The sequence below is a fragment of the Megascapheus bottae genome, chromosome 29 (genome assembly GCF_031878675.1).
Source record: "Megascapheus bottae isolate mThoBot1 chromosome 29, mThoBot2.hap1, whole genome shotgun sequence".
NCBI lineage: Eukaryota > Metazoa > Chordata > Mammalia > Rodentia > Geomyidae > Megascapheus > Megascapheus bottae.
This window is the reverse complement of record NC_143537.1, coordinates 117,501-332,500: the sequence shown is the minus strand read 5'-3', so window position 1 is coordinate 332,500 and position 215,000 is coordinate 117,501. Positions and strand designations below refer to the sequence as shown.

The following is a 215,000-nucleotide window of genomic DNA, read 5'->3' as shown; positions in this document are numbered from 1 at the left end:
TGGCTGGGCAGTGAAACTCTGATGTTCAATTAACCATCTGAAAGTCAAACATGGCGCGGTGGCTCAAGTGGTAGAGCACTAGCCTTGAGCAAAAAAGCTCAGGGTTAGTACTCAGTACTTGAGTTCATGCTCCAGGACTGGCACAAAAATAATAAACAAATACAAAAAAACAACCAAAAACGAAACGAAAACATTCTGCGACCCAGAATTAATCCTTGCTTCCTTTTAGTTCCTTTCTCTCAATATTTGTCCCAGTGATAAAAACGATGAAAGGGTCTGTGGCTCAGCCTGAGCTTGTGACTTTAAGCCTAGGAGACTCTTACTTACCCATGTGTAAAATGCATGGACAGCAGTGGCCTCTGAGAAGACTGGAGGGAATCAAAATAATACCATATTCACAACTCCAGAGTTGATGATTATAGCCAACAGGCAGCAGAACATGACCTCTCCTGTGATGAGAGCTGTCCATTCTGCCCCAACCGTTCCTCAGCTGTCCCCCCTACATGAACACCCTCGCCCCTCGCCGGGTTCCAAAGATGGACAACTTTCTGTTTTTAGCTCTCTTCGAGGTCTTACAGGCTCTCAGACCATGATTCCTGAGCAGGCATATGCAATCCTCCTCCTAAACAATATTAAATACTATGAAACACATTTACAATCCCTGTTCTTACTTGGCAGGATTTGTGGGGGACCCCCGACAATTCCTGTGGATGGTTTTCTGTGGTCCCGGCAGGGAGCATGGGAGCCGCACCTACTACCGGCATCTGGTGGATGGAGGCAGGGCTGCAGGCCACACAACAAAGCACCATCCAAGGACATGCCAGCAAGCCAGAATTGACATGCCACCCGACCCAGATGAGCCTGTGTAAGTGAAAGCACACTGCGCTTCTCACTACTCGCAGTGCCGCCCTTGAGTCTGGTTCACAGAACATTTACACAAGCGTGGACCCATCCCTCCAGGTCCCAGGCCTCCTTCCTATCTTCACAGCAGCCACAACGCAGTGGAGGGGACCAATGAGCGAGCAAGCAACTGCTGTACAGACACATGCATCCAGCAATACAGACCACCTAAGAAGAAGGACCACATTGCTTTCCTATCTCAAGTAATATTCATCTTGTTCCTCACAATACTACAGAGAAAGAAGGAAAAAGACTCCATGGTCAACCAAGCATAGAAAACCCAAAGGTTTGATTTCCTTTGTGGTTGGGAACATGTATTGGCACTTCACCCTCTGTCAGCTGGCCAGTGAAGAGCAAGGGTGAGATCGGAACCCACATCGCCTGGCTCCACCTCACTCTTTGTGCCTATGGTCCTCTAAACATGCCTATCAGCACGACAACCCCAGCTAGTGAACACATGCAAGGCCCCAGGTTGCATCTTCAGAAAATCACGAAAAATAAAAATAAAAACCCCAACAACCTCCCCTCCCACCTACACACTTGTCTAAAAGCCACAGTGTAAGGACAGTGGTGCAGGCATAAGAGGAGTAGGGCTGGAGGGGAAGGCATGCCTGTGGCAGGCACTGGATGCTGGCTCTGCATGCCCAGCTTCCATCCCTCCCTGTTGGACTTCAGTGTGTCATCTTTGGGGATCTGCCTCTCTCCTACTCTCAGGCCTTGTGGTTTGTGTGCACTGGGCCCATTCCCTGATGCCAAGCCTGGCCACGCTGAGCCCAGAATTCTTTTGTGTCTATGAGGACTGGTTTTAGAGGTAGGCACAGGACCCAATCTGAGCCAGAGAACAAATCCCAAGACTGCACAGGCTTGTTGGGAGTATGTCCCCCCAGAGGCACTCAGGAGAATAGAAGGGTGCTGGTAAGCAGCTGGGTTCCATGCAGAGGAAGGGATCTACTTAAAAACGAGCCAGAGAGGCAAGGCAGGGAGGCAGAGAGTGAAATCCAGGTCTCAAGCGACAGCTGTGCCTGAGGCCCGCATATCTGTCCTTCTTGGTACTGGCCTTCTGCCTGGAGTCAGTAAGATGAATGGGAAGCACAAAAGCTGGCTACCAAGGCCACATCAGACATCTTTCTTTATCTGGGGCACAGAAGTCATTTGAGCCCAACTGACAGGAAGTGGAATCGTTAGAGCTTCCAGGACTCACACTCTAGTTTTGATGAGGAGAGTGGACTCCAGAGAGCTCTAGGGTGTCACCTACAAGGTGTGCAGCACTGCATGCCCCCTGGGAGCAGAGTACTAACATCAGGATGCAGAGAGAAAGAGGCTGGGCCAGAGCAGCTTGGGTGTGGGTTAGCTGGGTGCCTAGGTACTGGGTGGAGAGAAGAAGCCCTAGGAAGTCATCCAGCAAGGGGCTCCAGGCCAGCTTCAGTAGTGAAACCAGTACAGGATCAGCTCTGTGCCTGGCACTCCTGGTTATCAAAGGTGGATACACAAATCAGCCCTTTACAGTGGTGACCACACCCTAAATGGCCATGAACAAGGCAGGTGACCCCACCCCAGGAAGGTCACACACAGCAGAAGACACCTGCAGTCCCCTTCATTGTGAGGGGAGTTCCACAGCATTAGATAGAAAACACTCTGGGAGTGCCCACCCTTCTCTGCCCCACTCCACTTCCTGGCTGCTGCAGGTAGCTTGTCTATCAACCTTCCACCACCATCCTTCTGCCACGCCACAGCCTGGAGGCAGCAAGCTGCAGAGCAGGGGCAAAGCCCTCTAATACCAGTCTGTGCATGTGAAAACACGTAATACTCTCTCAGCCAGGCTTATGTCACTCAATGTGGCCTTCAGTTCCATCCATTTGCTTGCAAACAACATAATCTCATTCTGTGTGGCATGCCACATTTTCTTTATTCAGTCATCAGTCATTGGGCATCTGGGTAGAATCCATACCTTGGTTACCATGAACAGTGCTATAGTATACATGGCAAGAGAACACTTCCTGAGAACACCTACCAACCAAGGAGCGTTAATTGACATTCAGAATATGGGTCACAACTGAAACTCCAAACCACTCTGGAATGTTTTTCTCTTAAGCAGCATCATTCATCCTGTAGGAGGAACACGTGTCTGCTGGGAGTACTTTGGACTGCACTCTTGCTCTCAAGAAACTGAATTTCTAGCCAGGCACAGTGGCTCACACCTGTAAACCTAGCTACTCAGGAGGCTGAGATCTGAGGATCAAGGTTCAAAGCCAGCCCGGGCACAAAAGAACCTGAGACTCATCTCCAATTAACCTCTAGAAAATGGAAAGTTGGGCTTGGCTCAAGGGCAGGGTGGTAGCCTTGAGCTGAAGAGCTCAGGGACAGCACCCAGGCTGAGATCAAGCCTCCATGACCCACAAAAAAAAAAAAAAAAGAAACTGAATTTCTGGAGATAAGATTACTCTGCATTTTTACCTATTTTCCAGGAAACAAGTCTGAACGTTTGGCACCTTTTGGGCCATATGCAAGAAGCTACATGGTGAAATCTGTGGACCAATATTTTCATGTGTCTTTTCTCTACTCTGAAAACAATGTGTGTACTCTTACAAATGGTCTGAACATTTTGTGGAATTAAAGCTCTAACTGACATATATACAATGGAATCCTGCATGGCCACCAGACAAGATAAACTAATAGCATTCATTGGGAAGTGGATGGAACTAAAGCAAATCATGTAGAGTGAGAGAAGCCAAGACCAAAGGAACAAAAGGGGCGTGGTCTCCTTCATATGTGGGTATTAAAGCTAAACAATGCAAGAATGATAACTCAGTACTCAGGTACTCCACATCATAGACATGAAATGGAGATGTAAATGTATCTATATAGACATAGAGGTTTATGATAGGATATATAGTCTATAGATATATATTGATATATAGATCAATATGTATCTATGACATACAAAGACAGCTTAATTTTAATCATGTTCTTAAATTTATGTGCCAGTGATTGCATAGATTCTCGGATATTTGTTTATAGAACATGACATTTGAAATATGATGTAAAAACTCAGTGATAATAAAAGCTTTTAATTAAAAAATCTATAACTGAACTATTTTAATAAAAGTCTCAGAAACTACTGAGTGTGGACAGACTTTTCTCGTCATATTCCCTATACGACAGGAAGGCCAAACTTGGAACGTTTGCATGGCAGTAGGCATTAAGCATGATGTGGAGAACTTCAAGCACACAAGAGGGTTGTAGGGGCTCTGTGTAAAACCTGTACCATTTTAAGATGGGCCCTGGGCGCCTGCTGCTCCAGCGAGCCCCTGGAGGCTTTCCTGAAATGTCTCTTGCAGACAAGGAGAAACAGTAATGTGCTGTCACCTGCCCTCTTGTGTCAAAACGGGGGCAGGGATGTTAGCTTCTTTTGTTACTACCTAGCTCGATATGTGGCAAGTGGCAGATAGGCCTTCAATAAACGTCTTGAATAAACGCTGGTAAAGTTGTGACAAGTACTTCATATCAGAATGCATGATGCCACAGGGCAATGGACTGTTTCCACCACCTCCTCTAAGAACAGGGTATGTAGCTGATACCTGAATGGTGACCTGGGGTTAGGATCGGGAAGTAGCCATGCAAACATCTGGGGGAAATGTGTGATGCACATAAGCTGCAATGGAGATAGAGGAAGGGAAAGAAGCATGGCACAAAAACATCAGGGCTGGGAAAGAAACTGGCTAATTGGGTTCCAAGACAGTAGTAACTGCTGGAAACACAGGCAGGGCAATGACACAATCTGACTTATGTATGCAGATCACTTTACTGGCCGAGCACTGTTTCAGAGGAAATCCGTCTGTGTGGCACCAAGCATGCAGCTCACAGAAGGTGCTTGATAAGCAAACTATTTGCCACCAACCTGGAGGCCATATCCATAAGCTCCTGACCTTCTGCCCAGGCCCAGAACTGGCTCTTCATCTAAAGGCCAAGCACTGTCTATGAGCTGTGCAGATCTGGTGGAGCCAGCCAGCTGAGCTGGGGAAGATGGCTTCTCTTGTGCTCAGTACCTACCCTGAGGGATGAGGGAGGTGCTGGGGGCAGGAGACACGGAACCTTCTGCTCCTGGCGTGCTTTCCAAATACTCGCTCGCTTTAGCCCAGGCTCCTCTGTAAAAGACACACTTTCGGATGTGTTTTGAAAAATATTCCATATGCTAATGGAATGTCACCATCTGCCAAAGGAGGCAGAGCTGTTTTTAAAGGAAAAACTATTACAGAAGTGAGGTATTCACAGAGGGGCAGTAAAGGGCCTGAACGTTGCTGACCGGAGGCTGACCTGGGCCTCCTTGTGCTACCCACACAAGGGGGGCACAGAGTTTGAGGCCAATTAACTCCTCTCCCCTCCCCTTTCTCCCTCTTTTTCCTGTCCCCCTCGTGGAGACATGATGAAATTTCCTGAAACTAACCCTCACAGCCCATTCTATAAAGTGCTGTTTCTTTTTGCCTTTGGTGGAAAAGTCCCGATGGTCCCTTTTATCTCCTCATTCCTGAGGCGCAGACCTGGCCCCCATCTGTTTGTGCAGATGGGCTGTGGGGAACATTACCAAGGACCAGCAAGCAACGCAAGGGCTGAGCAAGGGAGAAGCTGTTCTGGGCGCTGCCTGTGATTGCTGCCAGAGCCCTGGGCAGAAGAGCTGTTAGGAGAGCTGGGGGGCTGTCTTGGAAGGAACGAGCAGTGGGATTAGGAGTCAAGCAGTAGTGGGATTAAATGACAGGCATTGTTCCCCAGGAAGCTCTGGCAGCAGGGAGGGAAGTGTTTGCACCACAGACTTTCCAGGTCCTGGGGGCATACAAGGCCCTGCAGACTGCCAGTTATCACACTTCTACCTTTCCAGCTCTCTGCGCCACAGGTCTGTCCTCCTGGGCCCTTTCACTTAAATGCAGCCATTCTTCTGGACTTCCTTCAGAAGCCATGGCCCCAGGCCCTTTTTCTAGGCAGCCCATGTCAGCTCTTGTCCAAATCTAAGTGCATCACCTGAATGCCCTCCGAAATCAAGCTTTTGGACCAAAAGGCTTTTGCATCTCTGTCCTCACCTGGAACAGCTTTTCACTGCTCACTGCTCACTGCTCATCACTGAAATCTTGGCCCGGGAGTTCCCCACCAGCCTCATCCCACTGCATGATGTTAACCCATGCGTTCCAGGGTACCAGGGCAGTCACTGGCTTTTCTTCCTAGCACAGGGTCCCGTGCTGCCCTTTCCATAACACCCCCACCTAGTGGCACTTGAGAGATCTGCACTATAGATTTGCAAGGTTGGCATTGCAGCTCTCTGCCGCCTCCTATTCCTAGGTCTTTAGCCTTCAAACCCACACGCCCCTGTGTCTGTGTTCTGCCTCTTTCCCAACATCCTGACACTAGCCCCAGGGTGGATCCCGTCCCCTCCAGATGGCCCTTGGCTCTGCACCCATCTGGATGGTCCTCTTGCACCTCATCACATTGCACAATGTCTAAGAGCACCGTGTTCAATCTGCCACCAAAGACACACCCATCAGAAGGACAGGAGATAGCACAAGGCAGCACCCAAGGCCTCCTGTGGTACCCAGATGGCAGAGCATGGAGAAGGAAATACCAGGGCCAAGGAGGGGGTCAGTTCTGTCACTAAGACTGACTCAAAGCCACGCCAGGTGTAGCTGAACACAGGCAAGTGCCTCGACCCTCAGTTTCTCCAAGTATAAAGTGGGTACGTGGTTAATAAATCCTGGGGCCAGAAGTTTGGCCTAGTGGTAGAGTGCTTGCCTAGCATGCATGAAGATTTGGGTTCAACTCCTTGATACCATATACATAGAAAAAAAGCCAGATGTGGCACTGTGGCTCAAGTGGTAGAGCTCTGGCCTTGAGAAAGCCCAAGGGCAGTGATCAGGCTCTGAGTTCAGTTTCCAGGACTGGCAAAATAATAATAATAATATAGTAAAGAAAAAAAAAACCTGGGATATGTGTAACCCTTTCCACTTGGCCTGGCCCCTTTTACTCTTGCTGCTTCTATGGCTGGTATTACCCACTCTCATCCCTATATGGTCTGCCACCTGTACACACACAGACAGATGGACGGGGACAGACACAGACAGACAGACAGAGACACACACACACACACACACACACGGGAGATGACCCCTAGGCTGCTTTGGAGGCAAGGCAGGGCTATGTTTGGGCCCCATTCTCTTCCCAGAGCCTGGGAAATGACAGGTTGCTTTTAAAACCAAATGGACCTTAATAAAAATTAACGTCGGCTGGAAATGTAGCCTAGTGGTAGTGTTAACCTAGCATGCACAAAACCCAGGGCTCAGTTCCTCTATACCACATACACCAAAAACCCTGGAAGTGGTGCTGTGGCTCAAGTGGTAGAGCTCTACCGCCTTCAGCAAAAAGTGTTCAAGGATAGTGCCCAGGCCCTGAGTTCAAGCCCCAGGTGTGGCGAAAGAAAAAGAAAGAAGAAGGAAGCAGGGAAAAAAAAGAGAAAGGAAGGAAAGAAAAACATGACCAACTGAATGAAAACTATCCTGTTCCCATCTGCTCCATCTCCCTTCACCTTCCATTCAACGTTCCAGACCCTGGCTCCAAACTGAGGTCTGCCCTAGGGACTGCTATTCTCTTTAAGTGTCACCTATGTATGGGGCACACTCAGTCTGCCATAGCCCTGATACATTCAATATCACAGTAATCTTAAAATAGTCTCTATTACCAAGTTTTCTAGTTAAGACTTAGGTTCAAAGTAATAAATGCCCTTGCCCAAGGAACCTGTTGCCAATTGGACAGCAGAGCTCCAGCCCCAGACAGGCAAGATTCCTAGGCCACAAAGCTTATGCTCTTTCTTCTCTGACAGATGCTAGACAAGCGTCCCTTGTGAAAAGACCTCCATCAAGATTGAAGACACAGCAGTGACTTACAACACTATGATATGGGCGGCAAACACTGTATAAAGGTCATCTACAGAAGTCCTCCCACAGATTCAAGCCAGCAGTATGAGACTTAGCTTTGTGCAAAGCCTGAAGAAACCAAGACACTCTAGATCTTCAGAAACAAGTTCTTGTCTGCTTCTGAAAGATGGTTAATCACAGGCCTAAATACTGCTTCACCTTAACATGAGTTCAGTCCAAGCACAAAAGCAGACACCTGGTTTGACTATAATAAGAATGGTTGCCAGCTCTAGGCTCCTTCAAAACACTTGTTTGGGATCATTCTTCAAAGATACCCATCCTGCTATAGATAGCAGTGACTGCTATAATTTGGTCACTGCTACAAGGTGTGGCTTAAATGATCCTTTTCCCCTGGGAAGTCCTAAGTGCTTCAAACTTTGATACAATAATGCTTGCATAGACATCTAATAAAAAATGCTTATAATCATACTCATTCAGAGATGCAAATACTGCAGAGATTTTATTAGTTGACAACTTTTCTAAGATGTGTTTATATAATCTACATTTGTAGCTTTTCTTAAAAACACAAAGCCAGGCCAGGAGTTTGGTGTAGTTGGTAGAGTGCTTGCTTAGCATGCATGAAGACCTGGGTTCAATTCCTGGGTACCACATACATAGAAAAAAGCTGGAAGTAGTGCTGAGGCTCAAGTGGTAGAGCTCTAGCCTTGAGAAAGTCCAAGGACAGTGCTCAGGCCCTGAGCACTAGGACTGGCAAAACAAACAAAAAACATAAAGCCAGTTACCACTGTGTCTCCACTCTTACAAGACTATCCAGATCTGGGCCTGTGCCTTCCAGAGCTTGAGCTACCCATCAAGGAAGCAAAGACTTAAAATTAAGGATCGCTAGGAAGCTAGATGGCTAGCCAGATGGTCGGAATTCCTATCTTCTTGTTAACTAGAGGTCAGCCCACAAAGCACTTTCTTGACTGATTAGAGTGCAGGAAGATCTTCACTGACTTCCCATCACCATGGGACACACATATATAGCTGCAGCTTTCTGGCAAGAACATCATAACCTTCAAGGAATAGGGCAGTGTTTACCAAGCACTAGCAACCAGAGGGGAGGAAGCTGGGTCAGAAAGGTTGGGTATAGCCCAGTACTAACTCTATTCTCCTACTCTGGAGGCTTGGTTCCATCTCTGCTATCTCTTAGAATTAGCAGGACCAGAGGCAGAAAGTACTGTGGAAAAGTCTACCACCAACAACTAGAAAAGTTTTTTTTTAAAGGGAGCATTACATGTACTCACGAAAATTGATCTTCTGAACAGCAGACACAAGTCCTGCACAGCATGTCCCCACTGCAGCTAAAAGAAGAGGTGCTCAGCACAGAGGAACGTGGTATGCACAAAGCCCTGGGTTCTACCCCAGCACTGTTAGAGAGAAGGTGTGTGTGCACACAATATACCTGTCAAAGGCCAGGCAAGAAACTGGTTAATACAATGGGAGACTGGGCACAGACGGAGAAGTAGTTTTTACTCTTTATGAGTTTGTAAAATGTTTTCTTAACATGATATACAGTACATACTCTAAAAACACATAAGCAATGTGGGTGGGGATGATTTCATCAAACTATCTAATTTCTTGCTGGGCTCTAGTGGCTTACATCTGTAATCCTAACTACTCCATAGGCTAAGAGCCTCAGGACTGCAGTTGAAAGGCAGACAGGCAGGAAAGTCTGTGAGACAGATCTTCAGTCACCAAAACCCAGGAAGGGAAGCTGTGCCTCAAGTGGTAAGAGGGCAGCCTTGAGCAAAAACAAAAAGCAGAAACAGTGCCCTGGCTGAGGTTAAGCCCCGGGACTTGGGAGTGGAGGTAGGGAAGGAAGGGGGGAAATCAAATTTCATTCAAAAAAGCCATTAGTGGGTTGTCTGACCCGTGGAAGGGCCAGCTCCCAGGATCCTCAGGACCTTAAGAACTCTGCAGAGGACTGGCTCTGCAGGCTCTAGTGCAGAGAGCCATGTGGGGCACTGAGTAACTCCACCTCTCATGCTCCTCCCTTTTCATCAACGAAGGAATACCTCACCTGGAAGCCACATGGGACATGAAAGAGGCCACTTTCTTACTTCTGCAGTGGCATGAAACAAGCAAGTATGTGCAAAGAGCAGATCTGCAGGGAGTTCTCAACAGTCCAGAGCCTGGAGTTCAAGCTACCTTTCAGCAAAAGCCCCTGACAAGGACTTTAATCATCTACTATCCCCTCACATGCACCATGCCTCCAACATACTTCAAAGAGAAGGGAGCTTTTTAAATTCCATAAACCGTAATGGTGTAATAACTGAATTCCTGATAGCACATAACCATTTTTCTGAAAAATTTCTTCACAGAACATCAGAGTATTGCAACATTTTATTAAGATTATTGGCTTTGAATTAGTAGCTGGAGTAACAATTGCATGAAGCCAGATTAGGTGTACTGCATAATACTCATTCTTGATTTATTGACATGACTTAGCAATTTATTGGACAAAGGTCAAACTTTTTGCTTTTTTATTAAGCACATTCCACAGTACAAAGCTGTCATGAATAATATCTGTACAACTTAACAGTTTCAATAGCTGTTCAGACACAAATTTTATTTCAAACAGATAATTGGCAAACATAATTAATTACAAGTTAGAATTAGACTATCCCAGTGCTTTAAAACATTAATATAGCAGTAATTTACAGTTGCTCAAGTAGGGTTAGCAAAATAAAGTCCAGAGTACGGCTGGAATTACTACCGTAATCCCAGAAAGTTGGAATTCCTTGGGTGCCCAAAGTCCCCTGCGATAATTTAGTAGGCACAATTCAAAGTTTGTGTGTATATTCAAAGGCCATGATTCCCCAAGGATCAAGAGGAATTTCTGTAATAAACATGCAAAAGCAACAAAAACCCCATTTGCTCAGTGCTTTCTTCCCCCTCCCCCTCCCTTCCTACTGGGCTCTCCTTGCCAGTCTGATAGCAGTGCTGTTCCTTGAAAAGAGGTCCCACTGTCACAAACACTGTCCAATTACTGCATCCATCTTATCAATGGAGACTTCTTTCTTCTACACTTTGAGACCCAACTTCTCAAAAACAAACTTAATTTAGTAACACATGAGAAGTATGTACTGAAAAAAAGAAAAAAGAAAAACTAAAAAGCAAAGCTGACCCAATAAACACATCATATACACACAGTCATTGATCCTCACACCATTCTCAAGGCTAGGACAGCCAGGGGCCTCCCTGCAGTGGCAGAGGAATCCTGGGGAAGGGGCCTTGTTCACAGGGTGGCCCATTGGTCCTTTAAAGTAACTTTGACATTCCTTGATCTTTGGAACCAAGAGAGGGGGTCAAATTAATACCTAATATTGGAAGTGACAGGCAAAGTGCCATTCTCACTTAGATTGCAGGGCACCTACTGATGCCACAACAGTGGCTGGCACCAGCCCTGACTAAGCGGGGACTTAGGCCTGAGACTTTGTGCCACTCACTCCAGGGTACCCAGCACCCTGCCCTCATCATGGGCACTGGACCAGCTGGCCTGCTCCACAGGTTCTAGGCCACCAGTAGCCCAAGAGCCAATGAGCCCGGTCAACGGGGCCTTCATGCTCTCTCCCTTTCTCTGGGGCACTCCTGCACAGAGGGAAGACTCTGACAGCAAAACCAAACCAACATGGTCAGAGGGAAATGGCCACCTTTACTCAACGGGAAAGAACAACAAAAACTGCTAAAGTTCCTCCTATTGCATATACTGCATGACAAATAAAACATTTTTGTGTTAAACTTCAGAAGTTACATCTTAAAATGAGATTTCCATTAAAAATACACACATCACACATACACAATGACAGTGACAAAATGAAAACACCACATGAATACTGCAGGAAGGGCCCTAGGTAATCCCCATCAACCCTGTGGTCAGGCTCCCAAAACCAGACTGTGTTTAAGTATGAGCACACGGCAATAGTGTCTGGGGCACAGGGCCGACTCCAGCCATCTTGAGGTGAAACTGCTATGTACATTGTATCTACATGAGGATACAGTATTTTAAATTAGGAGGCAAGCACAGGAAGAAAGATGTCACTCTACCAAATATCAGAAGATGGTTGGGGACAGAGAACAGTTAATAAAAGTTATATTATCTGTGGAGAGATAATATAACTAGCTTAGAGTTTTTTTAAATTAAAAGAAATTGGTACAGAAAGGAAGTATAATCAAAAGACATTACTAAAATAATCCAGAGAGATTTTTTTTCCCCATTGTCCAACAAATTCCTAATACAAGTCAGAATTTGTAATGACTTGGATGGTCAAAAGGAGAATGCTAACTTCTGAAAAGGAAAGCCCTCGACATTCTGGGTAGGTGTTTGGCACCCAAAATTCCACTGAAGAATGCTGTTTCTTAGTATCAGACCAAAGTGCAAAGCAATATAAATAGAAGCCAAGTCTTCTCTTGTTGGCCAGTTTACTTCTGCAAAACAGACCGGCAACTCCTTTCATGTGAACAATGTACATTTGAAGCGTTAAGTTTTTTTGTTTTTTTTTTCACTGACGGGTTAGGAAAGGACTTCTGTTCTACTTGAAGTCAGTGAGGCTAAGGAACCTTCAAGTAGAGCCAAGATCGGCGTTGATAAAGGTCGGTGCTTGAAGAGTGAGGCTGCTTTGCATCTACCCAGCGTCTAGAACCAATTCCAGCTTCATAACTCAGCTATGAACGAACTCACTTAGGCATCTGGTAGCCATGTAGCCAGTAGTTCAAGACTAGGAAACCCTGAAAGACAAAGGTGTCTGGATGTTTATTCTAGTTAGACAAAGGCATGCCCCTGCATATCCAAGCCCACCCACACCACAGAACACACTAGTACACATGACCTGATAACTGTATCTCCAATAATCAACCTAGAAAAGAAGCTGTGAGTCGTACCAGGCACCCTACTTACTTAAATTCACAATGACCCGAAGAGGTCAAAATGACTATGATAGCCACTTTGTAAGTAGAAAACTAAGGGGGAAAAATATGCTTACTCCAAAAGGGCACCCATTAAATGACAGGATTCAGAGAAGGCTGATTCTACAATCTATGATCTTTTACTGCTGCTACTAAAAAGTATACACTCAACCCAAATGCCTAATATTAATTAGGTTTTATATCCAGCACATTTTTCATGACACTTGGGGACTTGTAGGATATGTCGCATATCCTCAGGAGAGCCCTCATCTATCACTGTGAAGCTCAAGAGTGCAAAGTAAATAAAGTCAAACTGCTAGGCAGACCACTAATCATACAAAGAAACTCTTTAAAATAGATAATTTGTGGAAGGACAACACAGGGGGGTAGGGTACGAGGGGAGCTTCCAAATATTCCATATTTTCTTGATCATGGTCTTGAGACAGAAAATACATATGTACAAAATAGATGTACATCTTATGTACGTTTTATTATGTAGCTAGGTGTATGTACACATGGGGGAAGACAAAGTGTATCAATAGTATCTGTAATGAAAACTCTTATTTTCTGATCTAAATCACTGATGGTCACCATCTTTCCAAATATTTCACTAAGCCAGAGCACTGTCCAGAAGATCTACAGACACCTGAGATACAAAATTCTATGGCAAAAAAAAAGACCCATGTTTCAAAAGCATGCAAGCTTTTTTATGTGCAACTTTTACAAGAGGATGTCACCCTCATAAGGATTAAGACTCCTGAATGAATTCAAGAGATCAAATTTCTATCTGATCATTTCCCCTTAGTGATATGGTACTTCAGCAAACCCGCACTCTCTGAAACCACAGGGAGACCAGCAAGGGCTCGGCCAAATGCCACCGTCACTGACCTGACTCTAACAAGGCGTCATAATTCAGGTTGAACACTTTCAGAATTACATCCAGAGGGAATCAGATTTGGGCAAGAATCAAGAGAATGATCAGATCCCTATTTTCTTTAATAGCTGAAAGCTAGGGATATGGAAAGGAGCATAAATAGCTAACAATGGGATTGTCTCAACCATTGAGTATTATCAGGAAACTAGGAATGTAATTTAGACAACTGCTGACATTATTCACATGCAATAACTTCACAATAAGGAGGAAAAAACCAAAACAGTTAAATCATAATTAAAAATCATAGTTGAAAAAGTAACACTGATAAAATTATAGTCGTTTATATTCCTTTTTGAGCCTATCTACCTTCCTAATTTCCTAATACTCATCTTTTATTACTTTGTGGTAAGATAAAAAAAGGATAAACTAATCTTTACTATATGCACAACTCTTAGGAATTAATAACTTTAAAAACTGACTTAGGAAATAAATCTATTGCAACATTTTCAAACAGAGCTATACTTATGGATATTTTAGAAGTGAATTATTTTCCAAAGTTAAATCATCAGTAGGAGTGTGTGTGTGTGTGTGTGTGTGTGTGTAAAATCCTGTAGCATTACTTGGTAAGCCATTTTTCATTTTTTAATAAAAGATCTTGGATAAGGGCAATAAAATCTGTGATGGCAACTGCCAAGATTGTCAAAAGTAGCTACCTTTGAAGAGGTAAATACATTTGTGGTTTTTTTGCTTGTTGAGGGTTTAAGGAAACTACTACCTAATAAAATAGGCAAGATTTAAAGAGTTTGCAAGATGAACTTAAAACTGCAAAGCATACCAGAACCAATGGTTCTCAGGAGGACAGAAGTAACATCAATTTCCACTAAAGCCAAGTAGAAATGCACTAATAACCACTGCTTCATTTCTCAAGGCAGTTGTGAAAGCTCACTAGACTCTATACTTTGCCTATTAAATGTATCAGACTAGTATTTACTATATGTTCTTTGATAAACTATGTGCTACTTTATGCACATGCATCTATTTATTTTCTGAGGTGGAGACTCAGTGTTGCTATGCTGACCTTGGAAATGAATTATATAGTATGGGACTGGCAGAAGGACACTGACACAGATCGTGAAACAGAATATGGACTAAATAAACCCACCTTTTGGTGGTCTCATCAGTGCATGCTAGAGTTGAGCATTGGAGCTCACATCTGTACTACCTACTTGAGAGGTAGAGACTAGAAAAATCCACTAGACTCCATTCTAACCAACAACAGCTGGGTGCAAGGATACACTTGCCATTCCAGGTATTCAGGAATGTAAATAGGGTCACAGTCTTAGGGACCTAGACTTACATGGGAGGCCCTATCTGAAAAACACAAAAAACAAAAAGAAAAGGAAAGGAAGATGGTTCAAAGTGGTAGAGTGTCTGCCCAATATGCATAAATCCCAGAGTTCAAGCCCCAGACCACAAAAGAAAGAAAAATCCTCACTGTAATAGTGCTATAACTAATAACTATCCAAAAGTGAACCTTTCTTCCACCACACACACACAGAATACTAAATGGATCAAAGATCTGAATGCAAAACCTAACATATAAGTTTTAAAATTACAAAAATTCAAATACAGCAACTGTGGGTCATATTGACCAGTAAATATATACATTTCTAAGTACTAATCAGATACTACACTTTAATTACTTTTTATTGAAATAAAGAAAAGAGTATGGAACAAAGGGGCAGGGCAGATGGAGACAAATATATAAGTGCCTGTGTATGTAGAAATATAGCTAAGATTTAAATTTATTTCAACTTTACCTGGTTAATGTTTACAATCCTAACTACATGGGGGCTGAGATTAGGAAGGCTGTGCCTACAGGTCAGCCAGGGATGAAAAATCCATACAACCATCTTAATGGAGGGAGGTGAACTATGCACTTGTCATATCAGCAACTGTGAGAAGCCTAAAGCAGGTAGATCAGATAGATCACAGCTCAGGGTTGAGTCCTATTTAAAAAAATAAATAGTGAAAAATAACTTGGGGCACAGCCTCAGAAGAATGCCTACCTAGCAGAGAGGCCCTGAACACAAAATTGTTTTGTTTTTTCCCCTCACTATTTATAAATGGAAAAAGCAGCCACTATTGCTGGATGGCAGGCACCATATCTAGCTTTTTCCAATGAGATAAGAGTCTTTTGAGCCCCTTCTGATCGGGGGCTGCCTGAAACATCAATCCTCCTAATCTGTCACTACTACAAACCTGGGGTAACAGACATGCAACACTATGCCCAACTGTGAGAAGGAGGTTTCATGTCCAGGTTGCCCTGAGCCACAATCCTCCCACTTCAGCCACCCAAATAGCTAGAATGACAAATATGAACAACAGATGCTAAGCTGCCTTTTTTTTTTTTTCCCCTTTTTCTTTTGTGCCAGTCCTGGGGTTTGAACTTAGGGCCTGAGCATTGTCCTTGGGCTTTCTCAAAGTTAGAGCTCTACCACTTGAGCCACAGCACCACTTCTGTTTTTTTCTATGCATGTGATACCAAGGAATCCAGCCGGGGTCTTCATGCATGCTAGGCAAACATTCTACCACTAGGCCAAACTCCCAGCCCAGGGGCTAATTTGTTTTGTTTTTTCAGTAAGCTAATGGAAATGAGAAAGAAATAGGAGATTTGAGGGGAAGGGGCTAATACTGGGGTTTAATGCAGGGACCACATTTACTTGGTTGAACGACACTCTGTCAACTTGAGCCACATTCCCAATCTAGGAGATTCTTACATTAAAAAATAAAATCCAAGCCAGGCACGGTGGCTCATGCCTGTAATCCTAGCTACTCAGGAGGCAGAGATCTGAGGATCGAGGTTCAAAGCCAGCCTGGGCACTAAAGTCTGTGAAACTCTTATCTCCAGTTAAGTACCAGAAAACCTGAAGTGACACTGTGGCTCAAGGGGTAAGGCAGTAGCCTTGAGATGAGGAGCTCAGGGACAGCGTCCAGGACCTTAGCTCAAGTCCCATGATCAACTAACTAACTAACTAAATAAATAAATTAAAAAAAACTAAATAAATAAAAAATGAAATCCAAAGGAGTATATTGATAGTATTATCTGGAATTCATTTAGGAACATAAGCTTTTAAAAACAAGAACCACATCTGTGAATACAAAAACTCGTGATCCAAATTTCAGAACTGTCCCAGAGTCAGTATCAAAATAAGGAGGGTCTAGTCCAAGTTGGACTAGGAATTCTAATGTCAAGTCTTGTTTTATGCGACTATGAAAACCTAGTCTAACACCAGACCTCTGTGAACACTGATGCATCCAATAGATACCTTGATTCACATTAGCATAGAGCTGAAGTCTCACAACTTCCTCACAAGGAGGTGAACCAATGCACAATACAGCACTGGAGAGAGGTGAGGGGATACGTACCTGAAGTGGGTGAAAGTGCAGACTGTTATCTGGAGATGTAAGTGTATGTTCTGGAGGGAGAACGTGTCTCGTTCTGAGCACTGGGAGGCACATTTAAGAAATCCCAAATCAAAATAGTGTCATCGTGGGAGCTGCTGATGATCTGAAACTCATCAAACTGTAGCCGAAACACTCGTCCAGAATGTTCCTGTAAGAGGTAACAACTTAGTATAATAAAATCCAGGCTAAGGTGGCACATGCCTGAAACACTAGCTACTCAGGAGGCAGAAATCTGAGGATCAAGGTTTGAAGCTAGCCCAGGCAGGGAAGTGTGTGAGACTATAATCGCCAATTAACTACCAAAAGGCTGAAAGCAGAGCTGTCTCTCAAGTGGTAGAGCACTAGTCTTGATCAAAAAAGCTCAGGGACAAAACTGAAGTCCTAAGTTCAAGCCCCAGGATTGTCCCGTGTGTGCATATGCACACACACACACAGATCTAAGCAACCCTCACATAGCACAAGTGCTTAGCAGAAGCTCAAATCCATATGATCACCTGAGCTTCCTGAATAGCTTCCTAGATTTTTAAGTTTTACTCTAACAAAAGAACCAAGTCTTTCTTCTACATCTGTAAATCTAGTAAACTGTAGCCCAGATCCTAGCCCAGCTTGAACATAGAAAGAAGTCAGAAATGGTGTTGTGGTTCACGTGCTAGAGCTGTAGCCTTGAGAAAACCCAAGGTCAGTGTTCAGGCTTTGAGTTCAAGCCACAGGACTGGCATTTAAAAAAAAAAAAAAAAAGATTCTTTACAAAGCCAATCTATCTGGGCTGGTAGTTTGGCTTAGTGATATTCAGCCTTGAGAAAAAGCCCAAGGACAGTGTTCAGGCCCTGAGTTCAAGCCCCAGGACTGGCCAAAAAAAAAAGTTTATCTTTATAAAAATAGTGTACTTTTGGCATTTGTCCTGAAAATGTATCTGGTGATTCATGCCTGTGGCATCTGTTACTAAAGTATGAGGTCAGCTCAGTCATGAAGTTAAGATGTAGTGGCACATGCATGTCATTCCAGCTGTGCAGGAAGGAAGTCTACTGCCTGAGGCTGTCCTTGGGAAAAGAAAAAGAGGTCTGGGGGTATGACTCTAAAGGAGTTCAAACCCTAGGACCACAAAGAAAAGAAATCCTTAGATCTCAGCCTCCTTAGTAGCTAGGAGATGTGAGCCAGTGGTGGTAACTGAGGTTCCTTCTTCAGTTTTAAAGGAAAAAAAATCTCGACATTTGCATTGACCTAGAGGTTGCTATGTAAAATATATATATGAAAGGCTCAGAAAGACATACACTGTATAATCTTATATATGTACTTTATAAAAGTTAACCTCAGTTACCACCAGTGGCTCACATCTCCTAGCTACTAAGGCGGCTGAGATCTAAGGTTTGTGTTTTGAAGCCAGCCTGGACAAAGTCCAGGAGACTTTTTTTGGGGGGGGAGGAGAGGGGCAGTCCTGGGGCTTGAACTCAGGACCTGGGCACTGTGCTTGGACACTTTTTGTTCAAGGCTAGCACAGTGCCACTTCTGGCTTTTCCTGTGTATGTGGTTCTATAGAATCAACACAGGGCTTCATGCATGCTAGGTGAGTACTCTACCACTACGCTACCCTCCTAGCCCTCCATGAGACTCATCTCCAATTAACCACCAAAAAGCTGAAAGTAGAGGTGTGGTTCAAGTGGCAGACAGCTAGCCTTGAGCATAAAAACTCAGGGACAGCACCAAAGACAACAAAAAAAGTTAACCTCATAGAAATCTGGAAAGGATAGGAGAGAAAGGGATGAAGGAGGGCAGACATGGAAGAGGAAAGGAGAATTGGAAGGAGCAAGAGGTACAAAATTTTAGTTATCCTACAGGGATCCATTTTAATGATCTACCACACTAAACAGCAGCTATAATAAATGACAACCATGTATTTCAAAATCGGCAAAATTAAGCTGCTTTTTCTAGAAAATGATAAACTGGGAAGGTGAAAGACGCTAATTAGGTTGGACTTTTGTGCCTGAGCTGGCTTTGAACAGCAATCCTCAGATCTCAGCCTTCAGAGTAGCTAACATTACAGGTATGAGCTACTGGTGCTTGGCCTAGGCTCAACTTTTCTATATAATGTACATTTGATCAAAACATCACACTGTGTCCTACAAATATACATGTAATACACATCACTTGCAAATGAATTTTGAAATTAAAAATATAGTACCTCTTATGGAACTGTGACCTTTCGCTACAACTACTTAATAATAAATATTTCTACATGCCAAAGCAATAAACCATATAGTTATAGAATTGAGGGAAAATTTTGTTTTAATAGCCCATAGCTATGAAAATATATCACAATCACAGAGGAATTTCTTTGGGAGATTAAAGAAAAGAAAATTAGTCAAACCTATAAACACATCAGGATAACTACAAAGGAGGAAGCTTATATTCTTTTTTTTTTTTGGCCAGTCCTTGGCTTGAACTCAGGGCCTGAGCACTGTCCTTGGACTTTCTCAAGGCTAGAGCTCTACCACTTGAGCCTCAGCACCACTTCCGGCTTTTTTTCTATGTATGTGGTGCCAAGGAATTGAACCCGGGTCTTTATTCATGCTAGGCAAGCACTCTACCACTAGGCCAAACTCCCGGCCTGGAAGCTTATATTCTTATCTAAGAGCTTATGGTAATATTAATTGACTAATACTGAGCTGGCCACATGGGTGCAGACCTGTAATCCTGGCATGGGAGGTTGAAATAGGAGAATGGTAGGCTTTAAGTTATATACTGAGACCTTGTCTCAAAAACAAGAAGGAAAAAAAGCGCCCAATATTTTTTTATTTTGTCTACGCAAACTTAACAGTGTATTTCTCTGAAAGCATGCTGTGAGATATACAGCTTGCTTAATGCACCTAGGCATCTATCCGCAGATGGCTATCTACAAGCACAGACAAGCATGACATACCACCAGAGTGCGCAAACACAGGGTGCTCGCTGGGGCTCGAGGGTCAAGAGCAGCCTGCAAATCCCAAACTTTAATTTTCCTGCAAATGAAAATGAGACTGTGATTAATGGGACGTTTACCAAGTTCCATATTAAACATTTCCATGACCCACCCCCCCAAAAAAAAGAGGGCACCTGGAAGGCTAGTGAACAGGCTTGTGATTTTTACAAGTTTTTGAACCAATTATGCTTGGCTTAAAAGAAAAGTATGGATCTAAATATTCTCAGAATTGCTAATGTTTTGAAGAAATGTTATCTCGAAAGAGGTAAGAAAATCATTTTAGGTTATTTAAATTCAACTCCTCACTTGGTAACTTATGTCACCAAATTCATTCATTATTCAGGGAGATCCTCTGGGACCAAGTAGATACTGATAACAGAAGCTCAGACACCAGTGAAATCCTAAGACTATCAACCGACCTCAGAAACAGTAAGTGGTGAGAGGCAGGCTGTGAACATGGGCAGATCCAGGCCTTTCATCAAGTGCATATCAAGTCACCTTGAAAGGTTTAACAGTCACTCATTTCAAAAAAACCACAAGACATTTTAAAGAGGATTATTCAAGTATCAAAAGAAGAAATGTATTCGAAATCTCATTAGAAAACAGGGGAAGAAAAAAAAAGTTGGTTTTCTAGCAGGTAGCCAAACCTACTCTAATGAGATGACTGTCAAAAGCAACAGCTTAGAAAGTTCTGTGGCTTTTTGTTTGATGTAGTACAAGACCTAGTTCATCTTTCTGGGTCTGAGTGTCTTCACTTCATTGGTCAGAATCATAATAACACTACTTCCCATAGGAAGTACCCAGCATGGCAACACAGAGCTGCAAAACATCCAAGCCTTCTTTTTGTTCTTCATGTGGCTATGGCAGTACATACCCATCATAGGCACCACTGACAATCCTCTTGTTGTCAAACCGGATGCATCGGACCAACTCTTCATGTCCCTCCAGAACTCTTAAACAGGCACCACATTCGATATCCCATAGCCTTGAAAGAAAAACAGACATCTGTGAAACAAATTCCACACATGACTCAAGTTCTTTTGTGTTCATGCAAATAGGCTTTTCACGATCTCTGAGATCCTTACTGCTATTTCACTCCTCTCCTATACCATAAATATAAAGGTACAGACTCAGGAGAGAACTCATTGTAATTCATTAGAAAGGATTGTTACAGTCCAACAAAATCACACCAGAAAATGATCATTTGAAAGATGGTTGGGACCAAAGGGAGAGGGTTAAACAAATGAAGACAGGAGGAGATCGGGGGGAGAAAGGTAGTCATAAAAGCCAATGTACATCCTATAAAACTGAGAAAATTGAGAAGGGATGGAATTGGGAGGGACAGAAGAGAATGATGAAGTGACAATGGTCAAAATGCATTCTATTCATAAACTGCTTTGCTGAATGGCATCTCCTTTATACAACTGCTTGAAGATAATCTTAAAAGGTACAGAAGTACACTTAGACAATTTTTGTTTTCAGCACTCAGAAGGAATCATTTTATTTTTTATTTTTATTTTTGTTTAAGACGGAAACACTCAAACTTGCTATCTGATGCTTGCTTCTGCTTATGGCTGGCACTCTACTACTTGAGCCATACCTCCAACCCTGCGAAACTTTACAAACAAGAAACTTTGGTCTCCAAAGGACTTTTACTGCAGCAGCAAAGAAGAATCATTCATAAACAGGAAGGGGCTCCAGCTCAAAGACTTTATATAAAGGCCCACCAAGGCTGGAAAATGGCAGACCAGCATGGTAATGTTTCAAGCCTGGTAACACTTAGGGCTGCCAAACTTACAAAGTCTGAGTGGAAGACACTAGGCATACACAGTGTCTGGGGACATATAAACCCCCTGACTACTTAAGCCTCTTTCTCTGATTATGATTTATATGGTGCAAATTCACAAGTGCTCTAATTATAAAGAGAATTTTTTTCTCCCTCCTCTCTCTGACATTGTGGTGCTTACAGATTTCTTGTAAACCAGCATGTGTAAAAACAAAGTGACACAGTGATATGTATAAACAAGGTGAACACAGTAATAACATTTAGCTACAGAAGCCCTCAGCAAATCTGCTCTAAAAAGTAATGATGGTTTTTCTGATATAGTTATAAAGTATAAACTACAGAAAAATACTCACCCCAGGACTGTAATGAGGAAGTTAAAGACAATTTACTGATGAAATATAAAGCAATCCCACAAGGCATTAGAAACTCTAACTTTTACATTTCTTAAAGTGAGTCTTGTGCTGTTAGCTCACACCTATAACCCTAACAACTTGGGAGGCTAAGAGAAGACGTAGTGTAGCTCAATGTTAGTCAGGGCAGAAAAGTTCATGAGACCTTCTCCTCAAGCAATAGCTGGACAAGGTGGCATATGCCTATCATTTCTACTTTATAGGAAGCATAAACAAGGTCACTACACATACAGTGTACATATACAAGCAGGAAGTAAGATTTTATCTTAGAAATAACCAATGGAGGGCTGGGAGTTTGGCCTAGTGGTTAAAGTGCTTGCCTAGCATGCATGAAGACCCAGGTTTGAATCCTCGGTACCATATACCGAAAAAAGCTAGAAGTGGTGCTGAGGCTCAAGTGGTAGAGCTCTAGCCTTGAGAAAGTCCAAGGACAGTGCTCAGGCCCTGAGCTCAAGCCCAGGACTGGCAAAAAAAAAAAAAAAAAAAAAAAAAAAATACCCAATGGAAAAATAAAAGAGGGGCAGAGGTATGGCTCAGTGGTGGAGCATTTGCTCAGCAAGCTGCACTCTCCAAAACAAATAAATACCTGAAAATAAAGCTTAGAATTTTATATCACATTGTAACCTATAAATATGCATGACTATTCTGTTAATTAAAAACAAAATAAGACTTAGAGGATTAAAAAAGAAAACTTCGAACAGTTAACAGTTTTCTGTTTGCTTAAAAAAAACAAAAAACAAAAAAAACAACTTGCTGGGAACTGGTGGCTCATGCCTGTAACTCTAGCTACTCAGGAGGCTGAAACCTGCAGATTACAGTTTGAATTCAAAGCCAGCCCAGGCTCTGATCACCAATTAACCATTAAAAAGTTGGAAGTCGAGCTGTAGCTCAAATGGCAGAGTGCTAGCCTTAAGCAAAAAAGTCAGGGGACAGTGTCCTCAGTTCAAGCCCCAGGACTGGCACCCCACACTCACTAAAAAGTTCTAGAACTCAATCTTTATTTGGCCAAACATTAGACAAGTTGATTATAAACACCAAAGTTACAGTCGCTTTATAAAAATGCTAGCATGATTAAAATAATAAAGAATGACTGGTGATAATTAAATATTTAAGAGATGTTCTTACTAAGATGTAACATGTCTATGTCCAGTGTTGCTTTAAAAAGCAAGGATTGCTGAAAAGAGAGAAAAGAGGTAAAACAAACAGCCAGGAGGAGAATGATTATATAATGAAGAGAAATGAGGTGCCTGGCCATCTTTTGGGAAGGGAAGTGGGACTCCTGAACAAGGAAAAGCAGAATTCTGGTAGTAAGCAATTCTGAGTGCAGAGGTTCTAAAACTGTGTACTGGGAGAATCATAGAGGACCATCTAAAGTATGCAGTTTACCCACTTGAACTACAGTTCCAAATAACCTTATACAAGTTCCTAAAATGCTCTTACCTGAAGTGTCCCACTTACAGAGTCATTTGAGCCTTGGGGCTAGTAGATAAATTACAACAGAATGGCAAAAGTAAGCCTGCTCTGTCAGTATTTCTCCTCACCTGATGGTATTATCTGATGATCCACTAACAACTAGCCGATCACGGTACTGGAGGCAGGCAATACCTCGCTTATGCCCATTTAGAGTACGAACAAATTCACAGGTACTAGTGCTCCACACCTGTGGGAAAAATAGCATGCTTTTAAGAATAAACAGAGAAAAGTCCTTTCACAACACATACACACACAGAGAGAGAGAGAGAGAGAGAGAGAGAGAGAGAGAGAGAGAGAGAGAGAGAGAGAGAGGGTGAGCGCACACGCGCGCAATGGCGTGCGAGAATGAGTATACTATTCCGTGGTATACACTTGTGATTCCAGCACCATGGAAGTTGCAGAAGGAGATCCAGAGTTCTAGGACAGACTGGGCTGAATGAATTTTGAGTTCTAAGCTAGCCTGAATGACATAAAAAGTGTGGGGTAAAGAATTTCTATCATTGTTTCTAACAATGACCCATACATATGATTACAACACAGAATCACCCAACTGGAAAGTTGGAAGCTGGGGGAGAAACTGGACAGAATGAAACTGTCTTACCTGTTGAGTGATTAAACTAGAATAAAATACAGAGAGGGTTATGAAATCTCTTAACTTTGAGATCTTCACAAAGAGAGTATCTCCTGGATAATCTAGGCATTTATTTGCTAAAAAGGAAAGAGTCTGTGGCAGATTTTGTGTTCTTATACCAGCTGACATGTTCAACTGATAAATGTAACTGATAAAGAGCTCCAAATAGTTGGCTTCACCCTTAATAGGAAAAGAAAATCCCCTTTGTCTGGAAATAATCTTCAAGATTTAATCACACTTAACATATAATAAGCTAAGTAAAAAGATACATAGTGACTGTAGTAGTGCCATTAATTATACTAGCTGTATTTGTAGTTGAGATGAGCACTTATATAAAGGGAGAGGAGGGCTGACCCCTACCTCATATCATATATAATGACCTAATAATCAAAATGTCTTAATAGTCAAAGACCTAAGTGGAAGAATTGACATCATACAACTCTTAAAAGAAATCATGGAAGTATCAATGTTTGTGAAATAATGCACCTTCTATCTGGTGAATATAATGTAACCCTTCTATTAATTACAATAAAAAAAATCATGGAAGTAAATTTCTGTGGCCTGGGCTTAGGCAATGACTTTTAACAAAAGTACAACAAACAAAAAGAACAACACTGACATCCTATTAAAATTAAAATCAGAGCTGGGAGTGTGGCCTAGTGGTAGAGTGCTTGCCTAGCATGTCTGAAGCCCTGCGTTTGATCACTGGGTACCACATACACAAAAAAAGCCAAAAGTATACTGTGGCTCAAGTGGTAGAGTGTTAGTTTTGAGCAAAACCAGATCAGGGAAAAGTGCACAGGTCCTGAGGCTTTGGACTGACAAAAAAATAACAAATAAATAAGCTGGGCACTGGTGACTCATGCCTGCAATCCTAACTACTCAGGAGGTTGAAGTATGAGGATCAGGGTTCAAAGCCAGCCCAGGGAAGAAAAGTCTGTGAGACTCTCATCTCCAATTAACCACCAGAAAACTGTGAACAGAGGTGTGGTAGCGAACTAGCCTTGAGCAACAGAGCTCAGAGACAGTGCCTAGGCACTGAGCTCAGGCCCAACAAACAACTCCCTCCCCCCCCCCACTCACCCCCCACCCCGCACGCAAAAAAACATCTGTGCTTCAGGAACAAATGGATAATCATATATCTTACAAACAACTTGCATCCAGAGTATGTTGTTATTTTTGCCAGTCCTGGGGCTTGAACACAGGGCATGGCCACTGTTCTTGGACTTTCCAAAAGCTAAAGTTCTACCACTTGAGCCACAGCACCAAAAGTCCTTCCAGGTTTCTGGCTACCATGACCCACTTCTGCTTTCTCTCTGCTGTCCAAGGGACAGGAGCAAGCAGGTCATAACTGCAGGCACTTACTTTGATGGTCCTATCTCCAGAAGCAGAAACAATATACTTGTCATCAAAGTCTACTACATTGACAGCAGCACGGTGTCCAACCAGGACACGGCGTAAAGTGATATCAGTGGCAGAAGCCATGTCCCACACAGCAATGGAGCGGTCCTTGGAACAAGTCACCATCAGTCCATTGCTGAAGCGTAAGTGCAGTACAGCTTCATTGTGATGGATCAGTGTGTTCAGAACTTCGCCTGTGTTCACATCCCACACTCTAGAAGGGAACAGATACACAAGATGCTTAGTTACTGTGACAGCCAGGGAACGATTCTTGGTGTACATAAGTACATGCTTAAAAAATTCCTAAGTCAAAAAATACAATGGTGGTGTGATCAGCAGCAGCAGCTTTCTCATCTGCTGAGCGGGGTTGAGATGGTTTTAGAGAAAGAAGGCAGGCAACTGTGGCTCTGACCAAGTTTATTTGAAACACCTCTAAAGACAGTGGGTTTCCCTCAGGTATTTGACAACAAAAGGAATGCTTGGCAGCAAAAGAAGTACGGCATGAAGTTTTGCAGACTTTAGATTCAGGCCAATTTGTCATTTCAAACTATAAATCATGGAATCTCATTAATTCCCACAGCAATTTTCTTACCCAACTGTCAATGAACAAAGTCACAGTGTCCTGATGGCTTCAAATCAAAGATATGGGAGTGTTAGGTGCAATCTTCCAGAAATGTCAGAGCTTTTCTGCGGTCCAAATCTCCTAAGGAGGGGGCAGCAAGGTGCCTCTGACTTCGAAGACTAAGCCATGATCTGTGCACTGAGTAGCTACCTAGGTCCAAAAGGACCAGGAGCATGGCCAAAGCTTAGTATCCAAAACCAACGGCAAAAGAGAAAGGAACTGTGATACCTCATGCCAAACCCATGGTGTAACAGTAGACTTCAATCATGATCCCATCTAGCAGGCCTGCAATGAAACATCACCACTTCCATCTTTCTTTGCCCCTTGAACAGCAACTAAAAACTCAAGCCTTGGGCTGGGAATTTGGCCTAGCATGCACTAAGACCCAGGGTGATTCCTTGGTACCACATACATAGAAAAGCCTAAAGTGGTTCTGCAGCTCAAGTGGCAGGGCCCTAGCCTTGAAAAAGCCCAAGGAAAATGCTCAGGCCCTAAGTTCAAGCCCCAGGACTGGCCAAAAAGGAAAAAAACACCTCAAGCCTTCACTACTTTTGGAAAGGCTATCAACAGTCTTAAGTTAATACAAAATTTCTAGCATATTATCTGGCTTTCAGCTTTTACTTGTCATATTCCATCAAAAGGCTCTGCTAACTGCCTCTGATTCTCTCTGTACTGAAGGTGACACTGACTATACTTCCTCTGCTCTATTCTCTACCAGTGGTTCTCAAGAGGAGAAAGCAAGCCTAAATGCTAGGGAATGCACTTTATAGGAAAGCATGATACCATCTTTATAAAGCAGCGCAAGAGAACTAAAACACATTTAAAAAATAGCTTTCCCAAGCTCAGAGGGACAAAACAGCACATGTTTTCTCTCCTATGCAGAAGCTAGATCTAAAATACTGGGACATAATAAATTATACAGGTGTCTAGGCATTTACATACAATGAAACCAAAGGGGGATACTCTTAGGAGAGGAACAGAAAGGCACAATGCCTGTATAAACCTGATCACACTAGTTAGACAGACAGACAGACAGATAGATATAGATAGATTAAAAAATGAACACCAAAAAAATGAAAATGAGGGTTTTTTCTTTTTTGCTGCTTTGTTTTCTTCTTTCTTGTTCTGTTTATATTTGTCTTTGGGAGGGTAAGGGAAGGCACAGAAATGGACGGACAAAGAGTGAACAAATAAAGCAATGGTACTCAGTGGATGCTATGTTGAAAATGAACCGTACAACTTATGGGTGGGGATGGGAGGAAAAAAAATGGGAGAGAGCGAGGAAGGGATAACATTGTCCAGTACATTCTTTACCTAACTTATGTAACTGTAACATCACCTTTATAATAACAATTATTTTTTAAGAATTAGCTTTCTAGAAGTGGCACTGTGGCTCAGGGGGCTGAGATCTATGGATCGCGGCTCAAAGCCAGCCTAGGCACTTAAGTCCTCAAGATTCATCTCCAATTAACCACCAGAAAACTGGAAGTAGCACTGTGGCTCAAGGGGTAGGATGGTAGCCTTAAGCTGAAGAGCTCAGGGACTATTAATGCCCAGGCCCAGAGTTCAATTCCCATGACCGACAAAAAAATTAAAATTAAAAAAATTAAAAAGAATTAGCTTTCCTGCCTACACTGTTCAGATATATCTACATAAAAATGACCTTAAAATATAGCAGATAAAAATTTCTATGAAATGCTAATTGAAAGGACCTCCAGGATATTGAAACAAAAGCCATATAACGAATGATTGTTGTCCTTAATGTATTATGTTGTCTCTCATCTCCTTTGCTGTCCTTGGTTATCTCATATTGTTATAGTATCTCACTTTGTTATCTGATATATTGAATTTATTTGTATTTGGTTATTTGAAATTTGATAGGGAAGGGGGGAAAACCAAGATGGGTGGGGGATGTGAGGGGGAGGGTAATGGGTACCAAGACATGTGAAAGGGTATCAATGTATGTGAATTAATGCACCTTCTATCTGGCCAATATCATGTAACCCTTTTACTAATTACAATAAAAAAAATTCTATGAAATGTTGTCAATCTTATAAGCAGGTGTGACACTTGGTCTCTTTATGGAAGAATGACCAAGTAGAAGCAATCAAGTTTAGAACACTCACCTCACCGTAGAATCTGAAGAGCCAGTTACAATGACACGTTCATCATACTGGAGACAGAGGACAGAACCTGTGTGTCCTGTTAACACTTTCAAACATTCCAGACTGGTTTTATCCCAAATCTATTGAGAGAAGTTCAACCATAAATAGTGATTTAGTACAAACATTTTTGTCTATGTTACTGTCACACCTTGTGTTCTGGATCATAAAATAAAAAGGTTCTGTGTTACAGTAAGAGATACATATCAAACAAGTAGAAAATGACAAGATGGAATAAGGGAAACACTGATGAATTTCTGGAAGAGATGCAGCACTGTTTAATTTGAATCCTTAGCTATTATACAAAGTACACTTAACAGCCTTACAAAGAAGTTTCAATATAAAATCTGTGGTGTAGGCACATCCTCTGTGGCAACACCTATTAAGTCCTTCTGAAATGTACACACCGTATTTTTTCAAAAACAAAAATCAGGGGCCAGGAGTATGGTCTAGTGATAGAATGCTTGCCTGGTGTGCACAAAGCCAGGGGTTCAATTCCTCAGTACTACATACACAGAAAAAAGACTTGGTGCTATGGCTCAAGTGGTAAACACTAGCCTTGAGAGAGCCCAAGGACAGTGCCCAGGCCCTGAGTTCAAGCCCCAGGACTGGCAAAAAAGAAAAAAGAACAAAAAAGAAAGAAAAAGAAAAGAAAAACAAATGAGAATGAAATGTTTAACATTTTTGGAAAATCTCAGAACAAACTATGAATATTTCTCCTCCACTCACCCTCACCCCAGTGTATGTATACTCGTACTGGGGCTTGAACTCAGAGCTTTTCGGCTCAGGGCTGGTGTTCTACCACTTGAACTACATACAGTTCCACTTCTGGCTTTTCTGTGCTTAACTGGAGAAAGAAGTCCCATGACCTTTCCTGCTTGGGCTGGCTTTGAACAACAATCTTACGATCTTAGCCTCTGAGTGGCTAAGATTACAGGCATGAGCCACCAGGGCTCAGCTATGAAGAGTTTTTAATGAGAAAATATAATGCTTTATTATAGCTACACACTAAAATTCAAGATAGAAAATGTCCACATTGTAACATGACCATGTGTATAAATACATATGTGCATATGTATGTGTATCATATTTTAGGATAAAAGGAAATTAAATATAAGCACTGTTTGTTTGTACAAGTGCTCTCTCTTCCTGCCTGTCACTGTCTTCACAGTTTTTCTTTTCCTAAATGTCAGATAGTTGGAAGTCTTGGCGTCTTTAACTTAGTAATATGTATTTAAGATTCTTCTATATGTCCTTTTTTTTTTTTGGCCAGTCCTGGGCTTGAGCTCAGGGCCTGAGCACTGTCCTTGTACTTTCTCAAGGCTAGAGCTCTACCACTTGAGCCTCAGCACCACTTCTGGCTTTTTTCTACATGTGGTACCGAGGAACTGAACCTGGGTCTTCATGCATGCTAGGCAAGCACTTTAACCACTAGGCCAAACTCCTGGCCCCTCTTCTATATGTCTTTTTACATCTTGAAAAGTTTATTTCTTTTAGTGCTGAAAATTATTTCATCATATGAGCATATCAGTTTATTCATTCACCTACTGAAGGTCATTTTGCTTCTTTCCAAGTTTGAGTGAACGTGAATAAAGCTGTATAAACATATGCACAGGTTTGGGGTCGACATAAGGTCTCAAACTCCTCTGAGTTAGTGGCATGTTTTAGAACTGCCAAGCTGCTTTCCAACGTGGCTGTATAATTTTGCATTCTCACCAGCAATAAAAGAGAGTTATTGTTGCTCTACCTCTGGGCTACCATTTGTTCTAAGTGTTAACCATGCTAACAGATACATATATCTTACTGTTACATTAATTTGCATTTCCTGATGATATATGATGCATGTCTTCTCTAGTAAGGTGTCTACTAAGGTATTTTCAAATTTTTAAAATGTGTTTCCTTATTGTTAAATGTCAAAGTTTTAGAACATTTTGAGTAACAGTCTTTCATCAGGTATGTCTTCCCAATCCTCCCAGCCCCCAATCCTGGGGCTTGAACTCGGGGCCTAAGCACTGTCCTTGGACTTTCTCAAGTCTAGAACTCTACCACCTGAGTCACAGCACCACTTCCAACTTTTTCTATGTGTGTGGTACTGAGGAATCAAACCCAGGACTTCATGCATGCTAGGTAAGCACTCTATAACCTGGCTAAACTCCCTGCCCCTCAGGTATGTCTTTTACAAATAAATATTTTCTGCCATTATGCAGCAGGTTTTATTTTCTCACAGAGCAGATTTTTTTTAAAATTTAAATAAGGGCTGGTTTATTAATCCTTTCTTTCATAGATTATGTTTCTGGTGTTATATCTAAAATGTCATCATCAAACCAAAGATCTTACCTGATGAGCAGGTAAACTTATTCCAAGCTTTTATTCAAGTGAATTAAAATTCTGTATTATCATTAAGATCTAATATGCATGTACTTATAATGGCTTTATTCACAATTATGAGAAGTTGAAAATAGTACAATGTCCTTTAAGAACTAAGTGGATAATTATGGTACCCTGAAGAAAACATAATAGTATTCAACAATAAAAGGGAATTAACTATTGTTAGATACAATACAGGTCTCAAATGTATTGTGTTAACTATAACAAATCAGACTCAAAGACTACATTAGAAAAATCCATTGAACAGAAATGGAGGGATAAAAGGTAAACAAATGCAGCAGTGTACTCACTAGACACTATGTTGAAAGTGAACTATATAACTTGTGGGTGGAGATGGGAGAGAAAAACTGGGAGTGTGAGGGAAGGGGTAATGTTGTACAAAAAGAAATGGACTTATTACCTGACTTATGTAACTGTAACCTCTCTGTATATCACTTATATAATTAAAAAATTAAAGAAAATCCAATGATAGTATAAATCCTTTGATAGGATGTAAGATCAGGAAAAAAAAGATCCTTGGTTTCTAGTGCACAGGGGTTAAGTGGTAAAGATGTGATTAAAGGGGCAAGATGAGGGAATGAGGGACACAGAACTATTCTTTACCTTGCCTATTATTTTGATTACCAAAATAATGTCATCAGAAAGACTGATCTTTCTTGTGTATATGTGTCTTAAAAAAAAATCCTATTTTCTTATACATAAGGAGCGTATTGGCTACAAACAATGTAAAACAAACTATTACCTCATCTGTCAAACCAACTAAACAGAGAAGTAATGCAGTTTATTACTGAAGTGAATGGAAACAAGTTGCTCTATATGTTTTCTTTTTCTTTCATTTTATCATTGGAGCCTTTGTCAGAAAATATAAAAGCCAATACAATGACTCAGATATCCACGCAAACCAAGAGCATTTTCACCAACTAGCAAAGTAATGAAGGAAAATTGAGCATTTATTTACACTTAACCAGAAAACATTGTGGGCTTGCCTAGAGGAACGTAAGAAATGAGATGATCCAAGTCTTTATTCTCTCGCTCTAGTTCTCTTAAACCTCTCTGGGAGCTGCTAAGGCAGAGCAGAACAGATAAAAAACAATTTGCAGTAAATAGAAAGACTGTTATATTTCAATCACTATTAAAAAAATAATACATGTAAATGCAGACATTTACCTTAATAGAATTATCTCGCAGGCCACTGATAATTTTTTCATCATCATACTGTAAACAGTAGACTCCTTTACTATTTTCAGAACGGCACTGAATCCTCTGCAAGTTATGACGCCCACATCGCCAGTTAGATTCTATAGTCTGGAAAGAAGGGGGGCAATAGGTAAGTTTCTGTGAATCAACTGTTCTTTTTGGTTTTAGAAGAGCACACCACTGTTACTCCAGTTTTGGTTTACAGGTCTATCGGTGGACAGGAATCACAATGTTTTCCAAGTAATAAACGTTTTGTTTCTAAAAACTTTCTCTGGCTGTCTGGAAAACTAGCACATAACTTTCAGTGAGTTCTGCCTTAGGTTTGAAACGTCCTAGACAGACTTCAATATGTTTAGAAAATGTTGTTTAAGCCTAAATGGCATTTGTACCTAAAACATACAAATAAACAAAACCTCTCTGGGTCACTCCCTGATGTCAGCTACAGTATTTGGCAAAAGAGTGCTGCATATTAAGCATACATGACAATCTATGTAGTCAATCAAAGCAATGCCTTTATCATTGAGAGAAGATAATGTATAACTAGTCCATGCCAACCAATATCCCACTAAACTAAAATCACTTCACAGTTGAATGGCACATTGCAGTCCCATCTGTCATTCTTCCAACATTCTCTGGAATGTTAGCATATTCCAGGTACTATGAAAGCATTTAGGATAAGAAGATCAGGATACAACCAAGAAGCACTCAAACATCCCTTCAGTATGTAGGCATACAGCATTTGGAACTAGAGGTAGAGATGGTCCTTGGCTTACAATGGTTATACGTAAGGGTTTTTCTTGGCTTTATAATGCAAAAGCAATACATGTCCATTCAGTAGAAACTCAACTTTTAATTTTTATCTTTTCCCTGGAGATTTGCAATGCCAAAATGCAGTAATAAGATACTCAACCACAAAGGGAAACAAGCAAAATCCTACAGTGTACGGGGCTGCGAGTTTCAAATGTTCAGTAAGGTTAGATGGATTGAGTGCATTTAACATACAGTAAATTTATCATAAACTAAGAAAAATCTGTATTCTAAGTTTACTTGACTAAAGGGTCAGTGTAATAACCTTGTAAGGAAGCTTGCATTATTTCTCTTTTATAAACGAGGAAATAGAAGTTTAATCTGCCTAAGACAACAAAACTACTCACTGGACTAGATGGAAATCACAGCCAGTTCCTGCTGATTCATGCCTATGAAGAAGTATGCTCTCGAGGCAGTGAACAAAGACATAAAGCATAAGCACCACAGAGGGATGTTATCCAATTGTGTGCTCCAGAGCACTGCACCACACATAGCTGGGTCAGGACACAGGGCCCAGAATGCCCCGCCTCTGATCATAGGGACAAGTTTCTCCAGGTCCAAAAGTGGCAGCACCCCAACTAAGAGCAAGTAGTCTGAATTTTTATTCTTGAAATTAGGGAACAGTAACAAAATACCTGGTCACATTTAGTTTAAGATATTGTTTCAAAGATTATCTTTGAATAGCTGATAGCCGAACTAGTTTGGGGAGCAGATAAAATCTTAAATACTTAATTACTAGCCTATCTGTAGATAGGCTTAGGGCTGAAACATAACACAATTGCTTTCTGTATTTCAATGAACAGAAAAGGCACAATTATGATTATATGGGCTGTTTGAATTATTTTCCCCCCATTTAAGAGGAGATGGGGGAATTTCCTACATACTCCTCTACTGTTCTAAGCTGGCCCTTGAACTAGGTGACTTGGTCACAACTTTTATCAATATCCTCACTCCCCTGAAGACATACAGAGAGGAGCAAGGTCTCAGCCACACAGTCAGCCTAAGACACCTCCAATGTTACACTAGCCTATACTGTCTACCTCTACCCAGTATTTCTCAAACTGGAGCTAGAGGATAGACATCTTAAGTTTTATTAGACATCACACTTCTTTTCTTACTACAACAGAAGTCAGGAAAGAGCTTCTCTTCTCAATGCTTATAAAAGGCCTAACTTTCTACAAAGAAAGACAGTTCTGATTTTTTTTTTTTTAAGGAAAAGGTTGTGAATAATTTTTGGTGGGCCATTTTCAGAAGTCCCCAAGCTAGGGCTATTTAAAAATACAACGAGGCTCCTAAGTCCCAAGACAAGCTTAACTTGGTAAGACCAGAGAGTCCTAGACAACTGCCAAGCCACCCAAGGTACTCTCCTCAATTCCCAAGGCCACCCACATATGAAAGCAGCTGACTGTGCCTGCCCGAGAAACACTACTACCAACTGCGTTGTCTTCAATTCACCATTAGAAAAACTAAATCTTTAATGGTGGCAGGCAGCCCGCTTTACTAGAAAATACCTAGGTCAAACAGCAGCTTTGGCAAACAAATCAGACCATCTGAGGGACAATTTCCTCCTCTGTAAAAACAGAAATAGTAATATCTAATCCCTTAAAAATACTAGAAGGGATAAAGTAAAATTAGTCATATAAAGCACTCATCAAAATGTCTATGGAAAACAGTAGTCCATTTAAAAAAATCTTCTCATCAAAGCAACTAATGTCTTAGTCTAGGCTGAAAATTAACATTGCCACCCTGGGCACACTTAATGTTTCAGAAAGATGCTTGGCCATCAAATGGAACTTAGCTACTACCAACAGCTGGCATTGACATCCCACACAGGTGCACCTCTCTATGTGGATGCCTGCCATTTCATTTCGCTATTACATGGTACAGCTACTGGAGGGAACAGTTTGTGTTTTTTGAGAACTTGTAAAATCCCCTTACCCTGTGCAAATTTTAAAAATACTGGGAAAATAGCCATGATACACAGAGTATACAACGGCATTTAAATTTGCAATAGAGTGGAAACAGATGTTTTGACTATAGAGGAATAACATTATTTTTAGAAGCCTAAACATGACTGGGTGGGTGGGCAAGTCTCAACATTTACTGGTCAAGACAATGTTAATATCAAGTTTTGCAAACCACAAAAAAAGCTCTCCACTTTCCCTGAATATAATGTGGTTTATAAAAAAAAAAAAGTGTCATCCAACACACCATCATTTTCCCAAGGAGAGGCCCCAAAGCTGCCACTCTAGTGTAAAGATAAGAATTCACTGTGTTGCATGAAAGGGTTTGTCATTACTCTGAAATGTTTTCAAAAAGACAAATATTTAAGTTCTGGGAATCAGAGCTTTGTTGCAGTGTTTTTTGGTGTATGGACATTTGGTGGCTTAGTTTTAACAATTTGGAGATCAAATTATATCACTCTAGTAAAGTACTTAGCAATAAGCCACCATTAATAAATACAAGGATGATTGTGACTCTGAACAGCAAAGGAGAATATAGGTGCCTTTCTTAGGAGTGAGCTTTGGGCTTTCCAGGAGTCCTAGCTCAATTCAGAGGCTCTGCAACAATCCCTTCCTATGTAGTAAGAATACCCAGAAGAGATCAATCCTTGCAGAAAGTTAAGAATGAATGTTTACTTTTTCTAGGCTTCTTTTCTCAAAAGATCCTTGCATGAATAATGGAAGTTAACCACTAAGTCAGGTTATCTATTTTTTTCTTAAAATTTAGCCTGTTTTTTTTTTAATCGGGTCAATGTGGAAGTGCAAATCCATAAAAGAGTGGATTTTAGAAGCCAGCAAGAACAAAGCTGAAGGTTAAGATAGAGAAAGAGATATTGTGAACTGGCCACTTTGCCAACATAAGTGGGGGGAGGGGGGGGACTTTAAAGCTGTTTATGGATGCTAATTTATCTTTTGGCAATGTGCTTAAAACCCATTAAAAACTACCTTTCCCTTGATGGGACTAGAATAAGACTTAATCTTAACTTACAACCTTTTCACAACTTGCAGTCAAGGATGTAAGTAGCCATACTCTACGAAGAGATGGGAAGACCAAGCTCAAAGTCCACAGTCATATATAATACACCTCTTGCTCCCTTCTTGAATTTTCCATTTTGAAAATAAAGAACAACTGTAAACACAGAGCAAGACAGAATTTGGCCAAAAGACAATCTTTTCCACTTAGCTAGATAGTATCTCAATTTTTCCTTATTTATAGGCAAGGTCAATAATATGTACCTTGTAAAAATTAAACTTATAATCATACAACATAATTCATGGCATAGTAAAGGGGCTCAAAGAAGTTACTTATAATTATTACATTCTGCTGGTTAATGCCAGCCACAGGAGCAGAGCCATACTGGTTAAGTTCGCAGTTGTCTGAATCAGGACCACTGCAAGAACTTTCTCCATGTATGTCTGTCTTGGACAAAATAAACCATACTCCTGAAACAGAGGGGAGAATTTTATCTTGAGGGAACATTATGTAACCATCTACGTAACACAAAGCCTTTCTGAGGGCAGAAGCATTTTAAGGGATAACCCAGACTCTATCACTCTATGACTATGTGACCTGTAGCAACACATTTTTGAGCCCATGTCTCTTCAGTTTCTAAATAAGGACTTGAGGTTGTTTTTCAGGGTTTTCCCAATCTATTTAATGAGAAAACATATTACAAAATGCTAATAAAGTATTTGTACAAAATGCTCCATTAGTGGAATATTAGTTTTGTCGTATAACCATTAATGACGACACTGAAGTATAAATATCCCTTACAATCTGGAAGAGACTATCATGGCCAACCAGTGGGTTTTCCCAGACCATACTTGAAGAATCATTGGAAAGACCATCATGATGCAAAAGGTTTTGTGTCAAGTGTGGTTTTCTCTCATGGCTCTGTACTCTCCTTACATCTGCTAACTTTGCAACATTACTTCAGCCTGAGGAAATGGTATGTTAGATGATGTCATACCACAGAATACTGAGTACATACTGCTGATTGCAACTGCAGTCATGGAGATTAAATAGTCTATGTAACCAAATCTTCAACTTGATGAAGTTCTTTCATAGTTCCTGGTTATGAACAGTTCCCTTCTCAAAAATAAAAAGGTTGGCTTGATAAAAATTGCTCAAGGAAATGTGGAATACTTCATAAATAGCTGTCCCTCACATACCCAGTTAAAAAACAGAAAGTAATGAGGTTTCTGAGAGTGGACAAGCAATGTCTTAGTAGAAGAATCTAGAGATGGCCCCTCTCCCTGAAATACTCTCTCTCTCCCTCCCTCCTCTCTCTTTCTCTCTCTTTCTCTCTCTCTCTGACTATAGCTAACAATAATTCTCATCTATAACTTAGCAGAGGCGACCAATTCTAAGTTCTAAACTAACAGTGGAGCAACTAATTCCTAAGTGCTATGATTTGTCTGGCACAATTCTATCTAAAAGTTATTTTAAGAGAACATAAACATTTAGAGAACATAATACACAGGAGTTTGTCTCTTAAGTAATAATAATCCAGCAACATTTAGATTCACCATTAATGGAATGGATCCATTAGTTCACATCTGTCTGAAAAGAGGAGCAGAGGGGATAGTACTACAAAAATGCGTGTTTTTTCACTAATGCCTTTTGGCATGGTAAATCTTACATCCATCACCCAGGGGAAGAATATTGCCTTACATTTGGGAAGTTCAAGGTAACTTTATGAGAGATACAACACTGCCTAATGTAGGCTGAATTTTTCTGCCAAGGAGGGAAGACTGAAGTAGCTAAGAACAGCCAAGGACAAATGTGTAAAAAGTTCATGAGAAATGCCTGTGCACGTTGTTCCTGTTATAAGGAAAGGAGTTAGATAATAAAAGGAACTAACGGGGACACAAACAATATCAAACATTTCTAATGTATCTCGTTTATAGTTTTTCTAGTTTGAGGTAGTTAAATGGTCTACAGGAATAATTTGCTCCATAAAACCCACTTAATGGTTGCTTAAAATAATTTCCAGAGTGTTTTAGGAAAGTTATAGACAATTAACAAGGGAAACTGACTTCGGTACTTCTTCAGAGGTGGCTTAAAACTGTATGCTGACTTAAAAAAACAGGCCTTGGATTTTAGTAAACTTATCAAATTGGAATACAAAGTTGATTTTGTATTAGTTTTTTGTTGTTGTTTGTTTGCTTTTGTTTTTCTTTGCTCAGTCATGGGGCTTGAACTCTGGGCTTGGATGCTGTCTCTGAGCTCTTAAGCTCAAGGCTACCACTCTACCACTTGAGCCACAGTACCACTTCTGGTTTTCTGGTGGTTAACTGTAGATAAGAGTCTCAGGGACTTTTGTGCCCGGGCAGGCTTTAAACTGTGATCCTCAGATCTAAGCCTCCTGAGTTGCTAGGATTACAGGAGGGAGCCATCAGCACCCAGCTTTTATAGTAGTTTTGATTAACTGATAACTTTGTGAGAGTATTTCAGTTGGTTTGTGCTGGGGGGAGGGGGGGAAAGCAATGCATGCCCATGTGCTCACTAGTACTGGTGCTTAAACTCAGAATCTGGGTGCTGCCCCTTAGGTTTTTCCGCTCAAGGGTGGCATTCTACCATTGGAGCCACAGCTCCATATCTGGATATTTGTTGGTTAAGTAGAGTTAGGAGTTCAGGGACCTTCATCCTGCCTGATCTGGCTTCAAACCACAATCTTCAGATCCTGGTCTCCCCTAAAGAGCAAGTGTTAATTAAGCCAAAGGCACCCAGATCAGATTTTACTTTTAAAAAAAAATGTAAAAAACAGATGCAGGTTATACATGAAGACATTTATTCTAAAAGGTAGACTACTAAAAAATGGACTATGATTTAAGAACAAAAGAATACTCTAGGCAATATTAAGTTGGCAAGACCCAAACTGTACATAAAACAGATAAATCATAAAGTTACCTCTATATCCTGGATAATCTTTGGGTATAAGGATCTATAAAATGAATTGGGAGGGCCATCTGTAGGTCGGTTTTTAAACAGATACTGATCCCTGGCAAACAAAAACAAATGTTATATTTTTGTACACAAAATAGTGAATCTTATTTAAACATGGTACTTATAAAGAGAAGATTTCCTGTCTTTTATGTCTATCAGCTTACATTGCACTTTGACAGTTCTAAACCAGCATTTTTTTGTTTGTTTTTCCTGCAGTGCTATGGATGACTCTCCTTGTGCATGCTAGGTAAGTATTCTCAATCAAAAGCAGGGGTTCTGACATTTAAATTTCCATCTTGGAGAAGGTACAATTCAATTCATAACTCTGCCATTCTGCTTGCCTTTTGTTTTCTGAATACCAACACACAATAGTCTAGCCTATCATTTTAGAAAGCTTAATAAGTGCTAATAATAGTTTTGTGAGAAATCTAATCTGTGTCTTAGTCTATAGTTCGCTTTCTCTGTGCTGAGCCATTTAGCACATGTCAGAAAGGAAATTTCTAGCAGCTTTAAATTGTTCCCCCACCTCTTGACAATTCAGTCTCCTGAGCGATCAAATTTGCATCAAGTCAGCTATGTGACACAGATACTTTTTGTACAGGAATAAGCAGACACTTACCACCCTCTTCTCTCAGACAGCCCTTTCCACAGAGGATCAGTGCGTACCATTCTTTCAATCAACTTCTTCCAAAGCATTCCTTCTGAGATTACTCGCTGCCATTCTTTACACACCAGCTCAGCTGCACACAGAGACCGGGCATCCAGGTACGAAAGAATGTTTTCTGCTATGTGGTCTAAGCCTTGCTCTACAAAAAAGAAGGAACGGCAGGGAGATGATTTCCTTAAAGGCAAGAGAAATGGCAGAAATGGAGAATCCTGACTTCCGTGAAATAATATGAAAAGATATGTAAGTAAAAGAAATGCCCAAGTTCACAAACATACGCACATCACTTTGGTTATTTTTTTGTTATGACAACTGTTTCCTGTGTGTAAAAGCTGACCTTGGACAGTTCTTTATTTTTCAGATATTGTAATAAAAAAGCATTTTCTTATAAGAACCTTAAAGGGTTATGACTCCCCTAATTGTACAGATGAAGTACAAGAGAGGTGGTGAAACAGGACTGGAACTCAACATTTCTTACTACAAAATTTGTGTTGAGTGCCATCATACACTGTTTTTCACAACAAATCACAGTTCTTTTGAGTCCCTGAGAGTTAAGAAGGAAAACAGCCCAGATTTTTAAAAGTTTGAAATGTGCTAGGACAAATCAAGATTGTACTTAGATGTGTTTTTTGTCAATTGTTGTATCTCCCTTTAGTGGTTAACACTTTTTATTCCCTAACAGAGGGTAAAAAAAAAAAAGCCTTAAAAGCAACAGCAACATGTCTACAAATCACTTGAGAGCCTGTCATTTACAATGGAGAGGAGATAATGACAGGAATCACTGTGGCTACCTGCCAGCTCCTTCCTGGCCTCCAGGTATACTCTCTGTAATAAAGGAAGCAAGCGTTTTCCCAGGCCTGCCTATGTCTATATAGGTTTAAATAAGAACAAGGATGACAGGAAATTTTAAGTTCCTGTCTCAAACTCACCACTGACTAGCTCCAACTAGTTTTATAACATGAAACAAACACTGAAACATTCTGTTGCCTTTATTTTCTACAAAATGGTAACATACAGACTTATGAAAAGATTTTAAAGACAAAAGAGAATTCTACAAATGAATGAATGTTCTCTTTAACAAGCTTAATGTTAAAGACTGGGGAGTAAGTGAATCATTAAACTTTCAGTCTAGTTTGTTTATATTATTATTAATTGGAGGTACAGCCTCAGCCTTATTTAAAAAAAATATCAACATGAATGATACCCACTTGTAATACAAGCACTCAGAAGGCAAAAGGTTCTCAACTTTGAGGCTGGTCTTGTCAACTTAGCAAAATTGTATCTCAAAGAAACAAAAAGAAATAGAATAAAGCAAAGCAATAAAAAAGAAATGCTTCACAAACCAGAGATTTCTTCAAGCCTCAGAATGACACTGTTATTCTGTTGCTTAACATATACTAAATCTCTTACCCTGGATTAGGGCTAATACTCCAGCTATGAAGACTCCAGGGCATTCTTACTTAAACTTGGCTATCTTGCAGCTACACAATCAAAGATAGAATGCCTTTACCTAATGGTCCCTGTTAGGAATGTTAGGCCTGGGAAAATGGCCCTTTCCTTTGTGTTCTTTCTATGGGAGAGAACCCACAGGCCCCTCCTTCCCTTCATTCTCTCTCCTAGAAAACTGCATGTGGCCATTCCTAGAAGTTCCTGCCCACCACCTGCACTTGTTACTGCCAGGTAACTGGCTGCTATGTAACTGTGGGTCAGTGGAAGGTTCCCCAGGCTCTGACAGGGTCACTTCCTCATTTGCTGTGGTCACATCTTCTTACCCTTCCCTATATAATCTCACTTCACCATTTGTCACACTGCTGCATCCTGTTCTAGAGTGTAGCCGGGTGGTTTGGCTCTCCCAACAAACTCTTCTTGCCTGAAACACACTGGCTCCTCTGGGCAACCCTTGTAAATAATCTCACAGCAGCCTCCCCAAGTGGCAACAAGCTAAACTAAAAATCTAAGACCTCTCTCCCTATCAACCTCTATTAAAACAATTTGCCAGAAGTGGTGCTAAGGCTCCAGTGGTAGAGCGCTAGCCTTGAGTACAAAGAGGCTCAGGGACAGTGTCCAGGCCCTGATTTAAGTTCCAAAACCTGCAAAAACAAACAACAACAACAAAAGAATTTTCTCTAATTCTGGCTTTTAAGTCAGTTAGGAGCTGATTCTTGTAGCAGTATCTCCTTACTAGAAGGCACCTTCAAAACTATACCCCTGACCTATCCAGAAATCTTGATTTTTATAAACCAAAGAATGGACTTTTGATGTCAGATCAACATAATGGGTAAATGCCAGAAAGTCAGTATCAGTATCAAACTTAACAATTAATACCCTATAAATAGACCTCCTCCCACTGTGCTCAGCAATCACCTCTGGGTACTACTGCATAAGACTAAAACAAGCTGCACAAGGATACTTGCACGTGGAGCTCCACACTGGTTTTCTATTTTTTTTCCTCAATGCTCTGCAAATCTGACATTCATAGACTTTGTCACTCTCTAGGAAAACAAGGATTCTAGGCCTCCTTGTTCACAGTATTCTTAAAATATATTCAAATCTTCATCACAATTTTTCATTCATTCCTTAATAAGGGCCATTAGTGTTAGGAAGGAAAAAAATTACACAAGGGTGATTATACTGTTTCTTTTTTATTGCCACTACACCATTAAATCTAAGCACACTAGCACTTCAATTTTTATAATACTCCTCCAAGCAAGCAATATCCTCCAAATATTTTATTTCTCTCTTGGATTATTCTAAATATTTGGGGCAATATGACACTGGGAATTAGTCTTCTGGATGGAATTCTCAGAGACTCAGGTCATCTTTCTGTGAACTACGACCTTGTGATCCTTTCTTTCATCATCTATCTTTAAGCAATAGCCCACAGATAATCGCCTATGTCTCAGTCACCATGGCTAACAGATTCAGCACCACATCACATGTACAGTACACCTCAGCTATCATAAGCTGAAGCTGTATTTATCCTGATTATAACTGCATCATACCAAAATCCATACTTATTATTTTTAAAAAGAGCCTACCCATAGCATAACAAATCCAGCTCATCACTGAATTACCTCTGCTTGTTTCTACACATACTAGAATACAATCATTTATGTCCACATCACTCAGTCCTCCTAGTGATACACTAATCAATTCCATTCTTGAATCCTTTGCTTTGTAAGAGATGAACAACAAGGGAAGACTAGAAAGGGAGCCTGCCCTTTCTGGTCTCAATGGCTATAAGGTTCTATCACTTGTTTGCAAACTGGGAAAGCAGCATCCAAATCACTTGGTCAGTGTGAGTGAGACCAAGAGCTTAGGTTAAGCCTGTGTGGCTATATCTGAGTCATGTAGGATGACTGATATTCAAAAAGACATCAACCAAAACCAAAAACAAACAAACAAACAAACAAAAAACAGATTTCCCAGATCTCTTGACCTCCTGAACAAATCTCTGGTTGACGATGCCCAGAAATCCATACTTAAGAAATGTCACCAGCTATTTCTAACAACTTGGGAACTATTGGTCCATAGTAAAAAAAAAAAAAAAGTCCCTTTTAGTCCTCTTTGATCTTTCTTCTTCACAGAATGCTCACAACTAAAATACTACTAAACTACTGAGTAGCTTTTGAGTAAGTGAACACCTTAAGTAACATCTTACTAGAAGACATTTACTCTTCTTTTCAAATGTTACTAGTCTAAATAAACAACATCTCAGTGACACCTATGGAGGCTAGATTGATCTCCTTTGGTCCTGACTGTAAATTTACTTCATCCTTAGAGGAGATAGTAATTTTCAGTTGAACAATAACCTATTTGACTCTTGTTTTTGTCAACTGCTACCTACATGACCTTAAGCAAATCCATTTTCCTTTCTGGAATATTATGGGCCAGGAGTTTGGCCTAGTGGTTGAGTGCTTGCCTAGCATGCATGAAGACCTGGGTTTGATTCCTCATTACCACATACATAGAGAAAAGCCGAAGTGGTACTGAGGAGCCCAAGGACAGTGCTCAGGCCCTGAGCTCAAGCCCAGGACTAGCAAAAGAAAAAAAAAAATGAAATTAAATTTTAAAAATCCAAAGAAAAGAATATTATCAAATGCTTCAAATGGATTATTTTGTATCATCTAAAAATAACTCTTCAGGACAGAAACTCTCAATGTTTTCATATTACAAGGTAGGAATTCGACCAGCTTAGCTGGGAGGGCTAATAACTGACAAAAAGAGCCTGATACATAACAGGTGCTCAATAAATGCCAGGCTTCCTTTTGTTTTCTCATTCCTAAATCTCCTTAGCTGATATCAGTGGTCAAGGAGGCTAAGTAGACTTCTTCACCTATGTAACAACATGTAGTAACAGACAAATGTACATCTTATATCTCTTCCAGCAAAAAAAAAAAAAAGCCTCTCTTAGCGTTGATCTAAGATTCATATCCTCTAAAATGCTTCCAGAAGGGTAAGAATCACAGTTTCTATTTGGGGGACATTAGCATAGTCACCTCTCTTGGGCCATGCAGATCTTGGAACTTTCTGAATTTCGAGACTATGCAGGACAAAGAAGTTACTAAATGAAGTAGTCCATTTGCCTGAGCTTTAAAAAAAAAAAAAGTACTCTGCAATGTTAAAGCTGGGCACTTTTCCTAAGAACCTATGTCTGGGTCTCATTACCTCTATCATGTTGCAACTCCCCCAACTCCCACCACCACCTCTCCCGAGGCCACAGGACCCACTACAACCTCAGAAAAAGGAAGCCATATTACTACAGATACTACTCTGTGCTAATTACAGGCACCACATCAAAGTCTGGAAATTGCAAATAATAATAAACACAATTAAAAGGCACAAATTTCAAAGCTAAATATGCACATAAACCTAACAAAATGAAACTCAAATGTGTGATATTATTTCAATGTCCTTGACTAGAGCCGGTTTGAACACAACTGCTTAGGATCATGCAATTACAGAGACTTCCTTTATTTCAGAAAAGCATTTCAAAGAGCAGCTACAAGAAACTCTCTTTCCCACTCAGCTCTGCTATCCCTTCCCCCTTGGGAGTCCCAGATCAAATAAAAGCATAAATTAGAAAACTTTTAACAAAAAACAATGCAAAGTTTGTTCATGGATGCCTTTCACTTGTAATTGGCCAACAGGGGTTCAGGCAGAAATTAAGTGAAAAGAAGCTCCCAGTCTTTTTCTACAAAGTATCCAGGAAACCACACAATGAACTGGCAACATGCAACCCTATAGTATCAACTCAAAACAGTGGAATAATTAAAGGTCTAGCATCTCTAGGGTTTAGTTTGGTTTTGTTTCTGTCTTTAAACTGATATCCTCAGAGTACCCTAACTGTCTAATCTTGACAATATACTCTTTTTTTCTGCCCTACTGGGATCACTGCATCCAGCTTGAAGCCTTAAGCTATGCTCTAGTTCCATCTCTCAAGACCTATGGTCTAGTTTCTCACATTTATAGTCCAATAACAGCTTTCCAACCTTACTTGAGGGCAAGATAAATAATATATAACGGCCAGAGAGCAAAGTGTTTTGAAATTTTTAACTGCTTGAACACCAACTTGATCTTCAATGCTTATCATGTTTTTTGAAGTACAATATACCATACCTATATTTCAAATGGTATAAAATTACTCAACAACAGTTCTTACAAACCATAACCTAGCCGACAGAAACTGACATTACAGACTAAACATTTACCATGATTTTTAGAAAAGCATATCATAATTATCACTTTTTCCACTGAACCAAAAGGAGCCAGAAACCACAAACATTTTCCATTTCTCCTATACTGACAGGTACAATATTCATAGTAAACATTAAAAGTGCCAAAAGTATAGATGATTTTATACAACTAATATTTTCACAATCAAGTGTTTAAAATGATTGTCAATTAACAAAGTAAAAGTCAAACTTGCTGGGTGCCAATAGGTCAAACCATGAAATTCCAGCTACTCAAGAGGCTGAGATCTGAGGACTGTGGTCCAAAACCAGCCTGGGGCAAGAAGGTCTGTGAGACTCTTCTCTCCAGTTAACCACCACCACCACCACCAAAACCAAGTCAAATTCAAGACCTCCTACAGAAAGTTAAAACATCAAGATATATAATCAGAAAGTTGCTGCACATGCTACTACATCGAAGTGTGCACATATACATGAGCCTGTTTTCCCACCAACGCTCCTAAGGCAGGGTCTGTGTTAAAGAATCACAGCCAGGTTTAAGTCAAACTGACTAGACACTAACACAATCAACTTGGCCAGTTTGTCTCTAGCTATTGGATTCATGTGTATGAAATATACCGACATATGTATGTATATTCAGATCAAATTCTGTTAAAACAAATAGCATTTTAGCAAAAATATTTCCATGTCCCAGCCAACAGTCCATTCATTTCTTATAACATTCAATACCACAAAATTCCACATTAATAACAAGATATGGACAATACCTTAGAACATGCTGTAATGAAAACTGAATTGTATGCAATTATACTAACCATATTTATATACATAACACATGTTCGTCTGTTCTGCCTCTTCTCCAAGGGGTGTATACGCCCCAAAGAAAGGACTGCTTGAAATTAAATTCTGAAAATCAAACCAACCATCATAGTGCCACCTGGTGGATATTCTGTAAATATAAGGGTGTTCCCTGTTACTCAGCCATCTGGGAAAGTAATTAAAGGGAAGCAAATAAAATCATAACAGTAGAAAACAAATAATAATTAATTTGCTTGAAAAAATGGAGGCACGACTTCATTTAGTTAAAATTGCATTTACAAGCTGGGTGGCTCACATCTGTAATCCTACTCAAGATGCTGAGATTTGAGGATTACAGCTTGAAGCTTGAAGATGTGTGCAATACAAAAAGTCCAGGAGACTCTTATAAGCGATTTTAGCCTTTGCACTAATTTTTATTATTTATTTATTTATTTATTTAGCCAATACTGGGCTTGAGCTCAGGGTCTGAGCACTGTCCTTGGACTTTCTCAAGGCTAACGCTCTACCACTTGAGCTTCAGCCTCACTTCCGGCTCCCCCCCCAATATATGTATTAGTACAGAGGAATCAAACCTGGGACTTTATGCATTCTAGGCAAGCACTCTACCACTAGGCCAAACTCCCAGCCCTGCACTAATTTTTAAATCAATGCCTCCTGTTATCTAAACAATTACTAAAATGTATGACCCAACCATTGCATCCAGTTTCTCTAATTTTCATCTCCCTAATCTATACAAAGAAAAAGTGAACTGATGACTAAGATTCCTTTCGGAAATTGATTACTATAATTCTAGAAAGCAATGTCTCATATTTTGTTTTTCATTTTTCTTTTTTATGTCGGTCATGGGGCCTGAACTCTGTCCCTGAGCTTTTCAGCTCAAAGCTACTATTCTACCATGTTGAGCCACAGCACCGGTTTTCTGGTGGTTAGTTGGAGATAAAGACTCTCATGGACTTTCGTGCCTGGGCTGGCTTTGAACTGCTATCCTTAGAGCTCAGGATTCCTGAGCAGCTAGGATTACAGGAGTGAGGCAACAGTGCCCGGCCATATTTTGTTTTTCTAAAGATACAAATGAGAAACAGACATGCAACATTTTATCATGAAAAATAACAGAGGAGTCACACAACTTCTTAAGCTAGCTCTAAAATAATTTTTTGTTGGTTTGGTTTTTTTTTGTCTTTTCTTTTTTGGCACTGGGAATCGAACCCAGGACGTTGCACTTGCTAGGCAAGCGCTTTGCCACTGAGCTACATCACAGCCCTCTAAAATACATTTTTGACTCCCTTCCTAGGAATAAATAAAATCTTTGGAAGAAGGCTAAGAAATCAGGACTGGGATTGGTAGCTCAAACGGAGTTTGAAATCTAAGCTAGCCTGCTAATTTGCAACCCAGGTTTCAGGCCTGAGCCCTGACTCTGGGCCCTATGTGCTATGAAAGTACTGACAGTGTAGAATCACAGGCGACTAAGGGAGCACCTGTAGCCTAACAAGCAACAGGTTATAGAAATACAACAGTATTTTTCATCCCAGGCTTTTTCTGGACCTATCCTGACATGGCAGAAATAACTAGCACATTACACTGCCAGCACTGGAGTAAAGTGTAACTAGCACATCACATTGATGGCACTGGAGCAAATGTTATAGCCAGCAGTCTCTGAGTGAAATCTTCACATCTTACATGGTCAAATTTAAAGCACTAATGTTAAGATGTAGTATTTATACACAATGGAATTCTATGCTGCCATCAGAAAGAACGAGATCACCCCATCTGTAAGAAAATGGAAAGACTTGGAAAAATTCATATTAAGTGAAGTAAGCCAGACCCAAAGGAACAGAGGCTCAATGGTTTCCCTTATTTGTAATAATGAGTACAAACTTTGGACTCTCCTAACAGAAAAAGAGCTCAAAACCTAGATACATATAGGATGAGGCTAAATGAAAGGACCTTTAGGATAGGGAAAGAAGAGCTATATAACATGTGATTGTTGTTCTTAATGTACTATGCTATTTCTCATCTCTTTTGTTGTCCCTTGGTTATTCTCATATTGTTACAGTATCTTACCTTATAATCTGATATACTGTATATACATTTATTTGTTTACTTGATATAGGAAAGGGAAGGGGGAAACAAAATGAAGGGAGGGGGTGGGTGGAGGGAAATGAGGACAAAAACATGAGAATGGGTATCAATGTGTGTGAAGTAATTCTTCTATCTGGCAAATATAACTGTAACCCTCTATTAATTATAATAAAAAATATATGAAAACACTAATGCTAAAAGACAGAAAAGAACAAGTGGTCAGAAAGTCAAGAATTGTATAACTACTTTGCAGGATACTATCATAGTGGTTACATGTCACTCTATGTCTGTCTAAGCCCATAAAATTAGAGCACCTAGAATCCCTTATATGCTTGGACTTGTGGGGATGGTGATGTGTCAGAGTAGGTGAACAGCTCGGTGGCAGGCATTAACAATGGGGGAGGCTACATACACAAGGGACAGGGGAAGACAGTAAGAGGATACAAGGATTCTCAATAATTCTCATTTAAATTTGCTGTAAACCTAAAACTGCTCCTAAAAAAGAGTAAAATCTCCTTTTAGAAAAATCAAACTTAACCAGAAATGGGTGTGGTATGTCTGTATGTGTGTGTATAAGTATACATCTCCTGCCTATGTACATGTAGGGGAGGGTGTTCAGAAGAGAATGCAGAAATTAGTTTCCAAAAAAGTAACGAAGAGGCCGGAAGTTTCGCCTAGTGGTAAAGTGCTTGCCTAGCATGCACGAAGACCCGGGTTCAATTTCTCCGTACCACATACAAAGAAAAAAAGCCAGAAGTGGTGCTGAGGCTCAAGTGATAGAGTTCTAGACTTGAGAAAGCTCAAGCCCAGGACTTCCCCCCCCCAAAAAAAGTAATAAAGCCGTGCACGGGTGGCTCACACCTGTACTCCTAGCTAATCAGGAGGCTGAGATCTGAGGATCATGGCTTGAAACCAGCCCAGAAAAGAAAAGTCTGAGACACTTATTACCAATAAACTACTTTAAAAGGGGGGGGGGGGAAGCCCGGCGTGGTGGCTCACACCTGTAATCCTAGCTACTCAGGAGTCTAAGATCTGAGGATCACAGTTCAAAGCCAGCCCAGGCACAAAAGTACCTGAGACTCTTTATCTACAATTAACCACCAAAAAAGTGGAAGTGGTTTTCTGGCTCAAGAAGGAGGGTGGTAGGCTTGAGCTGAATAGCTCAGGGACAACGCCCAGGCCCAGAGTTCAAGCCCCACAACCGACCCCCTCCCCCCCCCAAAAAAGCCAGGGCTGGGAATGTGGCTCAGTGGTAGAGTGTTTGCCTACCAACACAGGAAGCATTGGGTTCAATTCCTCAGTACTACATACACAGAAAAACCCAGAAGTATTGCTGTGACATGGCTCAAGTGGTTAGAGCATTGCCCTTGAGCAAAAGAGTTCAGGGACAGCACCTAGGCCCTGAGTTCCAGCCCCAAGACCAGAATAAAAAATGAGCGCATATATATATATATATATATATATATATATATACACACACACACGCACATACATACACACACATATATACATATTATATATATTACATATGCTATATACACTATGTATCTATGTTATAGTTTATATATACTATAATGGCAAATTGAAGACTGAATATATGATATTAAATTTAAAATGGTCATTTCTTTAAAAAGGCAATTTAAAAAGCTAAATAAAGCAATAGCACTAAACAATAATCACTGGCATACAACAATTAAAATTTAATTTACAAATACAGTGGATGGTTCCAAGAAATAATGGCTCACGCAGCATGCATTTATTCCCTTCACAAACATGTATTCATCCCCACCTAGCCTCTGAAGCTAGGCATTCTTCCACTGTTCAGCTGCTGTCAAGTACAGTTACCTGGTAACGCTGTAATGAAGTCCCGCTGCAACATGGGCTTCAGGTAAGAGTTAATATGTCCATGCTGATAATGACACATTCGTGAAATAAGATGTTCCACAAACTCGACTTGATCTGATTCAGACCACTGGTCAAAATATTTAATACACAAGTCCTTTTCTTTCTGGTAGTTTCCTTCTGATGGCCTCTTTCTGGAGACGATCACAGATGATGTTCCATTGCTTATCTATTTTAGAAAATAATAAATGGATAGTTTGACAAAAGAAAGAGATCTAGTTGATATTTCATTCAAAATATTTTATACCCTTAAGTATTTCTTAAGATGCCAATTTTACTTATTACTTTATTTACTTTATTATTACTTTACTATTCAGTAAGCAATTAGAAATTCATTCTTTCACCACACTAAATGTAGAAAGTATAGCTAAATGTTTTGGAGAGGATCTAACTTCCCAATGGCAAAATGGCAAGTTGTGATTAATAGCTTGTTTTACTTCCTCAAAATTAAATGTAAATGCTAAATACAACAGCCTCCCCTTATATATGAAGTAGCTTTTCAAGTCCCTTGCAACAGTGGAGAGTGCAATAGTGGATACCAAATAGTACATACACTATGATTTTATAGATACATACCTACATAAACACATATTTACTTATAGTAAAGTTTAGCTTATAAATTAGCTTATGGTAAATAATAAACAAGTAATAATGCAACTATATAACAATATATTGAAATAAAAGTTATGTGAATATAATTATATATCTACCTCCTCCAATCTCAAATTTTCCATTGAATATTGTCAGCCTATTGACTGTCACAAGAGGCAAGAACATAGGTAACAAGGGCTAGGAGTTTAGCCTAGTGGTAGAGTGCTTGCCTAGCATGCATGAAGACCTGGGTTGGATTCCTCGGTACCACACACATAGAAAAAAGATGCAAGTGGTGTTACGGCTACGGCTCAAGTGGTAGAGCTCTAGCCTTAAGAAAGTTCAAGGACAGTGCTCAGGCCCTGAGTTCAAAGCCCAGAACTGGCAAAAAAAAAAAAAAAATGATTTCTCGGTATCACATACATAGGAAAAAGCCGCAAGTGATGTTGTGGCTCAAGTGGTAGAACTCTAGCCTTGAGAAAGTTCAAGGACAGTGCGCAGGCCCTGAGTTCAAAGCCCGGGATTGTCAAAAAAAAAAAAAAATTAAGTAACAAGCTAGATAACAGGTTCAGTCTGTCAGACTGGCAGGTACTTTATATGTAACCAATACGTTCTTCTATCATATGAATTATTCATCAAATCTACCTACATGTCCCTGTATAGCATCTGTGTGTGTATCTAATTTTAACCAAAACTATAGGACAAGGAATATAGCTCATTGAGAGAGTTTAATCCTTGGCATTGCCTCGAAGAAAAGAAAAAGAAATAACTATATGCAATGTGCTGAACAATAGCCTTGAAAAGTAATCTGAATCCCTAGATTCAAACCACAACTACTGCTAGTTTGATAAGACCAGTAACTTTTCTGTTTATAAACAAAATAAACTCTGCTCTCAAACACTTGCCAAACAAGTAATCTATCCATCATTCTTCTGATAGCCTCACCTAGAACGTTAATACAAGAAAATTGTGACAGCTGAACCCGTAAATTACAAATGTCTGTGTCACTGGGGGTCTTGTATTTAGAACCTTAAGCAGAAAGAACCAAGAGTTTTTGTTAATAATATGTCATCTGACTTTAATTAGAATTAACCTTTCCCAGAAAGAAGATATCCTTTGTAAATCTCCAGATCAGCTTTCAACCATTATTTAAAAAACAAAAAACAAACAAACCAACAAAAACTTTCTGAGCTTACTGTATATCCTTACATCTACATCTAGAGGCAGGATCAGAAGACATTTATCTTATTGCCATTGTTCTTATTCTGCCCCCCACTGCCAAGAACTTGTGTGAGCTCAGGGGCACCACGCACCAGGGGGTATCAATGATCAGAAACGCTTAAATTTTGCTTGTAGAAAGACATTCCTAACAGACTCCATCCAAATAAGAATTCAAAACAGACATGAAACAAAGGTATTTGCTGACAATATTAATAGGCATAAAAGAGGCTATCTTTAAACATAAAATAACCACCATGCTATAATTGAAAAAAATTAGAGCTACCCAATTATAGGCAACTGGCTAAATTATAACATGTCTTCATAGAAGAGCCAGAATATAGTCACTAAAATTAGATACATAAAGTAAAAACATAGTAAGAGTCCACATACATGGGGTAGTATTAATGAAAAAAGGTGCAGCATTATAATCACAATAAGGGAGCACACAACTATAAAAGATATATACAGAAATGCCAAACATATCTCACCTTGAGAACAAGTCACATTTCTTTCCTCCTTTATTTATATACTTTTGATATATTTTATAAAATAATTGCCTTCATTACAAGTAAATATAATGTTATTAACTTGTATTTGTGTACTGCTTTATAATTTACAAAGCACTTTCACAGCTGGGCACAGTGGAACACGCCTGTAATCTTAGCTACTCGGGAGGAGGGTGAGATCTGATGATCATGGTTCAATGCTAGCCCTAGCCTGGGTACTGAAGAATGTGAAACTCTTGTCTCCAATTAATCACTAGAGAACGGAAAGTGGGGCCGTTGCTCCAGAGGTAGGGCGGTAGCCTTGAAGAGCTCAGGGACAGGGCCCAGGCCAAGTTCAAGCCCCATGACCATCACCAACAACAATAAAAAGCCTTTCATATCCATTATTTCCTTAGCCAGGTTCCTAACCATCTAGTCCTTAGAGTATTTGTATACCATGAACAAACAAACTAGAAGGTAGAATCTTTTAAAATTGAAAGCTAAAGTGTTAAGACCATGGCAATCACTGGAAAATGAAGAAAGTCCTATTGTAAAATAATGTATAGGGGCCGGGAGTTTGGCCTAGCATGCATAAAGACCCAGGTTCGATTCTTCAGTACCACATACATAGAAAAAAAAGCCAGCAGTGGTGCTGAGGCTCAAGTGGTAGAACTCTAGCCTTGAGAAAGTCCAAGGACAGTGCTCAGGCCCTGAGCTCAAGCCCAGGACTGGCAAACATAAATAAATAATATATATATATGTATATATATATATATATAAAAGATACAAAATTCAGTTTGCACGTATTTAAAAACAATAACACCATCTCCATTATTAAATCGCATTTTTCATATTTGACTTCCATTTTCCCACTCAGCCCAGTAAAACCTTTCTCTCGTTGTTTTTGTTTCATCTTAAGCATATTAGCTATACATTATTCTTGTTAACTAATCTGTTTAGGTTTAGATGAAGTGAACTCATAGATTTATTTTAATATATTATTCTCTTCAGTTTTAGATTTGTTTTACCTTGCAGAATTATACCATGACGGCTGCTGGGAAACCAAACCATGCAACTTTACATGCTCCCACTCCCTACTATCCCTCCCCCAAATCTGGGAGATTGGAAGAAAATTGGCAACTTTGAAAGAGTTGAGAAGAGGAGACAAAAAGAAAATTGAAAATAAATAGGAAAAGAAAAAGTAGGGATTAGGAGCTAACTAGGAAAAAAAAACCATTACTGTATACATTTGGAGTGTGACATGGTACCACGATTACATCAAACGGTATTCAACTATGCCACAAACCAAATGCATTTGGCTATTGCCAGTTTAGAGAATCTCTGTGAAAACTCCAAAATTCTTTACTATTTGCAGTGCTGCTTTCCTAGGAAAAGATGATAAAGAAAAGTGGATTCTGAAACTAGTCAAACTGTACAAAAGAAAAAAGAAAAGGCTCAGCTCATGATTTCACTAAGGTCATGAACTTGGGAGTAACTCATCTACAGTATGTCAATTGCTATCTTATCATTCCTACCTGCCAAAGGGTATTTTTCTTTGGGGACTCATCTTCATTTTGATCTTCCATAACTGAAGTGTTCTAAGGGGGGAAAAACAGGTTATTTGAATTATGCTGAGTTTTGCAAACATAAGACATAATTTTGAGAACCCAAATTAGAGCTTATCAACGCAAATCCAAGAACTCTTTGGCTTGTGGAAAATATGTGGCATTTGAGTAAAGGGAGTTAGACTTGTCTTTCATAAATCAGTAGTTGCTAGACAAAAACAAGCATACAGTGTTTACTTATCAAGGCTAAAAAGTGGTAGTAGCACTGAAGCTCCGTCACTGTACTTACTCTTTTACTTGTGGGGGGAAAAAAAAACCTCAAAGATTTACGAAGTTTCAATGACTGCACAAATTCTTTACTAGAATGTCTGCTACTCAAAGACTGGCAATTAAAAATGACAAAACCTTGGAAATGTGCTCCCACCTTTCCTCTCTGATAGCCTAGTTTCAGGAATGGCTTTGTAATGGTCCTTAGCAGGCACCATGGGTGCCCTAAACTTTTCCCTGAAGGGAAGGATGCTATAAGCTACCAACAATCTGGCTTGCCTTGGAAATGCATTATCTTTTGATTTTTGTGTTTATTGCACAAAGAGGCATTGTGTAATTATTCTTTCTGGTGACCTAGACGTTCAATAGATGCCCATTAACTGGAGATTATACATGATTGGATTTTCTCTTTTGCTGTTCCTACTTAATGGAAACTTAATGAGAAGAAGGGGAGGGGGACTGTGCTCTGAAAGGAATAATAGCTCATTTATTGACAGCGGTCTAAGATTCCCTCCCAAATCTCAAATTCTAAGACTGAGCCACAAAACTTAAAACAGCAGTATTTGTCCCCTCGCCTTATTAAAAAAGGATGAAGGCAGTATGTCCCATTGTCCAAATCAGGGCTAGAGTGGAAGCAGCAATAAACAACATTAAATGGGAAAAAAAGAGTGTGATTTCCTTTTACTGCCATCTTAAAAAGACTCAGGGATAAAGCCAGCAGGTTTCCTTAGAAGAAAGAACAAAGTAAGAACAGTAATTCAGTGTACCACAACCCCAGAGTATGGCATCTAAGAAGCCATCTTGAATGTCATAGTTTCTAAGAGGAGCAAGGATAAGGACACCTGGTTGGAAACATGAGAGGGCAAAACATGTAGAGGACTACAGAATGATGCAGAATTAAGATAGGCTAAGTAAGGCTCCTCCCCCAAGTCTCCAAGCACGCTGGAGGAAATGCTTGTTCACCTGTCCTAATCTAGGTTACCTTAATACTCCCTTCACTCAAGGCAAAACTAAACATGTCAGATGACCCTACAGACTACCCAGAATCCACTATCTTTATGGTAAGAAAACCCAATTCTTTCCATTTCTTCCACAACAACAAGTAATGTTTACTTATACCAAATACCACCAGAACGTAATGCCTATGTCTGAGTGTCTTTTGCCAGTAATATTTATAAAGCCAATCAATTATACTAAAAATGTGGTCACTATAATGTACTATGTTATTTATCTTCTCTTTTGTTGCCCTTTGGTTAATCTCATATTGTTACAGTATCTGACTTTGTTACCTGGTGTATTGTATATATGTTTATTTGTTTATTTGAAATAAGAAAGGGAAGGGGGAAAACAAGATGAGTGGAGGGGGTGGGGGAAGGGAAATGGGGACAAAAACATGAGAAGGGGTATTAATGTGTGAGAAGTAATGCACCTTCTATCCGGTGAATGTAACTGTAACCCCTCTATACATTACAATTTTTTAGTATGTTATTATATAGGTTTTTTGTTTTGTTTTGTTTTTGACCAGTCCTTGGGCTTGAACTCAGGGCTTGGGCTCTGTCCTTGGAAACTTTTTGCTCAAGGCTAGCACTATGCACTTGAGCCACAGCGCCACTTCCAGCTTTTTCTTAGTATGTGGTACAGAAATCGAACCCAGGGCTTCGAGCATGCTAGGCAAGCATGTTACCACTAGGGCATACTCCCTGCCCTATATATCTTAACTATTTAATGTTTACCTCTGATAGCCAAGCATTGAAACTATAAAAAAATATATTATTATGTAGCTGTACAAAGAGATTCATAAGTCAAGTTATAAGTACAATGTTTCTTGATCAATGTCACCTTTTCCTTTATTCTCTATTTTCCCCTTCCTATACATACTCTCACATTACATAGTTCATTCTTATATGATGTACACTGAACTAATCACTACATTTGCTTCCTCCCTCCATTCCTGTGTCTCCTTTTGTCCCACCCCATAAACATTTCCACTTTCTATTATTCATTCTGATAAACAGTACTTTAGTTGTTCAGAGGTGTTACTCCTTTGGATTCCTCCTCTAAGTATACCCTCTTTACTCTGTTTGTTTGTGTAAATGCATTGAGCCATATATATATATATATATATATCATCATGAATAGTTGTATTTTAAATCTAGTTTCCACATGAGATAAAACATGTATTATTTGTCTCTCTGAGCATCTCCACATAACATGATTTGTTCTAGGTCTATCCACTCCACTGTAAAATTCCATTGCATATATGGAATTTTCTTGATCCACTCATCCACTACCGGGATTTGGGCTGTTTCAGTTTCACTATAATGAATAGTGCTGCCAGTGTCTTCATTATGTCCTGATTTGTAATGTTCTGTGCAAATGGATTGTATAATACTATGTTCAGTTTCTTGGGGATTTTTTTTGGCCAGTTCTACGACTTGAAGTCAGAGCCTGTGTCCTTGGGTTTTCCTCAAAGCTAGAGCTCTACCACTTGAGCCACAGTATCACTTCTGGCTTTTTTCTATATATGTGTTACCAAGGAATCAAACCTGGGTCTTCATGCATGCTAGGCAAGCACTCTACCACTGGGCCAAACTTCCGGCCCCCCATGTTTAATTTTTTGGAGGCTTCTCTAAACTGCCTTCTGGAGTACTGGTTTATATTCCCACTAACCGTACAACAGGATTCCTTTTTACTCACATCTCTGCCAGCATTTGTTATTGTTTGAATTGGACAATTTTACTGGGGTGAGAGAATTTCAGTATTGTTTCAACTTGCATTTCCTTTATTGGTCACTCTTACTTTTTCTGAGGAGCCTCTATTTAGCTCCTTTGCCTATGTATGGACTGCATTATTAGCTTGGGGGGTAGCTTCATGAGCTCCTTGTACATTTTAGTTACGAGGCCTTTGTCAGATATATAACTGGTAAAGATCTTCTCCCAGGCTTTTGGTTGTGTTTTAAGTGCTTTGAAGTGCAGAAAGCATCACCAAACATTTTTTTGAGACTTCAACATAATTTTGATGACTTCAGTATAAAAGTCCCAGTAGGCTTCGTCCTCTCCCCCTCCTCCTCAATACAACACATGAGCTATTAAGAAACTATTAAGAGATATGGAACCAACTCAATGCCCCTCAGTTGACAACTGCATCAACAAGATGTGGTATTTATATACAATGGAATTCTTTGCTGCCATCAGAAAGAGTGACATCGCCCCATTTGTAAGGAAATGGAAAGACTTGGAAAAAATCATCTTCAGTGAAGTAAGCCAAACTCAAAGGAACATAGGCTCAATGGTTTCCCTCATCTGTCATAACTAGTATAAACCTTGGAGTCTCCTAGCCAAGGTTTACAATAGGGCAAAACCTAGATACATAAGACCATATATATAGGACAAGGCTAAATGAAATGACCTCCAGGATATGGAAACAAGAGCCATATAATGTGTGATTGTTGTTCTTAATGTACTATGTTATTTCTCATCTCTTTTGCTGTCCCTTGGCTATCTCATATTGTTACAGTATCTTACCTTGTTATCTGATATATTGTATATGTTTATTTGTTTTATTTGAAATAGGATAGGGAAGGGGGAAAACAAGATGAGGGGGTGGGGTGGGGGAAGGAAATGAGGACAAAAACATGAGAAGGGGTAGCAATGTCTGTAAAGTAATATAATGTAACCCTTCTATTAATTATAATAAAAATATATATTAAAAGAAAAAAACCCTCAAGAATCAAGAATGTGATATCAAGTTCTCATCTCTAGCTACAATGACTAATAGAGCTATACAAACATAGATACAAATGGTCATCGGGAAAGAGTAACACACAAACATAACCTCATCACATAAGTGAACCTATGTTCCTTCAGTGAACACTAAGGTGACAACTTGGTCAAGTGTTAAAAGAATCTGGACTATCAAGTGGATTTTCTTTCCTTTTCTCCCTCCCACCCTTCTTTAAGTTTACATGGCTACATTTCCCGAAATTTGCAATGTATTCCAACTAATCCCACCTCTTCTCCCACCCCTTCTATCACTCTCCCTCACCCTTTCCCTTTGCCCCATTTGCAACAGGTTTCATTGTTCTAGTTCCAGATACAAACAATATAGACCATATTTATCCTCTTTGTTGGCCCAACAGCCCTGACTAGAACTTAATTCACATTCCTCAAATTTCTGTGACCTACCAAGTTGAATTACTTTTTCCTTGATACTTCCTTCATTTATTTTCCTGAACTTTACATTACACTAATTCTCCAAATTCAAAGAAACACTAAAGTTCTTCAGAGGGAAGAACTTTATTTTTAAAAATAAAGAGAATTTTAAAAAGTTTAAAAGTCAGAGTACAATGAGGAAGGAGAATGGTTGTATATGCATTTTTTGGATGAATCTAGTGAATCATGTTGAGTGAAACAAGTCACGACCAAAGGAACAAAAAGCGCCTGGTATCCTTAATATGTGGCTATTAGATCCAAGCAGTACAAGAGCGAGGACTCAATATTTGCATACCCAATGCTATAGACATGGTATTGAAAATATAAACATAACTACATAGACATAAAAATCTATGACTCTAGAGACACAATGTTTTATTACGTAGATTAATATGTATCTATGACATACAAACCCTCAGCCTAATTTTAATTATGTTCTAAAATCTAAGTGCCAGTAATTGTATATAGAGATTCCCTTCTTGAAGATTCCCACTTGCTTGTTAAATACGTCCTTTGAAATATGATGTAAAAATGTTAATCAATTCATTAATAAAAAAATTTTAAAAAACAAATGCAACTGTAACCCCTCTGTATATCACCCTTACATTAAAAGTTATATTAAGAAAAGAAAAAATAAAGAGAATAACAAAAATTTAAAAGTCAGAGTATAATGAGGAAGGAGGATGATTGTATATGCATTTTTGTTTTTTTACCTTCAAGATCTACGTCCACACATAATGTGCTTCTACAGAAGTAAAAGAAGATGTAAAAAAATCTTGAATCAATTAGACAATGCAGCAGCTTAGGGACATTTTTTTAGTGTTACAATATAAAGCATTGGATTTCTTAGTGCTATAAATTAAAGCATTAACTCAGCAGATACTATCTCAAATGTTTCACATGTACAAGGGAAATTTGAAAAAATACAAAAATAATATGTATCCAAATATTATCATAAATAGTATATTTTTCTGATCTACAGAATATAGGTTGGTTTTGAAGAAAAAATATACTTTTAAACAGCTGATTCAACTGTGCACATTGCGTCAGAATGTCAGAATCGTCTATATGTTCCTATTATGGAATAAAGCAGAACTTCAGCTCTAAATTTATGTAAAAAAAAAAAAACTTAGCACACATTAGTTTGAACTGAAAAGCACACAATGTTGACAGAAATTAAAGAAACAATAATGAAATTCCTCCTTGTCCATGGATTTTCAAGATACATTTTTTTTTTGGGGGGGGGTCAGTTGTAGGGCTTGAACTCTGGGCCTGGGCTCTTCAGCTCAAGGCCATCACTCTACTATTTGAGCACCCACAGCACCACTTCTGGTTTTCTGGTGGTTAATTAGAGATAAGTCTCACAGGTTTTTGTGCCATGATCCTCAGATCTCAGCCTCCTGAGTAGCTAGAATTACAGGCATGAGCCACCTATTCCCATCTGCAAGGTACCTTTTAAGATGTTACTTCAATGTAATTTCTGCCAATATCCTAATAGTGCTTTTTTGTTTCCTGCAGAAAGAAAAATGCATCCTAAGTTTATATGAATCTCAAGGGAACCTAGATAGCCAAAACAATCTTGGAAAAATAAAATAAAATAAAGTTGGCTCCCAAAGTGCTTTCAAGTCAAAGCTGATTTTAAAACTCAATTGCAAACTGGCTACAAGACAAATACACTCATGCCTGTAATCCTAGCAATTCAAGAGGCTAAGATGGAAGGACGACAGTTTGAAGCCAGCTAGTACAGCCTACAAGACCTACTAGCAAAGCAGTCAAGTTGGAGAGGAGTCCCACTTGGTAGAGCAAATCATGAGCGAGTAAGATGAGAAGAGAAGTCACTGAGTTCAAGCCTAAGAACTGAAGATGGGAGGGACACTGCTCATTACTAAACTACATTTTAATACAAAATATATGTGCAGCCAAAAGGATAATGGTTGATAGATGTACTTGGACATCTGGCAATATTCAAAACCCACTCATGATTAAATATGGTCAGACAACTTCCTCAGAAGCAAGAAAGCACTTGGACCGAACACAAATTCCACAAGTCATACTCAGTTTAATAAAGTAGGGAAATAAATAAAAAACTTAAATAACAGAAAGTGTACTGATAGTATGATGGTCCATAGAAAATTCTAATGAATCCAAAAAAAGAACAAAGTCAATATGCACAGTGCTATGCATACATAGAGACAAAGAATATGAAAATCCTCAGTGCTTTCTTGATTTGTTGTGAATTTATGAGTGTTCTACAAAATAAAGTCTTCAATTACAAAAAAGTAGGGGAAGGGAAGGGTGAAAGAAAACACCTAGCAGACCATATCTGAATAGAACTTCTGAAGTCCATATTATAGTTAAGACACTAAGTACAGAGAACAAGAAAAGATTACAGAAACCTACAAAAGAAAACAGGCAGGCCACTTATAATGGAAAATCCATCAGAATAACAATAATTTCTCAAAAGAACCCTTAAAAACACGAAAGCCTCCAGATGATGTATTTCAATTGGAGATAAAAGTCTCAGGTCCTTATGTGCCCAGCCTGGCTTTGAACCTTGATCTCGTATCTCAGCCTCCAGAGTAGCTAGGATTACAGGCATGAGCTACCATGCCTGGCTGAAATTAATCATTTCTGATAAAACATAAAATAAAACTAGATAATAATTCTCACAAAAGAAAAACTTTTCCTTCAAAATCAATGCTGAGGAACAGTTTCTGGCATTTCTGGCCTATTCTTTGAAAGCTTGGTAAAATTACCCTTTGAGGGGCCGGGAGTTCGGCCTAGTGGCCAGGAGTTTGCCTAGCACGAAGACCCAGGTTCAATTCCTCGGTACCACATATGTAGCAAAAAGCCAGAAGTGGTGCTGTGACTCAAGTGGTAGAGCCCTAGCCTTGAGAAAAAATCCAGGGACAGTGCTCAAGCCCTGAGCCCAAGCCCAGGACTGGCAAAAAAAAAAAAAAAAAAACAAACACCCTTTGAAACCAGCTGAACTGTTGTACTGTTGCTAATTAGTTCTCTAATATATTTCTCCATTTTTATTGGTAAGCTGTTGAAAAGACAACTCATTATTAAAAAGAACACATTTCTTCCTAACTTTAATTCTTCTCCAGTTCACATGGAGAAAACAAACTTGCAGGAATGCTCAGTTAAACAAACACAAAAAGGAAAAAAACTAGGATTAGACACTAAAGAATGTAACAGTCCTCTCTAGTCCTCTCTGCCTTTGTGACCACTTTATAGTATATGAATAGAAATTACTCCAGCATAGGGGTTGGCAAATTTTTCGGATTTCTGAAAGAGTCAAGGATATAAAGATAACCACTCTACTCTTCTGTTGAGTCTGGAGAGCATCAAGATGTACATGGCTGAAGGTGGATGTGTTCTAGTATAACTGAATTCACACAAACACTTGGGGTTTGGCTTGTATCATTGCTTGCCAAGTTTTACTTTAATGGAATACAAAGTACTGATGAAAATTTAGCTCATAACAGCGGCATCTCAAGTGACTAGGAAACTTTTTAAGAAGTAGTAACAGAACAACTGGTTAACAATTTAGAGAGATAAAATTAGGTCTGTATTTCACAGATGATACACGGACAGACTCCAAACGAATCCAAAACTCAAAAGGCTGAACTGCGAGTAATGGAAGAAAACTGGTGAAATCCTTTTAAGTATAATATAAATTATACAATTCCAGGTGCAAAAGAGAAGAGGAAAAGGAGGAGAGGAGAGGGGGAAAAAGGGAAGAGAGGAGAAAGAATAGAAAAAAAATGACTAGATAAAAAAATTTAAAACTTTTATATAGTATTCAAAAATCAAAACTGGAAAGAAATGGCAAACTGGGGGAAATAGTTTTAGCACATGTCACAAATAAAAGGACTAATATCTCTAAAAACCTCAAGTAGGGGCTTATAAAAATACAAACTCTTCAAAAGTAAAATGGACCAAATAATGAGATTTTCATATATACTATAATGTTCTCTGACTGAACATTTTTTTGTCAGTCCTGGGTTTGAACTCAGGGCCTGACCACTGTCCTTGGACTTTCTCAAGACTAGAGCTCTATCACTTGAACCTCAGTACCACTTTCGGCTTTTTTTTTTCTATGTATCTGGTAAGTACGTATGTATGGTCTATGTGGTACATACAGCCTTCATGTTTGTGTTTTTAAAAAATGTTCAGTCACAGGGCCAGGAGTTTGGCCTAGTGGTAGAGTGCTTGCCTAGCATGCACAAAGACCCGGGTTCGATTCCTCGGTACCACATACGTAGAAAAAAGCCAGAAATGGTGCTAAGGCTCAAGTGGTAGAGCTCTAGCCTTGAGAAAGTCCAAGGACAGTGCTCAGGCCCTGAGCTCAAGCCCAGGACTGGCAAAAATAAATAAATAAATAAATAAATAAATAAAAACACAAACATGGCCCTTAAACCCAGAAAGATGTTCAGATGCACTCAAAATCAAAGATGCGAATTGAAGCTCCATGCTCTACAGAGCTGGCCAACAAACACTCAGAAGCATGGCAACACGTTCTGCTGAAGCAGTGGGGAGGCTGGGAAGCTCTCTCATCTACTTCTGGTAAGAAGGCAAATGTGGACACCCTTCCTAGAGGGAAATCTGGCAATATTTAGCAAAAACAAACTACGTATGTACCTAGAACCCCAGTTCTTGGCACTGTCTGTGAAGATTCTGTGATTTAACAATAATAATATTTATAAAAAACATACATGGCATTCCCAAGAAGCCATTATTTATAATTTTTAAATGGGAATAGCTTATATGCTCTTACATAAGAGACTAGCTGTAAAAATCATTAGCATATGAACATAATGGAGTATTACATAGCAATAAAACGAGGAAGGCCTCTCTGAATTAGTAAGGTAATAATTTTCAGGTCATACTTTTACAAAGTGCGAAAGATTATACATCATACACTTTTGTACAAGAAATAAGGAAAATGTTTAAAATACACATACATTTAGCTAGCTGCTCATTAGTGCATAAATAAATGGCATTAAAGTAGATCAATTAACCACTGAAAAAAAGAACTTAAAAGATCAGACATACTACATTCTTAGGGGAGTGCATGTGTGCATGGACACCTGCATCTAATAAGATCTCACCATGGAGCACTTGTTGGCTTTGAAAAACAGTTCTCCAATCCCAAACTACAGGCATGCAGCACTGTGCCTATTTTTTTTTAATCTTAGAGTTATATTTTGTACATGCTCAAATAAATAATCAAATCAACAACAAATGAGAGAGAAAGAGACAGACTCTCAACAGAAACAAATGAACCTAATTATATTTCAAATTCCAACAGCAATACTCAATACTTAATGGTGAAATCTGAAATAATAGTTAGATAAATAGCCACAAAATTTTTTTCCTTGTATTTTGTAGAAAATGCAAACCAAGTTCCTCACTGTTTGGGAAGAGCTGCAAATACAAAAAGGGTTATTAATTCACAGACAGCTAGAATGAAATTTGTGAGACTACACTGGCTATATCAGTATAAGCTCACATGTGTGTTGGGTTTTTGGTTGTTTTTTTTGTCAGTAGTGGGACTTGAACTCTGGGCACTGTCCCTGAGTTCTTCAGTTCAAGGATACTGTCCTACTCCTGCAGCCACAGCGATACTTCCTCAGGTGGTTTTTTATTACATAGAAAAGGAGGTCTGGGGGCTGGGAGTTTGGCCTAGTGGTTAAAGTGCTTGCCTAGCATGCACGAAGCCCTGGGTTCGATTCCTTGGTACCACATAGATAGAAAAAAAGCCAGAAATGGTGCTGAGGCTCAAGTGGTAGAGCTCTAATCTTGAGAAAGTCCAAGGACAGTGTTCAGGCCCTGAGCTCAAGCCCACAACTGGCAAAAGAAAAAAGAAAAAAAGAAAAAGAAAAGGAGGTCTGAGGAAAGACAAACAAAATTAGTGTGTGTGTGTGTGTGTGTGTGTGTGTGTGTGTGCGCACGCGCGCGTGCGCGCGCATTTCCTAACACAGGTGGCTGAGATGGCCTACTGTTAAAGCACACTTGCATTCCAGATCAACAGCGTTCTTTACCAAGACATCAAGGATTCTTGGAGAAATGGCTGATCTTGAATATAGGAAATAAAAGATGAGCCTGGAACAAAACTGTTCCAACAAAGTATAAAGTATATTTAAACTATTATAAGGACAGATCAAAAGGACACAGAAATAGCCAACATTCTAGGCACAACCACTGGCCAAAGTCTGGCTAGATTATCAAAATAATAATAACTACACCCTACAAAATGGGAAAACCATTCATACTAATACAGTAAGGCAAAGACTGAAATACTAATTTTATATAAAAATTCTGAGAGATGGGGCCGGAGTTTGGCCTAGTGGTAGAGTGCTTGCCTAGCATGCACAAAGGCCAGGGTTCGATTCCTCGGTACCATATACATACAAAAAAGCCGGAGTGGTGCTGAGGCTCAAGTGGTAGAGCTCTAGCCTTGAGAAAGTCCAAGGACAGTGCTCAGGCCCTGAGCTCAAGCCCAGGACTAGCAAAAAAAAATAAATAAATCTGAGAGAGAGAGAGAGAGAGAAAGAGAGAGAGAGAGAGAGAGAGAGAGAGAGAGAGAGAGAGAGAGAGAAAGAGAGAGTTCCTAGATATTATCTTACCCAAGTAATCATTATTCACACTGAGACATATCAAAATCATGTGCTACCTCTGAGATGCAATGCATAGGAAACAGGAATAGTTTCTATTCCTACTTAAGCAAAGTCATAAGGAGGCAATACAAGTTGATAAATATACCCTACAAAATAATTGGTCTGTAATCTCTGAAAATGTACAAGTACAAAGTCTACAAAACTGAGAAGCTGTTCCAGATTGAAAGAGAGACAGCCACGGAACTGGATTGCTCGAAACTTAAATAGGAACTGAGGAATACAGATAGATGGCAATTAGGTTTCAAAATTATAGTTTACTGATAACTCTCATTGTGATTAGGTAAGAACACCCTGTTTTGTGGGAAATACGCACTAAAACACTATGTCAATTTTACCTCTGAATTTACACAGAAATAAATAGCCCTCTGCAATGTACCTGCAACTTTTCTGTATACTTATGGCTATCTCACACTAGATTATAAGTAATTTTTCAATGGTTTGTTCACATTAATATGTAGCACTTCAAAATATGGGACTATATCCCTAAGAATAAATGTGACGTGTTTTATACTTCTTTTTTAGTTTTAAGCCACCACTGTCAGATAAACTCAATAAACATTTCAAAGTAGTATTAAGAATTTTATAGATTCTGTGATGTCCCAACCATTCACTACTGGTCAATAAAAGGCAGTGTCCCCATTCATCCTTCTCCTATGATTTCTACAGGATCTCCCTGAGTCACTTTCCTTTTGGTGGTCTTTTTCTTTGAAATTACATGCAGTTTCTTCCTACTTATAATCACAAATTGTAGTATTTTAACTCTTTACTTTTCATTTTCTACTGCCTTAAAAATGAACAAACTATTTTTCCTACTGAGGATTGAATGTAGGGTTTTTTGCTTGCTAGGCAGGTACTCTGCCACTTGAGTAAGAACTCCAGGCCCTTTTGGGATTGGTACTTGCCAGTCCTGGCCAGCCTAGCCTGCAATTCTGCTTTTGCTTCGTTAGGTTGGCTCTGGCAAGTATCACTGCCACTGAATGAAACACAGTCTTATGAATATTTTTAATGTTTGGACTGGCCTCAAACCATGAATCCCCCAACTCCACATCTCAAGTAGCTAGGATTACAAGTTTGAGCCACTGTACTTAGGTAAGGATTTAACTTTTGCCTCTTATCCTAAATTAAACAACTAATGCTTATCCTACCAGTACAGAGATTTTACAAGTAACCACTGGTGTTCTACAAGTATCCATTATCCTTAAAGGAGAGTGTTTATGTGCAAAGTATCCATGAAAACTGGCACTTGGTTCTTTGCATTTCCATAGCACAGCATTGGAGCATGGGAGACAGGAGATCTTTAGTAAGTGCTGGCAAGGTGTCTAAGTGACTTTGTTTTTCTCAGTATTGTGTGAGTAGCTCATTCTAATTGGATGACCTCAATGCTAGAATTCTAAACTTGGCACCCAGGCTATTCAATGAGGGCATGGGTTAGTGGCGCTGGTGCTGGCACAGTTGTGCATTTGAAGATGTCTCTGGATTATAGTTATAAAAGCAATATTGTATTGTACAACCCTTACGTAGTTTGAAGATCCTTCTCATTCTAGTTCATTGTACCATTTTTGTTGTTGTTGTTGTTCTCTGATTAATTACTAAGCACTTACTACCTGCTGGGAGCTATTCTAGAAAAAAGTGTGTCTACCAAGAAGTGAACAGAAAAGCATGGCCTTTTTTACTTCTGGGACTTGCACTGGGAAGTGGAAGACAGTGACAACCGACAGGAATAAAATAAACAACTTAACTTCAAACTGTGCTAGGTGCTATGAATTTAAGATAAAGAGGAGTAAAAGAGCTGGGTGGGGGGTGGGGAGGGGGAGGCGTTTTGCGGCTCATGCCTGTAATCCTAGCTACTCAGGACACTAAGATCGTGGTTCAAAGCCAGTCCGGGCACTAAGGTCCATGAGACTCTTATCTCCAATTAACTGGAAATGGTGCTGTGGCTCTAAGGTTAGGGCAGTAGGGATGAGAGGAGGGATGACACTTCCCAAAAGGAAATGTACTCGTTACTTGACTTATATGACTATAACCCCTTTGTACATCACCTTTACAATAAAATTTTAAAAGTACATACATAAATAAAAGCTGAAGCCTAGGCCAGGGATGTGCTCAAATGACAGAGTACCTACCTAGCAAGCACCTGCTTAGGGGGTGTGGGACCCTGAGTTTGAACTGCCAGAATATCCAAAAAGAAAAAGTAGTAGCAGTAGTAGTAATCTAAATTCCCTAATCCATAGCACGGCCAATCAAGTTACGGAAAAGCTGAAAGACATTAATGCAAAGCATAATGTCATAAACCAGTAAAATACCAAAGTAATTAGACCTCATAAAAAGTAAACTTCCTTTCCAAACTTAAAACATGGCTAAAAAAAAAAAGCCTTATAAGCAAAACTGAAAGGCTAATGTCAAACTAGGGAATGTTAATCTGCAATTAATGAGTTATTGTACTTAATATAAAGAATTTCAACAAATTAGATACTTTAAAGTGCATCCATTAAAAAATGGAGAAAGAACATTAAGGGTTAATCGACAAAACTGTTTATATATGTATGCCATCTCATTAGCAATCAAATACATGTACATTTCAATAACAAGGTATTTTACTCATTTTCATCCATCAGAATGGTAAATAAAAAATTAATATATCCAATGTCGTTCCAGCTACAAGAAACAGGAATCTCCCAGACACTGCTTTTAGAAGTATAATTGACCCAGCTTCTTACAAATACAACAAACTAAAATTTCTTAATTTGCATACTCTTTTAACTAAGGAAATAATCTCTGAAGCTTACATTTAGTTATAATGAGGCCCTACTTAATAAAGCTTAAAATATCAAAAAAAACAGGAAACAATGTTAATACAAAACAATTTTTTTTTGTTAAATAGAATATTATGCACTGATTTAAGTTAAAAGCCCCAGGGCTGGGAAAGAGAAAGAAAGGGACAGAAAGAAAAGGGAGAGGAGGAAGGAAGAAAGGGACAGAAAGAAAGGGGGGGAGGGAGGGAGGAAGGGAGGGAAAATGATGATAGATATATCAATTCATTATGCTACTACTTGTCCTTTAATTTGCTGTTTAATTTTGAACAAGATGTGTCATTTAATTTTTTTTTTTTTTGTAGAACATGGGACTTGAACTGTGGGCCTGGGCACTGTCCCTGAGCTCTTCAGCTCAAGGTTATCACCCTAGCTCTAGAGCTACAGTGCCACTTCAGCTTTTCTGCTGGTTAATTGGAGATAGGAGTGTCACGGACTTTAGTGCCCGGGCTGGCTTTGAACTGCGATCCCCAGATCTCAGCCCCTGAGTAGATAGTATTACAGGTGTGAGCCACTGAGCTGGGTCACTTAAATATTTTTAAAGTAAACATTAAACTGGTACCATTCCATGAAAGCAGTTGAGCTATGGCTATCAACCCTCAAGACAAATGTATAACATATCTGCACTTTTCTAAAAGTACTCAGAAAAGGTGGGGAATGCCGGACGCCAATGGCTCACATCTTTAATCCTAGCTACTCAGGAGGCTGAGATCTGAGGATCAAGGTTCAAGGCCAGCCTGGGCACTAAAATCTATTAGTTGATTAGCTGATGTAACAACCAAGTGGTCAAATCTGGATATATAGGATGAATGAAAAGTCACATACACACATAGAAACACAAGGCTTTCATTTGTGTTGTGTGGCAGTTTGGATTTTCATTCACAGATATGTGCATAAAATGGGCTTCTTTAGAACAGAGGTCAAGTCTACACTGCTCATTTTTATATGCCTCCCAATGGTAGAGTCCCTGCAGTGCATATTCAGGGAATTACATTTGCATAAATTCCTTCACAAACATTCCTAAATTTAGGATTCAGGAATGCTCACTGTGGAATAGGGAATGCCATTTTTTTCTATAGAATTTAACAGGATTTTCCCCCCAAATAACTAATGACTGAACAAACCACATATGAGACAACAATAATAAAAGTTTCCATAAATAAGATTTACAAATCAGAAAAGAAGCAAGAAAAACAGTTTTGTAACCAGGCAAATATGAGAGACTCAAATATCTGTCCCCCAACTTTGCGGTCACAATGACTCCTACTTCTATTAGGCTGTCATCTACCTAACTCATGTGCATGGGCAACACCAAGTACAGCTGATAGGGAGTAGCTTTTACGTAAGTCTCGGGTAATTCTTTTCCATCCTCATAAAAGGCAAAACATTTGTGAAAAAGCAGGAATGAAGACTGTTATGCTACTATTAGTAGAGCCAATGTGACCATTTTAAGAAAGACTCCATCAAGGGCCTCTCTTCTGCAGGGAGCCTGTTCTTGCTCTTGGCCTATTTAAAATGACTTACTTAGTTGACATGTGTAATGTGAAGAACTGTGATAAATGATATTTATCACAATGTAGCATGCAGGCACAATAGGTTTTCTTTGAAAGTCCAAATCCAAATTAAAGCACTAAATTTTAGCACTGTACAGAGGGAAGATGGCTGTTGAAATATGTAAAACAAAAATAAATTAGGGCCAGAGTATGGCCTAGTGGTAGAGTGCCTGCCTAGCATGCAGAAAGTCCTGGATTTGATTCTTTGGTACCATAACACAGAAAAAGCTGGAAATGGTGCTTTGGCCCAAGCTAGCCTTGAAAAAACTCAAGGACAGTGCCTAGATTCTGAGTTCAAGCTGCAGGGCTGGCAAAAAAAATTTAAAGGTTAGGGATATAGGTCAGTGGTAAATTGATCCCTACCTAGCACCAAAAAAAAAAAAAAAATAGACTTTAAAAGAAAAAAACCTAAGAATTAAAAACCCATGTACAAACTTTAAATTTAAAACAGTAATAATACATACAACAAATGGATGAAAAAGTCTTCCATTAATATACAGTTGCTTTCCATTCAAAAGTAGAGCAAAATATAGTAAGGATTAGACCATTCCAATCAGCTAATGTTTAATAATTCATTTTACTGTACTGTATACACTCACCAGAGTAGTGAAAGTATTCTGTTAACAAAATTCTCTACATACTTCTAAAATTGCTCCATTCCCTGAAATAGGTCTTCTAAAGGTGAAGTTTCTACTGTTTTCTCTTAGATATAAAACTCTCACTAAAGAAATGAATCAATGAACTTTTAACACCTTTTTTCCCCATACTTCCCCACACTGGCCCCACTTCCTAAGAGTTAACCACACTATTATTAAAACAGATTGAATGGTACATTGTATTGGTCAATTGCTTTTAATTCAATGCAATACAAGAATCTTACACTTTAGGACCTCATTAAGAACTAAAATTCTCCTGCTTAAATTTCCAGCTCTAGAAACAAACAAACAAACAAACATCAGCCCATTAAAAATTAACTGTAACATTCAAGTAATCAGATACACACTATTAGTATAATATAAATACCCATTCTACAGCACCAAGAATTCATGCCATATTGTTTGCTTTTAAACACTTTTTCAGAAGGATGCTGCTTTTCTAAGATAAATATATATTACACTGGGGCCTCATGAACACTGAATTCCTGCATTCTAAAACATGTAGTATACTGAACTCACTCTCCAACTATACTACTGAAGTTCTAAAACAATACTTTCCAAGAAAGTAATTTAAATCAATAACCAATGCTATTGAGAATATCTGACAATAAATAAAATGCCAACACCAAAACAAATGAAATTTTCCTCCTTCCTAGCCTTCAGCTCCATTTAAAGACTGTAAACCTAAGTAAAAGGTCAGTAAGGTCACCCATACTATTCTAATCCCTCTCATTTTCTAATCTGTTTTCCTTAAACAGGGCAGTCTCAACAGGATGGTAAGAATGTAACATCACTTTTTAAAGAAAGATCATATGAAACAATTTGAACTATGTAATGATGAAAACTTAACATCCATCCATATTTAATTAAACACATGCTTTCTCTTAACACAGTTTCTCAAAAATAAAACCACAATGTTCTCAGCCTTGGCATGAAATCTATCTCAACAAGAGAGTTACCAACTGCACTAGTGCTGACAATCCTGAGCAACCCCACCTCCCACCTAACCCCAAAAGTATTACTTTTATCTGTGGAATTCTCTGCCGGTCTAGGCCTGGAAAACTGGGTGGGCCCTGAGGACAGGTATCAGATCTGGCCTTCGGGAGGAAGCTCAAACTGAGTTATTGGCAGCATAAAGCTATGATCTTTACAAACCTCGATTTGAGGCTTTGTTAACCATACTGATTCCTTCCTCCCACTCCTTTTTCGAAGGAGAAAGACAAAGCAAACAAAAAGAATGAGTTTCAAAATTGAGAAAAATCACCACTTTACTTATGAAACCTTCCAACTCAACAAAGAACTGTTAAAGGTAGCCAAATGGAAAATGTCAGGGAAGGGGTTTTGGGCACATGCACAACTATTAAATATAAGAGTCACAACTTCAAGGTAAGGAGTAAAGAATAAAGGGCAGGAGTAGAAAAAAGGGAGCAGGACAGGGTCCAGCTGAAAAACCACTAGCTCATAAGGGCCCCTCAGTACTGACTCCTCCATGTGGGGCATCCAGGCTGGAGAAAAGCAGAGGGTTACACAGAACATTTAGCAGACTTAACATTGGATTAAACACACTACTGCAAGTTTCAACAAATGTTTATGGCATACGTAAAAACACATTTACAACAAGAAAGAAGAGAGGCACCTGGAGACATCTGACACTGGGCATGCTCTGCAGGCAACTCAGTGCGCACATGCTCTCTACCAGGTTGGCGCAGCCTAGCCACAAAGACCTTGGCACAGAACACTGCAGGATGACAAAAAGGAAGGAAGAGAAGAAGCAGTTAGAGGCCGCAACAAATCACTCCTTCACACAGGCAACTTAATGTTAGTTGGGGCAGGGGGCACACAGTGGTGGTTTTTACATATCAGCAATGGTCCTAGGCAGCTTAGTGAACCCTTGGACAGGACTACTTCCCTGTCCTATGGACTAGGTTGTTTCTGCTGCCAACCACCAATTTCTCAGGATCTAGTGAACAAAATCAAGAGGGGGGAGAGACTATGTTTAAATGACACCTACTAATGGGAACTATGAGTTCGAGTATGAAACAAGATTAGTGGAGAAACCGTATGTATACTTTTACAAAATAACTTCTGGTCTATTTCACATTATTACAATTTTCAGAACTGTTCAAGAACTTATATGCCAGGCACTTAAAATGTGTTCCCCACACCAGTTATAAAGAAACTGAGGCTCAAAGGTTAAATGATTTGCACAAGGACACACAGCAAACAAGGGGAGAATCAAAATTTCAAACTTTAGCTTATCTTCTACCAAATCACACATTATTATATTGTTAAAACCCCAACCTTCATAATACAGTTGAATATAGTTTTGGACTTCCCTAAAGTAAAATCACAGAAGATCTACAAAATACAGCAAAAGAAACAAGGAAGATGACTGACAGACTGATAGATACAGGCCAATAAAAAAGTTGCTGTGACACACATTTGATTTTTCAGTGTCATCTACTTCTCTGCCTCTCAAAGGAAAAATAAAACTTTGGAATATCATAATTTTTATTTTGAACTTTGCATACAAAGTTCATCAGCACAACTAAAGATTTAAAATATTCAACTGTCCTTTTCCAACCTTTTGTTAAAAGTTTGCTGCTTTTTAAGACAAATTCAAAATTAGCATATATTTAAAGACTAATATTGAGTAACAGACTATTTTCTCAGATCTAATTAACCTAAAATTAACTTAGTAATGGAAAAATAATCATGCAAAAAGGACCAAAACATGTAAAGTTCATAAATTTGCGCATACTAGTTTCCTGACATACCCCTACGTTTCTAGCATAACTTTCACTCCCAAAGAGTTCATGTTTGTGGAAGAAATTTTAGGACCACTCCAACTTTAATATAAATGACAATACTGCTTGACATCAGAAAGATGTGGGTTTCTATCAGAGTGTAGTAATAACTAGTTTCAACATATCCATAAGGTACAGAATCTTAAGATTAGTTAGAGAAATTATTTAAAGGATACAAAATCAGACCTATCAAAGGAAACAGAACACTGAGCAGTTCTCTGGCAGCAATGGAAATATATATTCTCAATGTTCATCTGATTCAAAGCTTACTACAGCCAATATAGTAGCAGTGTGTTTGATTTATTTTCCAAGCACAAACACTTTGCTGCCCCAAAGTTTCATATAACAGAATGCTAACCACATGACATCACGTTTATTTTTGTACAGATACAAGTAGCTATTTTGTTATCTGCTAGATAAGCAGCCCCAGTAAACTCTCACAATAAACCCAGAAAGATAGACATTATTTCTTTCCACAGATGAAGAAACTAAGACTCAGGAAAAGGGAATTTGATTTGTTAAAACAGCAATCTAAGATGCACGGGAAAGAGGGCTCAATGAAGGTAGATTTAGGACTAGAAATTAATCTTGTCTGATTCCACTATGGCAAACTCTATATACTGCAATATTCTACTACATACTTATTAAAAGAATACTTACTTACATCAATATGTATCAGAAGTAAGCCGAGTATGGATGAGAACCAGACACATTACTTGCTTATATTATACAGATTTAATTTTTTTAAAACTTCCAGTCAGGCGCTGGTGGCTCACCCCTATAATCCTAGCTCCTCAGGTAGCTGAGATCTAGCCTATAGCACAAAAATTCAAGAACAGCACCCTGGCCCAGAGTTTAGGCCCCAAGACCAACACGCGCACACACACACACGTGCGCGCACACATATACACACACACACTCATACACGCACATACACACACACATCACACACTCTCACACACAAAATTTATACACATATTACATATGTGTCTGTATAAGGACAATCATAAATAATGTGGATATCAGCCAAATACTTACTGACCTAATTAGTAAGCTATCAGCCAAATATTATTGACCTAATTAGTAAGCTACCAACAAAATGATTTTATTTTCCTAAGACATCAGCCTGAAGCTCAAGAGAAATCCAGGTGGATCATCAAGGGGAGAAACAATCTCTAAAATATGTTATAATTTCACATTTGATTACTTACAAATAGTATTCTAATTGTATTAGAATTGTTCATAGAAAAAGGAAAATGATTCATACTGGATTCTGGTTTTAAGCAACAGATAGTCAAATAGATTGATTATATCTGCAGGCTCTGAAACACACACACACCAAAAAAACCCAAACCTGAAACATTAAGCCAAGGAATGTGATAGTACTTATTGATTTTGCCATATTCACCATATAATCAAAAATGAAAACTATGACCACCAGGCCAAGAAACACTTTAAGTCAAAAAAGACAGGAAGAATAAGAGCTTATGAAAATAACTGCTTTATCAAAAGCAGTATCTTTTATCTTCAATAAAAGATGGGAGAGAAATGTCCTGAAACTCATTTTATTGCCATAGGAACCACAAATCAAAAGGAAAGAAACATAGCTATAGGAACCTTGCCTTCTCAGCAGCTGACTTGCATAAGTACTCACAAAAGTTAACTTCAGTCTGTTTCTGGATGGGATTATTTTGATTCTCCTACCCTGATTCCTTTTCGAAGAGGCAAATTTTTGGGTTTTTTTTTGCCAGTCCTGGGCTTGAGCTCAGGGCCTGAGCACTATCCATTGACTTTTTCAAGGCTAGAGCTCTACCACTGGAGCCTCAGCACCACTTCTGCCTTTTTTCTATGTATGTGGTATTGAAGAATGAAACCCTGGTCTTTGAGCATACTAGGCAAGCACTCTACCACTAGGCCAAACTCCCGGCCTGAAGAGGCATTTTTTTTTTAAAGCTACCCAAAAGTATTTTGTGTTCATCAACTCTCTGTTACTGATTTAGAAATCTGCCTTATAAGTTTTCTATAATTCTTCCTCAAATCTTTTTTAAAACACTTCCCACAAAATGATTACCAGTTTCTAACTCCTCTCATGATGCTTGAGAAAACCAGAAACCTTGTCTTACTCCATATCATTCAACAACATAAACTTATCTATCTACACAGACACACACACACACACACACACACACACACACACCAAAATAAATAAATAAATAAATAAATAAAGCAAGCAAGCAAGCAAGCAAGCAAACAAAACGAAAGGAAAAAAAGCAATCCATTCTCTTCAGAATCTCAAAGATGTAGAGTATAATTACATATCTACCACCACCAATAGCTAACTCATCAATGCTTAAACTAAGTAATAAAGTGTAGGAGACAGGAAAAGAGAAAACAATTCCAATCAAAATAAACTGCACAAGACAAAGAACTAATAAATGGTACATCCTCTGCAAAAACATAGCATTAAAATATTAAGTATGTGATAAGAAAAGCTTAGAGAAACATTTTCTTCTATAGCATTCCATCTAACATGGAACATTACACAGAATGGGAGTAATAATCCTAGAACTTGGGAGGCTAAGACAAAAAAGATCTTGAGTTCAGGTCAGCCTATTCTACATAGCAAGACCCTGTCTCCTAAAAGGAAGAAGAAAGAGAAGACAAGCCGGGTGTGGTGGCTCATGCCTGTAATCCTAGTTACTCAGGAGGCTGAGACCTGAGGATCACAGTTCAAAGCCAGCCCAGGCATTGAAGTCCCTGAGACTCTTAACTCCAATTAACCACTAGAAAAACCACAAGTGGCACTATGGCTCAAGGGGTAGGGCAGTCACCTTGAGCTGAGGAGCTCAGGGACAACACCCAGGGCCAGAATTCAAGCACCACAACCGACAAAAAGAGAGGTGGAGGGGAAGGGAGGAACAGGAGAGAGGGGAGAGAAGGGAGAGGGACAGAGGGAAAGGGCTGTATGTAAGAATCTGTGTACTATATAGCCCACACAGTCAATCCACCCCAGGTGGCTACTCTTGTTTTATATCAACTTGTCCTAGATGGTTTTTTTTTGGGGGGGGGGTGGTGTCTAAGTATACATTACTGTCTCCACAATATCTGACAGAGAAAAAACACAAGTAGGCTATCAAACACAAGGGTGGGGGGCTATGAAGCTGGAGTTGGTGGAAGCAAAATTCATAGATTAAGAAGTAGAAAAGGCTGGGTGTGGTGGCTCACATTTGTAATCCTAGCTACTCAGGTGGCTGAGTTCTGAGCATAACAGTTCAAAGCCAGGCTGGGCACTAAAGTCCGTGAAATTATCTCTGATTAAGCATCAGAAAACCGGAAGTGGCGCAGTGGCTCAAGGGGTAGGGCGGTAGCCTTGAGCTGAAGAGCTCGATACCCAGGCCCAGAGTTCAAGTCCCACAACCAAAGACCAAAAAAAAAAAAAAGGAGGAGGAAAGGAAGCACACTATCAAGACAAAGCCAAGACAGTTCAAGCCAGCAAAGAAAAATCCCATATTTTCTAAAACCCTCAAGCAAGAAAATAAGCCTACTGAACAGTAACCCAATGGCAAAAGATGGAAACAGTACAAAAATAATGGATTTTTATAGACATTGCTAAGTTGTTAAAGACTAGGAAGAATGCTTTGAATCTTTTAATCCCTTCAAGTGAGATATCATCAATTTTAATTTTCAAGCCACTACTAGAGGTGATGATAAGTATACATGAATGAGCATTGATAGGTACAGCAAAGCATGATGTGAAAAATAGTTAAAAGATTATCTTAGAATACCTATACTCATTTCATATTTGGTATACAATGTAAATTTTTTTCAGCTGGTTATGAGTAGATAAGACATGTACACTCAAAGTCCTTTTCCCCTCCACTGTAAAAAAAAAAAAACTTTCAACATGCTCTCATTGCAAAATAGAAAATGAGGAGTGACATCATTAAATTGGGGCTACTAGACACAGATAAAATGGTAGCCATAACACATTATCTACTGGGAATCTCTCTACAGTGAGTAGTGAGGATTGGGTCCTAAAGAATCACCTTCAAAGAAGATGGGTGCAAAAGAAAAACACAATGCCAGCTGGATTTGAGATCTAGAGTAATCATTAAGTTTTTTTCCTCAAGATTTACCTCATCTCAAAGCCAAGAGACCAAAAATTAAAGTTAATCCAAATTAAGAGCTATCCTATTGTATCTTACTATTCTGTTGCATTTAAAGGACAGTATCTCAAATGAAGGTCACAGAACATTTAGACATCTTGTGAGATTCAAAACTCAGGCTTTCTGGTGTTAAACATTTCATGGTGACTTATAAAACAGAGCAAACTTCCACCAAAAATAACTTGATTTAAAACCAAAAATCAAGTATTCAAGCTATAGAATACAGCTAATTCACAACCCAATTACATTTTCCATAAGATGCTAAAGAAGTGATAGTGGGCTACACCTTCACATCTAACATACTTTATTTTGCATATAATGGCACTTTATTATAACAAAGTTTGACAATAAGTACGTGACATAAATTAAGACATCAGTTAATACTTTATTTGCCAGTCCTGGGGCTTGAACTCAGGTCCCGGGAACTATCCTTGGACTTTCTTAAGGCTAGCACTCTACCACTTGAGCCACAGCACCACTTCTGGCTTTTTCTATGTATGTGGTACCAAGGAATTGAACCCAGGGCTTTAAGCATGCCAGGTGAGCAGTCTACCAGTAGGCCACACTCCTGGCCCCATTTAATACATTTAATATTTTAATTCTTAGTAACTGTATAATTATGTAGCAATTACACTTTGAGTATTTTCAGCCTTGGACATGTGATAAGGAAAGAAAATGACAATGAGGTCCAGGAAGAAAAAAAAAAAGTGGGGGGGGGGGGAAGAAAAATGAGGAAAACAGAAAATGTTTGTCAAGTTTTAGAGGCTTAAACACAACCCACCAATCATAGAATCAGACCTCAAAACTAGACTCTAAACTATCCTTAAATACTTTAAAAAAAATTAATGTTTGTTGAAAGGTGGAGATTTAGCTCAGTAGAAGAGCACTTGACTGGCAAGTACAAGGGCCTGAGTTTAGTCTTTAGCTCTGCAGAAAAAAAGAAAAAGGTAATGCTGAAAAGTTAATGTTCAAATGCTAGGTGCCAGTGGTTCGTGTGTGTAACCCTAACTACTTAGGAGACTGAAATCTAAGGATCTCAGTTCAAAATCAGCCTGGGCAGAAATGTCCGTGAGACTTTTATCTCCAATCAGCCACCAAAATGCAGGATGTAGAGCTATGGCTCAAATGGTACAGTGCTAACCTTGAGCACAAAAAACTCAGGGATAAAACGGGCTCTGAGTTCAGCTCAGTAATGACTGACACACACAGTTACACACACACATAAATTAATGTTCAAATAATGACTTCAAAACTAACAAAACTGCAATGGTCTTCAGCCTTATCTTTGGTAAGATAAATGAACAATTTTCTTTTTATTTCCCCTCTTCCTTTTTTTGCTCATTCATTCTGTGACGCAGACGATGGAACCTATGGCCTTATATATGCTAGGGACACATTCTATCAAATTCTTTCCCAGGAATTAATTTTGAGCCCATGTCAAACTGTCATTAAAAATATCGAGAAATGCTAAATGTTATAAAATATTTTACCTAGAAATTTTACTCTTAGAAATGGAAGTGACCATCAAAATCATAGTGGCTCATTCCTGAGAAAATCGAGGAGGGGAGATTTATCCTTGCTTATTGCACAACTATCACTCATAACTCTAAAATACATCCAAGTTTTTCAGAAGGATTACATAAAATCCTAATCCAGCATGACAGAGAAAATGCCTATAACAGGACTCAGTTCAATAAATTAGAGATCACCCTTAAGACAGAATATTATGTCTCAGACAAATAGCATCAGTAACTGACTCAGTGGTGGTCACATATCCTAAAGAATGAAAAGTGGTGCCCATACAAGACCCTCAGAATCATTTGGTACATGATAGGACAGACACAAATGCCTCTTGGTAGCTGACTAGGCCACTTGCCTATACTGGTCATTTTAAAGGCCCACAAATGAGGTTATAAACACCCAAATGGCCCTTTCCAGGAAGTACCTCAACCTTACCAAAAGAGAACAGTCTTTCTCCCTAGGCTCAACAACAAGGATGAAAACTGGAGCTGCTGACGCTATCAATGGTGAGCCTGGCACTTGCACTAGAAGGCATCCTGCATCTGAAAATCTGAATCCACATCTATCTTTCATTTCAAATCACAAATTCCCTTTTCTGGCTTAAGCTAGTTTTGAGCTGAGTTTCCTACGACTTTTCAACTGGAAAATCATAACAAACTTTAAATAATTAGTTAAAACAAAATAGGAAAAAACACAAAAGAAGTATTGAACATGGCTAAGGGCATAAAGACATGATATGCGACAACTGAAATATTCCTAAAAATGTGTACTTTCTGGTGAAGTCATTTTATTTTGTCAAACAGAAGTTCAAAACAAAATGTTCCCAAAAAATCCCATTCATGCCAGAACCACAGGTACTGGGACAAGAAAAATAATAAGATAAAAATCAAAACTCTAACAACACTACAGAAAGTAAAACAAATCCTCTAGATTTTTCCAGAGAGCTGTGAAACTCTGCCCCGAGAAACCTGACCTACATCTCAGTAAGCAGCACTGTATTCCAACTCAGCAATGAGGGTAGCAGCCACAACTGCCAAGTTCAGTAACTGACCCTAGACAGCGAGGAATATGTTTACCATCTAAGTTTACAAGAGTTCTGCACACTACTGCAGATAAAGAGTACTACTATTACAAGTAGAGCCTAATCTGTGCACCTTCTCAAACAGCTAACCTTGACTTGGTCTGTGTACCCCTGACTTCAGCATATTTTCCTAATTAATTTTTTTGTTTTTACCTTTTCCTCTACTTTGTTTTTATCTTCTTTGGACTATGTCACTGAAATCATGAAAATCCTGGGAATAAGTTAAGGCTTAAGTATTAACAAAAGTAGCAAGTATCATTACATTTTGAACAAAGGGGTAAGGTGAAAATAAAACTACTGGTCTAAGTAGTATTGATTATCAGTGTCACAAAATGTGTCATTATGACTAAGGTGAAAACTTTTCTGTAATATTAAGTTAAAAAATAACATGAACTCATGGTTCTTTTTAAACGTATTTCTTAGCCTCGGCTTCAATAATGCAGCATTTCTAAATATCACTTCTTATGAAATGAGCCAGAGCTATTTGAAGAACTGGTTAGGGGAAGAGTATAAGATAAACCTAGCCAGGCACTGGTGCCCACACTTGTAATCCTAGCTACTCAAGAGGCTGAGACCTGAAGATCAGAGTTCAAAGCCAACATAGGCAGAAAAGTTCCCCTGAGACTCTTATCTCCAATTAACCACTCAAAAAACAGAAGTAGTTCTTAATAAAGACCCAGAAACACAACAAATCAAAGAAAGTCTGGATAAGTGGGACTGCATTAAACTGCAGAGCTTCTGTATGGCAAAGGACATAGCTAGCAAACTAACCAGAAAGCCTACAGAGTGGGAGAAGATCTTCACTAACCATACAACAGACAAAGTCCTCATATCTAAAATAGATCAACAGCTAAAAAAAATTGAATCACTCCAAAATTAACCTCCCAAGAAACAACCATCCCATTAAAAGATGGGCCAAAGATTTAAAGAAAGTCTTCTCTGTAGAAGAAATAAGAATGACCTATAGACACATGAAGAAATGCTCAACATCTCTGGCCATAAAAGAAATGCAAATCAAAACAAGTCTAAGATTCCACCTCACTCCAGTTAGAATGGGCATATCAAGAAATCTAATAACAACAGATGCTGGAGGGGATGTGGCCAGGAGGGATCACTGTTTGTGGGAGTGCAAACTCATTCAACCACTATGGAAAGCAGTATGGCAGTTCCTCAAAAGACTAAACATAGAGCTCCCCTATGACCCAGCAATTTCACTACTTGGCATCTACCCACTCATCCAGAAACAAGGACTTACTAAATCCACTAGCACAATGATGTTCACTGCAGCACTATTTACCATAGCAAAGATATGAAACCAACCCAGATGCCCCTCAGTTGATGAGTGGATCAACAAGATGTGTATTTATACACAATGGAATTCTATGCTGCTGTTAAGAAAGAACGACAGCCCCCCAATTGTAAGGAAATTGAAAGACTTAGAAAAAAATCATATTAAGTGAAATAAGCCAGACTCAAAGGAACATAGGCTCAATGGTTTCATAATCAGTAAAAACACTGAGCTCTCCTAGCAGAGATTTACAATAGAGCAAAACCTAGATACATAAGGCCATATAGTATGACACTAAATGAAAGGATCTCCAGGATATAGAAACAAAAGCCATATAATGACTGATTGTTGTCCTTAATGTACTATGTTATTTCTCATCTCTTCTGCTGTCCCTTGGTTATCTCATATGGTTACAGTATTTTACCTTGTTATCTGATATACTGTACATATGTTTATTTGGTTATTTGAAATAGGATAGGGAAGAGGAGGAAACAAGATGAGGGGCGGGGTGGGGGGGAAAAATGGGGACCAAGACATGAGAAAGGATATCAATGTTTGTGAAGTAATGCACCTTCTATCTGGCGAATATAATGTAACCCTTCTATTAATTCCAATAAAAAAATATGAAAGAAAAAAAAAAACAGAAGTGGCTCTGTGGCACAAGTGGTTAGAGTACTAGAGTTGAGCAAAAAGAGCTCAGAGACAGTGCCCAGGCCCTGAGTTCAAGTCCCACACCCAACAACAACAAACAAAAGAGCCTAGAATGCCTTATTCCATAAAAGAATAAAGGGCCAGGAAACACAAAATCTTATGTGGGCATGTCAAAAAGAAGCAGCAACTAGCTCTCCTTAGCCAAATCTGGGACAAAGTGTCATCAGTAAAGACTGTAACTGATTGCTAGCACAATGAATAAATAAAAGCTCTTGAGAGCATGGCAACACAGAGAAGCAAGGTGTAGGAACACAGTGGCCTCTGTGAACGCTAGCTACTAAGTGGAAAGAGGATGACAATTAGAAAACCACAGCTTTGTAACCCTTTTATAACAACATTTTCATTGAATGAAAAATTGTAAATAAGTACAGTACTTACAAGTTACCAAATATAGTGCCCTGTAGATTCCTAATAGCAGAGGAGGAAAAAAAAAAACAAACGCACATTATATAGACCTCTGGGTGTTGTATTCTTAACCAAAGAGATTAAATTTAGCATAACTGCACATAATGTTAAGTGCCTACTTACCTATGATTTAACCTTTTGCCCAAAATGTTTGGGTTGGAATCACTGAATAAAACCTCCAGTGTCAAGGAGGTATAGAAGCTACAAAATCAAACTAAATGACACAGTAAGAAAATACTCAAAAAACTGCAGAAGGTTACACTTCTAAAAGACAACTAACTAATAAAAGATTATATCAAGAAAGGAAGAAAAGGAGATGGTTCTAAATTAAGAGTAGAGAAATAAATACAGTGCACTTTGTAGTCTGTTTTACAAGACAGCAGTTGGTTACCAAAACAAGTAGGAAAAACATGAAAGTTAATAGATTTTTTTTTCCTGGTAAAATTAGAAAATGCTCTACAACTATGCTACACTGTCAGCCCTTTTTGAATATTTGATATTATACTACAAAATGACTTTTTCTTAAATGTGAAAACAGCACTGGGAGACATACACATTTAAGCACATGCACAAAATGTAAGTGTATATAATTGTGGTTATATAGGGAGGGAGAGCGGAAAATACGGTAGCAAGAGAGAGGAGAGCCAAGCAGATACTATCCTTATCGGGGGGAGATAATTACTGAAAATGCTAAAGGTTAAAGTATGATGCGTGCAACATGAAAACAGAAATAAACGAAGGAAACAGAGAAAAAAGGACAGTAAGGGCACAGAAATAACAAAATTAGGACCAAATTTTAGTAACTGTTGAATCTAGGTCAAAATTTTGAAAAAAAAATACAGGTATTTAATGGGCAACAGTGGCTCATGCCTGCAACTCTAGATATTCAAGAAGCTGAGATTTGGAGAAATGAAGATCAAAAACAGCCCAGACAAGAAAGACTATAAAAATCCACCTCCAAAATAATCACCAAAGGCCAGGCTGGTGGAATGGCTCACAGAGTTAAGTCACACAAGCTGAGCCATTACAAGGCTCTGAGTTCAAACCCTGGTATTGGCAAAAGAAAAAATAGCATACTGTTTTTAAAAAAAAAAAAAAAAAAAAAAACATTGCCTAAGGATAAGCCACGCTAGAGACCAACACAGGATCTCAACACAGCTAACTTTTGTTTTTTCAACTGATTTGTAAATAGAATAGCTGACACTTGTCTTTAGGCTTCATGTTGAGATGTCAGAAATGTCTTTTAAAATGTCATTAATACTGCTTATTCTTTATGCTGGCATATTCCCATACACTAGTATGTAGATTCACCCATCTCAGTCTAGATCATATTATAATTCTAGTGAGAAATTTCACTAACCTTGCTCTACCTATGGTACTCCAGATCAGTGTACCAGGAGTGGCACCCTACTAGACACTTCTCTTAGACCCTCATGCACAGGCAACTCGAGTCCATTACACCAAAGTGAAGTCATTCTCTCTCCTCCTCTATCTCTTCTCTTTCTAGTAATCTGCACCATAGGAGAGAAAATCAACATCCATCTAGGGGCCTAAGGCCAAACAGTGAAAATTCAAACCATCACTCTTAATCTTTCTTACACTAAAGCTATTCCCCAAGTTCTGTATACCCTACTACCTCCACCTTTTTTAGAGTTACACCATCCTTGCCATCCCCATTGTGAGTGCTCAGGTTCCCTTTTGACATCACTCAGCCCAGATGACGTCCCTAACTTCAATCTCTTCAATCTATCTTACCAAAATTAGTTCCCTAAAATACAAATTTAGTAAGGTTAATCTTTCTACTTCAAGAATAGAAGAACAACAAGAGGCTGGGCCTGTAATCCTAACTACTTAGAAGGCTGAGATCTAAGGATCATGGTTCAAAGCCAGCCCAGACACAAAAGTCTGTGAAACTCTTATCTCCAGATAACCACCAGAAAACCAGAAGTGGTGCTATGGCTCAAGTGGTAGAGTGGTAGCCTTGTGCTGAAGAGCTCAGGGACAGCGCCCAGGACCAGCACATATCTCACTTCTCTGGTAAGAGTCCATATGATTTGGTAACATCTACCTATATATATATAAAGCTAATACTGTATTCATTTCATTTTAATCTATAGATCCCTTAGTCTAGCACCTAGACTAAGATCTAGGACCCAGACCTTACTGTCAGAACAAAATACACTAATCATGTTGACATACATAATTCCATTGTAAATCCATACATTAGAATTGTGGTTTTATGCATCAGTCCTACAAGGCTGGTTAATTATTACTCCAACCTTGGAATGAGGAGCTGCTTTGTACATGCTGATCAGACATTCCAAAGGACAAGAGCTAGGATGGTGGCATTTGCTAAAGTTGTAGAAGTAATAGAATTCAATTACTTAGTCAGAAAGACACATTTTAAAATATACAAGTCCCATTGTAATGGTGAACAAATGAGGAAAATGCGGTGAAACAAGCGGAATCATGATATTAAGGCCAACCTGGTCTACAAAATGAGTTTGAGGGCAACCTGAGCTACACAGAAGGACAGAGGAGGAGGACGATGATGAGGACAAAGAAAAAGAGCAGGAAAAAAGATACAAGGAAGGAAGAAAGGAAAAGGAAGAGAGAAAACTGGAAGAGAAAGAAGAGAAATTTAAAAAAGAGGATGATGAGGAGGGGGAAGATATATTGAACTACAGGGGTTTGAACTCAAGGTCTTGTACTCTACCATTTAAGTTGTGTCCTTAGCCTTAATAAGCTACTTAAATACCAATAAATACCAAAAAGAAACCAAGAAGAAGAAGGTTTGAGTTCACCAAACCAAAACCTGTCCTGGCATTTTAATGCACCTCCTACAACTCCCTGAACTGCCTTCATGTTCACTTGATGAACTGACAATCTGATTTTTCATTAAGCAGACACAAAATGATGAAAATACCAGGCCAAACAAGGAGCCAGAATCTGTCCCTCAAGTTAAAACCTGCCATAGAATATCAGGCTGAAAATCCAGAAGCTGAAATACAAGCCAAGTGTTACTAGAGCAAAGAATCAAAGTTTTGGAGGCACAAAGATCAAGCTTAACACTTGGTGTTGCCACTTACTAGATGTTTGACCCTGAAAAATTGCCCCTAATTCTTACCTAAGTTCCATTTCACTATAAAATGTATGTGAAATAATAGGCAATTAAATAAGAAATATGTAAAATGCCTAACAACAGGGTCTGGCACTTAGTAGAGCTCTCTCAATAAACAGTTGATGCAGTTAGTAAACTTTACTTGAGGACATTCAAAAGTCCTAAGGATAAAAGATCACTACTTTACATGATGACTAAAAAAAAAATTGTGACCAGATATACTATAAATCATGCTTAAACATAAAAATTTTTTCCTCTTTAATTTATGCTCTGTTAAGACTAACTAAAAACTACTTATATCTATAGTGATACTTCTTATACTGAAACTAAGTTCTTGCTAACAATTCTGCTTCATATATCATACTGATCCACATCCAAAACTAACACTAAACACAAATACCTAGTATTACTTCCTTTCCCTAGTAATGGAAAAAAAGAGATGAAAAACAAAACAAAACAAACAAACAAACAACAACAACAACAACAAAAAACCCTTAAATGCCTTTCAGTGAGGTGAGTTCCACAAAACAAAACAAAACAAATCAGGGCAATTGCTTACCTGGAAAATATTTTGTACTTCAGATCCACCTGGAAAATATTTTGTACTTCAGATTCACCAATCCAGAATGAATGGGGGTATTCCCTTTCAGACTAGTCTGAGAAAAGACAGCAGTCAATCATCTTCCAAGATTCTTTCCGTTTACTGTATCCAGCTTTCTTCAACAAAATCCCAAACATGCACTTCGGTAACTGTTGAAAGACAGAGAGCAATCCATACACCCACCATGGCACCAATGGCAAAGGAAGCCACAGAGAAATGGAAGGGTCAATGGAATGGTGGAGCTGAGGCTCAGAAAGAAATTACACACTGACATCAGCTATTGAACAGTAGTTCTCATCTCTATGTTGAGAAGGACTTGATTCTATATGAGAAATAATGAAACATGCCTAATATTAATATGCACTCACCATAAATAGCATGGAGAGCAAATGAGAGCAACTATAAATTTGTCTATTGTCCACATAAACTGTACCTGAAAAGCTAACTACAATGAATTTTCTTATCAGTTTCTAAGGAGCTAGTCTGTAAAAGAAAAAAAAGCTTGCCATCCAAAAATAAATGACAGAGGAGGGCTCAAATATCTCATACTAAAGATATTCATTTAGGGAACCTAATAAATCTTTTATGCTGGTACAGAAAAGATATATAATCTACATAAATTACCCAATCCTTGATGTTCAGCTGGAATATATAACATTTTTTAAGTAATGACGAGTGAGCTTTTGATTCACTAAAGGCTTAAACCCCAATTGCCAGCCATAGGGAGAATAACAAACACTAATAAACAATTTGCTAGATAGATGACACCTTTATACCTAAGCCCAGTCCATATTCTACAAACATGGTTTTTCTACCATATCAACTTCCTCTTTGTACCACAAATTCTAAAAAAAAAATCTTAAGGAGAGGGAAAAGACATACAAATTTAGATAACAGTGTTTATTTGCTCATACATCTGATACTGCCTCAATTGCCACACTACTGTCAAAGTACTCCGACAGCAGTTGAATAATACCAACATCTTTATTAAAAGGTTGCTAATGGCCCAGACCCTTTACATAAGTGACTCGTACTTAATTCTCGAAAGAGTAAAAGATGTAACTTCCCCTACGATATATTTCTACTACATGGTAGAGCCTAATAGCCTTGTCACAGAAGACCAAGGATCAGAAAGGCCACTAATTCCTGGGATGAGAAAAAAAGAACTACGTTTTATTCTCAAAGGTCCTAAATCAAGTAAATGTGAGAATGGAGAATATTTTTCAGCCCAAGTGATTAAATGGATAAAATCATCATGAAATGGCAATCTTCTAGATCTTCTGATTTCCAAGGAACCGAAATACTGACAATTAAAAAACAAAACAAAACATAACAGTACTTAGTCTCTGTGCTTAGCAGTCTCAACTCTATAAGCAATTTTTAAATTCTAAGAATGTTAAAGGTCCACAGGCAATCATGAAAGAGGTTCTATATTTTAACATTTTGGAGCAGCCACTGAAATGACTGATACCAGTTTATGATTAACTTTACCATAATGGTCAGATGGAAAGAAATAGCTTTCCACTCACAACTTAAAAGAGAACACATAAAAATATAAATAATGAGGTCCCACTCCCCCACTGAACGACTTGAGACAAGAAAAAACTGGAAATCCAATTCTGACAAAGGTGTCCACTTAATTATGGCTAGTAACTGCTAATTCAATGGTTTGCTATATCTAAAATGTGGATAGAATAAATGATAGCAAGATACAATCACAATTCACACTAATCAATTCATTTCTAAAAGTTGTGAATTCTCTGGCCTTTACCCTGTACTAGTAAGTTCGTTTTTCCCACTTCTCTTAATGGAAACATTTCTTCAGTGCCTAAATAGTGGCCAATCTTATGCTAAGGATACAAAGATTAACCAAAAACAACGAAAGTGTCAGCACCAAGTTCTTCCTGTTTCTGCCCTTCTTTCTTGGCCACTCTCAAGTAGTCATTACAAATAAACAAGGTACATCCTACTACTAATTCTCAAGGCTGGTTAATGCTCTTAATTCTTAAAAATAAAAACACATTTTCTGTAAACAGAATATCATGGAATTCTCTTTGAAATTTAGAGCCACAGGCCCCAGTGGCTACTCGCTGAGGATCACAGTTCAAGCCCAAGAACCAGCACAAAAATAAACATGTGAAACAGCATTGAGAAAAGTCTCTTTTTCCCAATAACAGAGCCTACCTACCCTTGACTTTGGTTTTTCTGTGCAGTCTAGAGGGTTTTCTACTAGAGAATGTTTTCGTACATTCATTACACTTACATGTATACCCTTGTCAGAGCACAAGCATGCTTCTCTTTCTCCTCCTCCTGTTTTTCATAATGTCCCAGTGTCTCTACTTCCACAGCTGACTACTAGAAGGAATTTCCTAAAAAAAAAAAAAAAAAAAAAAACACTTCCTGCTAACTCCAAGGAACAGAGTCTGGTCAAACCATTAAGACCAAGGTTAGAGACAGCCTATTGGAATGTCTTCCTAGTCTCTCATTTGCCTACAAAGACAAACTTCCTGTTAAGCAATGGTGATCAAGCAGAAACTTAACAGAGCAAGCTCACTCTTGATCAACAAGTTTAGCCCTATTGCCAACTAATTGAATTAACAACAACACAACTCAGAAAGAAACCTAGGGAACTGTTAAAAGTCAAAATTATCAAAATGATCAGTTTTGCATCCAGCCAGAGAACGTTTAAAGTTCAATGCTCACCAACTGCAAATTTAACCAGTGGCTCTAAAATGAATTTGGTTTCTTAATTCTTTGTTAGCAACCACTCTGGGATATGTTAAAAAAAAATCTTTAAGTATCTAAGCGTCTGCATGATTATTAAAATGTCTATGAATGCCCCGTACCACATCATCTTCCACTGTCCTTCACCAGTCTTTTTCCTCCATCCATCTCCATCTGTGTCTTAAGGTTATCAAATGGTTCTGATGGCTCATGATTGTAATCCTAGCTACAAAGGAGGCTGAGATCTGAGGACTATGGTTCAAAGCCAACCCATGGAGAAAAAATCTGTAAGATTCTTATCTCCAATTAACCACCAAAAGAGCCAGCAATGGACCTGTGGCTCAAGTGGTAGAGTTCTAGTCTTGAGTAAAAGTACTCAGGGGCAGCACCCAGGACCACATGCACATGCACGCATGCACACATGCATAAGAGGGGTAGGGGTGAGTGTCTTTATAGCAGAAGGAAAAAAATACAAATTAACATAAATCCAAATCATTATCTACTGAATATCTACACGGTGAGCATTGTGGAAGAGTGAAAGGATCATCAATTACAGCCTCTGGAAGGGAAAGTTAGACACAACCATAAGGTTTTATAATATCAATAAGATATATGTTTCATAAGATTATTATGAGAATTAATAACCAAGATGACAACTTTCTAGAAAAAAAGATGGCTAAAATAAAGACAGAAAGAAATAATGTATGGAAATAATCACCAGGAAATCTTAATTCAACACTTACTGAACATCTATAAGAATGAATATAATATGAAGGAGCTAAGTGTGGGAGGAAGATGAATGTCCCATCCCTTTCCATGAGTTTATCATTTAATAGGAAATACAATTAATTGTAACACAAGCCTAGAAACATTTTTATACTACAAGATAAATACAAAGTGTCTGAATTCATTTTATTTACTAACTATTATCATGTAGGCAATGCTACAGGTACTAAACAAGATCTCTCATCTCATCATATAAACTAACACCAAAGTGTGTCTATTCTGCTTTTGAGAAGCTTATCTGTATGAGCAAAACAACAACAACCAAAATGCTGAGATGGAATCTAAGCCAACTTGGCCAGATAAGTATGGAGCCTTTAATAAATAGGCACAGAGCAGTTCACACTAGCGCTGACAAAGGGAACAAACAGTAGGAACATAAACTGGAGGGCCATGATCCTCCAACTTTGGCTGGAATAGGAATTAAGTGAGAAAGCACCAGAAGGGGGCCTGAGATCTAAAGAGAGACAGAAGCTAAAATTGGAATCACTAGGATCAGAAATACTTTCTTTTCCACTAAGTGTATATATGAGTCACAAGATGGGACCTAAGATCCCAGAGTTCACAGAGCAGAAAATTTTTGTTTCTAGAACTCATAAACCCAAACTCAAAGGTATGGATGTCATTCTGTGAACCTACATAATGGCTTAGTGATTTTCCTGGGCTTGCAAGGTTTGCCTGACATAGATTACAACAGTTAGGTGGTAAGAGTGCCAGTACTTGTATGCAGAAACATGTTTATCCTTGTCAAATCAGAAAGAACAGCTAACCTAACCTACTGGAAAATCATGGGCAAAGATTTTTATACTCAAGCCACAACCTCTTTTAGGCATGTCAATAAGGTCTATAAGGTCTATGTGGTTTATTTAATTTGGACACTCTATGAAGCCTGTGTCTATTTAATCACATTCTGTAAATTAGCATAGTACTAGACACATAGGAAGGTAGGTGATGGTAACAAAGATCCAATTTCTTGATGATATGGACAAACAACCCCACCTACCCTACTTAGAAAGTCAATGAGAGGAAAGAAAAAGAAAAATATCCACTAACTTGTCATCAGTTTCTTTTATCTCCTTGAGCTTATAACCCACTAAAATTAGCATTTTTGGTACAAGCTTGTAGTCCTAGTATTCCTGAGGCAGAGAGGCAGGAAGATAGAGAGTTCAAAGCTCAGTGCTACACAGTGAGACTATCTCAAAAAAACAAACAAACAGGGGCCGGGAGTTTGGCCTAGTGGTTAAAGTGCTTGCCTAGCATGCATGAAGACCCGGGTTCGATTCCTCGGTACCACATACATAGAAAAAAAGCCGGAAGTGGTGCTGAGGCTCAAGTGGTAGAGCTCTAGCCTTGAGAAAGTCCAAGGCCAGTGCTCAGGCCCTGAGCTCAAGCCCACGACTGGCAAAAAACAAACAAACAAACAAAAAGCCCAAACACACAAAAAAAAACCCATATATATATATATATATGCATATATAACTTCCCTTCCTTCCTTCCTTCTTTTTCTTTCTTTCTTTCTTTCTTTCTTTCTTTCTTTCTTTCTTTCTTTCTTTCTTCCTTCCTTCCTTCCTTCCTTCCTTCCTTTCTTTCTTTTTGCCAGTCCTGGGGCTTAAACTCAGGGCCTGAGCACTGTCCCTGGGCTTCCTAAAGGCTAGCGCTCTACCACTTGAGCCACAGAACCATTTCTGGCTTTTCTATGTATGTGGTACTAAGGAATGGAATCCAGTTCTTCATGCATGCTAGGCAAGCACTCTGGCCCACCTTCTTAATGAGAGCCAATGTGCTCGTCTATATTGCTTCATTCAGATACAAGACAGAAAGGAAATGACTCACTTAGGTCACTTAGCAGAGGGGAATCTTTCAACAAATAATAAAGTATAAATTATCCACTAATTGTGCAAAGAAGGAAGTAGTTTACTTACATCCTCAAGAGACAAGACTGCCACCTCTAAACATTATTTAACATTATTTTCTGGTCAGGTAATGGTGGCTCACACCTATAATCCTAGCTACTAAGGAAGCTAAGATCTGAGGATTGTGATTCAAAGCCAGCCCAGGCACGAAAGTCTGTGAGACATTTATTTCCAATAAACCACCAGAAAACCAAAAATGGTGCTGTGGCTTAAGTGGTAGAGCACTAGCCTTGAGCTAAACAGCTCAGGGACAGTGCCCAGGACCAGAGTCAAGCCCCATGACCAGCTAATAAATGAATGAATGAATGAATGAAGCTGACGTTACTAAAATCAGACATAAAAACAACAACAACAACAACAAAAATCAGGGGCCGGGAGTTTGGCCTAGTGGTAGAGTGCTTGCCTAGCAGGCATGAAAACCTGTGTTAGATTCCTCTGCACCACAGTGCTCAGGCTCTGAGTTCAAGCCTCACAACTGACCAAAAAAAAAAAAAAACAGGCCCACAAGTTGGCCATAAAAGTCACGTGGCAGTTAAAGTATTCATTATCAGCAACTGTATATTCGGTAAACCCAATCCACAGGCAGGATAAAGGTTGGGGGAGGCAGTGAATTTTGGAGATTTAATTATTCTGCTAAACTATCTTTCTTCTCTTTCTGCCTTTCCCCTCTACTTCCGTGCTAAAGATCAAAACTAGGATCTCTCAAAAGCAATGCATTTTGTATTTTACTACTAAGATACATCTGGAACCAACTTATCCAAAGTGCAAGAACTGAGGTGGGGGTACAGTGGGTTCAGTGGTAAAGTGCTTGCCTAGCACAACAGGCTCTTGGTTTATAATCCACAGCACTCCAACAAAAGAGAGTCAGGCTGTGTTGGCTCACACCTGTAATCCTAGCTGTTCAGGAGGCTGAGATCTGAGGGTCACAGTTCAAGCCAAATGGGGCTGAAAAATCCCCATGAGATTAACTCCAGTTAATCACCAGGAATGGCACTGAAATGGCACTGTGGCTCAAAGTGGTAGAGCACTAACCCTGGGCAAAAATGCTTAAGGACAGCACCCAGACCCTTGAGCTCAAGCCCTATGACCAACAAAAGTAAAAAAGGAAAGAAAAGAACCTTCCCCCAATTCAAACTAAAATAGAGAGATAATGATAGAAAGAAAGAGAGGGGGAGATGGAAGGAGGGAGACAGGAAGGAATGAAAAGAATCAAGTATTCTCTTCTTCACAGAGACTGTACTGGAATATCACATGAAAGTTATCTTGGTAACCGTTAAGTACCAAACTAGTACAGAAAGCACAATCATAAATATTTGAGTACCAAAACACCCATAAAAATCTGAAATATTTCATGCTCTGGGCTTTCAGAATACCATCAATTTAACCCCTTTCTCCTTCAATCATATTGTTTTGAAGTCAATATAAAACATCTTAACATAGTTCTGAAAACTCATTTACATAGAGGCTCATGTAAATAAATGTTAAGGCATTTCCAAATTTGATCCTGGAATTTACTCAATCTGGAGACAGGCACCTGCGCTTTGTTTCATAAACAAACATGTTTATGAAAAGTGCTAAGTCTTAACTTATGTCTCTTGCAAAGAATATTAAAATCCTTAAAAAGTCTTTTTTAAATTTGATAAATTTCTTTTTTTGGGGGGTCGTCATTGGGCGCTGTCCCTGAGCTCTTCAGCTCAAGGTGAGCGCTCTACCACTTGAGCCACAGTACCATTTTCCTGTTTGATACATTTCTAATAATCCTATTACATAAAAATCAAACAGCTAAGGTGCTTGGGATTGAACTACATTAAGCTACACCTCCAGAATCAAAACTTCTAAAAATAGGAGCACAGAAAGCAAGTAAATTTAGGCCAAAGGTTCTTAATTTTAACTATACACTCAAAGGCAATTATTTGAATTACTCTGTTCTAATTGTTTTGAAAATAGGTATTTTAGCTTTTTTTTTTTTACTGAGCGGAAATGGAAGTACAGTATGGCTTATTTTATACAAGTAACAATATTTTCCAATGAAGTACTCCTATTATAAGTACATTTATTGTACATCCTTAAGAATGTGACATACATTATTACAACTAAAATACTTTACCGAATATTAAAGAATTTTACCAAATTAATGCATTACGTTACTCATAGTTATGGCCAAATGATAAATGATGCTGAAAAGAAAAAACTGCCCAACAAGGGAAACACAAAAACCTACAAGTGACACAGTCCCTTTGTAAACAACCACACACACACACACACACACACTTTCAAATCAGACACGACTGCTCCAGACATAGCTCAATGGCCACAGCAGCTGCTGAGTAATCTCAAGGCTCTGAATTCAAACCTCAGCCCCACAAACACACACACACACACACACACACACACACACACACACACACACACACACACACACACACACACACACACACACACACACACAGAGTACACCCGAGGTAGGATTGTTTCCTCTGTTTTTCAGGAATTCCGGACAAGTCCAGCTCTGTGGGTTATGCAGAGGGCAGCAAATATTAAGGTACCTCCATATCTATGCTACTGTACACTTCCATTTTTAAAGCCTGCATCTCCGATCCCCGGATATTACCATCCACAGAAACCATGTGCCTAACCAACCAGCGGGCTTTCAGTGTCACCCTTGATTATTTATAGCTTTAAATGGAGGAAATGGCTCTGATGTCACCACCCCTACCTAGTGGAATCACTGACTCAATAAACATTTTCACGCTGCAGAAAGTCCGATGGGAAAACTTTTTGCCAGGTTAGTGGATTTCACCTCTCCTCTCCACCCTGGGTGAAAGCTGTTGCTGTCTTAGCAAAGGTACAAAAGAAACTGTCCGGGCTGCCTCAAGAAGCAGCCCAGCGCGCGTCCCGAATGCTCCAGCTGGCAGGCCATCCCTGCCTGTTTTACTTCCCCAGCACAGCCAATCCCCCACCTCTTCTTCCCACGCTCCAGGTGTCTTTCTGGGGCGTCCGCGGACTGGGGGACGGGCCAGCGGGTCGCAGGGTCTCCCCGGGGGCCCAGGATCCCCCGTCCTCCATCTCCCAAACGGCCCAGGTGCCATTCCCCGCCCAGGGGCCTGGCGGGCAGAGCACCTGGGACCTCGTCCTGCAAACACCCCTTCCTTTGTCCCTTTTAAAAGCCTGACCCCACGGGGGCCCGGGCCCCAGGCCTCGGGGCGCCCCGCCGCCGGGAGAGCCGGGCCTCCTCGGACCGGGCGGCGTCCGCACAGCCCCGGCTGGGGAGGAACCGCGGAGCCGCCCGGGACGCCCGGCCGGGGAGGCCCTGCGCCGGCGGCCCGGCCGGCTCCCCTCCGCCCGCGCTCCACTGACTCTCCCGGCCGGAGCGGGGCGAGGAAGCGCCGAGCGGGCCCGGGCAGGGCGGGGACGCGGGCTCCCTGCGAAGGAGGACGAGGCACGGGGCGAGGGTGCGGAGAGAGGGCCGCGGCGGGAGCGGGCGGGCCGTCGCCCGAGGCGGCGGGGAGGGGGGCCGCGGGCGCCGAGTGCCCGACCCAGGCCCGGCCCGAGACCTCGGGCGTCCGGGAGCCGCGCCGGGGCCGGGGCGGCGGGGAGAGCGCGGGGCGGGCCTCGCGCCGGGCGCGGGGACGCGCAGGCCCACCCGGCCGGACGGGCGGAAAACGGACGGTCCGGCGGGCCGCACTCACCATGAGCTCGATGGTCTTGTCCTCAATCACGGAGTCGGGCTCCATGGCGGCCCCGCCTCGCTCTCCCCGCGCACAGCGAACGGCCCGGGCAGAGGAGGCGCCGGCGGCGGCGGGGCGGCTGAGGCGGCGGCGGCGGCGGCGGCAGAGGCGGATCGCGCCCACTCTAGCTGCCCGCCCGCCCGGGCCGCCGGCAGCTCCGCCCTCTGCTCGGCCGGCGCAGTGCGCGGCGTCGGACTACGGCTCCCAGCGGCCGCCGCGGCCCCGGGGCGTTGTGGGAGCGAGGGTCCGCCCGGGCCCTCCCCGCCCGGCGTCCCGCGACGGCTGCGAAGCGGCGTGACCCGCCGGAGAGAGAGGTGCGGGGCTGAGCACCCCCCCGGGGGGGGCTTGGGACTCCTTCAGGGTGGGCCACGAAAGCACCGCGACTACGAATCCCAGCAGGCTCTGCGCGAGCCTTTCCTTCCGGCGGGTCGCTGCGGACTTCCGGCCAGTGAAGACCGGAACGGAAACTCTGCGGCAAAGTCTGACGCGGCGGCGGCGACGTTGCGTTTGCGCCGACTTCCGCACATGCGTGGTCGGCTTTTGCGAGCCGGCTGCTCGCGGGCTGGTTGCTCGGCGGTGCCGCGGGTGGCAGGACGGGGTGGAAGGTGGGTGCTGCGGCCCAGGCCAGGCGGGGCGGGACCACCGGGGGAGCGGGCTCCCTGGGAGGGGAGACCACGGGGGATGGTGCCGCCGCAGGGTTGGCCGGGAGTGGGGTGGGCGCGCGGCGCGGCCCGGGAGCGAGGGCGCCAGGCCGGGGCGCCTGGGCGGGGAGAGGCGGGACCCTGGTGGGAGAGAGATCCCGGGGGAACCGGACTTTCTCTTTCTTTGAGTTCTCCAGCGGCGCCGCACCGTGGTAAGCGCTGGCAGCCAGCTCTGAACACAGCCGAAGCCCCTGCTCCAGGGCGGGCCCTCCCGCAGCTCTGCCTCCACTGCAGGACTAAGCAGGAGCACTCCCCCAGGAGCTGCGGCGAGGGAACTCGCCCGGAAGCAACACGGGAGTCTTGGTAGGGTCTTAGGGCGTGAGCTTTAAGCAAGCAGGGCATTGCCCCGGAGCGGTGCAGTCAGGAACAGGGGTCACTCCAGGGTTGGACATCATAGGAAATCTTATTTGAACGAGTGAAGATTCACTCAGATTGAGGCTAGGGCTGTAACTTGGTAAAGAGGCAGCCCCTCATATTACGCTGAAGATGTTCAGTCATTTTTCTTCTGGTGGCCTAGACAGTATTCCTTTGAGCTTGATCTGTGTTCATGCATGATTATGGGGTCTTGTTTCTGCCTTGACCTGTCATGATCACAGAATTACCTTATCTTGAGTCAAGTGGTACAGATTCTAAGTCAGCCTGGTTATGAGATTGGCCTGACCCTTACCTACGGTCTACTCCCTCATCTGCAAAACAGGAATAGTGGAGTCTTCCTCAAGGTTGTTGAGAGGATGTAACCTATAAAACTCTTGGAGGTCAAAGCATGTTATTAAAGGAAAATGATACTGAGGGCTGAAGAGAACATGCCCACACATATTTTCCCCGCTCTCTATTCCTATGCATCATTTGAGACAAAAACCCTAGAGCCTGACCTGCTGTCTCACATGGGAGGCACCTGGCTATTCAAAGAGTATAAACCCCTTCTTGCAAACATGGGTAATTACTCCCGTTTTCTTACTCCATTCCAAAAGAACAACCCCAAATGCAAATTACTTTGTTATTTATTAGAAGCATATTTACATTCTCACAGAACTTCACAGAGAACATTTTACAAAATTTCATAAGTTTTAGAAACTACATAAAAATAACTTCTTTATAAAAGGAAATATGTTAATGGACCAAAAGGAGAAACCTTTGTCCCGGATACAGAAATTTAGCACAAGGCATGAGGAATACTGTGTGGACTTCTCAGCAATGAGCATTGTATGTAGGCTCAGCTGTGAATCTTGAGGACCAGGCGAGACCCCATCCATAAGGCACAGGGTAGCTAGAAGGACTTAGTTGGTACTAAGCAATGAGGCAGCAGTGTCATGATAGACCTGAGCAATGGAAGCTACAAGCCATGTGAGGGAATGGTAGCAGAACTTTCCCTGAACCATGAAATTGGCATCTCACCTGGTACTTACATCATAGCCCTGGCTGCAGGGAGGATTGTAAACATAGCCCCAGCAGCCCTGCCTAATCACCTGTCCACATGGCCTCACCAGGGCAACTGGGTTTCTGGTACAGATAGCTGGGTTCTGCCCCATAGGATGAAAAGATGCAGATGTTCAGTGTGTCCCACCCAGCAAGCCAAACCTAAGTAAACCACTGGTTCTCCTGCCACAAGAACTTCTTTACTTCACAGTAAAAATTCAGAACCCCACATCCTTTTTGCCTGTTCAGTGACTGGCCCTCTCTCGCCAAGCATTAGTTGTAATCAAGAGAAGCATCCAGGGGAGCCAACGAATCCTCAGGGTTCCCAACCATCGACTGCAGGCAAAGCAGAACCAACTCCATTACCCCTGAGTCCCCACCGTCATCAGGATTGCAAGGTTTTTGAAAAGTGACTATTTTCCTGAAGAAGCTGTTCATTTTCTGTTTCAGTGGAATGTTTAGAGATCAAGGTGAGAGAAGGTATGCTTTGTAAACAGGATATCAGCTGGCTGGAGCATTTGCTTATATTGCATTGTAAACGCACTCTGCAAAGATCAGCACCTTGGGTCAACCTGAAGGCCCAGGGGCCCATGTGACACAGAACCTTTGCTTCTGCCATGTTCCTGGGGGCAGAAAACATTCTTCCTGACAAGTCCAAGTGACTACCAAGCTTGGTCTGAAATGTGTGGTGGCCCAGCAAAAGAGCCTTCCCAGGGTACCTGTGGGCAGTGGTAGGGGTGGGGCGGGGCGGGGCAGACAGTGTGAGCTATGTGCAGCCTGCTGGTGGAGTCCAAGAAGTGGGCTAAACACAGGACTTCATGCAAAGGCCAACATGAGTCGCAGATTGGCAGCACAGTCTGTGCCTTTCCTGATCGCGGAGGTCAAAACCCAGTATGGTTCCCTACACAATGCCCCACCTAACATGAGCCACACGAACAACTTCATTGTAAGCAGAAAGTAGGTCCAGGGTACAAAGACACCATGGAAGAGCTGGCATATGGCCTGGCACTTCTGAGATCTGACATGGCTAATGGTTCTTATCACACTTCAAGGTGCTACACACCACAAGGTGAGCCGAGGTGAGGCCAGCGACCATCAGCCATGCTTCAGCCCACAGACAACAAAACAGGCAGGAACTTGAGGCCACAGTATGCCCATTCTCCTGGCCCCTCATCCCAGCTGCCCAAATCACTGGCAGCTTCACAGGACCTGGGGATGAGGACAATCAGGGTCAGGAGTGAGCCACCCTCCATGAGGGAGTAAAGACTTGTGACACACGGCTCTGCTGGGCCCAGCTGTCCGCAGAAACGAGGAAGAGAGGGCCCTGAGTTACTTGTCTGCAGAGGATGAAGGGTCTTTGGGCCCTCATACTGCCAGTCATAGCTCCCTGCGGGCATTAGGAAGCATCGGCTGAGCTGTAGGGGAAGAACTTGGCGACCTTGCTGGGGGTGGTAGGGTTTGGGCACTCCACCTCTTCACTTAGTTTGAAGAACATTTCTTGCTCCCTCTTTTTCTGGTTCAGATCCTCTTCTAGAGCCTGTGTTTGAGAGAGGACAGAAGGTACTAGACAGGATCCCACCAGCCTGCTGTAAGACCACCAAACCATGAAAACCCCACCAGTGTAGCCTTTAGGAGCTTTCCCCAGTCTCAGGGTGAGTAATGATTGTGTGGCTCCTTTACTCCTCCTGTCACCTCCATCAGAAGGAATGAGGCAGAGGCAGCAAACTGCATGAGCATTCATCACCGTCATGAACTAACAGTAAAGGAAAAGTTGCTTCAGTTAAAAAAAGGGGCCGGGAGTTTGGCCTAGTGGTAGAGTGCTTGCCTAGCATGCACGAAGACCCGGGTTCGATTCCTTGGTACCACATACTTAGAAAAAGCTGGAAGTGGTGCTGAGGCTCAAGTGGTAGAGCTCTAGCCTTGAGAAAAATCCAAGGACAGTGCTCAGGCCCTGAGCTCAAGCCCAGAACTGGCAAAAAAAAAAAAAAAGTGGGGGGGGGCTAGTTTCAGTGGTTCACACCTGTAATCCCAACTACTCAAAGGGTGGAGCTGGGAAAGAGGATTGAAATTTGAAAGTTACTGAGTCCCCAAATCTCAACCCACAAGCTGTTGTGGTATCACAAGCCTATGGTCCCACCTACATGGAAAGCACCAGTAGTAGAAGGATCAAAGTCTGATCTGCTGAGCAAGTGTATAATCCTATCCAAAAAATAACTAAGATGGAAAAAACTGGAGCTGTAGCAAACACAAGGCCTTAGTACCACTATAAGTACATGTGTACACACACACACACACACACACACACACACACACAAGCTGGGGTGTAGCTCAGTAACAGAAGGGGTGGGGGAAACAAGATAGCAAACAGCTTTCAACACTTTTCGCTCCAATAACACAAAAGTCATCAGATTCTGAGGATGGGAAAGGAGGAAGGAAAAACGGTTCATGGGGACTCAGGAAATAATAAAGAAATAATACAGATAGAAGAAACAGAAGCAAAGAGTTTGGAACCTGCCTGGCACAGTGGCTCATGCCTGTAATCCTAGCTACTCAGGAGGTTGAGATCTGAGGATCTCTGTTCAAAGCCAGCCTGGACACTAAAGAACATAAGACTCTTGTCTCCAGTTAATCACTAGAAAATGGAAAGTGGGGCTATGGCTCCGGGGTTAAGGCCTTAAGCTAAAGAGCTCATAAACAACACCCAGGCCCGGGAGTAGGATGATAGCCTTGAGCTATACAGCTCTGGGACAGTGCCCAGACCCAGAATTCAAGCCCCCCAGCCCATCAAAAAAGAAAAAGAAAAAAAGAATTTGGAACATGGATGTGGCTCTCACCAGGGGACCCTGGTAGTACCACCTAGGGATTACCAGATCTGAGACTCTTCCCACCAGCCTGTAGAGGTGAGACACTGGACTGGGATTTGGGATCCTCTATGTCCCCCAAATCCAGGAACAAGAGGCAGTAACAGCCTTGCAGTGCACAGGACATTTTTGCCATAAAACCTGGGTTTAAACTAGTTATAAGAGCAGGCAAGACAGACATCAACGAAAATGTAAGCTTTGGGAAGGAGACTATAGTCAGAAATCTAAAGGCTGACAAAGTCTTCAGGGAGGAGGCTACAGAGAACGAGAGAGAGAGAGAGAGGGCGCGTGTGTGCGCGCTCAGGTAGTCCAGAGCTGTGGCTGTGAGTCCTTGAATGGCAAGTGCTGAGGAACCCCAGAAGCCTAGCACACACAAAGGACAAGCTCAAAATGCGGCACAGCCACGTGGAGAGGCAGCATTGCCCCTAGAGCTAGCAGCCTTGGGACTCTGTCAAGTCAAACCACAGAGGCACTGGCCATTAGCTGGAATGATGAAGCCTCACCCCCATGTTAGGGCTTCCAAGGGAAGCAAAGCCATCACACTGAAAACAATCTTGCTGCCTCAGGGAAAGCTATATGTAAAGGGGGAAAATAAGATGATTGGGTGGGGGGAGGATGGGAACAAAAACATGAAAAAGGATATCAGTGTGTGAGAAGTAATACCCCTACTACCTAGTGAATGTAACTGTAACCCCTCTATACATTACCCTGACAATAAAAAAAAAATATTTTAATTAAAAAAAAGAAAGTTGGGCCGGGAGTGTGGCCTAGTTGGTAGAGTGCTTGCCTAGCATACACGAAGACCCAGGCTCAATTCCCCAGAACCACATATATAGAAAAAAGCCAGAAGTGGTGCTGTGGCTCAAGTGGTAGAGTTCTAGCCTTGAGAAAGCCTAAGGACAGAGCTCAGTCCCTGAGCTCAAGGCCTAGGACTGGCAAAAAAAAAAAGGGAGGGGGGCTGTATGTGAACATGTACACACAGACATACAAGGACAACTAAAACCTCATCATTGTTCTGTGTAAGTCTCTGTTCCTACATTGGTACTTCCTAGAAGCCACCAAAGGCATGTGTGCAAGTCCTCTGGGTCTCCATCAGAAGATCAAATCTACATGTAAGGGGATAGATAAAAAGGAAATAAAAACTAAAGATACTGAGAACCCATTCCACAAAATCATGGTAGAAAAGTTACCCAATCACAAGAGATTATCTTTCAGGTGATACTGGATTTCAGAACTCCAAGCAGACACAGTAAAATCACTAAACACAGACTAAAGAAAGAATACTGAAAGCTGCAATGAAGAGGAGGCAAGTAAGTGACTTACAATAACAAACACACTAAAGGTAGATAAGGCAAAGACGACAGAATTCAAGCCTCAGAAGATGACAACTGCCAACCTGGCCTCCTTTATCCAAAGAACCTATCTATCCTTCAGAATTCATGGGGTTTAAAAGCAAAGAACACAGAAGCCTGGCAAAATAAACCAGCACTGCAGAAGATAGGGGAATCCTATCAGAAGATTAAAAACAAACAAGAGTGGCTTAGCAAAGCAAGCATCACAACAAAACAACAGGAAATACAATGTCTCAATTCTAAAGTCAAAGCCAGTGGGCTCAATTCTGCCAATTAAAACAAGTAAAAGAGCAGCTTGGGTCGTAAGTTCCAGGGGCACAATGCAAAGGGTGTGGAGACTGAGTAAACTTGGGGTAGAGAGAGGGACCGGGTTCCTGGGTGGGCCAGTAAGAGAAAACCTAAGTACAGGGAGACCAGAAGAGCAAATCAGGTCTTTTCCATGAAATTTGTCTGCTAGCATATTTTGCTGATCTTGTCAGATACCGCTAGAGTGGACAGAAATGTGCGATAAAGAAATTCAGATGGAGAGTATAGAGCTGCTCGTATTGATGAGCCAGGTGTGATGGCCATACTGGTTGTCCAGGTAAGCACTCAAGGCTGACTGCAGGCTCATGTCCTGACTATGCATGAGACTGCTCAAAAGATAAGATGGGATGGGGGAAGTACTGCTTAGCATACTTGCAGTGCTGGGTTCCATCTGCAGAACAGAAGAGGACACTTTTAGAGTCGAGGTAGGTTAAGCAGAACTCCAAGGATAAGCCAGGGACTCACACTCATGTCATTGCTCTGCTCATTTGTGGGTGGAGCCTATGAACTTGGAGCTACTCATTGCAAGGACCGAGCGATCCCATGAGCCAAATATCATTACACTGATTTTTTTATGTGATGTTGGGAGTGGAACCCATGCTTTGCACATCTGAGGTGGGTGACAGACTCAGCTTTAGACTTTAAGGTGTGCTTCCGGGAAAGATGAAGTAGAGCAGAGCAGAGAGCAGCAGGAGCCTGACAAGCAATGAGGAAATGAGAACCTTAGATTAGCCTCAAGAAGCTGGACTCTGGGCCTGGAGTTTGGCCTAGCGGTAGAGTGCTTGCCTCTACCTGGGTTTAATTTCTCGGTACCACATACATAGAAAAAATGCCAGAAGTGGTGCTGTAGCTCAAGTGGTAGAGCACTAGCCTTGAGAAAGCCTAAGGACTATTCAGGTCCAGAGCTCAAGGCCCGGACTGGCAAAAGAAAAAGAGGTGGACTCTGTCAAAACCCAAATTAGCTCAGCAGTGATTCTTGCCCAGAGCTACCAGGTAAGCCCCAGTCTAACCATCGCTGTGGTACCTTTTTTCGTGGCCGAAGTTTGTCCCGCCACTCCTTCAGGTTCTGGTCATGGCTCTCATCCAGGGCCTTTAGCTTCTGGGTTTCATGCTCTACCAAAAGATGACACTTTTCATTCTGCAAATGCCAGGACAAGCACATGTGTAAGAGAACAGATACTTTCCAAACTCATAGCCATGAGGGTTCTGCCTCCTGCATTTACAGCCGTTTCTTCTTAATGCCCTTTGCATACAGCTGTATATGCGAGTTCACATGCCAGGCAGTTCATAGACAACTATTCTAGACTGCTAACAGTGACAGTTATTGCCAACTTCAGGGTAGAATTTCTGTAGTTGTTTTACAACTGTTTGCTTTTTTTCATATTATTAGAAATGAAGATGTGTCATTTTAATTAAAAAAGCAAAACTAATAGTTATACATACACTCACCTAAGCTTCCTAGGCAGAAGCAACTACTAGGGACACTTAATAAAAACTCCTGTAGGGTCGGGAGCATGGCCTAGTGGTAGAGTGCTTGTCTAGCATGCACAAAGCCCTGGGTTCAATTCCTTGGTACCACATATACAGAAAAGGTCAGAAATGGTGCTGTGGCTTAAGTGGTAGAACTCTAGCCTTAAGAAAGCCCAAGGACAGTGCCCAGGCCCTGAGTAGAAGCCCTAGAACTGGCAAAATAACAACAAAAACTCCTGTAGGGTTCTAACCCCTTTATTGCTGGCTTTTTGTTTGCTTATTTGTTTTTTGTTTTTTATTGAGACAAGGTCTCACCCAGGCTGGCCTCAAACTCATGATCCTGTTGTCTCCATCTCCCAAGCACTGAGATTATGGGCATGTAACACCCTATCTTTCTATAGAATTTTTTAGCTTAGCCTGCCTATATTCTAAAGCCTCTCCCTCTCTACACTTGACATTATATTACAAATATTTCTACAGTTTGTGCTCATTTCTTTTAGTGCCTATCAGAATATCACATGGTATATATTTAACTATTTAAATCTCCCCTACTTTCAGCCATTTAGGTTGTTTTTAATATTGTAATAACCACTGTTTAAGCATTTGTTCTACAGACTAAATTGTGTTCCCTCAAAATTCAAGTTGAAGCCGGGCACAGGTGGCTCACACCTGTAATTGTAGCTACTCAGGAGGCTGAGATCTTAGGACTGAGGTTCAAAGCAAGCCCGAGCACAAAAGTCTGTAAGATTCTTACCTCCAGTTAACCACCAGAAAACCAGAAGTGGTACTGTACTTAAAAGTGATAGAGTGCTAGCCTTCAGCTAAAGAGCTTGGGAATGGCACCCAGGCCCTCAGTTTAAGCCTTACAACCCCCCCCCCTCACACACACACACACAAAAAATCAAGTTGAACCCCTATCCCTGAAGGGAGAGTTAAAGATAGGGCTTTCAGAAGGTGGTTAAGGTTAGATTCTGGTGAGATACCCATGCTGGCATTAGTGGTCTTACAGAAAAACAGGATAGACCAGAGAACTGCTGGCCTTCTCACTCTTCTGTGTCCTCTCCTGTCCCCTGGAGAGAATCTTTTAAGGATATAAAAAAATAGATGGACATCTGCTGGCCAACAAGAGACCTTCACCAGAAGCTGACCATACTGGAACAATGACCTTCAGTTTCCAGCTGTTGTGAGAAAATGCAACCTTTGTTGCTTAAGCCACAGTCTCTGTTGTTTCTGTTTCTGAGGGACAGGTATCTTGCTCTGTTGCCTAGGTTGGAATGTAGCAGCCAGTCACAGGTGTGGTCCCAGGACTGACCCAGTGCGACTCTGCTGACAGTGAGTTACATCCTTAATTCATTGGCCTAGTGAATCCCCCATCCTCATGCTCTTGAGTAGTTGGGGGGTGAGGAGTAGAGAGTTTCAAGCTAGAGGAAGTGACTTGATGGGGAACAATACCAGCAGCACTGGGCTGGGACCTGCTGAGCTCAGCAATCTGGTTTTCTGTTAATCCTTTCAGTAATGAGGCAGGGGTGAAAAGGCTTGACTAAAATGAACATGACAGCAAAAGGTATGGGCCTGCCTTCAATGCTATTCTGTTTCCTCCAGGCCTTTCTGCCCTGTGGAAACTGCCAAAAGGGGCCAATGGTCTGCACCTTCCTGTGTTCCACTGAGGCTCCAACAGACCCCAGCCCTCAGGTGTAAATGCTTTACTCTTCCACAAGGTGGCTCCAAGTCCTATCTTCCTGGGCTGGCAACCATTGGCCATCTAGGAGCTGAAAGTTTGGGTTGCCAGCCTTGTCAGATTCTGATGAGAAGCCTCTTCCTGGTCTCCAGGTACCCACAGGCATGGGACAAATCCAGAAGCCAGGGTGCTTGAAGGAGCTAGAATTTCACAGGCAGAATGTCTTGAAAAGACAGTGGAAACCCAGCAGCTGGTTGTGGCAGGCCCTGGGCAAGGCAGTTCTAGCCCTAGTTTACTCTTGACAAATCCTGCAAAGCAGGAATTATCACCACCCCACAACCAGCTCAGGGTTATGAAAGTAAGCCTTGGAGGCAACATGATTCTCCAGCAGCTGCGTTATAGTTGGTGCGGGTCCCTTTGGCCCCGGGACACTGCTGGCCTTAGGCAGACAGGGCCCATGGGAAGACAGTACCTGCAGCTGCTGCAGCTCACTCATATTGCTCTCACATTGTGCCACCATATCTCTTGTCTGGTTCTCATGTTTTTGCTGCTGCTGTAGCCGCTCAGCCTTTTGCCTCTTCTCCTCCTGCTGGGAGAACTGCGGGAAGAAAGAGGCTGTGACTCCAGGCCCAGTTGGCTGAGCCTGGACTATCTCCACCCTCAGCCTGCAAGGCCCATCCCAAGCACCTGGCCTGCACAGCCTCTGGGTAAAGCTCCCCCTTTCTCCCCCATCAAGCTGTGTCCCGTTTGGTTTAACCCCCATCCTGAGGGGAGACCCAGCCACTGCCCTCAGAGTCCCCACACTAGTGGGGACATGACATCCTCATGGGATGCACTACAACTGTGCATGGGAATCTCGGGCCCAAGTCACATGGGTGGCACGCAGGTAGGGTTTTAGTGGATGAGGGGAAAGTATTTACCCACAGCTGGAGCTGCATATGACAGCACAGGGTTGTGAGCAGAATGGATGCAGGACTCCACTGCATCACAGCTGTGCCCAGCAAAGGGCTGTGGGTTAGGACTTACAGGACCCAGCACTACACTGTCTGTTCTATGCCAGCAGAACTGGACAGATGCAGGCCCCATCATGATGGGCCTGCCCTGTGCCCATGAACGCACAGCCTGGTCAGGCCTGGGCCCACCTGCTTGATCTTCTCACGCTGCTCAGCAGCGCTGCCTGCCCCACTGATGTGCAGGCTCTTCTTGTACATGGCCATGCGTGTCTTGCCCTCACTCCTCTGGATCTTGGGCAGCCGGGCCTTCTCTTGCTGCTGCCGTACCTTCAACTGCTCCATCATGCGCTGGTTGTAGCGCTGCATCTGCTCCCGCTCCTAGAAGGGCACCCAGTCAGCACAGAAGCCACCATGCTGGCCTTAGGAGCCCAGGGCCCCAGCAACCCAGGACAAGCTTCATTGACTTGTACTGCTCAATGTCTCCCGTTCTTTCAGGATTACAGACGGTCCTGACTCAACTACAGTTTCTATTTTTTGGCACATTTCACAGGAACAATGCCGTGCCCTTTGATCTTTTTCTGGGCTAACAATGGGCACCATAGCTCTGAATCCTCAGAAGCTCCTGTAAGCCATGTACTCACAACCCAGAGTTGACAGTACATTTTTGATATATGATGAAGCCCCACAGTAAGACAGGTGCCTGTATTATTAGTTAGGAATATTTTGATTCTGACTCTCTGACTGCCACCCCACTTCCCTGGTGATAGTACCATTATTAATTAATAACTCAAAGCAAAAATACACCAGAGAGGACTGTTCATCATTACTGATGGCAGATGTAAATTTGTATTTTTAAAGGCCTTGATAAATTGAGGAAAAAAATTTTTTTTGCCAGTCCTGGGGCTTGAAATCAGGGCCTGGGCACTGTCCCTGAGCTTCTTTTGCTCAAGGCTAAGCCACATTCCCAGCCTGATAAATTTAAATTTGTCCTTCCTTTCACCGCTCTTTGGGGTACCCACCTCCTATAGGATGCTTCCTCGATTGCTGGGCACCTCTGTTCTGAGCTCCCAAGCCCCCCGTGCTGATATCTGACCTCGCACTCACATAAGGAAGTAGAATTACCAGTATGTCTGCCAGGATCTTCACTGTGGGGACTAACTAGATACTAACAGTCAGCACAGACGGAAAAGGCACTCTGGCCATGCAGGCCGGGCCCTCACCGCCTGGGAGCAAAGGGGCGGCTTCCCAGCAAACATGGGGCTTCAGGTCTTCTGAGGGAATGCATCGAAAAGAGGGACAGAAAGCTGGAAGACGAGGGGACATGGGAAAGAAGCATGAAGGGGAAGTGACCAGGTACCCTGCTACTGGTAGGCCTTTTCCCCCTGCTGGCTTTCCCAGAAAGTGTCCAAGGCCTCTCTGGGATGCCCACAGTGGCCTCCGACTTCCTACAATGCCCCTGTCACACAGAGGGGCCTGGCCTGCCATCATGCAGTGGGCCTCACCTTCCCCACCTCACACACAGGGGACTCACCTTCTCATGCTTGCGCAGCAGCTCATGCCGCTGCAAGAAGTACTGGTCTTTGAGCTGCTGCTTCACCAGCTGGTGTCTCTCCTGCAGCTGGTGCTCCTCCATCTCCCACAGGGCGGCCTCCCTATCTGTGAGGATGCACTGTCCTGTTGAGAGCCTGCAGGTCCTTCCCCTCCCCACCACCCTGGTAAGACTCATTTTCTGAGGAGCCGGTAGGAAGGACTCAGAGTCTCGGTAAGAGATGCAACATCAGTAAGGATGCCACCCACACCAGACACTGAATCTGCTGCCTTGGCCTTGGCCTTCTCGGCCCCTAGAACTTGTTCCTAAGCCACATGGTCCATGGCCCTGCACTATAGCAGCCTGAACAGACTATCATTCAACCAGAGCACTCTTCAAGCCTCAGTTTCTTCTGGGACTGTTGGGATTATAGTACGTCCAACCTCTAGGGAGCAAGGTGAAGAGTCCATGAGATCAGGGTATGAAAATCACTCAGCACATGGACTGAAGCCCAGTAATCCCAACAAACAGCTGTCATTAACATCTATATGACCTGTTAATCCAGCTTGCTTACCTACAATTTGCATCCATGCTACTCTGTCTCTTTCCGATTTTCCCTTGATCTGTGGATTACTATAACCAGTACCCCCACATCAGTCCTGACTTCAGGGAGTTTTCTTGCCTCTGTCTCCCCAGGAAGGGTATATCTACATTCAAGGCAGAGAAGGACTCAGGGCCTTTTCTTGTCCTCCCCACTCTATAACCAGGCCCACCTCGAAGGAGCTCCTGCTTCCTGCTGAGGCACTCACGCTCCTTGTCACAGATCTCCCGCCTGTTCTCTGCAGTCAGCTTTTTCATGGCCAGCTCCAGGTCCTCCTTCTGCTTGGCAACAAAGTCCCGGTCCTGTGGGGGAGGGTAGGAGGTGGCAGAACTTACTCAAAGCCAGCCTGGGAAACAATGATTATTCTTGTCACAAGAGAAAGGTCAGCATAGCCAGAGAAGAAAATATCTTAAGATGCCAAGTCACATTAGCCAACTGCAACAGGTGGGCTTTATTCGGATCTAGGATCAAATGGGGAGGAAGGCAGGAAGGGAGGGATGGTGGGAGGGAGACAAGAAGGATTTTAGAAAAGTGGAAATTTATATGCTGACTAGACTGCAAAAATATCACTAAGAGCCAGGCACCAGTGGCTTTCATCCTAGCTATTCAGGAGGCTGAGATCTGAGGATCAGAGTTCAAAGCCCACCTAGGCAAAAAAGGTGGTGGTTATATCCATGATGAAAGAGATACTGTGGAGCATAGGCTTTGAGTTAAAAGAATCCAGTAGGCCAGCAGTGAATGAGTGGCCATGAGTAGGTACAGAGGTCCAACAGGGGATAGGTGGGCTCATCACCCCCTATAACTATTACTATTTTTTATTTTAATGAACACAACAAATATATATTTATTGTACATTTTTCACCTGTTAAACAGTGAGTAATTATCCAATCAGTTTAATGAGCATGTGACATTTCTTTGGGGTTCCTGTCTGACTTTTTATTGTTTTGTTCTGTTTGGGGCCTTGTGCTTTCTTTTTCTTCCTTTTCTTCTCTTTTCTCTTCTTTTTGCCATTCCTGGGACTTGACTTCAAGATCTGGTCACTGTCCCTGAGGTGTGGGTGTGTGTATGCACCTAAGACTCACACTCTACCACTTGAGCAACAGCTCCACTTCTGGGTATTTTGGGGATTAACTGGAGATAAGAGGCTTACCGACTTTCCTGTTTGTCTGAGCTGACTATGAACCATGATCGTCATATCTCAGCGTCCTGAGCAGCTAGGACACAGGCATGAGCCACCACTACCACCCTCGTGCTTTCTAAATAGGCACTCTTGCCAATAAGCCACACCACCAGCCCTGACTTTTACCATTTTTTTCTATAGGGTCTCACTTTCTGCCTGGCCGTGGGGCTATGCTTTCTAAGATAACAGGTGTATGCCAACATATCCAGATCTTTTCAAAGTCTTGAGAACTTTCTCTTGCCCACATTGGCCTTAAATCTGAGTCCCAACAATTTTAGCATTCCAAGCTGCTTGGAAAGACACTAGTGCCTGGAGGATAGTATCTGTTTTTACCTTTCTAAGCTATCAAAAAGATAAAAATAAATTTAAAAATAAAATAAACTAGATGCCTCTTAGAAAGAAACTAGATGGCCATGTGTGGTAGCACATATCTATAATCCCAGCAACTCAGGTGGCAGAAATTAAGAGGGTTACAGTAGGCCATCCCAGGCAAAAAATAATGCAATCCTCATCTCCTGTCATCACTGCCATGCAGAAGGCATAAATAAGACAGCTGTGAAGATACAGGGAGTTTATTTCCAGTGGGAGTGAGAGTAATCAGGGAAGCAGCTCTGAGAGGTGATAAGGATGGGATCTGAAGCATGAGCTTTTCCTGGGCATTCAGAACAAGGAATGGGTGTTTAAGGGTTGGGCCTCAGCAAAGACAAAGAGGAAGACCTGTCACAACTCAAGGCCTCAAGTCTAGAACCCCAAAAAGCACCCCTTCTCCCCAATCGAGTGCTGGGGACTCACGAGCAACTGCTTTTTCTGTGCATGCTCCTCCATCTTTTGCTTCATGCTCTCTTTCCGCTGTTGCCGGGGGAGCTTTTCAACCTCACTCTTCACCTGCAGTGGAGACAGCAGAAGGAGCTAGGTCAGGGCTCCCAGGAGCTACCAACCTGGCCATGTCCCACCAGAGGCTTCTGCCTGCTTCTCCTTTCTGGATTTCCCACACAAGATGGGCAGCTTTGAGCTACCTTGTTCCCACCCCCTTCTTCTGGTCCCAGAACCTGGGTTTCCTTTTGTGCTTCTCAGCACTTTCCTTTCCATGAAAACTCTGAAGAAAAGCACCCCAAAATAAGGGAAAACATAAATACTGTGTCAGAATGTGTTTGTGGCTCAGAGGTGAACACTGGTCTAGCATGCTGACTTTTATGCCAGCACAAAAATAAATGGTGAATTAATGAGAAAAAAGCCTCATGTGAGCAGAGCCTTTGTACTAGCTCCACACTGTCCTGGTCCAGGACAGACTCAAAGCTGTCCCTGGAGTCCTTGGAGGACATCAAAGGACATGGCTGTGTGGACCCTGGTGTCTTGCCTGCTCTCAGCATCTCACCTTCTCATGATTCGTCTGCAACCACCCAGGGTGTGTGTGCAGGGTGCAGGGCCAGGGTGGGAGCAGCACCACTGCACACTTACTCTGGCACCTAATCTACTTCTTACTAAAAGCATAGAACCTCTCTGAGAAGTAGATGCCAATAGCCAGTTTCTGCCCCTGGCCTCCCTCCTGCGTGGTCTGCCTCCAGGATCATCTGCTAGTATCCCCTTTACTTTCGAGGCCACTGTCACACCATTTTTCAGCTCTCCTAAATAACTTCAGTTCTTTCCACTCTCCTGTACCAGCAGGCTCTGCTCAGTCAGACTGGAGACTGTTGCCCATGGCCCTTGAGAGGTGTCACCTACCATACCCACAGCGAGCCTAGGCAGGGACAATGGTCCAGTCGTCAGCTTGAGACTGGGGCTACTGTTGCTGCTTGCATGTCCTCCCTTGACTCTCCTGAGAGTCTAAGAAAGGTGAGCCCAGCCTTCCGGCCCCTCCACAGGGGACACTAGCTGCTTGTTAACAGCCAGATGCCCTTGTTCAGGGCCGGCCAAGATCTCCCCTGCCACCCACTGCCTGCCACTCCCTCTTGTGACTCAGGTGGGGTGGGGAGAACAGGGCCTAGGGGATACTGTGTGTGTGCCCAGGTGCTCATGTCTACTGACAGCATCTCCAATTTGAGGGGCCACCATCTCTCTCTCCCTTCTGTTTTCAGCTAGGAGTGCCAAGCTGGGAGAATGTAAAAGAAGCCTCCCACTGCCACCTATCAGAGCCTGGCTGGGTACAAAGCCAGCACAGAAATGCAGGAATCAAAACTTGAAGACACAACTGCTGAAGAGGAAGCACATGGATGCAGACACAGCTGCTTTGAGCAGCTCCCCAAACCCTCAAAACCTCCACTGTGAGACGAGGCTGAGCCCACAGTGGACAGCACTCCCACGAGGCCCTCGTCACCTCCTTCTTCATCAGTCTGAGCTGCTCCTGAAACCTGGCGTAGTCGCGATCCTGCTCCAGACGCATTCGCTTGGCTTCCTCCCGACGGCGCACAGCATGGTCTTGCTCCATCTTCTCCACCTGCTGCTTTTGCTGACGCTCCAAGTTTTCCAGCTCTGTGTCAAAAAACTTCTTCTTGGCCTAGAAGGAGCAACAGTTCAGGAGAATTCAGCAAAGCCTCTCTAACCCTGAGAGGGAGCGAGAAAAGCTCAGAGGAGAGTCTGAATTCCAGGTCCAACACCTCTTTGCTATGTGACCTAGGCCAAGTCATTTCAAGTCTGAGACTCCATCTTATTTCCGTCTACAAACAGAAAAACAGACCATCAGTCTTAGATAGGTGTTATATATACTATGTCCCACAGGGTGATTTTCTCTCTCAGGAATCTCTCTGTACCTTTGGAAAGAAACAAGAATTGGGCAACGACTGAGAGCTGTCCAATGACCTCTCTGCAACCTCCACTTAGAAAACTTGGCTAGGTGCAGTGGCTCATGCCTGTAATCCTAGCTACTCAGGAGGTTGAGATCTGAGGATTGAGGTTCAAAGCCAGCCCAGGCACAAACATCCATGAGACTCTTACCTCAATTAACCACCAGAAAACTGGAAGTGGTGCCGTGGCTCAAGTGGTAGAGCATTAGCCTTGAGCTAAAGAGCTCAGGGACAGGACCCAGGCCCAGAGTTCAAGCCCCACAAAAGAGAGATGGGGTAAAGGGAGGAAGGGAGGAAGGGAGGGAAAAAGAGGGGGTAGAGGGAGGGAAGGACAGAGGGGAAGAGAGGGAGAGAGGGAGAGAGCGAGAACATGGCAGCAGGAGTCCCCCGCTACTATCCGCTCATACTCACATTGACTTCCTGTTCAAAACGCTTGTGCATCTGCTCTAGTTGTAGTTCATGCTTGCTGCTCAGTTGTGCCTGATTGCGGTGCTCTTCCTTCTGGAGGAGCCGGAGCTCTCGAAGTTCCTGGCGCCTGGAGGTTGGATGGAAGGTTGAAGGTGGGACATACAGTGGCCTCAGAGACACAGTTTTCATGGTGCGTGGCATTGAGGGCTGGGTCAAGGCAAAACCATGCAAGTCTGACAAGACGAGCTGTGGTTACAAGTCAATGCCTTAGGCTACATTTGGCTAACATTCAAAATATTAATACCTTCAATGTTCAAAGAGTGCTTATAAATCTCCAGTAAGAAAAGAAGGGCTCGGAGTGTAGCCTAGTGGGAGAGTGCTTGCCTAGCTTGCACGAAGCCCTAGGATGGATTCCTTGGTATCATATACGCAGAAAAAGCTGGTAGAGAACTAGCCTTGAGAAGGCTCAAGGACAGTGGCCTGGCCGAAAAAAAAAAAACAAAACAAAACAAAACAAACAAACAAAAAAACCTTCTTGGGGCCAGGAGTTTGGCCTAGTGGTTAAAGTGCTTGCCTAGCATACACAAAGACCCGGGTTCGATTCCTTGGTACCACATACCTAGAAAAAAGCCGGAAATGGTGCTGAGGCTCAAGTGGGAGAGCTCTAGCCTTGAGAAAGTCTAAGGACAGTGCTCAGGCCCTGAGCTCAATCCCAGGACTGGCCAAAAAAAAAAAAACAACCTTCTTTTAAGCCAGGTACCAGTGGTTCACAACTATAACCTAGCTACTCCGGAGACTGAGATCTGAGGAGCGTGTTTCAAAGCCAGACACGAAAGTCCATGAGACTCTTACCTCCAATTAACCACCAGAACACTGGAAGTGGTGCTATGGCTCAAGGGAAAGAGCGATAGCCTTGAGCTAAAGAGCTCAGGGACAGTGCCCAGGCCCAGAGTTCAAGTATATACAACCAACCCAGACAAGAAACAAAAAGCACTGTAGGCAGGGCACTGGGTTCACGCCTATAATCCTAGCTACTCTGGAGGCTGAGATCTGAGTATCTCTGTTCAAAGCCAGCCCAGGCAGTAAAGAAGGTCTGAGACTCTTCTCTCCAATTAATCTCTAGAGAACAGGAAGTGGGACTGTGGCTCAGGGGCAGGGCGGTAGCCTTAAGCTGAAGAGCTCAGGGACAACACCCAGGCCCAGGAGTGGATTGGTAGCCTTGTGCTGAAAAGCTCAGGGACAGTACCCAGGCCCAGAGTTCAAGCCCCACAACCCACCAAAAAAAAAAAAAAAAAGCACTGTAGTGGCCACCCCAGTGACTCCTATGGCCACTCAGCTTTCAGTTACCACAAAGGCAGTCTCTGCTGGACCCAGGACTCCCACCAAACAGGGATAACACATCACTTCCTTCACAGTGTGCAGCACAATCAAGAATTTCTTGTGTGTTTTGTGTTGGCTATTCAGGCTAAGTTTTACCAGACAATGGCCTTGTTTATCTGAGTCACCATCTGTGGTGAGTAGGTAGATGGAGTAAGAGGTAGATGGGTAATTGGATGAGTAGTAGATGGACAGGGGTAGATGTGGGTATGGATGAATGAGTGATTTGATGGGTGGCTGATTGGATGGGTAGATGGGTGGGTGCAGGAGTAATGGAGTAGACTAATGTTTGGATGGTTGGTAGATGTGTGGGTGCATGATGGATGGGTGGATACTATGAATAACAGATGATAGATGAATGAGTGATTGGGTGGGTAGGTAATATAAGCATAGGTAGGTAGATGGAAAAATAAGTAGGTGGTTGGATGGATGGATTACAGGTGGATAGATAATATACAGCAGTTGGGTAGACAGGGGTTAGAGTGTGTATATAAATGGAAAGATGGTGGCATTTACCCAAACGTCCAGAAACAAGGACATACTAAAACTGCTAGCACAACGATGTTCATTGCAGCACTATTTACTATAGCAAAGATATGGAACCAACCCAGATGCCCCTCAGTAGACGATTGGATCAACAAGATGTGATATTTGTACACAATGGAAGGAATTCTATGCTGCCATCAGAAAGAATAACATCGCCCCATTTGTAAGGAAATGGAAAGACTTTGAAAAAACCATATTAAGTGAAGTAAGCCAGATCCAAAGGAACTTAGGCTCAATGGTTTCCCTCATTGTAATAATTAGTACACATCTAGGACTCTCCTAGCAGAGGGTTACAATGGCGCCAAACCTAGGTACATAAGGTCATATAAGAGAGACTAAATGATAGGATCTCTAGGATATGAAACAAGAGCTTTATCTTGTGTGATTGTTGTTCTTAATGTACTATGTTATTTCTCTTCTCTTTGGTTATCCCTTGGTTAATCTCATAGTTACTGTATCTGACTTTGTTACCTGTTATATTATATATACATTTATTTGTTTATCTGAAATAGGAAAAAATAGGGGGAAACAAGCCGATTGGGAAGGGTGGGGGAGGAAAATGGGGACAAAAATATGAGAAGTAATGCACCTACTACCTGGCGAATGTAACTGTAACCCCTCTATACATTACCCTGACAATAAAAAATGAAAGAGAAGAAAAAGAAAAAAAGTAAATGGAAAGATGGATAGAATGGGTTGGTGGATAGAAAAGCAGATAAATTAACAGATAACAGATAGCTAGGCAAGTAGGAAGTACAGAATCTCCAGCAAAATTAGTTTCCTTTTGTCGCCTCAGTTTCCCCACTCTATACTGTAGAAGACAAGGTGCCCATCCCTCTCAGCACAGGTCCTTCCTGAGCTTACCTGAGAAATCTCATCTCCTCATCCTTCTTCTCATCTTCACTGATGATCTTGGAGGTAGTAATGCTCACCTCTACGCCGTCCACCACAAATTTGCGTGTCCGCTTTAGGGTTTTGTTATGCAGCCTTGAGTCCTGGTCAGGGAACACAAAAGTGCCAAGACTCAGTACTTCAACCCAGCATTCATGGATCACCCTCCAAGGAGTGAAATGAGCTTCCTCTCTGAGTGGAGGTCTGCCCACGGTTCTCACTCCCTCAGGAACAGTCTCCTCACTCCTGCAAACCTCTGCAGAGCCTAAGTGAGAACCCTGAGTGTTCATAGGACAGCTGCAGGCTCTACTTGACACGGGCCAGCTGTCAGCTGTGGAAAGCTTCAGCTCTCCCTTGAGCACTGCTCATAGGGAGTCAACCTCTGAAGAGACAGACTTCTGTTCACCAGGACTTCCTGCATTCTCCACCTCTGCAGCAGCCACTCCCTGGAGAAGGGGATGGAGAGGCCGCTCCAGGGGAATCCACCATTTATTTTTCCTTTTGCAAGTCCTGGGGATTGAACTCAGGGCCTATCCTTGTGCTTTCTAAAGGCTATCATTCTACCACTTAATCCACAGCACCACTTCCAGCTGTTTCTGTGTATGTGGTACCAAGGAATCGACCCTAGGGCTTTGCACATGCTAGGCAAGCACTCTACCACAAGGCCACACTCCCAGCCGAGTCCAGCATTTTTAAAGAAGAAAATTTGTTGCACAGTCTACAGACCAGGATCTAGAACCATGCAGCCAAATAAACTTACCTTGAGGGACAGAGATCCTGTCTCTCTGTTGAGGGACAGGTCGCCAGACAGGGAGGAGCTGTAGTCCATGCTGTCGGAAGCAGACAGGTGGCTGCTACCATCCAAGGCCTGCTGGGAAGGGTCTGGCCCTGTGGGAGCCGGGAGCTCCAGGCTGCCATTAGCCAGCTTCTCACCGCTGAGGGACTCCAAGGCACTGCTGCTGGGCCTGCTCTGGCTGGGCCGGCCATGGCTGGCCTTCTGGGACCTTGTAATTTCAGAACTCTGACCCTCAGTGACTTGCTTCTCCGCAGCCACCTGAATTCTGGCATCCATGGACACAGGCCGTGGCTTCCGGATAGCCACAGGCACACACAGGCTGTTGTCACTTGCAGGGGCCACATCAGGGGGCCTGGTGGCTTGCAGGGACCCATCCCCAGAAGGCTGGCTGTGGCCACCAGCCACACCATCCTGAGTCTGTCTGGATGGCTGTGAGGGAGACATTTCCTGGAGATGCTGGCAGGCCTGTGGGCTCATCTGGCCTGGCTTAGAAGAGTCCTGAACGTGGCTCCCCAGTGTCTAGAAAAGACATGCAGCCAATTGCTGAGTCAGCACAATGGACCATGTGCTAGGTAAGAGAGGGGTCTCCTCAGCTGCTGGTCTTACTACAACCACAGCCTCACTGTGAAGATGGCTCCCAGTGTGAGGCGCGGGTAGCTCCTGCCTGTGTAACCACTAAGCTGCTGCTGCTGCCCTCCTGGGAGCCAGGATGGAGGCACAGCAGCCGTTCTGCTCCAGCCCTGGAAATCGGCTGCCGGTAACTACGTGGCAGTACTAGGGTTTGGTTTGCAGGCAGGCACTCTACCAACTTGAACCATACTCCAACCCCTCTTGCTTTCTGTTTGTTTTCGAGTCAGGTCTGGTGCGCTTTGCCTGGGGCCAGCCTCAGATGGCAACCACATAACTGGATCACAAACGGTATGAGATGGCACCTGGTTTACTTCTTGCCCAGGCTGGCCCTGAATGTTGATCCTCAACTCAGCTTCCTGAAAGCTGCTGCTCCCTCCTTCCCACAGGTACAGGGGCATGGAACAACCAACCCTCTGGGAAGGGATCCCTACTCAGCTTGCTATGGGCCACAGTGCCAACATCAGGCAGGACCTAGCCAACAGGATGGGATGCCTGGCCCAAGCACCTAGTCTAAAATCGACAGCAATTCCTATATAAATTAAGCAATGCTGAATCAATTACAAATATGGAGAGACTGTCCCCATGTTCAGGGCAACAGATGTGGCCTCTGAGCCTGCTGTCTCTGGCAACACAGTCTGTCCCAAAGTGTGCTAAAAACAAAACAAAACCTCATGTGGGAGCCACACTGGAAGAAAGGCAAGGGCTCTGAATACTGGGAGACAGAAGTGAGCGTTATCTGGCTGCACCAGATCACCCCTTATTCACCAGGGTTGAAAAGTGGTGGTGGGGGTGGGGGTGGTTAGGTGAAAACCTGGACTCTCTAAAGCACACAGCATTGGCATACTGCCTCAGCCAAGCCTTCCTGCAGCCCTCACGTCGCCTGGAGCACGGGGACAGGAGCTCCCTGCCTCCCTCCCAAGCACCAGGATTGCTTTCTGCACTCACAGAGGTGCCGTCCACAGCATCTTCCTCATCCCCGTCGTCTCTGCCATCCTCAATCTCCTCCATCACCTCAGCCTTGGCCTCAGCCACCAGCTCCCGCAGAGCCTTGTTACTGGTGACGGTGCTGACAAAGGGGTGCTAGGGGCAAGAAGCACCTGGTTGGCACTCCTTGGGGTGGAGTGGGAGGATCCAGGAGAGCCTACCCCCCATAACGAAAGAGGACACTAAAGCCCCAAGTGGCTCCCAAGCATCAGCTAGGTGAGGAAAAGAGGGGCAACTCATAGCTCTATCTAAAAGATTTGTAGCAAGAGGCTACAGTGAGGTGATTTGACACTCACAAGGCCGCTGCCAACTGGACCAGTCCACCTGAATCCACCCAGGGAGCCCAGCAAAGCCAAACCACTCCCTGCTGAAACCAGGTAAAGCCCAAGGTCTGGCTTGAATCTGCACAACCACCCTATAGGGGCCTTGCCTGGGTGGGCAGAGTGGCCAGGCCAGTTCACTCACCTCCAACAGCTGGGCAGCACTGGGCCGGGTTTCAGGATTCTTGTCTAGTGCCATCTTCAAGAAGTCCCGGAACTCCACAGACCTGAGGACAGGATCAGCAGTGAATTCAGGACGAGGTCAGTGCTGACCAAGTGCCCCTGCTGAGGTTGGCAGCCCCAGGGAGCTAATGCTTCCCAGACACCACCAAGGACGACGGGCGCTTCCTGGCTTCACAATGCTGACAGTTGGGAGAGGTGTCCTGCTGCACGTGGGTACCACTGCCTCGGGGGCCCTGTGACTACAGCAGCACTAGATCAGGATGAGAGCCACCATGTCCAGCCACCAGTCACAGTGCAGCCTGTGCCATGGGATGGTGGAAGTCACATCTTGGACTCTCTGAGTCCAGAAGGCCAGGCCTGGAGATCCCCGGCACCACCCTCCTCTGACCCTGGGGCCCAGCACCACCACTGTGCCTCCCTGACCTTCCTGCCTGTGCCCGGAGGTGGGCCCCCACAGCCCGCCTGTGCCGGGTGCCCCTCTCCCAGGTGTGCCCTGCAGCCTGGAATCCCCTGGCTCCTCACCACTTGGGGGGCGTGAGCAGCGTGGGAGGGTCCGACTTGGCGATCTTGAGCAGGACCCGCATGGGGTTGAGCTCGTGGTGTGGGGGCTCCATCTGTGCCATCTCAATCAGCGTGATGCCCAGGGACCAGATGTCAGCCTTGTAGTCATATGGTGTGTCCTTCATGGTCTCACACAGCACCACCTCAGGAGCCATCCTGAGCCAACCAAGGGACAACACAGGGCTAAACCGAGTGACAACATGGGGCTGCACCAAGGGACAACACAGGGCTAAATATCAGGCTCCAGGTGGTATGTCCTGGAGACTCAGGGGCCAAGAACCACCACCAGCCCACATCAGGGCTGACGACACTCCTGGGCCAGGATCTGAATTACTTGACATCCCACCGTCTTCCTTAGAAGGGTCTTCGCCTCGTAGCACCTGCCATGGCCTGCTGCCATTCCCAAGACCTGCCAGGAGACGGCAGCAGCGATCCAGAACAGAAGCCTAGGGAAGGCTGAGGCTATGGAAACTAAGGGGTGGAGGGAACACACAGCACTGAAAGAAAGGGATGGGAGAGAAGAGGAGAAATCAAGTGGGGAGAGAGAAAGAGTTAAAGAGTAATAATCAAGCCAGAAGGAGACACATTGCACCCTAGCAAATTGTAAAAACACAATGATACAGAAAGCAAGTGTGGAACTGAGTAAGTGATAGTTGTGGAAAAGGAGGGATCACCACAGACTGGAGAAGTCAAGCACATCTTGTGCAGGTGGGAACTAAATCTGCACAGGGCATCCTTGACCAGCCACCTGGTGCACAACACATACACGTGAAGTAGCACAGGCAGAACCACTTGGCTTACTAATGGAGTGCCAACCCCACGCACCAGCCCATCTCTACAGTATCTCTAAATAGGCTTTTCTGGTTTACTAGCAGTGAGGAATCATGAAGCCAATCAGCATGCCCAAGCCGTGGCTGGCCTCTGCCCTGGGGCCTCCCCAGAACCACCCAGACAGAGGTCACCCTGGGGGTGACACTCACGCCTTTGTTCTGCCCTCAGAAGATGTGCAACTCACCAGTAAGGCGTTCCTATGAAGGAATCTCGCTTCTGCAGAGTTTTCTGATTCTTGGCAGACACACCAAAGTCAGCTGGAAGACAAAATTTTCAGATAAAATACATAAGGGCCAGACCTCTACCCACAGCCAAGGGGAAAGGGCCAAGACCTGGACTAGTTCAGATTCCAGAGAACCAGCGAATGCCGTCTCTCCTGCTGGAGAGCATTAAAAACACAGCAGCATGTAGAGCCGCAGTCTCAGGCCGGGGATGCGCACATCCTGCCCGCCAAGTACAGCTGCCAGCAATCTTCAGGAAAGCCATCGGGTAATAAGTAAGGACCCTGAACACACCCCCATCATGACCTAATACCTAGAAAGGAGGCAATCTACTTAAGGAAATAATACTAAATACAGAAACATAAATCATATTAATGTTCATCAATCATAGAAACAAATCTGTGTGTTTACATACAGAGAGAGGGAGGGAGGAAGAGAGAGAAAAAGGGAGGGAGGGAAGGAAGATGAGAGCAAGAGAGATAGTGTGTGTGTGTCCTGGGTCTTGAACTCAGGGCCTAGACACGTCCTAGAGCTTTTTTACACAAGGCTCATGCTCTACCGCCTGAGTTTTACCTCTACTTCCATCTTTTTGGTGGTTATCAGAGATAAGAGTCTCAAGGACTTCCCTTCCTGGGCTGGCTTCAACCTGTGATTCTCGGATCTCAGCCTCCAGGAGCTAGAATTATAGACATGAGCTAGTGGTGTCCAGCAACAGTAGCAGATCTTAACAAGAATTGTTCAGCTATTGTTTTTGCTATCACTATAAAACTTTATGTACCATATATGAAATATCCTGCCTTTTCCACAAAGGATTTAAGAAGACTTCTCTCTCTCCCTCTCCTTCTCCCTCTTCCTCTCTCTCCCCATCTCTCTCTCTCTCAAACCCCAGCACTACAATAAAAATGTCATTAGTTTAGTTTTTTGTACACTAACATATATTTACCAACACGTTCATAGATAAAAATTAGTAGAGATAAGGAGAAGGCCCGGTTAGAAGCAGTAAATGGGCCAGAGACATATCACTGTGTAATTGGCTGTGCGTGGGTGGGGAGACCAGACCAGAGGTTACTTCCACTTTCCCAGTGCTGGAACTTGACTGTGTGGTAATTTCCAGATTAACAAAAATAAACAGATTTATCCTTAAACACCTCAATCTTCCTTCCCAACTCTCAGTAAAGAGAAGAGCCAGGTGCTGTGGAGAACTCAATAGCCAAAACCACGTTTCTGCTCAGAAAATCTCCTGGGAGGGGCCAGGAGCCTAGCCTAGGGATAGAGTAAGTGCTTGTGTAGCCTGCTCGAAGCCCTGGGATCCATTCCTCAGTACTACTTACCCAGAAAAAAGCAGAAGTGGTGCTATGGCTCAAGTGGGAGAGTGCTGGCCTTGAGAAAACCCAAGGACAGCGCCCAGGCCCAGAGCTCAAGCTCCAGGACAGGCAAAAAAGAAAAAAGAAAAGAAAAAGAAAATCTCCTGGGAGCAGTGACAGCCACTTAGACCCAGGGTGGGCCTCAGAGCTGCCTGCCCACTCTATCACCATCCTAGCCCCGGGACTCCTTTCTGTGGAGGGAAACAAGACAGAACTGCCTGCTTTCACAATGTCTCAGAGGGACTCAGGGCCTCCCTGGAAAGAACAGCAGGAATTGTGGAAAGAGCAGGTAACTCTTCCCTTTTAGTCTCCCACCACAGGGTCCAGCTTGAGGCGTGGCTCTCCCAGGTCCAGAGGTCCATGTATCCTGCCTGCAGCCCCAGCCACAGTGGAGGTAACCCTACGCCTCTGATTCCTGCCTCCAGTGCTGTGGTTCCTGCAGGGTTGGCTGCCCCAGAGGACACAAGGAACCTTTCACCTGAGGCCTACTGATGGAAATAAAGCAGGCCGGGCAGCAGGAAGGAGGGAATCCCACAGGAAAGAGTGCTTCCTGTTCCTGCTCTGCACAGAGCTGGCTTGCATGCATCTAGAGCAGGAAGCACCAAGCAGGTTGACACAGGCAACAGGCAGGAGGACCAGTCAGTGAGCACAGATTGCTGCAAGGCCTTTACCTCTCCCCTGATCCAGTTTCAGTGAAAATATCACACGGAAAGGTCTAGAAATCAGTCACAAATGCAAAATAATATACGTTATACTGTGCTGTTGTCATAGTTCTGTTTTACATTAGTCCTGTTGTCCATCTCTCACGGCGCCTAAACTTATAAAGTGAACCTCCACATGAGTAAACTTCTGCCCAGGCATGTGGCACACACAGGGCCCAGGACAGCCCACTGTCTGCCTTGGAGCCTGTCCTCTGTGGCTCGGGAGGAGTATGTATGTTGGAGGAATGCTACCTCTCAACTGTAAAACAGCAGGTAGCCTTAAAAACAGACAAGGCTGTCCTACGATGTGCTCCCCTGGGGCACAGCTGCCTACTTCTGCCTCAAGCACGACAGCCAAATTAAAGAGGGCATGCCCTAAGGCATGAGTCTGCTGCCTGCATTTGAGAGGGACGACGGGCATGACGTGTGACATGGCTGCATTTGAGAGGGCTGGGCCTGCCGTGTGACATGGCTGCATTTGAGAGGGACGGGCATGCCGTGTGAGCCATACCTCCAGCACAGCTTCTTGTCTATTTTGGAACTGGAGTCTCATAGACTTTTCCACCCAAGCCGGCTCTGAACCACTCTCCTCCAGATCTTATCCTCCCGAGGAGCCAGGACACACATGAGCTACACTTCTATTCTTTAAAATGTTGGTATGGGACCCGGGAATTTGGCCTAGGGGTAGAGTGCCTCCCTCTCATTCACAAAGACCCAAGTTTGATTCCTGGGTGCCACATCCATAAAAAAATAAAAAAGCTGGGAGTGGTGCTGTGGCTCAAGTGGTAGAACACTAGCCTTGAGAAAGCTCAAGGACAGCGCCCAGGCCCTGAGTTCAAGTCCCAGGACTGGCAAAAGAAAATGTTGGTATAGACTGCTTTTATGGTTTAAAAAACAGAAATGCAGTTAGCAATGCACTTTGGGTTTTGTGGGTTTGGGGGTTTTTTCCCCCTCTAAAGAAAAACCCAGGATGTGGTGAAACAGAACTTCGAACTTAGCAGGGGAGTGAGCAGGAAGGGGAGTGAAAGGGGAGTGAGCAGGAAGGAAGGCAGCTGGCCGCAAACGGTGACTCTAACTTGGGGAATCTCGCTCTCCCATAGAAAGAGGCCCAGAGACCCTTGGCCAGGGCAGTACTGCTTAGAGAACAGGAAAAAGGCTCCTAAATCTCCAGCAAAGGGCTGTCAAAGATGCATTTTATTTTACCCACATAAAAACAATCACTTCTATGAGGAAGACACTGAGAAACACAGGGACACTATTGCAGAGTAGTAAAAGCAGACCAGAACATTACACTAAGTGAGACAAGGGTACAAGAGACCAGTATCACAAGATCTAACTTTCCTGGGTGCTGTGTTGTGCACAAGTAGATGGTGTCTACAGAGGCTGGAAGTGTTGAAGCAAGGGGACAGAGGGTGGTTCACAGGCACAGATGTGGCCCTGTGCGAGAAGCCAATGCTCCACAGCACAGGAGTTTACTCTAAAACTCAACACAGCTAACAGAGAGGGCTCTGAATGTTAACACTGAGGAAAAAGACAACCATTTACCCAATGGGATCAGGGTTCACATACAGGAATGTGAACCACGCACAGCTACGTAACGCTATGTCAACTGAAACAAAGGCAGGCTGGGGTCCGGGGATGTAGCACAGTGGAAGAGCTCATGCTCTTCATGACCTGAGTTTGATTCTCCAGAATCACAAAATTAATATATATATAAACATTAAAAGGCAGACTAAGGCTAGAGGTGTGGCTCAAGTGGTAGTGCCAGCTGTGAGCAAACCAAACAAAACTATAACACCCTGAGTTCAAGCCCCAGTACCAGCACAAACAAAAAGACTAGAAAATTGTACAGTCTATGAACCCAACTTTCTTAAAGTTCATTTTCATCTTATAAAAAGTAAATTATAACCGGGATCAATGGCTCAAGCCTGTCATCCTAGCTACTCAGGAGGCTGAGATCTGAGGATCGAGGTTCAAAGCCAGCCTAGGCATGAAAGTCTGTGAGATTCTCATCTCCAATTAATCCCCAGAAAACTGGAAGTAGGGCTGCAGCTCAAGGGGTGGGGTGGTAGCCTTGAGCTGAAGAGCTCAGGGACAAAACCCAGACCCAGAGTTCAAGTCCTGTGACTGACAAAAAGAAAAAAAAAGTAAATTATTAGCCAGTATGAGTACTTATAATACTAGCTACTTGGGATACTGAAGTTTGAATGGATCATAGCTTGATGCCAGCTGGGCATCAACAGATCATGAGACTTCATCTCCAAAAACCCAACAAGAAGCTGGGCTGAAGGCACTGTGTTCAAGTGGTGTCAAACAAATGAGAAAGCTGAGCAATTCCAAGGCCCTGAGTTCAAATCCTGATGCCAACAAAAAACAAACTAACAATAAGACAAAAGAGTAATATTCGTTGAGAATCTACATGGTGTGAAGACTTACATATACCATCTGTACCTAGAAACGCCTCTGTCCATTCATCATGCAAATCATTTCACCTGTGACTCTGTAGGGCAGGAAAACACATGAGCGCCATTTTGTAAGTGCCAAAGCTGAAGTTAAGAGACATAAGTAACTTGTGGAAAGTCATCTGGGTGGTCTTTTTCCTGCTCTCCCATCTACATGTGCACAGAGGCAGAGCCCAGACCCCCACCCCTCTGCATGCTGGCACAGGAAATCTGGACTTTGGGCCACAGTGAAGTGGATGAGAAGCCAGTGCCTGGCTCCTGAATGGAACATCAGGGTCTTCGGGGATCCTGGAGTCACTAATCTGAAGTGACAGTGATACTGGAAGTACCTTTATTACTTAGTGCCTCCCATGCTCCAGGTACATGGCAAGCCAACTCCTCTGCCTGTAGCTTGGAATTCTCTCCAGGCAGGAGGAAGCAGAAGTTGCAGAATTCACCTCCTGAGACCAGAGACAACTGAATCATATCACAGGTGTCTGCAGAATGTGGAACTCACATGACAGCACTGGGTGCTCCCCACCCAGGAAGAATCCTCCTGCGTGCTTAGCCTCAGGACGTGCCAGGCACTGATGGGGTGTGTGGTTTGTTAGATCATCATTCCAAGGCCATCACTAGAACTATGTCTGAGGTTTTGACTTGTCCAAAGTTACCCCACGCCAAGTGATCGTTCTAGCCTATTATCTCAAGGAATAGGTCCTCCCTCTTCGTCTTGCACAAACATTTCCACCAGCCAACCCAGGGTTGCTTCCTGATTAACCACTGCTAGAGCTGGTCTGGACCTACTAGCTGTGGAATGAATCTCATAGGAAGTTTGGAATTCAGCAGAAGAAAACATCTGACACAAGAAAAAGCAAACTACCCAGTATCGAAGATGGCTGAGGCCCTGTGCTTCTGTGGAGGGTCCACCACCAGGACCCTGCTGAGCAGATGGGAAAACTGAGTGCTCATTAGGCTTCTCAGACTGTGCAGCAGGCTTCTCCATGCCTAGCAATCATACTCTTTAGCTTACCTGGTCTATTCCACCTCTGCTGAAATGCATAGACTGTCTTCAAGGACACAATGCTGCACTTGTGCTTGGAGAAAGTTCTCCCAAGTTAGTCTCTTGTCTAAGAATGCAGCTGTTTTTTTTTTTTTTTATAAGAACATGAGGGTGGTAAAGGGAGCTCCAGGGGCTCCAGGCTGTCCCAGGAATACAGAAAGAGGCCAACAGATATCCAGTCCACTGGCCTCTTACACTGCTAAATCAGGCTCACATGCTAAATGACTGTGGAAAGAGTTTCTAAGCAGAAAATTAGGCATCCACTGGTGTCCAGGGTGTATGAAGACACACCAGGTCTCTGATCTGAACCCTCCTTAACTAGTTCTTGGGGTTCACAAGTAGCCAAGCCAAGTCACTTTGAAATCTGATGCGTCCCTCTGCCTCATTCCACCCTCCAGTAGCTCTGACTGGCGTATGGACTCCGCTTGGCATGCCCAGGCCATAGAGATGGCCAGTGGATCCAGGCTAAGGCAGTAGCAGCAGTGTAGCAATGAGAAGCCCACTGGGCTCAGCACAGCTCATAGCCACTCGACCTAGCTGCCATCCTGCATTCAGCAGCCTTCAGCCTGGCCTTGACCCTGGTGTCTGTCTTCTGCCTCCTCCTCCACTACATCCTTGAAGGTCAAACTCAGCTGTTCTCTTTGGATGTACCAGACACACATGACTCTCCTCTTCCCCCTGGGGTCTCCCTATCCCATTCCTTCCTGACTCTCCCCCCATCTCTGGACTGAACAGTCAGTCCACTGGAAATCATCACTGCTACTTCCAGGTGGCAGGATCTGGGGTACCTCCCTTAGCAGTGTCCCCGTCAAGTCCTCAATGCCAGGTCTGCAACTACAAAGGGGTGTCGTCTATACCCCTGAGTTTCCCCAGTGAGTCAGGTAAGTCCAGCAGATATGTGCACTGAGTTTGAATGTCACTCTTCCCAGATCATCTACCCCTGCCCCTCCACACCTGGCATGTCCCCAGCCATCTCTAGCACCCAAACGCCTCTCATATTCAGCCTCTCAGGACTCCCACACTCCCTGGATGCAGTCCTGAAGGCAGCCTGCTCTGTCCCTGCTGGCATGGCCTAGAGCAGGTTCCCACCCTTCCTGAGGTCTAACCAGAAATCCTGAGGGCAGTCAATCTATGAAAATCCACAACTGCGCACCCTGGTAACAACCCATCTCCAGCTTGGGATCTCAGTCTCCTAAAAATAAAATGTTCCTTAGGAACACAAAGGTAATGAGCAGAGGGGGCAAACTGGAACTGAGGACAAAGGAGGAGGTGGAAGGGATAGAAGAACACTGATTTAACAAGCTCCCTAGTCCAGGTTCCCCACCCAGGTAAGGACACCCCAGCCAACACCGGGCATCCCAGCCAGGCCAGGACACCCCAGACCGATGCCCCAGCCAGTACAGGACACCCCAGCCTGGGCACCCCAGCCAGGATAGGACACCCGTCTGGGTGGTCCCCATCCCAGGATGTTCACTCCAGGTTGCCCCCACCATGATACCCCAGCCAAGACAGATACCCCTGCCAGGACATCCCCCCACGTCCCTCCCAGGAAGCCCCCCAGGGTGCTCCTACCACGAAGACGTCCTCTCCCCAGTGCCCTTACCCAGGCGGATGTCACCCTCCAGGGTCATGAGTACATTGCCAGCCTTCAGGTCACGGTGGATAATCCTCTTGTTGTGCAGGAAATGGAGAGCCTCCAGCATCTGACGGCATACGACCTGAATCTGGGGCTCCGTGAGGCCTCTGTCCAGCTCTAAAAAAGAGAGGTGTCTACCATCCAGCTGCACCACTGCAGGCTCTGCTGGCCAAACCTGCATCTGGCATAAATGGCACAGGCACTGTCAACACCAGACACCCAACAAGGACTGGCTTTGCCACCTGCCACAGGCAGTGCTCACACAGGCTCTGTCTCTGGCTTCACACACACACACACACACACTACACAGTACACACAGAGCACACAGGCTCTGCCTCTGGTATAACACACGTGTGCACACTCCACCAAAGACTCACCTAGCATGATGGCATCCACTGCTCCCCCCGGACAGAACTCAATCAAGATCTGCAGAGAACACAGCAGACTTACAGCAGGGCAGAGCCTAATTTGGTGGGGAGATCCAGACCCCAGGCTATGGTGCTCTGCCACCCAAGCCCCTTCTGCCCAGGGCCTGTTCCATCTGCCCCACATCCCTTAGCAACTACAGAGTGTTCCCAATAACAGGGCAGTAGCCTGCATGCTTTATTTTTCAGAAAAAGTAAAACCAAGTTACCAGGGAGACCCTAAACTTCAGCCCAGGCCTCTCTGGTCCAGCCTGCATGCTGTCTTTCCAGACTGTCCAGCTTGAATCCACCATCTACTGCTGGTACTCTTTACTATGCTTCAACCACAGCCAAGAGTCTGCACAGATGCTGTCCCTCCCAGGATCTCAGAACCCTACACCTGGTTCTCCCCTTCCAAAGCCAGCTGTGCCAAAGCCCAATACCAAGCAGGATCCTGAGGGCACTGGGTCAAGTAGGAAAACTGAGGCTCCAAAAGGGTCTGGAACTGAGCCAGTTAGTGATAGGTCCAAGGCTAGAAAGTACGTTTTCTAACCCTGGCCACTCATTCACTTGTTCATTCATCCATCTCTGCATCCACTCATTCACCCATCTATTCCCTCATCCAACCATGTTCCTACTTATTCATCCATGTATCCACACATCCATTCATTTACCTATCCATCCTTCCATTCATCCATTTATCTATCCATTTTCCCATTTATCTAATCCATCCATTCAAGTATGTATTCATCCATTTATCCAGAGCAGGAGTTAGTGGGCTCTAACCTGAGGATGCATGGAATGCTGTGAAGTCACAATAGAGCCAATAGCAAACATGGAGCCCAGCGTGTGCAGCCCGCCACCCTGTAACCATGCAAGGAACAGAGGGCAGCAAATTACAGAAAAACAGAACAAGGGGGCCGGGAGTGCGGCCTGGTGGCAGAGTGCTTGCCTAGCATGCAGGAAGACCCGGGTTCGAGTCCTTGGTACCACATACATAGAAAAGAAAAAGCCAGAAATAGTGAAGTGGCTCAAGTGGTAGAGCTCTAGCTTTGAGAAAGTCCAAGGACAGTGCTCAGGCCCTGAGCTCAAGCCCAGGACGGAGAAGAAAACAAAACAAAACAGAACAAGCCCTGCTCAGACCCCATCTTCCTGCTGACTATTCCAATGAAATAAGCAGCCAAGGAAGTTGTTCAGCTGTTTAAGTTATTCTGAGTAATCCACCTTGCTATTTTCTGCCTGGACCATGTTTGGCCTAGCTGGGCCAAATGAAATGATATACAACTATTATTCCAGCTACTTGAGAAATGGAAGCAGAAGGATCATGAGTTTGAGGCCAGTGTCAGCCACAGTGATACCACATCTGGGTGTTTATCCAAAATAACTGAAGTTCAGACTTCAGCAAGAGCTGTCAGCATGGGCATATTTGTGCCAGCACAACTCATAAAAGTCAAAGTGCAGCAAACTCAAGCGTGCACTGGGGGATGTGCACTGGGGGATGACTGGATGTGCACTGTGGGATGACTGGATGTGCACTGGGGGATGTGCACTGGGGGTGACTGGATGTGCACTGGGGGATGACTGGATGTGCACTGGGGGATGACTGGATGTGCACTGGGGGATGTGCACTGGGGGTGACTGGATGTGCACTGGGGGATGACTGGATGTGCACTGGGGGTGACTGGATGTGCACTGTGGGATGTGCACTGTGGGATGTGCACTGGGGGATGCGCACTGGGGGTGACTGGATGTGTACTGGGGGATGTGCACTAGGAGACGACTGGATGTGCACTGGGGGATGTGCACTGGGGGTGACTGGATGTGCACTGGGGGATGACTGGATGTGCACTGGGGGATGACTGGATGTGCACTGGGGGATGTGCACTGGGGGATGACTGGATGTGCACTGGGGGTGACTGGATGAGCACTGTGGGATGTGCACTGTGGGATGTGCACTGGGGGATGCGCACTGGGGGTGACTGGATGTGTACTGGGGGATGTGCACTAGGAGACGACTGGATGTGCACTGGGGGATGTGCACTGGGGGTGACTGGATGTGCACTGGGGGATGACTGGATGTGCACTGGGGGTGACTGGATGTGCACTGTGGGATGTGCACTGTGGGATGCGCACTGGGGGTGACTGGATGTGTACTGGGGGATGTGCACTAGGAGACGACTGGATGTGCACTGTGGGATGTGCACTGGGGGTGACTGGATGTGCACTGGGGGATGACTGGATGTGTACTGGGGGATGTGCACTGGTGGTGACTGGATGTGTACTGGGGATGTGGACTGTGGGATGACTGGATGTGCACTGGGGGATGTGCACTGGGGGGTGACTGGATGTGTACTGGGGGATGTGCACTAGGGGATGACTGGATGTGCACTGGGGGATGTGCACTAAGGGATGTGCACTGGGGGATGTGCACTAAGGATGTGCACTGGGGGATGTCCACTGGGGGTGACTGGATGTGCACTAGGGGATGTGCACTGGGGGGTGTGCACTGGGGGGTGACTGGATGTGCACCGGGGGATGTGCACTGGGGGGTGACTGGATGTGTACTGGGGGATGTGCACTGTGGGATGACTGGATGTGCACTGGGGGGTGTGCACTGGGGGATGTCCACTGGGGGTGACTGGATGTGTACTGGGGGATGTGCACTAGGGGATGACTGGATGTGCACCGGGGGATGTGCACTGGGGGGTGTGCACTGGGGGATGTCCACTGGGGGTGACTGGATGTGTACTGGGGGATGTGCACTGGGGGGTGACTGGATGTGTACCGGGGGATGTGCACTGGGGGGTGTGCTCTGGGGGATGTCCACTGGGGGTGACTGGATGTGCTCTGGGGGGTGTGCACTAGGGGGTGACTGGATGTGCACTGGGGGATGTGCACTGGGGGTGACTGGATGTGTACCAGGGGATGTGCACTGTGGGATGACTGGATGTGCTCTGGGGGATGTCCACTGGGGGTGACTGGATGTGCACTGGGGGGTGTGCACTAGGGGGTGACTGGATGTGTACCAGGGGATGTGCACTGTGGGATGACTGGATGTGCACTGGGGGATGTGCACTGGGGGGTGTGCACTGGGGGATGTCCACTGGGGGTGACTGGATGTGCACTGGGGGGTGTGCACTAGGGGGTGACTGGATGTGTACCGGGGGATGTGCACTGGGGGATGTGCACTGGGGGATGTCCACTGGGGATGACTGGATGTGCACTGGGGGATGTGCACTGGGGGGTGTGCTGTGGAGGATGTCCACTGGGGGTGACTGGATGTGCACTGGGGGGTGTGCACTAGGGGGTGACTGGATGTGCACTGGGGGATGTGCACTGGGGGGTGTGCACTGGGGGATGTCCACTGGGGGTGACTGGATGTGCACTGGGGGATGTGCACTGGGGGGTGTGCTCTGGGGGATGTCCACTGGGGGTGACTGGATGTGCACTGGGGGGTGTGCACTAGGGGGTGACTGGATGTGTACCGGGGGATGTGCACTGGGGGATGTGCACTGGGGGGTGACCAGGGCCCTGCAGCATGGAACAAAGCACTACACAGCATGAACAAGGAAAGAAATTTCCACAATACTGGACAACATGGACAGACCTTGTAGACACTGCACTCAGCAAAAGACACCTGAAGGACAGACAGACTGCAGACTGGCTGCATATGACTTTTCTAAAACCATCAGATGATTCCATCCAAAGGGAATTGGCAGCTGCTGGGCTTACAGAAGGGGGCTACTCATCCATAGGTGTAAAGTTTACACAGGGTGATAAATTCCATGGGTCTGTCAAAAAATAGACACTCCATAACAAAAATTTGTGGAGATACTTTCTAGTCACAATAAAATTAAAGTTTTGAAAGGGAACCCAAAGTAGGCCTGCCCTGGCATGGACACAGCAGCAGTTTGGGCCTGCCAGTCAGAAGCATGTCCCCAGCACAGCCCACTTCCTCCTTCCACACCCGGAGCTCTGAGCAGCACCAAATGGGGGCTTGACAGCAGCCTGGGCTCGTCGGCCGTCTACTCTGGCTGGAGGCCAGTGGAAACCAGAGCCGCTGTTGCTCAGGATTCCTCCTCATTTAGATTAAGCAGCTGATCCTCAGAAGCAAAAGGAGGACCTGGCTCTGTAACTCTGAGGTTCCCCCACCTCTTGGGCTGTCCCTGAATGAATGAGTGATGCCATCAGATACCTGCTCTGCCACAGCACCATCTCTGTCGCCAGGTACACAGCAGAGAAAGGTCAACACCACCCCCTGGGCTTCTCATCAGAGGGGCAATGTACACTTCATCACCCCTCAACCCACCTGCCCAACTCCATTCCTGAAGCAGTGAGCACGCGTGAGCACACACGCACACACACACACACACACACACACACACACACACACACACACACACACACACACAAAACCAGCCCACTAACTGCCTAAAATCAGAAATAAAAACTCTCCCAACAGAACTAAATGCTTGCACCAGGCTGTTGAGCCCAGCTGTTTTCTACTCTTGTCACACAGAAAACACCAAGTATATGTCTCACTCCATCCACTTAACCTCCTCATTAGGGAGACAGCCACCAGCTCCTCTGACTCAGTTTGAGAAAGCATTAGGTGACCACACCCTCTGCAAAGTGTTTTGCAAGATTGCTTGATCAGTTGTTGAGGAAGGCACTTGGCTATTGTGGGGATTACATGGATGCTGTATGCTAGAATTTAGCACATGGCTTGGGAACCAGTAAGTAAAAGCTGAAAAAATGTAACCATTATTACATGCACACATTGCAGTGTTTTAGACATTTAGACACAGGGTAACTGAGGGACACAAAAATTAAAGCTATACAAATAGGAAGTGGCCGAGCTAGGACTAGGACTAAGACGGAGGGTGGCCCCAGGACTGAGGTGTGTTCATCTTCCAACAGAAGAGCTCCAGTGAGCACCCAACCCTGCCATAAGAAGCCTGCATCACAGGCCCTGAGGTAGGGGAGGGGACCTGGGTGTCCTTGCTCCACTGTTCAGGGTCCAACCATCAGCACACACACACCCCCAAGTGTGCTAGTCACCCAGGATCACACAATCAGCGTGCACGCGCGCGCGCGCACACACACACACACACACACACACGTGTGCTAATCACCCCAGGATCACACAGCACACACACACACACCAAGTGTGGAAATCATCCAGAAGCACACCATTAGCGCACACACACCAAGTAGATCAGTCACCCAGGAGTACACCTTCAGCACACACATGCACACACACACCAAGTGTGCCATCACCCAGGAGCCATGGGAGCCAAGGGTCCCCACCCAGGCAAGAACACTTTGGATCACCTTCAGGCTTAAACATTCAATTTTTACAGCTCCTAGGCCAAGTGGCAGGATCAGGACAGCCATGCAGGATGCCTGGACTGTCCCTAACACAGAGCAGAGCCTGTCCAGAGGTGAGTATCAACCCCACCCTAGGGCTCCCATTTTCCTGGCATATGTACTCACCCATGCTTCCTCCCTCCCTCCCTTCCTCTCCTCCCTCTTTGTCTTTCTCCTTCTCTCCCCCTCTCCTCTTGTTTGGAAGTACTGGCACTTAAACTTGCTAAGTGGGTGCTCTATCTGTTAAGCCACACTTCCAAGACAGTGTTCATACTGACTGACTGACTGACTGACTGACTGACTGACAGGGCCATTGCTCATGCTCTCTGAACAGTCGTTGTACTATATTGTTTGAGGAATAACAAGAGGAAAAGCCTTTACATACTCAGAACAGGCACAATGGGGAAATGGCAAATATGAAGGGTCAAGTGTACATGACCAGTAAACGTCTGCAGAAGAGGAAATAAATGTGAAAGATGTGTCAGTAGCCTTAAGATGCCCAGAAATTAGAACAGACGGGCAGGTGACTGGCATAGCTGACAGCAGATTCTGTAAACAAGGCCAACAAAAGCAGGTTCCTTCCACAGCCACCCACGAGCAGAGGTGATGACTATCATAACTGAGTGTTTCCTCCACCACCGGAACTATGCTCGCCCCATCAACATTACTTAATGCCATGAGCTACAGATAGGCAAGCAGATGTGGCTGGGGAGGAGCAGCGCTGGAACCCTCAACTCCAGGTGTAAATGACTCCCAGACACAGAGCTGGACTGTACAATCACAGGCATGCCGGGTGCCCACTCTGGCCATTTCTTCTGGGGGAAGTGAGGGCAAGGGCTGCAGTCAGCTTTCCCAGCCCTTCTCAAGAGGGAACCTGGGCCTCCACACCCATCCGTGCTGAAGACAGAAGTTTCCGATTACTCAATCAGCCTGGTAGAAGGAAGTCCTGAGACAGAAGAGTCAACATAAAACCACCCCGCTTGTCAGCTGCCTGTCTGTGGGTGTGGGCTCAGAACCTCCTACCTCAGAGCAGAACAACAATACATCCTTTGACTGAGTGTTCATACCCCCAGCCTCACAGAGCATGTGCTCATAGCCCAGCCTCACAGGAGTGAATACACACACACACACACACACACACACACACACACACACACACACACACACACAACTGCACAGGAATGGGGCCTTGTTCTACCCCCACCCACCAACTCTGCCTTACATAAGGAAGAAACCTAGGCTTCCCAGAGCCTGCGGGCTGGGCAGCTGGCAGGAGGGTACTGGGTTCCCAGAGTGTGGGTGCTGGGGGTGTGGTAAAGGCTTTGCCCAGGCAAAGGGAGAAACTGGACTCCAGGGAGACCCAGACTGTCTGGCACATTCTTTACCCTCAACTAAAATCTTGCTGTAATAGTTCTCTAACTATTCCACATCCCAACCATTCCACACAAAGGAGGACCCTGCAAGTCTGAAGGTGCTTGCTCCAGCCACCAGGCATCTCTGGGATGTAACAAGGGACTCCACCCAGGGCTGGCTGACTAATGGCACTGTTTAGCCTAGAGGCTAGGACCCAGGCTTTAGGGTCAAAGTCCACAGTACTCAAAGCCACGACACCATTCAGGAAATGCCAAGACCAGGTGTGGGATCAAGTCTAGCCCAAAACTGAGGTTGGGATCGGACTCTGGCCACAGGTAGCTTTAAGGGACAAGTCAGTCCCATAGGAACAATCAGTACTCTGACTAGCTGGCTAGCCACCACTCCCTAAAGCCAGCTCCACCACAAACAGCGCTGGAGTGCATGCCCCTGTCCCAAGGCCCATGTCCACAAGGAGGGTCTGCGGAGGGCTTGCCAGCCCCCCGGACAAGTAGGCATGGGGTCAAAGGGCGATATGGGCAAACTTCTGGAAGGTCAAGAGATAACATCTTCAACTATATTCAATAAAGGGTTTTGCAGCACCCGTATGGCTGTTAAAGGACAAACAGGCCTGGAACCAAGGAGAGTGGGGAAAGCAAAGCAGGGCAGCAAACACTGAAGGCAGAGCTTATGGGCCAGAGGGCTGGCCAGGGGCAGGGCCCTGTGGTTAGCACACAAGGCTCAAGGTGATGTTAGATCCTACTGTACGCTCACCTCAGTACCTGAGGGCCCCAGTCTCCCAGGTACCAGAGTGAACAGTGGTGAATGAAGGCTTCATCATGGGGCCAACATGCCCAGGTTCTAGCCTAGGTCTGACTCTAGCCAACCTCGGGGCACCTCAGTAATCGGAGCGTCAGCCTGCTCCTCTGTTCCCGGGGAATGACACAGGACCTGTGGGGCATGGGCAGCTGTCACTTAGTATTCTGTGCTTCCATCATAGTCATTAGGCATACCAAGACACTCGGCACACCCAGCACCTGAGCCCACTCTCCTGAAGGTTTAAGATAGTGGCCAACCTATATCTCCAGGGTGACTGCACAGACACACCCGCGACACTGGGGTCTAGAGGTGACTCTTCGTGCCTGTGCCCACAGCACCCAGCTCCACTGGGCACCTGGGGTATTTAGCAAACGGCTAGGGAGTAAGTGAGGAATAGATGAGAGACCTGGGGGTCATATCTGCCTACCTGCTCCCTGGAGACTCAGCCCCGTGCGACCATGGCTGTGGAATACCAGAGGTGTTTGGGCATTGCTACACAGCACATGAATGACTGCTGTGGACAGTCAAGGGCAAGCCCTTCATTTGCTCATGAAACCCTTTAGCCATTCCTCCCCAAGGATGGCACCTCCAGCCTCCTTCTCCAGTGACAGCCCCAACCACAGATATGTGGGTTAGAGTCCACAACGCAGCTTGCACACCCTTCTGCAACTCAACTCCTCGGCTTCAGGACTAGCTTCTGACAGCACAGATCCTCCAAAAGAGGACAATGCCCCAAGCAGGGCTTCAGGGTGGCCGAGGGAGGGTCTGGCCCAGCAGCAGCCTTGGATAAGAAAGTACCTGCTGAAAGTGACAATTTAGGGACAGAAAGACCATACTGACAGTCACAATCCAGCCAAGAATTGTTTGGGTTTTTTTCTATCTGTTTTTCCAGCTCAGCAACTTTCTAGTTGTGTGGCCTGGGAGGCAACTGACTTAGATTCTTTGTTTCTCATTTCCTTCTGTAAGACCAGACAGTGCGACAAAGCCAAGGTGGTAAATGATATATTGCCAAGGGCACACAAGGCTGAGTCCTCAATCTATGCTAGCTATCACAGTGTTGTCTTTGGACCTGGGAAAGGCGTGGATTCTGCACTCCACCTCAACCAACAAAGGAAACAGACACATCACAGAACTGTTCTCCAATATGAAGAGAGCAGTGCAGAAAGTGTATGAGTGGACAGGAGGGGCACCATGAGACGGAGGCGAGCCAGTTTGTATCTGACGGCCAGCTTGGAATCAATAATGAAAAGGTTCCCAGGAACTGGAAGTATGGCTCAAGTAACAGAGTGCCAGCCTTAAGCAAAAAAGCCAAAGTACAATGTAAGGCCCTAAGTTCAAGCCCCAGTACTGGTGCCAGAAAAAAAAAGTTCCCAGACAAGAACTCTAAGAAGTCCATCACAGCACTGTTCATAAGAACAAAGACAAAATTAGAAGTGATCTAAATACCTAACCACAGAGCGTGGCACAGTTAGCAAGGGGCCTTCCCCTGGAAAAATGAATGTCCAAACCCTTCTCTGCACTGGTTAACTTTATGGCCTTGCTTTATGTCTGGAGAGGCCCGAGTTGCCTTCTCCCCTGTGCTAAGGCCGACGCCTGGACCACGGCACTCCCCCACTGGATCAAGTTCTGACCCTACCCCTCTCATGCATTCCTGTATATTCTCATTTTCCTTTGGTGAACACATACATGATAGCTGTCTAATTTCCCTTGTTCTCATTTTCTAAAAGAAGGGAAAACGTTCTAGAAAGCAGCTCTAGCGATCAGGACATAGGAAAATGACTTGGCTTTGTCAGTCCTGACTTTGGGCAGTGAGCAAGGAGCTTAACTTCTCTGTTCACCTGTTTCCCCTGGGGAAAGGTGGCCACCTGTGATTCCCCTGCCCAGCTCCACTCCAGGATCCCTGGAGACAATGGAGAAAGAAGGGCTGTGAAATCTGAAGCCTTTTTCTGCCACAACACCTGAATGGCATCCCAAGGAGATATGAGAGGCAAGGAAGGGGCCAGAGGCGGGCCCTGTGATGGGGTAGCCAGGGAACCAAGCTCGGGAGGTGAGGTCTATGCCATGGTTTGAGTGGGATCCCCAGAGGCTCATGTGCGAGAGCCCGGTCCTCAATATGGTCATGTCAGAAGGTGGTGTACCGTAAGGGGCAGTAAGTAGCTCTCAGGGAAATCAACACATTTCCCCTGGGCCATCAAGCCCACTCTGGCCTCCTACCTCACCACAGAACTCAGGATGACTTACAATGAGAGGTCATCATGACAGCCATGCCAATCCTGAACCTCCAGGGCGAAACCTCTTGACTTTATAATGTTTCCAGTCTCAGGGATTTCATTACAGCAATCCAAAATGGACTAACTCAAATTAGAAGGGTCCAGTTTGTACCCTCGGCCACTGGCAGACATCTGTGAGATGAGAAGGGCAGGATTCATAAACTATCCTGGTGTTTTCCAAATCAGTATTTTTTTAATGAAACCAGTGTCTCCAATCAACACAGTAATGTTCTTAAAAATCAGACATCTATGCAATGAAAAAGCCAGAATCCATTTCCTATTAAAAGGGAAAAATATAAAACATTCTTCATCAACATCAAGCTCTCTTTGAATTTCCTGAAACAGTGCAAACACAGTAGAACTCGACCACGATGGCATGTGCACACCCCCAGATCCCCAAGGCTTGGCAACCACTGCCTGCTGCTGTTTGCACTCCAGCTACATCTCCTGGGATGCCCAACCAGCTGGCCTCCCTGCTTGCCTCTCAAGACCTCCACATCTAATTCTGATGCTCTTCCAACTGCATCTAGAACTTACATGGGACATCTGCCCACCCTTGGTTCTGTTTCAATACTGCCATTTTAATGTCAAACAACACAACCGAGGTGGAAAAGGTCCTAGGCTGCACTTGCATTCTAGCATTCAGCCTCCCTGTCACCCTGGCCAGCTCCTCTCAGGTCCTGGGAATTCACTCCTTCAATCCCATCACCTTACCCTGTGCCAGTTGCTACACACTGAGAACCCTTTATCCAAAATGCTTAGGAGCAGAGGTGTTCAGGTTATGGAGTATCCGAGATCTTGGAATATTTGCATCCATCTTTCTGGTTAAGCAACGCTAATTGGAGGATCTGAAATCTCTTTGAAGATCATTCTCATGTAAGTTTTGAATTTCTGACCTCTAGGTTTGTGACACTCAGTTTGCATCGTCATCCCAATGTTACAGAAGTTGAAAACGACACACAGGCAGGTTATACACAACTGTAGGTTTATGTGGCTTAGAAGCAGCAGCACTAGGATTCAGGACCAGGCAGGAGAGCTCTGTAAATGCTACTATCTCTGCTCTAGAAGGGAAGGCTTCAGCAAGAGGGTGCAGGGAGCTCACAGATTCCCTCCATCTCTCCCTACCCCAGCCCTCACCCTCCCAGCAAATATTGAGCCAGAACCAAGGACCTGGGAAACACAGTGCCTTACCCACAGCTTTCCATCATAGTAGTACGCTCCCAGGAGCTTCACAATGTAGGGGTGGTCACAGGTGGCCAGGATCTCAATCTCCACAATGTAGTCCTCCAGTTCCTCCTCACTCTTGGTCTCAATGACCTTGGCTGCGGCCAAGTCTCCAGTCTCCTTGTTCTTGGCCTGTAAGGTGGAGACACAGAAGGTCATAAGACACACACAAGCAGGCAGAAAACGGATCCCAGGAGACCACTCCAGAGTGCGAAAACTGAGGCCAGCTCTGGCCGGGAACAAAGTGCAACCAGAACATGACAAGAGCCTGTCAGCCCTGAGTCGTATGTGAGACCCAACATCTGTGCTTCATAAAAACGATGGAGTAAATGAAGTACAAGAATGGGTGAGTTCTGCAAACACCACCATGAGAAGATTGAATAGGAATATTTTGTGCTTCATTTCACACAGAAAGAATGAGGGACTGGGAGTAAAGGAGAGGGAAGAAGGGAGGGTGGGAGGGAGACAGACAGACAGACAGACAGACAGAGACAGAGACAGAGACAGAGAGACAGAGAGAGAGGGGCTATGAAACCAGTCCTAAGTAAGAAAGTTACGGTGAAGTTGCTTTCTGGCCAAATGGTGGAAATCATTGTGTCTACTAGGCAAAAATCAAGGAACAAAGCATAGCCAGAGTGGAGAGTGAGGAGTAGAGCACTTGGGACGCTGGACCACTGTGAGGAGAAGGTGCCAAGAGGTCTCCAGCTCCTCAAGGGTCGCCCTTGAAGCATGGGAGACAGCACTCTCCACAGGAGTCAGAAGTGGACCTGACCTGAGGGTCAGTTAGGGAATCAAAAAACCTGACAGCTATCTACAGGGGGACATTTGTCACCCATTAAAAGGGATGGAATTCTGGGGCTGGGAATGTGGCTTAGTGGAAGAGTGCTTGCCTAGCCTGCATGAAGACCTGGGTTTGATTCCTCAGTATCACCCAAACAGAAAAAGGCAGAGGTGGCTTTGTGGCTCAAGGGATGATGTGCCAGCCTTGAGCAAAAGAGGCTCAGGGACAGTGCCTAGGCCCTGAGGTCCATCTCCAAGACTGGCAGGAAAAGGGGGGAGGGGTGATGGAATTCTAATATACAATGAGACAGGAACAAACCTTGAAAACATCATACTAAGTGAAATGAGAGGCAAAGGCCAAAGTCTGTATGAGTCTATTCTTACAAGATAGCTGGCACAGTCAGACTCAAAAGTCAGAACCTCAAACAAAGGTTACAGGGGAAGGGGAGGAGAAGGGGAGGCTCACTCCAGTGAGGAGAGCTTTGGTTGGGAGAAAATAAAAAGTTTGGAATATAAATGATGAAACAACTATGTCACTTGAGAGCTTATTTGGAATGATAAAAAAAAAAACTCAAAAAAAGAGAGGAAAGAGAAATAACCAAGTCACTCCTATGAGCGATCCCACCCACTCATCAGGTGCTTCCTGGGGAGCGCCGAGCTGGGGGGCCTGGGCATCACACCCCCTCTCCCCGTGCACCACGAGGTTAGAGTCAGAAGACACCACCAGCATCAAAGCCCAGGGACGACGGCTCCACTGAGCACCTGGCACCTCCATGGCCTCTTCACCACGCCGGCTTCAAGGGACAACTCTGGCACTCACCGCCCAGATATGCTGTGACTGCTCTTCATGCTGAACCCAAGGAGCAGGCACATGGCTCACTCATGGGGCCAGAACCCACAATTCCTCAATATACCTTACAAATACCTCTCCCCTCTCTCCTCTCCCTCCCGCATGTGCTGATACAGGCACAGACAACTGACTCTATATCTGACTGCACATGTCTTGTGAAGCTGATTTTTCCATATTCCCCTCCCCCAAGAAATTTCTAAGGAATGCTTTTGCTTTGATATACCACCTCTCTTCCTACTCTTTCTCTCCTCCTCTTCCCCTCCTCTCCAAACCCAGGGTGGATGGCTCTACTTTACAGAAAGGACGGGATAGAGCTTCAGGGGTGGTCCAGGACTGGTGCCCGGTCACCAAGGCACCACCCTGGGCAGAGGTCAGTCATCTCTGAGTTCTGAGAGTGAGTGATGAAGAATGCTATGTGCCACCATTTTCTGCATTTTCTGAAAAGGGAAGTTTTTTATCTAAAAGTGGCGGGACTAAGGCCATTTTCCACACGTGTACAAACCATCCTGAAATCAGTGTTGTCCTCCACAGGGGCGGGGCTGCCATCGGTGTCCACAAGACAAGAACACTCACTGGCTGGCACCTTCACTGGGATTTCAGAGGCAGGGCCTGCCAGGAGGGGGTCAGGAGACACAGTAAGACCCCAAGTAGGCAGGCCAACATCAAATTCCATCAAAGTTTGGGTGAGGCAGCAGCTCATCGCCATGAAGCCCCCAGGGATAGAAGGACGATGAATGTTAAAAAAAGTGACCAGTACTGATGGACACTCACCCAGCGCCACCTAGACCTCAGAGGCAAACACCACCTTCCTGACCAAGTGACCAGACTGATTCAGAGAGGTGCATGACTTGTCTTGGATCACCCATCAATTAGCCAGCCTCTGAGCTCTAAGTCACTTCCCCACAGTCCATTGTCCAGGGTCTCCTACTCCATCTCACTCTGCTGCAGATGATAAATAGCAACCTGGGTCAGGACCAACCTGTCTGCTGACAGAGCTTAGCTGTGGAGTGTGGAGACTCCCATAGACCATTAAGGTAGACAGTCACATTAGCCCATTTCCCAGATAATATTCTAAGGCTTGGAAGGACTGGGCCACCCAACTGTTATTTACTGAGTCCAAACGAAGAGAAAGGCATTCTCCTACAGAACAAGACAGCTTTTACTTGGGACAATTTTCTGTAGATGACACTGCATTCCGCAGACACAATTCCCCTCCCCTCGCTTCTCTTCAATCTGCCCTCACTGCACCTCCCCACAGCAACCCAGCTAACAATTCTCTCATAGGCATCATAGGTGACTCTGATGGGTGGCCAATAAGAACACTGCCTTCTCTCAGGACACAGTGATTGGCTCAAGAATAAACATGTGATCAACAATAAAATGAAACTTTAGAACAATTGTTAAAATAAAAACAATTGCTGGCTGCAAGCCCTCTAACCAGAGTCTCCAGACATGTGTTCCCCCTGAGGGAACTGAAAGGAAGCAGGCCCAGGGCTGGCAGAAGGCACTGCTTAAGCCCACCAACTTTACAATAGTTTGTTTCTAGGAACACTGAACTGTAGTACCAGCAACTTGGGCTGCTGAAGCTGGAGGAGCTCTTGAGCCCCATAATGAAGGGGAAAGTGAGAACAAGAAGAAAACACAGTGTTCAGAGAGGTGGACTCATCTGTTCAGTCATACAGCAGGTAAAAAACAGCTAAAAGCTGAATTTTAGCCCAGGTAGTTTCAAAGTCCTCTGTTCCTGATTTCGCCAGAGGTGCCTATAAATTCTGCAGAAGCCCTGTCTGACCTCACTTTCCCTAGGTTCCGCCAGAGGGTAAGGATCCAGAGGTGGAGGAGGAGGTCTGAGGGAGTTAAGGGTGATCTAAGTAGACGGAGGAGAGTGGTGAAGGTTGGCGTGGGAGTGGACAGGCAAGGCATCACTTCAAGAACAAGTGGCTGTCTGTGGCTGCTGGTGTCTCTCTCCCCCACTGGCTGAGGCAAGGCCAGGGTCCAGCCAAGGGTGAGGGGCTCTTCAGCCCAACCTCCCCTGCTAGCCAGCAGTGACTAATGCCTCAGCCCACACCCTTGAGAGCAGACACAGTGTCCACAGTGTTTTCTGGCCCAGTCACTCCTGTGGGGACAATCACCCCCTTGTGCAGGCTGGGGCCCTGCCTAAAGGAGGTGGGAGCTGGGGGACCCAGTTGCAAGGCAGCAAGGGCAACTTCCCCAAGCCTAGAGGAGGTGAGGGCTTTGGGGCTCAGCTTAGAGGAGGTAGGAGCAACCTCCTCCAGCCAAGGGGCCCAGCCAGCGAGCCCAGCCAGCCTGTTCAGGGACTGGGGATTTCCTGAGAGCAATGGCACAACTGTGCCCATGGGGGACAGTCCCCAGGCCCCCCTCTTCTTGTTGTCAGCTGGCCACTGTGTCATTCTGTCCTCCTCCCAAGAAATAGCTGAGATGCTAGAATGCTAGAATCAGGAACCAGAGAACTGCAGCTACCACCCTTAAATTCCATCTCTGTAGTCCCCATTTTGTATGCGCAGAAACTGAGTCCACAAGGGGGAATGAGACTCTGTCTGCCCAAGAGGCACAGGTGAACACTTGGCAGGCCTGCAGACCTGACCCCACTGGAACCCTGATCAGACCTGGGAGTCACAGGAGCTGCCTGGAACTGAATCCTGGAGGCACCTATTCCCATTCCTCCTTTTGGGTTCAAAACTCCAGTTTTCCTCTTCTCTCAGTCCAAGGGATTCAGGAGGGGTTGCCCCACCATGATCTCACTCAGGCCCAGTCTTATCTTAGCCACTGAAACATGGCAGGCCAAATGAGGAATACCTGGGAGGTCTTTGTTGTTTCTGATTTTTTTTGTATGCTAGATATTAGAGAATCAGCTTTTTCTTTCTCTCTGATGGCTAAGTTGGTAGATTGCTAAGCTGATTGGAGGGTCCTATAGCTATTCTTTCAGAAAGCCTGCCAGAGAAAGAAGTAGGACCCAAAATGGACTGAGAGAAGAGAGCTAACAATTCTGTAGGGCACCTGGAGCTGGATGTTCCCAAAGACAACTTCTCTTAGGCTTTTCAGTAATTTAAGCCAATACATTCCCATTGGGACTCTTACTACTTGTCACCAAAAGGAAATGAATTCCCTATCTCATGGCTCCCACAGAGAGCAGGCATCTAAGGAAATGTCCACACCATCATGACCAACAAAGGACAAACTGACACTTGCTGAGGCCTCCCAAGAGCACAGTCTGATAAGCCAGGCCCTGTGGATCCACGTGAGGCAGAGGCCGGCAGAAACCATGGAATGGCTGCTGAAGGAACACATATCATAAGCGAGCAGAACCAGACAATCATGACACCCTGTGCATGCTCTGCCGTGTGGCATGATGGGTAAACTCTTCACAGATGGGAATATAAAGTAGCTTCCATCTTTTAAAGGTAATATTTGGCAATAACTGTGTGGGTTTCTGAGAAAGGATCCCCATGTGGCCCAATTGCATCAAGATCCTCCTGCTCAGTCTCCCAAGTGCTAAGATTACAGATGTGTCAAAACAGCCAGCTATTACTGTATTTAGGCATATTATCCCTTATCTCCCAATATTTAAGATCAAGAATCATTCAAAAAATGTATTAGAGTCAGGCGCAGTGGCTCTCGCCTGTAATCCTAGCTATTCAGGAGGCTGAAATCTGAGTATCTATATTCAAAGGCACAAAAGGAGCTGAGACTCTATCTCCAATTAACCTCTAGCAAACGGGAAGTGGGGCTTGCTCAAGGGTAGGGTGGTAGTCTTGAGCTGAAGAGCTTTGGGAGAGAGCCCAGGCCAAGTTCAAGCCTCACGACACACAAAAAAAGAGTGTTAGCCTAGCATGCACGAATACTGGGATTTGATTCCTCGGGACCACATACATAGTAAAACGCCGGAAGTGGTGCTGTGGCTCAAGTGGTACAGCTGTAGCCTTGAGGAAAAAGCCTAAGGATACTCAGGTCCTGAGTTCAAGTCCCAGGACTGGCAAAAAAAAAAGTACTAGAGTTATATTTCCACTCGCCCAAACATCACAGAAAAGATGCAGAAATGCTAACTGTTTAATGGTATACTGGATACTAAACAATAGTTTAAAATGTTAAATAAGAACACAATACAATAATGAGAAGTAGTAGTTAAGCCATAGTTGCACGTGACAAGTCAGGGCAGTGACGTTGTGCCTGGGTCATAGCAGGGTGAACTGTGCACCTGTAGACAGAGACGAGTTGAGACCAGGGTAAAGTGGAGACTGCGGTCTTATGATGGGAATCTTCGTCCCAGGACATCTGGTAGTTATCCCAGAGGACAGCAGGGGAAGAGTGCAAAAGCAACCTGTCCACCCCAGAGCCACTCAGCTGAGCTGTCCTGTGTGGCAGCCACCAGCCACCTGTGGCGATTTAAATTCAAAAGTTTAGTTCCTTGGTCACATTCCCCACATTTCAAGTTCTGAATAACCACATTTAGAGCAGAGCAGATGCTGAAGCTCTGATCCCTGCAGTAAGTTCTGTCTCTATAGGAAAAGAAGGCCCCTTATGGAGGTGAGGGAGTGTCCCAAAGTCAGATATGAGAATGAGGGCTAGAGGAGGCAAGGTAAACAGACAGACATAGGTGAAGATGGGTAAATAAAAGTTGGAAAGGGGCTGGAAATGTGGTTCAGTGGCAGAGTGCTTGCCTAGCATGCATGAAGCCCTGGGTTCAATTCCTCAGTACCATGTAAACAGGAAAAGCAGGAAGTGGCACTGTGGCTCAAGTGGAAGAGTGCCAGCCTTGAACAAAAAGAAGCCCAGAGATAGGGCTTCGGATTGAGTCCAAGCCCCAAGACTGGAAAAAAGAAGGGGGGGGGAGTTAGATAGGAAGACTGCTAGGTGACGAGGGATAGAAAGGAAGGAAGGAGGAATGGATGGGAGGAACAGAAGAAAGAAGTGAAGAGAGAACGGGAAGAGAGAGTCTGTAGCCCCAGCAGAGAGAAATGATGTCCTCCATGTAAGAGAAGACAAGAGAATGCTAAGACATCCATTTTTCTCCCCCACAAATTACTAGATTTCTAAATCTTCAGCTGTTCTTGTTTTGAAAGATGGTACTTCTTTACCTAGCAGGACTCAAAACCTCTGAGTGGGTCAGGAGAGGGGTCTCTGCCAAGTGGAAAGGAGCCACTTCCCCATCCAACATTGCTGTGCCAAGTTTCAGCTCAACAGCCCAGTTTCATAGCAAGTGACACTTAAGGAAGGCTAAGATTATAAAGCACAAAATGTGCATCTAAAATGTGTGTTCAATACTCTTATGCAGGGAGAGCCATTTGGGCACAGCCAAGAAACACTAAGCCTCAAAAGTCCTTCTGGTCTTTGGGGGCCAAACCCAAACAGAAGAGGCCCCAAAGATATCACATTGTAGTTTTGGCTGAAAACCCAAGCAACCTGTCCAAGGTGGCCAAGCTCATGGGAGCCTTTCAATCCCCAGCTTTTCGAAAGTCATAAGGAACCCAACCCCAGGATAACACTTGATAAAGGAAGCAGGAAAGGTGGTCATGGGCTCGGCCTTTCCCAGGCTCCCTCCTACCCAAGGAAGGCAGGGCTCTGATCACAGGTTAAGAGCAGCAGGGAAGCAGAAGGGATGGCAAGAAGGATGCACCTTCAGGCAGGCAGGCAGGCTGCACCTACAACACTACCTTAGTCCTCACAGGACAACGTGGGTCCCAGCAAGAGCCATCTACCTCACCATAAATAGAAAAGGAACGGTCCACACTGATGGGTCATTTCCTTTTTGCTCTTCAATTTATACCTTAACTTAGCAGACTATGGATGGGGAACACATTAATATTTCAATATTTATATTCCAAGTGCAGTCATATCAAAGTGACAGGTCACCATACACCTCATCCCTTCAGCTAGAAACATTCACAATCTTCTCTCATGGCTACTTTGAAATGTGAAGTCAATTGTTTGCCACAACTACCCTGCTGTGCCAGGGCAGAAACATCCCTCCTGTCCCTTCCCAGGCTCTAACCATAAACCAGTCCTCTACTTGGCCATCTTCTTTAGCTGCCACGTGTACAGCACATCACAGACAGCACCACACACTCTTTCAACCATCACCTCCAACTGACTCTAAGCAGGGAACTACTTAGATTTGTATCTTCCATCTCAAAATTTGGAGGCTGAGAAAGGAGATGACGTCGTCAAGATCACAGCGCAAATGGACATCCTGAAGTAAGGAGCAGCTCTGAACGGGGTCTAGAAAACATTCACAACACCCGCCTGCCTAGATGAAGGGAGGCAGCTTTCTGTGGAACTTACTAACTCACTCACTCACTCACTTTACTCAATAATTCACTCATGCACTCATTCATTTACCCACTCACTCACTCCTCATCCACTCACAGCAGATACTGACTGGGTCCTGTTTCAGGAACTGGGGACATATGTGTGAGGAATGTTCAAACCCTCTACTACCTATTTTGAAATGCACTGTTAGCCTCTGGCCAGCATAACCAGTCCACTGAACAGGAGAAGTGGCTCCTCCTCCTGCCCATTCTCCAGCTTGCTGTGTCCGTCTCACACCCTGCTGGCATCTGGCGAACAGAAAATGAACATGAAGATGCCCAGAGAACCCGACTTGGGGGCAAGAGCTATGCAGGCAGTGTTACCATGTGGGAGGAGCATGTGCAGTGAAACACAGAGGAGAGAAGGAGCCAGCCATGCCCTCACTCACAGGAAGACAGTGAGGGCAGCAGGCCCAGCGAGTACACAGGACAGGTGACAGGAAGCAGGGCCTTCCTCTGGCTGAGGGAGGAAAGGGACCCCTCAGTCACCAGCACAGAAGCCTGTTCCTCTCTACACCTCACTTTGGAATGACCTATTTGCAAGAAAAAAAAAATCAGAAAGCTATAGGAATAAAGGGGAAATGCAGCAAAGGAGAAACAGAGAAAGGGGAAGAGAAAGTGAAGGGGAAGAGAAAGTGAAGCGGAAGACACACCACTGGGGATGTGTGAGGTCAAAAGGCCCTCCCCCGTGCTTCCCACCCACGGGGCCCAGAAAAACCCTACTTCTACCCCAGCCGTCCCTACCCCCTCCTCTGCTGGCCCTGCCTGCACACCACCACCGCCTTGGCAGAAAGGCTGAGGAAGACCTGGGGAAAGGGATCCTCCTCGGGGAAAAGAAGCCCCAAGGCCTGCTGAGATGGCACACCAAAGTGACACTGCACACACATCCACCCTTCCCTCTGGTCTCTCAGGAAAATAAAAAAGGCCCTCAGAGAAAGAACTGGGCTCTGGTCCCAGCCATGCTACAGACAGGCTGAATGACCCTAAGCAAGTTCCCGAACTTCTCCGGGCCTCTGCTTTATCAAGTGTGGAAATGGGATAAATCCCTGCCTCTCCTGTGGAGAAGGGTGACTGAGCAACAAAGCACAGAGAGAGCGTGCAGTGACTGGCACACAGCAGGTATTCAATGAACAACTGGCAGGCTAACACCCACCCGAGTCTTCCTGAACCAGTGGCTTCAGTGACTCATTTCACCTCAAGGGCCTCACCGAGAACAGAGCGTTAGTGGTGCCACATAGTACTGTGTCACCGAGTAGCCCCACAGTAGTGGTGGGCTGCAGAGAAACCAAAGCTGAGGTGAGGTGCGTTCTTGGGCTCTCATACCCTACCTGGGATGGCGCAGGCAGAGCCAAGCTCTACCTCTACGAATTCACCCAGGTCCCCGTGCTATCTCTGACCCAAGTTAAAGCAGGTCCCTTTTGCCAACTCACCATCCCTGCTCTCCTCACCTCCCTCCCTCCTATGGGCTGGTGGCAGAGCACTGGGCCCTTTTCCAGCCCAGGGCCCCAATCACAGGTTTGGCTGCCAACACCTACCTGCTCCAGTCCCCAAAATGCACACTCTGACCCAACCTCACTGGCCACCTTAGCCTGCGGCAGCTGGGGAAACTATTTGACCAGGGGGTCTGGGGAAAATCACCCCTCCTCCTCGACTTGGCCCCCAAATGACATTACATGAACCACTTGGTCAGGCCCTGGAAGTACAGACAGGAAGCCCTGGGTTTGATTCTCAGTAACATATAAACAGAAAAGGCCAGAAGTGGTACAGTGTCTCAAGTGGTAGAGTGCTAGCCTTGAGAAAAAGAAGCTCAGGGATAGTGTCCAGGCCCTAAGTTCAAGCCTCAAGACTGGCAAAAAAAAAAAAAAAAAGAAAGAAAGAAACAAAAAACAAGAACTATAACCTCTGGCTGGGAGTTTGGTAGAGTGGTAGAGTGCTTGCCTACCATGCATGAAGCCCTGGGTTCAATTCCTTGGTACCACATACATAGAAAAAGCCAGAAATGGTGCTGTGGCTCAAGAGTAGGCCACCAGCCCTGAGTAGAAAAAGCTAAGGGACAGCGCCCAGGCCTTGAGTTCAAGCCCCATTAGAAGCACACACTAGATTTCAAAGACTTATATCTAATTCTGTATTTCTCAAATGCTGAACCTACTCTCTCTGCTCTCCTCCCTGCAATCCCTGGAAAGTGCTGCCCAACAACCCCTGCCCTCTGCTTCAGCAATGGCTCTGCTGGCCAAGAGGCACCAGCCCATCTGATGCTCCCAGAGGGGACAGCTAGGCTTTTAAACCCTGGCTAACAACTCTTATCCGGTCTACCCCAGCAGAAGCCACATAAATCAGGCCTCCGGCCACGAAAGCTCAAGGGACAGCAGCTGGCCACCTTAGACCTCCCTGCCCAGTCTTCTGCCTGGCTTCCCATCTCCACCTCCATCACCATCCTGAGGTCCTCCCAGGTGGAAGTGTCTGGTCTACAGGCCTTCATTGATCCCTGTGAAGCTCTAGCAACAGGCAGCAACATCTTCTCCCCAGACCACACGGCTGGATCTTCTTCACCCATTGTGTTACTACTCCCCTTGTGAAAGCTGCTCTTCTGCACACAGGCAGCTCCACTGCACACACAGAAAAACCAAGGCTCAGAGAAAGCCACTCACCTCTATCTGGCTGCAAAGCCCAAGTCTTTCATCACAGACCCTGAGATTTCAGAGGAGAGCAAGGACAGGTGTGCCCAGTATTGATGGGTTTCACATCTGGCCTGAGATAGAAATATTTAAAAAAAAAAAAAAAAAGACTAAGCTGAGCATGTATATTTTTTTCTTGTTCTCAAACATTGCAATATACAAACATTTACATATCTTTACACTGTCATAGGTTCTGTGAGTGATCCAAAGATGGTCTACTGTACATAGAAGAAAAGTTGGCAAAGTGTGTGCCTAGCAAGCGAGGCCAGTACCCAGTACCACAAGAAGAGTAAAGTAAGTAGACCAGAGGACATGCAGAGGCTCTATGCAAACACAGCACTTCCTGCACTGTGCCCCAGGGAACCAGTCCTCGGGAGGCCAGAATGCCCTTGGGAGCCTGGGAGCCATGATTCACAACCGCATGTCTTTGCCTCTCCTCCCTCACTGTCAAAGCTTGTGAGCATCTGATAGCCCCAGGCTGAAGAATTGCCCTGCTCCAAATGTCAGTGCTGCCCAAGTAGGGGGGCCTGGTCCACTCAGTCTTCCGGTCTGGCCCCTGGTGACACAGCAGAACCTGACCAGGCCCTTCACTGAATAATGACTAGAGCATCCACAGCTTTCATAAGCACTTCCTGAGAGGGAACCAGGTGGCCTCCTGAGGCTCCTCTCAGCCCTGCCTCATAGACAAAAAGCTGAGGCTCAGACTCATTACCCTGGGGAACAGGCCAGGATGGACCACATCCGACTTACCCACCAGCTGTTCCACTGGCCCCAGCAGCAGCTGGTGGTAGGATGAAGCCCTGGGCTGCTCTGGGGATGGCCTCTGGGTATCTCCTTCAAGAGTGAGGACAGGAGCTGAAGTTTGCCTCATCACTACTTGGCCTACTTTGGAGCCACCTAAAACAGTCCTGCGCACCGCAGGCGTTGGCCCCAGCAGCCCCAGGCAGGACACCCTTCCCAGGAAACTCGGGCCACCTAAGTTTTATGACCAAGTCAGGAATTGACTCACAACAGCACGAACTAGGGTTTAAAAATACCAAGCCAAAGGAAGTAAGGCCCCTGTGTGTGGAGGGGGGGCACCTCCTTCCGGAGGGAGGGACGGGGGGGGGGAAGCAAACCTCCTTCCGGCAGGGAGGGGAAAGGAGGGAGGATTTCTAAGACCTCACAACCCCCCAGGAAGCAGAAACCTAGGCTTCCCAGCTACACAGGGAGGAGGTGAGAGGAGCAGAGGAGAGGAAGGCCAACCAGTGCTCACAGTTCAAGGAGGGAGGGAAGGGTGTCCATCCTTCCTTAAAGCCAGTTCAGTTCTATAGATACCTGGAGCCAGACAACATGTGCAAATGGCTCACAACTCGCTCCTCCTCTGTTAATTTATCTCACTTTATCTTAAAAATCATGCACGGGGCCAGCAGTTTGGCCTAGTGGTAGAGTGCTTGCCTAGCATGCATGTAGACCTGGGTTCGATTCCTCGGTACCACATACATAGAAAAAAGCTGGAAATGGTGCTGAGGCTCAAGTGGTAGAGCTCTAGCCTTGAGAAAGTCCAAGGACAGTGCTCAGGCCCTGAGCTCAAGCCCAAGATTGGCAAAAAAAAAAAAAAATCATGCACACCTTTAACTAGTAACTCCCTTCTGGAGTATAGCCTAAAAATTAATTCAAAATACAAGAAGGACTTTACAAGTGAAGCCATTTATAGTCAGCTTTACTTGAACACTTACTTTGAAAATGTCAGTTCTGTTCTAATGCCATCAACATATCAGGACATGATTCTATCCTAAGGTAAGACTTTGGTTAGGTACAGGATTTTGTCTGAAAAAAAAAAAAAGCCACATGAAGCTGGGAGGCAGTGGCTCACCCTACAATCCCAGCTACTCAGCAGGCTGAGATCTGAAGATCATGATTCAAAGCCAGCCCAAGCAAGAACATCTGTGGGACTCTTACCTTCCAATCAGCCACTGAAAAGCTGAGTGTACCCAGGCCCTGAGTTCAGCCTCCAGGAACCACCCAATCCCACCACTCCTCCATGCACCCCCTACACACCCCTGTACACACAGAATTTGATGTTCAAAGCTCAGGTTTTGTTTCACTGGGGTGCTCTTTGCCGTTTGGAGTTTCTTTTGTGTGGCAATGAACCTAAGTCACACCAGGCACACTGTCCACTTGGGTATGCCCCAGCCCTTTTGCTTGGATTGCTTTTCAGGTAAGGTCTTACTAGCCAGCTTTTCCTGGGAACTGACCTTAAACTTGATATCTTCCTGCCTACCTCTGCCTCTGAGGCAGGTAGGATTATAGGTATGTGCCACCACACCCAGCAAAAGCCAAAGCAGCTTTCAAGAAGAAAAAATGCCTGGCCTGCTAGCATGTTCCTTTTTAATGCATATCCTGTCTGCCTACATTTGAGCAAGATCACGAAATTTAGCTGCTCACTATGACCAGGTGCTCCTCTGTGAAGAGTGCTCCTCTGTTTAGGATGAGGCGCTCCTATGACCAGGTGCTCTTGTGTATGACGAGGCGCTCCTCTGTTGTTTGTGACCAGGTGCTCTTGTGTATGACGAGGTGCTCCTCTGTTATTTGTGACCAGGTGCTCTTGTGTATGACGAGGCGCTCCTCTGTTGTTTGTGGTCAGGTGCTCTTGTGTATGATGAGGTGCTCTGTTGTTTGTGACCAGGTGCTCTTGTGTATGACGAGGCGCTCCTCTGTTTGTGACCAGGTGCTCTTGTGTATGACGAGGCGCTCCTCTGTGACCAGGTGCTCTTGTGTATGACGAGGCGCTCCTCTGTTGTTTGTGACCAGGTGCTCTTGTGTATGATGAGGCGCTCCTCTGTTGTTTGTGACCAGGTGCTCTTGTGTATGATGAGGCGCTCCTCTGTTGTTTGTGACCAGGTGCTCTTGTGTATGATGAGGCGCTCCTCTGTTATTTGTGACCAGGTGCTCTTGTGTATGACGAGGCGCTCCTCTGTTGTTTGTGGCCAGGTGCTCTTGTGTATGATGAGGTGCTGTTGTTTGTGACCAGGTGCTCTTGTGTATGACGAGGCGCTCCTCTGTTGTTTGTGGCCAGGTGCTCTTGTGTATGATGAGGTGCTCTGTTATTTGTGACCAGGTGCTCTTGTGTATGACGAGGCGCTCCTCTGTTGTTTGTGGCCAGGTGCTCTTGTGTATGATGAGGCACTCCTCTGTTATTTGTGACCAGGTGCTCTTGTGTATGATGAGGTGCTCTGTTGTTTGTGACCAGGTGCTCTTGTGTATGACGAGGCGCTCCTCTGTTGTTTGTGGCCAGGTGCACTTGTGTATGATGAGGTGCTCCTCTGTTGTTTGTGACCAGGTGCTCTTGATGATTTGGTACGCCTCTGTTTATGACCAGCCATGCTGCTAAAAGCAGTACTTCCTACTTTCCTTTCCTTTCTACCCAGCCTTTAGAATGATGTTTCTTAAGAATTCTGAAATTATATACTTAAGAGCATTGACTTATATTGGAGTCGTGGAGTACAAATGGTTTTCTCTGAAACCCCCATTGTATGGGGATTGGGTGAGAATGGTCTTGACTTGGTACTGAATTAATCCTGTCCTTTTTTTCCCAAGGCAGATGGATAAAAGTTTTCCAGGGGTTGGGAGTTGGCCTAGTGGTAGAGTGCTCGCCTAGCATGCGTGGAGACTCTGGTTCGATTACTCGGTACCACATACATAGAAAAAGCCAGAAGTGGTGAGCTCTAGCCTTGAGAAAGCCCAATGACAGTGCCCAGGGCCTGAGTTCAAGCCCCAGGACTGGAAAAAAAGAAGTTTTCCAGGAGGCAGAGGAAAGAAGAACTCCACATCAGAAACCTCAAAGACATCTGACCACCCTCACAAGCTTGGACTTGAAGCTATGAGAAGCTCCTGACAGGACTTCCCTACCTGGGCTGTCAGGAGGAACCCTGTCTTTTCTGGGAATGGGTAGAGTGGTACTGGCTTTCCCCACCTCACAGCCACCGGCTTCCTTAGTGCCATGCCAGAATGGAACCTCAAGTCCCAACCCTAAAACCAAGATGGAATTTCTATTTGTCCTGCTACAATCACCAGGCCAGGGAACTACAAAGTAAGCAGAGGCTATGGTCTTTGGTAAAAGATCTCTAGTACAAACAATTCCTGCTTCTACCCACCATCAGGGACTAAATTAGCAGCACCTCTGCAGGCCAGGCAGGCAGAGAGACAGCATCTCTGATCCAGGGGTTACCTTCCCAAGTGACCAAGGACAGAGCCTTAGGTCTAGTCTCTGCCCATCTCTGTGGTTCAGTAAACCCCACATAGAATATGAGTTCTGGTTACACGGAGTCCCACGCAGTCTAACGCAGTCAAATTTTACTTAGCAACAGAGACATATTCCCATACCTGCATCAGTAAGTAACATGGACACTTCATGTATATTCTTACATACTTATACACTTATATGTTTATCATATGTATTATATTGTATCATAAAGGCTGATAAACATATACAAAGTAGTAGGCTATTGCACCTAGGACCACAATGAGGGAAGCATCATAAGATTAAATCAAATACAATCTAGAAATGCAATCTAGAGACAAGTAAACACAAGATGTACCATACCTATACCAGCATACCAGGGCACTGTTTTACAGCAAAAAAAAAAATATCTAATAGAAACAATCATTTATTACCAGGTATCATGAGCAGCACATTACTTTGTGGGCCATCCCACCACTGGCCCTTGACCCTTGGCTGGAAGTGCAGGCCTCACGCCCGCACTGCCAAGAACAGGCGGCTGGTGACACCTGTGGTTTGCAAAAGACAGCATCACTGAGCAGTTTTATTCTCTTGCGGGGCCAATCCTAACACCAAGATGAAATGTTCACACTCTGAACTGTCCGGACATATTATCACCTACACAGTTTTTCTGTCTCCCTGTCCTTCACCTTAATGAAGAGAAAAGCCTGTTTTCAGAGATGGTGGAGGAGCCGCAGTCACCCTTTAAAAGGGTCCCCATGTTTTGGAACCCCAGTAGCAGAGTTTTACCTGGCTGTGGCAGGTGGAAACGACAAGGGGGAAACGTCTCCTGTCGAGACAGAGTTCCGCACTCGAGCTTAAGTGAAAATGAGCCGCGCGAGGCCACGCGCACTGGGAGGTGAGGGGACCCAGCACCACGCGGGAGCCTTCGGAGAGCAGCATCGCCCAGGGCCCCACTCCTTCGGGCACGGGGTCCTCTGAGGACAGAACCGGCGTGCGAGGGAGACCTCTGGGCCTACAGAGCCTGGGCCGGATCCCGGTGCGGCTGCAGAGGGGAAGGAGCCCTACCACGTCCACAGGCCTGGGGCACAGCACGGAGGGCGGCAGGCGCCTCTCCACTCACAGGCCGCCTCTCCGCCGTGGCTCCCAGCTCGGTGACCGGCCTGGCTGGCCTCTGCAGGGGCTCTGCAGGGGAACCACGTGGAGTCCTGCTTGGAAGGCAGACCTGAATTCCGCCGGCCGGGTGTTTAGGACAAGTTCGGGGCCCCAGGCTGCAGCCCAGCCGGGAGGGCAGAGCCCCGCGTGCAGGCGCACGGGAGCCGCGCTCCGGGAGGCTGGCGCCGGCGTGGGGAGGGCGCACAATACACGCGCGGCCAGCCGCGAGGCTTTCCCGAGGGCCAAGGAGCACGGGCGAGACAGCCCGCGCCCGCAGACCCAACGGAAGTCAGGGGAAGATGTCGCCAACCCCAGGGGTCCCAAAGCGAGCCCGGAAGCTGTCCTGGCCCTCGTGGGTGCGGGGTGCGGCTTCCTCCGGGGCGCCCTCGGGCGCGCTGACCTCTCTCGCCCCCCCGGCTTCGGGCTCGCGCTCGGGGTGTGTCCGCCTCCGGCCCCCGCCGCCTCGTCCGGGCGGCCCGCACTGGCACGGTCCCCATCGGCGCCCCTCGGAGTCCCCGCCGCCCAGCAGGGGTGGCTCGACCCGGCGGGCCCCGCTCGCGGCCCCGGGCCCCGCAGCCCGCCGACCGCCGCGCCCGCCTCACCTTGTAGACCTTGCCGAAGGCGCCGTCGCCCAGCTCGCCCACGATCTCCCACAGCTCGCTGGGGTCGCGGTCCCGGCGGACGTGCTCGTAGTCGCGGGACTTTCTCTTCTCGAAGGTGGACAGGCGCAGGATGCGGCGGAAATTGGCGAACGCCATGGTGGGCGCCCGCGAGCCGGGCCGCCTCCGGGCTCGGGGCACCGCCGCGGGGACGAAGGGCTCCCGCGCTCCCCACGCCGCCCGCCGCCGCCGCCGCCGACCTGGGCCCGGCGCGTCTGGGCCCCGCCGCCCCGGGCTCCCGGAACCGCACGGCGGCCCCGCCCCCGGCCGCGCCGCCCCGCTGCGCCCGCCCCGCTCGCGCGGCCGCGCCCCGCACGCCGCCCGGGCGTCCGCGGCCGGGGCCCGGGCCGCGCGCCCCCCTCCGGCCCGGCTCCGCCTGCGCCCCGCCGGCGGCGCCCGAGACCCCGGCCCGCGGCGGGGCCGCCCCGGACGCTGTGGTCCCCGCGCGCGCGCGTCCTCTGCGGCGGGTGCCGGCCGCCCGGAGCCCCGCCGTCCGCCGCGTCGCCGGCCCGGGACGGCGGCAGATCTGCGTCCGTTACACCAGCGCGGTGCGGGGACACCCGGGGGCTCCGAGCGCGCCGCCCCGCTCTGCCGAGGGCTCCGAAGAGGCCGGGGAGCTCCAGAAGGTAAGACGGAGGCCGGAGCATCCACGTGAGCGGGGCCGGGGCCCGGGGCTCGGCGCCCCGGGGCCACGCGCACGGAGCAAACCCCGGGGAGCCGGGCGTCCAGAGCCAGCCGCGCCGCGCACGCAGCCCACGCCTCGGCCCGCACGCCTGGTCGCCCTCCCCCCGGCCTCCCGCGGCGTCCATGCGCAGGTCAGTACGTGAACCTGTCCCTGCGCCGACCCGAGGGTGGCCCGGGGTGGGGGCCCCTGGGTGGGCCCGGGGTGGAGGGGAGGCCGGGGTGGGGGTCCGGGGTGGAGGGACCGGGGGGGGGGGGGCCGGGGGGGGGCTGGGGTGGGGGGCCGGGGTCGGGGGCCCGGGGTGGGGGGGCCGGGGTGGGGCCCGGGGTGGAGGGGCGGCCGGGGTGGGGGGTCCGGGGTGGGGGTCCAGGGTGGAGGGCCCGGGGGTGGGGGGCCGGGGTGGGCCCGGGGTGGGGGGCCCGCCTCGCACGCACACTCAGCACCACCTACAACGAAAAGAGCCAGAAGTGGTGCTGCGGCTCAAGTGGTGGAGCTGAAGCCACGCGAAAGCCCACGGACCTGCTCAGGCCGAGCTCACGCCCAGAGTGGCCGGAGGAGGGAGGGCGCGGGTCTACCACTTCAAACCTAAGACCCGTGCCCGTGCGCCACGCCTGTAATGAGTCTAATCAGGAAAAAAATGACATCTGAGGATTGCCAGGAAGCCAGGCTGAGCAGGAAGGTCTACCATACTCCTGTCTACAATTAACCACCGAGAGAGGGAGGGAGGGAGAGAGGGAGAGAGGGAGAGAGAGAGAGAGAGAGAGAGAGAGAGAGAGAGAGAGAGAGAGAGAGAGAGAGAGAGAGAGAGAGAGAGAGAGAGAGAGAGAGAGAGAGAGAGAGAGAGAGAGAGACAGAGACAGAGAGAGAGAGACGAGAGAGAGAGACAGACAGAGAGAGAGAGAGAGACAGAGAGAGACAGAGAGAGACAGACAGACAGACAGACAGACAGACAGAGGGGGGGAGCGAGAGACAGAGAGGAGAGAGAGAGAGTGTAGGGGGGAGAGGCAGAGACAGAGACGGACAGACAGACGGACGGGGGGGGGTGGGGGAGGAGAGAGAGAGAGAGAGAGGGAGAGAGAGTGTGTAGGGGGGAGAGAGAGAGACAGAGAGAGAGAGAGAGAGAGACAGAGAGAGGAGAGAGGGGGGGAGATGGTAGATCACTAGTCTTGAACAAAACAGCTCAACCTCAGGCTGATGTGTACACACACACACACACACACACACACGTACGTGCAAAAAACCCCACAAAGTAGAAACAACCAGGTGCTGGTGGCTCACACCTGTCAGCCTAGCTACTCAGAAGGCTGAGCTCTGAGGATCACCCTGGGCAAGAAAAATCTGAGTCTCTTATCTCCAATTAATCAACAAAAAGCTGGAAGTGGAGCTGTGGTTCAAGTGGGAGAGTGATAACTTTGACCAAAAAACCTCAGGGACAGCGCCCAGGCCCTGCGTTCAAGTCCCAGGACCAGCACCCTCCCCCACTATCACCAAAACAGTAGATGTGTATTTCCTATCTATCTGCACTTTGTAATTCCAGCATCTGAAGTCGTCTAGTTTTAGGTCTGTTATCTGCTACTTCATGCTGAGTGTGTTTTGATTTGTTTTCAGTGTCCTTGGTTCAAGTTATTCCTGGGTTCCTCTGAGCTACAGAATACAAGTATTGGTCCTCTGGGAAGGATGTGTTTTCTAGATACCTAGCTACCTAGGTGCAGCTGGCTCTGATCATCCACATGAGGGGAATGTATTTGCAGAAGTGGCTGTAACTTCTCAGAAATAATTGTTTTCTTTTTGCCTTTGTGCTCAGTGTTATAGCAACAGCTAGGGCTCCCTCAAGGAGGGAGGAGTGAGAAGGGAGGGCTGGGCACTAGATAGTGTGATCTGTTGGAGTCTCTGTTATTAGTGGGCTCCTCCTCCTCCTCCTCCCTCTCCTCCTCCTCCTCCCTCTCCTCCCTCTCCCTCTCCCTCTTCCTTCTTCTTCTTCCTGTTCTTCTTCTGCCAGTCCTGGGGCTTGAAGTCAGGGCCTGAGCACTGTTATTGAGCTTTCTCAAGGCTAGCACTGTACCATTTGAGCCACAGCACCACTCCTGGCTTTTTCTGTGTAAGGGGTGCCAAGTAATCAAACGCAGGGCTTCATGCATGCTAGACAAGCACTCTACCACCAAGTTACACTCCCAGCCCCTTTATTTTGTTTTTTTTTAGACGGGGTCTCACTGTCACCTGTGCCTGGGCTGGCTCTGATCTCACAACCCTCCTGAGCAGCTAGGATTATAGGCATGCATCACCACACCTTGTTGATTATGGGTTTGAATTCCCTTATAAGTCAGTGTACCTAAATTTATTGTGTATCTTGACTTATATTGGATGGTACAATAGCCACCAGCCCTAAGTGGCTTTAAGTTCTTGATGGGAGGGAGGTGTGACAGAAGTGTAAATACACTGCATTTTAATTCTCTAAGGCGTTGATTACACATGAAAACAGTTTGGATACGCTGGGTTAAATAAAGCTTTAGAACTATAGTGTTCATGTATTTACTTTTACTTTTAAATAAGGCCATTCGAAATAATTTTTGTGTCTGAGGTACATTGATAAACAGTATATAATTCATGATACATTAGACATTTACTAGACAGAGCTAATGTAGATTTTCAAAGTACTATATAGGGCATTCTTTTACACATTCTTTGGCGTCCTCTATTGTGTTCCCCCACTTTTTTTTTTGGTGCCAGTACTGGGGCTTGAGCTGAGAGACAGCACCCATTTCCTGGGTTCAAGCCCCATGACTGGCATGAAGAATGAAAGAAAGAAAGAGGGCCAGGAGTTTGGCCTAGAGGGAGGGAGGGAGGGAGAGAGAAAAAGAGAGAGAGAGGGAGGAAAGAGAGGAAAGGGAGAGAACAAAGGAGCCAGGAGCTTGGCCTAGTGGTAGAGTGCTTGCCTAGCGTGTTTAAGGCCCTGCGTTTGATTCCACACTACCACACACACAGAAAAAGCCAGAAGTAGTGCTGTGGCTCCAGTGGTAAGGTGCTAGTCTTGAGAAACATCCAGGAAAGACAAGGAGGGGGGGACGGAGGGAGGGAGTGTAGTTTTCTTTGGTTTCTGACTTGAACTAATCATCTATGTAAATGTTTAAGAAATAACTAGGGATATTTTCTGACATTTAGGAATGATTGAGATTCATGCTTAGGTCTCATAACTGTAATGGCAGGAATAGACCACCAGGCCCGGATTTTATTATTTAAGATAGGACCTGGGCCGGGAGTTTGGCCTAGTGGTTAAAGTGCTTGCCTCGCATGCACGAAGACCTGGGTTCCTTGGTACCACATACATACAAGAAAGCCGGAAGTGGTGCTGAGGCTCAAGTGGTAGAACTCTAGGCTTGAGAAAGTCCAAGGACAGTGCTCAGGCCCTGAGCTCAAGCCCAGGACTGGCAAAAAAAAAAAAAAAAAGATAGGACCTCACTAACATTTTACCCATGCTGGCCTCAAACTGCAATAATCATCTTTTCTGACTCCTGAGTATCTGGAGCTACATACAGGAATAAGCCACCTTGCCACCTCCTGTGATTTCTGTTTAGAATAGCCATTCTAGCAATGGGAATAATGATGTTACGGACAAAGTCAGACAATAATATGCAGAGCAAAGCTGGAAAATTGGGACAAAGCAATCTCTCTCTGTCCCTCCCTCTCCCTCTCTCCCCCTCTTCCTCCTCTTCCCCCTCTCCCCCCCTCCTCCTCTCCCTCCCTCTTCCTCTCTTCCTCTCCCTCTCTCCCTCTCCCTCTCTCTCTCTGCAGTTGAACTCCAAGCCTTGAACTAGGAGCCTGGGCCCTGTCGCTGGGTTCTTCAGCTCAAGGCTAGTGCTCTACCATTTGAGTCATAGCACCACTTCTGGTGATCTGGTTGTTAATTAGAGATAAGACTTATTGTGCCTGGGCTGACTTCGAACCATGATTCTCAGATCTCAGTCTCGAGTAGCTAGGATTACAGGTGCCTGGCATTTTCACTCTCTTCTTGAACTTTTCCTCTGACCTTTGACTTCTCGTAAGTCTCAGACATTCTCAGATCTCTGAGTAGCATTCTAATTCTGAGGCAGAATTTTCCATTCTACCTCGGGCAGCCAGAAGCTCTAGTGAAAGACGATAGGAATGGAACTGAAGGAAGGGTCATTTCTGTGGTATCTCTATCTGGACAAAATCTACTGCTTACTGTCTTTGAGAAATGTGAGGGCCTTGGTGGAGTACTTTCACATCCTTGATGCACACCGCAGGGACACCTTGAACGGTCAGTCTTTTCCCTTTTCCTTGTTTCCCTCCCTGGCTGAGAACTAATACCCAGAAGAACTTGTAGAAGTTGTTAGGTTAACAGACATTTCTCGTGTCTCTTACATGAAGCACAGAAAGAAACGACCCACCGAGTTGAAACTGGTGGCACTCTACTAGGAAGGGCAAAACTATAGGCTCTAGAATCGAAGCCCTGCTCTGACAACTATTGCTTGGTGATTCGGGAGATATTCCATCCTCTTTTGAGTTTCAATATCTTCATCTAGAATGATGAGGAACTCAGGGGTGGGGTATTGCTCAGCCCAAGCTCCTGGGTGTCCTGGGCTCCATCCTTAGCATCCCAGTGGATTCCACTTCACAGAGACAGATTATTTAATGAGAGGAGTGTCTGATTCATGGTAAGGATTTCAAAAGTGATCCTTTTTATAACTATTCTTCTTAATAGCTAGAACCATTCAGCAGGTTCTTCTTGTCTAGAAAATGGGAAATTTGGGTCACATGATCTGCGTGATTCCTTCTAATAGGACGGTGATGCAAAGGCCACAAACTAACAAGGGACCAATTAAACTATTGGAAGACCAATTAAACTAATAGGAAATCAGCTCACATTATAGATCAATTAAAATGTCTTTGGTTCTGTTAGGGCCAAGTAAAAACATGGTACCCTAGCTATTCGTTCCAACCTTTCAGGAAATAAGTCATTTATAAAGGAGGTCCTTCCATCAAGATTTTCTTAAAAGTTCATTCAATCCTAAGAACAAAAACCAATGGAGAGGCTGGGGGTGTGGCTCAGGTATAGCTCATGGGTGCAAACCCCAGCACCAAGTAAGTAAATAAGATAGCCCTTTTTTGTTACAACATTCCATGGAGATTTGCCTACTCTGTGTAAATCTCCCCAAAGCTTTCTGACAGGCCTGGCCCAGAGGAGGCAGCTGCAGGACCCTGAGGTGGGCCTGCGATCACCACGGCTCCCATCCTTGGTCTCAGTGGAATGTATACTGACACAAGTCCAGTCTCCTAAGTAACTGCCTCGATCCCTGAGAACAGTGCCCAGATATAAAGACATACTGGTGTGGTCTGGTCATCAAGGGTGTCATAGCAGCCTGTCTTGTAGGACAATGCTTTCAGGCCTTAGGAAAAAAAGAAAAAAAAAATGTTTGCCAGAACTGGGGCTTGAACTCAGGGCCTGGACACTTTCCCTGAGCTCATTTTTTGCTCAAGGCTAGCACTGTACCACGTGAGCCACAGAACCACTTCTGGCTTTTTCTGTGTATGTGGTACTAAGAAATCAAATGTAGGGCTTCATGCATGCTAGGCAAGCACTCGACCGATAAGCTGAATTCCTAGCCCCAGGCCTTAGAAACTTGAGTGGATAGCATCTATGGGTTGCAAGGAACTATTTACTAAATACCTATTAGATCTCACATGAAGACATTCCTCCAGGCACATCTAATCTCACTCTGTGTGCATGTGTGCACTCTCATATCTGGTAGGAAAAGGGATATTGCAGCCATGAGAAGTCCCCAAATCCTGACATTCTGACCAGAGTTTCACTGTGCTTCTAGATAGGTCCAGATGGGACTTCAAATTTATGGATATTCAGACAGTTTCTGTAATCAAGAGGTAAGGAAAAACCAAGCTAAATGTTCACATAAAAATTCCCTTTTATCCTATGTGATATGTATATATCACTGTGGCCAGTCACGGTTCACTGCATAAGCAAGTTGCTGTGTTTCTTTCTGTCAGCTTATACTCATTAAAATATATTATTACAGGGCTGGGAGTGTAGCCTAGTGGTAGAGTGCTTGCCTAGCATGCACAAAGACCCAGGTTCAATTCCTCAGTACCACATACACAGAAAAAGCTGGAAGTGGTGCTGTAGCTCCAGTGGCAGAGCTCTAGCCTTGAGAAAGCCCAAGGACAGTGCTCAGGCCCTGAGTTCAAGCCCTAGGACTGGCAAAAAAAAATTTATATATATATATATATATATATATATATATATAGAGAGAGAGAGAGAGAGAGAGAGAGAGAGAGAGAGAGAGAGAAATGAATGACAAATACTTTTCCTGCACATGTGCCATTATCTCACATCTGTAATCCTAGCTATTTGGGAGACTGCTATTTGGAAGATTGGGGTTAGAGTCCAGCCTGAGTAGAAAAGTTCATGTGACTGCATCTCCAAAAGCTCAAAATCCCTGAGTTCAAACCTCAGTACTACCCCCTCACAAACAAAACAAAACATCCTTCCCAGCTAAGTTTTCTCTGAATGTGTAATTGAGTATGTATTAGGAATGTACAAAAGACAACAGAGAACAAGGCAGTGGAGACAGAGTGAACTACATTTGAGTCCCAGTACTGCCACTTGCTATATAGTTGACCTGAGTACCTTTGCCAAGCACAGTATGATGTACAAGCCAGCAGCAGCCACACCACCCAGGAGCTGGTAGCAATACTCAGTCCAGTGCTCATGTTCGGAATCACAATTTAGTTTGATTAGACCTCCAGGTGGCCAGTGTGCCCATTAAGTGGCCTCACTGTCTCAAAAGAAAACAAGTGGGCTATGAGTGTGGCCTAGCTGAGTGCTTGCCTAGCATTCATGAAACCCTGGGTTCCATTCCTCAGAACCACATACACAGAAAAAGTCGAAAGTGGTTCTGTGGCTCAAGTGGTAGAGTGCTAGGTTTGAGAAAGCCCGAGTGGCCAGGCCCAGAGTTCAAGCCCCAGGACCAGCAAGAAAAAGGAAAAAAGAAAACTATAACACATGGATGTCCTTATCAGGAAAGTGTGCCAGCTACTGTCAGGTTTGCTCAACCAAATCATTTGCTACAGTAAGTATAAGAATTTAAAATTTCTCTTATTTAAAAAGGGAAAGGTCCAGGTGAAATGCTGGCATATTTAGGATTGTGTCCTCAGCCCCTAGAGAATGAAGCTTTCTCTCCCATTCAGAAGGAATACTCTGTGCCTGTGTCACAAATCAATGCCTTGTCTGTCATTAGCTTCAAGGCAAGCAGCTTTGTGTCCTGTAGCTAACCAGGCTCACTCTCCACAAGTCAAAGACCTGAACAAAGGGTCACCCTCCTCCCCAGTCACGAAGCTCCCTACTCAATACTAGTACCCTTGTTTATATGACTCCAGTTGCTTGACACTTGGGACATTTTCCAGAACAGTCAGTCTCCTTGCTTTTCCCTTCATAGATGTGCTGTTCTTTCACTTCCTCCATCATGTAACTAACCTGAAGTCAAGACAGATCAAGCTTGTGTTTGACATGCTGGACTGGCTGTGTGTGGGTGAGATTGGTTTTGACCAGTTCTACGTGTTGGTTTGTATACTGCTGTCCCACCAGGCAAGTACCAGGGGAGGACCTGGCCCAGAGTAAGGGGAGGGGGGTTGCTGCTGTGATACCCACCCGCTCACTAGAGCTAGCACTTATGATGGAAGGCACTTGGATTATTTTTTTCCCTTTCCCTGCAGTACAAGCAAGAGAAAGGAAAAAAATAAGGGAGATTTTGTTCCTAAATAACCATCCATACCCTGAAGCCCGTCCTGGCTTCAGCTCTCCATCCCACCCCCTTGTAAAGAACATAGCTCTTCATAGCCTGCCCATTCCTTTATTATCAAAAGTGCCTCGGTTCCTGTGGTACCTCTGCTCAATTTTCTGCAGAGGACTGCTGACAAAGGTGAGAAATGCTCCTTTCTGGATCCCCCCTTGCCACATCTATTCTCGTAGTGACCTGTGGACATTGGGCCCTCACTTCATGTGAGGAAGTGCATCAATGCGGGTAACTGGGGCTGTGTCTGGCAAAGCTGACTACAAGGAGTGGAAGTCCCCCCTGAATATGAATCCTCAAGTAGGCCAGGCTGTTGCCATTGGATGCTCTCACCTTTCACCTTTGCTTCTGGCTTTCTAGGGAACGGGCTAGTAACTGTTCAAATCTTGGGAGTACACGTTTCTAGGGCAACACCAATATTCTTCCCTGTTGTACATATTTCTCCCAGAGTCACTTGGAAGAACAGTTTATGTACCGTCATTCCCGGCCTGTTTTTGACCTGCTTGATCTGGATGGGGAGCTGAATATTGACGCACCCCACTTTTACACATACAGATTTCTATTCAGTATCAAGAAACAGGAACTCAGAGAGCTCTTCCATGAATTTGACATCACAGGTGACCGTGTAAGTGCAGACCCCCAAATGGAACACAGCCTCTCTTTCTAAAGGCATAAGGCTATAACAGTAGACAAGCAAGGAAGCTGTAGAAAAACTTACCCAAATAAGCATATTACACAATGTGGGGATCAGAAAACACAACCTGAAGAGATGCTTGGGTCCTTGGGGAAAAAAAAAAGGATGAACTCATGTAATGCTGTAATGTGCTGTGTCTGTAAGGTGACCAGAAACGTGAGCAAAAAGACTCTGTGGAGATGGAAGGGTAGGATGTGTGTGCTGGAGAAGCAAGCAGGAACTAAAGTTGAATATGATAGCTCTCACTGGGACGAATGAGGGATACCAGCCTGAAACATCTGGATGTGATGCCAGAGATTTAAGAAAATGACCTTTATGCCCATAATTTAATAGGTAACTATTCTGGGGATCAAGGCTACAACTAGATAATTGTGTTTGCATACTGAGCCTTTTTAACTCTCTAATGTTTACAGTACTACTGTCATCTACAAAATGCCAAATTTTTCCTGAAATAATTTTTCTCTTTTCCCCAACAAAAGCGTCTTAATTACAAGGAATTTAAATTGTATACTATTTTCTCCACTGACAAATCTGGGAAGAAGCAGAGAATTGTGGAAAGAGAACAAGGGAAAGAACAAGAGAAAGAAAGTGAAAAAGGGAAAGAAGAGAAAGAAAAAGAGAAAACGAAGATTATGATTATGAAGAAAAAGTTACAAACTAATATAAGCCAAAAGAATGTCTTGGAGAAACTGAGATTTAGAAGTGGAGAACATGATTAAACTGTTAACATTTCTAAAAATAAACTTGGAGCATCAAAGCAGTTATCTTTTCACTGACTTTTGTATGCAGAGTTCACTGACATCAGCAGTCTTCTGTCTTTAGTAACTGATGGGCCTCACATAGGACTGGCACTAATGCGATGTGAAATAAAAACCCTAGAGTCTTAGAGGGGCTTTGGTTGGCCACAGATGTGACTGGTGTGCTTCCAGTAGGTACACCACCTGTGGAAAACCCTGGTTGCATGGTTGTTCATCTTAAGACACAGGATTGTGTGTTTACCCTTCTGCAGTAGTCCTGTGAAAGTGGTCCCTGTGTTATGCTTTATCCTCCTGCGTAATGGAGAATGCCAGAGTGCTTTTATTTTTGCCAGTCCTGGGGCTTGAACTCAAAAGGGCTTTCTCAAGAGTAGTATTCTAACACTTGAGCCATAGTGCCACCTCTGGCCTTTTCCGTGTATGTGGTACCAAGGAATCAAACCCAGGACTTCATGTAGCTAGACAGGCACTCTACACCACTAAGCCATGCTCCCAGCCCTGTTGTTTTTTTAAGAATCTTTTTTGATGAGTTAATGCCTAAGCCACTAACCAAATCTTAAGGGTAAAATAATTATTACATGCCCCTGTATTAACTTGAAATCTTTTTGTAATACTGAAGTACTTTTAGCAAGGTATTTTTCTCTTCCCTAATTGGTTGTATTGTTGGTAATAAGTTGGTATAGATCACATATCTACAAGTTAAAAAATAATTTATCTTTGCAGTACTAGGACTGAAATGAGCCTTCTGAATTCTAGGCAAGTGCTCTACCACTCTCTACCACTTGAGCCATGCATCTAGTATTCTAGAAAATGTTTAAATACAGTACTACCTTCAATTTGCAGATGAGGAAGCTGTAGTCTAGAGACTAAGAACCTACCCAAGAACGTGTCAGACAGGTGGTAGAGCCTTGATCCGAATAAAGGTCAATAAAACCCATCTACACAGAGATCTGTTCTGGCATATTATTCGTGATGATTCTCCCTATGTAGCCCACGCAATAAGGTAATACATACATACATATATATATATATATAATACATTATCTACACATCTTAATAATCTGTGATGATGATGCCTGTACAAGTTTGAGTATCTTTAAAAGTTAGCAAGAGGGGCCGGGAGTTTGGCCTAGTGGTAGAGTGCTTACCTAGCATGCACGAAGACCCGGGTTCGATTCCTGGGTACCACATGTAGCAAAAAGCCAGAAGTGGTACTAAGGCTCAGGTGGTAGAGCCCTAGCCTTGAGAAAATCCAGGGACAGTGCTCAGGCCCTGAGCCCAAGCCCAGGACTGGCAAAAAAAAAAAAAAAAAAAAAGTTAGCAAGAGGGTAGGGATGTAAATCAAGGCCATGGATTCAATTACCAGCCCTGTGAGGGTGGAGAAAAAAAACCCCAAATATCCAGAAACTTAGGGAAGAAAATGGGAGAGGAGAGTAGGAGACTCTTACCTTGGCATATTCAACTTTTTTTTTTCCTCATGAGCATGTACTGCCTACTTTAAATCAAATTATTAAAATTCAGGAAATAAAAACCTGCTGCTTGGATATAAAAATAAATAAACTTAGTGCTTCATAAAAACTGAGTTATAAATTTGGTCTGTAGTGTAATTGTTGTTTTGGCTTTTGTGTTCTGGATAAAGGGCTCTATGTTGTCCAGGCTAGCCTTGTACTCTTAAATTCTTCTGCATCAACCTCTGTGAGATGACAGCTATGTGCCAACTTTCAGGTCTGGCAGCCTCATCTTAAGAGAGGGAAAAACATATTTTGGAAAAAGATTAAATGGCAAAAGACGAAGCATATTTCCAAGTGATTTGGCCTAGCAGAATCTTACATTTGTTGATAATGAGCTAAAGCTGAAGCCTTCCCATCATTCATCAGAATGAAGCAGATTACCTTAAAGAGAGGACTAGCAGCTAAAAACTCCAAATAAAGGCAAAGACAAAGAGAAAAATTAAACTTTTTTTTTTTTAAAAAAAAGCACAAAACCCCTACATACTAAAATTATACACATCAAGTTTCGGTCCAATCTTACATCGACCTATTGACAATTAAAACAGCACCATGGTTTTCTCATCCAGGTTAAACATGCCCAGAAAACTGTTACTCAAAGCATATGTTCCTTTAAAATAAAAAGCTCTTCAAGAGAGGGCAAGTCCTCAACAAACCAGACTTTCTACCAACCAGTGATGATTGCTGATATCACACTTCCTTAAAAAGAGAATACTGTTTTTCTTCTACTTGATGATCTTTGACAGTGTGGCCCACAAACGAAGAAAAACCCTTTTGATAACAGGGCAATACATTGAAATACCCTTGTACATGCACCTCTTAAAAACTCTCCTTTGGAATTAATGCTATCTTTGCCTGAATTTATTTACTGTTTTTGGTGGTGCTTGGGAGTGAGCCCAGGGCCTTGTACGTTACTATAAGGTACTCTGCCACTGAGCTACATACATCTCCAGCCTCTTGTTTCGAAGTTACACTTGATCATCAACAAATCTCAACTAGATGAAGCCACAGTCCTTAAAACAACTGAACAGGGAAATAGTTAAAAGCTCTCTGAACTGCAAACTGCATTTACAGACATATTGAACCAGAATCAGAATATGGGAAATTTAGTATTTTAAACATTTTACTTAAACCCATTAGCACTTTGATGTTCAAATAGGTGTGGACGTTTAACATTTCTCAATTAAGAATCATGCAGTGCCTTCTTCCCTCTACTTTTCTATCTCAGATTCTCAGGGTTCTGGGTAGTCAGGTGTTATGATGCTCTTCTTACAGAACCTTCCAGAGGCTCCAAGTAAAACATAACCCTTGGCAGCCCTTTACAGCCAATCATAGTACCAAAGAACCAGGTTATCCCGCTGTACTTGTCAGGCACATAAGCTACATTGCAGATGGTTCTTAATTTGCTGCTCTGATGGAAAAGATGAGGGAGGAAGAGTGCCATCCATGACTGGACAGATTTGGAAATGATGAACATGTAAAGAAACGTGTCAGCATTTGGTCTCACTGCCAATGTTTAACCTTTCATACTTGAAATTTCTGAGGTCAAATTTTCTCTAAAGGACAAAACAGGCAGTTTTCTAGGTCCACACAGAACGGTTTCCTTACAATCCTGCAAAGTGAAGTGGAAAAATCACTTTCTGTTTCTGTAGTGGGAACAGCATACTTGAGTCCCATGCTCCCTGGCTCAGGAACTGTGCTTGTGGGGGTGAGGGTTGGCTCTGGAAATGTCGAGTATGCAGATCAACGAGGACATTTTGTAGTAGTGGCTTTCTCAGTCTAGGTTGCTTTGCTCTATGAATGTTTCAAAAATAACTATGCAGCAAAAGGAAAAAGGACATTTCAAATGACTATCCATTTAAAATCAGAAATGATATGCCATCAGCTCAATTATTGCCTAGTGTTCCAGAAGGGTGCCTGACACAAACGTGTTGGAAGGCACCAAGATTTAGTGTGAATGTAAACAAGGAGCTCAACACAGGGAAGTAAGGAAAGAAACACTGACACACAAGATGCCAAGCTCTATGGAGAACAAGACTCAGTAAAGAAGCCAGCCTCAAACTTCATAGAGTCCATTTTTAAAAGCCTTGGTTGGTGACTATCGGTTTCTGGAAATGATGTAATTCGATTATCTTTTCCAAATCATGCATTCAAAAGGTGCTTGGTGCTTTTCTTCATGGTGCAGTGCTCCATCTACAGTCCAGATCATTTAAATACAGGCATTGTATAGTGGTTGAGTGTTTTAAACAAATGGTCATCTATTTCTTCACTGTTTCTCAAATTAGAGATTGTATTTACTTGAGTTTCCACGGCTGGCTCTTTGTGTTTTATTATTTTTGTTGGTCTCCATCACAGATGGAATTTTTCACTCGTAATTCCTCAGAACTAAATCCATTCATAGGGAATTGAGAGCAGTGAAAATAAATTTCACGCCATAGAACAGGAAATCATAACAAGGATAAAAAGGGGTAGAGGGACCAGCAAATCAGCCGACAGCATCCATCAGTTCTCAACTGGGGTTGGGTTTTGCAAAGGCTGGCTCACTATAACCTGTACAACATAGTCCTTTGGGATCTTCAGTTCCTCCAGCTTCATCTTGTCAGTGAGAGGTCTACCAGAGAAGAACCACCGCTGACTGACTGGCTCCACTCCTTCTGTTGCATGTAACCGTCTCTTCATGTGGTATACTGTGTCTGTGCTGCGTACCACAAGCTTAAGGTCTTTGCCTGTGGAAAGGCGCAAACGGAGCTGAGATTCATATCCAGAATTGGGTGGTGGTTCAGGAATATCCAGAGTCTCTATGTCACTCTTTTCCTCTATCATGTTGATTGGGGGTGCTAGGCAATAGACCGGCAGCTGGTACCTGTTTCCCAGCTCATCGTAGCACTCTGTAAGTGCACCTTCAGAGGAAGAAGACAGAAGTAAGAACTGAGATGAGGACTTCTGTTTAAACATCTCTTGCTAACACATCACAAGTAAGGAGAAAAGCATAACATGCCAGTCATTGTCAGCTGATCACCAATGATGACCTTCAGGCTGTATCTAATTTACATCTTCATCAAACTTCTAATTGTACCTCCCCTTTATTATTTTAAACCAAAACTGCAGAAGAGGAAGAAATCACACAAAAGTCACACACTAGTACTATTAGTACTAAGATCAAATTAAAGGAAAGCTGAAATTACACTCAAGTGTCTTTTTTTCTAGTTGTTGTTCCTGGGGCTTGGACTCTGGGCCTGGGCTCTGTTCCTGAGCTCTTCGGCTCAAGGCTACCACCCTACCCCTTCTGGATTTCTAGTGGTTAACTCGAGGTAAGAGTTTCATGGTCTTTAGTGCCCAGTTGGCTTTGAACCACAATCCTCAGATCAAAACCTCCTGAATAGCTAGGATTACAGACATGAGCCACCTCACCCGGCTCAAGTGTCTTTTTAATAACAAACCATTTACTGTAAACACACAAGAAAGAGAAATAAGGGATCTCAAATGCAACCATATTCTGAGCCATAATTAGTACAGAAACCATACAAAGCTAGCTCCCACACTGTAAAAGAAACTACAAATCCACACGTATGATACAATCCTACATCAAACACGGGTCTAAGGAGATATCCTTTTCTTTTTCTTTTTTTCAGTAGTAGAGCTTGAACTCTGGGTGCTGTTCTTAAGCTCTTCAACTCTACCAAGTGCTTTACCACTTGAGCCACAGCACTACTTCCAGCTTTTTCTGTGTATGTGGTACCAAGGAATCAAACATAGGGCTTTATGTGTGCTAGTCAAGCACTCTATCACTAGGCCAAACTCCTGACATCTTGCGATTTTTTTTTTTAAACAATACCTTGAACTAATGAAATTTACCACCTTAATGGGATATGGTGAAAACAATGCTTACAGGGAAATTATAATATATACATGACAAAAGAAAAATCTAGGTCAATCACTTAAGCTTCACCTTTAGAAAAAGAAAGCAAATTAAAGACTGGAAATGCCAGGCACTGGTAGCTCATGCCTATAAATCCTAGCTACTCAGGAGGCTGAGATTTGAAGATTGCAGCTCAAAAACCAGCCTGGGCAGGAAAGTCCCCAAGATTCTTATCTTCAATAAACCACCAGAAAACTGGAAGTGGCACTGTGGCTCAAAGTGGTAGAATGCTTGCCTTGAGCAAAAGAGCTCTGGGACAGTGCCCAGGCACTTATTAGTTCAAGCCCCTTAGCTACACCATAAGGCTCAAATGACAGAATGCCTACTGAGTGCAAAGTTCTGATGATCAGTGTTCAAAGCTAGGCCAGGCAGGGAAGTTTATGAGACTCTTCAAATAACCACCAGAAAACCAGAAGTGGCACTGTGGCTCAGTGGTAGAGTACTAGTCTCCAATGAAAGAGCTCAGAGACAATGCCTAGGCCCTGAGTTTAAGCCCTATGACAGATAGACAGACAGACACCCACATACATACACACACACACACACACACACACACACACACTATAGTACCCACCATACAAGGCAGCTGTAAAGACTCAGTAATAAAACATATGTAAAACTGCCTAGCACTATAGAAAATCCATAGGAAATAATAATGTTGGTTCTCTTTCACTCAAGTTTTAAATCTCAGAATAAAAATTATAGGGAAGTACTTCTGAACAGCAATATCATAAATGAGTACAGTTGCAAGCATCTGAATCCACTATCATACTTCACGGGTTCTTCTACAAACCTAAATCACAGGAAGATTGTATCAAAGAACCATCAAATGTATCCTTAAGTCAGACATCAGAAGAGCAGTCTTTAGGACTGACAAGTACAGGCTCTGACTGTAGTGAGACTTTAGGAGGAGCAGAAGGTTAAGTACCTAACCACTCCCATTCACCTGGTAAGACTGGCCATGCCTACCACCATCACTATCTCTTCTGGTAGGAGGCAGGGTGGCTCAGTCATGTGATAGTCAAAACAACATTAAGGTTGGATGTTAGGCTCACATCTATCTACAATCCTAGCTACTACGAAGGAAGTTGAGATTCGGAGGTCCTGTGTTTTAGAGCCAGCCCAGGCAGGAAAGTCCTTGAGACTCATCTCCAGGTAACTACCAGAAAAGCTTGGAGCGGAGCTGTGACTCAAGTGCTAGCCTTAAGCAAAAAGGTTCACAGACAGTACCCAGGCCCTGAGTTCTCCTAGGGCACCAAAACCCCAGGACTGACACACACACAAAATCAAGCCAAAATACAACAAAAAACCCCACATGATCGAGTACGTAGCCAAATTTCTAAAAGGGACACTTAATAATATTTAATTTAGCCCAGGAGCATTTGGATGTTGTGGTGATCTATTTAAAGCGGCTCTGACTTTAATAGAAGTAGCAGCTGGTAGAGCATATTCCCATGGGATCACACCAGAATCAGGCTTCCCCCTTGTCATCACTCGAATAGCAAAGAGGCCTCATTCAGAGACAAACTACTGACTTAGGATATCCTCCTACTTCAGTTATTTCAGACTTCACCACCCTAATCTAAGAAAGAAGATGACAGCAGCAGGAGAGATGCAGCTCAGTGGTAGAGCACTTGCTTAGCCTATGCCAGATCCCTAATTCAAAGCTCAGTACTGCCAAAAAAAAAAAAAAAAAAAAAAGAGTCCTGCTGGGGCACTGAAGGTCCACCACATTACTGGCCTTGAGTAGAAGCTCAGAAAGGTTATATAGGCCATATGAGTTCAAACACAAGACTGGCACATTAAAAAAAAGAAGTCATACTGGAACAGCATTGTATTACAAATACTTCAAAAGGAAACGGATCCTTTTTAGCTATGTTAAAAAAAAGTGATCAGTGGTGCTCAATAAAAGCCTATGCTAGTAAGCTTTCCATAATAAAGAATCAGCAGCTTTGGGGAAAAAAAAAATGTTTCTTGGGAACAGTTATTTAGAAAGCTAAGGCAGAACTGAAAATCTGACCAGAACAGTAAATTAAACATCTTGTATTTGGCATAGTCAAAGGGCATAAGGTGGTCGGGTACCTGTGGCTCCCATTATAATCCTAGCTACTCAGGAGGCTGAGATGAGGAACATGGCTCATAGCCAGCCTAGGCATGAAAGTCTATAAGATATCTAGCTATTTACCTACCTATCTATCTATCTATCTATCTATCTATCTATCTATATATATATATATATTTTTTTTTTGCCAATCCTGGCTTGAACTCAGGGCCTGAGCACTGACCTTGGGCTTTTTCAAGGCTAGTTCTCTACCACTTGAGCCACTTCACTATTTCTGGCTTTTTCTATGTATGTGGTACCAAGGAATTGAACCTGGGTCTTCCTGCATGCTAGGCAAGCACTCTACCACTAGGCTAAACTTCTAGCTCCAAGTCCATGAAACTCATTTCCAATTAACCACCAGAAAACTGGAAGTGGCTCAAAATGGGAGAGTGCTTAGCCTTGAACTAAAGAATGCAGAAACAGTGCCCAGGCCCAGAGTTCAAGCCTGACAACCAACAAAAAAGAAAAAGGCATAAAGCAGATGATTAGACAATAAGAAACATCATTTCTCTAAGAATGTAAACTAAGTGAGACAGTGTCAGAATTAATAGAAAATTATAGAAAGGGATTTTTAGGTGGTTACCTATTATACAGATCTGAAGACTGATAGCCTAAAAAAAAAAAAAAAAACCAGTAACATGAAAACAAAAGAGAAGCCAGTCACAGTGCATGACACTGGCAATCCTAGCTAACGTGGCAGGCCATCCAGACAGGAAATTAACACAACTCCATCCCAACCAAGGAGACAGTGAATGCAGTCCATGCTTGCATCCCTGGTATGGATGACTGTAGTCCAGACTGGCCTGGGAAAACAAGAAGCCCTTATCTGAAAAAGAAATGAAGAAAGGTCTAGGAGTGTGGCTCAAGTGGCATAATAGCAAACACGAGCCCCCGAGTTCGAACACATAGTATTCCCCTAAAACAATCCTGAGAAAAATAAATTTAATAAATAAAAAGAAAAAAAATATAAATACAAAATTAACACCCAAATTATACTGTGAACATTGTCAATCTTCTGAACTCAGCACCTCACAACTGCTAGGCAAACACCCTAACATGAGTCACATCTCTTATCCAAGTTTTTAATCAAGGAGACCAGTAAGAATATGTGCAAGTCGGGAGTTTGGCTTCGTGGTAGTACTTAGCAAGCACGAAGACCTGGGTTCAATCTGTTGGTACTAAATACACAGTAGTACTATGGCTCAAGTGGTAGAGCACTAATCTTGAGGAAAAGCCCAAAGACAGTGCTCAGGCCCTGAGTTCAGCCCCCAGGACTGCCCCCCCACCAAAAAAAGTGCAAGCATGGATCAGAATGTATGTATCTCTGTAAACATTTGAAGTTTATAGTTGTCTTTAGTCACATTCCTAAGCAAAGAGAGGTTTCTGACAATGCTCACGGTTATAATCATCAACACCATCCTTGAGAACACTTCTAAGTCTGTTGCTTATGCTACACATAAGCCTTAAGATAAAGTATGGTATGTGAAGGTATATACTGAGACACTGAAGCAAGGCCTTTTTTGCCTACAGTAGGGAGGTGGGGGGCAGCACTTACAGATGTACTGAGGGATGTGAATCAGAGGAGGAAGCAGGAGGTAACAAGGCATCTTTACAGACAACTAGGTTATCTGGAAACTATGAAAATAGTTTTCAACTGTTCTATTTTCTGAGATGAATTTTTTTCTTTTTTCTTTTTCCAGCCCCAGGGTTTGAACTCAGAGCCTGGGCAGTGTCCCTGAGCTTCTTTTGCTCAAGGCTAGTACTCTACCACTTGAGTCACAGCACTACTCCCAGCCTTTTCTGTGTATGTGGGGAATCAAACCCAGGGCTTCATGCATGATAGGCAAGTAGTTTACTGCTTTAAGCCAGTTCTGCCAATGAAAGAACGAATGAATGAAAATAAAATGATATAAACTCAAAGTAAACTGTCTTCAGCTGAAAAACATAGCAAGAAGAGGAATGCTACTCTTTGCTACAGAAAAGCCAAAGTCCCTTCCTATGTGTGTGCTCTCGTTGTCTGAGGACATCTGACCTACCGTGTGGTAATGTTATGTTTGCACCGTCGATGATTGCCTGTGCCAGTTCGTGATCATTGCTCTCAAAGGCATGTGCAGCAGCCTTTAAGGCATCCCAGATCTCTTTTCGGCCTTCAAAAGCTGGTGCTGTGTCCCAAAACTCATCCCTCTTGCTGCGTAGTTGGCCATCTGTCATAGGATAATCGCTTTTCCATTTTGGCTTCTCCCTTTTCAAAGGCTGGTTCCGACCTAGAGCAACTGAAAAAAAAAAATGACATCAAAATTCCAAAATGATACTCTTTTTATAAGAAAAGTTACATAGGTATTATTGCCTTGGATTTTTCTCACCAAATTTAGGCATGAGTTTCTCTACCAACTATTTTCACCCACTTGATAATTTCTGGCTGAAATTAATCTAATCTATTTTGACAAAGCAAAGGGAGACAGCTCTATGCAAAATGTTCAATAACCAGTTAGGAGAGCCTCTCCCCTCAATAGGCCTTCCCCAAAGGAAGACTACAAAGAATTATAATTGCAACAAATGTACCACTCTTGTGAGAGATGTCCAGGAAGGCAATATAAGGGAAACTTCATATACTTTATTTTTAATTCTACTGTGAACCAAAATCCATAATTTAAAATGACTTCTTACAGGCAGGCCAGGAGTTGGGCCTAGTGGTAAAATGCATGCACAAAGACTCAGGTTCAATTCCTCAGTACAACATACACAGAAAAAACTGAAGTGGTGCTGTGGCTCAAGTGGCAGAGCACTAACCTTGAGAAAGCCCAAGGACGTTGCTCAGGCTCTGAGTTCAAGCCCCAGGACTGGCAAAAAAGTTTAAAAACTTACTTCTTAGGATACTTTTATTGAATAAGGGGACAGTCTCAATCAAACTAATCCTTCATCACTCTCTTATACCTCTCTCTATCCTTGTAAAACAATTTCATGGTGCACCAGATACTCTTAACCAGCACATGCCACCAATGGACAACTAAATAGGGCAACAGACACCTAACCAACACACACCACCAATGAATGATCCATGTGTCATAGGTCACACTGTCCCCTATAGAATCACAGAAAAGAATGGATCCATAGGGTTACACAGTGCCACCAACAAAAAATAGTTTGATAGGAAATCTAAGCTTCATTAAAGAGTGGGTGGAAAGTGAGTGACAGAATGAATAGGAAAGAAAGGGTATGTGGCAAAACTCAATGTAAAGGAAAACTTTACTTTCTGCTATATTATCAATTAGATGAGTCAGAAAGAATTTATATACAATCTCTTTACACTGGGCAAGAAGACAGTACACAATAATAAACAGATCAACTCAGTAAAGTATCTATTTGAAATTTCAAGTCTACCTAAGTAATTTCAGAGAAATATTTGCTATCATGCATATTATATACACCAGAGGAACAATAATTTTTCTTATCATTGTGAGAAAGTCACAAAACAACAAAACATCTATTATTTCACTACCTAAAACCCAAGAAATTAAAAGAACCCTCCTGTGTCGGTCGGAATATTCCTGTAGTCCAGGTACTTAGGGATTAAGATTTTAGCACAAAGTTCTTCCTGTAAGAGCTGCTTCATACTTGCCATTGCTTACAGTATATTAGGAGAGTATATTTCCTTTATCTCTTATTGCCAAAATTTGTTTCCAAGTTGAAGAAGGCCAACAATTCTTGGTTCTTTCTTCCTAGTTTAATTAGGAACAAAAGCAATGTAATTTTTTTTTTTGGTTGGTTGTGGGGCTTGGAGTCTGGGCTCTTCAACTCAAGGCTACCATCCTACCCCTTGAACCACAGTGCCACTTCCAGTTTTTCTAGTTGTTAATTGGAGATAAAAGAGACTCCCAGTCTCTAGCACCCGGGCTGGCTTTGAACCTCGATCCTCAGATCTCAGCCTCCTGCGTACCTAGGATTACATGCGTGAGCTACCACACCCGGCTGAGCAATCATTTTTAAAAAGAAAGTTATTCTAGAAATTTTTTTCAGTTCTTCTACATTTACTATTAAAAAAAAAAAACTGCCTTCATTCTTTCCCCAGAAACCTCTGGATCATATTCATCCACTCTTAATCATGGTCAAGACAAAATACTGTTTCAAGACATGTTTTATTTTCTTATAGGTAAAAAAAAATGTACCTATAATATACATAGGTACAACATAGCAATATGGGTCTTTCCTTTACCTCAAGCAATTAATAGGCATGATTAAAAATAAGAATACAAGTATTAAGATGTCATGAAGGCCAAGTGCTGGTGGTTCATGCGTGTAATTCTAGCTGCTTAGGAGGCTGAGAGCTGAGGATCACGGTTTGATATGGGAAGAAAAGTATAGAAGACTCTTACCTTCAATTAACCAGAAGAAAAACAGAAGTGGCACTGTGGCTCAAAGTGGGAGAGCATGAGCCGTAAGCCAAAAGAGCTCAAGGACAGTGCCCAGGCACCGTGACCAACAAAAACAAAAATAAAAAGCAGTTTAATGTTTTTGGCATAACGGTATTATAGCAATATAGGAAAACATGAGAGATGTGTTAAAAATTTTAAGAGTAAACTCATACTATCTCTCTACAACCTTCAAATGGTTTGGACGCATACCTACATACATGTACATACACAAGAAAAAAGTAAATATAGTATAAACAACTACTGAATGTACACGGGGGAAGTATATAAAGGTTCAGCATACTATTCACTTTAAGATTTGAATATTTTCACAAAAAACTTAGGGGGTGTTGCCTGAAATCCTGTATAGCAGTAAAACATAAAAATAAGGGGCAAGGGGGCCGAGAGTTTGGCCTAGTGGTAGAGTGCTTGCCTAGCATGCACAAAGACCCAGGTTCGATTCCTGGGCACCACATACATGGGAAAAAGCCAGAAATGGTGCTGTAGCTCAAGTGGCAGAATGCTAGCCTTAAGGAAAAAGCCCAAGGACAGTTCTCAGGCCCTGAGTTCAAGCCCTAGGACTGGCGCAAAAATAAATAAATAAATAAATAAATAAATAAATAAATAAGGGGCAAGGTTTTGGCCGGAAGTTTGGCCTAGTGGTAGAGTGCTTGTCTAGCATGCACGAAGACCAGGGTCCAATTCCTCGGTACCACATATATTGAAAAAGCCAGAAATGGTGCTTGCTGTGGCTCCAGAGGTAGAGCTTTAGCCTTGAGAAAGCCCAAGCACAGTGCTCAGGCCCTGAGTTCAAGCCCCGGGACTGGCAAAAAAAAAAAATATATATATATATAAAACATATCCTATATTAATATATATCATATATATGATTAAGGGCAAGGAAGTATGGCTCAGAAGTAGAGTGCCATGTGGCAACAGAGAAAAGACTAGACAAAAGAAGAGAACCAGGAACTAACTACAAAGGAGGGTAATGGGAAAGTAGAAACAGACAAAACAAAGCAAAAGAAGAAAAGCTTTGAGAAGTTCCAAACCCATCCCTAGCTCCCCAGGAAGGGATCACTAAAGAGTCCACACAAAGACAACAAACTGTCAAAACTAGCTGCAGAAAAAGCCCACAGATCTACAAGCCTTAATCCCAGTACAGGGATTTGTGAGCCAGCAATTAGTCTATCATAGAAACGCTATACTTGGTGGTAAAAGGTGTTCTACAGCTCGAACAATCATGGCCATAGAGTTTGGGTGTGAACTGGTTACAAGAGGTGGTTGAAGAGAGGGAAAATGATCCCAGGGCCTCAAAGAGCAGTTTAACCTAGGGCTAAATGTACTGGGAGCTTGCATGATAGCGGTAGCTGCTCAGGAGGCCTGGCAGACAGGTAACAGACTTCAGACTCCCATTGGAAGAATGGGTATGCCTGCTGCACACATTTACACACGACAGGCCAACAAGTGGAAAAAAAAAATCTATTTTGGCTCATGCAAATCTGTTGTTGACCTTATTCATTTGCACTGGATTTGTCTATCTGATGTGTAATTTTGTGCTTTCCCTCCCATTCTCTTTGCAGGGTTCTTTTCTCTCCCTTCCTCTTCTCTGCAGTCTTCATATCTGAGGCACAACAGTATTCAACATTACCTCATTTTTTTCTGCCCTTTCCTCCTGCCCTTTCCCATGTATTCTTTCCTTCTGTCTGTAATTAGAACTGATCTTTTTTCATGTTTTCTTCTATTTCTCCGTTTCTAATCCTTGTTACCTATACTTTTATCTAGTAAATAAAAAGCCCAAACATCATTTTTTTGTTCTTGTTTTAAGTGTTTATCTGTTCAATTTCCATTTCTATTTCGTCCCTTAACACATGACCTTATGTTGCTCCACTTTCTCTGTGACCTCTTCTGTTAAACTTTGCTGCCATCCCTTTCTTCCCGATACAATATACACACGTGGTCTATCAGTGTACTCCCCACTATCTCCTTCCCATTACCATTCTGGTTCACAGATGTCTGCCTAGATCATAAAGACGGCTTCTACATTCATCTAAAGACACTGAAGAAGGAGGGGACTGCCACAAATAAAAGCTCGGAGTAACAGTAGTGTTCTGAGAATTGGAACAGAATGCTTGACTACTAAGCCACAACTCTCTAATCTAGTAAGCGGAATATATACCACAACCTAGCCACTACCACACTGTAAGTAAAATTTAGTGCCCTTGTACAATGAGACAGTAGAAAAAAACTATCATACCTATGTGAGGACAAACAGAAAGCAGCCAGGTATACTCAAAAAGGGCTCTGGATGGACATCAAATCAACCATCCTCTTCTGTTATCCAGTCTATCACCGCATCCTGACCTAACTGAAATAAATATTGGTTACAAGAAATGTGCAAGTGACTACATAATGGGTATGGGCTGGGAACATGAGTCAGCAGTCATCTATCTATAACTTGAAAAGGCTGGCTCACATTTTTGAAAGTTTCAGCCTATGATTTACTAGCCCTGGTAATTTAGGCCAGTGGTTAGATAGCACATCCTGGTGGGAGCACATGGTGGAGGCAAAGTGATTATATCTGGACAAAGAAAGAATATGTGGGCCAGGGTACCATTATCCCTTTCCACACTATATGCCCTCAAAAAACATAAACATTTCCCACTAGACGTTCCCCTCAAAGCCAGCCCTATCTCCAATTAACTAGTCAAAAGCCAGAAGTAGAGAAGCTCAAGTGGCAGACTGCCAGCTATTCAGGAGGCTGAGATGTGAGGCTCAAGCCAGCCAGGGCAGACAAATCCTCAAGCCAGTAAACGCAGGAGGGGAGGAGGGGGAAGAACAAGTCTGAAGTGAATTAGAGGCCACAGGTACCTTCTTGATTTCAGGAGATGAATCTTGAGTTTCCATAGATCTTTATTCAGTTTAAATTTCTATAGGGAAAACATGCATACACACATGTGCACTCACACCCCAAACTAATACCCACAGACCTGTCTACATATTCTCATGTCTCTTAGACAGTGAAACCTAACAGACACATCAACCATGAGAAACCAACAACAGAAAAGAGCTATAAGAAAATCCCCATTAATGGGCTGGTGCTTACTTGGAACACAGAATGTAAGTCAGCAACAATATTTAAAAAGACTGTTAAATTCCATTCAATAAATTCTTATTTCAGGATATTTTTTTCTTTCCTCCCATATTAGTGTTGGAATATTCTTTTAGACATTTGTTACAGGCCAAATCATTAAGCCCACTGGAATAAATCTCCCTCATAGCTATGGCAAACATTTAGGACAAAAAAAATAGGAAAAGCAACTGAGAGTTCTGAAAGTTCAAAACAGTATGCAGATGGGGAGAAACCAAAAATTGAATAACATTCCCTACTGGGGTGAGCTTCATGCTTTCCTCCCTTTTCCTCTCAGATCTGAAACTAGTTCAAGTATGGAAACAGGTAACAAAATATACTAAATGAACTGACAAAGATTCTTTGGGCTACAATAGCAAAAAGAAGGAGCTCTCAAAAAAAAAAAGGCAATCTTTTTTAGATTTTTTTAAATCTAAAAAAACATAGTGAGATGATTCAGTTTTCTGAGTTCCTCTGTCCATTTTGGTCACTGTGCCACCACATTACCCTAAGGCAGCTTTAGCTATGCAGACCATGTGGCAGCACTGGCAACAACTCTGAGGCAAAGGAAAGAGGCTATGTGAATGAAGAACACAGTGGGGAACTGCAGAGTAGAAAAAGCTGAAGAAGGGGCTGGAGTGTGGCCTACTGGGATAGTGCTTGCTAGCAAGCACAGGGACCCAGGTTTGGTTCCTTGAGTTCAAGCCCCAGGACTGGCAAAAAAAAAAGGCTGAAGAATAAAATTCTGAAATTGAACCAAGTCAAGTCCCAGGTTTACCTAATCTGTACATGCAGAGGTATGATCCCAGAGCAATGCAACAATGGCTACAGAAATAAACTTTGATGATCAAAAGCACCAATGAAATCCTATAGCTTCCTGACTGGTGCTGGCATGAAGTCTAACAAAGACTTTGAAAAGGGAAGGGACATTAGAATCACTAAAGACAAAAGAAAATGGGCAGGGAGCGTGGCATAGTGGTAGAGTGCTTGCCTACCATGCATGAAGCCCTAGATTCAATTCCTTGGTACCACATACACAGAAAAAGCCACAAGTGGTGCTGTGGCTCAAGTGGCAGAGCACTAACCTTGAGCCAAAAAGCATCCAAGGACAGTGTCCAGGACCTGAGTTCAAGCCCCAAGACTGGAAAAGAAAAGACAAAAGAAAGAACATGCTGTCTGAACCTAACTAACAGAGTAAATGATCTACTAAACCAAAACCAAACAAAATAAAGTAGTATTCTTCAAAAGGTTTAAAAAGGTTCCAGATTTTAAAGGTTACACTTTTAAAGGTTCTTGAAAACCTATAAAAAAAAAAGTTCAAGATGTGCAGGAAACAACTCGTAATACTCAACACACAAAGAACCAGGGATAAGTGACCAATTTCCAATGGAAAAGACAGTAAACACATGACAATCCCTGAGATGATCCAGATGTTGGAAGTTCCAAGCACACAAAGAGCTGTTACCTCCATGCTATATGAGATTTTTTTTTAACTCTTAAAGCAAATGAAAAGTATTCAGCAAAGAAAAGAAACTTTTTATAAGACATATTTTTGAAAAATGATAATCCCTAATATTTAAAACACCAGGTGGTCTGAAGACCAGAACAGAGATGTTGGAAGCACATTATTTAATCTAAAGGAAAGAAAAAAAAGTCAACAATATACTAAGGGAAGATAGGAAATTATTTCTTAAAATTTAAAAACACATTGGCAGGGTATGTGGAGAAAAAGGAACCCTACTACACTGCTGGTGGGATTGTAAACTAGTTCAGCCACTCTGGAAAGCAGTGTGGAGGTTTCTTAAAAGAACTGAAAATTGACCTTCCCTACGATCCCACTATACCACTTCTGGGCATCTACCCTGGACATCATAACCCAAGATATGAAAAGAACACCTGCTCAGCTATGTTCATCTCTGCACTATTCACAATAGCCAGGCAATGGGAACAACCCAGATGCCCTACTGCAGATGAATGGATACAGAAAATGTGGTATATATATATACAATGGAATTCTACATAGCCAACAGACAAGATAATGACATTCACAGGGAAGTGGATGAATCTAGAGCGAATCATGTTGAGTGACCTAAGGAACAAAAGGCGCATGGTATCCTTACTATGTGGCTATTAGATCCAAAGAGTACAAGAGTGAGGACTCAATATTTGCATACCCAATGCTATGGACATGGTAATGGGAATATAAACAAAACTACATAGACAAAAAAACCTATGACTCTATAGACATAATGTGTTAGTTCATAAACTAATATGTATCTATGACATACAAACCCTTAGCCTAATTTTGATTAAGTTCTAAAAACTGCCAGTAATTGTATATATAGATTCCCTTCTTGAACACTTGTTTGTTAAACTTGTCATTTGAAATATGATGTAAAGAAATCAATGTTAATAAATTCTTTAAAAAAATACATTGCTAGGGTATGCTATTTTTAAGACGTAATAATCAGCATCATTGTCATTTACATTTCAGGGGAACAGAGCAAAGATCTTAGAATGTGAAACACTATGCCTTCCTGACTAGATGCTGAGACTTTCACTGACAGCCCTTCTGTTTCATTTCAATCTAACCCATTCTCCATAAAAACAGATAGAGATATAATAGATATAGCAGACACCAGGTCCTTCTTAGCATTTAATTCTATTTTATCCTATTTATGTATTTATTAGATATTGACAAAAAAAAGGATGTACCTTACAGACACTGTGCTAAGTGAAACAAACTACACCAACATGACAAACATTATGAGATTTCACATTATGAGATTCCATGCATGCGAAAACACCTAGAACTGGCAAATCCATAGACTACAAGAAACTGATAGCCCCATTGGTTAAGAGATCACAATTTCTGTTTACAGTGAAGAAAATGTTGGCTACAGACAGTGCAATGATCCTACAAAATTATTAATATAATTGATGCCAATGAACTGTGGATAGATGGGTGGTGCATACTAGTAATTCCAGCTACTTGGGAGGCAGGAGCAGGATTTTTGTTGTTGTTTTTTAGTGTATTAATGCAACCAGAGGTAAAAATTAGCAAAGTCTTATGTTTAAAAAAAAAAAAAGGCTGGGAATGTGTCCTAGTGGTAGAGTGCTTTCCTAGCACGCACGAAGCCCTGGGTTGGATTCCTGGGTACCACATACACAGAAAAAGTCAGAAGTGGTGCTGTGGCTCAAGTGGTAGAGCTCTAGTCTTAAGAAAGCCCAAAGACAGGACCGTGCTCAAGCCACAGGACTGGCAAAAAAAAAAAAAAAAAAAAAAAAAGGCTGTGTGTCAATCTCCAGTATCCTCTTTTACCCCTCTACCCCCATCAAAAAAGATTAAAACAGGAAGGTAATGTGCTTTACCATTTTTTTAAAGAAAAGAAACAAGAACAAGAAGGAGGGAGGGAAGGAGAAAGGGAAGAAGGAAAGACAGCAAGCAAGCAAGCTGCCTAGCTTTTTTTTAAACATAAGACTTTGCTAATTTTTACCTCTGGTTGCATTAATACAATAAAAAACAACAACAAAAATCCTGCTCCTGCCTCCCAAGCAACCTTAGATTTAATTCTGGTTGCCATATATAAGTTATATGATGTTGAGCAAGTTATTTAATTTCACTGGGCTTCAATCTCTCCTTCTGTAGAGGTAATATACCTCACAGGGTTTTTGAGGACTCAAAGAACGATTTCCAGCCAGGTGCTGGTGGCTCACACCTGTAATCCTGGCTACTCAGGAGGCTGAGATCTGAGGATCACAGATCAAAGTCAGCCCACGAACACAACTCCTTGAGACTCTTACCTCTAACTAACCACTGGAAAACCAGAAGTGGCAATGTGGCTCAACATGGTAGAGTGCTAGCCTTCAGCTGAAGAGCTCAGGGACCAGGCCCAGAGTTCAAGCCCTAGGACTGACCAAAAAAAAAAAAGAATCCCTTTTCACAGGACCTATTACATGACAAATACCAGGTAAGTGGCAGATATTATCATTCAAAAACTATTGTTATTCATTGAGTAGGTGTCTGTAAGGCTGCTAAAATGGGAATCTAGAAGAACCTTGTGATGTTCCCAAGACATTCTGAAATAAAGAGTAAAGCAATGAATGTCCAGCACTGAGTTACCCTCCTGGAGACCTGGAAACACGAGGCCAGCTAACAGATATGAAAAAAAAAAATGACAGAATCACAGTTAGAATTTTGTACCCCACTACTTTCATCACAGAGGTGACCTAAGGAAATAAGTACATTGGCTATCTTTGGCCAGTTTCCCCCCACCTATTTCTTAAAAAGTAATAAGGGATTTAATTCTTTACAAATGCCATAGCTATAGCCTTGTCTTGTAGTCCCAGAATCACAATGTTATCTTAATACAGCAGATAACCATAAAGAATATTTATTAAAATGTCAAAATCAATGGGAAATTCTAGGGGTATCTAAGTCCAGCACAAACTGTTAAAACATCCTGCGTAACTCCTTTGATATGCCTTCCACGATTAAAATTAGGCATAAAAAGAAACAGGAAAAGCCTAAGTAGCTGAAACTCAAATCTGATTTATAGGCAAGGTAGGCTGAAGGATGATAAGAGAAACAATTCCAAAATAATAACGTAAATGGTATGTAAATTAGTCCAACTCCCTATTTCATGATCCCTTGGAAAATTTCCCAAATCCCCTCAGAGAAGGAACCTAATAAGAGACATTTCCTGATCCACACTAATGATCTGCTACCAAGACACTTGATCTGGAGAAAAAATGGAAAATACAGTATAGCAAATATCTAAAAATTTACTTAATAGTTTTTTTTTAATAAGGCAGGCTGATACCTGGAAAAGTTCAAGACATTCTCAATTGGCTATCCTTATACAACATTGTGAATTTAAAGGTTATGAATAGTGTCTAAAGACTGTATCATAATACTTCATGTTAAGAATGTTCACAATACAATATATCCATACTAAAACTACTAATCATCACCATCATATGTTGAAAAGCATACACTCTTTCCTGTTCCATTAACCAAAAAAAAAAAAAGAAACTGACTTAAAAAAAGGCAAGTGTGTTTCTGGCACAAGTGGTTCAAACTTGTAATCTTAGCTATTTAGGTGGCTGAGATTTAAGATCACAGCTCAAGGCCAGCCCAGGCAGGAGTGCCTGAAACTTCTCTTCAAATAAGCACCACAAAATCAGAAGTGGGACTGTGGCTCAAGTGGTAGATTGCCAGCCTTGAGCAGGGCAGAAAAGTGCCCGAGTTGAAGCTCCAGTATCCGCACCCCCCAACAAGCACTCTTTAACATGCTGACCCCCAAAACACGCCTAAGCTGTATATATCTGTATATCCATATATGCATATACAGTATCCACCGCCGCTTCTTCCACCCTAGTGAAGGCCACATCCTCTCTTCAGAAGGAAATAAGGGTCGGTGGTCAGTATCCTTTTTTCATTAAAACTTATCTTCAGAAAGGTAAAGCAGTCCAAAGCTAAGATTTCAAGCTTTTAAAACCCTAATGATGCCTCGTCGATCCTACAAGTTGCACTACCAAGAGGCTTAAATTAGTTCTCTTCTGCTGAAAACAACTGAGAAATTTTTTAACGAGCGTGAAAAAAATTACACATTACAAACACTAACATGCTTGTTACCCCATGATCACCGATCTGACCCCCAGCCGCCCGAGGCTGCTTAAATTCCCTTCCATCCTCTCTCGCCACACTGTCTACTACGCTGCGCCCTCGCACGTACGACAAAGTAGCCTCGTCCAAGCAGCCTTGCACTTTCCCACGCCTCCATCCGTGCCCGGGACTCAGTCACGGAGCAGCGGTCAAGACCGAGGACGGTTAGGAGATGGCAAAGGCGAGCGGTCCAGACGTCCGCAGGTTAACAAGAGTTGCAACCCTCCCATCTCCAAACAACCGGGGAACTTCCGCGCCCGGCGGCTCGGGAGGAGGCGTTGCCGAGCCGCGCGGCCGCTCCGTCCCCCGGCGCGGGCCCCGCAGGCCCGGGCCGCCGACTCGGACGCCTCCACCACGCCGCGGGGCTGAGCCCGGGCTCCGACTTACTCGACTCCCGCACACCGGGCTCTCGCCCCCGGGCGCTCTAACCCTGACCCGGGCTGGCTGGGGATGGGACTAGTCCGCCGTCGGCGGGCGGCCCCGCTCCGAAGCCTGGGGACTTGGACGGCGGCTGCGGGCCAGCCCTGCCGGGCCCGCTGTCATCCGACCCGGGCCCGGGGGAGCGGAGCCCGGCCGCCTTCGCCGGGCGGGGGCCGTCGGCGGGCGCCTCCCGCGCTTGGCCCCCGCCCGCCCCGCGGCCCCCCGCCCTCCGCCGCCGCGCCGCCGGCTGCGCGCCCCCGCCGGCTGCGCGCCCTTCGCCGAGCGCGCCACGCTCGTGAGGCCGCGGCCCGCGCGGGACTTTGTTCCGCGAGGCGCTGGGGCGGCGGGGGCGGGGGCGGGGCGCGGGCGGGAGGCCGGAACAATGGGCCGGCGCCCCGGCGCTCACCTACCTCCAGCGCCCTCCGCGGTCTCGTGCAGGCTGCCCGAGGAGTCGTGCTGGGCGCCCACGCACCCGCCCATGGAGCCGCGCCGCGTCCGCACCCGGGCGCTGTCCGGCCGCCGCCGCCGCCGCCGCCGCCGCCGCCGCCGCCGCCGCGCCCCGCCCGCCGAGCCCCGGCCCGCGCCGCCCCCGCCCCGCCTCCGCCTGGGCCGGCCCCTTCCTCCGCGCCCGCCGCCGCCTCAGCCCGCCGGCCGCCCGCCCCGCAGGCTGGGCCCGAGCGCCGCCCTCGCGTCGGCCTCCGCCTCGCCGGGCCCCGGCCGGCCCATCCCGGGCGGGCCGCGGCGCCCACCTCGCCCCTCACAGCCCAGAGCGCCCGCGTCCAGGCGACCTCCGCGCCGCCGGCCGCCCAGGCCCTGTCGGCCTCCGCCAGCGGCGCCGCCTTCGGCACCGGCGCGGCCTGGGCTCTGCCGCCCGCTCGGCCGGAACCGCCGCGGAGGGGCGGGGCTGCCGCCGGCCGCGCTCTGATTGGCCGCGCGTGGGGGGCGGGGCAGGGGGCGGAGCTTCGCGGGTCTGCGCTGGCGTGGCGGGGAGGAGGAGGCGCAGGGAGCGTCGGAGTAGGAACAAAAGTGAGGTGGAGCCGGCGGGGTCTCGGTGGCTCTGGCTCCCGTCGCGGGAGACTGGCGAGCCCCCGACGACCGGGGACGCGGGCTGCGGAGGAGGCGTCCTGGCCGGACCGCCTGGATTTCGGTGATGGATAGAGTTGGCAGCGGAGTCTGGTCCTCCTCTCCCGCGGCGGCCCCGCGCCCCGCGCCCCGCGCCCCGCGGCCCGGGCCTGGAGGCGGCGGAGGCCGTCCTCGCCGGATCCACAGGGCGCGGGCCGAGGGGGGCGCCGTCCGCGCCGCGCTTCCCGGGCCCGCCCTCCCCTCCCCTCCGCGGGGCCCCCTTCCCCGGGGCCGCCCCCCCTCCCCTCCCCTCCCCGGGCCGCGCGCCCGCGTGCTCTCCGATCTCCGAGGAGCCCGGTGGACACGGGTGGAACGCCCGCGCTTGCTAACTGCCCCGGAGCGTGGCCGCCGCCGCCCCCGCCACGACGCCCTGTTGGCAGTGGTCCGTCTCTCCGGAGTTGTGCGTCTCGCCTTGGCGCCGTGAAATCCCGCGACCAGCGCCGTCCTTCCCAAAGCGGTTTGAACCGGCTCCTCTCCCTCAGCCGGTCCTGGGTCAGCTCCGCAGTCCTGAGGCCTGCGCACCGTCCTCGGGCTTCCCAAGGCTGAGCGCTCCCACTCGAGCCACAGCTCCACCTCTGCCTTTTCCCGGTGCCTCGTGCCAGCCAGGAAAGCACTGCACCGCGAGGCCGTGCGCCCTGGCCTGAGCTGGCCTGGAATGCCTAGGGAGGAGGCATTCTGGTAGCTGGAGGTTGGCACAGCCTCGTACACTTCCGGTGCGAGTGTGACTTTATTTCGGCCCGTTCGTAAGGTAATTTGGTAACCCCAGAGGCAGATCAGAAGCCTGAAGATATCCATAGCCTTTGACTCCAGATCGGTGCACAGCTGGGAACTTGCCTACAAAAATTTAGGTCCCTCTATTCATTGATCCTCAGACAAAAATGACGGCTAAATACAGTCCTAAATGAATATAGAAACACAGAAAGCCTTGTGAGAAATAGATGAAAGGTTCGAACACATTGTCAACACACCCTGAATTACTTTTTAATCATGTTTTATTTTTGAACTGATACGAATGGAGACACTATTTTAGGCATAGTAAGGCTATGCAAATGAATCGACACATTGATATTCAGGAGCAGGAATTCCCACCCTGCCGGGAGATAAACACAGAGGAAGGCAGGGAAGAAGCCTGTGGAAATGGATGGGAATTAAAGGTTTATTACAAAATTACTATTTCTTAAACATGTATAAGAATATGTTTTACGTCTGTGTCCACACAGGTATGTTCACCTATGTGTACTTACACATGAGTATATGTGTTTACATAAGTGTGTGTATAGATTTTGGTTATGTGTGCCTAAAAGCAAAAGAGTAATGAGTATATCTAGATCTTGGTATCTGAAGCCATTCTCCACTTGGGGGCATTTGACTCCTTGTAGAAAGGGCAGCTTTCAAGGCTAGCAAAAAAAAAGTTTAAGATGAGTTTGGGACATCCTGCTATGCCATAAGATAAGGAATACCCTCCCCCCCTTTTTTTTCTAGTCCACAGGCTTTAACTCAGGGTCTAGGTACTGTCCTTGAGTTTTCTCAAGGCTAGCACTTTACTACTTGAGCCACAGCATCACTTGTGGCTTTTTCTGTGAATGTGGTACCGAGGAATTGAACCTAGGGTTTTGTGCATGGTGGGCAAGCACTCTACCACTAGGCCACACTCCGGGCCCAGGAATATCTTTAAAAATCAAAAAAATGTATGTCCTAAGCTCTCAGGTTGAAGTGGCTCCCAATGGCCAAATCTAGGATATTTAAGCATTAAAATAATTAATGCTAGTAATTAATCATAAATCACTGAAAAAAGGGATTCCATACAAATCAAATAGAAGTGAATGAGTAGGAAAGAAGAGTAAAATGCTTCCAGTAAAATGCTGAGTGCTGACTGGCAAACATGGAGTATGTATTTGAGTCTGAAAACATCGTTTTCATCTACCAAAGACTTAGACAAAAACCACCAATTTCATATGTGTGAAGAAAACTTTATGTACAACTAGATATTTATATTGTCTTAAAGTATTTCTCCACAGATTGCTAGTTATGGGAGAAAGAATGGTGACTATACAAAAGAAATGGGCATTATTTTGACCAAATAGGCACCAGAAGCTCATACCTGTAACCCTAGCTACTCAAGAGGCTGAGATCTGAGGGTCACAATTCAAAGCCATCCCAGGCAGGAAAGTCTTTGAGAATATTATCTGCAGTTAATCACAGATAAAGCCAAAAGTGGTGCTATGACCACAATGGTACAGTGCTGTCCTTGAAAATGAGGTCAGAGATAGTGCCCAGGTCCAGAGTTCAAGTCCCAGGACCAGGGGGGCAGGAGGGGACAGAGGGATGTCATGTACATCTAAGTGGGATTTCTGGAGAATGACCTGACCCACTTGGGTCATATTTTGACTGGAAATGCACAATCTGATCACAATTCTCAGGAAGTACCAATCAAACCCTGATGGAGGAACATTCTAGAATACAAATAGTGGTTCAAATGGTAGAGAACCAACACCCCGGCCCTGAGTTCAAGTCCCAAGAGCAGCAAAAAAAATTTATTCAGGAGCCTGTGGCTCATGTGTATAATCCTAGCTACTCAGGAGGCTGAGATCTAGGACTGTGGTTCAAAGCCAACCCAGGCAGAAAAGTCCACTTGAGACTCTTATCTCCAATTAACCACTCAAAAAGCATAAGTGGTATACAGTGCTAGCCTTTAGCAAAAGAGCTCAGGAACATCACCCAAGCCCTGACTTCAGTGTCATTAAAGTCAAACAATTCAAAAACCCTGGCTACAAGAGACTAAGGAGATAAGATTAAAAAAAAATTATGTCTGTGTCAATACTGGGACTTGAACCCAAGGTCTGGCTGCTGTCACTCAGCTTTTTTTCCTCCAGCTTCTACCACCTAGCCATAGCTCCCCTTCTGGATTTTTGATGGTTAAAACAAGAGTTTTAGACTTTCCTGACTGGGTTGCTTTCAAAATAGGAATCTTAAATCTCAGCCTCCTGAGATTTAAGTCTATACTCTCATTATAATCTGCAGAGACTCAGAATTATCTTTAAAGATTGTAGGGCCGGAAGTGTGGCCTAGTGGCAGAGTACTTGCCTAGCATTTATGAAACCCTGGGTTTGATTCCTCAGTACCATGTACATAGAAAAAGCTAGAAGTGGTGCTGTGGCTCAAGTGGTAGAGCACTAGCCTTGAGAAAGCTCAGGGACAATGCCCAGGCCCTGAGTTCAAGTCCCAGGACTGGCAAAAAAAATGCCATATTTTGTTATGTAAACAAAACTTATTCTTGAGCCAGGCGTTTGGCCTAGTGGTAGAGTGCTTGCCTAGCATGCACAAAGAAGGGGGTTCAACTCCTCAGGACCACATACATAGCAAAAAGCTGGAAGTGGTGCTGAGGCTGAAGAGGTAGAGCCTTGAGAAAGTCCCAAGGACAGTGCTCAGGCCCCAGAACTGGGAAAAAAAAGACATTTATTGACATAGCTTTATTGTTGACATCTTTTTTGGAAAGCTTTCTTTTTTCTTGCCAGTCCTGGGGTTTGAACTCAGGGGTTGGGTACTGTCCTTGAACACTTTTTGGTCAAGGATAGCCACTTCAGCCATAGTACTACTTCTGTTTTTTTCTGTGTATGTGGTACCAAGGAATCAAACCCAGGGCTTTCTGCATGCTAAGTGAGCACTCTGCCACTATGCTATGTTCTTTGCCCTTGGAATTTTTTAAAATAATTTTTTATTGTGATTAATAGAAGGGTTACATTATATTCACCGATAGAAGGGGCATTACTTCACAAACATTGATACCCTTTCTCATGACATGGTCCCCATTTCCCTCCCTTCCTCCCCCCCCCCGCCCCGGAATTTCTTAAATTTTTATTTATTTGCCAGTCCTGGAGCTTGAACTCAGGGCTTGGACACTGTCTTTGGGCACATTTTGCTCAAGGCTGCGCTCTGTCACTTGAGCCACAGCGCCACTTCTGGAGTTTTCTGTGTATGTGCTACACAGGAATTGAACCCAGAACTTCATGCATGCTAAGTGAGCACTCTGTCACTAGACTAGCTCCCGACCCTATTTTTTTAAATTAATGTCAGTTGTAGGGCTTGAACTCAGGGTCTGTGTGCTGTCCCTTGTAGAGAGCTATTACATTCGCCATTACAAGATGGCGCTGGCATCCGCCTTTGTGGTTGCGCCACTGAGTTGTTTGTCTGAAAGTTTCCAGGAAAAGATGTGATTGTTCATGAGCTTTATGCATGATTGGAAGTATGTGTAATGCCATATTGTTACTTGTTTAGAATGTGCTATAGAGGTGTACTTATATTATTGGCTATAGAATTGTAAGAAAGCAAATGTGATTGGATGATGGGCCTATAAAAGCCCAGGGTTTTGAGGAAGTCGGGGTCGACCCGGCATAGCTGTAAGCTTGCTGAATAAACTGCTGCTCGAGAAGAAGTCTCACGTGTTGCGTCTTCCTTGCCGGCCGAGGGGACAGCGACAACTGGTGGCCCGTACGGGGACGCCCGTATGCCAAGACCTTCACTTCCAACAGACTTCAGAACTCGAGGCGGTGCACCGGTAAGTTTCCCAGGTAAGGGGAACCAATTAAAGTCCTAGATAAGAGAGACCTATTAAGGTCTTGGGAGAGTAGGACCAATTAAAGTCCTAGATAAGAGAGACCTATTAAGGTCTTGGGAGATTAGGACCAATTAAAGTCCCGGGTAAAAGAGGGACCAATTACTTTTGCTCTTTTCTGTAGATAAAGAAAGAGTGGGGAAAAGCTCCGGTTTTGAATTATGGGAGCCTCAGAATCATCTCAGCTGCTAAAAAGCGCAAAGGAACTGAAAGTGAAACAAAGTATCTTGAGACTTTTCCTCCTTAAGGTGGAGGAGGTAGCTCCCTGGTTCTCTGTGTCAGGTAATCTATCATTGCCTGCATGGGACAAGCTAGGGAAGAATTTAGACCATGTTGCAAATCAAGGAAGTCTAGGGCCCGGAGTAAAACCCATTTGGAAACTAGTTAGGAGCTGTTTGACTGATGAGCGTTGCTCCGGCGCACTAGTGGAAGGAAAAATAGCATTGGAGGAATTTAAGGAGGAAAGGTCAGAATCAAGGAGTGAGAATTCAGGGGAGGATCGAAAGGTTTCTTCTATTTATCCCCCCTTGCCGCCTGAAAATATGCAGGAGGAGTCTAATTTAGAGGAGCCTGTGCTAGGCGCAGTATCTCGAGTTCGTATTACATCAGACTGGAAGAGGTCGCGCAAGAAAGCAGACCTTAATGCAGGACAGGAAGTTCCTTTTTTCGAGGTGCTGCCCCCCCCTACGTTTTGTATGGGTGGTATTGCCTCAGGGAATGGCCAATAGCCCCACCTTATGTCAACTGTATGTACACGCAGCTTTAATCCCCCTGCGAAAGGAATTTCCATCAGTGAAATGCTTATACTATATGGATAATATCTTGTTGGCTTCCAAAGACCAGGAAATGTTGAATGAGCCTTCTAGTTTATTAGTAAAGTGCCTTGAAAATAAAGGATTATTTATAACCCCTGAAAAGGTTCAGAAAAATAGAATATCACAGTATTTAGGAAGCATTATAACATCTCAGAAAATAAGGCCATTGAAATGGCAGTTGCGAAAAGATAACCTTAAGACATTAAACGACTTCCAGAAATTGTTGGGAGATATTAATTGGATTAGAACCTCCCTCCCTGTGAGCAACAGTGAATTAAAGCCCTTATTCGATATATTACAAGGTGATTCTGCCTTAGACTCACCAAGAATGTTAAGCCCTGCAGCCAGAAGAGTTTTAGAAGTTTTGGAAAAAGATTAAATTCAGCATTTTTACAAAGAACAGAACCAAGACTAGAAATTTCTTTAATTATTTTGGCTTCTTTTAAACAGCCTTCAGGAGTCTTGTGGCAGACTGGACCTTTAGTGTGGGTTCACCCTAAATTGTCACCTGCAAAATCTATTGAATACTATCCCACAGCCCTTGCAAATTTGTCCATTTGGGGTATTAAATTTAGTATACAACACTTTGGTTGTCAACCTAATCTTCTTATAGTTCCTTATACTTCTGATCAAATTCAGGTTTTAAGTGCCACCATCGATGAATGGGCTATTTTAAATTGTATGTTTACAGGAAAAATAGATAATCATTATCCTAAGAGTCCTTTTTTACAGTTTTTTAAAGAACATCCCGTGGTTTTTCCAGTAGTTACAGCAAAACAACCTATTATTGGAGCAGTTAATATTTTTACCGATGGCTCTAAGAATGGATTAGGGGCCTATTTAATTGAAGGACAGCAACCAGTTTTATGTCACTTTCAACCTGGATCAGCACAGAAGGTGGAGTTACAAGCTGTTATTGCTGTATTTCAGAATTGTTCCTTTCCTTTTAATATTATTTCTGATTCCCTTTATGTAGTAAATGCCTTGAAAAGTTTAGAACTTGCTGGGGTTATCAGCAAAAGTAGTAGTGTTTATAAATTATTTGCACAATTGCAGGAATTAATTTGTGCCCGCAAAGCTCCATTTTTTCCAGTTCATATTCGTGCTCATACAGGATTACCCGGACCAATTAGTTTGGGTAATGATGTAGTGGACAAGTGCACACGTGTGCAAATGGCCTTTACTGTTTTTACCCCGGAACGACAAGCTCAGGAATTTCATAGTCATTTTCATGTTAATGCCCGTACTTTACAATCTAAGTTTAAGTTAACCCGGCAGGCGGCCAGACAAATTGTGTTAAATTGTCCAAAATGTGTTACCCACCTACCGGTTGCGTCATTGGGTGTTAATCCTCGTGGTCTTCTTCCTTTAAAAATCTGGCAAATGGATGTTACCCATGTTATGGAGTTTGGAAAGTTAAAATTTTTACATGTTTCAATTAATACATGTTCAGGAATTATTCATGCCACTCCTTTAAGTGGAGAAACAACTCATCATATAATTACTCACTGCTTGGAAGCTTGGGCTTCCTGGGGCATACCTTATTTAATAAAGACTGATAATGGCCCCGCTTACACTAGTAAGCAATTTCTTACCTTTTGCCAGACTATGGGAGTACAATTATTACATGGATTGCCTTATAATCCTCAAGGACAAGGTATTGTGGAACGTGCTCATCGCACCTTGAAATTCTATTTACAAAAACAAAAAGAGGGAATTGGACATAAGAAAACACCTAAAGATAGAATTTCCTTAGTCCTCTTTACTTTAAATTTTTTAAATTTGGATATTCAAGGCCATTCTGCCACTGATAGACATGTTTCACCAGCTATAGGACTGCATAAAGGACTTGTGAAATGGAAGGATGTATTAACTGGCCAATGGAATGGGCCAGATCCCGTGCTCTCTTGGGCACGAGGAGCTGTTTGTGTGTCTCCACAGAAATCACAGGATCCCATTTGGGTGCCGGAACGTTTAGTGAGGAAAGTGCAGAAGGATGAGCGTCATGAAAATCCTGTCGATGATGCTGCTACTGATGATGCTGTTGTGGCCATTAATGGAAACTCGAGTATTGTGGGCAATAATGAAGACGTTTCCTCTACCAATGCCAGTGACTAGTACTTCAAACGTATACCCATATATATTCACCACTAACAGTTCCTTGATTGTTCCCTTTCTGAATGTTATTTAAGTCAATGTTGGAATGTTAGTGAATTTAATTCTGCTGTGGTTATGCGCATGCCTACTTTTATTTCTATTCCAGTAGAAGCTTCTGAAAAGAATTTAATAGTGAAATTGAGAAGAAGACCAAAGCGTGATTTTGGAGTGACTGCATTAATTGTTTTAGTGTCTTCATTAATTGCAACTGCTGTTGCATCTGCTGCCGCTATGGTTACCTCCATTCAGACTGCGACTGCTGTAAATACACTTTCCGAAGCGGTTTCACAAGCTATGGATGCTCAAGTGCAAGTGAATCAGCATTTAGCCCGAGGACTTATGATTTTAAATCAAAGAGTGGACTTGTTGCAAGAACAAATGGATTATATGTTTCAATTTACTCAATTAATGTGTGTAGGAACCACGTCTGGTTTATGTATTACTTCCTTGGATTACTATAATTTTTCACATACTGCAAATTTATCCCGAGAATTGGGTCATATGCTTCAAGGATCTTGGACTCAAGAATTTGAAAATCTTACTAATCAATTACGACAGGAAATTATAATTGTTATTTCCACCCGAGTAAATATTACTACTGTGGGAGAATTGGTAGATTGGATTTCCCAATCCCTAAATTGGGTTAAAGAATGGGCTGGAAGTGTGTCCTTAATTGTTATTTTATGTGTTGGATTAGGATTATTGTGCTGGTTTGTTCTTGTTTTGCGCAGACAAATTATCAGACAAAGGAAGCGCGATCACATGGTCATTAAACAAGCTCTTATGGCTCTCCAGCAACATGAATCTCCCCAAGCATGGCTGGGTATGCTGGGTCAGTAGTCAACGACGGGTAAGAGTAGAGATTGGTCTTGGTATCAACCTAAGACAGACTCCGATGCTCGAGTATCAGATGTTGAAGACGGGTAAGAACCAAGAGGCATCTCTCCAACCTAAGACAGGCATGATCCCTTACCCTTTGAATGAGAAAATTGGGAAGGCGTTTGGAGACCTGATCAATCTCTGGATTCCTACTCAAATTCTCTTCACTTTCAGCCAAAAGAAAAAAGGGGGAGATGTAGAGAGCTATTACATTCGCCATTACAAGATGGCGCTGGCATCCGCCTTTGTGGTTGCGCCACTGAGTTGTTTGTCTGAAAGTTTCCAGGAAAAGATGTGATTGTTCATGAGCTTTATGCATGATTGGAAGTATGTGTAATGCCATATTGTTACTTGTTTAGAATGTGCTATAGAGGTGTACTTATATTATTGGCTATAGAATTGTAAGAAAGCAAATGTGATTGGATGATGGGCCTATAAAAGCCCAGGGTTTTGAGGAAGTCGGGGTCGACCCGGCATAGCTGTAAGCTTGCTGAATAAACTGCTGCTCGAGAAGAAGTCTCACGTGTTGCGTCTTCCTTGCCGGCCGAGGGGACAGCGACAGTCCCTGAGCTCTTTGGCTCAAGACTAGCACTCTACCACTTTGAGACATAGCGCTACTTCCAGATTTCTGGTGGTTAATTGAAGATGAGTTTCATGAACTTTCCTCCCTGGGATGGCTTTGAACTGTGATCCTCAGATCTCAGCCTCCTGAGTGGCCACCAGCTACTTTAGAAACTTATTTTTAATAAATATAGTTAAAAGTATTAGTAAATCTTTGTTGTAAGCACCCTTTTGAAGGTTTTTTTGTGTTTTGTTTTGTTTTTTCCCCTAGTCTTTGCTGACATCTTTGGGGCTAGGGAGACCTAATTCTCTGGTAGTTGCTAGACCCTCTTCTAGTGCCTTGGCTGACTTGAACAATGGGCTGCCAACTAGATAACCTTCAAATAACTCCAGCTCCAGGACATAGAGACCCAGCAAGCAGCCTGTACCAGACTCAGCTCAACAGAAGACCAACTGCCACAACTGCCATTTCTGCATGATGCAGAAGACATGTGACAGGTTCAAACTTAGTCCTTCATTTGCAAAATAGACTGTACCATAATGGATGTAGACACCCAGTTCCCTCGCCTTTTGTTGTGTAGAAGCAGGCTGCTCTACTGCTGCCCCCCAGTGTTACATCAGGCCCCAGTAAAGGCTTTTTCTCTAAAGTAATCTTGCCCACCTTGGCTGAGTCAGTAATGTGACGTAAAGCCTCAGCAGTTGTAGGGAAAACTGCCCTAGCAGCATGGCAGCAGTAAGTCTGGCAAGCTGAGCTGCCTGAGCAAAAGTGGGCCAGAGCAGCAGGGCAGCAGAGACTATTACAGGCACTGAAGAAAGCAGCCGTTTGGGATCATCTGGCAGGAATGTCTAGCATCACTGGCATTGTAACCCACAGGCCTTCATCTCCTAGCTGCTACTCTAGATATCAGGAAGTCCAGGTCTGGCTGCCATTGCCCAGTGTCAATCTGCAAGTAGTTTCAAGGGACTAGGAAAACAAAGAATTCTCTCACAACTTCTGTCAGGGTTGACTGTCAGGACCCCAGCCAGCTGCTGGTTTATAATACCTGAAGCACTTCCCAAGCAGGAACACAGGAAGCATTTTCTGTATCAGTGGTCTAGGCAGGGGAGGTTAGTGTACGCTTCCTCCAAAAGCAAGCAGGAGTGAACCAGAAGCCTTTCCCTCACAACCTACCTGGCAGGAATTCCACATGCTCCATGACAGGCAGGATGAAGCCACAGAGGAGTTAGGTCCCCCTCTAAGAGGAACATGGGGTGGGGGCGGGGGTAAGAGGCTTTTACCGCATTTGGACTACTTTTGGAAGGTTCCTAGGTGCCCATAAGCCATGTCTCCACAGATTCCAAGAAAGCAGTCAATGAAGCTCACTTCATTCTGCCTGGGTAGCAGCAGGTATTTGTTAAAGAAATATACAACCTATGTGTGGTTACAATTCAATTGAAACAGGAATCCTGTTGAGTGGCTTTCAGACTAAGGACTAGAGAATACTGCTAAATGCAAATTCTTTATGTTACCATTTAAAAACTCTCAGGATATACCAAAGTAGAGAAGGAAGGAATGTTAATGACCCCAGTCTGGGAAAGAATGGTTCACCATTAATGATCCCTTGGGAAGAAAACTGGGAGGGGTGTGTGACATTATGGCAGCTGGGCCACAGTGGGCATGGCTTTCCTGAAACATTAGGAGTGGAAACCGAAGGAGTCTCCTGGCATGGAGTACATAGCCCTGAGGTGAAGCTGGAAATTGGGCTTATGACCAGAACTCACTTTTTACCTCTCGCCCTCACCCTCACCCTCTGGAGCTCAAGCCATTCCTGGTCCTGCACTTGTATTTAAGTAGTGATGGTTTGGAAGAACTAGAATGAACAAAACCCCCTAGAGGCCAGTGCCACATTTTCTTCCTTCTTCAAGAAACAGAGATGAAGACATGGGCCATTATTCCACGTAAGGCCTGCCACTCCATGTTTCTCTTTACAGTGTTTCCTGGGAAGGGAGGGAGGACATGAGAACTGTATTTAAGTTCCAGATGTTCTGGAACTCTGCCACTTTTCTCTCCCATGGAAGGCAGTGAGGGATTCATCCTTGTAAAGATTTTCCTGAGGTTGAGGTTGATTTTTTGCCTTGGATCTGATTTTGGAAAAGGAATACACCTCAGACTATGCTCTCTACCTTTTTGGAGCAGATGGCTGGGGCAGTCCTTGTGGCCCAAGGAAGCTGGATGTCTTACTGCCTCCCAAGAGATTTATAACTCCTGAGACACATGAAGTTTTCTGTCTTCAGGTTCAGAGCTAAGATATGTGAAGAAGACCCAGCAAATGAGCACCTTTTCCTCTTGGTTTTGGCACATTTTAGTTGAAAGAACAAAACTGCCTTGGGAGCCCAGAGAAGAGTCATCATTCTAGGCAACACCTAAAGATAGCTTGCATTGGTTTCTTCTCTTTGATGGCAAAGCCCAAAATCAAGTTGCCAGGGAATGAAGCTACTTACCCTATCTTCCGCCAAGTAAAACCCAGACACTCCATCTTTACAATGAAGCTTGAAACCAGTCAAGCACTTTATTTTTTTTTTAAGTCTAATGTTAAAGTATATAGTCTCTACATGCTACAGCCAGTTGTCTGCCCCTCTCTTCCTCCTCCTTTTACATACTTGTGGTTTTGTATGTTAAAACCCACTACCAGAAGCTATCATTTTACTAAGAGGGAAAGAGAGGGGCCGAAATACCAGGGACCCTACCACTGTCCTATGGACAGACAGCTGGGAGACAACAACAGTCTGCTGTTCCTGGAGAGATATAAAGAAATGTTCCAGGACTCAGTGGGTCCTTGGAGCAGAAAATGTGGCTTGGGGCTAAGATGACCATAGTCTATCATCACTCCTATAAGGAAAAGAGGTGCTACCAATAATTACAGGTAACAAAGGCATCAAAAGGTATACACTGGAATAGAGTGTGTATACCTTTGTTGTATTAGAACTGCTTATTGCTGTAGTAAGCCTGGGCACCTTTCTTTTTAATGTAGAAGAAAGTAAAGGCCACTGGCAATGGCACTTTGATGTTTTCAAGAAGTTGAGCCCCTTATCTCTGACTGGGGCTAAGGAGGTTTACTCTGGAATAGGTGGAATGTTAAAGCATGATGAAAGACTGGGCACTGGTGGCTCACACTTTTAATTGTAGCTCCTGAGGAGGCTGATATCTGAGGGTCACAGTTCAAAGCTAACCCTGGCAGGAAAGTCTTTGAGACCCACATCCAACTAACCACCTAAAACTCAGAAGTGGAGCTGTGGTTCAAAGTGGAAGGGTGCTAGCCTTGAGCACAAAAGCTCAGGAATTGCACAAGGCCCTGAGTTCAAGTCCCAGGACTGACGGACAAAACACATGATTGACTCTGTACCTTAGCAAGATAGCACCAGAAACTAGACAGCACCCCTAGGAGCTGCGGAGTACAGTTAGACTGTAGTCTATGGCAGGTGAGGAGCTCACAGCCCCCATTTATGCTCTACAGCTCTAGTTGGGGTTAGTCTAGCTTTTAGAACTTCATCCAAATTAAGACTGACTTCACCAGGCCAAGACAGGGTGCCCGCACCCTTAGGCCTCAATGTAGCTTAAGTTCAAAGAATGAGTTTGGACAACCAGAAACAAAGACAAGACTGCCATACATAGCCCAGGCTATTAGGTACCACTGCCACAGTCCAGAGAGAAGGGCAAGGCCTAGCAGTGGGTAGCCCACCCAGCATTTCCCATTCTTTTTCTTCAGTGCTAGTGACAGAAGCAAGGACATGTATCCTTTGATGTGGCATGTGTGTCCTTCTGTATCCTATCAACACGGAAATTCCCAGTAGGTTCACAGATGGTATAAGGCCAGGAAGTTTGCCCTAGACATCAAGTCTATGGAGTAGCCTTGTGGCAGAAGCTCAAACGAGTATCCAAAGCCTAGAACTTTGGATACAAGTTCCCAAGTGGGGCAGTCAATGTATTCTAGCAGGAGCTCAGGTCCTCAAATCCCAGCCTGGGACAATAATATAAACTCACAATTGGCAGAGTGATTCTGAGCAAAAATTTGAGGAAAGCCCAAATGGTGATTCTTACATCCAGATTTTCTAAAAATGCTATGGCACTACAAGCTGTGCATTTGTCCTTGGGTGTAAGAGACAGTGGTCATCAGAAAGGCAGTGAGCAGGAAGACAGACTGCCACTGCCCATTCTTTGCACTGCATTTGATCTGTGTCCTACTGAAATGTTTGCCCAAGGGGAAGAGGAGACACCTAAAGCTGGGTCACTCGAGTCCCTTGGAAGTTCCATACAGATTTCATTACCAATGGCCCTAGGAACGTCCATGGACATGAGGGAGAAAAAAATTCCGGAGTTTTGTTGTAGCATGGCCACTGTTTAGAGGAAGATGGATATTCAATTCTATCTACCCTCTGCACAAGGGCACACTTAAGGGCCAGTAATAGTCATCCCCCGGGTTGCTGTGAAAACTAGCTAAGAGTAGTAATGTATCCAAGTGCTTGTAACTTGTTTGGTATTTGGTGTGGACATTGCTACTAGAGCCTCGGATGTTTTCCAAGTCCCGGACACTGTAGGAATTATGTGCATCATTGCTGTAAGACCGGCAGCAAACATTGTGGAGTTACAACTTAAGTAATCTCTATAGCAGATGCAACCAGACACAGGAATTTTCCCCAGCAACAGGGAGGAATGCTCCTTGTACCTATCACTCATGCCAGGATAATAACAGAAAAAAAGGCATTCCTTCATCTGCAGGAAAACATGCTGGCCACAGAAAGCTGGGCCTACTCATCCTCCCTCTCTTCACCTTGGGGAGAAGGAAATGGACAGAGGGATTCTCCTTCAATTGAGCCAGCAGCAAGAACTCAAATTCTCCACAGCGGTGGTGCTGTCACACTCACCTTGGCCTACCAAGTACACAGCACATAGCACTCACAAAACATCTGAAAGTTTATGGGAAGCCAAAAACAAACAAAAATGGTTTTGTCTTTTGAAAGGTAGTTAAACCCTGCAAAACAGCGTTGTGGATGCTGTTTAAACCCAAGCGGGTTAAAAAGTCAGGACAACCATCCCAAGTCAGGGGTCCTGAAGAAGTGGCTTCATATTCCTCCAACTCCAACCAAGCTCCCACAGGAGTTGCCTCAGGCAGGGTCCAAAGACCATGTAGGGTTTGGACCCGAAGGGTGCGCAGAGGAGGAAGGGGCAGGGGCACATTACGGTGGCCAGAGGAAATCTCTTTGCTGGAAGAAGCTGCCAGAGCCTTTGGCACTATATGTGGATGCAAGCATCCACGGGAAGCTGGCTTTGTGGTTTTAAAAGCATGGCTTCCGTAATCGCTGAATTTGGAACTCTTTGGGGGGGGGGACAGGAAGTACACAGCACTGCAGGGCAGAGCTGTTTCCTCCTCTGTAGGGTGGATGGGATGAGAAGGGTCCATCTCTACTTCCCTTCCCAACTAGCCAGGTTATAGGCAGAAGCAATTTGGGGCTGAGTTAGAAACCTTTGGTGCTGGTCCTGTAAGGGGGATTTCTTCAGACCTGTGAAAATGTGTGAAGTGCTTGGCTTAGGTTTCACCTCCCTAACGTGTCTTCTTCAGAGCCACCATTATGCTTAGTTTATAGAGGGCCAGCTGCTCTCAGAGCCAACAGGAGACTCTTCAGCTCCCTCTTCCACACATGCACTATGCCCCTGGAGGATACTGGTATGGAAAAAGAAAACAGAGCTCTATGTTTGCAGAACCAGGGTCATCTCCAGTCCTGGAGAAGCAGCTGGGAGCCCAGGGTTGCTGGGAGGGAGAGGAGCGAGCGGCCATGAGAACCATCACTCACATCACAAGGGTGCCACTTGGCCACCTTCTCCTCATGCCAAATCTTTTCCTTGACTAATCTGCCTCTTACAGTGGGAGGAACACAGATTCCGGAATCAGGCAGGCCGGAACCCTCATTCTTCCTCTTCTTCTCTATTGCATTTTTGGGCACATTGAGCCAGAGTTTCAAAGTAGAAAATGGGTATTATAAGGAAGTTGTGAGGGTTAAATCATGAATGCATAGTGTCAATAACAATATTTGGCACCACATAGCTACTCTGTGAAGGGGTGGTCATGAATCATGTGCCTTTCAGATGCTCCCTCATTCAAACAAGCTAGGCGACAAAAATGAGAAATCCCAAAGGGTGGTCAGGAATTCTCATTTAAAAACCTTGGTTGGACCAGAGTCTGCAGCAGGAAGTGAAGCTTGGTCAAGGTTGTGGTCACATCTTTAAGACAAGTCATAGTTCCAAGGAGGTGAAACGGTCTTCAGAAATACTTCTAGAGTAGCTGCATGTGCTGAGGCCTCAGAAGCTGAAGCCCCAAGGACTTGAAGAAGACACTTTCTGAAGACTGGCAACAGAGTCACCTTCGACAGGACAGTTCTCCCTACAGCAGGGATTTGGGAAGCACTGAATACAGCCACAGGCCTCTAGACGCAGGGAGCCCTTGGAGCCAGTCGCCAGTCACCAAGAGACTAGGGAGTGGGTACGAGGAGGAACAATGCCTCTTAGCACGCTGCCTCCAAACAACAGGAGACTGTCTATAGTTTCAGGAAGGGCCAGGTGTGGGTCCTGGAGCCCGAGAAGTCTCTTTCCCACTGCCAGGTAGCAGTGCCTCTGAGTGGAGTACAAATACGTCTTGTTAAGGGAGGGAGCGAATGTGGATTTTCATCTAGTCAGCTGTGGCTTCTGAGTCTCTGAGATGGGGGTTACACTCCCGGGCCCATCCCAGACACTTACGCCATCGTGGTGGGGGAGGGCGGGAAGGAGCCATAACACTACTGAACAGCCCTTCCTTTGAAATCCATGGAGCCTGGTAAATTATGATTGTTAAATATGCAGGGTAGGCCAACAGGAATCGTGTGGCCACACATGGAGGGACAGGCTATGGCTTCTTCCTGAGGTAGTTGGAAGGAATCCAGCCTTCCCAGGAAGGGGCTCCGCTGATGACATGGCAAAACCACCAGCCGCTGCTATTCTTTTCCCGGACTTCAAACACCGTCCCTTCCTGGAAGCTGCTAGTGTCTTCGTCTCCTTCAAAGTTGGCCACAGCCACATACAAAGCGTCCTTCAAGCCATCGGCTTTGGGAAAGGCTCCTCCCTCCCTGTTTTCTGCCATCTTGCCGGCTGTACGTGATCCTAGCCCACCTTTGCCTCGTATGTCATCTTGGCTCACAGAGAAGTTACAGAGAAAAGGTTTTGCTTTGGGAGGAACCAAGAGGGCACGACCTGGAACTGGCCTGTTTTCATTGCCTTCGTGTTGTGGCACTCTGACCTCTGCGGGGGGCCTGGATGACGACGATGTTTTCTTGGGGGGAGGTGGTCTCCTGGGTGGGACCACAGGTCTTTGCTGGGTAGCTTCTTGGAGAGCTGTAGGTACATTCCTGGGTCCTGGATCTGTGCTCTTGGCTGGCCTTGGAGGGGCTCTGCAGGACATCTCTTTTGGGCTGAGCCCCTCCTGTCTGCCAGACCTGTCCTGGGCATGGGCAGGCCCCTCCCCAGGGAGAAAGCTTTGGTTTGAGGCCACATCTTGGCCCCCAGCAGCCTGGTGGTTCTCCCCATCTAGCAAGGATTTCTCTGGGGACTTGGCAGGCCTGAGCTTACTCCTGAGGTTGCAGATGTCCACATGGTCTTCACCCTGAGCTGGTTCTGTCCTTGGGGAAGGACATGGTTTAGGCCTAACCTGAGGTCTGGACTTTAGGAATGGGTTTTGGGGAGCAGCTCCTGGCTTCTCCTCGGGTGGCTCAGCCTTGGATTTGGAGATGGGCCGGAGGTTGGGCTTCCTTACTTCCTTGATCAAAACCTTGTGGCCGCACTCCAGCCCCATGTCATTTTTCAGTTGGAACAGTTTGCTTTTGTCAGGTTTGGGCTCTGTCTTCCTACTGTCCCGGGCTGGAGGGCTGTGCTTGGCTGGAACCATTGGCAAAATTGTGCCAGGAGGCTTGGGTGAAGAAGCCCGATGCTGCTCCATCCTCTGCCGCTCCCTCTCCAGCAATGCTCCCTCTGATTTGATGATAGATTCCTTTCGAGGAGGGAGACTAGGCTTTTCCTCCAGGTTAGGGTCTGAGATTTCCTCATAGCCTGCAGATGCAGACATGTCTGAAGATGCCTTTCTCAGGACCTCCTTTCCTCCCTTCCAGTCCTTAGACCACAGCATCCCAGAGTCCACAGTACCATGTGGTGCCTCGGGGAGGGGCCTAGAGGGGCCCATAGCTTCGTTGTTTGTGTTATTCTCCATCACTGCTGCATCCCCGAGCTGAAGCTGCGTCATCTCATGGGGCAGGGGAGCCAGAAAGTTGGGTCTGGAGGCACTGCTGGTCTTCTTGTACTTGTCAATGAAAGTTGCTGGAGCCCATCCTTCCTTATCTTCCATCTGAATGTACCACCAGCCACTCAGGCTCTTCTCAATTACCTGGGAGGGGGACAAAGGACACTACTTAGGAGGTCTCGGGCAGAACAATCTGGGCATAACATGATGCAGCTGAGCCTTTGCAGACTGTAGCTTCCCCTAGTTTCTCTGGGAGAAAGTTACAGAGGCACCGCTTGCACATCCACAGGCTGTGCTTCAGTGATTTTCATGGCTCAGCCTCCCAAGTAGATGGGACTATAGGAATAAGCCCTTGTACCTGGCAGGTTCATGTCTAATTTATTTTTTTTTTTTTGGTGGGTCATGGGGTTTGAACTTGGCCTGGGCGCTGTCCCTGAGCTCTTCTGCCCAAGGCTACCACCCTACCCTTGAGCCAAGCCTCACTTCCCATTTTCTAGAGGTTAATTGGAGATAAGAGTCTGAGGTCCTTTTGTGCCTGGGCTGGCTTTGAACCTTGATCCTCAGATCTCCTCCTGAGTAGCTAGGATGACAGGCGTGAGCCACCACATCCGGCTTCATGTCTAATTTTAAATTCTTCCAAGGACCTCTGAAAGATCATGTAGACAGTACATCCACAAGGGCATCACAGGGAATGGATCATTCATCTACTGAGATCCAGTACCTTCCCACCCAGGATTTATCTTCCTTTGGCTTCTGAAAGGTGCCAGCTGCCAGTCTGCAGGGGGTTGTATGCAGCTGGAGGTAACCTGTGTGAATTGGGCCACCAATATTCATACCAATATTCATAAAATTTTTGTTTTATTTACAATATTTATTATTATTATTATTATTATTATTATTATTATTATTATTATTTTGCCAGTCCTGGGCTTGAGTTCAGGGCCTGAGCACTGCCCTTGGACTTTCCTCAAGGCTAATGTTCTACCCTGAGCCACCGCACTACTTCTGGCTTTTTCTGTGTATGTGGTACCGAGAAATCGAACCTGGGTCTTCGTGCATGGTAGGCAAGCACTCTACTAGTAGGCCAAACTCCCGGCATGATTATTTATTTTTATTCTTACCAAATCTTTAAAAGGCACAAAGCTAAAGCCATATAGAACCTAAAAGACTCTTGGTTAAGCCAGCTACTTTGAGCACCAAATGAAGTACTAGGCAGATGTTTCAAGGATTTGCATTTTGCTCAATAATATGCTTATGTGCAGTCAGGGAAACAAAAGCTGGTAGAGTAGGGTGGACTTCATCTCTCTCCATCTCCTTTTGGTATACAGACCTACGGAATGCAATGGTGAGTAGAACCACCCCTGCCATTTAACGTTTTGTTCATTTGGTCCAGTATTATATGGTTGAATTCATGTGCACAAGCTGCATATTATGTGCTGAACCATACCCCTCCCAAATCTGTAAGTGATGCCTTAACCCTAGCCTTCTGGACTTCTCAATGTCACCCATACTTACACAGGGCCTTGAGAAAGGCAAATAGAGTAACACAGGTCATCAGGGGACACTAACCCAAAGCAGTCCATGTCTGTGTAAGAAGAGGCTATTTGAAAATACAAACGGAGGTTCTGCTCTGTGAGGGCATAGCAGGACGGTGGACACCTGCAGCCAACAAGGAACATTAGGAGACACCAACCCTGCTGAGACCTCCATCTAGGGCTCTGAGACCACACACAGTGTGAGAAATAAACCTCTGTTGTTTAACCTTCCAAGTCTGTCTAAGTTCATTCCAGCAAACCTAGTCAACTAATAGACTCGAGTTCCCTAGCAGGCTTGTAAAAAGGAGATCTGATTAATGACTGTAATCTCCCTGATAGATTGGGACTGAAATCCTGCTTTACAAAAGTACAACTGACTGCTGAAGAGCTGGCAGAAGGCTATGGAGAAAATGGTAGAGGACAGGAAAAGGCAGACTGGTAGGCAATGGAGCTGGTGCTCTGATTACTGCCACACCCTTGCCTTTCAGGAGACCTGCATAAGGAGGAATGGTTCCTGGGCTAAGAAACTGCTTCCGGAACCAAGGGGGCTTAGGGCATGGTTTCACTGCTACTGTATACTACAGCTTGGCTGGAGGGAGGCAGTAGCCACAGACCCAGACCCAGATCTAGAATCAAGAGGCTTGGCTCTAAGGCCTGTTGTCCTGGGGATCCAGTGAAAGCAACATCAAACTCAAGATCTTCTTCATAAATCCTAACTTATCCAACCCTGGTGAGATGGATATTTGAACTATCCCTTACATTACTATGTGCCTGAGAAATACCTTCAAGTTCTGAGTCCATGGACACAGAAAAATTCAAGAACAATTGTGCTGGCCTTTATCCAGGGATTATAGTATACATGCAAAGAAACTGATGAATAAAAAAGGAAAATAAAAGAGAGGAGAAAGGAAATGGGGGTAATTCAAAAGCAGCAAAGGACTACATAATATACAATTCTTTTTTCTTTTTCTTTTTGTCAGTTCTGGGGCTTGAACTCTGGACCTGAGCATTGTCCCTGAGCTCTTCAGCTCAAGGCTACCACCTTACCCCTGGAGTCACAGTGCCACTTCCTGTTTTCTATAATTGGAGATAAGAGTATCAGGGACTTTAGTGCCCAGGCTGGCAGCCTCCTGAGTAGCTAGGATTACAGGAGTGAGCCACCACACCTGGCTTACAATTCTTGAAATAACTAAATTAGGCAAATCTATAATGATAGAAAGGCCAGGGAAGGAGAAACAGGGAATGACTACTATTGGGTTAGGAATTTCTTTCTGCCTTGGAATTAGATAGCGATGATGGATGTATTTATTTACGTATTTATTTTTAATGGGTTTGAGACCTTTCACTCTTGGGCTAGCACTCTACCAACTGTGCTACTCCTCTAACCCCAACAGATATGAAACTCTGTGAACATATAAAGCTCTAAATGTCACATTACAAACTTGTGAATGGTTTGGCATCTGAATTATATCTCAATAAAGCTATTAATATTAAGTTCATCTCCTCCTAGTTTTCAAAAGTAGGAGAAGATGAGAGAACAGTGTAGAAAATGATGTTTAGAATCAAAAATGAAAACGGGCTGGGAGTGTAGTCTACTGGTAGAGAGCTTTCCTAGCATGCACGAAGCCCTGGGTTAGATTCCTAAGTACCACATACACAGAAAATGCCAGAAGGGGCACTGTGCCTCAAGTGGCAGAGCGCTAGCCTTGAGCAAAAAGTGTCCAAGGACAGTGCTCAGGCCCCGAGTTCAAGTGCCAGGACTTCCAAAAAAAAGAAGAATGACATCAGGAGCTGGACACTTGTGCCGCATGCCTAGAATCCTAGCTACTCAGGATGATAAGAACTGAGGATCATAGTTCAAAGCCAGGGCAGGCTTTCTCTCCCATAGACTACTCCAAGAAAGCTGGACGTGGTACTGCGGCTCAAGTGGTAGAGTGCTAGCCTTGAGGAAAAATAATTTCAGGGACAGTGCCCCAGCCCTGAGTTCAAGCCCTAGCACCAGTGTGTACACACACACACACTCACACACAAGCACAAAATCAGGCAAGGAACAGCAAGTGTACCCACTTCGACCTTCAGGCCAGCCTGGAAGCTGATGCCATCTGGGATGGTGGTCTGGAACTCTGCAATGGTGTAGTATTCTTCTTCCACCTGGGGTGGGATGGGAGGCTTCGGCAGGTTGAGACCTCGAGGCTGGTAGGGTTATACACAGGGTTAACTGCAACATTGAGTCAGGATGGGAATAAGGGACTTGGGTAGGGAGACAAACAGGGTGGCTGCGGGGCCCCAGTGGCTTGGCAACTGTCCTCTATTTGAAATCTAACTGGCCCTTCAACCTTAGAGCGATGCAAGAAAACATGGAAACTTTGGCTGTATCATGACAATTTGAGACAATAGTCTCTGATTTTAAGAGGGCTTTAAAAAGAGTCTGAATTTAAGAAGAATACAGGGCTGGGAAGTTGGCTTAGTGGCAGAGTGGTGCTTGCCTAGCATGCATGAAGCCCTGGGTTCGATTCCTCAAGTGCCAATGGCACTGTTACTTGAGTGACAGAATAGTAGCCTTGAGTAAAAAAAAAAAAAAAGAACCTCAGGGATAGTACCCCTAGGGCCTGAGTTCAAACCCCAGGACTGGGAAAACAAACAAACAAACAAAAAACCAAAAGAAACAAAACAGGGCCAGGAGTTTGGCCTTGTGGTAGACTTGGGTTCGATTCCTTGGTACCATATACATAGAAAAAGCTGGAAGTGGTGCTGTGGTAGAGTCTTAGACTTGAGAAAAGCCAAGGGCGGTGCTTAGGCCCCAAGTTCAAGCCCCAAGACTAGCAAAATCAATAAATAATTTTTTAAAAAAAGAATATAAATTTGCAAATAAAATCAAGCTGGGTTGAAAAAAACTGATGATGGATGTGATCTTAGGCAAATCACCTCCCTGTGGAGCCCCATCTTTATGTCCTATATAATGAACATAAGACAGTCCTGATATTCGGATTGTTAAGCATTAAAAAAGAACACAATATGTCACCAATAGCTTCTCAATAAACAGCAAACAAAACGAAGGCCCTCTTCTCAAAGAACAGGCTGAGTAACCCTTATCCAAAATGTGGGACCAGAAGTACCCAAGTTTAAACACAACATTTATATTTCATGCATAAATGCATGTATCCACATAGCATGGTGAAAACTTTAGACAGCACTTTAAATGCATCTGCATTATGAGATAGTGTATCACATGAGGTCAAGTGTGGAATTTTCCACTGTGGCAACGTATTAGCACTCAACAAGTTTCAGATTTTGGACTTTTAGATTAGGGATGTTCAGCCTGGATTGGTCACAAAGGCAACTAGAGAGTTAAAGGATAGAGAATATGCTGGGTGCCCGTGGCGTGTACCTGTCATCCTAGATAACCAGGAAGGCGAGATCTGAAGATCCCAGTTTGAAGCTAGCATGGGCAGTAAAGTCCCATGCCAGTTCGTTCGTTCTTTCTTTCTTTCTTTCTTTCCTTCTTTCCTTCTTTCTTTTTTTTTGGGGGGGAGGGTTGGTCGTGGAGCTTGAACTCTGGGCTTGAGCTCTGTCCCTAAGCTCTTCAGCTCCATACTAGCACTCTACCACTTAAGCCACAACGTCACTTCCGATTTTCTGGTGGTTAATTGGAGATAAGTCGCACAGACTTTTAGTACCCAGGCCTTGAACCTCAATCCTCAAATCTCAGCCTCCGGAGTAGCTAGGATTACAGGCGTGAGCGACCAGTGCCTGGCTCAGTCTATGAGATTTTTATCACCAATAAATGACCAAAAAAGCCCAAAGTGGAAGCTGTAGCTCAAGTGGTAGAGCACTAAATTTGATCCAAAGAAGCTCAGGGCCAGAGCTTAGGCCCTGAATTCAAGCCCCAGGACCAGCACCAGAAGCAAAACAAAACAAAAAGATGGATGACGTCTAAATGTTATTTGTGCCTTCTCTTAGCCGGGGCACTGAGAAGTTGTACTCATTGAGAAGATTAATCTGTCAGGAGCGGGCTCAGGAAACACAGCACGCTCCCAGAGTGATATGTCAGAGTGTCCTGTGGAACACACACACATTGTTTCACTTACCTGTTCACATAGAGCCTAATGCAAAAAATTGCTGTATGCATAGGAAAGTGTATCTCTGGAAGGGTGAGGGCACATGGGGCCAGTGGGCATCCCTGGCTCTTCAGGCCGGGGGTGGCTCCCCATATCTAGAAATCACTTACAATGGTCATATCCCGGCGAGGGGGCGGTCTCTGCCTCATCTTTGGTGATCCTATGGAGAAACAGGTGTGCTTCACTCATGTGTAACTCTCATAGACAGAACCATGCAGGTGGATGCCAAGGAGGCCAAGTTCCTTCCACAGACCGTGCAGAAGCCCATGCTATCCTCAGACCTGACTCAGGAGCCTCTATCAATCTGATCTTTCCAGAAGTGGAGGTGGTCGAGTACTGGTCTTGAGTGGAAAAAGCCAAGTGCGACAATGAGGCCTTGAGTTCAAGTCCCAGTACTAGCAAAAAAAGAAGATACCGTTTATCTGAGCCATGTGCTGGTGGTTCACACCTGTAATCCTAGGTACTTAGAAGGGTGAGATCTGAGGATCATAGTTCAAAGCCAGCCTGGGCAGAAAAGTCCCTGTGAGACTCTTCAATTAACCAAAGTGGTAGAACACTAGCCCAGGCCCCGAGTTCAAGCCCCACAACTGACAACAAACCAAGCCAAAACAAAGCACAAGTGGATGGAGCTGAGTCTTTGAGTAATGAAAAGCTTAGTAGTCTGACAAAACAAAACAAAACAACACATAGGCTTTAGAATGACAGGGCTGGGTCTAGCCTCACAGCCTTCCAGCACAGGACAAATATATTATTTGACTCTGAGCCATGAGACCTTCTGTGAGGCAGCCATACTGTATACCTCCTGGGACAGTAAAGCAGATGGAAGCAAACAAGTGTGAAGCTCTTGGCTCATGTAAGCAGGCAGGTATCAATGTTGTTATGACTTGCTTTGTGCTCTAGAACAAGCCCACACTAAATAATATATGAAGAAGTGGAACCAAACACCAGCAGGCTGCCTTCGGGTCTTTTTATCCTGGAATTGGACTGCTTCGGTGTGAGCCTTCTGGTCAGAAGGAGGAATGCACTGGTCTAGGGCCTGGCTAAAGGCAATGTTTCGCCAAGGCGATGTCTGTGCTGCCAGAACTAGTGCAGAGGGATCATTTGGTAGCTGGGATGTAGAGGAGACTGGTAATTCCTCAAAGACCTATTTCCCTAATGTGTTAGAGTAAATATTGACAGAATTCTAGCCAACATGCTTACCTGCTCATATAGAACTACATTGGTGAGTAAGAGGGACAATATGTGAGAAACTCTAAACATACAGTAGGCCATTAGATGGTAGGAGCTTGCCTGTGGCTTACTCACTCTGCTTTACGTCAAACCGGCCATCCCTGTGGTTGTTGAGCAGCTCCTTCTCCCGACCCACTGCATTCTGCTGCCGCCCAACACCATCCAGGTCAAGAGCCCCTGTGTGACTGGAAGAAGAAGGACCCAGCTTCACAGGCAAGGGCTCGCCACTGCTCTTCTTTAGGTAGGATGCAGGGGCCCATCCTTCTTTGCCCTGGAACCTGGAAGGAGGAACAAGGATGCGTCACGCTCCTGTTGGTCCAGGGGAAGAAGCCCACACTGTCGCCGGTCATCACACTTCAGGTACTGGCTGGCAGGGACACCCAGGGCTGGATGCTGGCCTGAGCCCCTGACTTGAGCTTAACAAGTCCCATCTGTTTGTAGCACCCATCTGTCAGGCTTGCAATCTCTAAATGAATCACTGTCATTACCACATGATGCTGCTCTTGGTGTTCTTTGCCTGGAAAGCCTTTTCCCTTCTCTTTCCTGGAGAGAACCTGAAGCCTGTCTCCATGGCTCCCTAACACCCATAATGCACTGACTGCGCTGTGGCCATCCCATGTCCTGGTCAGAACATGAGCATCTGGAGCAGGAACCAGGGCTGATTCAGCTTGCTGATAGTGGCCTGCCTGCCAGTGAGTTGATGAGGAAAGGAAAGGAAAAGGGGTCATGCTGATCAAGATGCACTGTATTCTTACACTGCTTTGTGGAATGGCAACTCTTTGGTACAACTAATTAAAGACAAAAACATATTTTTAAAAAGAAAGAACAAGTGGACAAGCTGAGTGCCATGTGGCTGAACAGCTGGAAACAAGCTGTGTGCATCCTGGCTGAGGAGCCGCAGAACTCTGCCACAGGGTTGTCTGGTACAGTCAACATTGCAAGGGTGACGGCAGCAGTGACCATGAGAAAAGGCACTTAATGTGTCAGCCTTGCCATAGGCTCTTTGTGGCTTGCCCTGGGACCAAGGACTACAGGTTGAGCCCTTTTATTCAAATAGCTTCAAAACCTGACACTTCCTGAGGATCACATAACACCATGGAAAATTCCCCATTCCAGGAGTTACCTTGTAACATTTCTTCCGTTTTTATTTCATGTCTATTTCCTTGTTTAAAATTAGAGTGCCACAAAGGCCTGCTTTGTCTATCTTATTCATCCCTCTATCCTAGCACCTCACCTCACAGGAGGGGGCAGCCAAAATGCTTGAGTACACAAGGCAGATGTGTGACACAATAAAGTTCATGGCTTGAATTGGGTCTCATCTCCAAGGTCTCTCATTTTATGTGTGCAACTATTCCAAACGTAGAAAAAATTAAAAATCCACCTGCTTCTAGTTCCAAGTCTTTCAGATAAGATTTAAGAAAACCTGAATTCAAGTTTGTCTTTTTTAGTATCTTTGAGTAGTCATTCAAAGGAGTTTCAATTTAACATGTCCATTTATGTGCGTGATGCAACTTTGTGTCACTCCTCCATCACTGTCCATCTCCTTCCCATCCATCTCTCAAGCTTCAAAACAAGGACATCGAGTCACAGAGATGTTGTGGGCCTACGGCAAAAATGGATTCAGATTGCTTAATTGTGTTTGTGTCCCCTTTGGGGGTGGCTGCCACTGAACTGAGCAATGATGGGGGTGCTGACAGACCAGTTTAACTTCTCCCACAAAAGGAATTCTCCAGTGTTATAATTAGCTAATTTTCCACACAACAGGTTCAGTTTAGTAGCAGTTACCAGAAGGTGGGTGTGGACCAAAGCTACTAGCTCGTGCGCTAATGGTACATCTGTTCAACTGTGCATTTGGAGACACCACACTGGTGACTGAAAATAGGGTGTGACTGAGGCATTTACACCTTAAAAACTGGCAAACATAACTTGGAGGATCTTTCTCACAGTAAGCTGGTTTACAATACCTTTCACAACATCTCCACATCAGGGGGGAAAGATGAGTATCCAGTTTTATGTGGGCCAAATATTCTTTTCTTTTCTTCTTTTCTTTTCTTTCTTTCTTTCTTTCTTTCTTTTTCTTCCTTCCTTCCTTCCTTCCTTCCTTCCTTTCTTTTTTTTGTGGGTCATGGGGCTTGAACTTGGCCTGGGCGCTGTCCCTGAGCTCTTCAGCTCAAGGCTATCACCCTACCCTTGAGCCGAGCCCTACTTCCCATTTTCTAGAGGTTAATTGGAGATAAGAGTCTCAGGTCCTTTTGTGCCTGGGCTGGCTTTGAACCGTAACCCTCAGATATCAGCCTCCTGAGTAGCTAGGATGACAAGTGTGAGCCACCATGCCCAGCCTGAGCAAAATATTTTATTGAATCATTTCAAAACCTAAATAGAAGCTAGGTGCCAGTGGGGGACACCTGTAATCCTAGCTACTCAGGAAACCTGAGCATCACAGTTCAAAGCCAGCCCAGATAGAAAAGTCCATGAGACACACTCATCTCCAATTAACCACTAAAACATGGAATTTTTTATAGTAATTAATAGAAGGGTTACATTATATTTGCCAGATAGAAGGTACATTACTTAACAATCATTGTTACCCCTTCTCATGTTTTTGTCCCCATTTCCCGCCCACCCCAAAATTTTAAAAAGCAATAAATCAAATATTTTAATGTAAAAAGACTAGAAGGGAGATGAATTAGAAATCAACAATTCAGTGTTTATTGATTTTAAAATATTTTGTAAGGGGGAATCAATCTTTTCCTACTTGGAAAATGCAAAATGAATGCAATCCATGCCCCTAGTATAAAACAGGTCATCAATGGAGACATGAAGCCACAGCAGAGGCTTTAGGATGGGAAAATATACTGTTTTTGTCACTTTCCAGCTTCCGCTGACCTTCACCTGAGTACAACCCACACTGACAGCCTGACTACAGCCTCAAAAGAGGAGCATGTTTAACCAAGCCATTCCTGAACTTCACACCCAGTAAAATTTTGGGCTAACTTGCTATGTATCAAGGCAAGAGAACAGTCACTTAACAATGGCTTTCTGAGAAATGCAATTAGAGAATTCCAATGCTGTGCAAGTATCATAGTGTGCCTGCACAAACCTCATTGGTCTGGCTTAGTGCTTGCGTGGGTTGTAGTGGAATGGTGCAGTGGACGGCTCATATACAACCATGGGCCTCAGTGGAACAATGGGAGCTGATGCCCTGCCCAGAGCAGGCGCATTGTCCCCTAACCCATAACCCAATCTTACCTAACAGTGTTCTTTTTTGCTATTTATGAAATTTAGGGAAGGATTTGGGTAAAGGAGACTGAAACAGGCCAGAGGAGTAATGTACTCTGGTGGAAACTTTGCCCATCTGCAGTTACTTAGAGAGCTCTGTGAAGGTGGACCCTAGGAGACCCAAATCAGCAGATACCTGATCTTCCACCAGCCTTCCAGGTTTTTCTGGATGACCTCCACCATGGCCCCTCTCTCCAGGTTCATTTCATCCTTGTCACGAGCTACATATGGGTAGATGACTGTGTACTTCTCCTCTGTGGCAACAAAGATGCAGGAGTAAGAAATGGACACTCGAGAGTCAGAAGGTATGGACTTGATCCCATGACGATACGGCAATGACTCCCTCCAGAGATTCCAGTGTGCTCACAGACCCCACTGACTGAGCCCTGGGACAGAGGGCCTAGGGCAGGTCCAAGTCCTGCTGCATCCCTTTGGCACATTCGTTTTCCCCTTCCTGGAATCTGGGC

The 215,000-nt window shown here is 44.2% G+C and overlaps 5 protein-coding genes across 17 annotated transcripts in view; 1 reads left to right on the top strand and 4 right to left on the bottom strand.

The window, feature by feature from the left end:
* Nucleotides 1-10,181: 10,181 nt before the first annotated feature.
* Fbxw11 (F-box and WD repeat domain containing 11) lies at nucleotides 10,182-95,050 on the bottom strand. 8 transcript variants are annotated; one of them, XM_090321237.1, is made up of 16 exons: nucleotides 94,901-95,043; nucleotides 88,055-88,160; nucleotides 85,750-85,940; nucleotides 71,727-71,828; nucleotides 53,878-53,940; nucleotides 49,989-50,214; nucleotides 39,508-39,694; nucleotides 38,853-38,943; nucleotides 32,100-32,237; nucleotides 28,509-28,627; nucleotides 25,725-25,974; nucleotides 23,797-23,915; nucleotides 20,934-21,044; nucleotides 20,021-20,099; nucleotides 17,065-17,251; nucleotides 10,182-12,584 (listed from the first exon to the last, which is right to left on the bottom strand). In XM_090321237.1, the coding sequence occupies exons 4-15, from the start codon at nucleotides 71,775-71,777 to the stop codon at nucleotides 17,090-17,092; spliced, it is 1,596 nt and encodes a 531-aa protein (XP_090177363.1). In that variant the 5' UTR covers nucleotides 71,778-71,828; nucleotides 85,750-85,940; nucleotides 88,055-88,160; nucleotides 94,901-95,043; the 3' UTR covers nucleotides 10,182-12,584; nucleotides 17,065-17,089. The 8 variants fall into 8 exon arrangements, with proteins under 8 accessions (XP_090177363.1, XP_090177362.1, XP_090177360.1 ...); XM_090321236.1 differs by lacking the exon at nucleotides 88,055-88,160; XM_090321234.1 differs by lacking the exons at nucleotides 85,750-85,940; nucleotides 88,055-88,160 and having other exon boundaries at nucleotides 94,901-95,050.
* A 1,575-nt stretch (nucleotides 95,051-96,625) lies between these two features.
* Nucleotides 96,626-154,999, bottom strand: Stk10 (serine/threonine kinase 10). 3 transcript variants are annotated; one of them, XM_090321186.1, is made up of 19 exons: nucleotides 154,760-154,999; nucleotides 138,120-138,284; nucleotides 127,093-127,141; nucleotides 126,683-126,832; nucleotides 119,477-119,549; nucleotides 118,423-118,617; nucleotides 117,863-117,944; nucleotides 117,359-117,493; nucleotides 115,748-116,302; nucleotides 114,961-115,091; nucleotides 112,177-112,300; nucleotides 111,300-111,479; nucleotides 109,778-109,870; nucleotides 107,978-108,107; nucleotides 107,208-107,332; nucleotides 105,866-106,054; nucleotides 105,196-105,321; nucleotides 102,600-102,713; nucleotides 96,626-98,593 (listed from the first exon to the last, which is right to left on the bottom strand). In XM_090321186.1, exons 1-19 carry the CDS (start codon nucleotides 154,913-154,915, stop codon nucleotides 98,453-98,455), a joined length of 2,913 nt encoding a protein of 970 aa, XP_090177312.1. In that variant the 5' UTR covers nucleotides 154,916-154,999; the 3' UTR covers nucleotides 96,626-98,452. The 3 variants fall into 3 exon arrangements, with proteins under 3 accessions (XP_090177312.1, XP_090177314.1, XP_090177313.1); XM_090321188.1 differs by lacking the exons at nucleotides 138,120-138,284; nucleotides 154,760-154,999 and adding an exon at nucleotides 127,794-127,888; XM_090321187.1 differs by lacking the exons at nucleotides 138,120-138,284; nucleotides 154,760-154,999 and adding an exon at nucleotides 127,350-127,385.
* A 485-nt stretch (nucleotides 155,000-155,484) lies between these two features.
* On the top strand, nucleotides 155,485-164,775 carry Efcab9 (EF-hand calcium binding domain 9). The gene is made up of 4 exons (XM_090321184.1): nucleotides 155,485-155,631; nucleotides 162,968-163,116; nucleotides 163,770-163,946; nucleotides 164,495-164,775. The coding sequence occupies exons 2-4, from the start codon at nucleotides 163,039-163,041 to the stop codon at nucleotides 164,732-164,734; spliced, it is 495 nt and encodes a 164-aa protein (XP_090177310.1). The 5' UTR covers nucleotides 155,485-155,631; nucleotides 162,968-163,038; the 3' UTR covers nucleotides 164,735-164,775.
* Nucleotides 164,776-166,716: 1,941 nt separating this feature from the next.
* Nucleotides 166,717-186,447, bottom strand: Ubtd2 (ubiquitin domain containing 2). Of its 3 annotated transcripts, none has more exons than XM_090321181.1 (3): nucleotides 186,339-186,447; nucleotides 174,338-174,574; nucleotides 166,717-169,178 (listed from the first exon to the last, which is right to left on the bottom strand). In XM_090321181.1, exons 1-3 carry the CDS (start codon nucleotides 186,406-186,408, stop codon nucleotides 168,781-168,783), a joined length of 705 nt encoding a protein of 234 aa, XP_090177307.1. In that variant the 5' UTR covers nucleotides 186,409-186,447; the 3' UTR covers nucleotides 166,717-168,780. The 3 variants fall into 3 exon arrangements, with proteins under 3 accessions (XP_090177307.1, XP_090177308.1, XP_090177309.1); XM_090321182.1 differs by lacking the exon at nucleotides 186,339-186,447 and adding an exon at nucleotides 185,896-186,077; XM_090321183.1 differs by lacking the exon at nucleotides 186,339-186,447 and adding an exon at nucleotides 185,579-185,694.
* Nucleotides 186,448-200,396: 13,949 nt separating this feature from the next.
* Nucleotides 200,397-215,000, bottom strand: part of Sh3pxd2b (SH3 and PX domains 2B) — a 66,882-nt gene continuing 52,278 nt past the window's right edge. For both annotated transcript variants that reach the window (XM_090321210.1, XM_090321211.1), the window contains 5 exons: nucleotides 214,670-214,787; nucleotides 211,330-211,532; nucleotides 210,135-210,184; nucleotides 207,974-208,099; nucleotides 200,397-204,515 (listed from right to left, as the gene is read on the bottom strand). In XM_090321210.1, coding sequence (XP_090177336.1) covers nucleotides 202,989-204,515; nucleotides 207,974-208,099; nucleotides 210,135-210,184; nucleotides 211,330-211,532; nucleotides 214,670-214,787 — 2,024 coding nt within the window. In that variant the 3' untranslated portion in view covers nucleotides 200,397-202,988. The remainder of the gene's footprint in view (nucleotides 204,516-207,973; nucleotides 208,100-210,134; nucleotides 210,185-211,329; nucleotides 211,533-214,669; nucleotides 214,788-215,000) is intronic.

Coding starts and splice junctions, on each gene's coding strand:
- Fbxw11 (XM_090321234.1), bottom strand. CDS start 94,945: ATGGAGCCCGACTCCGTGATTGAGGACAAGACCATCGAGCTCATG. Junction 53,941..71,726: donor CCAGTGTCAGATGTCTCCAG/GTGCCTCTCTTC, acceptor TTCCCCCCTTAG/AACACTTCAGTTATGGAAGA. Junction 38,944..39,507: donor CTGTCTGAGAGAAGAGGGTG/GTAAGTGTCTGC, acceptor TTTGTTTGCCAG/GGATCAGTATCTGTTTAAAA.
- Stk10 (XM_090321186.1), bottom strand. CDS start 154,915: ATGGCGTTCGCCAATTTCCGCCGCATCCTGCGCCTGTCCACCTTCGAG. Junction 115,092..115,747: donor CAGGATCTCTGTCCCTCAAG/GTAAGTTTATTT, acceptor TTCCCTGACCAG/GACTCAAGGCTGCATAACAA. Junction 98,594..102,599: donor AACTTCGGCCACGAAAAAAG/GTACCACAGCGA, acceptor TCTCAAACACAG/GCTCTAGAAGAGGATCTGAA.
- Efcab9 (XM_090321184.1), top strand. CDS start 163,039: ATGCTGGACTGGCTGTGTGTGGGTGAGATTGGTTTTGACCAGTTCTAC. Junction 163,117..163,769: donor GTATACTGCTGTCCCACCAG/GCAAGTACCAGG, acceptor TATTTCTCCCAG/AGTCACTTGGAAGAACAGTT. Junction 163,947..164,494: donor TTGACATCACAGGTGACCGT/GTAAGTGCAGAC, acceptor CCCCAACAAAAG/CGTCTTAATTACAAGGAATT.
- Ubtd2 (XM_090321181.1), bottom strand. CDS start 186,408: ATGGGCGGGTGCGTGGGCGCCCAGCACGACTCCTCGGGCAGCCTGCAC. Junction 174,575..186,338: donor GACCGCGGAGGGCGCTGGAG/GTAGGTGAGCGC, acceptor TTTTTTTTTCAG/TTGCTCTAGGTCGGAACCAG. Junction 169,179..174,337: donor AAACATAACATTACCACACG/GTAGGTCAGATG, acceptor CTTCCTCTGAAG/GTGCACTTACAGAGTGCTAC.